General features: G+C 50.9%; 2 protein-coding genes across 4 annotated transcripts; both read left to right on the top strand.

The window, feature by feature from the left end:
• Nucleotides 1-4,045: 4,045 nt before the first annotated feature.
• On the top strand, nt 4,046-126,079 carry LOC147110261 (3-phosphoinositide-dependent protein kinase 1-like). The gene is made up of 14 exons (XM_086000045.1): nt 4,046-4,163; nt 84,684-84,980; nt 94,605-94,647; nt 95,734-95,871; nt 96,080-96,224; nt 99,819-99,916; nt 102,079-102,154; nt 104,424-104,492; nt 106,262-106,358; nt 107,848-108,021; nt 108,739-108,956; nt 109,479-109,536; nt 120,507-120,659; nt 121,350-126,079. The coding sequence occupies exons 1-14, from the start codon at nt 4,140-4,142 to the stop codon at nt 121,461-121,463; spliced, it is 1,704 nt and encodes a 567-aa protein (XP_085856171.1). The 5' UTR covers nt 4,046-4,139; the 3' UTR covers nt 121,464-126,079.
• Nucleotides 126,080-139,343: 13,264 nt separating this feature from the next.
• LOC147110260 (BTB/POZ domain-containing protein KCTD5-like) lies at nt 139,344-208,230 on the top strand. Of its 3 annotated transcripts, XM_086000042.1 has the most exons (8): nt 139,544-139,625; nt 165,781-166,011; nt 180,695-180,803; nt 181,328-181,419; nt 182,937-183,032; nt 185,654-185,770; nt 201,853-201,978; nt 207,292-208,230. In XM_086000042.1, the coding sequence occupies exons 2-8, from the start codon at nt 165,877-165,879 to the stop codon at nt 207,319-207,321; spliced, it is 705 nt and encodes a 234-aa protein (XP_085856168.1). In that variant the 5' UTR covers nt 139,544-139,625; nt 165,781-165,876; the 3' UTR covers nt 207,322-208,230. The 3 variants fall into 3 exon arrangements, with proteins under 3 accessions (XP_085856167.1, XP_085856169.1, XP_085856168.1); XM_086000041.1 differs by lacking the exon at nt 165,781-166,011 and having other exon boundaries at nt 139,344-139,625; XM_086000043.1 differs by lacking the exons at nt 165,781-166,011; nt 185,654-185,770 and having other exon boundaries at nt 139,345-139,625.
• Nucleotides 208,231-247,625: the final 39,395 nt, after the last annotated feature.

The raw sequence follows: 247,625 nt of genomic DNA, 5'->3' as shown, positions 1-247,625 counted from the left end.
CGCGATTTCCCGAGGCTCTCTCCCCCCCCCCGCGATTTCCCGAGGCTCTCCCCCCCCCCCGGCGATCTCACGAGGCTCTCCCCCCCCCCCGGCGATTTCCCGAGGCTCTCTCCCCCCCCCCCGCGATTTCCCGAGGCTCTCTCCCCCCCCCCCGCGATTTCCCAAGGCTCTCCCCCCCCCCGCGATCTCACGAGGCTCTCCCCCCCCCCCACGCGATCTCACGAGGCTCTCCCCCCCCCCGCGATCTCACGAGGCTCTCCCCCCCCCCCCTGCGATCTCACGAGGCTCTCCCCCCCCCCCCCGCGATCTCACGAGGCTCTCTCCCCCCCCCGCCCGCGATTTCCCGAGGCTCTCTCACCCCCCCCCCCGCGATTTCCCGAGGCTCTCCCCCCCCCCCCGCGATCTCACGAGGCTCTCCCCCCCCCCCGCGATTTCCCGAGGCTCTCCCCCCCCCCGCGATCTCACGAGGCTGTGTGCAGGCGTCACGGGGGCCGTGCGCATGCGTGCCGGCGTCAAGGCGGCTGCGCAACGGCCGTGCGCATGCGTGGTTGCCGTTTAAAAAAAAGCCAGAGCGGGCTCTCGCGGGCGGGCGGAGCATGCGCGGTCAGTGCCAGCGGCGCGAGGCGGCCCGCGGGGAGTAGGCAGGGAAACCCCGCGGGCTGGGCGGCCGTTAGAGCGGCTCACTTCGGGCCCCGACACCGTCAAACCTGAGAGGGGGAAGTAGAGAGGGAAGAGGAGAAGGAGAGAGAGGGAAGAGGAGAAGGAGAGAGAGGAGAAGAGGAGAAGGAGAGAGAGAGAGGGAAGAGAGAGAGATAGAGAAATTTTTGGAGCTTCAGGCCTGCCTGCAGCGGGCCTGGAGACCAGCACCGAGTCCCCCCTGCGCGAGGGTGAGGAGGAGGGAGGGGGTGTTGCTAAACACAATATAAAACTGAAATAAATTGTTAATTAATTCCCTAACACATAATTCAAATATTTACCTTAGTTCCCTAACACACAGAAAGTGTGGGGGAAAAAATTGTGGAAAATCAAGATGGCGGCCACTCACCTCGGCTCAGAAGGATAAGGCCCGCCCACACACGCACACGATTGGTCGACCGGTCAGGTCACCGAAGCGTAGGATTGGTCAATCGTCGAGTCACTCGACACTCAACTGTAGGAAGACCTCGAGGTCACACGGTCGCTAATGAGATGCTAATGAGCGGAACGCTGAACGTTTTTGGGATACCGCTGGGCGGGATTTTTGTCCGGCCGAAACGTAAATAGGCCGATGACCGGTCCGGAATCGCAAGCTTTCTTTTGAGGCGACGCGCGCGTCGGTACGCTCTGTAACTTCCAAACGCATCGAGACCAGGCGGACAGACAGACAGACAGAAGAGCCGCTTTATATAGAAAAAGATAAAAGAGTTGGTTTGTCTGTTTTTCTGTCTGTCTGTCTGTCTGTCCGCTATACACTCAAAAGTTATACAGCGTACCTACACACATGTTATATCAAAAGAAAGCTTATCATTAGGGGAGTCTAATAGGCGTATTTACTTTTTGGTCAGACAAAAATTGTTCAGACACAATACAAAAAACGTTCAAAAAAGGACAAAATCCGCTCATTAGCGGTTGACCAATCCTACCGCTCATTAGCGTTGAGTGACGTGAACGTTGACCAATCCTACCGCTCATTAGCATTGAGTGACGTGATGGTTGCCCAACTGGGGGCGTTTCATGGCGTTTGTGGGCGGGGCCTAATAGTTCAAACTGTCGAGCGGGAGCTGAGCTGAGGTGAGTGGCGGCCATTAAACACCTGCCGGGCCTCAAGCTCAAAAAATGGTAATGGAGGTGAGGAAATTGTTGATTCATTAGTATTGACACATTAAATATAGACTTCCAGCAAAAAAAAAAGTTGGTTTTAAAAGAAAAAAAAATCAATTTGCAAAGTGGACTCGGGCTTTCCCCCCCTCGGCGGTGGATGAGCTGCCTGCAGGCCTCAGGCCTCGAAGCCTTGGCCTCTCCTCGCCAGCCATGCCCGAGCTAGGCACCGCCCGTCCCGCTGGGCCCGATTCCAAACCAGCGGCCCCGCGATCGCCGCCATCTTGGTAAAGGCTGGCGGGGGCGGAGCCTAGCGGGAGGAGAGTTGGGGTCACTCGGCCCGGTCCTCGGCTCCATTTGTGGCCGGGGACTCGGGCTTTCCCCCCCTTGGCCTGGTCCCGGGGCTCGGCTCCGTTTGCGGGCCGCGGGCCGGGGACTCAGCCTTTCCCCCCCTCGGCCCGGTCCCGGGGCTTGGCTCAGTGTCCGGGCCTCAGGCGCTAGGTAGGGAGAGGGGAGGGACAGAGAGGAAAGCAGGGAGAGACAGGGGGAGGGAGAGAGACAGGGGGAGGGAGGGAGAGAGGCAGGGAGAGGAGAGGGGGAGAGAAGGGAGGGAGAGGGAGACGGGAGGGAGGGAGAGAGAGCGGGAGGGAGGGGGGAGGGCAGGGAGAGAGAGAGGGGAGAGAGAGGGGGGAGGGAGAGAGAGAGGGTGACGGAGGGAAAGAGTGAGTGGTGGGAGAGGAGGGGAGAGCTCGCCTTCTTCCTTCCTTCCTTCCTTCGCAGGGGTCCATCGGGCCGGGCCTGAGGCGCTCCTTACCCCCCCTCTCTCGCCAGGCTAATCCCAAACTAAATCCAGCAGTCTCTCTCTCTCTCTCTTCCCCCGTCTCTCTCTTCTCCCCTCCAGTCTCTCTCTCTCTCTCTCTCTTCCCCCGTCTCTCTCTTCTCCCCCAGTCTCTCTCTCTCTCTCACCCCAGCCTCTCTCTCTCTCTTCCCCCAGTCTCACTCTCTCTCACTCCCCCCGTCTCTCTCTCTTCCCCCATCTCTCTCTCTCAATTCAATTCAATTCAATTCAAATCGCTTTATTGGCATGATAAGGTACATCTTATGTTGCCAAAGCATCAAAAAACATTTATGGTTGAACACATAAACGCAGATCTATCCATACAGTGTATAAACAGATATATCCCTGAGTGTATAAATATACATTCGTATAATTTGGTATATACTCTTTTCCTGGTTTAATGGTTGTCCCTCTGTTTATGGCAAGCTGTTACATAGTGTGCCCCCCAGTCTCTCTCTCTCTCCCCCCCAGTCTCTCTCTCCCCCCCGTCTCTCTCTCTCTCTCTCTCCTCTCGCTCCCCCGTCTCTCTCTCTCTCTCCCCCCAGTCTCTCTCTCTCTCCCCCCAGTCTCTCTCTCTCTCTCTCTCTTCCCCCCAGTCTCTCTCTCTCTCTCCCCCCTCCGTCTCTCTCTACTCCCCCAGTCTCTCTCTCTCTCTCTCTCTCTCTCTCTCTAACAACAACATGCCCTCAAAAAACCCTCGGCACCGCCGGGGCACTCCAGCTGGTTAAATATATTCAAGAAGGAGTTGGATATATTTCTTAAGGCTAAAGGAATCAAGGGATATGGGGAGAAAGCAGGGACAGGGTACTGAGTTTGGATGATCAGCCATGATCTCATTGAATGGCGGAGCAGGCTCGAGGGGCCGAATGGCCTACTCCTGCTCCTATCTTCTATGTTTCTATCCACGTTTTTTCCCAGAAAGGGGTCAGATTTTTGATTAAACATTTATTAAATGGAGTGCAGATAATAAACACTTCAGATGGCGGAAATTCCTAACCTGAGAGAGAGCTGGATGCAATGTAAGTGAGGTTGGAGTCAGCTCAGGGCAACCAAGGTTGGCTCACAGCCTCCCAGCAGGCGCATGCGCAGCTCCCATCCCACGGGCCAGGCGAGGGGCGGAGCTTCCGAGTCCGCGATTGGCCGGCTGGCAGTTTGATGAGCACGCGAACCAGCCAATGGGAGCGCAGTACATGCAGGGTTCCAGAGTACTGTCCAATAGGAGGGCGCGGGGAAGGCGGGACCTCCGTCTGGCGGGCGGCGGCGCGTTGTTGTGCTATGACGTAAGGAGTGGAGAGCAAGATGGCGGCGGCAGGCCGCGGGGCCGGGCGGTGAGGGAGTGACGACACCGGGGCCAGGCCGGGCGGTGAGGGAGCGGCGACACCGGGGCCCAGGCCGGGTGGTGAGGAGCGGCGACACCGGGGGCCAGGCCGGGCGGTGAGGGAGCGGCGACACCGGGGCGGAGCAGCCCAGCCCAGACTAGGCCGGGCGGAGCGGGGCCGCGTCCATGGCCAGGACCACCAGCCACATGGTAAACACCCACCGCGGTCTCACCCCCGGGGAGCGGCGGGGCCTGAGACCCGGCCTCAGGGGCCGAGAGACGGGACCACCCCCCCCCGCCTCCCGCCTCCCCGCCCGTCTCTGTCTCTGTCTCTCTCTCTCTCTCTGTCTGTCTGTCTGTCTGTCTCTCTCTCTCTGTGTCTGTCTCTCTGTCTGTCTCTCTCTCTCTGTCTCTCTCTCTCTCTCTGTCTCTGTGTCTCCAATTCCAATTCCAATTCAAATGCTTTATTGGCATGAAAGTTTACAGAGAACCATATTGCCAAAGCTTACATAGCAAAAAGGTACAGTTTTCCAACATTCTGTAGGTGTCAATCGATTTGATATTTGTTGGGTACATACAATATTACTTTTAAACAATATTAATTTTAAACAGTCTTTGTACTTCATTTGGTACGTTCAATATTAATTTTAAACAGTCTTAATTTTAAACAGTCCTCAGGTTGTGACATGTTGTTACATATTTGGCCCCAAGGTATGGCCTGTCTGTCCTTCTCCTAGGACTAATCTCAATTTTGACAGGTCATCCAATTCCTTGAAATCTGGGGTTGTTTGGCTTAGCTTGTTGAATAATATGTTTCTTGATGTGTTGAATTTTTCACATTTTAGGAGGAAATGCATTTCTGTTTCAACCTCGCCGGCCAGACATTGATCGCATATTCTATTCTCTCTAGGCTGCCAGGATTTCTTGTATCTGCCTTTTTCAATTTCCAGTTGGTGGTCGCTTAGTCTGTACCTGGTGAGGGTCTGTCTCTGTTTTGTGTCTCTGATGGTCGTGAGGTAGTCTGCCAGTTTATATTCTCTTTTTAGGGCCCGGTAACATTCTAATCTGCTTTGGCTTTCGGTTATTTTGTTCCAATGTTCCAGGTAGGTTTCTTTGCATTGTTTAATGATTTGGTTCACTCGGATTGGTGTTTGGACGGCTGTGTTGGTCTGGGGCTGGTCAGGGTCCGGCTGAGTACTTAGTTTCAGTAGCAGCTGACTCGGGGGACTCTTTTCTGGGTTAGCTCTTGGGTCTGAAAGGCTTTGAAATGAAGGGTGTCTGGGGAGCTAGATTTGAGGTGATTTAGGAAGTTTAGTGCTCGTTTTTGGATGTTTATTATCAGTGGGTATCTGCCTAGTTTGGCTCTGCATGCATTTGTTGGCGTTTTTCTTTGGATGCGAAGGATGCTTCGGCAGAATTCTGCATGTAGGGCTTCTATTTGTTTTTCCCATTTAGTGTAGCTTTGGTGATTTAGCGGGCCCCATACTTCACTACCGTACAGTGCAATGGGCAGGATTATGCTGTCAAATATTTTGAGCCAGATTTTGATTGGGATTTGGATGTTGTAGAATTTTCTTTTTATTGCATATAGGGCTCTTCGGGCTTTTTTCTTTTAGTGCATTCACTGCTATGTTGAAGCTCCCTGATGCTGTAATAGTTAGACCAAGGTAGGTGTAGCTCATAGTGTGTCCTATAGTGGTATCACTGAGGGTAAACTGGTATTTGTTTTCCTGACATCTGGGCCTTTTTTGATGTTGGTTTAGATTTACTCTCTCTCTGTCAATTCAAATTCAAATTCAAATCGCTTTATTGGCATGATAAGGTACATCTTATGTTGCCAAAGCATCAAAATACATTTATGGTTGAACACATATAAACGCAGTTCTATTCATAGTGTATAAACAGGTATATCCCTGAGTGTATAATATACATTCGCATTGTTTATATATACTCTTTTCTTAGTTTACTGGTTGTCCCTCTGTTCATGGCAAGCTGTAACATAGTGTGCCGCCAGTGTTACACAGCTTCTCTCCTCCCCCAGGAGGAATGGGAGTTTTTGGTTGTCTCTCTCTGCCTCCCCCTCTCTCTGCCTCCCCCCCTCTCTGCCTCCCCCCCTCATAAGAAATAGGAGTAGGCCAATCTGCTCCACCATTCAATAAGATCATGGCTGATCTGATCCTAACCTCAAATCTTCTATCACTGTGCATCCACCTGAACCCATGTGATCTCCCGGGAGAGGCGAAAAACCAGATAAAGACCCAATGGACAATTTGGGAGAAAAAAATCTGGGAAATTCCTCTCCGACCCATCTAGGCGATCGAAATTCTTCCAGAGATCACTCTGTCCCTATATTTTCTACAGTACTTAGCTTCTGTAAAGGCGATCTCCACCCCAGCCAGGAACAGGAATAAAACCATCTCCTGAAATCTAACACAGAATTAGAACACAGGAGCAGAACCAGGCTACACGGCCCCTGGGCCCACTCCACTACCCACAGGGCCATGACCATTCTGAACCTAGACTCATGTCCAATTTCCTGCCCGCTCCCCGTAACCCTTAATTCCCTTTACTTATAGGAAACTATCTATTTCTCGCTCTCGCTCTCTGCTCTCGGCACTCTCTCTCGCTCTCTGGCCTCTCTCTCGCTCTCGGCCACTTCGCCCTCTGCGCTCGCTCTCGGCCTCTCGCCCCTCTGCGCGCCCCCTCTCTCGCCCTCTCTGCGCGCCCCTCTCTCGCCCTCTGCGCGCCCCCCTCTCGCCCTCTGCGCGCCCCCCTCTCGCCCTCTGCGCGCCCCCCTCTCGCCCTCTGCGCGCCCCCCTCTCGCCCTCTGCGCGCCCCCTCTCGCCCTCTGCGCGCCCCCCTCTCGCCCTCTGCGCGCCCCCCTCTCGCCCTCTGCGCGCCCCCCTCTCGCCCTCTGCGCGCCCCCCTCTCTCGCCCTCTGCGCGCCCCCCCTCTCGCCCTCTGCGCGCCCCCCTCTCGCCCTCTGCGCGCCCCCCCCCTCTCGCCCTCTGCGCGCCCCCCTCTCGCCCTCTGCGCGCCCCCCTCTCGCCCTCTGCGCGCCCCCCTCTCGCCCTCTGCGCGCCCCCCCTCTCGCCCTCTGCGCGCCCCCCTCTCGCCCTCTGCGCGCCCCCCTCTCGCCCTCTGCGCGCCCCCCCCTCTCGCCCTCTGCGCGCCCCCCTCTCGCCCTCTGCGCGCCCCCCTCTCGCCCTCTGCGCGCCCCCCTCTCGCCCTCTGCGCGCCCCCTCTCGCCCTCTGCGCGCCCCCCTCTCGCCCTCTGCGCGCCCCCCTCTCGCCTCTGCGCGCCCCCCTCTCGCCCTCTGCGCGCCCCCCTCTCGCCCTCTGCGCGCCCCCCTCTCGCCCTCTGCGCGCCCCCCTCTCGCCCTCTGCGCGCCCCCCTCTCGCCCTCTGCGCGCCCCCCCTCTCGCCCCTCTGCGCGCCCCCCTCTCGCCCTCTGCGCGCCCCCCTCTCGCCCTCTGCGCGCCCCCCTCTCGCCCTCTGCGCGCCCCCCTCTCGCCCTCTGCGCGCCCCCCTCTCGCCCTCTGCGCGCCCCCCTCTCGCCCTCTGCGCGCCCCCCTCTCGCCCTCTGCGCGCCCCCCTCTCGCCCTCTGCGCGCCCCCCTCTCGCCCTCTGCGCGCCCCCCTCTCGCCCTCTGCGCGCCCCCCTCTCGCCCTCTGCGCGCCCCCCTCTCGCCCTCTGCGCGCCCCCCTCTCGCCCTCTGCGCGCCCCCCCTCTCGCCCCTCTGCGGCGCCCCCCTCTCGCCCTCTGCGCGCCCCCCCTCTCGCCCTCTGCGCGCCCCCCCTCTCGCCCTCTGCGCGCCCCCCTCTCGCCCTCTGCGCGCCCCCCTCTCGCCCTCTGCGCGCCCCCCTCTCGCCCTCTGCGCGCCCCCCTCTCGCCCTCTGCGCGCCCCCCTCTCGCCCTCTGCGCGCCCCCCCTCTCGCCCTCTGCGCGCCCCCCTCTCGCCTCTGCGCGCCCCCCTCTCGCCCTCTGCGCGCCCCCCTCTCGCCCTCTGCGCGCCCCCCTCTCGCCCTCTGCGCGCCCCCCTCTCGCCCTCTGCGCGCCCCCCACTCGCCCTCTGCGCGCCCCCCTCTCGCCCTCTGCGCGCCCCCCTCTCGCCCTCTGCGCGCCCCCCTCTCGCCCTCTGCGCGCCCCCCCTCTCGCCCTCTGCGCGCCCCCCTCTCGCCCTCTGCGCGCCCCCCCTCTCGCCCTCTGCGCGCCCCCCCCTCTCGCCCTCTGCGCGCCCCCCTCTCGCCCTCTGCGCGCCCCCCTCTCGCCCTCTGCGCGCCCCCCTCTCGCCCTCTGCGCGCCCCCCTCTCGCCCTCTGCGCGCCCCCCTCTCGCCCTCTGCGCGCCCCCCCTCTCGCCCTCTGCGCGCCCCCCTCTCGCCCTCTGCGCGCCCCCCTCTCGCCCTCTGCGCGCCCCCCTCTCGCCCTCTGCGCGCCCCCCCTCTCGCCCTCTGCGCGCCCCCCTCTCGCCCTCTGCGCGCCCCCCTCTCGCCCTCTGCGCGCCCCCCTCTCGCCCTCTGCGCGCCCCCCTCTCGCCCTCTGCGCGCCCCCCTCTCGCCCTCTGCGCGCCCCCCTCTCGCCCTCTGCGCGCCCCCCTCTCGCCCTCTGCGCGCCCCCCTCTCGCCCTCTGCGCGCCCCCCCTCTCGCCCTCTGCGCGCCCCCCTCTCGCCCCTCTGCGCGCCCCCCCTCTCGCCCTCTGCGCGCCCCCCCTCTCGCCCTCTGCGCGCCCCCCTCTCGCCCTCTGCGCGCCCCCCTCTCGCCCTCTGCGCGCCCCCCCTCTCGCCCTCTGCGCGCCCCCCCTCTCCCCTCTGCGCGCCCCCCTCTCGCCCTCTGCGCGCCCCCCCTCTCGCCCTCTGCGCGCCCCCCTCTCGCCCTCTGCGCGCCCCCCTCTCGCCCTCTGCGCGCCCCCCTCTCGCCCTCTGCGCGCCCCCCTCTCGCCCTCTGCGCGCCCCCCTCTCGCCCTCTGCGCGCCCCCCTCTCGCCCTCTGCGCGCCCCCCTCTCGCCCTCTGCGCGCCCCCCCTCTCGCCCCCCTCTCGCGCCCCCCTCTCGCCCTCCGCGCGCCCCCCCTCTCGCCCCCCGCGCGCCCCCCGCGCGCCCCCCCTCTCGCCCCCCGCGCGCCCCCCTCTCGCCCCCGCGCGCCCCCCCTCTCGCCCCCCCGCGCGCCCCCTCTCGCCCCCCGCGCGCCCCCCCTCTCGCCCTCCGCGCGCCCCCCTCTCGCCCTCCGCGCGCCCCCCTCTCGCCCTCTCGCGCGCCCCCCTCTCGCCCTCTGCGCGCCCCCCTCTCGCCCTCTGCGCGCCCCCCTCTCGCCCTCTGCGCGCCCCCCTCTCGCCCTCTGCGCGCCCCCCTCTCGCCCTCTGCGCGCCCCCCTCTCGCCCTCTGCGCGCCCCCCTCTCGCCCTCTGCGCGCCCCCCTCTCGCCCTCTGCGCGCCCCCCCTCTCGCCCTCTGCGCGCCCCCCCTCTCGCCCTCTGCGCGCCCCCCTCTCGCCCTCTGCGCGCCCCCCCCTCTCGCCCTCTGCGCGCCCCCCTCTCGCCCTCTGCGCGCCCCCCTCTCGCCCTCTGCGCGCCCCCCTCTCGCCCTGCGCGCCCCCCTCTCGCCCTCTGCGCGCCCCCCCTCTCGCCCTCTGCGCGCCCCCCCTCTCGCCCTCTGCGCGCCCCCCTCTCGCCCTCTGCGCGCCCCCCTCTCGCCCTCTGCGCGCCCCCCTCTCGCCCTCTGCGCGCCCCCCTCTCGCCCTCTGCGCGCCCCCCTCTCGCCCTCTGCGCGCCCCCCTCTCGCCCTCTGCGCGCCCCCCCTCTCGCCCTCTGCGCGCCCCCCTCTCGCCCTCTGCGCGCCCCCCTCTCGCCCTCTGCGCGCCCCCCTCTCGCCCTCTGCGCGCCCCCCTCTCGCCCTCTGCGCGCCCCCCTCTCGCCCTCTGCGCGCCCCCCTCTCGCCCTCTGCGCGCCCCCCTCTCGCCCTCTGCGCGCCCCCCTCTCGCCCTCTGCGCGCCCCCCTCTCGCCCTCTGCGCGCCCCCCTCTCGCCCTCTGCGCGCCCCCCTCTCGCCCTCTGCGCGCCCCCCCTCTCGCCCCAATCTCGCCCCCCTCTCGTCGCCCTCTGCGCGCCCCCCTCTCGCCCTCTGCGCGCCCCCCTCCCGCCCTCTGCGCGCCCCCCCTCCCGCCCTCTGCGCGCCCCCCCTCCCGCCCTCTGCGCGCCCCCCCTCCCGCCCTCTGCGCGCCCCCCTCCCGCCCTCTGCGCGCCCCCCTCCCGCCCTCTGCGCGCCCCCCCTCCCGCCCTCTGCGCGCCCCCTCCCGCCCTCTGCGCGCCCCCCTCCCGCCCTCTGCGCGCCGCCCTCTGCGCGCCCCCCCTCAGCGCTCGCCCTCCTCTCTCTCTCGCCCTCCCGCGCGCCCCTCTCTCTCTCGCCTGCGCGCGCCCCTCTCTCTCTCTCTCTCTCTCTCTCGCCCTCTGCGCGCATCTCTCTCTCGCCCTCTGCGCGCCTCTCTCTCTCTCTCGCCCTCTGCGCGCCTCTCTCTCGCCCACTGCGCGCCTCTCTCTCTCTCGCCCTCTGCGCGCCTCTCTCTCTCGCCCTCTGCACGCCTCTCTCTCTCTCGCCCTCATGCGCGCCTCTCTCTCTCCTCTCCTCTCGCCCTCTGCGCGCCTCTCTCTCTCTCTCTCGCCCTCTGCGCGCCTCTCTCTCTCTCTCTCGCCCTCTGCGCGCCTCTCTCTCTCTCTCGCCCTCTGCGCGCCTCTCTCTCTCTCTCTCGCCCTCTGCGCGCCTCTCTCTCTCTCGCCCTCTGCGCGCCTCTCTCTCGCCCCTCTGCGCGCCTCTCTCTCGCCCTTTGCGCGCCTCTCTCGCCCTCTGCGCGCCTCTCCCTCTCTCTCGCCCTCTGCGCGCCTCTCGCCCTCTGCGCGCCTCTCTTTCTCGCCCTCTGCGCGCCTCTCTTTCTCGCCCTCTGCGCGCCTCTCTCTCTCGCCCTCTGCGCGCCTCTCTCTCTCGCCCTCTGCGCGCGCCCCTCTCTCTCTCTCGCCCTCTGCGCGCCTCTCTCTCTCTCGCCCTCTGCGCGCCTCTCTCTTTCTCTCGCCCTCTGCGCGCCTCTCTCTCTCTCTCGCCCTCTGCGCTCCTCTCTCTCTCGCCCTCTGCGCGCCTCTCTCTCGCCCTCTGCGCGCCTCTCTCTCTCTCGCCCTCTGCGCGCCTCTCTCTCTCGCCCTCTGCGCGCGCCCCTCTCTCTCTCTCGCCCTCTGCGCGCCTCTCTCTCTCTCGCCCTCTGCGCGCCTCTCTCTTTCTCTCGCCCTCTGCGCGCCTCTCTCTCTCTCTCGCCCTCTGCGCTCCTCTCTCTCTCGCCCTCTGCGCGCCTCTCTCTCGCCCTCTGCGCGCCTCTCTCTCTCTCGCCCTCTGCGCGCCTCTCTCTCTCGCCCTCTGCGCGCCCCTCTCTCTCTCTCTCGCCCTCTGCGCGCCTCTCTCTCTCGCCCTCTGCGCGCCTCTCTCTCTCTCGCCCTCTGCGCGCCTCTCTCTCTCGCCCTCTGCGCGCGCCTCTCTCTCTCGCCCTCTGCGCGCCTCTCTCTCTCTCTCGCCCTCTGCGCGCCTCTCTCTCTCTCTCTCTTGCCCTCTGCGCGCCTCTCTCTCTCTCTCGCCCTCTGCGCGCCCCTCTCTCTCTCTCGCCCTCTGCGCGCCCCTCTCTCTCTCGCCCTCTGCGCGCGCCTCTCTCTCTCTCTCGCCCTCTGCGCGCCTCTCTCTCGCCCTCTGCGCGCCCCTCTCCCCCTCTCGCCCTCTGCGCGCGCCTCCCCCTCTGGCCCTCTGCGCGCGCCTCCCCCTCTGGCCCTCTGCGCGCGCCTCCCCCTCTGGCCCTCTGCGCGCGCCTCCCCCTCTGGCCCTCTGCGCGCGCCTCCCCCTCTGGCCCTCTGCGCGCGCCTCCCCCTCTGGCCCTCTGCGCGCGCCTCCCCCTCTGGCCCTCTGCGCGCGCCTCCCCCTCTGGCCCTCTGCGCGCGCCTCCCCCTCTGGCCCTCTGCGCGCGCCTGGCCCTCTGCGCGCGCCTCCCCCTCTGGCCCTCTGCGCGCGCCTCCCCCTCTGGCCCTCTGCGCGCGCCTCCCCCTCTGGCCCTCTGCGCGCGCCTCCCCCTCTGGCCCTCTGCGCGCGCCTCCCCCCTCTGGCCCTCTGCGCGCGCCTCCCCCCTCTGGCCCTCTGCGCGCGCCTCCCCCCTCTGGCCCTCTGCGCGCGCCTCCCCCCTCTGGCCCTCTGCGCGCGCCTCCCCCCTCTGGCCCTCTGCGCGCGCCTCCCCCCTCTGGCCCTCTGCGCGCGCCTCCCCCCCTCTGGCCCTCTGCGCGCGCCTCCCCCCTCTGGCCCTCTGCGCGCGCCTCCCCCCTCTGGCCCTCTGCGCGCGCCTCCCCCCTCTGGCCCTCTGCGCGCGCCTCCCCCCTCTGGCCCTCTGCGCGCGCCTCCCCCCTCTGGCCCGCGCCCCCCCCCCCTCTGGCCCGCGCCCCCCCCCTCTCTCAATTCAATTCAATTCAAATGCTTTATTGGCATGAAAGTTTACAGGGAACTATATTGCCAAAGCTTACGTAACAAAAAGTACAGTTTTCCAACATTCTGTAGGTGTCAAACAATCTCTCTCGCTCGCTGCCTGTCTCTCTCTCTCTCTCTCTCTCGCTCTCTGCCTGTCTCTCTCTCTCGCTCTCTGCCTGTCTCTCTCTCTCTCTCTCTCTCTCTCTCTCTCGCTCGCTCGCTCTCTGCCTCTCTCTCGCTCTCTGCCTGTCTCTCTCTCGCTCTCTGCCTGTCTCTCTCTCTCTCTTTCGCTCTCTGCCTGTCTCTCTCTCTCTCTCTCTCTCTCGCTCTCTGCCTGTCTCTCTCTCTCTCTCTCGCTCTCTGCCTGTCTCTCTCTCTCTCGCTCTCTGCCTGTCTCTCTCTCGCTCTCTGCCTGTCTCTCTCTCTCTTTCGCTCTCTGCCTGTCTCTCTCTCTCTCTCTCTCTCGCTCTCTGCCTGTCTCTCTCTCTCTCGCTCTCTGCCTCTCTCTCTCTCGCTCTCTGCCTGTCTCTCTCTCGCTCTCTGCCTGTCTCTCTCTCTCTCTTTCGCTCTCTGCCTGTCTCTCTCTCTTTCTCTCGCTCTCTGCCTGTCTCTCTCTCTCTCTCTGCCTGTCTTTCTCGCTCTCTGCAGCACTGTTATATGCATTCTATAGATTAAAGGATTCTTCACAGAATATCCCACTGCAACTTGGAGGCAGGGTCGCTGTGACCTCCAGAAATAATTTAATGCATGTTGCTGCTTGGTCGGGTGGCTGAATTCTTACTTAAGAACTTAAATGGTGTTAAGTGTTGCTTTGAATGTTTTAATATGATTTTAACTTGTATATAAGCTCTCCTATTTACTGGATTGAGCTAAAGCGCTGATTTTGCGTGCTGGGGCGGATTTGTTAGAGGTGTTGCGTTGTGAAGTGATGTTCAGTTGTCTTGGTTTGTGCTGGTCCCTTTGGGTAGGACTGTACTGCAAAGCTGCTTCGCGATTTTGTTCTAATGTCCTTTAGCCAGATTCATATGTACTGTTCAAAATGTATTACAAGGTCTGTGTTCTCAGTGCTCGGGATGTGGGTTGAAAGTTCTGGGTTTGAAGTGTGGGATGGATGATGGAGATGCTCGAGCCTTGCACTGATAACTGGTGATTTCTCACCAAGTGACAGTGGTTGAGGAGGTGCATCATGGGCTCATCGCTATTTCTCTCAAGACCTTCAGTGTTTTTCATGGTTTGAACTAAAACTGGGATCCTGCATTCAATAACCTCGTCTTCCATTTCTTTGAGACTGGATGCCCCAAGAATGGGTACATGGGTGAATCACAAACTGACTAGGATCTGTAGCAGTGACTTCATTTTCAACTTGTGATGACGTTGCGATGTTTTTTCCAAGTTGGACAAACCACAGCCCTTTTTTTTTTTCAAAATCTTGTTTGCTGCCATTTTAATTTCCACTAGGAACCCATTGATTGGGTTTCACTGACCAGCTTCTGTTCTGAAATCTGGAGCTCCCATTCCAGTTTAGTTCTCGTGAGCTGTCAGCAGCAATTTGCCAGGTGTATTTTGTATTGCAGTTTGTACACTGCAGAGAGGCTTGTCGTCTTGCCACTGTTTCCTGTAGATAAACTGGTGAACATTTTTTTAAAGAAGTGATAAACAATTGTCAAGCTCATGAGGTCGTCCGCTGCATGGCGTGGTACTGGGCCATAGAGACCAGCAAAGGTCCCCAGTTTCAATCTCGGGCCTCTACTGAATTCACTGGAGTGCCATTGTCAGGATAGGCACACCAACGTCAGTGTTCTTGCTCAGGCCAACATCCCCAGCATTGAGCGTGGTCAAAGCTTCGATCAGCTCCGATGGACGGGTCACATTGTCCGCATGCCCGATACGAGACTCCCAAAACAAGCGCTCTACTCGGAGCTCCGGCACGGCAAGAGAGCCCCAGGTGGGCAGAGGAAACACTTCAAGGACACCCTCAAAGCCTCCTTGGAAAAAGTGTAACATCCCCACTGACACCTGGGAATCCCTGGTCCAAGACCGCACAAAGTGGAGGAGAAGCATCCGGGAAGGCACCGAACACCTCGCGTCTCTTCGCTGGGAGCAAGCGGAAGCCAAGCGCAGGCAGCGCAAGGAGCGCACGTTAACCCAAGCACCCCACCCACCCGCCCCTTCAACCACCGTCTGCCCCACCTGTGACAGAGACTGTAGGTCCCGCATCGGACTCATCAGTCACCTGAGAACTCATTTTTAGTGTGGAAGCAAGTCATCCTCGGTTCCGAGGGACTGCCTAAGAAGAAGCTAGTTGGTGTACTGCGATTGTTCTGAAAGCTTCTGGACTAAAGAGAGGAAAAAGCAAACTGGGTTCCTATTCCAGATCACCAATCAGCGATTTCTGTGAGAAAACGTGTGTGAGGGGTGAAGTGAGGACTGGATTCAGTTGGGCTGTGATGCCCCTGTGCTCTGCTAACCTGCTGACTATCATCGACTAGGCTCGCGTGTAAAGAATGGCCATTTGGTGAGCTACAGGAGGATGTTTGTGACAATGGTGTACCAAGCCGAATCTTAGTGAAAACTGAAGATGGGAAAAAGTGGCTGGAGAAGAATGTCGGTCTGGGCTAGAGATCGGGTATCTCTTGGTGTTTGGCCAACACGGCTCATCGCAATCTGCTGAAGAGCTCAATGGTGGCAGGCTAGTGCTTGGAGTTTAATTTTAAATAGGCAATGACTATGACAGGCGTGCTGTTCCATTCGGTTACATGGGTTGGGTTACCACATTGGAGATTTTTGACTAGGTAATAATACAGGTGCCACGATATGAAAATTGTATCAGTGTCCTGGTCATGGGTAGAGATGGGACCACATTCAGGCCATTGATAAGAACATAAAATAAGAACATAAGAAATAGGAGCAGGAGTCGGCCCCTCGAGCCTGCTCCGCCATTCAATACGATCATGGCTGATCTTCGACCTCCACTCCACTTTCCCGCCCGATCTCCATATCCCTCGATTCCCTTAGAGTCCAAAAATCTATCGATCTCAGCCTTGAATATACTCAACGACCTGAGCCTCCACAGCCCTCTGGGGCAGAGAATTCCAAAGATTCACAACCCTCTGAGTGAAGAAATTCCTCCTTATCTCAGTCCTAAATGGCCGACCCCTTATCCTGAGACTGTGTCCCCTGGTTCTAGACTCTCCAGCCAGGGGAAACAGCCTCTCAGCATCTACCCTGTCAATCCCCCTCAATCTTGTATGTTTCAATGAGATCACCTCTCATTCTTCTAAACTCCAGAGAGTATCGGCCCAATCTACACAATCTCTCATCATAGGACAGCCCTCTCCTCCCAGGAATCAATCTAGTGAACCTTCGTTGCACCGCCTCCAAGGCAGGTAGATCCTTCAGCTAAGGAGACCAAAACTGTCCTTTTGCTGGGTGAGAGGATTAAAGTCAATTGCACAAATTTCACCAGAAAATCCATTCTTAGCATTTCATTTTTACAAATCCCAGGGGAGTTTGGAGTTCAACGATGGACAAACCGGAATATTTTAACTTGTTGCAGTTTCCCCTTCCCCAGCAAAGTCTCCTTTTTACAAAGTTGCTGAAGGTTGTAGAAGAGCGTGATTGGATATTTTTGGCGGGTGAGCGGGATAAGAAAGTGGGCCGGAGCTGATCACATGCTTGCTGGCTTTTTCCTCCCAGGTGTTGAGAAATGGCTGTGTTGTGGCAGTGCCATAATTATCTCTCTGCCGACAGGAAAAGGGAGAACTACCCAAAACAGCAGTGACAAGGCTGTTTAAAATTGTCAAGCCAGCACGGGAGAGCTGGTGTTGTCGCCGGTATACTTGTTTATCAGTTTGGGCCTGAGCACTCTATGACACAGCGAGACACTAGGAACCAATTGGGCCAAGAGAAAAACAAAATTCCCCTTGGCGAAAAAAACATGCAAATGTTTTTTTTAAAAAGCTCCAGTTTGTAAATTTTGCATTAAAAGTGCATGCTTTGCGCTCAAGAATCTGTCACTTTTGTTTATCCTCCTCTGCTGGTGTGTGGACACGCAAAATGAGAGCTCACAAGAAGAGCTTAAATGTTTGTGGCTCAGATTTAATACTAGTGTTGATTATGATGTATTAAAATGTTTAAATTCATAATTTCATGAGTTAACAATTGCTATGGCTTACTGCTACCTAGAACAAGCTGTGAGTAATGAGGGTCATGCCCCTTTATGTTGGGGGATGAGGGCAAGGAATGTTGGTGATGGTGGCAGGCGTAATACCCCTCCCTCGTTGCCCTGCACAATTGGCACCGAGAGTTGACCCGACCATGTCTTGTGGACATCTCGTGTAGGCTGGACCGAGCGTGGGAGGCAGGCTCCTTTCCTGAAGGGCATTAGTGAACCAGTTGGGTTTCTATAGGGAAGTGAAACGAATTGGTAGCTCTTTCAGAGAGCCGGCACGGGCGCGATGGGTCGACTAGCCTCATTCTGTGCTGTATCATTCGATGATTCCATCATTTACCACAATCCAGCAGCTTTCAAGGTCATTTCTCTGCTGCCAGCCAACAAATGAGCAGATTTATTGAATTCAGTTTCACAACTTGCCATGGTGGGATTGCAACTTGCAACCTCTCGGTTGCTGTCCGGTACCATACACTATAACTGGGGTATTGAATACATTTTTTAATTAACTAAAGGAGTAAGTCATGGCAGGAGAGTTCAGACCCGTGTTCTGCTCCTCTTGCTCCATGTGGGAAATCAGGGACGCTGCCAGTGTCCCTGACGACCATGTGTGCGGGAAATGCATCCAGCTGCAGCTACTTGTAGACCGCATTGCGGCGCTCGAGCTGCGGGTGGATGAATTTTGGAGCATGCGCGATGCTGAGGCTCGTGGATAGCACGTTTAGCGAGTTCACGCCTCAGGGTAGGGCAGCACAGGGGGTGACCATCAGGCGGAGCAACAAAGGCAGGCAGGTAGTGCAGGGAACCCCTGCGGACATCCCCCTTTCAAACAAGTATACCGCTTTGGATACTGTTGAGGGGGATGACTCACCAGGGGAAGGCAGCAGCAGCCAGCTTCCTGGCACTGGGGGTGCTCCTGCTGCCCAGGAAGGGGGGAAAAAGAGTGGGAGAGCAATAGTGGTAGGGGATTCTATAGTAAGGGGAACAGATAGGCGTTTCTGTGGCCGTAGACGTGAATCCAGGATGGTTTGTTGCCTCCCTGGTGCCAGGGTCAAGGATGTCACTGAGCGGCTGCAGGGCATTCTGGAGGGGGAGGGTGAACAGCCAGTGGTCGTGGTCCACATTGGTACCAACGACATAGGTAAAAAGAGGGATGAGGTCCTGCATCAAGAATTTAGGGAGCTAGGTAACAGATTAAAGAGCAGGACCTCAAAGGTTGTAATCTCTGGATTACTCCCAGTGCCACGTGCTAGTAAGTATAGGAATGGGAGGATAGAGCAGATGAATGCATGGCGAAAGAGTTGGTGCAGGGGGGAGGGTTTTACTTTCCTGGATCACTGGGCCTGCTTCTGGGAAAGGTGGGACTTGTACAAGTCGGACGGGTTGCACCTGAACCAGAGCGGGACAATATCCTTGCGGGGAGGTTTGCTAGCACTGTTGGGGGGGGGTTAAACTTACTTGGCAGGGGGATGGGATACAGAGGGGAGCTGAAATAGGGGGGGATGTGCTGCCAATTATAGAGAAAAAAACAAGTCAGCTTGGTAGACAGGGCAAATATATAAGGGCAAGGCTGGATGGCATCTATTTTAATGCAAGGAGTCTTGCAAATAAGGTGGATGAACTGAAGGTGTTGATAAACACATGGGAGTATGATATTGTTGCTATCACGGCGACATGGTTGAGGGAGGGGCAAGACTGGCAGCTCAATATTCCGGGGTACAGAATCTTCAGGCGAGACAGAGGGGGAGGTATAAGAGGAGGGGGTGTCGCAATATTAATTAAGGAGTCAATTACTGCAGTAAGGAGGGATGATATATTAGCAGGTTCCTCTAATGAGGCCATATGGGTGGAGCTTAAAAACAAAAAGGGGGCAAGCACTTTGCTGGGAGTGTACTATAGGCCTCCAAACAGTCAGGGGGAGATAGAGGAACAGATATGTAGGCAAATCTCAGAGAAATGTGCAAATAATAGGGTAATAATAATGGGGGATTTCAACTTCCCCAATATTAACTGGGATAGTCAGAGTGTGAAAGGCTCAGAGGGTGTAGAATTCTTAAAGTGCATCCAGGAGAGCTTTTTGAGCCAGCATGTAGAAAGTCCTACAAGAGAGGGGGCGGTACTGGACCTAATTCTAGGGAATGTGGCCGGCCAAGTGGAAAAAGTGCTAGTAGGTGAGCACTTTGGTGATAGTGACCATAATATGGTAAGATTTAAGGTGGTCATGGAAAAGGACAGGGATGGGCCGGAAATAAAGGTTCTAAATTGGGGGAAGGCCGATTTTAATAGGATAAGGCAGGATCTGGCCAAAATGGACTGGGATCAGCTACTTGTAGGAAAATCCGCATCGGAGCAATGGGAGGCTTTCAGAAGGGAGATTGAGATCATACAATGGCAACATGTTCCCGTAAAGGTCAAGGGTCGTTCCAAAAACCACAGGGAACCTTGGATGTCAGGGGATATACGAGAATGGATTAGGAAAAAAAGAGGGCTTTTGGTAGATACAAAAGGCTAAAGACGGAGGAAGCCCTAGAGGAGTACAAAAAGTGCAGGGGGATACTTAAAAAAGAAATTAGGAGATCAAGGCGGGGCCATGAAATAACACTGGCGAGCAAAATAAAGGAAAATCCGAAGATGTTTTATAAGTATATTAAGGGTAAGAGGATAACTAGGGAAAAAATAGGGCCCATTAGGGACAAAAGTGGCAATCTGTGTGTGGAGCCGGAAGATGTAGGAGGGGTTCTAAATGAATTTTTTGCATCTGTTTTCACTATGGAGAAGGACGATGTAGACATAGAAATAGGGCGGGGGGACTGTGATATGCTCGAACATATTAACATCGAGAGGGAGGAGGTATTGGCGGTTTTAGCTGGCCTAAAAATGGATAAATCCCCAGGCCCGGATGAAATGTATCCCAGGCTGCTGTGTGAGGCAAAGGAGGAGATTGCGGGGGCTCTAACACATATATTCAGGACCTCTCTGGCCACAGGGGATGTGCCAGAGGACTGGAGAACCGCTAATGTAGTACCATTATTCAAGAAGGGTAGTAGGGGAAAAACCGGGGAACTACAGGCCAGTGAGCCTAACATGAGTGGTAGGAAAATTATTGGAAAAAATTCTGAGGGACAAAATTTGTCTCCACTTGGAGAGGCAAGGATTAATCAGGGATAGTCAACATGGCTTTGTCAAGGGAAGATCATGTCTGACTAATTTGATTGAATTTTTTGCAGTGGATGTGGTATACATGGATTTCAGTAAGGCCTTCGATAAAGTCCCGCACAGGAGACTGGTCAAGAAGGTAAGAGCCCATGGAATCCAGGGTGCCTTGGCACATTGGATACAAAACTGGCTTAGTGGCAGAAGGCAGAGGGTGATGGTCGAAGGTTGTTTTTGTGACTGGAAGCCTGTGGCCAGTGGGGTACCACAGGGATCGGTGCTGGGTCCCTTGCTGTTTGTGGTCTACATTAATGACTTGGATATGAATGTAAAGGGTATGATCAGTAAGTTCGCGGATGATACAAAAATTGGTAGGGTGGTAAATAGCGAGGAGGGTAGCCTCAGTCTGCAGGACGATATAGATGGGTTGGTCAGATGGGCGGAACAGTGGCAAATGGAATTTAACCTGGAAAAGTGCGAGGTGATGCACTTTGGGGGGACTAACAAGGCAAAGGAATACACAATGAATGGAAAGACCCTAGGCAAGACGGAGGGTCAGAGGGATCTGGGTGTGCAAGTACACAGATCCCTGAAGGCGGCGGAACAGGTGGATAAGGTGGTAAAAAAGGCATATGGGATACTTGCCTTCATTAGCCGAGGCATTGAATATAAGAGCAAGGAGGTTATGATGGAGCTGTATAAAACACTGATTAGGCCACAGCTGGAATACTGTGTGCAGTTCTGGTCGCCACACTACAGGAAGGATGTGATCGCGTTAGAGAGGATGTTACCAGGGCTGGAGCGCTTCAGCTATGAAGAGAGACTGGGCAGATTGGGTTTGTTTTCCTTGGAGCTGAGGAGGCTGAGGGGGGACATGATTGAGGTGTACAAAATTATGAGGGGCACAGATAGGATGGATGCTGAGGCGCTTTTTCCCTTAGTAGAGGGGTCAATAACTAGGGGGCATAGATTCAAGGTAAAGGGCGGGAGGTTTAGAGGGGATTTGAGAGAACTTTTTCACCCAGAGGGTGGTTGGAGTCTGGAACTCACTGCCTGAAAGGGTTGTGGAGGCAGAAACCCTCACAACATTTAAGAAGCATTTGGATGTGCACTTGAAATGCCACAGCATACAAGGCTACGGACCAAATGCTGGAATATGGGATTAGATTAGACAGGGATTGATGGCCGGCGCGGACACGATGGGCCGAAGGGCCTCTATCCGTGCTGTATTACTCTGACTCTATGACTATTGGACCCATCATAGAATGGTTACAGCACAGAAGGAGGCCATTCGGCCCGTCGAACCCCGTGCCGGCTCTCTGCAAGAGCAATTTAGGTCAAAGACTAGCTGATTGAGTACAAGTCCTGGGTACTGGGCGATGGTATGAAGGTGTCTGGGGAGGCATCGTGGCTTTGGGTGGTAGCAAGGTTCACTAGGGGTGAAGATTTCCGACTCTGTAATTTCCGCAAAGTGCACGAGTTACCATGACATGAGAAGAGCCAAGGAATCACTTGCCATGTGAAGGGAATGTTACCAGTTTAGCTCCAGTGCTCTAGTTGGTTCTTTTAAAAGGTTCTTTTTGCAGTTGCCAATTTTCTACCCTCTCCTGAAGGCGCTCACTCCTTGCTGGGGCGCAGTTCTCTGGGTGGCTGTCTGCATCCAGCACCTCATTCAGAGCAAGTGAGCTTTGGGAAACTATCTATCCACAGTGCTGGGTGTCCGAGTTGTGTCCTCACCACTCTGCCCGTACACGTGAATTTTCAGGGTAGTGACTGGCTAGTGGTCAGGAGCAGGAATCCTGGTAGATTTCCCTCTTCCCCTGCAGCGCTAACGGTACAGACTGAGGATCAAGCCTCGGGAGCTACCTAAGCTGTGTTGCTCAGACACTCGCTGGATATGATCACTGCCATCAGGGGGTCGATCATTTCTTAACCTTACAAAATGCTTGTATCTAGACAGTGAACGTTAGGCTGTTTGGGCATGGAGGTCATCACAACCAACCCTGATCTTAATCTCTCTCAGCATGTATTTCCCAGCAGAGGTTACTCAATACTGATCAGAAGCTGGCACTCTTCGCTGTTCCCTCCATTTAGCTGAGAGGGACCGAGAGTGATTGTTGTGCTACAGGTGTACATGGACCTGATGCAGTGTTTCGTGTGTATATGTGTGTAGTTGTGCTATTTTAATGCTACAAACTATTGCCAAATTCTCCATTTGGCTCTCAGTTGGTTGCAGTAATAATGTTGACTTGTTCGTAGTGTGGTGGTGATGGAAAAACTCGTGCTAATTTGCTTACCTGTAAACTGATCCCATCAAACGCAGCAACTTCTAATGCCCAACTTGTGACAAAGCATCCCCCTTTGGGAGGAGAGTTCCTGCCAGGTGACACAGCCTGCTGCACTTCCTGTTTACCTTTCAGCCTGTAGATACTTGTCGCATTGAAGTCAAGCTTCGCTTAATCTAAGGATAAAAGCATCGGGGCCTGCTGTTTATTTATCGGTGTCCCCAAATAGCATGTCAGTGATTTGCTGAAATCTTCTAGCCATTCATTTGTGGGTCTCTGATCACTGCAGTACATTAGGAGCAGTCTTTTAAATAACGCTTCTTCCGAAGAAAAGGATTTTTCTCCCTCGTGGGTTGACGGTTATGGGGCTGTGTTCCGTGTTCCTACAGCTGTCAGTGACACTCAATGATTCTCTTTATTGAAAAACAAATTTTAAACCTGAAACCTAGCAAGTGTGATCAGTGTTCGGCTGATATGAATGAACCTTTATTTACATAAGTGGGACTAAACATCATTGATTTGGGAGCCTGAAATACAAACACAAGCTGGGAAGCGCCAGCTCCATCGACTCCTGGAATAACATGGCCCAGTGCTTTAGATTGGTACCGTTGATCAGGACTGTGAGTCTGTCCTTTTCTTTCAGATGTTGACAACTGTAATTCCAGGATTTAGTGTTTTTATTTTAGATTTCCAACATTTGTCTTTTTCTCATTGAAGAACCATCCATTCAGCCTCTGGGAGAGACTGCTACTGATCAGAAAGACACTGATAATCCTCCGTTAACACATTGCTTACTGCTGTGTACGGGCTACAGCATTTCCCGGTAACACTTTCGTGATCATTTAGTGCCGATGTTATGCAACATTGGGAGTCATGGATATGGAAATCATACTACTGGCACCAAAGTGCCAAGTACAACTTGCAGTCAGCTTCAAGCAGGTGCCTAGAAAAAAGATAAATACTGCGGATTCTGGCATCTGAAATAAAAACAGCATCTGTGAAGAGAGAAACATTGGCCAGGTTCTGATGGAAGGCCATCGAGCTGAAACATGAACTCTCGCTTCCTCTCTCCACACAGGCTGTCTGGCCTGCTGAGTCTTTCCAGCGTTTTCTGTTTGTGTTTCTGTGACGCACTGAAAGCCAACAGGATTATCCCACTGTGATTACATGGAACAAAAGCAAAATACCGCGGACGCTGGAAATCTGAAATAAAAACAGAAAATGCTGGAAATATTCAGCAGGTTGGGCAACATCTGTGGAGAGAAACCAAGTTAACATTTCAGGTTGATGACCTTTCCTCAGAACTGGAAAAAGTTAGCAATGTGACTGGTTTTAAGCAAGTGTGGGGACAGGGGAAGGGGGGAGGAAAGAACAAACAGGAAGGTCTGTGATAGAGCGCAAGGCAGGAGAGATTAAATGACAAAAGGGATGGAGGTGCAAGGCAGAAGGGGATGGTAATGGGACAAGTTAAGAAACAAAAGATGGGTCTAGAGGAGGGGTAAATGACTATCCGAATCCTTACCAACAGCTGCCGTCCGAACAGCTGGGAGCCGAGGCGCTGTAGTGATGAAGTGGAAGTAGTTTAATGCCAGTAATGAAGGTGTCAGGTGTGCAATATTCTGTTTGCAGCTTGCAGACAGCAGACAGGAAATCCATGATTGGTTTATTTCTGCATTGTGTTAGTCAGTGGGGGTGGGGGGAAGACACCGAGAATCGCGAGGGCAGTATTGTCGTGTGGCTGGGGGCTCCTGTCCCAAGGGCCATTCTCCCAGCCTTGGCCACAAGTATGCTGAGTAAGGAGCAACGTGACTGAATCCCTTGTCTGCTTCGTTGTACATCTTTGCCAGACCGCCTGATTCCTCTTGTGCCTTGGTGCAGTCTCGGGTATTGTTTGAGGAGAGGTTCGCTCTCCCTCCCTGCCTTCTCATTCTGCCATTGCTCATCAGTGTCCCCCACACTTCTGATGGTTACCACCTGCGAACCCCTCCCAGAGCCCCAAGGTCCTTGGTTCCCAGTTTGACAGTCACTGGAGCAGGTAATTGCTTTCAATCTCTCGATTCTTTCACTCTGCTGCTTTCCAGTGTTGTTACAAAACATTGGAAGTGAAAGTGATTGGTCTTGTTAGTTCTCTTTAAGAAAACCTGCTTTCATGTAGGCCCAGCTTCTTCCATTTTGACCCAGAGGGACTGACCTTGTCTACAGGTACTAACAGGTCTGTTAAGTTGATTTATATATTGTTCAAGAAAAATTATGGTTGTCCAAGTGTTTCAAGAAGTTTAGTCATCTGAGTGTGAAGGTCCCATGTTCAGTTCAATCCCTGGCCAGTGCTGGGCTCGCCGATCGTGGCCAGTGCTGGGCTCGCCGATCGTGGCCAGTGCTGGGCTCGCCGATCGTGGCCAGTGCTGGGCTCGCCGATCGTGGCCAGTGCTGGGCTCGCCGATCGTGGCCAGTGCTGGGCTCGCCGATCGTGGCCAGTGCTGGGCTCGCCGATCGTGGCCAGTGCTGGGCTCGCCGATCGTGGCCAGTGCTGGGCTCGCCGATCGTGGCCAGTGCTGGGCTCGCCGATCGTGGCCAGTGCTGGGCTCGCCGATCGTGGCCAGTGCTGGGCTCGCCGATCGTGGCCAGTGCTGGGCTCGCCGATCGTGGCCAGTGCTGGGCTCGCCGATCGTGGCCAGTGTGCTGCTGGTTTCCTCCGTAGCCAATGTTGAGATTGGTGGGTGGGTGGGGGGAAAAGAGAATCGATCAAGGTTCCAACTCCCGACTGTTAACACAGCTCTCGCTGGGAATGCATGCATGTGGACATTTGGTGAGGACCGTACCGGACTTGAGTGGAACTTTCTGTTTTCCCCCCCCCCCCCCCCCCAAAAACCCCAACTTGAATAGCCGATTCACACTTTCAGTTAAGGCTACCAATTAATGACACTTGGGTGAGCTATCAGAGGAAATGTACCTCAGAAGAATGGTATGCCTCGGAGAGGATATGACTGGGGGAGAATCCTACTGTGGGAGAGGGAGAATGATTGCAGTTTTTATTTCTGCAGATTTCACTTGAGTGGGATGAGTATTACCAGAACGGGGTAAGTCTTGCCCTCCACAACTAAACTTTCTTCAGGCAACAGAAACTCCATATACAAACAAGACTCTGTATTGATTGTAAGAGGAATAAACTTAATAGACAGCTCTAATCATTATTTGTTGCTGAATTGAGAGTCCTTTATAAGGAGACCCATCAGCCTTTGCATTTGGGAGGGAATCTGTAGTGGAGCTCGGGAATGAGGATAGAGGAGAGGCGAGAAAGCTGCCGAAATATGGCTGTGGTTGAGTACAGAGATGAAGTGAGAGGTGCATGCAGTGGAAGTGTCGTGGGGATTGGTCGGTGCATGGATGGGGAGATTCTAAGGAAGGCCAGCATGAGAAGAACAAAGGCTAGTACTGTGATGGAGAGAATTGAGTATGCAGTGGGTTGGGTGTTGGGGTGGGTTGTTAACGGGCAAGTGAGCGGATTTGGCGCACGAGCAGCTATGCAGAGGTTGGTGGCCGGTCTCCCACCTTCCACCCTCTAAACTTGAGCTCATCCGAAACTCTGCCCGTATCCTAACTCGCACCACGTCCCGTTCACCCCTGAGCTCGCTCACCTATATTGACTCCCAGTCCAGCAAAGCCTCGATTTTTAAAATTCTCAGCCATGTATTCAAATCCCTCCATGGCCTCGCCCCTCCTTATCTCTGCCTCCGCAAGATCCTGCAAATCCATTGGCAGGATAGGCGCACCAACGTCAGTGTTCTTGCTCAGGCCAACATCCCCAGCATCGTAGCTCTGACCACGCTCGATCAGCTCCGATGGACGGGTCACATTGTCCGCATGCCCGATACGAGACTCCCAAAACAAGCGCTCTACTCGGAGCTCCGGCACGGCAAGAGCCCCAGGTGGGCAGAGGAAACGCTTCAAGGACACCCTCAAAACCTCCTTGAAAATGTGCAACATCCCCACCGACACCTGGGAATCCCTGGCCCAAGACCGCACAAAGTGGAGGAGAAGCAACTGGGAAGGTGCCGAACACCTCGAGTCTCTTCGCCGGGAGCAAGCGGAAGGAGCGCACGTCAACCCAAGCACCCCACCCACCCGCCCCTTCAACCACCGTCTGCCCCACCTGTGACAGAGACTGTAGGTCCCGCATTGGACTCATCAGTCACCTGAGAACTCAATTTTAATGTGGAAGCAAGTCATCCTCGGTTCCGAGGGACTGCCTAAGAAGGAAGAACCTCCTCCAGCCCCACAACCCCCCGAGATAGCTACGCTCCTCCAATTCTGGCCTCTTGAGCATCCCTGATTTCAATCGCCCCACCATTGGTGGCCGTGCCTTCAGCTGCTGAAACCCTAATCTCTGGAATTCCCTCCCTAAACACCTCCACCTCTCTTTTTAAGACACTCCTTAAAACCGAGCTCTTTGACCTAGCTTTTGATCACTTGTCCTAATCTCCTTATGTGACTGTCAAATTTTTGTTAATGTTCCTGTGAAGCGCCTTGGGATGTTTAACAACGTTAAAGGTGCTGAATAAATAAAAGTTTGTGGGAATTGGGTTGATGCCTTGCAGCACCCACTAGTCTGCGTGATTGGGGAAACAGCAGGACTTGCTGTTTGTGTGACACAAGCTGATCACTGGGGCATTGGGCAAGTTCTTTTCTCCTTGGTGTGATTCGGGATCACGCTGTATCTGAATATGGCCATTTTCTCTTCCGCCTTTAACTTTGAGAGTGAGAGGTGCGGGGGGGAGCTGGACAGAGACTGCAGATCGAGGCAGTGCCGAGGAGAGATGCTGTGCTGAGGGTGTTTTTTGAATGTAATTTTCTAGCTGCTCTTCCTGTTGGCTGCCCCAGTGAATCCGGCAGCTTTGCGTTCATGTTGCTGCCAGCTGTGGGGACGCTGTGCCTTGTGAACCGATTGGCACTGATCTCACAGCACTAAAGAATGCAGGTTAGGCTTTACTGCAAAGCAATGCTCACTATCCAGGATACCAGGATGTTATTTTTTACCCTGAGGCTATTCTAAAAGGAGAACCAAGATCTTCACACAACCACCTATAAAATCAACAGTGCTTAAGCGCAATTCTAGTAATTCAGAGACCACAATGAACTCCGGTGGAAACAGAAACTGTTTAAAAACAAGGCAGGAATCCGCATTTCAGTGTTACTAAGTGTACATTGTCACCGCTCTCTGCATTCTTGACCCACTGAACGTAGTCTTCATGGTTCACCCGTTTATAACCACCACCCCCTGTTTATAGCGGCACTTGGCATAGCTTTGGTGTAGTTCAGGACCCTGGTCAGTTGAAGGGCATAACTGCCTCGCTCTGACTGCAGTCCGAGCAGAACAACCCTGCTCACTGACAACATGCAGGCCTGTCTGGCTCAGCACACATCTTGTCATCTTTAGTCTTCTAAACTGGCATTCAGTTTCTTTTTTACCTAGCTCCGATCTGCCGTCTGCTAGCCCATGTAAAGCTTGTCATAGTTCCAGTTTCTCTGACTCTGGAATCAAATAGTCTAAACCATAATCCGCTCACTGGGCAAAGTACAGTAGGGAATCTGCCCCAAGCTAATGCCCGTATATGGTTGGTTGAGTCATATATGCTTTTTGTTTTTAATTCATATTTTGTCAATAACGCTCCCTAAGCAGCTGCCAAGATGCATACAGATCTCTCTCTGGTCCTTCAGTCCCTGTCCCCCATCAACAATGTCCATTAGCTTTCTCCCCAGACAACCGATTCAAATTTATGGAATCACTTCATTCCACCACACTCCCAAATAGAATTGTCTAAAGAGCTTGTCACTAAACACAGTTCATTAATATGAATATTTTTGCAGTAGCCATTATATCTACATGAGCCCTGATGGTGTTGGTAGGCAATTCAATCGCACAGGAGTGGGGTTGGGTCAAAATGAAGTCCCTCTCTCCCAGTCCCACCCTGTGTACCTTCCTACCTCCTTGTATATGTGCTGTCTCTCCCTCGCGTGTGTGTTCGGTGTCCCCTCTTTGCCCCACCCTTCTCTCCCTTCCCTCTGGAAGTTCAGGTTCTCTCGGACTGTAGCTGATTGCAGTTCTACTGAGTCCACATGGGTGAAAGTGAGCCCGAGGTTTCAGTAGGGTATTGGTTGGTCGAGCAATGAATTCTGAGTATCGCACTAAGTGATTTAATTCTTTTTCCTGTAGTGTACTGGTACTAATGCAGCCAGGGAGAACCTGTACTCTTAACTTGTTACTTTACAGTTCCAAGAGTCACCGACATTACCGAATGCTCCAATAGCTTTTCTAAATGCACAGGCCAGGCAAATCTAAGTCTGAAATAAAACCCTTCGTTTGAGTCATGTGATACAATTATAGGAGCTTGTGAAAATATTTTCACTTTCCTGACTCTTGCCCCTCTAGGCTTTTGAATCTTGAGCTCATGATGTTGCTGAGCTGCTCGAGCTTTGCTCTTGTGATTTGCAGTCATTTGATCCCATACAAAGCATTTGATAAACTAGGGCTAAGGATACTAAAGCCCTAGTTTAGACTGTAGGGAGGTAAAAAGGGGTGGAAGGGAATGTGAAAAAAGGAAATAAGGGCTTTTATAAGCATAAGAATTGAAGTGCGAGTCGAATCACTTGAGGAAGAAGGGAGATTCTTAGTGTGGGGGATAAAGATATGGCGAGATGTTAAATGTTAGCCGAGGACCTCTTTACCTATCCAGGTGGCGTCAAAGATGCCATGACACTATTCAAAGAGCAGGCAGTTCTCCTCGATTCCTAACCATTGTTCCCATAACCAACACCACCAAAACTGATTAATTGGCCATTTATCTCATCTGTGAGATCATCTACATGATGCCCCTCAGTGACGTCATCCGAAAACACAGCGTCCGTTTCCACATGTACGCTGACGATACCCAGCTCTACCTCACCACCACTTCTCTCGACCCCTCTACGGTCTCTATATTGTCTCTCAGCTTGTCCGACATCCAGTACTGGATGAGCAGTAATTTCCTCCAACTAAGACGCTATATAAATGCAAGTTGCTGTGCACAAATTGTCTGCCATATTTGCCTACTTAAACGGTGACTACACTTCAAAAATAGTGAATTGGCTGTGAACGGCTTTTGGATCTCCTGAAGATGCAAGTTTGTTCTTTCTGACGAGATTTTTGCATGGTGTACGTACGTGAAGAGGATTCTGAAAACTTATTAACGATAACTAAAGGAGGATTTTGTACTAAAGAAAAATGAGAATGGCGAAAGATTTCAGGAAGACAGATAGGTTAGCGGAATGGGCAGACAGGTGGCGGGTGCAGTTTAATGTGTGAGAGGTTCGGAGGATCTCCTGTTTGATTCCCAGTCTGTACAGAGTTCATGGTAGCTGACATCATCTGGGGCAGTAATGGGGAAAGGCCCATTTTAGCCTGGCTGAGAAAATCTGCCAGTGTTCCAAGTCTTGATTGCTTTTGACTCTGGTAGAAAGTGCCTGTGTCTGGAATAATTGGTCAGCCTTCTGAGTGTGTTCCTATCTGTCTGTCTGAGACAATGACACGAGCACTTTTAAACAGAGGGCACTGGATAGCGATCAGGAGAGAAGAACTTGGATTTATATGGTGTTTTCACCAGGGCATTCCAGAGACACCATCGCCAATCAATTATTGTACTCTAGCTAAACCTGGCAGCCAATCTGCAAACAGCAAGATCCCACAAACATTACGCATGATTTAGTACAAATGACCAGATAATCCATTTTGGAAATACTGGTTGATGGATGAGTGTTGGCCAGGACACTCAGATCCTCCTCCAGTAGTGCCTGGAGATCTTTTTCATGCACCTGAACTGGCAGGCAGAGCCTCAGTTTGACATTTCATCTGAAGGACGGTACCTCCGACAGTGCAACACTTCCTCAACACTGCACTCGAGTGTCAGCCTAGGTCTTGCGTTCAAGTTCCGGAGCCTGGCTTGAACCACGACCTTGTGACTCGAGTGTGATTGCCACCACTGCGCCAAGCTGACACTAGAATGGGACCTCGGTTTATTGCTTCTCTTCCCCAGTGTAGGGGCACCCTGCTGTTGCCAGCCCGGCTTGCTATCGACAGTCTCGAGCCTGGTCAGCACTGCGGGTGTAAAACCAACAGGAAGACTGATTTGTTTTGTGTCGCTGATCCTGTCGCTTGCAAGACAGGTGAGAATAACGGAAACTTGCTTGAACTTGTCGGTCACTCCATCCCACTATAGTGCAGTGGTTGTGGGTCTCGGTAGAAAGCTAGCATATGATGGAGTGCACTGTAGTACGATAGTTGGGTGTTGGGAAGATAGTTTGCTACTAATTACAATGCGACTGCTGCACCTTGATCTGAGTAAGGGTTCTGACATTAGTTGCTTGGAAATGCCTCCAGTGGTACCAATTGGTTGATATATTTACAGTCTATTTTGAGTTGAATTGAAGTGTGAATAGTTCATTAGTTTAAGCGACATCTTGACTTATTTTGTGAACTTTTGCTTGCACTGAGGGAGTTTATTGCTTGGAAATGGTACACTCCATTTAACATCTTTAAATGCAGATTAAAGGTGCTTCTCTGCTTCAATGTGCCTCAGCCCAAAGCTTGAGCATGCCACTGGCACCAATGTAACACTTGTCTATTTCTCTAACCAGCCATGCTGTGACCTCTTCAATGTGATTGACGGTTGCAATCTGTGTTGCAAGCACATGCTCACAAGGATCTGTATTGATTCCATACCAACTCATTTCAAGCAGGGCCCTGTTGGCTGAGAGGGTCCATGTGTAATGAGTTTAGCAGTCTCCCTGAAGTTCCAGTGTGTGCAGACACAGCATAAAATTCACCCTAGTTTGGTACTAATTGAGAGTTGAGCAGATTTAAATGGCAATGTGTAATGCACTGCACCATCCGGATTTAAATTTTAATCAAAGCATAACTCGGCGATGAATGATCAGATTGTAAACTGCTGCAAAGCTCCTCATTGAGCTGGCATTTTGTGGTGAATTAGTGAATACAGATTTACTGCAGACAACTTCCTGTTTGCAAACTTTACCTTGTAAGGGGAAAGCTGCGTGTAAACATTTATATTGGGAAAACCGTATGGAAATGTTTCAGTTTGTTGATGGACCAATCAAATAATCCCATTCTTTTAGGAAAAAATCTCTTTCTAAAATTAAAAAAGAAACTTCCACAGTAACAATAATACATTTACTAATTGAATTGTCTTTTAATACCTTCAGCAAAGTTTTTATTGAAGGCCTCTGCCTCTTCAGAAAGCCTGGGTGTTGGATGTCCTCCTTCACCCTATTCCCACATTCGGTGTCAGCCGGGGCTCAGTGGGCAGCACCCTCACCTCGGAGTCAGAAGGTTGTGGGTTCAAGTCCCACTCCAGAGACTTGAGCAAAGGAATCTAGGCTGACACTCCAGTGCAGTGCTGAGGGAGCGCTGCACTGTCGGAGGTGCTGTCTTTTGAACGAGACATTAAACTGAAGCCCCGTCTGCTCTCAGGTGGATGTAAAAGATCCCACGGCACTATTGCGAAGAAGAGCAGGGGAGTTATCCCCGGTGTCCTGGCCAATATTTATCCCTCAATCAACATCACTAAAACCGATTATCTGGTCATTATCACGTTGCTGTTTGTGGGAGCTTGCTGTGCCCAAATTGACTACCGCGTTTCCTACATTACAACAAGTACTTCATTGGCTGTACTTGAGGTCAGGAAAGGTGTTTTAGAAATGCAAGCCTTTCATTCTTGCTCCTTGATCCCAAAGTCTCTCCCAAACCGTAAGACTTCCCTCCCCAGTGTTCCCAAATCCCAGAACTTGCTGCAGTGTTGCCAGAAACATCCTCTCCAGTGCCTGTAAACCCCCCAGCATTACTCCCAGACCCAGTGCCTGTAACCCCCCCCAGCATTACTCCCAGACCCAGTGCCTGTAACCGCCCCCCCCCAGCATTACTCCCAGACCCAGTGCCTGTAACCCCCCCCAGCATTACTCCCAGACCCAGTGCCTGTAACCGCCCCCCCCCCAGCATTACTCCCAGACCCAGTGCCTGTAACCCCCCCCAGCATTACTCCCAGACCCAGTGCCTGTAACCCCCCCTCAGCATTACTCCCAGACCCAGTGCCTGTAACCCCCCCTCAGCATTACTCCCAGACCCAGTGCCTGTAACCCCCCCCCCAGCATTACTCCCAGACCCAGTGCCTGTAACCCCCCCCAGCATTACTCCCAGACCCAGTGCCTGTAACCCCCCCTCAGCATTACTCCCAGACCCAGTGCCTGTAACCCCCCCCCCCAGCATTACTCCCAGACCCAGTGCCTGTAACCCCCCCCAGCATTACTCCCAGACCCAGTGCCTGTAACCCCCCCCAGCATTACTCCCAGACCCAGTGCCTGTAACCCCCCCCAGCATTACTCCCAGTGCCTGTAACCCCCCCCAGCATTACTCCCAGTGCCTGTAACCCCCCCCAGCATTACTCCCAGACCCAGTGCCTGTACCCCCCCCAGCATTACTCCCAGTGCCTGTACCCCCCCCAGCATTACTCCCAGACCCAGTGCCTGTACCCCCCCCAGCATTACTCCCAGACCCAGTGCCTGTAACCCCCCCCCCCAGCATTACTCCCAGACCCAGTGCCTGTAACCCCCCCCCCAGCATTACTCCCAGACCCAGTGCCTGTAACCCCCCCCCCCCCAGCATTACTCCCAGACCCAGTGCCTGTAAACCCCCCCCCCCCCCCAGGTCTCACCCAGTAGTCTCAGGTGCCAAGGCTGCCCCCAATGACAACAACAACTTGCACTTATATAGGGCCTTTAACGTAGTAAATCATCCAAAGGCGCTTCACAGACAAGTCAGTGTTTGTGCTAATCCCACCTGGGCATAACGCCCCAGTTCTTAAACTTCCAACTCACCATGTGGAATGCCCCGAGAGATCTGCCAATGTCTGTTGTACATATTTTAAATTTGTGGATCTATATATATCTTCACATTGAGGTTTATTTTCAGGTGATTAAGGAAAGATTGTTTCCTCTGGTTGGATGTTGGTAACAAGTGGGCAACTTAAAATTCAAGGAGATTCGAAGAAATTTCTTTACTCAAAGGGTTGTTGGATCATGGAATGCTTTGCCACAGGGAGTGGTTGGTGCAGAGACCATTGTATGTTTTAAGGGAAAATTGGATAAATATTTGAAGTAGAGGAAGATCCCTGACTATGGGGAGAGCTTCAGCATAGACACCATAGGCTGAGACTGTCTTGTGCACGGTGAACTTATCATGACTGATATTTCTATCTTCATGTCTTTATCCTTGTGTTTGAGTTTGGGCAAGATCTCCTTTCAGTGCTTGCTGACTGTTGCCTTTTGACTGAAGATGGGTGTTAGGTCGAGTGCAGTGCCTGCTATTTTTAAACTTCTGCTTCCAAAACAGTTAGTTGCAGAGAAAGTCTTCCCGCCCTCATCAGTTGGAATTTTTTGCTGGTTTGAAATGAGATGGTTTGGTCCTGTGGTGTAGCGCAGCATAAACAGACGCTACGCCACAGTGGTAGGGGACAGATCACAATCTGCAATTCCTGTGCCTCTTTTAAGAAAAATAAAACTTGTCTGAGGTCAGCTGAGTCTCTAGGTGGTTAGGCACTTTTCATCTCATGTCCTCCGACGCATCACAGCACGGTGCTGGAGCAGAGATTGCGCTCCTGGCATTACCTTGTAGGGCGCACCTGGTGTAGTGCAAGCTGCAGGCCAATATCTTCAGATCACTATGGAGAAGGACGATGTAGGCATAGAAATCAGGCAGGGGGATTGTGATTATACTTGAACAAATTAGTACTGAGAGGGAGGAGGTACTAGCGGTTTTAGCGGGCTTAAAAGTGGATAAATCCCCAGGCCCAGACGAGATGTATCCCAGGCTGCTGTGTGAGGCACGGGAGGAGATTGCAGGGGCTCTGACACAATTTTTCAGAACCTCTCTGGCCACAGGGGAGATGCCAGAGGACTGGAGAACAGCTAACGTAGTACCATTGTTCAAGAAGGGTAGTAGGGATAAACCAGGGAATTACAGGCCAGTGAGCCTAACATCAGTGGTAGGGAAATTATTGGAAAAAATTCTGAGGGACAGAATTAGTCTCCACTTGGAGAGGCAAGGATTAATCAAGGATAGTCAGCATAGCTTTGTCAGGGGGAGATCATGTCTAACCAATTTGATTGAATTTATCAAGGGAGTGACTAGGTGTGTGGATGAGGGTAGTGCAGTTGATGTCTACATGGACTTCAGTAAGGCTTGTGACAAAGTCCCGCATGGGAGACTGGTCAAGAAGGTAAGAGCCCATGGGATCCAGGGCAATTTGGCACATTGGATCCAAAATTGGCTTAGTGGCAGGAGGCAGAGGGTGATGGTCGAAGGTTGTTTTTGTGACTGGAAGCCTGTGTCCAGTGGTGTACTGCAGGGATCAGTTCTGGGTCCTTTGCTGTTTGTAGTGTACATTAATTTAGATATGAATGTAGGAGGTATGATCAGTAAGTTCACAGATGACATGAAAATTGGTGGAGTGGTAAATAGCGAGGAGGGAATCCTCAGGCTACAGGACGATATAGACGGGTTGGGTAGATGGGCAGAACAGTAGCAAATGGAATTTAACCCTGAAAAGTGTGAGGTGATGCATTTTGGGAGGACTAACAAGGCAAGTGTATACACAATGAATGGTAGGATCCTAGGAAGGACAGAGGATCGGAGGGACCTTGGTGTGCATGTACATAGATCCCTGAAGGCAGCAGGACAGGTAGATAGGGTGGTTAAAAAGGTGCATGAGATACTTGCCTTCATTAGCCGAGGCATAGAATATAAGAGCAGGGAGGTTATGATGGAGCTGTACAAAACGCTAGTTAGGCCACAGCTGGAATTCTGTGTGCAGTTCTGGTCGCCACACTATAGGAGGGATGTGATTGCATTGGAGAGGGTGCAGAGGAGATTCACCAGGATGTTACCTGGGCTGGAGCGCTTCAGCTATGAAGAGAGACTGGACAGGCTGGGGTTGTTTTCCTTGGAGCAGAGAAGGCTGAGGGGGGACCTGATTGAGGTGTACAAAATTATGAGGGGCATAGATAGGGTAGATAGAAAGGAACTTTTCCCCTTGGTAGAGGGGTCAATAACCAAGGGGCATAGTTTCAAGGTGAGGGGATTTGAGGAAAAACTTTCACCCAGAGGGTGGTTGGAATCTGGAATTCACTGCCTGAAAGGGTGGTAGAGGCAGGAACCCTCACAACATTCAAGAAGCATTTTGATGAGCACTTGAAACGCCATAGCATACAAGGCTACGGGCCAAGTGCTGGAAAATGGGATTAGAATAGACAGGGCTTGATGGCCGGTGTGGAGACGATGGGCCGAAGGGCCACTTTCTGTGGTGTATAACTCTCTGACTCTATCCACAGAATGTGGGGCGTGTCATTTGTATTGAAGGCAGGTATGACAGCAGTGGCAAATTGCTGCGGAAAATCTGCGTGACCGAGGAGGGAACACTGCCGAGTGGGGTAGCCAAGGCTGTAGGTATTCCCCTCCTAACGAGCAGTGTCTTCAGCAGAGATCGGGACAGCTTGTGGTGATAAATGTTCCGTACACTGACATTGAGAGTGGGTTCATGAATCCAGTCGTGCACGTGCCTTTGTAGTGTGTACCCAGCTCCTTTGAATGTTGTAAACTGCGAGACCTACAGCTGGTGTTCCTTCAATTGAGGAGGCTCCATTGCAAAAGGCTCACTTTTTTAAAAAAGAAACCGGTTTTAATGGTGACAAAATAACAACCCTTGCTATTTGCCCAAGGCAGGAATCTGCTGAGACAAGTAAGAAATGGCAGGTATTTCTGTCTGGTCACATGGAACTGATGAGCGGTAAGGTTCCCCACAGATGTTGTTGTCCTTCTGTACGGGATGCGTTGAGAAAGCAGGGCGTCCTGTTGTGAAATGGTTCTGTGTGTTTGTAAAGAGCAGTCTCCTCGTGTTGTTTTACTGTTGGTTTTTCTTGAAGTATTTATACTTTCTCCTCATTCCAGTTTGAAAATCATTTTCTGAACTTGCTACTTTAGACACTGTCTGAAAATCTCCCTGGGCACAATGTGGCATGCCAGTGATCTTTCCTCCTTTCCCAACTTCCCTCCCTGCTTGTAGGCAGTGACTTGGGGTATAGATCCAGGGCCACTGCAGGCTGTTGTAGTATGGAGGCCATCACAGGCGAGCCTGATCCTTTCTCATCTGTGTGCTCGAGCATGTGTGTGGCCATCGAGAGTAGGAGCCTGGACTTACTCCCCCGCCCCAGCCTTGTGGGCACCTGTAGTGCCCATATTACTGCCCCACTGAGTTAGGCTGGCTTGGCATAGACTAGGGGTTCCTGACTGAAAAATCCTCAGTGAAGCCGTTGGAATTTGTATCTGGTGCGCAGAGAATTGAGTTGGGATGAGTATCTCCGAGTCGAGCTGTTGTAAATTCCTTCTCTCTAACCATTCTGTGAAGGTTGGTTTTGTGACATGGCATAAACTGGCACCTATGTTTTTAGGAACATGTGTTTTTTCTGCCACTTTCCCATTTCTGCTGAAGGGTGTCTCTGGGGTGTGGTTTCATGAGTGGCACCAACCTCCTGGTACCCAAGTGACTACTCTTCATGTGCAGTGCAAAACAGCAAACCGTTTGTGTTGGGGTGGTGGGAAGAGAGATGGATAAATCACAGCTTAGTGCTCATTTAACATCCAAACATGCACACTTTCCAGTAAAGAAAGTCATCTTGGAAATACACACTGACTACACCCTACCTGAAGCCCTCCAGTCATGCATACACATGTTGCTCAAAGTTCAGAAATTACACTGGTCAAAGACACCAGCATGTTGTGTGACTGTGACCACAGTTTGCTATCTCTCTATTCTCTCTGCTTCCAACATCAGCCATTGTCTTGTCAGAAGTCTGTCCTCAGTTCATTTCTGTGGCATTTTTCTCCCATGGTTCCACCACTACCAATCAAGTCACTGCATTGTCTCCGGTGGCGCCTCCTGCGTCCACATGGTCACCTCTGGTACCCAAGGGTTTCATCCTCGGCCACATCCTCTTCTTTTACATGTCGTCTCCCCCCCCCCACCCCCCCCCCCCCAACGACGACGACACCTACAAACATGTGGCCAGCTTTCCTATGTATGCAGATGATACTCTGCTCTACCTCTTCATCTCTTCCATCAACCCCAGGGCTGTTGTCACTTTCGCCAAGTGCCTATCTGACAAAACCACTGAGCCAATTGTTGGCAAGCCAAGGTTGTTCTGGGATGCCCACAAACACCTTCGCACCCCTGGTCCCCATTCCAACTTGCCACCTCAGACTAAGCCCAGAGGTGTGGCATTTTGCTGTTCTCCACTCCAAACTTTGCTTCCTTGCTCGTATCTGATCCATGAGCAAGACTACATATTCTACCTCGAGGCATTGTCTGTCTGACCCTGCTGCTGAAGCCTAATTCCACGTCTTCTCACCTCGAGCCTAGCTTTCTCCAGTGCTTTCCTTGCCAGCCTCTCTCTTTCCAACCTCCATAAATTACAGCCCACATTCTTATTTCTACTGAGGTCTGCATCGCCGTCACTCCCATCTCTGTCAAGGCCCGTGCTCCAGAGAATTGGCTACGATTCTCGACCTTGCCTTCCAAGTCCTTCCATAGCCTTGCCCTTCTGCAATCTCATCCAGCCATATGCACCTTCCTGCTCCTCCACCACCAGCCTATGATTCTCCAGTACCTACACTCCACCATTGATGGCCCATCCTTCAGCCACTACGTGCTGACCTCTGGAACTCCTCCATCAGCAACTCAATTTCACCCACCCCATGTTTTCAAAGCTCTCTAAAGATTGTCCTAGTTGTGCTTTTGCTCCACCCCTCCCCTTTCTCCCTCCTTGGTATTCACTCATTGTTAACTGCCTTGTAAAGCACTCATTACGTGCCTCAGTCCATGAGGGGTGCTCAATAAATGGAAGTCAAGGGCAAATGATATCAGTCGGGGTGTTAGTATCTCTAGCCACATCTGTTGGGGATTTTTCCACTCTTTTTTTATTTAAAGTGTTTGCAACTTGTACCAGAATGAGTGAAGTGTAAGCGGCCCTCGGCCAGGACCATCCGCCAGGCATCAACACTTGTGGCTTTTCATTTTGGCACTTTTTGTTGAGAAACATGGGTGAAGTTTCTAGGCCCATAGTGCACAGCAGCATCAAGGTTAGAAAAGGTTGGCTGTTCCTAAAATTAAACTCTGACCTGGATGTTGCGGTCAGCAGTGAAGGAACTCTCTGTTCACTACGCTTACAGCTGCCCAGAATTTTTGCAGGCTTTTGAGTGACAACTTGCTGTCATCGGGCATCTGATTCAGCGCGGCGCCCTCTACATGGGATATGTGGCGTGTATGAGCAGGGAAAGCAACATCGTGGCTCTTCAACCAATGAGATTGAAGAATCCTCACAGACATGCTGTCTAAACCAGGAAGTATAAAATAGAATATTTAATTCATTGTAAAATCATGAATAGAAAGTGAGGGAAAGAGAGAGATAAGAGACAAAGAAAAAGTGAAAGAAAATTCTCCAATAATTACATTCTGAAGAAATGAGACTCCACACTTGTAAAATTAAATTTTCAGGGCCAGAGATGTTGTTTGGCAGTAATTAAGACTTATCGTGGCATTAAAAATTCACATATACCTAAAGCCACCAGCCCATCCCTTTTCTGGCATGTTCAGTGGGTAACTGATGGGCAAGTGCAGCAGCTTCACGTCCTTACATGGAATTTAATGCTGAGCCTATCAGCAAGGTACCTGTGTAGCCAGCCTGTGGAGGAGCAGGGTAACTCGGACAGCAACGTCCGGGTTTCTGCACACGTGTGAACTCCGCAAGTTGTTGTCCAATTTACTCCATAACGGTGGGCACTGAGAGCCTCTAATCTCTCCTACCCCTATTTGCTGCTTTCACTAAGTCTGTGCAGCTCTCTCTTGAATTTGCCAACACTGTTCAAATGCAGTGCTTCCCTGGACAGTCTGTTCCACCCATTCACCACCCTGTGTGAAGCACTCAATTCTAAACCCACTGTTCATCTTTCCTCGAGTTTTTGTGACCCCCCTGATCAGTGTTTGTGGTTCTTTCGGAGCAATTTATTAGAATTCAATTTCTGTGCCCCTTAGAATCTTGAAAATGTCAGGAAGAGTCACATTCCCTGACACCAATGAGCAAACTTTTCTCCGGGTGCGTTGCACGGTCCCAGCTTCCATGATCCCCGCGGGTGTCTGAAGCATTTAGTTCCCCAATCTCCATATCGTCGCCAAAGTGAAATGCCCTCCGTGGAGTGTGGAGCCCTGGGCTCCCCAGATCTCTGCTGCCTTCCCTACTGTTGCCTACTGGGCAACCTGCGAGGACTCCGAGCCCCCTCCCCTGTTGTCTTGTGGTAGATGCACTTATTCTGGATGTGGTAATTTGGTGATGTCGAACTTGGGTTCTAAAAGTCTAGCTTGTAGGAGAAATGTAAGGCCGAGTGTTCTGGTCTGGCTTCACGGAGAGAATGGATTCGAGTCTGAATTTCAACACCGAGTCTGCAGGGAGGCGGAAGAGTGCGTTGGACAATATCTGCAACTTTGGAGCGATCAAAGGGGCCAGTTTTGAAATGCTGACTGTCGTGGTATTGATTTGAAGAGATAGACCAAGGTTACAATTGAGAAAGAGGTTAGCCCTCTTTCACCTATCAGAATTTTTAAAACGGGATGCTGAAAGTAACAACATTTTTTGGTGAAGTAACAGAGGATTGATGAAGGGAATGCAATGGATGTTGTCTACATGGATTTTAGGAAGGTGTTTGACAAAGTACCACATAGAAGGCTGGTTAACAAAATTGAGGCTCATGGAATAGGTGGGTCAGTGGCAGCTTGGATAAGGAATTGGCTTAAGGACAGAAAACAGCGAGTTGTGGTAAATGGCTGTTTTTCAGACTGGAGGATGGTAGACAGTGGTGTTCCCCAAGGGTCAGTGCTGGGGCCACTGCTTTTTTTGATGTATGTAAATCAGCTGGATATTGGAATACAGTAGAATTTCTAAATTTGCCAATGACACCAAACTTGGGGGTGTGGCAAACAGTGAGGATATCAATTGACTGCAACAGGACATAGAAAGGCTAGCAGAATGGGCAGACAAGTGGCAGATGGAATTTAATAGAGAAATGTGAGGTGATGCATTTTGGCAGAAGGAACAGGGAGAGGCAATATACACTTAATGGCACAGTTTTAAAGAGTGTGCAGGGACAGGGGGACCTGGGAGTTAATGTGCACAGGTCCCTGAAGGTGGCGGGACATATTGAGAGAGTGGTTAACAAAGCATATGGGATCTTGGGCTTCATAAATAGAGGTATTGAGTACAAAAGTAGAGAAGTTATGCTGAACCTTTATAAAGTGCTGGTTAGGTCACAACTGGAGTATTGTGTCCAGTTCTGGTCACCACACTTTAGGAAGGATGTGAAGGCCCTGGAGAGGGTGCAGAGGAGATTTACCAGAATGGTTCCGGGGATGGGGGATCTTAGTTACAAGGACAGGTTGGAGAAGCTGGATTTGTTTTCATTAGAGCAAAGGAGGTTGAGGGGTGATTTGATCGAGGTGTACAAGATTATGACGGGTTTGGATAGGCTAGACGGGGAAAGGTTGTTCCCACTAGTTGATGGTACAAGGACTAGGGGACACAGATTTAAGGTTTTGGGCAAGAGATACAGGGGGGATGTGAGGAAAAACTTTTTTACGCAGCGAGTGGTGAGGACCCGGAACTCGCTGCCGACGGAAGTGGTGGAAGCGGAGACACTCAGTGTATTCAAGGGGAGACTGGATAGGCACTTGAGGGAAATAAACTTGCAGGGCTCCGGGGATAGAGCGGGGGAATGGGACTGACTGGATTGTTCTACAGAGAGCCGGCACGGACTCGATGGGCTGAATGGCCTCCTTCTGTGCCATTGTGACCTTGACTCTAAGTCAATTAATAACTAAACAAATGTTGAAGCAGAGGAAAGTGAATAAAGACAGAGGAGGAAACTCGGCAGACAGGAAGCTTTTTATTCAGCGAATCTAAGTTAGGAACATTTTTGTTTTGCTTAATTTGCCTTTAGCCCTTGATTTGAGTCTTATCAAATAGGATTGCAGTGTGCAATGATGCAAGTACAGAATGTTGCATTTTTAAATGTTCTTGCAGAACTTTTTTTTGTGCTTTTAAAATCCTAAAAGGAAGTAATGTGTAGCCACTGTTTTTACATGTAAACCAGTGTAAACCATACTGGAGGTCCTGTGGTTACTATAGCTGAAGCGAAGACAAAATGTGTGAATGAACCCACTTCTCCATTCTTAAAGCTCTGAGCGGTATCAGTTACTACTACAGGAAACCACACTCTGCCTAATCTGCTCGGTAACACAAGTGCGCTGCAGCCTACGCTGCTCCTGTTTACTGTAGTAACTGTGTAACCGATCCTTTTGTTTTGAGCACAGCGTTCGTTAGCTAGAGTTAATTTGCAGTGTTTGTCGACCTCCTGTTTGCAATCTCTGTCTACTTCTGTTTTACACACAGTCCATGTAAACGTGATCTCATTTACCATGCCCCTTCCCCAACCGCCGATCCGGTCATGGCGCTCTGAGATTATACTGGGTACACTTCCACAAGTGCCTTGCCCAAGTGGTCATCCGTCACGTGACTCTAGGAAGCGACAGTTAACCTATTTGACTGTGGAAATATTACAACTCTGTCCGAGCTGGACATCTGCATATACTCTCCAACGGGCACTGGAGAGCAGCGAAGACTGGGCGCGACCTCTGGCTAACTTCCCCTTCTGATCCAATGGCATTGCGGCACATGATAGCAATGGTGCTGTCGCCCTGCCTCAGATCAGCTAGTCTGGCTCCAGGGGTGGAGAGTGCTGCTTTCTGCTCGCTCTGGTTGTTACACGCTGCCTTTACCAACCTGCCAATCAGGAAGCCAGCATGATGGTTTTCTAAAAAAAAACAATTCTGGAGCATGTGACATGCGCATGAATTATTCAGAATTTGTAACTATTGTATAACTGATTAACGTAACATTTTAAGTGGGGCTGTCATGGTTTCTGGTTTTTGAGTTGAATTTCTAAACCGAAAAGCAGACATTTTGAATTTATATGCTGTTTTCTCCACCTATGCTGTAACCTGGAAGTGTTTTTGATACTCTATCAATAAAGAAAGCCACAACTATTGAGCCACAGTTTCTTTGCAACACTGCACAGGAAGTGGGGGACTTAACAAAGAGGCAGCCTAATTGTAAGTTCTGGTACTGCCTACAGAGTTGTAAATTAAGGCTATTAATGTAGCACTCAATTGCTTAATTTATTCAGTATTTTTCCATTAGATAACACTTCCTAATGGTGGGAATGACTGTTTTGGTATTTGAGAGGGAAGGACAGGCCAGTGTTTACTGTTTTTTTGCATCTTCAGGTCTTGGAAAACCACAACATTGAGCCCCTCAGACCAGTCTCTACAATTAGGAGTTTCTGAAGTGGCCAGTAAACTTACAATAATGTAGCATGTCAATCTGCTGTAGAGGTTGTCCCTATTTCCAGCTCTCTCTAATATACAATATTTAAGATTGTCTAGCAGGTGCCACACCTCTTGTCCTGTTTTGTCACCTCTGGGTGTCAACTTTGTCCTATCCGTTTAATACAGAGTAATTTTATAATGTTGAGAAATGTGTTTATGCTGCTATATTTAGCATTTCTTGCCTTGCAGGCCTCCTAATGTTAGGTGGTGTTGATATACTTCCAAACTGTCTCTCCCAGCTCCGTCTATAATCGGTTATCTTGCTGACAACCGGCCAAGGTCCCACTATCTTTCCATGGATTCCGAAATTAACTGTCTCTTAGCACGCGAGAGGAGCACCCGCTGGAAACCGACAGGGTGGTTCTTTCAATAGCTCCGTGTAAGCTGAAGGGCCTGAAGCAGTAAAAGTGGTTTTTTACTGTGTGTCGGAGTGCTGCTCTGAGTCCCATGGGAAATGTTTGGGCGTCCCCTGCCCTGGGATTCTCTCTCCTCCCTATCCCCCAACCGCAAGGCCCTCCTGAACACCCTTCTCAGTCTGATTGCCGGGGACCCTTCCTTCAGTTCCTGGCCGGGACCTCCTACTGCCCAATATTGCACTCTTCGCTCTGGCCAGCTGCCGATTTCAGGTGGGAGATTGAGGCTCGAGTGTTAAACCTCTCGGGTCCCTCGCTGCCAAGGCCGGGGCGGTTTGCTGTCGCCTTGACACCTGTCCACGTGACTGCCACCCCAGGTTAAAATTGGGGCTCATTATTCTAGCCTCTGAAACTGCCAGTTACTGAATTTTGGCCAGGGTTTCAGTGTGGGCTCTTGTCTACTAGAATCAAAACTGCTCAAACTTCCTTTCACATGGGACGGCCAGCGCTTGGCACACTTTGATTCCATCGTGTCAGGCTGGAATTGAACACTTTCTCCAAAGGTGAAAGGACAGTGTTCTAACTGTTGAGGCCGCCCAGTACGGTTATCCTTTCAGTGTTCATCTGTGCAGTATCAATTCTTTGATATTACCAAGGAGGGCTCTGGATGCTCACAAACAAAAAGGGGCTCAATTCTAGGTCACACTGATGGGTTGACACACTCCTGTCCGTCGGCTGTGAGGGTTCTGTGAGCAGCCTCGACGTACTGGCTGTGGGCTTGCAGTGTCAATTGAGGACTAATTAGGAATGTCACTCAGATGGCTGGGGGATGTTGGCTGAGGTGTTGAGGCAGTATAAGAGGAGTTGTACTCTCTTTGGCTGTGGTATACCTGGCCTGAGTGTTTGATGTTGACACACGGTACCTGATATGGAAAGTATTCAATTCTCCAGCACTACACGTCCATCACTTCGAACGCAAAACAAAATTACAAATAATAAAAAAAAGTAAAAAACACAAATATTGGAAATCTGAAATACCAACAAAATGTTGCCAAAAAAGGCGCTTCCCCCTGGCTGGAGAGTCTAGAACTAGGGGGCATAGTCTCAGGATAAGGGGTCGGTCTTTTAAGGATGAGATGAGAAATTTCTTCACTGAGGGTGGTGAATCTTTGGGATTCTCTACCCTAGAGGGCTGTGGAGGCTCAGTCGTTGAGTATATTCCAGACACAGATCAATAGATTTTTGAATATTAAGTGAATCGAGGGATATGGGGATAGTGCAGGAAAGTGGAGATGAGGTAGAAGATCAGCTATGATCTTACTGAATGGCGGAGCAGGCTAGAGGGGCTGAATGGCCGACTCCTCCCATTTCATTGAATGGCAGTGCAGGCTAGAGGGGCTGAATGGCCGACTCCTCCCATTTCTTCTTGAATGGCAGTGCAGGCTAGAGGGGCTGAATGGCCGACTCCTCCTATTTTGTATGTTATGTAAATGCACAGCAGGTCCATAAACCTCTATCTGAAAGACCCTTTAAGTAGCTCGGGCAATTTGTCCCACCTGAACCACCTCTCTCGGATGCTGATTAACCTGATGAGCATTTCCTGATTTAAAAACAATAACTAACTCTGCTTCTGAGAATGTGGGAGCTGCTGCGTTACGCTTATGCTGGGAGGCAAGATACAAGTAACAGGTTTTTTGCTTCAGTGTCTGTATTCGGGAATGTTAATGGTAAGAATCTGTTTGAGTCGTGGAGAATTGCACAGCACGTTGTGGATTTTTACACATTCAGAAAATAACTATCACATTGTCCATGACAAAAAGAGTAAAGGTCACATGTACAAACAGTAAACTTGGAAAGGTAATTGTGGATTTGATCAAGGTTGGCTCTTTCAGGAGGCTGAATGGCTGTCGATGATCTCTGAACTAAATGATGGCAATTGGCTAATGGCTGTTTTTAAAAAGGATTGGTTGCTGTACAGTACGCAGCTTTATTTGGTTGTAGCTTTGCTGTGAATTAATATTTAGTAAATGTTTTTAACTGCACCAACGATTCACTCTACACTAGATGTAATTGTGCTCGCTTATGTTTGAGTAGAGCATCAATTTTCTGTTACAATAGCAAAATGCTGCAGATGCTGGAAATCTGAAATAACAGAAAATGCTGGAAACACTCAGCAGGCCAGGCAGCTGATGAAGTTCTGATGAAGGGTCCCAGACCTGAAACGTTAACTCTGTTTCTCTCTCCACGGATGCTGCCTGGCCTGCTGAGTGTTTCCAGCATTTTCTGTTATATCAATTTTCTATTTCTGCCTTTAACAGTTCCAATTTGGAGAGTTTGCACCCTCCTGCATGTACTGTGAAATCAAGTGTTGCATTAATATTTGTAATCGGTTCAATTTCCTATTTATATTTAACCATATTAATCTTCCTCCTAGTATGTCGATGATTGGTTCTCCTTTCTGGGAAGACACTTGCTGATCTAAAGATTGAAAATTTCAATTGGGAAATCGGAAAGAAAGAGCAGCTTGTCCTGGTGATCCCCATCGTCACGTCATCCTCTCCTGGCACTGACTGCAGTTGATTCTGTGTGCTGTCACCTCATTCCTTTACTGCTTCATGGACTGTATCTGTCACCACTTCCCTGTTTCCATCCAACTGACCTGGCTACCCGAACAAAACCAGGCCTTTTTGTTCAAAATGTCACTGCATTTTAAAGTTTGATCAGGAGTGGGGCGGGGGGGCGGAGCGCTTTATGCTTTTAAGCTTCATTCCTCAAGTATTTTCTTTCTTTCTAGATCCTTGATGCTTGTGACTGTAGTTCAAGCACAGCGTCCGTTTCCACATGTACGCTGACGACACCCAGTTCTACCTCGGCACCTCTTCTCTCGACCCCTCCACAGTCTCTAAATTGTCAGACTGCTTGTCTGACATCCAGTCCTGGATGAGTAGAAATTTTCTCCAACTAAATATTGGGAAGACTGAAGCCATTGTCTTCAGTCCCTGCCACAAACTCCGTTCCCGAGCCACCGATTCTATCCCTCTCCCTGACATCTGTCTGAGGCTGAACCACACTGTTTGCAACCTTGGTGTCATATTTGACCCTGAAATGAGCTTCCGACCACACATCCACAGCATAACTAAGACCGCCTATTTCCACCTCCGTAACATCCCCTGTCTCCGCCCTTGCCTCAGCTCATCCGCTGCTGAAACCCTCGTCCATGCCTTTGTTACCTCTAAACTTGACTATTCCAACACACTCCTGGCTGGCCCCCCACATTCCACCCTATGTAAACTTGGTCATCCAAAACTCGGCTGCCCGTGTCCTAACTCGCACCAAGTCCCGTTCGCCCATCACCCGTGTTCACTGACACGTGTCCTAACTCGCACCAAGTCCTGTTCACCCACCTCCCCTGTGTTCGCTGACCCGTGTCCTAACTAGCACCAAGTCTCGTTCGCCCATCACCCGTGTTCACTGACCCGTGTCCTAACTCGCACCAAGTCCTGTTCACCCACCTCCCCTGTGTTCGCTGACCCGTGTCCTAACTCGCACCAAGTCTCGTTCGCCCATCACCCGTGTTCACTGACCCGTGTCCTAACTCGCACCAAGTCCCGTTCGCCCATCACCCCTGTATTCGCTGACCCGTGTCCTAACTCGCACCAAGTCCCGTTCGCCCATCACCCCTGTGTTCGTTGACCTACATTGGCTCCCAGTTAAGCAACACCTTGATTTCAAAATTCTCATCCTTGTTTTCAAATCCCTCCGTGGCCTTTCCCCTCTCTACCTCTGTAATCTCCTCAAGCCTCACAACCCCCCGAGATATCTGCGCTCCTCTAATTCTGCCCTCTTGAGAATCCCTGATTATAATTGCTCCACCATTGGTGGCCGTGCCTTCAGCTGCCTGGGCCCTAAGCTCTGGAATTCCCTCCCTAAACCTCTCCGCCTCTCTCCTTTTAACAGAACATAGATAGGAGCAGGAGTCGGCCATTCGGCCCCTCGAGCCTGCTCCGCCATTCAATAAGATCAAGGCTGATCATAGACCTCCACTCCACTTTCCTGCCCGATCCCCATATCCTTTGATTCCCCATGAATCCAAAAATTTATCGATCTCAGCCTTGAACATACTCAATGACTGAGCCTCCACAGCCCTCGGGCAGAGAATTCCAAAGATTCACCACCCTCTGAGTGAAGAAATTCCTCCTCATCTCAATCTTAAATGGCCGACCCCTTATCCTGAGACTGTGCTCCCGATTTCTACACCCCCCAACCAGGGGAAACCAACCTCTCAGCATCTACCCTGTCAAACCCCCTCAGAATCTTGTATGTTTCAATGAGATCACCTCTCATTCTTCTAAACTCCAGAGAGTATCGGCCCATTCTACACAATCTCTTATCATAGGACAGCTCTCATATCCCAGGAATCAATCTAGTGAACCTTCATTGCACTTTCTAGAACAGTCCCAGCGGATTGGAAGGTCGCAAACGTAACACCCCCAACTCCATGAGCCCTAATCTTGTGTAATAATCTTTTATCTGGCATCTTATCGAATGCCTTTTGGAAATCTAAATATACTACATCCACTAGTTCCCCTTTATCTACCCTGCTAGTTACATCCTCAGAAAACACTAATAAATTTGTCAAACACGATTTCCCTTTCATAAAACCCTGTTGACTCTGCCTAATCATGTTATGATTTTCTGAGTGCCCTGATACCACGTCTTTAACAATGGATTCCAGCATTTTCCTGACGACTGATGTCAGGCTAACTGGCCTGTAGTTCCCTGTTTTCTCTCTCCCTCCTTTCTTGAATAGCGGTGTTACATTTGCGACCTTCCAATGCACTGGGACCGTTCTAGAATCTAGGGAATTTTGGAAGATCAAAACCAATGCATCCACTATCTCTTCAGCCACCTCTCTTAGAACCCTAGGATGTAGGCCGTCAGGTCATGGGGATTTGTCGGCTTTTAGTCCCATTAGTTTCTCCAGTACTTTTTCTCTACTTATATTAATTATGTTAAGTTCCTCACCCTCATTCGACCCTTGGTTTCCCACCCTTTTTGGTATGTTTTTTGTGTCTTCTACTGTGAAGACAGATACAAAATATTTGTTTAACGTTTCTGCCATTTCCTTATTCCCCATAATAATTTCTCCTGTCTCAGCCTCTAAGGGACCAACGTTTACTTTTGCTACTCCCGTCCTCCTTTGACCAAGCTTGGTCATCTACTCTAATTTCTTATGTGGCTCAGTGTCAATTTTTTCTGTCTTATAACACTTCTGTGAAGCGCCTTGGGACGTTTTACTGTAAAGGTGCTATATAAATACAAGTTGTTGCTGTTCAGTCCAACCAGTTTGTGTTGGTGTTTATCTTCCACGTGAGCAGTATCCTAATTCGATGTCCCCGCCCTGTTCCCATGGCCCTTTATCTGCCTTTCCCTTACCAACTCTCGAACTTATTAAATGTTGGCATGGTCCCTGCTTCAGTCTCTAACTCCGATAGTGCATTCAACAGCCTCACAATCCTCTGTTTAAAATGTTCCTGCTCTCTCTCCTAAATCTTACACTTAATCTTTTATCTATATCCCCTCGTTCTAGATCCCGCAACCACAACCTACTTCGCCCCAACCCTTTGTGAATTTTAAACACTTCTAACAAATAATCCCCGTAATACCTGCTGTTCTAATGAAAACAGCCTTAATTTTGCAAGTCTTCCTATTTTTATTTCCTCATACCAGGCAGCATCCTAGTCAATCTGCACTGACGCCTCTCGACTCCCTCAACATCCTTCCTATAGTGTGGAGCCCAGCTGTGCTCACTAAAGTTGTATATCGATTTACCATTGCATCTCGATTTGTAAATTCTCTACCTCTTGCCATTAAACCCAGTATTTCATTAGCAATTTTATGGCCTTATCCACCTGAGGCGCTGCTTTTAATTTTGTGTGAACCTGAACCCTCCAAATCCTCTCCATTTCTACATCACCCAACATTCCTCCATTCAAAATCTAAACCACAACTTTCATTTACACCGAGCATTTCACACTCTCGGGACATTTGTGCTTCACGGCCAAGGAAATGCTTTTGAAGTATAGTCGCCGTTGTATTGTGTCGAAATAGGGCAACAAATGTGTGCACAACTGGGTCCTACACATGGCAATGAGATGAATGATTAGATCATCTGTTTTTAATGTTGGTGGAAGGATAAATGTTGGCCAGGCCATGGGGAGAACCTCCCCAGCTGCTCTTCAGATAGAGCTGTGGGATCTTTGAGGTCCACCTGAGGGGGCAGACGTTTTCTCCGAAAGACACATGACATTTTTTAACCAAAGTATACCACCTCACATTTACTGACTCTCGATTCCATCAGCCACTTCTTTGTCCATCTTAATATCCCTTTGCCATTATTTACTGTTCCTCCTATTTTACTATCTGCAGATTTAGACACCACTCCCTTTAGCCCTGTATCCAAATCATTAATGTACACAGTGAACAGAGGCAGTTCCAGAACCGAATCCTGTGGGACACCGCTACTGACTTCCAACCACTGAAAAACTGCCCGTAATGACTATTTTATTTCCTTCTTTCCAACCAGTTTTTAATCCAATTTGCTACCCTCCCACTAATTCCATCTCCCTTAACTTTCTCCAATAGTCTCCTGCACAGTACCTTGTCAAAGGCTTTCTGAAAATCCATGTATACTGACATGCATCAGTCATTCATGAAAGAAAGACTTATGAAATAATACTGAGCGGCCTGCGGGTGGCGCTGTCCAGGGAGACTATAAACGGGCCCAGCTTGCGCAGGACATTCTTAACAGGAACTAGTGAAGGACACAACTGGATCTCCATGTTGTAAAACAGTTGATTAAAGCTTTGTTTAACGCTTAGACCAAGTGCCTAGTAGTTTTCTTACGTCGTATACCACATCCATTGCATTTCCCCGTCCATCTGTCACCTCCAAAACTTGGTCAGAGATGTCAGTCAGAAGAACATAAGAAATAGGAGCAGGAGTCGGCCACACGGCCCCTCGAGCCTACTCCGCCATTCAATAAGATCATGGCTGATCTTCGATCTCAACTCACCTTCCCATACTATCCCCATATCCCTTGATTCCCCTAGTATCCAAAAACCTTATCGATCTCTGCCTTGAATATACTCAACGACTGAGCCTCCACAGCCCTCTGGGGTTGAGAATTCCAAAGATTCACAACCCTTTGAAGAAATTTCTCCTCATCTCAGTCCTAAATGGCCGACCCCTTATTCTGAGACTGTGCTCCTGATTTCTACACCCCCCAACCAGGGGAAGCACCCTCCCAGCATCTACCCTGTCAAGCCCTTTAAGAATTTTATATGTTTCAATCAGATCACCCCTCATTCTGGAAGATCAAAACCAATGCATTCACTATCTCTGTACAACACGAGCTGGTTACAGATTCACTGAGCAGTCGGTGGGAGCAGTTTGAGCTGTATAACACGAGCTGGTTACAGATCCACTGAGCGGTGGGAACAGTTTGAGCTGTACAACACGAGCTGGTTACAGATCCACTGAGCGGTGGGAACAGTTTGAGCTGTACAACACGAGCTGGTTACAGATCCACTGAGCAGTCGGTGGGAGCAGTTTGAGCTGTATAACACGAGCTGGTTACAGATCCACTGAGCGGTCGGTGGGAACAGTTTGAGCTGTACAACACGAGCTGGTTACAGATCCACTGAGCGGTCGGTGGGAACAGTTTGAGCTGTACAACACGAGCTGGTTACAGATCCACTGAGCGGTGGGAACAGTTTGAGCTGTATAACACGAGCTGGTTACAGATCCACTGAGCGGTGGGAACAGTTTGAGCTGTATAACACGAGCTGGTTACAGATTCACTGAGCGGTCGGTGGGAACAGTTTGAGCTGTACAACACGAGCTGTTTACAGATCCACTGAGCGGTGGGAACAGTTTGAGCTGTACAACACGAGCTGGTTACAGATTTACTGAGCGGTGGGAATAGTTTGAGCTGTACAACACGAGCTGGTTACAGATCCACTGAGCGGTCGGTGGGAGCAGTTTGAGCTGTACAACACGAGCTGGTTACAGATCCACTGAGCAGTCGGTGGGAACAGTTTGAGCTGTATAACACGAGCTGGTTACAGATCCACTGAGCGGTCGGTGGGAGCAGTTTGAGCGGTATAACACGAGCTGGTTACAGATTCACTGAGCGGTCGGTGGGAACAGTTTGAGCTGTACAACACGAGCTGGTTACAGATCCACTGAGCAGGCGGTGGGAACAGTTTGAGCTGTACAACACGAGCTGGTTACAGATTCACTGAGCGGTCGGTGGGAACAGTTTGAGCTGTACAACACGAGCTGTTTACAGATCCACTGAGCAGTCGGTGGGAACAGTTTGAGCTGTATAACACGAGCTGGTTACAGATCCACTGAGCAGTCGGTGGGAGCAGTTTGAGCTGTACAACACGAGCTGGTTACAGATCCACTGAGCGGTCGGTGGGAACAGTTTGAGCTGTATAACACGAGCTGGTTACAGATCCACTGAGCGGTCGGTGGGAACAGTTTGAGCTGTATAACACGAGCTGGTTACAGATTCACTGAGCGGTCGGTGGGAACAGTTTGAGCTGTATAACACGAGCTGGTTACAGATCCACTGAGCGGTCGGTGGGAACAGTTTGAGCTGTATAACACGAGCTGGTTACAGATCCACTGAGCGGTGGGAACAGTTTGAGCTGTACAACACGAGCTGGTTACAGATTTACTGAGCGGTGGGAACAGTTTGAGCTGTACAACACGAGCTGGTTACAGATTCACTGAGCGGTCGGTGGGAACAGTTTGAGCTGTATAACACGAGCTGGTTACAGATCCACTGAGCGGTGGGAACAGTTTGAGCTGTACAACACGAGCTGGTTACAGATCCACTGAGCAGTCAGTGGGAACAGTTTGAGCTGTACAACACGAGCTGGTTACAGATTTACTGAGCGGTGGGAACAGTTTGAGCTGTACAACACGAGCTGGTTACAGATTTACTGAGCGGTGGGAACAGTTTGAGCTGTACAACACGAGCTGGTTACAGATTTACTGAGCGGTGGGAGCAGTTTGAGCTGTACAACACGAGCTGGTTACAGATCCACTGAGCAGTCAGTGGGAACAGTTTGAGCTGTACAACACGAGCTGGTTACAGATTTACTGAGCGGTGGGAACAGTTTGAGCTGTACAACACGAGCTGGTTACAGATTTACTGAGCGGTGGGAACAGTTTGAGCTGTACAACACGAGCTGGTTACAGATTTACTGAGCGGTGGGAGCAGTTTGAGCTGTATAACACGAGCTGGTTACAGATTCACTGAGCAGTCGGTGGGAACAGTTTGAGCTGTATAACACGAGCTGGTTACAGATTCACTGAGCGGTCGGTGGGAACAGTTTGAGCTGTATAACACGAGCTGGTTACAGATCCACTGAGCGGTCGGTGGGAACAGTTTGAGCTGTACAACACGAGCTGGTTACAGATTCACTGAGCAGTCGGCGGGAACAGTTTGAGCTGTACAACACGAGCTGGTTACAGATTCACTGAGCAGTCGGCGGGAACAGTTTGAGCTGTACAACACGAGCTGGTTACAGATCCACTGAGCGGTCGGTGGGAGCAGTTTGAGCTGTATAACACGAGCTGGTTACAGATCCACTGAGCGGTGGGAACAGTTTGAGCTGTATAACACGAGCTGGTTACAGATCCACTGAGCAGTCGGTGGGAACAGTTTGAGCTGTACAACACGAGCTGGTTACATATCCACTGAGCGGTCGGTGGGAACAGTTTGAGCTGTACAACACGAGCTGGTTACAGATCCACAGCGGTCGGTGGGAGCAGTTTGAGCTGTATAACACGAGCTGGTTACAGATTCACTGAGCGGTCGGTGGGAACAGTTTGAGCTGTACAACACGAGCTGGTTACAGATTCACTGAGCGGTCGGCGGGAACAGTTTGAGCTGTATAACACGCTGGTTACAGATCCACTGAGCGGTCGGTGGGAACAGTTTGAGCTGTATAACACGAGCTGGTTACAGATCCACTGAGCGGTCGGTGGGAACAGTTTGAGCTGTATAACACGCTGGTTACAGATCCACTGAGCGGTCGGTGGGAACAGTTTGAGCTGTATAACACGAGCTGGTTACAGATCCACTGAGCGGTCGGTGGGAACAGTTTGAGCTGTATAACACGAGCTGGTTACAGATCCACTGAGCGGTCGGTGGGAACAGTTTAAGCTGTATAACACGAGCTGGTTACAGATCCACTGAGCGGTCGGTGGGAACAGTTTGAGCTGTATAACACGAGCTGGTTACAGATTCACTGAGCGGTCGGTGGGAGCAGTTTGAGCTGTATAACACGAGCTGGTTACAGATCCACTGAGCGGTCGGTGGGAACAGTTTAAGCTGTATAACACGAGCTGGTTACAGATCCACTGAGCGGTCGGTGGGAACAGTTTGAGCTGTATAACACGAGCTGGTTACAGATGCACTGAGTGGTCGGTGGGAGCAGTTTGAGCTGTATAACACGAGCTGGTTACAGATCCACTGAGCGGTCGGTGGGAACAGTTTGAGCTGTATAACACGAGCTGGTTACAGATCCACTGAGCGGTCGGTGGGAACAGTTTAAGCTGTATAACACGAGCTGGTTACAGATCCACTGAGCGGTCGGTGGGAACAGTTTGAGCTGTACAACTCGAACTGTTCCCACCGACCGCTCAGTGGATCTGTTGCAATCTGATGTACATATCTATCACGCATTTTCTTCTTCAGATTGTTATAAATGCAAAGCACTGTAAAAAGAGATGGCGTTAGTTAATGCTGGGTGCTTCTGACCTGCAGCCTGAATCATGGAAGCATTTTCCAGTCTCTGCTGTTCCCTCAATTAAATTGTGATCCGAGGTTCCGTTTATTTTGTGATCAGATTTTGTGACCTTACAGAAATGTACCGACGTTTGAGCTTTGTGCATGCTTGAAACCGAGTATCATTTGAGCAATGCCATGGGAGTTCTGATCTACTGAATAAACCCGATGTTAACACTGATCTGTGGGGGTGGAAGTGCAGCTGCCCAACGCGTTTGTAACCCTGACCGCGTATCGCCATGGTAGTCTGGGGGGTTTGTACCCAAGATCCCCCTCGTGCCAAGTTCCTGAAGCTGAGGGTGATTGGAGTGGTTGCTGGGCACTCCCTCCGAGGGTCAGTCGCCCAGTGCTGTGGTGTGTGCTCATGTATCTTTATCGCCAGCTTTACAATACTATTGTTATAGGGCACAGGTTTTGTGCAACTCGGATCCAGGAAAAAGTAACGGCAGCCAACTTGAAGTGGGTATTTCATTAAAGGAAACTTGATATTTGGGACCGTTGAGTGGCAGTAGGTCCTTTTTTAACCAAAAATCAATACCAGATTTAGCAACTGAAAGCAAAGTAGTGCGGCTGTTAGAAAGCAAACAATTCCCTCTCTCTCGGAAGATGCTCGCTCCCTCTGTTGGCTGCAGTTCTGCAGATAGTGCTCGCTCCCCAGTACCTTACCCAAGTGGCTGTTCTTCATCGGCGACTGGACGCAGAATGCCAGAAGGCTATTAGAGGGTGGGGCATCTCGCCTTTCAATGGGAGCCTGTCGACACACGGGCACCTTTCCAGTATGAGGCAGTAGATAGCGAGCAGGAGCCCAGAGGCACCAAGGCCAATTGTACCACCGCAGCTCACTCGGGTCCATTCAGACCAGATTAAAAAAAACATTTTTTGTAACAGAAAATGCTGGAAACACTCAGCAGGTCAGGCAGCATTGTGGAGAGAGAAACAGTTAACGTTTCAGGCCAATGACCCTTCGTCAGAAATGGCATCCGCAGTATTTTGCTATTGAAACAATTTTTTGCATAGTGTTGGTATGGTTGGGGAAGTGATCGAAGGGCAACTGAATGAACCATAAATATATTAAATGGTGTACACTTTCGCCAAAATTTCTCTGATTTAATTTTGGCTGCTAGATTTTCGTGGTGACAAATATTTGCTTCTGGTGAGGGGACCTTGTAGTGTGACCTACGGCGGAGTTTGAAATGACCCTCTGCACTTGGGAAAGTCTCTCCTACCAAACGTGTTTTTGTTTTTCCTGTGTTGTATAAACAGAATACTCGATGAGGAACTGTAAGCCGGACCGTGACTCATCAGGAAGGCTGAGAACTCGTGACTTCCTTGCTGGTGTAATAAACACTGTATTCCACAGTTCCTCATTGAGTATCCTCTCTCCAACTGTAAGAGCTTGTTTGTTTCCAATCTGCAGTTGAGTGACACTGTAATAGAGGAGCGTCGAGCTTCCAGTCAAACTGACGTGCAGTAGCTTTACAATTTAGTGTAATCAAGCCCCAGTTTTTGTTCCTGTCCATTTTCTCCTCCTTTCCTGACTTACTGGACTACGTTTCCACAGGCATCGCACACCGTGCATTATTCATGAGTGTGAATTGGCCATTCAACTCTGGGGTGGAAAATCACAGCCAGGACCATTTTCATCATTTAACCCTTTCAGTACTAGTATTCTGGTGAGTCGGGGCTGCACCCCCTCAAAGGCCTACATCCTTGCTGTCCCCCGTGGCGCCTCTGAACTAGACCTACAGCGTGGTGCTAAGTTAGACTTGGTCAGCTGTCTGAGGTGGCCTCCACCCTGCTGGCCTGGGCTCGATTTAAACAGGTGAAAGGTCATTGGCTGCTTTTTAGTGTCCGTGGAGTGAGTGATGGAAATGTAAGGTCTGTAGCTGTAAATCTGCCAGCTTCACACAGCCAGCATCCAAAAGGTTTGCCAGTGGCCAGATTTGTTAGGGAAACACCGATATAAATGCAGCGAGTCTAAACCGCGGCATCATCAGTCCCTGTGCAGTTTTGGGATAAAAATAGAAAAGTTTACATTGATCCATCGAGGTTTGCAGCAGAGAAGGAAGCCATTCGGCCCATCGTGTCTGTGCCAGCCCTTTGCTGGAGCAATTCTAAACTAATCCCACTGTCCACTCTTTTTCCCCCCCCCCCCCCCATATAGCCCTTTGCTGGAGCAATTCTAAACTAATCCCACTGTCCACTTCCCCCCCCCCCCCCCCCCCCCATAGCCCTTTGCTGGAGCAATTCTAAACTAATCCCACTGTCCACTCTCTCCCCATAGCCCTTTATCTTCCTCTACTTCAAATGTTTATCCCATAAATTTTCCCTTAAAATATGCAGTGCTCCCTGCAACCACTCCCGGTGGCAAAAGATTCAATGCTATTTTGGGGGTCGCATTCTCTGATTCAACTTGTTTTTTCTGGAAGCTGCCAGTGATTAGTTATGACCAACATCTAATTCGTGTGAGGGAGCTAAATTAACGGCACTGTTTGCCCATGGGTATCCATGACTTCGGACTATCTGTAGCTCTTTGTTAAGCCAATAGCCAACATGATTGGTATTTGCTTAGACACAACAAAATGTCAATGGCTAGTCATAACTTTCAAAGGAACAAGTCCTGATCAAGAGACTCCTTTTGAGGCGACTCCGGCCTTTACTGGAGACCTTCAGGAAAAGAAGTGACTTCAGTTGTTGAATTTCCAGTTCAAATGCAGTGATTCCTGTCCACACTTTCAGAATCCAGAACGAGCAACCTCCAGTATCCAGGCACAAGCAGGTACGTGAACACCGCACAGCCGTTCTACTCGGCAAGCCCTTAATTGCGATGTACAGGAAACTTTTTTTATCCGGCACCGGTGTGGTGCCGGTTGATCTCAAAGTCTGGATTACGGAGGTATACTTACTAAGGTACGAGAGCCCCGTACACGGCCACAGATCCAGGCGTCCCTGTTGCATGGCAACAGGTGCAGGAACCCCGGTTACACGGCCACAGATCCAGGAACCCCGGTTATACGGCCACTAATGAAGTAAAACTTACCTGAACCTACTCCTGAATTTTGCTGGTTGAGATTTCTGGTTATTTAGGTGCCGGTTAAGAGTGTTTCCTGTAACTGGTTGAACTCGGTTGTAATTGTGTAGAAGTTTCTAGAATTAAAATAAGCTCCTAAGTGTGTTTTCTTTCCGTTTTCTTTCTTCCTGTCCTGAAGGTGCTCACTTGTGTTGAGCTTTCGATCCAGAAGCATCAGCACCCCTGCACAACCTAGCCCAAGCTCCATGTGTGAGTTGGCACAGAGTGTTAACAAGCTGTTTGACTGTGGAGGGCATCGCAGCCAGGCCCCAATCCTGTTCTTGGGTGACTGGCTTGATTGCGCACACTAACAGGCTTCTGGGTAGCGAGCAGGGGCCCTGAAACAGAAACCCAAAACGCTGGGGATACACAGGTCAGTGAAGGGTAAAGGCGGTTACAATGGTGAAGGTGTATAACCTTTCATCAGACTGCAGACTGGACAGACAAATAGACATTGGCGAGGCCCAAACAACCAAAGTGGGGGAAATCTGGAGCGAGAGGGACGTAAGGCAGGCTGCAAATGCAGCTGACCTGAAATTAAAACAATTTGAAAGTGTTTGGGAGGAGCCCTGACCTCTCTGCCTTTCTCCTTGCCCAGTGACATTGAGACCAGGCGCACTGCACTGCTGGCCCGCCTGAAATTCCTACACATTCCCAATCAAAGCTTGTAACCCCAGTTACCCGTGCTCCCAGAGCTGGCGTGTCCTATTGTAATCCCATTACAGCAGCGGTGCGCAAGGGCAGCACTCCATTTTTAAAGTGTGTCACTTAAGAATGCTGTCGCTTTATTTCTTCTGCTTTGTTACTAGTTGTTTGACATCGTGGTTTTCAACATTAGAAAATCAATTCTATCCGATGGAAACCCCTCGCATATTTTGTAAACAGTGAAACGACTTGAAGGACTTGATTTGAGCGGTTTAAATATGAACCAGATGTATGATCAGGCCGAAGGGCGATTGTTCCGAGTGAAGCGAGCCGGGTGGGACACTGCGGTTTGCTTAGTTGGAGGTTGTTTGTGGAACGCATTTCACATTTCTTGCATATTGGTTAATATTTCGGACCCTCCTGTAGGGTTTGAAAACTAGCTGAATAGTGTTAGAGCTGCATCTGCCCAGGAGCCGTACGGCCTGCTCCTGCTCTCTCTCTCGTGTTCTTAAATGGCTGATTGGGGTTTTTTCTGGTGTTTCCACAAGTTGCTTTTGTAGAGTTATTAAATGAGCTGTGACCATCAGCCAGCTTGTTTCCCCATCTCCAGGGACTGAGGGTTACATGCAGACTGTTTTACTTCAGCACTTTTAGCATTTGGTTCTGGGACCCTGTCTTAGGAAAGTGACCTACATACTGCTCCACCTGTGGCAACCCAGCTGTACCATGTGATGTGGAGCCTCCTGCGTCTTGGTCACTGAAGCCCGACAGTCTTGGCGTTTCCCAAGCCACATGGTGATCATGGGTCTGCCGTGCCCGTGGCTCCTTTATACTTGGCCATACATCGACCGAGGCAGAGCCCTGTGCCCGCCTCCAACTGTACTTCAGTAGTCGGTGATTCTTCACTCCTGGCGTCAGATTGTGAACCAACGGCATCTGTGTGTTGGCTCCCTGCATTTTTACATTGCTAAATCTAGCTACCTTATGGTTCAATCAAAAGGCTGTTAAAACAGGCTGGGTTTAGCAATGTAAACTGTGCGTGGACACCACTCCCCACGCTAGCTACAGAATTGCTAAATGTGCAAGTGCCCCAAAAGCTCGTTGAGGGCACTCCTATTGTTTAACTCGGTTTCCTCTGGCAGAGTAATTGGAATGAGTCAACTGCACCATCTCCAAGGGGAAGAAGCCAGAAGTCCGAATACGGTGGGCTTGTTTCTTGAATGGAATTTGAAGCAAAACCATTAACCAAAAATCCCCACCCTTGTCCTCCAATTCCATCCTCTGGCCCAACCAAGCCATGGTGCACAAAGATTGGAGTGACTGAACTTGTTGAGCCTTCTACCCTCTCTAGCCGAGTGCTGGAATGTGTTTGCTCTGTAGGCCAACAATTCCTCTTGAGCCTTGACATTTTTTTCTTGGCTTCAAATTTTCAAAACGACACTAATCGAAGATCAAAACCCATGAGTGGTCTGGCAGTACAGTAAGTGCCTTCGACCAATTGTACATGTTCACTCGCTGTGTATCCACACGCAGAAAGCAGCTCCGTGTGCAGTATCAGACCGCCAATAAACATTGCTCGTATTTTTGGTACTTTCAATTCTGTAATCCTAGTTTTGACATGTCTTAACTCATAAAATCAGTGTTTATTTCTGGACCTGAGAGAAATGGGGTTTCCAGCCCAATGTTCATGCGGAGGACAGTGGCTTCTCTTCTCTCCCTTTCTCCCTCCGCTCCCCATTACCTCGACACTGTCCCCAGCAATGTGACCGAACCTAATCGCCCGCCCTTCTAGCGTGGCCCCCTGCACTTCTCCAGTATGACTTGTTCTGCCTCGTGTCCGTGATTTTGTGTGACTGCCTGTTTAATGCTGTTTTGAGTTCAGGACGTGTTCTCGCTAGGAGTTGGGTTGTAACTGCCCCAAACTCACCTTAATATCTCAGTAATGTTGCAGCACTGCTTCGGGACTGCAGCTTTGCTGTTTATCCTGGCTGTGGGTGAGGTGAGCTCTCAGGCCCACTGGTACAGGCTGGGAGTAGGGTTTCCACCCCCCCCCACCCCTTTGATGGCCTGTGATGTGGAGAAGACTTGCAGCCAGAATGAGAATTGTGAAAGTGAAGCCTGAGTAACTGCATCTGTGAGCAATCTGTCTTGCAATGTAACTGAACTAACTGGGAGCAGCTTCTGGTGTGGAACAGTACAGGGGATACTGTATAAGGATATACTTTAACACCAAACATTGGAGCTGGCTTCAAACCCAGGACCCAGAAAGGAATAACTAGTTGTACCCAGTAGTGAATGAAGAGATACTGGATCATGGAATTGCAGTATTCTCTCAATTCAGGAACCTGTCTCCTTTTTAAAGGTGGCACACACTGGCACTAATAGTTCTTCATGGGTTAATGAGTGCAAACAAATTCACTCATTCAAAAAAAAATCTTACTCCTGCAGGAAATGAGCTGTTAACTGTGACTTGGCAGATAAGAATGGTACATGAATAATTCCGTTCGGTTGGGGTGCAGTGGGTTTGTTTGTTGATCATTATTCTGTCGTGACTCACCATGGCCTCCAGCTGCTCTTACTAAAGTACCTGGATCACCTTTCTGTTTCTAAACCCAAGTCGTACATTTCCAAGGCGTGTCGAGTTGGTCCCCCTGTGCTATTTCAGGTAATTGATGTGATGGTGTATTGTAGGATGCAAGCCTGTTCTCCTACTTCCCCCCCCCCCCACCGCCTCCATTTTATTTTTCTTCCTGAAGTTTGGGGGTGGAATTAATTTTCAACATGGAGTGACAGAGCTGCCGGCCCTGCACTCGGGTACTCTTTCCCAAAGCCTCCCCACATCATTAAATCTCCTCCACCTTCAAAACCCTACTACCTATAGTGTCAGCTGTGGCTCTGGGCAGCACACTCTCCTCGGAGTCAGGAGGTTGTGGGTTCAAGTCCCACTCCAGGGACTTGAGCACATAAAGCTAGGCTGACACTCCAGTGCAGTGCTGAGGGAGTGCTGCACTGTCGGAGCTGCCGTCTTTCGGATGAGACGTTAAACCGAGGCCCCGTCTGCCCCCTCGGGTGGATGTAAAAGATCCCGTGGCACTATTTCAAAGAAGAGCAGGGGCGTTCTCCCCGGTGTCCTGGGGCCAATATTGATCCCTCGAACAACATCACTGAAACAGATGATCTGCTCATTCTCACATTGTGGGAGCTTGCTGTGCGCAAATTGGCTGCTGTGTTTCCCACATTACAACAGTGACTCCACTTCAAAAGTACTTTGTTGGCTGTAAAGTGCTTTGAGACGTCTGGTGGTCCTGAAAGGCGCTATAGAAATGCAAGTCTTTTACTTTATCCACTCCCCCCCCCCCACCGCCACCAATTCCAAGTCTGATCCGCTTTGTGAAGCATCTTGGTGTGTCTCCACCCTATTGATGCTGTCTAAGTGCACGTTCTTGCTGGTACTTGGGCTTAAAGCCAGCATCCTCTGTGCTTTACCCAGCTAAAATGCTTGGGCAACATTAGATTTTCTCACTTAAATGTGGCTTTCTTTTAGTCCATCTTTTAATCTAACAACAAAGCATTGCCTGAAATTTAGCAATAAAACTTTTTCCAAATGGGAACAAGGGCAGCACGGTGGCATAGTGGTTAGCACTATTGCCTCACAGCGCCAGGGACCCGGGTTCGAATCCGGCCTCAGGTGACTGTCTGTGTGGAGTTTGCACATTCTCCCCGTGTTTGCGTGGGTTTCCTCCGGGTGCTCCGGTTTCCTCCCACAATCCAAAGATGTGCGAGTTAGGTTGATTGGCTATGATAAATTGACCCTTAGTGTTAGGGGGATTAAATACGTGGGGTTATGGGGATAGAGAGGGATATGTGTTGGTGTGGGGGTTACAGGGATTGGGTGGGATATGTGTCGGTGCAGGCTCGATGGGCCGAAATGGCCTCTATCTGCACTGTGGGGTTTCTGTGATTCTGTGAAGTGTTCAGGATTGCTGGAAAGTACCCGGAATTGAATCGCTCCACCATTGGCGGCCGTGCCTTCAGCTGCCAAGGCCCGAAGCTGTGGAATTCCCTCCCTAAACCTCTCCGCCTTTCTACCTCTCTCCTCCTTTAAGACGCTCCTTAAAACCTACCTTGTTCTGCCCTAATATCTCCTTATATGGCTTGGTGTCAGACTTTGTTTGGTAACACTCCTGTGAAGCACCTTGAGCCCTGCTGCATCATTACCTCTGGTGTCATAGAATCATAGAATGGTTATAGCATGGAAGAAGGCCATTCGGCCCGTTGAGCCCGTGCCGGCTCTCTGCAAGAGTGTCCCCAAGAATCTATCCTTGGCCCCGCCTATTTCTCATCTACACGCTGCCCCTTGGCAACATCATCCGAAAACACAGCGTCACTTTCCACATGTACGCTGATGACACTCAGCTCTACCTCACCACCACTTCTCTCGACCCCTCCACGGTCTCTAAATTGTCAGACCGCTTGTCCGACATCCAGTTTTGGATGAGCAGAACTTTGCTCCAGTTAAATATTGGGAAGACTGAAGCCATTGTTTTGGTCCCTGCCACAAACTCCATTCCCGAGCCACTGACTCCATCCCTCTCCCTAACATCTGGGCTGAACCACACTGTTCGCAACCTTGGTGTCGTATTTGACTCTGAACTGAGCTTCTGACCACATATCCGCAGCATAACTAAGACCGCCTACTTCCACCTCTAACATCACCCGTCTCCGCCCTTGCCTCAGCTCATCCGCTGCTGAAACCCTCCTCCGTGCCTTTGTTACCTCTAGACTTGACTATTCCAACACACTCCTGGCCGGCCTCCCACATTCCACCCTACGTAAACTTGAGGTCATCCAAAACTCTGCTGCCCGAGTCCTAACTCGCACCAAGTCTTGTTCGCCCATCACCCCTGTGCTCGCTGACCCACATTGGCTCCCAGTTAAGCAACGCCTTGATTTCAAAATTCTCACCCTTGTTTTCAAATCCCTCCATGGCCTCGCCCCTCCCTATCTCTGTAATCTCCTCCAGCCCCACAACCCCCCGAGATATCTGCGCTCCTCTAATTCTGCCCTCTTGAGAATCCCCGATTATAATCGCTCCACCATTGGTGGCCGTGCCTTCAGCTGCCTGGGCCCTAAGCGCTGGAATTCCCTGCCTAAACCTCCGCCTCGCTACCTCTCGCTCCTCCAAGATGATCCTTAAAACCGACCTCTCTGACCAAGCTTTTGGTCACCGGCCCTAATTTCTCCTTCGGTGGCTCGGTGTCAAATTGTTTGTCTTAATAATTGTGTGAAGCACCTTTGGACGTTTTGCTATGTTAAAGGCGCAGTTGTTGGTCAAATACAGAATAAAATTCCATGAGCACTGACCAAACCATGTGGTTTAACATCACAAACTGAAGAAAACTGCTTGAGCCGGTGACTGTTCCATTCCCCAGGGGGGTATCTCAGGGAGAATGTGGGCAGTGTTTTCTTCTCCTACAATGCTGTCGACTCATGACCACCAGCAAGTGGGTTGAAACGGGCCAAGCTCAGTCTCGCCCCCAACTCGTGTCAGTAAGGAAATAAGAGCAATCAGGAGAAATTTCTTTTACACAGTGGGTTATTGGAGCATGGAATGTTTTGTCACGGGAATGGTTGAGGAGGAGCCCATTGCATCTTTTAAGGGAAAATTGGATAAATATTTGCAGCCGAGGAAGATTCTGGGCTATGGAGACAGGAAGCGGGGCAGTGGGATTAGTTTGGGGATTGATACAGGGCTATGGGGAGAGAGCGGGGCAGTGGGATTAGTTTGGGATTAATACAGGGCTATGGGGAGAGAGCGGGGCAGTGGGATTAGTTTGGGGATTGATACAGGGCTATGGGGAGAGAGCGGGGCAGTGGGATTAGTTTGGGGATTGATACAGGGCTATGGGGAGAGAGCGGGGCAGTGGGATTAGTTTGGGATTGATACAGGGCTATGGGGAGAGAGCGGGGCAGTGGGATTAGTTTGGATTGATACAGGGCTATGGGGAGAGAGCGGGACAGTGGGATTAGTTTGGGGATTGATACAGGGCTATGGGGAGAGAGCGGGGCAGTGGGATTAGTTTGGATTGATACAGGGCTACGGGGAGAGCGGGGCAGTGGGATTAGTTTGGGGATTGATACAGGGCTATGGGGAGAGAGCGGGGCAGTGGGATTAGTTTGGGGATTGATACAGGGCTATGGGGAGAGAGCGGGGCAGTGGGATTAGTTTGGGGATTGATACAGGGCTATGGGGAGAGAGCGGGGCAGTGGGATTAGTTTGGGGATTGATACAGGGCTATGGGGAGAGAGCGGGGCAGTGGGATTAGTTTGGGATTAATACAGGGCTATGGGGAGAGCGGGGCAGTGGGATTAGTTTGGGGATTGATACAGGGCTATGGGGAGAGAGCGGGGAGAGATTGGTTTGGGGATTGATACAGGGCTATGGGGAGAGAGCGGGGCAGTGGGATTAGTTTGGGGATTGATACAGGGCTATGGGGGAGAGCGGGGCAGTGGGATTAGTTTGGGGATTGATACAGGGCTATGGGGAGAGAGCGGGGAGAGATTGGTTTGGGGATTGATACAGGGCTATGGGGAGAGAGCGGGGAGAGATTGGTTTGGGGATTGATACAGGGCTATGGGGAGAGAGCGGGGCAGTGGGATTAGTTTGGGGATTGATACAGGGCTATGGGGGAGAGCGGGGCAGTGGGATTAGTTTGGGGATTGATACAGGGCTATGGGGAGAGAGCGGGGAGAGATTGGTTTGGGGATTGATACAGGGCTATGGGGAGAGAGCGGGGCAGTGGGATTAGTTTGGGATTGATACAGGGCTATGGGGAGAGCGGGGCAGTGGGATTAGTTTGGGGATTGATACAGGGCTATGGGGAGAGAGCGGGGAGAGATTGGTTTGGGATTGATACAGGGCTATGGGGAGAGAGCGGGGAGAGATTGGTTTGGGATTGCTCTTGCAGTGAGCCAGCAGAGACCCGATGGGCCATTTGGCCTCATTCTGTACTGTAAACACCTGTGGGTCAATGATCAAGACGTGGAATGAACTTCTGGATAGACTAGTGGAGGTGAAAATCCTGCAATTTAAGAAAAAATATAGCCGCTGCACTAGGTAATGTTGGTTGGTGAATTAAGATGGGCTGATTGGCCTCGCATCTGTAATCACCATGTGATTTTTTTAGTTTCTAACTTTAGGAAATGACCGTGTGTAAGGAAAGAAAAATATAAATCTGGAAATGGAATGAATTCCTTGGTGTTCTGCCCTTGTGTATCATTTCCTGAGGGTGAGGGCACTGCCTGGCTGTAATCGGTTACAGGCCCCGTGCAGCCTCACTGACCTTCCCTTCACTGCCTGGCTGTAATCGGTTACAGGCCCCGTGCAGCCTCACTGACCTTCCCTTCACTGTCTGGCTGTAATCGGTTACAGGCCCCGTGCAGCCTCACTGACCTTCCCTTCACTGCCTGGCTGTAATCGGTTACAGGCCCCGTGCAGCCTCACTGACCTTCCCTTCACTGTCTGGCTGTAATCGGTTACAGGCCCCGTGCAGCCTCACTGACCTTCCCTTCTCACTGTCTGGCTGTAATCGGTTACAGGCGCCGTGCAGCCTCACTGACCTTCCCTTCACTGCCTGGCTGTAATCGGTTACAGGCCCCGTGCAGCCTCACTGACCTTCCCTTCTCACTGCCTGGCTGTAATCGGTTACAGGCCCCGTGCAGCCTCACTGACCTTCCCTTCACTGCCTGGCTGTAATCGGTTACAGGCCCCGTGCAGCCCCACTGACCTTCCCTTCACTGCCTGGCTGTAATCGGTTACAGGCGCCGTGCAGCCTCACTGACCTTCCCTTCACTGCCTGGCTGTAATCGGTTACAGGCCCCGTGCAGCCTCACTGACCTTCCCTTCTCACTGCCTGGCTGTAATCGGTTACAGGCCCCGTGCAGCCTCACTGACCTTCCCTTCACTGCCTGGCTGTAATCGGTTACAGGCCCCGTGCAGCCCCACTGACCTTCCCTTCACTGCCTGGCTGTAATCGGTTACAGGCCCCGTGCAGCCCCACTGACCTTCCCTTCACTGTCTGGCTGTAATCGGTTACAGGCCCCGTGCAGCCCCACTGACCTTCCCTTCACTGTCTGGCTGTAATCGGTTACAGGCCCCGTGCAGCCCCACTGACCTTCCCTTCACTGTCTGGCTGTAATCGGTTACAGGCCCCGTGCAGCCTCACTGACCTTCCCTTCACTGTCTGGCTGTAATCGGTTACAGGCCCCGTGCAGCCCCACTGACCTTCCCTTCACTGTCTGGCTGTAATCGGTTACAGGCCCCGTGCAGCCTCACTGACCTTCCCTTCACTGTCTGGCTGTAATCGGTTACAGGCCCCGTGCAGCCCCACTGACCTTCCCTTCACTGCCTGGCTGTAATCGGTTACAGGCCCCGTGCAGCCTCACTGACCTTCCCTTCACTGTCTGGCTGTAATCGGTTACAGGCCCCGTGCAGCCCCACTGACCTTCCCTTCACTGCCTGGCTGTAATCGGTTACAGGCCCCGTGCAGCCTCACTGACCTTCCCTTCTCACTGCCTGGCTGTAATCGGTTACAGGCCCCGTGCAGCCCCACTGACCTTCCCTTCACTGTCTGGCTGTAATCGGTTACAGGCCCTGTGCAGCCTCACTGACCTTCCCTTCACTGCCTGGCTGTAATCGGTTACAGGCCCCGTGCAGCCTCACTGACCTTCCCTTCACTGCCTGGCTGTAATCGGTTACAGGCCCCGTGCAGCCTCACTGACCTTCCCTTCACTGTCTGGCTGTAATCGGTTACAGGCCCCGTGCAGCCTCACTGACCTTCCCTTCTCACTGCCTGGCTGTAATCGGTTACAGGCCCCGTGCAGCCTCACTGACCTTCCCTTCTCACTGCCTGGCTGTAATCGGTTACAGGCCCCGTGCAGCCTCACTGACCTTCCCTTCACTGTCTGGCTGTAATCGGTTACAGGCCTCGTGCAGCCTCACTGACCTTCCCTTCACTGCCTGGCTGTAATCGGTTACAGGCCCCGTGCAGCCTCACTGACCTTCCCTTCACTGTCTGGCTGTAATCGGTTACAGGCCTCGTGCAGCCTCACTGACCTTCCCTTCACTGCCTGGCTGTAATCGGTTACAGGCCCCGTGCAGCCTCACTGACCTTCCCTTCTCACTGCCTGGCTGTAATCGGTTACAGGCCTCGTGCAGCCTCACTGACCTTCCCTTCACTGCCTGGCTGTAATCGGTTACAGGCCCCGTGCAGCCTCACTGACCTTCCCTTCTCACTGTCTGGCTGTAATCGGTTACAGGCCCCGTGCAGCCTCACTGACCTTCCCTTCACTGTCTGGCTGTAATCGGTTACAGGCCTCGTGCAGCCTCACTGACCTTCCCTTCACTGCCTGGCTGTAATCGGTTACAGACCCCGTGCAGCCTCACTGACCTTCCCTTCACTGTCTGGCTGTAATCGGTTACAGGCCCTGTGCAGCCTCACTGACCTTCCCTTCTCACTGCCTGGCTGTAATCGGTTACAGGCCCCGTGCAGCCTCACTGACCTTCCCTTCACTGTCTGGCTGTAATCGGTTACAGGCCCCGTGCAGCCTCACTGACCTTCCCTTCACTGCCTGGCTGTAATCGGTTACAGGCCCCGTGCAGCCTCACTGACCTTCCCTTCACTGCCTGGCTGTAATCGGTTACAGGCCCCGTGCAGCCTCACTGACCTTCCCTTCACTGTCTGGCTGTAATCGGTTACAGGCCCCGTGCAGCCTCACTGACCTTCCCTTCTCACTGCCTGGCTGTAATCGGTTACAGGCCCCGTGCAGCCTCACTGACCTTCCCTTCACTGTCTGGCTGTAATCGGTTACAGGCCCCGTGCAGCCTCACTGACCTTCCCTTCACTGTCTGGCTGTAATCGGTTACAGGCCCCGTGCAGCCTCACTGACCTTCCCTTCACTGCCTGGCTGTAATCGGTTACAGGCCCCGTGCAGCCTCACTGACCTTCCCTTCTCACTGCCTGGCTGTAATCGGTTACAGGCCCCGTGCAGCCTCACTGACCTTCCCTTCACTGCCTGGCTGTAATCGGTTACAGGCCCCGTGCAGCCCCACTGACCTTCCCTTCACTGCCTGGCTGTAATCGGTTACAGGCCCCGTGCAGCCCCACTGACCTTCCCTTCACTGTCTGGCTGTAATCGGTTACAGGCCCCGTGCAGCCTCACTGACCTTCCCTTCACTGCCTGGCTGTAATCGGTTACAGGCCCTGTGCAGCCTCACTGACCTTCCCTTCACTGCCTGGCTGTGATCGGTTACAGGCCCCGTGCAGCCTCACTGACCTTCCCTTCACTGTCTGGCTGTAATCGGTTACAGGCCCCGTGCAGCCTCACTGACCTTCCCTTCACTGTCTGGCTGTAATCGGTTACAGGCCCCGTGCAGCCTCACTGACCTTCCCTTCACTGCCTGGCTGTAATCGGTTACAGGCCCCGTGCAGCCTCACTGACCTTCCCTTCTCACTGTCTGGCTGTAATCGGTTACAGACCCCGTGCAGCCTCACTGACCTTCCCTTCACTGTCTGGCTGTAATCGGTTACAGGCCCTGTGCAGCCTCACTGACCTTCCCTTCACTGCCTGGCTGTAATCGGTTACAGGCCCCGTGCAGCCTCACTGACCTTCCCTTCTCACTGCCTGGCTGTAATCGGTTACAGGCCCCGTGCAGCCTCACTGACCTTCCCTTCACTGTCTGGCTGTAATCGGTTACAGGCCCCGTGCAGCCTCACTGACCTTCCCTTCACTGCCTGGCTGTAATCGGTTACAGGCCCCGTGCAGCCCCACTGACCTTCCCTTCACTGTCTGGCTGTAATCGGTTACAGGCCCCGTGCAGCCTCACTGACCTTCCCTTCACTGTCTGGCTGTAATCGGTTACAGGCCCCGTGCAGCCCCACTGACCTTCCCTTCACTGCCTGGCTGTAATCGGTTACAGGCCCCGTGCAGCCCCACTGACCTTCCCTTCACTGCCTGGCTGTAATCGGTTACAGGCCCCGTGCAGCCTCACTGACCTTCCCTTCACTGCCTGGCTGTAATCGGTTACAGGCCCCGTGCAGCCTCACTGACCTTCCCTTCACTGCCTGGCTGTAATCGGTTACAGGCCCCGTGCAGCCTCACTGACCTTCCCTTCACTGCCTGGCTGTAATCGGTTACAGGCCCCGTGCAGCCTCACTGACCTTCCCTTCACTGCCTGGCTGTAATCGGTTACAGGCCCCGTGCAGCCCCACTGACCTTCCCTTCACTGTCTGGCTGTAATCGGTTACAGGCCCTGTGCAGCCTCACTGACCTTCCCTTCACTGTCTGGCTGTAATCGGTTACAGACCCCGTGCAGCCTCACTGACCTTCCCTTCTCACTGTCTGGCTGTAATCGGTTACAGGCCCTGTGCAGCCTCACTGACCTTCCCTTCACTGTCTGGCTGTAATCGGTTACAGGCCCCGTGCAGCCTCACTGACCTTCCCTTCACTGCCTGGCTGTAATCGGTTACAGGCCCCGTGCAGCCCCACTGACCTTCCCTTCACTGCCTGGCTGTAATCGGTTACAGGCCCCGTGCAGCCTCACTGACCTTCCCTTCACTGCCTGACTGTAATCGGTTACAGGCCCCGTGCAGCCTCACTGACCTTCCCTTCACTGCCTGGCTGTAATCGGTTACAGGCCCCGTGCAGCCTCACTGACCTTCCCTTCACTGCCTGGCTGTAATCGGTTACAGGCCCCGTGCAGCCTCACTGACCTTCCCTTCACTGCCTGGCTGTAATCGGTTACAGGCCCCGTGCAGCCTCACTGACCTTCCCTTCTCACTGCCTGGCTGTAATCGGTTACAGGCCTCGTGCAGCCCCACTGACCTTCCCTTCACTGCCTGGCTGTAATCGGTTACAGGCCCCGTGCAGCCTCACTGACCTTCCCTTCACTGTCTGGCTGTAATCGGTTACAGGCCCCGTGCAGCCTCACTGACCTTCCCTTCTCACTGCCTGGCTGTAATCGGTTACAGGCCTCGTGCAGCCCCACTGACCTTCCCTTCACTGTCTGGCTGTAATCGGTTACAGGCCCCGTGCAGCCTCACTGACCTTCCCTTCACTGCCTGGCTGTAATCGGTTACAGGCCCCGTGCAGCCTCACTGACCTTCCCTTCACTGTCTGGCTGTAATCGGTTACAGACCCCGTGCAGCCCCACTGACCTTCCCTTCACTGTCTGGCTGTAATCGGTTACAGGCCCTGTGCAGCCTCACTGACCTTCCCTTCACTGTCTGGCTGTAATCGGTTACAGGCCTCGTGCAGCCCCACTGACCTTCCCTTCACTGTCTGGCTGTAATCGGTTACAGGCCCTGTGCAGCCTCACTGACCTTCCCTTCACTGTCTGGCTGTAATCGGTTACAGGCCTCGTGCAGCCCCACTGACCTTCCCTTCACTGTCTGGCTGTAATCGGTTACAGGCCCTGTGCAGCCTCACTGACCTTCCCTTCACTGCCTGGCTGTAATCGGTTACAGGCCCCGTGCAGCCTCACTGACCTTCCCTTCACTGCCTGGCTGTAATCGGTTACAGGCCCCGTGCAGCCTCACTGACCTTCCCTTCACTGCCTGGCTGTAATCGGTTACAGGCCTCGTGCAGCCCCACTGACCTTCCCTTCACTGTCTGGCTGTAATCGGTTACAGGCCCTGTGCAGCCTCACTGACCTTCCCTTCACTGCCTGGCTGTAATCGGTTACAGGCCCCGTGCAGCCCCACTGACCTTCCCTTCACTGCCTGGCTGTAATCGGTTACAGGCCCCGTGCAGCCTCACTGACCTTCCCTTCACTGTCTGGCTGTAATCGGTTACAGGCCTCGTGCAGCCTCACTGACCTTCCCTTCACTGTCTGGCTGTAATCGGTTACAGGCCCCGTGCAGCCTCACTGACCTTCCCTTCACTGCCTGGCTGTAATCGGTTACAGGCCTCGTGCAGCCCCACTGACCTTCCCTTCACTGTCTGGCTGTAATCGGTTACAGGCCCCGTGCAGCCTCACTGACCTTCCCTTCACTGTCTGGCTGTAATCGGTTACAGGCCCCGTGCAGCCCCACTGACCTTCCCTTCACTGCCTGGCTGTAATCGGTTACAGGCCCCGTGCAGCCTCACTGACCTTCCCTTCACTGCCTGGCTGTAATCGGTTACAGGCCCCGTGCAGCCTCACTGACCTTCCCTTCACTGTCTGGCTGTAATCGGTTACAGGCCCCGTGCAGCCCCACTGACCTTCCCTTCACTGTCTGGCTGTAATCGGTTACAGGCCCTGTGCAGCCTCACTGACCTTCCCTTCACTGTCTGGCTGTAATCGGTTACAGGCCCTGTGCAGCCTCACTGACCTTCCCTTCACTGCCTGGCTGTAATCGGTTACAGGCCCCGTGCAGCCTCACTGACCTTCCCTTCACTGTCTGGCTGTAATCGGTTACAGACCCCGTGCAGCCTCACTGACCTTCCCTTCACTGTCTGGCTGTAATCGGTTACAGGCCCTGTGCAGCCCCACTGACCTTCCCTTCACTGCCTGGCTGTAATCGGTTACAGGCCCCGTGCAGCCTCACTGACCTTCCCTTCACTGTCTGGCTGTAATCGGTTACAGGCCCCGTGCAGCCTCACTGACCTTCCCTTCACTGTCTGGCTGTAATCGGTTACAGGCCCCGTGCAGCCTCACTGACCTTCCCTTCACTGCCTGGCTGTAATCGGTTACAGGCCCCGTGCAGCCCCACTGACCTTCCCTTCACTGTCTGGCTGTAATCGGTTACAGGCCCCGTGCAGCCTCACTGACCTTCCCTTCTCACTGCCTCTCTCTATCTTTTTGTTGCTGTTCCTGTTTAATTCCTTTCTTTTGGTGTTTGATTTCTTGGAGGGAGGGTGAGAATAACAGGCACTGAAATAAGGGAGGCAATGAATGAAGACTGGGATGACACGATTCGATGCGGTGTGGAGGGAATATGGCCTTCCATGTTTGTGAAATACTGTATTCCTCTTTTATCCCCATAATGCTGCATTGCATGACGCAGTATAACCAGGCCATCGATCACTGGGGGTAGCTTTTTATATAAAGCTGTATGCTTCATCTTTCTTTGCTTGCAGTGACTATTTACTAAATAGCGACACCACAGTTAATTTTTTTTATTTGTTCCTGGGATGTGGGCGTTGCTGGCAAGGCCGGTGTTTATTGCCCTCAAGACAGTGGTGAGCCGCCTTGAACCGCTGCAGTGCATGTGGTGAAGGTAGTCCCACAGTGCTGTTATACTACTTTGTAGCGGTTTGCTGGCTCGGCCATTTCAGAGGACAGTTAAGAGTCAACCACATTGCTGAGAGTCTGGAGTCACATAGGCCAGACTGGGTAAGGACGGCAGATTTCCTTCCTTAAAGGACATGATTGCTTGGTGATTCCCCTCCAATGTTGTTTCCCCACACGTGGGACACGTACTGTGGACTGTATAATTGGTTGTGTTGAGAATTGTTTAATCAGGAGCACAGCGGGTTCTCTCAGGCTATGGCGGACCATCTTTGCTCACCATCTTTGAGGAGCCGCCCTTCACCGCCCTCCAGTTTCTTCCCTCCATTCCATTGATTTCAGTTAGGTAGTTTTAGGAGATTGTGATTAGTATAATATCAGAGGAGAGTTTAACTCCTAGAATGATTACATTTAAAGTTCCAACTGTAGTAGTCATTTGCAAATGTGTGGCTTAGTAGCAGGAAAGTGTATTTTTATTAAGCTGTGACAATATAATGCATGGGAAGAGTTAAATTCCTTCTCTACACATTTTTAAAATATCAAGAAATAATGAAAATAGCAATGGGTGGAGGTTTCACTGAGTCATTCAAGATTTTGTTTGTCAGCAGTGAGTTATCACTTCATATGGGGAATGAAAATGAGATTAACACCCAGAGAAGAAATGGTTTCTGTTCACACACACCCAAAGTGGGCAGCAAGTCTCGGGCTGTTAGGAAAAAAGACTGCATTTATATAGTGCCTTCAACGACCACTGGATGTCCCAAAACGCTTTACAGCCACTGAAGTACTTTTTGAAGTGTAGTCACTGTTGTAATCTAAGAATCGCGGCAGCTAATTTGCGCACAACAATGTGATGATAAGGAAGTCTTACTACAATTGTACAGGGCCTTGGTGAGACCACACCTGGAGTACTGGGCACAGTTTTGGTCTCCTTATCTAAGGAAGGATATACTTGCCTTGGAGGCGGTGCAACGAAGGTTCACTAGACTGACTCCTGGGATGAGAGGGCTGTCCTATGATGAGAGATTGTGTAGAATGGGCCGATACTCTCTGGAGTTTAGAAGAATGAGAGGTGATCTCATTGAAACATACAAGATTCTGAGGGGGATTGACAGGGTAGATGCTGAGAGGCTGTTTCCCCCTGGCTGGAGTGTCTAGAACTAGGGGGCACAGTCTCAGGATAAGGGGTCGGCCATTTAAGACTGAGATGAGGAGGAATTTCTTCACTCAGAGGGTGGTGAATCTTTGGGATTCTCTGCCCCAGTGGGCTGTGGATGCTGAGTCTTTGAGTATATTCAAGGCTGAGATCGATAGATTTTCGGACTCTAGGGGAATCGAGGGATATGGAGATCGGGCGGGAAAGTGGAGTGGCGATCGATGATCAGCCGTGATCTTATTGAATGGCGGAGCAGGCTTGAGGGGCCGAATGGCCGACTCCTGCTCCTATTTCTTGTGTTCTTATGTGAGCAGATAATCTGCTTTAATATTTGTATAATATATGTAGCTGTAATGTATAGGAAACGCAGCAGCCAATTTGTGCATAGCAAGCAGACAGCAATGATCAAAATGATCAGCTCCTTGGTCTACATGGATAATTCATTGTATGTGACGCGCTTTGAGATGTTTGAAAGATGCATTGAGTCACTATAAAATATAAATGCAATTCTTACTGCTTGGGCGAGCGGTCTGTGGAACTGCAGCAAGTAGAAAGAAACTTTTAAAATTCAAAACGACTTTATGCTAGATGTAAAAAGCAGCAGAAATTAAAGCTATTAAAGAGCCCGTCTCCAGATATACAGACTCCCAGAGGTGAGCTTGTGGTATTCCAGAGCTTTAGATCGATCACTGAGATATGATAGCAAGCAGCTTTGGCCAAGGCGAGGGAATGATGTGATCCCCTCACTAGATGAATTGGCCAGTCAAACACCAACTGCTGCATGCAAGCTTCAGCCTGCGGATTTACCGGGACAGCAGTGGCAAAGAGAGACCATCGGAGATCCCAGGACCAAGGGGGTTGAAGCTGGAGCTTGTGGAAAGAGGAGGGAGGTCAGGATAGGAGAGGACAGGGAGTTCTCCTGGTGTCCTCACCAGAAAGAGTAACTACTCATCCACCCCACTGCTGTTTGTGGGACATTACTGGCACTCTAGCTGCTGTGTTTGCCTGTGTAACTCTCAAAACTCTCAAAAACAGTGCCAGAGACCCGGGTTCGAATCCGGCCTCTGGTGACTGTGTGGAGTTTGTACATTCTCCCCGTGTTTGCGTGGGTTTTCTCCGGGTGCTCCGGTTTCCTCCCACAGTCCAAAGATGTGCGGGTTAGGTTGATTGGCTATGATAAATTGACCCTTAGTGTTAGGGGGATTAAATACATGGGGTTACAAGGATAGGGTGGGATATGTGTTGGTGTAGGGGTTACGGGGATCGGGTGGGATATGTGTCGATGCAGGCTCGATGGGCCGAAATGGCCTCTATCTGCACTGTGGGGTTTCTGTGATTCTGTGATAAATGCAAGGATAGTCTGTAGATGGCAGGTGAGATTCCCAAGTCACTTCTGGTGCCTCTCGGGTGAAGGAAGTGCACAAAGGGGCTGGAATAGAAAGGGGAGGAAGTGAAGCTTCAGTACAGAGCCTTGGTCAGACCCCATCTGGACACGGCGTTCAGTTCTGGGCCCCGCACCTCAGGAAGGATACATTGGGCTTGGAGAGGGGCCACAGCGCAGACTCCCCAGGATGATACCGGGATGTAGAATGTTAAATGATGAGGACAGGTTATATAAACATGGCTTGTATTCCCTTGAGATTAGAAGATTGAGGGGTGATCTGATCATGTGTTTAAAGTGTTAAAAGGATTTGCTGGGGTAGATAGAAAGGAAAGGTTTCCTCTGATGGGGGTGTTGAGGACAAGGAGGCATGATCTTAATATTCGAGCTAGACCATTCAGGAGTGAAATCCAGGCAGCACGTTCACACACTGAGCAAAGACTAGCAAATGGAGTTGCAGCACGGATTATCCATGATCTGATGGCCGAGCAGGTTTGAGGGGCTGAATGAGCTCCTCCACTTCCTATGTTTCTAAGAATGGGCTCTTGAATTTGCCTTTTGCAACCTCCAGTATTAGCGTTTGTTTTTGTTAAACATATTCTGCTTCCAACTGATTAGCACGTCTTATTGCAGAAAGTGAGGCAAGTGATTCGTGTCCTGGGCTGAGTGAATTCTTGGCTTTGCTGTACTTGGCCAGCTTCAGTATGTGTCTTGGGGAGAAACCTACAAAGTTTCTGTGGCTTATGTAGATTTTTTAAGACTAAAATGGTAGCTTAAAACACTTACTGGGAAAGTACCAGATGCTATTTTTGTTGGTAGAAAATCCACAGGACTCTTTTAATAAAAAAAAACAACGGGGCCGATTGGTGACGTGCGTTGGAAGAAAGTGCAGAGTATAAAATTCGGGCACTTTGAAAGGTATATTTTTTCTTGTCCGATATGAGACACTACAGAACAGTAGTATTAAAGGAATAGGAATATTCGCGTCCTTCTGCTGCGGTGTGCCTTTGTTTTGCACATCTGAGCCCATCTTTTTAGTGATGACCAGAAAACTGCAAGTCTTTGATTCGGAGGCTGGCCGTCAGTCACTTGCCAGAGCTGGGTGAATCCTGAGCTGAGCCATCAGAGTGCCATGTGATTGCCAGGCTGCTTGTGAGTAAGAGGATTTATTACTTAACTTCACGGCAGACTGAGACTGGTTAAATTGTCATTTAAAGAAAATTCAGGAGCTCCTCCCGGTGGCTCGGAGGTGAAGTAAAGTCTGTGTTGTGCTGCAACTACCATCCTAGGCTGCTCGCTGGGGCTGCTGCTCTCCCGTCGAGATTACCAGGTTAAAATTAAAGTATTTACACTGTGGGAGGCAGCACTGATTCATTTTAAACATTTAAAATTACCATGGGCAGGTTTAAAAGGCACACAGCAGTTCAGAAGGATCCCAAAGCACTTTCTAAACCCAGTTTAATACTGGAGTTACATTTCATGCAGTGTCAGACCACCACCTGCGCAGGTGTCTCAGCAATCCCCCAGTCAGGACAAGCCCTGCACAGCCACACTAAACCTGCAGTACAAGCCCAGCCTCGGATCCTTGGTTCAATCCAATGTGCCTGGACCAGTGGTATGGGTGCTCTAAATCTCTTGGTGAAGGGGAAGACCAGCCTGGGTTTCTGCTGCTGATCATAGAAACATAAAAGATAGGAGCAGGAGTAGGCCATTCGGCCCCTCGAGCCTGTTCTGCCATTTAATGAGATCATGGCTGATCATCCAAATTCAGTACCCTGTCCCTGCTTTCTCCCCATATCCCTTGATCCCTTTAGCCTTAAGAAATATATCCAACTCCTTCTTGAATATATTTAATGAATTGGCCTCCACTGCCTTCTGTGGTAGAGAATTCCACAGGTTCACCACTCTCTCTCTGGGTGAAGAAATTCCTCCTCATCTCTGTCCTAAATAGCTTACCCCTTATCCTTAGACTGTGACCCCTGGTTCTGGACTCCCCTGCCATTGGGAACATCCTTCCTGCATCTAGTCTGTCTAGTCCTGTTAGAATTTTATAAGTTTCAATGCGATCCCCTCTCATTCTTCTAAACTCTAGCAAATATAAGCCTAATCGATCCAATCTCTCTTCATATGTCATTCCTGCCATCCCAGGTATCAGTCTGGTGAATCTTCGCTGCACTCCCTCCATGGCAAGAACATCTTTCCTCGGATAAGGTGATCAAAACTGCACACACTACTCAAGGTGTGGTCTCACCAAGGCCCTGTACAACTGTAGGAAGACATCCTTGCTCCTGTACTCGAATCCTCTCGCTATGAAGGTCGTCAACATACCATTTGCCGCCTTAACCGTCTGCTGCACCTGCATGCTTACCTTCAGCGACTGGTACACAAGGACACCCAGGTCTCGTTGCACTTCCCCTTTTCCCAATCTATTGCCGTTCAGATAATAATCTGCCTTCCTGTTTTTATCCACATTATACTGCATCTGCCCAATCGCCCAACCTGTCCAAATCATACTGGAGTTTCTCGGCATCCTCCTCACAGCACACACGCCCACCCAGCTTTGTGTCGTCTGCAAACTTGGAGATATTACATCTAGTTCCCTCGTCTAGATCATTAATATATATTGTGAATAACTGGGGCCCCAGCACCGATCCCCGCGGTACCCCACTAGTCACTCCCTGCCACTCGGAAAAAGACCCGTTTATTCCAACTCTTTGCTTCCTGTCTGCCAACCAGTTCTCTATCCAAGTCAGTACCTTTCTCCCGCTCTTTTTCCTCCCATCCTGTGCAGCAGAACCACCCACGGTGCCAGGAAGTTGGCCGCTGCTGCCTTCCCCCGATAAGCCATCTCCTCAACAATATCCAAAGCTGTATATATCTTTGAGAGGGGGTTGGCCACAGGGGACCCCTGCACTACCTGCCTGCACCTACTACTCTGCCTGGCAGCCACCCATTCCTTTCCTGCCTGTGCAGCTTTTACCTGCGGTGTGACCAACTCATTAAACGTGCTATCCACGACGTCCTCAGCATCGCGAATACTCCAGCATGTATTCATTCGCAGCTCCAGCGCCGCAATGCGGTCTGCCAGTAGCTGCAGCTGGATACACTTCCCGCACACATGGTCGTCAGGGACACAGGAAGTGTCCCTGATTTCCCCACATAGTGCAGGTGGAGCGTGCCACGGGGCCGAGCTGTGCTGCCATGACTTACCCTTTAATTAATTTAAATTAAATCAAATCAGTACCACTAATTACACTACAATTAAATGATATACTCAAGGGCCCTTGTTTACTAGCACTCCCCGCTACACAACAGAGACCTTAGAAACTATAACCACAAAATTAAGACCTTCTAAACTTTATAAACTATTAACCTTAACTGTCAAATTATAGAGTATAAATACTCAGTCACCTGGCCATACTCACCCAGCCGTACTCACCCAATCAGCTGCTTCCTCTTGCCCGCGTCACTTTTTGAATCGTGACGTGGCTCTGGAACGCTGCCGGCGGTCTGCGAGATTGGTAAGCCTCTGAAAAAACCAGCGGAAATGAGTTTAACTACTCGCTGTACCGTTGCTCCCGACACCGGCCTCCGTGATCATCTACAGGAAGTGTAGGTGTGGATATCAAGTGAGAGCAGGATCAGGCTTGGCTCTGTAATCCTGCTAATACTCGCTGGCCTGGCTCTAGTCAGTCCTGGACACTTGGGGAAGGTACCATGGGAGGAGGCTGGGGCCTGTGGAACCATACCCCATTAAAAGGGTCTTCAGGAGAGGAGAGGAGATGATGTTCTCAGTCACATCTTCAAGACAGAAAGCAGAGAGTAGGGGTAAAGGGTAGCTATTCACAGTGGCAGAGGGTGGGTCGTGGTGTTCCACAAAGGTCAGTGCTGGGACCACTGCTGTTCACAATTTACATTAACGATTTAGACTTTGGAATCAAAAACACAATTTCTAAATTTGCGGATGACACCAAATTGGGGGGATAGTCAATACTGAGGAGGACTGCAACAAATAGGAGGACATTAATAAACTTGCAGAATGGGCATATAATTGGCAAATGAAGTTCACCACAGATAAATGTGAGGTATTACTTGTGGTAGGAAGAATAGGGAGGTCACATCACTTGGAGGGTGCGAGTCTAGGTGGGGTAGAGGAACAAAGGGAGTACGAACATACATACAAATTAGGAGCAGGAGTGGGCCCCTCGAGCCTGTTCCACAATTCAATAAGATCATGGCTGATCTGATTACTCCACATTCCCGCCTACCCCCGATAACCTTTCACCCCCTTGCTTATATACAAATACACAAATCACTAAAAGTTGCGACACAGGTTAGCAAGGCCATAAAAAAAAAAGCAAACCAAGCACTAGGGTTTATTTCTAGAGGGATAGAATTGAAAAGTAGGGAAGTTATGCTAAACCTGTATCGAACCTTGGTTAGACCACACTTGGAGTACTGCGTACAGTTCTGATCTCCATATTATAAAACGGATATAGAGGCACTGGAGAGGGTGCAGAGAAGATTTACGAGGATGATACCAGAAATGCGAGGGTATACATATCAGGAAAGGATGAACAGGCTGGGTCTCTTTTTCTCTCAAAAATAAGGCTGAGGGGTGACCTGATAGAGGTCTTTAAAATTATGGAAGGTTTTGATAGAGTGGATACAGAGAGAGTGTTTCCACTTGTGGGGAAGAGCAAAACTAGAGGCCATCAATATAAGATAGTCACCAAGAAATCCAATAGGGAATTCAGGAGAAACTTCTTTACCCAGAGAGTGGTGAGAATGTGGAACTCGCTACCACAGGGAGTGGTTGAGGCGAATAGTATAGATTATTTAAGGGGAGGCTGGACAAGCATCTGAGGGAGAAGGGAATCGAGGGTTACGCTTGTGGTAAACCACTGTTACCGTTCACAACCGTTCACTATTGTTACACTGTTGTTATCACTGTTTACACTGTTATCACTACACAAGGTTACCTCTTGCCACGCACGCTGTTATACCTAGGCATACCTCAGCTGACTCCGCCCATGGCTCCGCCTGCTTGCCCAGGTATAAAGGTGACCGCTTGGCTAGTATTCTTCCTTGTTGGAACCGATCACCCACGAGGGTGGGCTCTGTTATTTAGCCAATAAAAACCTGTAGTTACTATCTTAACTCGTCGCTTTTCATGGAATGAATTGATAGGTATATCAATTTTATTGGCTAAATTTTGAAATGAGTGGATCGGAGCAGCCAAACGACCAGCCAAACGGCCAGCTACAACAGCCACAGCAGCCGGCCTGGCTGCGAGCCCTCCGACCGCCGTACCTGGATCTAAACCCACAGGCAGCGAACTCAGCCCTCGACTTCGAACACTGGCAGAGCTGTTTCGAATCCTACCTGGGAGAATCCGGCGTGCCTCCGGGATCCAAACTAAGAGTTCTGACCGCCCAGGTGAGCCCTAAAGTATTTGCATTCATCCGGGACCTTGCTACATACGAGGACGCCCTCAACCTGCTAAAAGAGCAGTACCGGAGCCCTGTAAATTCTATGTATGCCAGACATCTCCTAAGATCCCGCTCGCAACAGCCAGGAGAGTCTGTAGATGAATTTTTACGGGCGCTACAAACACTCGGCAGGGACTGTGACTTTAAAGCTGTAACGGCTGCAGAAAATACTGAAGGAAATATCCGCGATGCCTTCGTGAAAGGCCTTCGGTCCGACTACTCACGGCAAATACTGCTCGAATCAAAGGACCTCGACTTAAATACAACTGCAGCCCTCGCTCGCTCTCTGGAAGTGGCCCATCGGGACCTCGAGGCGCACTCCAGGTACTGTGCTGCGCGACCCTGGGACTCGGGCCCGACTCCGGCCGCAATTCCCCTCGCACCGCCGCCCCTGGGACCCACCACGGCATCGGTGTCCCGGAATCGATCGGGACCGCCACCCCCGGGACCCGCTGTGGCAGCGGACCTCCGCGATCGGGCCGTCAGCTGCTTCTGTGGCCAGGCGAGACATCAAAGGGCGTGCTGCCCTGCAAGGAACGCGACCTGCTCCGGCTGCAAAAAGAAAGGCCACTTTGTAAACGCCTGCAGGGGGAAAGCCACAGACGCCAGCATTGCCTCAGGTGGGTCGTGGGGGCAGCCATCTTTGATCAAGGCCACAGGCGCCAGCAGTGCCTCGTGAGTTGTGGGGGCGGCCATCTTCTCCGCCATTTTGTCCAACTTCGTGGGGACCTGCGTCGTGGGCGCCGCCATTTTGTTCGCCGCACTCGGCCGCCGTTTTGTCTCCAGACCCGACCACCGCCTCGCCTGCAGACTACAGCAGCTCGCTCAGCCATACACTGGCCTCCGTCACGCTTGACCAAGCTCTCCCGCATCATCTGTCCAAGTCCATGATGGACATCGAAGTAAACGGCCACGCCATGCCCTGCCTGTTCGACAGCGGAAGCACGGAGAGTTTTATTCATCCAGACACGGTGAGCTGCTACTCCCTCACTGTCCGGCCAGCGCGCCATCGGATCTCGATGGCGGCGAAGTCCCATTCAACAGACATTAGCGGCTACTGTGTAGTGACCCTGTTGGTTAGGGGCACGGAATATAAAAATTTTAAACTTCTCATCCTGCCCCAGCTCTGCGCTGCCATCCTACTAGGGCTGGATTTCCAATGCCACCTTCAAAGTGTCACTTTGGCTTACGGTGGACCCCTCCCCCCACTCAGTCTACAACCAGCAAATTTTAAACCGTCCACCGCGTACCACCTGCGGTCTCTCCACCCTCAAAGTCCCGCCCCCCTCCTTGTTCGCTAACCTCACCCGTGACTGTAAACCCGTCGCTACCAAGAGCAGGCGGTACAGTGCCGGGGACAGAGCTTTTATTAGCTCTGAGGTGCAGCGACTCCTGAAGGAGGGCATCATCGAGGGGAGCACCAGCCCCTGGCGTGCCCAGGTCGTAGTCATTAAGACCGGCGATAAACACCGCCTGGTCATCGACTACAGCCAAACCATAAACCGGTACACCCAGCTGGACGCATACCTCCTTCCCCGCATATCTGATATGGTCAACCAGATTGCACAGTACCGGGTATTCTCCACCATCGACCTCAAGTCAGCCTATCACCAACTCCCTATCCGCCCTGAGGACCGCCAGTATACCGCCTTCGAGGCGAACGGCCGCCTCTACCACTTCCTTAGGGTTCCCTTCGGCGTCACCAACGGAGTCTCGGTCTTCCAAAGGGAGATGGACCGGATGGTCGACCAGAACGCGCTTCAGGCCACGTTCCCTTATCTAGATAACGTCACCATCTGCGGCCGCGACCAGCAGGACCACGATGTTAATCTGGAGAAATTCCTCCGTACGGCCCAACGGCTGAATCTCACATACAATAAGGATAAATGTGTGTTTAATACCTCGCGCCTGGCCATCCTCGGCTGCGTAGTAGAGAACGGAGTCATCGGCCCCGACCCCGAAAGAATGCGCCCCCCTCATGGAGCTTCCCCTCCCCCACTGTCCAAAGGCGCTGAAGAGAACCCTGGGGCTCTTCACTTACTATGCCCAATGGGTGCCGAATTATGCGGACAAAGCCAGACCCCTTATGAAGTCCACCTCCTTCCCCCTGACAGCAGAAGCAGGCGCAGCCTTCTCCCTCATAAAAGGAGACATTGCGAAGGCCACAATGCACGCTGTGGATGAGTCCATCCCTTTCCAAGTGGAGAGCGATGCCTCCGACTTCGCCCTAGCGGCAACCCTTAACCAGGCGGGGAGACCTGTGGCCGCCTTCTCAAGGACCTTCCAGAGCCCTGAGATCCGACACTCGTCTGTCGAGAAGGAGGCCCAGGCGATTGTGGAGGCGGTACGACGCTGGAGGCATTACCTGGCTGGCAAACGATTTACCCTCCTCACCGACCAGCGTTCGGTTGCTTTTATGTTTAATAACAAGCTGAAGGGCAAAATCAAGAACGACAAGATCTTGAGGTGGAGAATTGAGCTCTCCACCTACGATTACGATATCTTGTACCGGCCTGGTAAACTCGACGACCCCCCGGATGCTCTATCACGAAGTACTTGCGCAAACGCGCAAGTTGATAGACTACGGACCCTCCACAACGACCTCTGCCACCCCGGGGTCACCAGACTTTACCACTTCATTAAGGCCCGCAACCTGCCCTACTCCATCGAGGAGGTCAAGACCATGACCAGGAACTGCCAAACCTGTGCCGAATGCAAACCGCATTTCTATAGGTCGGACAGAGCAAGCCTGATCAAGGCCACCCGCCCCTTCGAGCGCTTGAGCATCGATTTTAAGGGGCCCCTCCCGTCCTCTGACCGTAATGTGTACTTCCTCAACATTATTGACGAGTACTCCCGTTTCCCCTTTGCCATCCCCTGCCCAGACATGACTAGTACCACGGTCATCAAATGCCTGAACGACCTCTTCGTCTTGTTCGGGTTCCCGAACTATATACAAAGCGACCGGGGCGCATCCTTCATGAGCGAGGAACTTCGCCAGTTCCTGCTCGCGAGAGGTATTGCTGCGAGCAGGACCACCAGCTACAACCCCCGAGGGAACGGCCAGGTGGAAAGAGAAAACGCGACAGTTTGGAAGGCCGTCCTCTTAGCCCTAAAGTCTAAGGGCCTCCCAATCTCTCGCTGGCAGGAAGTCCTCCCGGCAGCACTCCATTCCATCCGGTCACTGCTTTGCACTGCCATTAACGCCACCCCCCATGAACGAATGTTTGTTTTCCCCAGGAAGTCGACTACGGGAACCTCGCTACCAACATGGCTGACTTCTCCGGGGCCCGTCTTGCTGCGGAAGCACGTGAGGGCCCATAAAACGGACCCCCTGGTCGAGAGGGTGGACCTCCTGCACGCCAACCCCCAGTACGCCTATGTGGCATACCCAGACGGGCGGGAGGACACTGTCTCCTTGCGAGACCTCGCACCCTCGGGCACCCCTGAGATACCACCGTTACCCCCCACCACTCCCCCAAATCCAGCTCCTGTAGACGGCATGCCGGAACCCCAGGAGCCTTCGTCGACCACGTAGACACCAGCATTAACATCGTATACTGCACCACCGCCGCCGCTGCTGCGCCGATCAGAAAGGCTTACAAGGCCTCCTGAGAGACTGACATACACGAACTGGTAGTACACTTCACCCCGCCGGACTCAATTTTAAACAAGGGGTGAATGTGGTAAACCACTGTTACCGTTCACAACCGTTCACTATTGTTACACTGTTGTTATCACTGTTTACACTGTTGTTATCACTACACAAGGTTACCTCTTGCCACGCACGCTGTTATACCTAGGCATACCTCAGCTGACTCCGCCCATGGCTCCGCCTGCTTGCCCAGGTATAAAGGTGACCGCTTGGCTAGTATTCTTCCTTGTTGGAACCGATCACCCACGAGGGTGGGCTCTGTTATTTAGCCAATAAAAACCTATAGTTACTATCTTAACTCGTTGCTTTTCATGGAATGAATTGATAGGTATATCAACGCTGATCGAGTTAGATGAGGAAAGACGGGAGGAGGTTCGAGTGGAGTATAAATGCCGGCATGGACTAATTGGGTCGAATGGCTTGTTTCTGTGCCGTATATCCTGTGTAATCTTGCATCTTGTTTATGCTCCTAACATGGTCCACTTTCAGATTTCACTTGTGCTGTCTGGTAGAGGCGGCAAGTAGGTGGGGATTCTGGAATGGGCAGCCAAAGTTGAGCACCTTCTTGCTCAGCGCTAGTACTGGCAGAGTCTAGACTTGCTGCTCCTGACTCTGGTCTACTAATTGCCCTTCCTCCATCCCCCAAACCCTGGCTGCAATGATGTTGGACGAGGACCGATTTGGTCTTCTAACTTGACGTGTGTTATTGAACCTCACATGAGGAATGGTCAAGTGAACAAGATATCGACCTGTGAAGTTGTACCCCTGCCCCCGAGCAGGAGAGGAGGACCTTGCGGGGAAACAAATTTCTTCCCAAAAGTTGTTGTCTCCATTCTCATTGCCTACAGATGACAAGAAAACGAATCTCCCTTTTCCCAGTGTGTTTGACTCCCCTCCCCTGGGTACGTGAGTAATGTTTGTAGTCAGGGTGTGACGGGGCCATTACCAGAGAGTGCTGGGGGATTTGTCATGACTTTGTTCCACTGCTCCAATATAATCTGTGCCACAGGCCAGCTTTAGTGGATGGTTCTGTAGTTGCTGTGACTCATGACTTCTCTGTATGGATTATACAGTGCAGGTAGCTGCCTTGATCCTGTGGCCTGTGATTTGAATTGCGTTACTTGCTGTATGATTTTTAATGGGGCCCTTTCCCTTTTGCCTTGTTTTGCAGTATGATGCTGTTCCCATTCAGTCCAGTGTGGTCCTCTGCACGTGCCCGTCTCCACCCATGGTAAGGAATCAGTCGGAGTCCAGCGCGCGGCCTGCCATCTCTGGTGTCACCATGGACAGTAGTGCAGGCGATACTGGGCCAGTGGTGAGCTCCTTACCACAGCACGCGGGACAGCGGCAGCAACCGGCGGCACAGGCCCAGCGGCAACAAGCAGCCGGGCACACACCGCAACCTCGGAAAAAACGGCCCGAAGACTTCAAGTTTGGCAAGATTCTTGGCGAGGGATCATTCTCCACAGTATGTATTAAAACTTCTGTTTGTACAGTATATTCATTTTTTTAAGTTGCATATATCTGCATACTTGGTTATATGTAGGCTTGTCTGTATTCATTCTCATTCTCTCCACCTGTCTCTCTGCCGCCCTCCCCATCTTCCATCTATCTGCCGGCCCATCTGTCCCTCTGTCTTTTATGCATTGGAGAAGGGCTGTCAAACTGATGGGAATAAACCTATGTTCTGTTACTAGTAATTCAGATGTATGGGCTAATGAGTGGCAGATGTAAAGGAGAGTGTTGTCTAAGTGTTTAGCTTGGTTCACTTTAAAGTACACAACACTCAGCACAGAGTCAAGAGGCCTTTGATTCAAGACCCACTCCAGGACGTGAGCACCGACACTAGGCTGACACTCTGGTGCAGTACTGAGGGAGCGCCGCACTGTCAGGGGCAGTACTGAGGGAGCGCCGCACTTTCGGAGGTACAGTACTGAGGGAGTGCTGCACTGTCGGAGGGTCAGTACCGAGGGAATGCCGCACTGTCGGGCAGTACTGAAGGAGCGCCGCACTGTCGGAGGGGCAGTACTGAGGGAGTGCCGCACTGTTGGAGGGACAGTACCGAGGGAATGCCGCACTGTCGGGCAGTACTGAGGGAGCGCTGCACTGTTGGAGGGACAGTACTGAGGGAATGCCGCACTGTTGGGCAGTACTGAGGAAGCGCCGCACTGTTGGAGGGGCAGTACTGAGGGAATGCCGCACTGTCGGAGGGACAGTACTGAGGGAGTGCCGCACCGTTGGAGGGACAGTACCGAGGGAATGCCGCACTGTCGGGCAGTACTGAGGGAGCGCCGCACTGTCGGAGGGACAGTACTGAGGGAGCGCTGCACTGTCGGAGGGGCAGTACTGAGGGAGCGCCGCACTGTCGGAGGGGCAGTACTGAGGGAGCGCCGCACTCTCGGAGGGGCAGTACTGAGAGTGCTGCACTGACATGAATGCCATTTTCTGGATTGCACGGTAAACTGAAGCTTCATCTCCTTGTTTGGGTGGATGTTGACGATCCATGTCATCATTTAAAGAGCAGCAGGAGGTTCTCTCGACATGCTGACTAACACTGCTCCCTCAGCCAACAGCACCGGAACAGACTAGCCAGTCAGTCATCGCATTGCTGTTGGTTTGACCTTGCTGTGTGTTTCCCACTCTGTCGACGTAAGTGACAACACTTGAAAAATAATTCATTGATTCTGAAGTACTTTGGGAAATCCTGGAATTATGAGCTTTGCACAGGCACGTTCCTGGTCCTTTCTTCACGTAGCCCTACATTTTCCCAAGTTTTGTGTGAATTTCTTGAAATCGATTTTGGGAAGGGCCTGACTGCCAGAACTCCACAGAGCCTTGTCATCTCCCAGTGGGTAGGTTGGAATGGTGGGCGTAGAGAGTGAGCAGGATCCGAATCTGTGGCAGCACCGTGCTCTCTGTTTAGAGTATGGCCTCCGAGTATTTGCTGTGACACCAGGACTGCATGAGAACATTTGTAAACCTCGAGCAAGTTGGATTTTTTTCTCCGTGCCGTAGTGTTTCTTTTTAAAGCTAGCTTCTGCTATCCTGATTTATTGCCTCGTTCAAAGGGGAGCATAAATTAAATATCTTTATTGGTGTTGTGACTGCAGATTGTTTCTGTGGAATGCAACCAGTCAGGATTATATAATACATACTGATACCTGGGAATTTTGGATGGAAATTTCTGAGCCTTTTCCCTTGGGGGTTTTTGCTTCTTTGCTGCTCTCGGGAGGTGCAGTGAATTTGTGGCGCCTGCTGGTGGAAGAAGTTAGCAGTCGATCCCGGTGGCAGATTCCCTCATCCTGAGCCCACCCCCAGTGAGGAGCTGTCGATTGACCACCCATCGATGGTGGCGGGCTTCCTGATAACCATCAAACCAATGATGAGCTGCTCCAAGCTGGACCAGCTCGCCCACGCTCTGGTAAACGGTGTGACTTTAGCCAGTAACCTCCAGCAATACTCCTGCATATAGCTGGGGATTCCTGCAGTCAGATAGTGGGCTGTGTCTGGAGAGAGGAAATGTATGCTCCGTGGTGGTTGGGATTTGAGTTTGTTCCAGATATATTTTATTTGCCCGCACGAGTCCTCATCCACAGGCAAACCCTCACTCCTAATGAACCTAAATGTCCCCTTGTATATACAAAGCATTCTGGGCTACAGGCCAGAGCAGTGAACGAAGTACACTTTTTTACCATTGGTGTGTACTGTAAATACTAAGGGATCCCACCGCACCTCCTGATCTAGCGGTGAATACAGACCATGGATTCAGGCTGAAAACCATGCACTGTTTACAAAAAGCAGGTTTTACCTCCAGCCTGATGCTTCAGTTAACTCCAGCTCTCTCCCCAAACAGTAATGGTTGCGAGGTTTTAACAATTCTCTGCAATATGTTAAACCGCATCTCCTCGATGAAAAGCTTTTCATGTGAGAAATGGACCCCACAGCAACCTTCATGAATGGAGGTACAGCGGCGCGGGAACTGGGGAACGTAACCCACCACTTCCTGTTACGTGACTTCTATTTGATGCAAACTGGTACCAAAGTAAAAGAGACGGATTTCATTCACCGTAAATCAGATCTGGCCCACTGACCGTGGCCGGCCTGTCGATCAAATCCCGAGTATCGGGGAACTTGGAAAGGTGGTCAGAGTTCTGGCTGTCAGCTGCTGTTCTGCATAGAGAAACATAGAGATAGGAACAGGAGTAGGCCATTCGGCCCTTCGAGCCTGCTCCGCCATTCAATGAGATCATGGCTGATCTTCGTCTGAGATCTTAGCTGATCTTACCAGTTCAGTACCCCGTCCCCGCCTTTTCTCCGTAACCCTTAATCCCCTTAGCCTTCAGAAATATATCCAATTCTCTCTTGAAAATATTTATTGAATTAGCCTTCACAGCCCTCTGTGGCAGGGAATTCCACAGGCTCACCACTCTGAGTGAAGAAATTCTTCCTCATCTCTGTTTTAAATGATTTGCCCGCTATTTTTAGACTGTGGCCCCTGGTTCTGTGCTCCCCTGCCATTGGAAACATTCTCTCTGAATTCAGCCTGTCCAGGCCTGCCATAATTTTATATGTTTCGATGAGATCCCCTCTCAATCTTCTAAACTCCAGTGAGTACAAGCCCAAACTATTCAATCTCTCCTCGTAGGTCATTCCCGCCATTCCAGGTATCAGCCTGGTGAATCGCCGCTGCACTCTTTCCATGGCAAGAACATCCTTCCGCAGATGGGGCGACCAAAACTGTACACAATACTCCAGATGCGGTCTCACCAGCACCTTGTACAGCTGTAGTAAGGTATCCCTATTCCTATACTCGAACCCCCTTGATATGAAGGCCAACATACCATTTGCCTTCTTAATCGCCTGTTGCACCTGCATGCTCTCCTTCAGTGACTGGTGCACAAGAACACCCAGGTCCCTCTGCACTTCCCCATCTCCCAATCTATTGCCATTTAGATAATAATCTACCCTCCTGTTTTTACCCCCAAAGTGGATAACCTCGCATTTATCCACATTATAGTGCATCTGCCACGTATCCGCCCATTCCCCCAACCTGTCCAAATCGCACTGTAGCCTCCTGACATCCTCATCAGAGCCCACCCCTCCTCCTAGTTTAGTGTTGTCAGCGAATTTGGAAATATTGCATCCAATTCCCTGATCCAGATCATTTATATATATATTGTGAACAGCTGGGGTCCCAGGACAGATCCTTGCGGCACCCCGCTGGTCACTGCCTGCCACTCCGAAAACGAGCCGTTTATTCCAACTCTCTGTTTTCTATCCGCCAGCCAGTTCTCTATCCACGTTAATACTTTGCCCCCAATCCCATGAGCCTTAATTTTGCATGATAATCTTTTGTGTGGAACCTTATCGAAGGCTTTCTGGAAGTCAAGGTACACCACATCCACTGGCTCTCCCCCATCTATTTTACCAGTTACTTCCTCAAAAAATTCCAGCAGATTAGTCAAACACGATTTACCCTTTGTAAATCCATGTTGACTCTGTCCGATCCTTTCCCCATTTGTCAAGTGCTCCGCTATTTTATCCTTAATAATGGACTCTAGCATTTTGCCCACAACCGATGTAAGGCTTACTGGTCTATAATTCCCTGCTTTCTCTCTACCCCCCTTTTTAAATATTGGGGTAACATTAGCTACCCTCCAATCCACGGGTACTGTTCCCGAGTCAATGGAGTTCCGGAAGATGATCCTTAGAGCATCTGCTATCTCCAGGGCCACCTCCTTAAGTACCCTAGGATGTAGTTTATCAGGCCCCGGGGATTTGTCGGCCTTCAGTCCCCTCAACTTACCCAACACCATATCCCTAGAGATACTAATTTCTGTCAGCTCCTCCCTCTCATTAGTCCCTATGTTTGCCGATATTCCTGGGAGGTTATTTGTGTCCTCCTTTGTGAATACAGAACCAAAGTATGAGTTTAATTGGTCTGCCATTTCCTTATTCTCCATTATATATTCTCCCGAATCGGACTGCAAGGGACCGACTTGGGATTTTACCAGTCTTTTCCTCCTGATATACCGATAAAAGCTTTTGCAGTCTGTCTTTATGTTTGCTGCAAGTTTACTTTCGTATTCTATTTTCCCCTTCCTGATTAATCCCTTTGTCCTCTTTTGCTGTATCCTGTACTGCCCCCAATCTTCCGGTCTGGTGCTTTTTTTTGCCAGTTGATATGCCCTTTTTTTTGATTTTATGCTGTCCCTAATTTCCCTCGTTATCCACGGTTGAGCCACCTTTTTAGGTTTATTTTTATGCCAAACCGGTATAAACATGTTCTGGAATTCTTCCATTCTATCTTTGAATGCTTGCCATTGTCTATCCACTGTCAATCCCCCCAGAAACACCACCCAATCAATCTTACCCAATTCCCGTCTCATACCCTCGTAATTCCCTTTATTTAAGTTCTGGACCTTAGTCTCTGATTCAATTTCCTCACTCTCCATCTCGACTGAGAGCTCGATCATATTATGATCGCTCTGACCCAAGGGGCCTCGTACAAGAAGATTGCTGATAAGTCCCTTCTCATTGCACAATACCCAGTCTAAAATGGCCTGATCTCGAGTCGGCTCCTCGACATATTGGTCCAGATAACCGTCCCGAAAACATTCCAGGAATTCCTCCTCCTCAGAATTTTTACTAATTTGGGTAGTCCAATCAATATGTAAATTAAAGTCACCCATGATGACAGCTGTGCTCCGCACGCTTCTCTAATTTCCCTTTTTATGCCTTCCCTCACCTCCATATTACTATTTGGAGGCCTATATATCACACCCACTAACGTTTTCCTCCCCTTGCTATTTCTCATTTCTACCCATACAGATTCCGTTTCATCCGAGTTAATATCCTTCCTTTCCATTGCATTAATCCCCTCCTTTACCAGCAATGCTACCCCACCTCCCCTACCTTTTTGCCGATCCTTCCTAAATATTGTATATCCCTGGATGTTAAGTTCCCAGCCTTGCCCACCCTGCAGCCACGTTTCTGTAATCCCAATCAAATCATACTTGTTTACCTCTATTTCCACAACTAATTCATCCACCTTGTTCCTAATGCTTCTAGCATTAAGATACAAAGCCTTCAGGCTTGCTTTTTTCACACTCTCATTATGAATTAGTTTGGCCCTTTGTGTTTCTCTCCTTTGCTTATTGCTTCTCACCTTTCTACCATCTATTTCTAACTTCATATGACTTCCCTCTTTTCCACTACCTAGGTTCCCATCCCCCTGCCAAATTAGTTTAAATCCTCCCGAACCGCCCTAGAAAATATTACCCCGAGGACATCGGCTCCCTCACAGTTCAGGTGTAGACCGTCCCCTTGGTACAGGTCACTCCTCCCCAAGAACTGGTTCCAATGCCTCAAGAATTTAAATCCCTCTCCCTTGCACCACTGCTCAAGCCACGTATTTAGCTTATCTATCTTACTCTCTCTAAACTTATTAGCTCGTGGCACTGGTAGCAATCCAGAGATTACTACCTTTGAGGTCCTACTTTTCAATTTAGCTCCTAACTCCCTAAATTCAGCTTGTAGGACCTCCTCCCTCTTTTTACCTACATCGTTGGTACCTACATGTACCACGACAACTGGCTGATCCCCCTCCCCCTTCAGAATGCTCTGCACCCGCTCCGAGACATCCTTGACCCTTGCACCAGGGAGGCAACATACCATCTTGGAGTCTCGGTCTCGGCCACAGAAACTCCTATCTATCCCCCTTACAATTGAATCCCCTATCACTATAGCCCTATCCCTCTTTTTCCCGCCCTTCTGTGCAGCAGAGCCAGTCATGGTGCCCTGAACCTGGCTGCTGGTGCCTTCCCCTGATAAGTCATCTCCCCCAACAGTACCCAAAACGGTAAACCTGTTTTGGAGGGAGATGACCGCAGGTGACTCCTGCACTACCTTCCTGCCTTTACCCTGCCTTTTGGTCACCCATTTACTGTCTGAGCTAGCCTTTACCTGCGGTGTGACCAACTCACTGTGCTATCCACAACATCCTCAGCATCGCGTATGCTCCAGAGTGAGTCCATTCGCAGCTCCAGCGCCGCCATGCGGTCTGCTAGGAGCTGCAGCTGGACACACTTCCTGCACACATAGTTGTCAGGGACAGTGTCCCTGATTTCCCACATGGCACAGGAGAAGCATGACACGGGTCCGAGCTGCCCTTCCATGACTTAACCCTTACAATACCCTTTTATTTACTACGATTTAGCTTAATTATTGAATTCTACTTAGAATAAGTTTGTGAAAGTACTCACCAACCAGTCACCTACCTGTTTTCTGGTGTTGTATTTTCACTGCCGCCTCCTGTCCTGGAACCTTCTCCACCTAGGTTAGGCTCCTGAAATAAAATAAATTGAACCTACCTTTTCAACTTCCCCTAACCCCTAAAAGGTTAGAGGAGGTGGAAGGGTGGGAGACACTACACTGTAGTGTTTCGGGTTTAGCAACAGCTCCACCTATATAAGAGTTACTGGCCTCCTGCTCTCCCGACTGCACCAGCTGTGAAAGAAAAAGCCCGCGAAAGGTGAGCTTTTAAACTCACCAGTTACTGGCCTCCTGCTCTCCCGACTGCCCCAGCAGTTACTGGCCTCCTGCTCTCCCGACTGCCCCAGCTGTGGTCTCGGGCCTCGCCTCTCTCCGGTTTTTATACCGGCTCTGAATCACTGCTCCCGACTGGTCTCGGGCCTCGCTGGTCGCCGGGTTTTCTCCCGAGCTCCTCCTCGCTGGTCCCGACTGGTCTCGGGCCTCGCCTCTCTCCGGTTTTTATACCGGCTCTGAATCACTGCTCCCGACTGGTCTCGGGCCTCGCCTCTCTCCGGTTTTTATACCGGCTCTGAATCACTGCTCCCGACTGGTCTCGGGCCTCGCCTCTCTCCGGTTTTTATACCGGCTCTGAATCACTGCTCCCGACTGGTCTCGGGCCTCGCTGGTCGCCGGGTTTTCTCCCGAGCTCCTCCTCGCTGCTCCCGCTGGTCCAGACTTTCTGCGGTAAACCCACCTTAGGGCTCTGGTTTGCAAATGCTTCAGATTCTGGCACTTGCTCTTTGCCTTGGCACGCACCGGTTTGATTTCTGACTCTACTTAGCCAAGTTATTCCTTCTCGAGTCATAAGGTGAAGGCAGCACATCACTTTTATCGGGAACTAGGTCGAGAAACATGGCTGAACTCGGGGGGCCGTGGGAGTCACTTAACATCATTATCAAAACTTTTGTGTTTTGGCAACTTTTACATGCTGATTTCTTAAATAAATATTTAGCTAACTGAATAATATAAATTGTAGTTTAACTCGCATATTTATGAGCCAGTGTGTTCTACCTGCGGTGTGGGGAAGATAACCCCTGTTTTAATTGTATTTGTGTGTTGGGGTGAGTGAATTATTATCACTGCGGTCTGCTCCGTGCTAGCATTTATGCTGCCTCCGGGACACATTTTGGCAAACCTGCGTATTTCCACAGCACACGAAGGAAGTAGAAGTTTGTAGGTTTTGTCATGGTTTTAAATCAGAGCCCCATTCACTGACCCCGTTAAATCACAGCCCCAATCACTGACCCTGTTAAATCACAGCCCCAATCACTGACCCCGTTAAATCACAGCCCCAATCACTGACCCCGTTAAATCACAGCCCCATTCACTGACCCTGTTAAATCACAGCCCCATTCACTGACCCTGTTAAATCACAGCCCCATTCACTGACCCCGTTAAATCACAGCCCCATTCACTGACCCCGTTAAATCACAGCCCCATTCACTGACCCCGTTAAATCACAGCCCCATTCACTGACCCCGTTAAATCACAGCCCCATTCACTGACCCCGTTAAATCACAGCCCCAATCACTGACCCTGTTAAATCACAGCCCCAATCACTGACCCTGTTAAATCACAGCCCCAATCACTGACCCTGTTAAATCACAGCCCCAATCACTGACCCCGTTAAATCACAGCCCCATTCACTGACCCCGTTAAATCACAGCCCCAATCACTGACCCTGTTAAATCACAGCCCCAATCACTGACCCCGTTAAATCACAGCCCCATTCACTGACCCCGTTAAATCACAGCCCCAATCACTGACACCCTGTTAAATCACAGCCCCAATCACTGACCCTGTTAAATCACAGCCCCATTCACTGACCCCGTTAAATCACAGCCCCATTCACTGACCCCGTTAAACCGGAGCCCCATTCACTGACCCCGTTAAATCACAGCCCCATTCACTGACACCCTGTTAAACCAGAGCCCCATTCACTGACCCCGTTAAATCACAGCCCCATTCACTGACTCCGTTAAATCACAGCCCCATTCACTGACCCCGTTAAACCAGAGCCCCATTCACTGACACCCTGTTAAACCAGAGCCCCATTCACTGACCCCGTTAAATCACAGCCCCATTCACTGACCCCGTTAAATCACAGCCCCATTCACTGACTCCGTTAAATCACAGCCCCATTCACTGACCCCGTTAAATCACAGCCCCATTCACTGACCCCCTGTTAAATCAGAGCCCCATTCACTGACACCCTGTTAAACCAGAGCCCCATTCACTGACCCCGTTAAATCACAGCCCCATTCACTGACCCCCTGTTAAACCGGAGCCCCATTCACTGACCCCCTGTTAAATCACAGCCCCATTCACTGACCCCGTTAAATCAGAGCCCCATTCACTGACTCCGTTAAATCGGAGCCCCATTCACTGACTCCGTTAAATCAGAGCCCCATTCACTGACTCCGTTAAATCAGGGCCCCATTCACTGACGGTCATTGTCTGGTAGCAGTTCACAAAGGCCTCGGCCGTTGCTCAGTGCTAGCACTCTTTGCCTGAGTCAGAAGGTTGTGGATTCAAGCCCCACTCCAGTGACTTGAGCACATAATCCAGGCTGATATTGCATTGGAGTACTGCATGAGAGGTGCAATAATGGTGAGTGGCACTAGGAGAGTTTAAAACCGGAGAGAAGCGAGGCCTTTAATGTTGAGAGGAGCCTTGCCCTCAATAATGAAAGATGCGAATGAGCACTTGAGGTTGCATTTCCGGAAAGGCTTTTTGTTCTCTGCGGTGTGGCTGACCTGCTTTGTTTGTTTCTATGCAGGTTGTGTTGGCCCGCGAGCAAACAACTGGTAAAGAATATGCTAGTAAGTAATGACTAATTGCCTTCCCTTCTAGTTTGGGCTCTCGACTCCATCATGGCTTAGCCTTTTGCCTCTGGTCATCCTGGGCAAACCTTGGCTGTAGCCCCCAAAATCCAGTTCAGGTTTTCGAAACTCCCACCGAGACGTCATGGGATCAATTGGGCATCTGGGCACAGAATGATGCACTGCTGAGTTCTGGATCTCGGCCACAGCAGAGGCCTGACTCTGCTTCCCCTGTGCTGCACCCCCCGACCTGGGATGAATGGGTTGGGCAGTCCTGCACCACATGCCCAAACCGTGACAACAGGTTTAGAGCAGTGTTCACTGGAGCCAGCGAGCAAATGTTCGTGACTGTCCCTGGGTCACCATAGCAATGAGACAAATAGTGGGAGCATCTACCTCAAACTTCCTATTTATTTCATTTTGCTAATTGGTATAGCTAGAGCCAGGGATTGCCCTGTCCGGAAAATGCGCCAATGTTTGTCGTTCCCTGCTGTTTGTGTTGCCAGACTGAATGGAAAGTTGTCTCCTTGTACTGAGCCAAACAGACCACCTGGAATTGTAGGTCTCGTCCGGGCCAGGAGCCAGCCCATTATCGTTGGCCTGGGGCTTTCCTGGTCTACGGAGTGGAAATTCAGCTGGGTTCCCATTCCTCCTCGCTGTCCCGTCGCCTGTGGGAAATGTATGTGGGATGTCGGGAGAAGACCGGTTTGGGCTCAGCTTTGAGCTCCCCACAGTCGAGTAGGCAGCCAGTACTCACTTCCTCCAAGAGCCTCGAGGCCGTGTAGGTGAGCTGGCTCAGAGTTGGTGTTCACGAAGGAGTTGGATATATTTCTTAAGGCTAAAGGGATCACGGGATATGGGGAGAAAGCAGGGACAGGGTACTGAATTTGGATGATCAGCCATGATCTCATTGAATGGCGGAGCAGGCTCGAGGGGCTGAATGGCCTACTCCTGCTCCTATTTTCTATATTTCCCTATGGAGCTGTGTGCTAGTGAGAGTCGGCACCTTTAGTAGAAAATTGGGGGAAATTTGGTTCTAATTAACGCAGGTGCTAAATATTGAGCGCGCATTTGCTTGTCTTGCAGTTAAGATTCTGGAGAAGCGTCATATCATTAAGGAGAACAAGGTACCGTACGTGACCCGAGAGAGGGATATCATGTCTCGCCTGGATCACCCCTTCTTTGTAAAACTCTACTTCACTTTTCAGGATGATGAGAAGCTGTGTATCCTTTGTTTTTAATGAGTGTCCCAGTCTACTGCCTTCCACTGCTTAAAAGAAAATGCAAGGGAGCTATGCACTTGTTGCTTGCCCTGAAGATGATTGGCAGCTGCCAGAAGCACAGCCTTGCATACAAATCGAGGGTTTTTTCATTGTTACAGCCTGTGCATGTTATAGTAGAGAGCATGACTTGGTCCTTAACTTCAATGCAGATTTTGGCCTTAGTTATGCTAAAAATGGAGAGCTGCTTAAATACATTCGTAAGCAGGGCTCGTTTGATGAGAACTGCACACGATTTTATTCTGCTGAAATTGTTTCGGCGCTAGAATACTTGCATGACATCGGGATTATACACAGGTAAGGTGTTTTAATATTTTTGATTGTCAAAACAAAGAGCAGTTTTTTCCCCAGTGGGTCACTGCATTGTACGGTGTGGTACTGAGCCATACAGACCACAGAGGTCTGTTGTGATCACTAGTCTCTGCTGCGTTAGTGGCAATCGATTCAGTACAGGTGGGTTTAGTATCCTTGGACCAGGAAGGCAAAAGTCATCCAGGGTCCTTGAACCTGGTCACTGTCCAGCAACTGCTGCTGGAGCATGTACCTGTGACGAGAGCAGTGATATCTGCTCCTAACCCCCCAAAACATGGGGGAACATCAAACAGCCTTTTGGTGCCTCCTTACCCGCGATTCCAGGTGATGAGGGCTGTAAACCTGGGTTCCACCACTAACTCAGCATGTTAATGCTTCAGTTTAGTCGAGAGCTGGGCTTCCACGGCCTGAACTTGAAGTGAGGATTAGAAAGTGTGCACTAAAAGGAAAGAACAAAGTCTAAGAATGTAACAAGAGCAAGAGCAGGAGTCGGCCATACTTATCGGAGGAAGGATGTTCTTGCCATGGAGGAAGTGCAGTGAAGATTCACCAGACTGATACCTGGATGGCAGGAATGACGTATGAGGAGAGATTGGGCTTGTACTCACTGGAGTTTAGAAGAATGAGAGGGGATCTCATGGAAACTTATAAAATTCTGACAGGACTGGACAGACTAGATGCGGGAAGGATGTTCCCGATGGTCGGGGAGTCCAGTACCAGGGGTCACAGTCTAAGGATAAGGGGTAAGCCATTTAGGACTGAGATGAGGAGGAATTTCTTCACCCAGAGAGTGGTGAACCTGTGGAATTCTCTACCACAGAAGGCAGTTAGAGGCCAATTCATTAAATATATTCAAGAAGGAGTTAGATATATTTCTTAAGGCTAAAGGAATCAAGGGATATGGGGAGAAAGCAGGGACAGGGTGTTGAATTTGGATGATCGGCCATGATCTCATTGAATGGCGGAGCAGGCTCGAGGGGCCGAATGGCCTACTCCTGCTCCTATCTTCTATGTTTCTATGAAGGAATGGCAGGTAACAAGGGAAGTATTAAGGATTTTAGTAACATAAAGCAAAAGAACAATTAACGAATAGGGTGGCTTAGAGAAGGGAAAATAAATCTGAGGGAGGATGATGGGGCGGTGGAGATAATAAATGAGGACTTTGCCTTGGGTTTCACAAGAATGGTAGTGGAATTGAAAAGATACAAGAGGTACGTGGGCACTGGGTTTGGAGTGAGGGGGATGCACTGGCAGCACAACTCTTGCTCTTCAATACAAAAGGCAAAATACTGCGGTTGCTGGAAATCTGAAATATAAACACAATGCTGGAAATGCTCAGCGGGTCAGGCAGCATCTGTGGAGAGAGAAAGAGAGCTAACGTTTCAGGCCGATGACCTTTCGTCAGAACTGGAAAAAGTTCGAGATGGAACAGGTTTTAAGCAAGTGCAGAGGATGGGAATTGAGGAGGGGAGGAAAGAACAAAAGGGAGGGTTTGTGATAGGGTGGAAGGCAGGAGAGATTAAATGACAAAAGGGATGATGGGGCGAGGCAAAAGGGGATGGTAATGGGACAAGTAAAGAAACAAGAGATGGGTCCAGAGGAGGGGTAAATGGGATCAGCAGAATCATTACTGACACCTGCTGTCTGGAAACAATGGGAGCAGAGGGTATGGTCTGAAATTTTTGAACTCGATGTTGAGTCCAGAAGGCTGTAAAATGCCTAATCGGAAGATGAGGTGCTGTTCCTCAAGCTTCGTTGGAACAGTGTAGGAGGCCGAGGACCGAGCTGCCAAGAGTGGGAGTGGAGCGGAGAATTAAAGTGACAGCAAAGCAGAAGTTCGGAGTCGTGCCTGTGAACCGCTGAACACCTCGGTTCAGTCTACAGGCGTGTTTCTCTTCACAGATGCTGTCTGACCGGCTGAGAATTTCCAACATGTTCTGTTTTTCTTGCTCTGCAATACTATGGCATTTCCACCGCTCAAATACTTAAATGCTGAACGTGGTGGGCACACATTGTCACCAGTGCTGGTCCCACACTGAACACAATAAAGAAACGGGCTTCAAAGTCTGAGTCAGCAGCTGCCCGCTACACTGCGGCTCAGCATTTAAAGGTCAAGTGTGGGCCGCACCAGACAGACAGCAGGCTTGTGTCGCTGAAGCCCTCGCCCTATCTCCAGATCTGCGTATTGAAAACCGGGACACTCGGACTGAAGTTTCCTCCTACCATCCCGTTTGCGGTGGTTGTGACCAATCTCCAAAAAGCATTGAGCCCTACAAAAGGAGCTATTGTGTCACTGCTGTCCTATCAGTGAGGTATCTGCTCATAAGTGTCATAGTCCGCGAGCCTGTCATGGTGTGCCTGCTCCCGCGTGCGAAGAAATTGGTATTCCAGCCACGAATGTACACTGGGGGCAGCAGTATCGGTAACATTCACTGCTCTATCCTGACTTCCAGCTCGTATTTGTATAGCGCCCCTCACAGAAGACTGTCTGCATTCTTAAAAGGGTGAGCGAGGGAGATGACAGGAAGGGAACGGGAATGATTGGCAAGTACGCAGCACACAGTTGAGAAGTCACGTCTTGGGTTTTATTTTGAAGGGAGAGAGATGTAGCAAGCATAGTTTTGGGGAAAGCAGGACTGCCTCGGGGGCGGGGTGGGTGCCCTCGGTCTGTCTCGGGTACGGGGGCTGGGGCGGGGTGGGTGCCCTCAGTCTGTCTCGGGTACTGGGGCGGGGTGGGTGCCCTCAGTCTGTCGGGTACTGGGGCGGGGTGGGTGCCCTCGGTCTGTCTCGGGTACTGGGGCGGGGTGGGTGCCCTCAGTCTGTCTCGGGTACTGGGGCGGGGTGGGTGCCCTCAGTCTGTCTCAGGTACTGGGGCGGGGTGGGTGCCCTCAGTCTGTCTCGGGTACTGGGGCGGGATGGGTGCCCTCAGTCTGTCTCGGGTACGGGGGCTGGGGCGGGGTGGGTGCCCTCAGTCTGTCTCGGGTACTGGGGCGGGGTGGGTGCTCTCAGTCTGTCTCAGGTACTGGGGCGGGGTGGGTGCCCTCAGTCTGTCTCGGGTACTGGGGCGGGATGGGTGCCCTCAGTCTGTCTCGGGTACTGGGGCGGGGTGGGTGCCCTCAGTCTGTCTCGGGTACTGGGGCGGGGTGGGTGCCCTCAGTCTGTCTCAGGTACTGGGGCGGGGTGGGTGCCCTCAGTCTGTCTCGGGTACTGGGGCGGGGTGGGTGCCCTCGGTCTGTCTCGGGTACTGGGGCGGGGTGGGTGCCCTCAGTCTGTCTCGGGTACTGGGGCGGGGTGGGTGCCCTCAGTCTGTCTCAGGTACTGGGGCGGGGTGGGTGCCCTCAGTCTGTCTCGGGTACTGGGGCGGGATGGGTGCCCTCAGTCTGTCTTGTGTACGGGGGCGGGGTGGGTGCCCTCTGATTGTGGAGAGCAGGATCTGACGTGTGTGGTGAGAGTGGGTGGGTTTGGTTGGGTGGTTTTGGTTGAGATGGGGTGAACTTTTTGAGCCTTTGCCCATTCTTAAAATTCTGATATTTCGTTGGTTTGTTCTTTGTGATTTAACCTTTTTATAAATAATTTCAGGGACCTTAAACCAGAGAATATTTTGCTGAGCGAGGACATGCACATACGGATTACCGATTTCGGAACTGCAAAAGTATTATCTTCAGATAGTACGCAAGGTGCGGAATTCACCCTTTCCTCTCCATCAACCCTTTGAGTGGAAAATTCACATGCAAAGACTAAATGTCCAAACGAGCCCTTGGGTGTAAGTACCCAGTGTTGGCATCGAGCACTCCCAGGGGAGGTACACCACTGGTTGACATCGAGCACTCCCAGGGGAGGTACCCAGTGTTGACATCAGGCACTCCCAGGGGAGGTACCCAGTGTTGGCATCGAGCACTCCCAGGGGAGGTACCCAGTGTTAGCATCGAGCACTCCCAGGGGAGGTACCCAGTGTTGGCATCGAGCACTCCCAGGGGAGGTACCCAGTGTTAGCATCAAGCACTCCCAGGGGAGGTACCCAGTGTTGGCATCGAGCACTCCCAGGGGAGGTACCCAGTGTTAGCATCGAGCACTCCCAGGGGAGGTACCCAGTGTTAGCATCAAGCACTCCCAGGGGAGGTACCCAGTTTTGGCATCGAGCACTCCCAGGGGAGGTACCCAGTGTTGGCATCGAGCACCCCCAGAGGAGGTACCCAGTGTTAGCATCGAGCACTCCCAGGGGAGGTACCCAGTGTTAGCATCGAGCACTCCCAGGGGAGGTACCCAGTGTTAGCATTGAGCACTCCCAGGGAGGTACCCAGTGTTAGCATTGAGCACTCCCAAGGAGGTACCCAGTGTTAGCATCGAGCACTCCCAGAGGAGGTACCCAGTGTTAGCATCAAGCACTCCCAGGGGAGGTACCCAGTGTTAGCATCGAGCACTCCCAGGGAGGTACCCAGTGTTAGCATCGAGCACTCCCAGAGGAGGTACCCAGTGTTAGCATTGAGCACTCCCAGGGAGGTACCCAGTGTTAGCATTGAGCACTCCCAAGGAGGTACCCAGTGTTAGCATCGAGCACTCCCAGGGGAGGTACCCAGTGTTAGCATTGAGCACTCCCAGGGAGGTACCCAGTGTTAGCATCGAGCACTCCCAGAGGAGGTACCCAGTGTTAGCATCAAGCACTCCCAGGGGAGGTACCCAGTGTTAGCATCGAGCACTCCCAGGGGAGGTACCCAGTGTTAGCATCGAGCACTCCCAGGGGAGGTACCCAGTGTTAGCATTGAGCACTCCCAGGGAGGTACCCAGTGTTAGCATTGAGCACTCCCAGGGGAGGTACCCAGTGTTGGCATCGAGCACCCCCAGAGGAGGTACCCAGTTTTGGCATCGAGCACTCCCAGGGGAGGTACCCAGTGTTAGCATTGAGCACTCCCAGGGAGGTACCCAGTTTTGGCATCGAGCACTCCCAGGGAGGTACCCAGTGTTAGCATCGAGCACTCCCAGGGGAGGTACCCAGTGTTAGCATTGAGCACTCCCAGGGAGGTACCCAGTTTTGGCATCGAGCACTCCCAGGGAGGTACCCAGTGTTAGCATCGAGCACTCCCAGGGGAGGTACCCAGTGTTAGCATCGAGCACTCCCAGGGGAGGTACCCAGTGTTAGCATCGAGCACTCCCAGGGGAGGTACCCAGTGTTAGCATCGAGCACTCCCAGGGGAGGTACCCAGTGTTAGCATCGAGCACCCCCAGAGGAGGTACCCAGTGTTAGCATCGAGCACTCCCAGAGGAGGTACCCAGTGTTAGCATCGAGCACTCCCAGAGGAGGTACCCAGTGTTAGCATCGAGCACTCCCAGGGAGGTACCCAGTGTTAGCATCGAGCACTCCCAGGGGAGGTACCCAGTGTTAGCATCGAGCACTCCCAGGGAGGTACCCAGTGTTAGCATCGAGCACTCCCAGGGGAGGTACCCAGTGTTAGCATCAAGCACTCCCAGGGAGGTACCCAGTGTTAGCATCGAGCACTCCCAGAGGAGGTACCCAGTGTTAGCATCGAGCACTCCCAGAGGAGGTACACCACTGGTTAGGTGCTGTGTTTACCTCCGTAAGTCCCTGCTCTTCCGAAGTTAATCAGACACTTCAAGCTGCTCCTGAGGGAATTGACGATATAATGACAAACCTCCTGGGCTGGTGTTTTGACGATGGGAAGTGCCTTTGTAATGTCTGTGCTCCGACCTTTGTCTAAGCCTGTGTAATATCACTTGCTGTCAACTTGCATTCCAAACACTGGGGGAAAGGGTATAGGGCGCAGTGAGTGACCGCCGATCGTTCTGGAAGTGTGTTTCACAGCTTTGTTTTTTGGTATTGCAGCGCGAGCAAATTCTTTTGTTGGAACGGCACAATATGTTTCGCCAGAGCTTCTGACCGAGAAATCAGCTTGTAAAAGGTACGTGGAAATCCGCGCTCTGTGCTGACCCAGCTACTTCTCTTTAAGCTCAGCATTTTGTAATTCATCCCCACCGCCCCCGCCCAAACTGGTGCCGACTCCTCCTGGGGTACAGGTTCTCTACAGCTGCTGATCACCCTCCAGTATCACCGTGGCCCATTCTTCACCTGTGTCAGCTGTGGGGAGGGGCACAGCACGACAGGTTGGTTAAACAGTTTTCCTGTTGGCGAAGAACTGCGGTTTTCAAAATATTCTCATTTGTTTTTCTCCCCTCCCCTCCTAATGGTGCAGTTCCACAGGCACTGACTCTGGGGTGGAGGTTCCACAGACACTGACTCTCACTGGGGTACAGTTCCACAGACACTGACTCTCACTGGGGTACAGTTCCACAGACACTGACTCTCACTGGGGTACAGTTCCACAGACACTGACTCTCACTGGGGTACAGTTCCACAGACACTGACTCTCACTGGGGTACAGTTCCACAGACACTGACTCTCACTGGGGTACAGTTCCACAGACACTGACTCTCACTGGGGTACAGTTCCACAGACACTGACTCTCACTGGGGTACAGTTCCACAGACACTGACTCTCACTGGGGTACAGTTCCACAGACACTGACTCTCACTGGGGTACAGTTCCACAGACACTGACTCTCACTGGGGTGCAGTTCCACAGACACTGACACTCACTGGGGTGCAGTTCCACAGACACTGACACTCACTGGGGTACAGTTCCACAGACACTGACTCTCACTGGGGTACAGTTCCACAGACACTGACTCTCACTGGGGTACAGTTCCACAGACACTGACTCTCACTGGGGTACAGTTCCACAGACACTGACTCTCACTGGGGTACAGTTCCACAGACACTGACTCTCACTGGGGTACAGTTCCACAGACACTGACTCTCACTGGGGTACAGTTCCACAGACACTGACTCTCACTGGGGTACAGTTCCACAGACACTGACTCTCACTGGGGTACAGTTCCACAGGCACTGACTCTCACTGGGGTACAGTTCCACAGACACTGACTCTCACTGGGGTACAGTTCCACAGACACTGACTCTCACTGGGGTACAGTTCCACAGACACTGACTCTCACTGGGGTACAGTTCCACAGACACTGACTCTCACTGGGGTACAGTTCCACAGACACTGACTCTCACTGGGGTACAGTTCCACAGACACTGACTCTCACTGGGGTACAGTTCCACAGACACTGACTCTCACTGGGGTACAGTTCCACAGACACTCACTGGGGTACGGGTTCCACAGACACTGACTCTCACTGGGGTACAGTTCCACAGACACTGACTCTCTCACTGGGGTACAGTTCCACAGACACTGACTCTCACTGGCGTACAGTTCCACAGACACTGACTCTCACTGGGGTACAGTTCCACAGGCACTGACTCTCACTGGGGTACAGTTCCACAGACACTGACTCTCACTGGGGGACAGTTCCACTGACACTGACTCTCACTGGGATACAGTTCCACAGACACTGATTCTCACTGGGGTACAGTTCCACAGACATACTCTCACTGGGGTACAGTTCCACAGACACTGACTCTCACTGGGGTAGGGTTCCACAGACACTGACTCTCTCTGGGGTACAGTTCTGACTCTCTCGGGTACAGTTCCACAGACACTGACTCTCACTGGGGTACAGTTCAACAGGCACTGACTCTCACTGAGGTATAGTTCCACAGACACTGACTCTCACTGGGGTACAGTTCCACAGGCACTGACTCACTGGGGTACAGTTCCACAGGCACTGACTCACTGAGGTATAGTTCCACAGACACTGACTCTCACTGAGGTATAGTTCCACAGACACTGACTCTCACTGGGGTACAGTTCCACAGACACTGACTCTCACTGGGGTACAGTTCCACAGGCACTGACTCACTGGGGTACAGGTCCACAGGCACTGACTCTCACTGGGGTACAGTTCCACAGGCACTGACTCTCACTGGGGTAGAGGATCCACAGACACTGACTCTCACTGGGGTACAGTTCCACAGGCACTGACTCACTGGGGTACAGTTCCACAGGCACTGACTCTCACTGGGGTAGAGGATCCACAGACACTGACTCTCACTGGGGTAGAGGATCCACAGACACTGACTCTCACTGGGGTACAGGTCCCACATTGCATTCGGTTTATTCACAGGGCAGCTCTCTCCAACTGTTTCACCCATTGTTGAAGTGCCTGAGTGCAGTTACTGGGTTAACGTGTATTTTTCTAACCCCTACAGTTCTGACCTCTGGGCTCTTGGCTGTATTATATACCAACTGGTCGCTGGATTGCCGCCATTTAGGGCTGGGTAAGTACTTGAGCCTGTGATACAGATGGTATGTTGTGGTACTGAAGCAGGCCCTCCAAGGTCTCATTTCATTTCTGACAATTTGGTGCATTGGGTTTAAACTTGTCAATAGCCACTTAGCAGGTTTGATTTTTTTTTCCAGTAATTCCCTTTAACCTGGCTGACGGTAATGTACTTTTTGGAGGAGGATTTAATTCCCCTTTTTTCGGTAATAGTTCCTGCTCCTTCCCTCCCCTCACTCTATGATGTGCCAACGGGGTCAGTACACAGCTGGGCTGTGTTGCATCGGCATCAGTAACTGGCCCCCGCTTTTCTTTCACCCCTTCCCCCTGCAATACTTAATGTCGCCTCACACTGTCCCCTGATGGCACAGTGCAGAGCGTCATGGGGTTGCAGCCTTGTGCTCACAGACCAGTGTGCCCGGGTACCTGTGAGCTGCTCTGTCTCTGCACTTCAACTTCATCGATTGAGATCGACAGTTTCTGAATGTGAGTGTGGGGATAAATTGACGGCAGCAGAGCTAAAGCCCATTTTAGAATTTACTTTTTTTTTTAAATGTGTTTTCTAAGCAAGTTTTGTAACTGTTCTCTGAATCTGTGATGCTTGTGAAATGCTTTGTTTCATGCAGTGACAGGAAGGCCCTGAGCTTTATCACTTGTTGGTGTACAAGTGCCTTTAGTCACATGCCTGTCACTTCAGACAGTGCGAGTGTGACTTGCTGCAGTGGAAAACCCAGCACCATCTGTGAAACAATCGAGGATTTAAGAAATGACTAATGGGACTATTTCATACCTGGTTTGTTTCTCGTATTTCTCGCTTCCCTCCATCTCTTGAAGGCATTGCTTCTTTGCTGAAGTTCAGTGGTATTGTAGAAAGCAACCATTCGTGTTTGCATAGGAACTGTGGGCAGGCTGTTTGACCATAAGAGCATGCCAGCCATGCCCAATATGTGCCTTTGCCAGCAGGGGGGGTTGGATAGTGATCAGGAGCAGCGGTCCTGGCCAGTTGTGCCCTTTCTGCCACCCTAGCTGTGGGGCTCATTGCACTTAACCAGCTGAGCAATCGAGGAAGCCAGCTCTGCGTTTTCTTCATAGCCCCCTTCCCTCTCCTTACAGCCAGGGGGTACAGTTCCACAGGCGATAGCCTTCAGTACCTCCCCTAGTGGTTGGCCCTTTGTGTGTGACCCTAGGTGGAGGTGTTAGCAGGTGCTTGACCTGTGTGGGTGTTGCAGATGAGTCTGATCCTGGCCTCCCCGCACTTTTCATCAAAGGTCACAGCTTAGCAACCACAGCGGGACCCCTGGCTGTTTGTGTCCCCACCTCACCCAGGCACTGAGGCCAGTTGTACTCGCCTAATCCCAGCACCAACTGCAGTCCACAAACTCGACTGGCCTGCAGATTGAACTGCCTGATCTTCGCTGGCCGGTCAGTGCGGGGGGGGTGCTGGGCGGTCAGTGCGGGGGGCCCGGGCAGTCAATGCGGGGGGTGGGGTGGGCGGTCAGTGAGGGGGCGGGGGGGGGGGGTGCGCTCAGTGCGGGGGGTGGGGGGGGGGGCCGTGTGGTCAGTTGGGGGGGGCGGGGGGGGGGGGCGCGCGGGCGGCCAGTGCGGGGCTCGCTTGCCCGCACGCCGGGTTATGGGGAGATCTGTCGAGGCCCCCTATATCTCACCACGTGGAGGCTGTATCAGTTTATTGAGGAGCCTTGTGTATTTTTTAGTTGTGTGTATTTGATTGTTGATCTTTGCATGATTTTTTTTTTTTTCCCGCCATAGGAATGAATATCTCATATTCCAAAAAATCATTAAATTGGAATATGAATTCCCGGAAAAGTTTTTCCCAAAAGCGAAAGATTTGGTGCAGCAGCTTTTGGTAAGTGATTTGATGTCTCTCCGTTCTCCAGCCTGTGCTGCAGACAAAATCCTCACCAACTCCAGCCTCTCATTGAATAACTAGCCTCAAATCAATATTACTGAAAAATCAGCTTGCAATGTGTGACATTGCATCAGTGTGCCGTGGTCCCGTTAATGCTCGCCTCTAATCCCACTTCACCTGAGCACCACACTTGGATTTAACTCTGAGAGCGACTGTTTTTAATAACTATCATTTTCTGTGTGATACTTAGTTACTGGATGGTGTTTTGGGTTTCTGCGCAAAGCTGATGCCCCTGGGGTGCCTGATGCATCTGATGAGATGGTCCGATTCATGGGGACATTAGAATTCCATAATAACCCTTTAAAAGCTATGTTTTTTTTTAAGTGATCCTTTATCAAACTGAGGTGCTTTCTCCTTTTTTATAGGGGTCATGGGAGAGAAACCCACCCTCGCTGCTTTGCCACCTCACAGTGAGCCACTCTAAACCCCGGGCTCCAGCTCTGAAATTGTAAACCTGTGCATGCAGTTCCCTCACTTCTGATTCATGACTGCTGTCGACTGGAGAATTATAAAATCTTCTCCGCAGCAGCTGGCTTCATTCTGTATGTTGGATGACCAAATACCTTTTTATTTACCTCTGCTCTGTTTATTCTGCCTGAACTCTAGAATAGTGTTGCAAAATGGACGTTGAGCAGCGTGCCCATGGCTGCTGTAAGGTGGTGTACAAGTGCAGACCCTGCTGCTCTGAAGCTCACTCACTGTGATCTTAGCTTTGTTACTTGGTGAGCTCTAGATTATTGGGTGACGCTATTGCTTCGTGTCTTTTCTCAATTGGTAGCACACTTGCCTGAGTCAGAAGGTCATGGGTTCAAACCTCACTGCAGGATTTGAGCAGGTAATCCAGGCCAAGACTTGAGTGCATTACTGAGGGAGCGCTGCACTGTCGGAGGGGCAGTACTGAGGGAGTGCTGCACTGTCGGAGGGGCAGTACTGAGGGAGCGCTGCACTGTCGGAGGGGCAGTACTGAGGGAGTGCTGCACTGTCGGAGGGGCAGTACTGAGGGAGCGCTGCACTGTCGGAGGGGCAGTACTGAGGGAGTGCTGCACTGTCGGAGGGGCAGTACTGAGGGAGCGCTGCACTGTTATAGGCCTCATCTTTCAGATGAGATGTTAAGGCCCCATCTACCTGTTCAGGTGGTTGTCAAAGATTCCATGACACTATTCGAAGAACTTGGGAGTTCTCCTGGTGTCTGAGCAAACACTCCACCCGCACCAGACCAGATTAACGGGCCATTCACCTGATTGCTGTTTGTGGCACGTGGCTCGTGAAATCACTCACCATTGGGAGAATTCAAACCTTTTTTATTTCAGCACCAACTAAATGAGTGGGTGAAACAGGTAATGGAATGGACACTAGAACTGGAACTATATTGAGGTGTATTTGTGGCTGTAATACCAAGCTTGTTTTCCCTACCCCTCCATTCTAGGTGTTCGAACACACTAAGCGCCTGGGCTGTGAAGAGATGGGAGGTCACAGACTCCTCAAAGCCCATCCCTTCTTTGAGCCTGTTGCCTGGGAGAATCTGCACCTTCAGACCCCCCCAAAGCTCACCGCGTATCTCCCGGCCATGTCTGAGGATGATGAGGATTGCTATGGCAATGTGAGTACTCGCACCCTTGCTCCGAACTGCTTTCATGGCTTTTTATCGTTTTATACTTCACCGATCAGCTTCCTGTTTTTTTTGAGCTTCTGACGCTTGTTTTTAAGGGGATCCTGCTGTTCACACAGACCGAGTTTGCAGTCAACGCTGGAATCCACGTGTGTGTGGACTGTGATGCCCCGCTCTCCTCTCTCTCTGCATGGATATCGGATGATACCAGAATTGGGCTGAGAAATCTCCAGCTGTAACTCCAAGCACTGCTCCTCTGGCACTGAGATCCTGCCCACTAAATCAGGCTGATCTTTCAATCATTACATCCATGCACTTTCTAATTCTCTCCCAAAACAGTTGACCGTGCTTATCTCCCTCCCTTCCAACAAATCTTTTGTGGTGTTACCTGGTTATATACAGGAAGGAAATCACAGTTTGGCAGAATTTACAGCGCAGCATGACCTCGTTCAGCCCCTTGGACCGGTGGCATTGCTGACACCCCCTACTGGCGCGCTCTGCCCGAATCCCATTCTCTGCCTTTTCTCTCTCTTCAAATCCTTATCCACTTGTTTCCTCTCTCTTTGATCATACTTTCTGCCTGGCTCATCTGCCTTTGTCCTCTGTTAAACAGGCTGTTTGTTTAATGTGAGTGTTGTAGAAATGCACCTTGTGCTGACGTCTTACCTTTCTCTCTCTGGCTCTCTCCCTCTCGGTGACTGGTTGCAGTATGATGACCTCCTCAGCCAGTTTGGCTGCATGCAGGTGGCTCCCTCCAGCTCGCTGCAGTCGCTGTCCACGCCTGAGCCCAGCCCGCCCCAGCGGTCAGGCAGTAACATCGAGCAGTACGTCCACGACCTCAATGACAATTCGTTCGAGCTGGATCTTCAATTTACAGAGGAAGATAAACGGCTGCTGCTCGAGAAACAAGCCAATAGAAATCCCTGGTAAGCTGCATCGGTGTGTTGATCATTCACCATTCCCTTCGTCTTTAGCCATATCCCACGCACACCACACCTACAATTGGTGCTTCCCTGTAACTCCAGCTCGTGCACTGCTGTCTGAGGAGCAGGGAGTGCTCCTGATGGCCTTGTCAAAACCCTGCCTTCCACTAGCACCACTAGAAGTCAGATTCACCGCTCATTGGCGCTGTGCCTGTTTATGGATCATTGCTGATGCACGCACCATCATACTGGTGACTCCAGTGTTTCTTGGCTTATTGCTGCCATTGTAAAAAAAAATTATTATTTTTTAATAAAATCAAGCCCATTCTGCAATGATAGTACTGTCTTCAACTGGCTATTTGACACTTGGGATCGCAGACCCAAGGGAGTGTCAGTGTGTGCTGGGTCTCTCCCCTCCCCTCAACACAAGTCTCAGAAATCACTGGCAGAATGTTGCCTTACCTGTTTTGGATTTGTTCCATAAATCTCCACAGTGCCAGTAATGCCGGCCTTTTGTCTTTGCAGGCACCAATTTGTAGAAAACAATCTAATCCTGAAGATGGGTCCAGTCGATAAGCGGAAGGTAGGTTGTATTTTCCATCGATGTGCAAGAGACTCGGACACCTGCTGTAGAGTTTTGCTGTGATCTGGCCTGCTGCTGAGTGCCTGCTCTCATCCCCGGTCTCCCCCACCACCCCCCCCCCCCCCCCACCAAACCCCCCAAGGGTGGCTCTTCCCTATCTAGTGGGAAAACTCCAAACAAAAGCTGCGACTTCCCCAGGCGAGGTAGAGTCTCATTCCTGGGTTACTGTTCTCGGTTACTGGCTCGGCCTGGCACTGGGGCAACTCGGCAGCAAAGACTGGGGAGCAGCTGAAAGACAGAACTTGCTTTGCGGGCATCCGAAGTGTCCACGCTGGCACTAACCGCAGCTTGCCTTTATATAGCATCTTTACAGTACTGGACACCAAGTCGAGGCACTCCAGGGCAATGCAGGGAAAGTTAAGGCAGGTGACTGAGAGAAGTGAGCCTGGCTGCCCCCTGGTGGCTCCATTGGTAGGTGCCTGGTTTAGTGTGAAGCTGGCTGGGCCAGATTTGATCCCTGGCCTCTGCTGAGTTAGCTCCTCTTAGCCTGAGTAACAGTAGGGGTTCTACAGTTACCCTTCACACACGAGAGCTAAGGAGGGGGGAATCAGCCAGACCCTCGCTCCTGGTTGTCATCGTGTGCTGGTAAGTATTTGAACAGAAGAAATAGGAGCAGCCCCTCGAGCCTGCTCCGCCATTCAATAAGATCATGGCTGATCTTCAACCTCAACTCCACTTTCCTGCCTGATCCCCATATCCCTTGATTCCCTTAATATTCAAAAATCTATCACTCTCTGCCTTGAATGTACTCAACAACTGAGCCTCCACAGCCCTCTGGGGCAGAGAATTCCAAAGATTCACCGCCCTGAGTGAGGGGAGGGGGAACAGCCAGTTGTCGTGATACATGTTGGTACCAACGACGTAGCTAAAAAAAGGGAAGAGGTCCTACAAGTAGAATTTAGGGAGTTAGGAGCCAAGCTAAAAAGTAGGACCTCGAAGGTAGTAATCTCTGGATTACTACCAGTGCCACGTGCTAGTAAGAGTACAGAGAACAGGATAGTTAGGCTAAATACGTGGCTTGAGCAGTGGTGTAAGAGGGAGGGTTTTAAATTTTTGAGGCATTGGAACCAGTTTTGTGGTAGGTGTGACCTATACAAAAGGGACGGTCTACACCTGTGCAGAGATGGAACTGATGTTCTCGGGGTAATTTTTGATAAAGCAGTTCGGGAGCATTTAAACTAGTATGGCAGGGGGCTAGAAACCTATGTAGTGAAATAGAGGAAAGTGAAAGGCAGACAGAAATAAATGGTAAAAGGGTGAGGAACAAAAAACAAAGGGCCAAACTAATTCATAAAAAATGTGAGCATAAAAAAAGCCTGAGGGTTTTATACCTTAATGCGAGAAGCATCAGGAACAAGGTAGATGAATTAGCTGTGGAAATAGAGGTTAATAATTATGATCTAATTGGGATTACGGAAACATGGTTGCAGGGTGAGCAGGGCTGGGAGCTTAACATACAGGGGTATTCAGTATTTAGGAAGGATCGACAAAAAAGAAAGGGAGGAGGGGTAGCATTGCTAGTAAAAGAGGGGATAAATGCAATTGAAAGGAAGGATATTAACTCAGTTAATACAGAATCTATATGGGTGGAGCTAAGAAATAGCGAGGGGCGAAAAACATTAATAGGAGTGGTATATAGGCCTCCAAATAGTAAAATAGAGGTTAGGGAGGGCATCACGAGGGAAATTAGAGAAGCGTGCAATAAGAGCACAGCTGTCATCATAGGTGACTTTAACTTACATATAGATTGGACTAGCCTAATCAGTAAAAATAATGAGGAGGAGGAATTCCTTGAGTGTTTAAGGGATGGTTATCTGGATCAATATGTCGAGGAACCAACTCGGGAACAGGCTATATTGGACTGGGTACTGTGCAATGAGAAGGGACTAATCAGTAATCTTGTTGTACGGGGACCCTTGGGTCAGAGCGATCATAACATGATCGATTTCTCACTCGAAATGGAGAGCGAAGAAATTGACTCAGAGACTAAGGTCCTGAATTTAAACAAGGGGAATTATGATGCCATGAGACGGGAACTGAGTAGGTCTGATTGGACAACGTTCCTGAGAGGACTGGAGGTAGATAAACAATGGCAAACATTTAAAGATAGAATGACAAAATTGCAAAAATTGTTTATACCAATCTGGCATAAAAGGAAATCTAAAAAGGTGACTCAACCGTGGATAACAGGGGAAATTAGAGACAGCATAAAATCCAAAGATAGGGCGTATAAAATAGCCAAAAAAAGCGCCAGAGCGGAAGATTGGGAACAGTTTAAGATAGAGCAACGGAAGGCAAAGGGCATGATCAAGAGGGGCAAAATAGCTTACGAAAACAAGCTGGCGGAAAATATAAAAACTAACTCCAAAAGCTTTTATAAATATATCAAAAGGAAAAGACTGGTGAAAACCAAAGTTGGTCCATTGCAGTCAGATACGGGGGAATATATAATGGGAAATAAGGAAATGGCAGATCAACTAAATGCATACTTTGGGTCAGTCTTTACGAAGGAAGACACAAAAAACCTCCCTGGGATATCGGGAAAAATAGGGACATTGGCAAAGGAGGAACTGACGCAAATCAATATCTCTAAGGATATGGTGTTAAGGAAGCTAAGGGGATTGAAGGTGGACAAATCCCCAGGGCCTGATAACATGCATCCTAGGGTACTGAAGGAGGTGGCCCTAGAGATAGCGGATGCACTAAGGATGATTTTTCAGAATTCATTAGACTCGGGAACAGTGCCGATGGATTGGAGGGTAGCTAACGTTACCCCACTATTCAAAAAGGGGGGTAGGGAAAAAGCAGGTAATTACAGACCTGTAAGCCTTACATCAGTTGTGGGCAAAATGCTGGAGTCCATCATTAAGGATGAAATAGCGGAGCACTTAGCAAATGGGGACAGGATAGGACAGAGTCAACATGGATTTACAAAGGGTAAATCGTGCTTGACTAATCTATTGGAATTTTTTGAGGGAGTAACTGGTAGAATAGATGGGGGAGAGCCAGTAGATGTGGTGTACCTGGACTTCCAAAAGGCCTTCGATAAGGTCCCACATAAAAGATTAGCATGGAAAATTGAGGCTCATGGGATAAAGGGGAAAGTTTTGGCGTGGATAGGGAACTGGCTGTCAGATAGAAAACAGAGAGTTGGAATAAACGGCTCATTTTCTGAATGGCAGGCAGTAACAAGTGGGGTACCACAGGGATCTGTCCTGGGCCCCCAGCTGTTCACAATTTACATTAATGACCTGGATCAGGGAGTCGGATGCAGCATTTCCAAATTTGCAGACGACACTAAACTAGGAGGTGGGGTGGGCTCAGAGGAAGAGACCAGGAAGCTCCAGAGCGATTTGGACAGACTGGGCGATTGGGCGGATAAATGGCAGATGCACTATAATGTGGACAAGTGCGAAGTTATCCACCTTGGGTGCAGGAACGGGAGGGCAAATTATTATTTAAATGGCAATAGATTGGGAGAGGGGGAAGTACAGAGAGACCTGGGTGTTCTTGTACACCAGTCACTGAAGGCGAGCATGCAGGTGCAACAGGCGGTCAAGAAGGCAAACGGTATGCTGGCCTTCATAGCAAAAGGGTTAGAATACAGGAACAGGGATACCTTGCTGCAGCTGTACAGGGCACTGGTGAGACCACACCTCGAGTACTGTGTACAGTTTTGGTCGCCTCATCTGAGGAAGGATGTTCTTGCCATGGAGGGGGTGCAGCGGCGATTCACCAGGCTGATACCAGGAATGGCGGGAATGACCTATGAGGAGAGACTATGTAGTTTAGGGATGTACACACTGGAGTTTAGAAGATTGAGAGGGGACCTCATAGAAGTGTATAAAATTCTGACAGGTCTAGACAGACTGGATGCAGAAGGAATGTTTCCCTTGGCGGGTGAGAACAGAACTAGAGGACATAATTTAAGGATAAGGGCTAAACCATTTAGGACAGAGATGAGGGGGAATTTCTTCACTCAGAGAGTGGTGAACCTGTGGAACTCATTGCCACAGAGGGCAGTGTACGCCAGCTCATTAAATATATTTAAGAGGGAATTAGATATATTTCTACGGGCAAAAGGGGTTAAGGGTTACGGAGAGAAGGCGGGGACGGGATACTGAATTAAAGGATCAGCCATGATCTCATTAAATGGCGGAGCAGGCACGAAGGGCCGAATGGCCTACTCCTGCTCCTATCTTCTATGTATCTATGAGTGAAGAAATTTCTCCTCATCTCAGTCCTAAATGGCCGACCCCTTATTCTGAGGCTGTGACCCCTGGTTCTAGACTCCCGAGCCAGGGGAAAACATCCTCCCTGCATCTACCCTGTCAAGCCCTGTAAGAATTTTGTATGTTTCAATGAGATCACCTCTCATTCTTCTAAACTCTAGGGAATATAGGCCTAGTCTACTCAATCTCTCCTCATAGGACAATCCCCCCATCCCAGGAATCAGTCTGGTGAACCTTCGTTGCACTCCCTCTATGGCAAGTATATCCTTCCTTAGGTAAGGAGACCAAAACTGTACACAATACTCCCGGTGTGGATCTCGGGTGAGGGAAGGTTGGTGCTTGCTGTGTGTGACGCTCTGTATTCACACACATACCCTGCCAGCACTGTGTCTGACCTCACTACAACTGGCTGCCTGAGTGAGGAATCGGAGGGCAGCTGTGGAACCATATTTCACAATTCACTGCCTTCGGGTTATTTAATGGACCCTGTCACGAATTGCGAATATTACTGGACTGCAGCAAGGCAGCTATTCTCCATCACCAGGAGTGCTGCTTGTACCTGTGTTGGTGATGCTGGGGATGGTCCTAGACATCCTGTACATCTGAATGGACCCGCGGCGAGGTTTGGCTGTTCAGTTCTGCTCTCCTGCCTGATTCTAAGTTCCCAAACACATTAGATTCACTTCAGGACTTGAGCCCATAATCTAGGCTGACTGTCGGGGGCGCCACTCTGTTGGGGGCTGATAGAATGCTGGCCTTTATATCTAGAAGACTAGAGTACAAGGGGGTAGAAGTTATGCTGCAGCTGTACAAAGCCCTGGTTAGATCACACCTGGAGCACTGTGAGCAGTTCTGGGCACCACACCTTAGGAAGGATATATTGGCCTTGGAGGGAGTGCAGCGTAGGTTTACCAGAATGATACCTGGACTTCAAGGGTTAAATTATGAGGTGAGATTACACAAATTAAGAACATAACATAAGAAATAGGAGCAGGAGTAGGCCAATCAACCCCTCGAGCCTGCTCCGCCATTCAATAAGATCATGGCTGATCTGATCCTAACCGCCAATCTACTATCACAGAACCATCTCCTGAATCTAACAGAATTAGACACACGAAATAGGAGCAGGATCAGGCTACACGGCCCCTGGGCCCGCTCCGCTACCCACAGGGCCATGACCGATCCGAACCTAGACTCATGTCCAAATTCCTGCCCGCTCCCCGTAACCCTTAATTCCCTTTACTTCTAGGAAGCTGTCTATTTCTGTTTTAAATTTATGTAATGATGTAGCTTCTACAGCTTTTTGGGGCAGCATATTCCATGGACCTACCACCCTCAGTGAAGTAGTTCCTCCTCATCTCCGTTTTGAAAGAGCAGCCCCTTCTTCTAAGACTATGCCCCCTAGTTCTAGTTTCACCCATCATCAGGAACATCTTCGCCGCATCCACCCGATCCAACCCCTTCACAATCTTATATGTTTCAATAAGATCGCCTCTCATTTTTCTGAACTCCAATGAGTAGAGTCCCAATCTACTCAACCTCTCCTCATATGTCCATCCCCTCATCCCCGGGATTAACCGAGTGAACCTTCTTTGTACTGACTCGAGAGCAAGTATGTCCTTTCTTAAGTATGGACACCAAAACTGTACGCAGTATTCCAGGTGCAGTCTCACCAATACCTTGTACAACTGAAGCAATACCTCCGTATTTTTATATTCTATCCCCCTAGCAATGAAAGCCAACATTCCATTGGCCTTCTTAATCACTTGCTGCACCTGCATACTAACCTTTTGAGTTTCGTGCACCAGGACCCCCAGATCCCTTTGTACTTCAGTACTTTCCAGTTTCTTGCCATTAAGATAATAACTTGTTCTACGATTTTTCCTGCCAAAGTGCATAACCTCACACTTTCCAGTATTGTATTCCATCTGCCAAATCTCTGCCCACTTAGCCTGTCTATGTCCCCTTGCAGGTTTTTTATGTCCTCCTCACTCACTACTTTCCCTCCCATCTTAGTATCATCTGCAAACTTTGATATGTTACACTCGGTCCCCTCCTCCAAATCGTTAATATAGATTGTAAAGAGTTGGGGACCCAGCACTGACCCCTGCGGAACACCACTAGTTACTGATTGCCAGTCTGAGAATGAACCATTTATCCCAACTCTCTGCCTTCTCTTAGATAGCCAATCCTCTATCCATGCCAGAATATTACCCCCAATCCCGTGATTTTTTATCTTAAGCAATAATCTTTTGTGTGGCACCTTGTCAAATGCCTTTTGGAAGTCTAAATACACTACGTCCACTGGTTCCCCTTTATCCACCCTATATGTTACTTCCTCAAAGAACTCCAGCAAATTTGTCAAACATGACTTCCCCTTCATAAAACCATGCTGACTTTGTCCTATTAAATTATGATTATCCAAATGTCCTGTTACTGTCTCCTTAATAATGGACTCCAAAATTTTACCTACCACAGATGTTAGGCTAACCGGTCTATAGTTTCCAGCCTTCTGTCTACTGCCCTTTTTAAATAAGGGTGTTACATTAGCAGTTTTCCAGTCTGCCGAGCCCAGGGAGTTTTGGAAAATTATTACCAATGCATCCACAATCCCTACCGCCACTTCCCTCAAGACCCTAGGATGTAAGCCATCAGGTCCAGGTGATTTATCCGCCTTGAGTCCCATTATTTTACCGAGTACCACTTCCTTAGTGATTTTGATCGTGTTTAGCTCCTCTTCCCCCCCCCCCCCCCCCCATAGCCCCCTGTTTGTCCAGTGTTGGGATATTCTTGGTGTCTTCTACTGTAAAGACTGATGTAAAATATTCATTCAGTGTTTTTGCCATCTCCATATTTCCCACCATTAATTTCCCGGTCTCATCCTCTAAGGGACCAACATTTACTTTAGCCACCCTTTTTCTTTTTATATAACTATAAAAACTCTTACTATCTGTTTTTATATCTTTTGCTAATTTACTTTCATAATCTATCTTCCCTTAATCAATCTTTTTGTTATTTTTTGCTGTCTTTTAAAGTTTTCCCAATCCTCTATCCTCCCACTAGATTTGGCTACCTTATATGCCCTTGTTTTTAGTCGAATACTATCCTTAATTTCTTTACTTAGCCACGGATGGCTGTCTTTTCTTTTACACCCTTTTCTTCTCAGTGGAATATATTTTTTTTGGAAGTTGTAAAATAACTCCTTAAATGTACACCACTGATCATGTATCGTCTTACCCTTTAATCTATTTTCCCAATCCACTCTACTCAATTCCGCTCTCATACCTTCATAGTCTCCTTTATTCAAGCTTAGCACGCTTGTTTGAGATCCAACCTCCTCACCCTCTAATTGAATATGGAATTCAACCATGTTATGGTCACTCATTCCAAGGGGATCCTTTACTAGGACATTTTTAATTAATCCTGTCTCATTACACAGGACCAGATCTAAGGTTGCTTGCCCCCTGGTCGGTTCAGTTACATACTGCTCAAGAAACCCATCCCTAATACACTCAATGAACTCATCCTCAAGGCAGCCCTGCCCAATTTGATTTGTCCAATTAATATGAGAGTTAAAATCCCCCATAATTATAGATGTTCCCTTATTACAAGCCTCAACTATTTCCTGATTGATACTCCGTGCAACAGAGTTGCAACTGTTTGGAGGCCTATAGACTAGGCCCACTAGTGTTTTTTTCCCCTTATTATTCCTTACCTCCACCCAAACTGTTTCATTATCCTGATCTTTTGACCCAATATCATTTCTCTGTATTACAGTGATTCCTTCCTTTATTAACATAGCCACCCCACCTCCCCTTCCTTCCTGCCTGTCCTTCCTGATCGTTAAATAACCTGGTATGTTTAATTCCCAGGCATTGTCCCAGAATTAGGGTTGTATTCCCTGGAATTTAGGATATGGGGTGATCTGATCGAAGTTTCCAAGATATTAAGGGGAACTGATGGGGTAGAGAGAGAGAAACTACTTCCGCTTGTTGGGGAGTCTAGGACTAGGATATAGTCTAAAAATTAGAGCCAGACCTTTCAGGAGTGAAGATGGGAAACACTTCTACACACAAAGGGTGGGAGAAGTTTGGAACTCTCTTCTGCAAATATAAGAACATAAGAAATAGGAACAGGAGTCGGCCATTCGGCCCCTCGAGCCTGCTCCGCCATTCAATAAGATCATGGCTGATCTTCGACCTCAACTCACCTTCCCTGCCCGATCCCCAAACAGCAGCTGATGCTCGATCAATTCTTAATTTTAAATCTGAGATTGATAGATTTTTGTTAACCAAATGCATTGAGGGAAAAGGGGGCAAAGGCGGGTGGATGGAGTTGGGTCACAAATCAGCCATGATCTGATTGAATTGCGGAGCAGGCTCAAGGGTCTGAATGGCCTCCTCCTGCTCCTATCTTCCTATGGTTGAGATATTAAACTCCGTCTGCCAATTTTGACGGATGTTATTCCGAGAGCAGGTGCTGTTCCTGCTGTCCTGACCAACATTCTGCCTCAACTAGTACCACAAACTGACTGCTCTTTCATCCCGTTACTGTTTGTGGAATCTTGCTGCGTGTAAAATGGCTGCCACAGGTGCTTATATAAGGCGCTATATCAATGCAGAGCTGTTTAAATTTAATTCTGATTCCTTTTTCATTTGGGCGAGGTGAAGTCTTCAAAATGCCTGTACTACGGCAAAATCGCAAGGGGGTTGAGGTTGGAGTGGTCTGTGCTGGGTGGAAGATGCTGGAGTGGGAAGTGAAGGGCTATAAGGGGAAGGAAGTGAAATAAACAGCACAACGCTGGAAATATACAGTCCGTCAGCATCTGTGGATAAATGCGAGGTTATCCACTTTGGTGGCAAAAACAGGAAGGCAGATTATTATCTGAACGGCAATAGATTGGGAGAAGGGGAAGTGCAACGAGACCTGGGTGTCCTTGTGCACCAGTCGCTGAAGGTAAGCATGCAGGTGCAGTAGGCGGTTAAGAAGGCAAATGGTATGTTGGCCTTCGTAGCGAGAGGGTTCGAGTACAGGAGCAAGGATGTCTTGCTGCAGTTGTACAGGGCCTTGGTGAGACCACACCTTGAGTATTGTGTGCAGTTTTGGTCGCCTTATCTGAGGAAGGATGTTCTTGCCATGGAGGGAGTTCAGCGAAGATTCACCAGGCTGATACCTGGGATGGCAGGAATGACGTATGAGGAGAGATTGGGTCGATTGGGCTTATACTCACTGGAGTTTAGAAGAACGAGAGGGGATCTCATTGAAACTTATAAAATTCTCACAGGACTAGACAGACTAGATGCAGGAAGGATGTTCCCGATGGCCGGGGAGTCCAGAACCAGGGGTCACAGTCTAAGGATAAGGGGTAAGCCATTTAGGACAGAAATGAGGAGGAATTTCTTCACCCAGAGAGTGGTGAACCTGTGGAATTCTCTACCACAGAAGGCAGTAGAGGCCAGTTTATTCAATATATTCACGAAGGAGTTAGATATGTTTCTTAAGGCTAAAGGGATCAAGGGGTATGGGGAGAAGGCAGGGACCGGGTACACAATTTGGATGATCAGCCATGATCTCATTACAGGAAACTTTCTGATATCCGGCACTGACGGGACTGAGCTGGTGCCGTACCATCAAAAGTGCCGGACATACCAGCGTTAATGTTGAGAGATACGGAACTGAAAAGCTCCGTGTGAATCAACCTTAGCAACAGCTTCAAAACAGTCGGCTGCAGCTGCAAGCGTCTCTAGCTTCAGACCTTGCAGTGCCTGACTGGGAAGAAAAAAAGCAACGAGAACTGAAAAAAACTTATAGAAAACGGCTCCTGATTTTTGCCGTTAGATCGAGTATTCCGGACATATAACCTCCGGATAAACCAAAGTTTCCTGTAAATGGCGGAACAGGCTCGAGGGGCCGAATGGCCTACTCCTGCTCCTATCTTCTATGGAAGCAGAATCTCATATCGACAGTACTCAATCACAACACAAGGGACCTGGGAAAATACCGGTACACAGCTCGCCAGGAAAGCTGATGACTGAGTGATGCAGCACCAGCAATCGGAGCCTCGCGGGGTGGGCCTGCCCGGCGATCGGAGCCTCGCGGGGTGGGCCTGCCCGGCGATCGGAGCCTCGCGGGGTGGGCCTGCCCGGCGATCGGAGCCTCGCGGGGTGGGCCTGCCCGGCGATCGGAGCCTCGCGGGGTGGGCCTGCCCGGCGATCGGAGCCTCGCGGGGTGGGCCTGCCCGGCGATCGGAGCCTCGCGGGGTGGGCCTGCCCGGCGATCGGAGCCTCGCGGGGTGGGCCTGCCCGGCGATCGGAGCCTCGCGGGGTGGGCCTGCCCGGCGATCGGAGCCTCGCGGGGTGGGCCTGCCCGGCGATCGGAGCGTCGCGGGGTGGGCTATGCCCGGCGATCGGAGCCTCGCGGGGTGGGCTATGCCCGGCGATCGGAGCCTCGCAGGGTGGGACTGCCCGTCTATCGGAGCCTCGCGGGGTGGGCCTGCCCGGCGATCGGAGCCTCGCGGGGTGGGCCTGCCCGGCGATCGGAGCCTCGCGGGGTGGGCTATGCCGGGGGTGTATGGCGGTTTGTGTCCGTGACTTGCGGTGCCAGTGCCCAGTTCCAGGCCAGCTTTGTGTTGGTATAAATCGAGCTGGTCGGTTTAATTGGTGATATTTGGTTGTGCAGGGTCTATTTGCTCGACGCCGGCAGCTGCTCCTCACCGAGGGCCCCCACCTCTATTACGTGGATCCTGTCAACAAGGTTCTGAAAGGGGAGATTCCATGGTCACAGGAGCTGCGTCCAGAAGCCAAGAACTTCAAAACCTTTTTTGTTCATACTGTAAGTCTGTTGATGGGACAGTTTGCTTTGAGCCCGTATCTAATAACAATAATTTGTGGTTGGGGATTTGCTGCCAATATTTCCGAATCAGATTGTGGCATCTTTTCTCCAGAACAGTGTGATGTGTGTGTTTAGTTAAGGTGCATTTTACTGTCCAGGATGGTGTGTCTGCACATCAGTGTTACAGAATGCCTGAAGCTGCTGTTACATTGCTCTCCGTGCCATCCCAGTGCTGCCAGCAGCAACAAGACCCAAGCCAACTTGACAGATTGGCTAAGGCCCCTGGAATGCTCTCTTTAATATTGTCGACTGCACCAGATCCACCTGTCTGGAGGCGGCAGCACCGATGATATAAAAGCAGTTTTAAATTTGGAGCCACCTGGTGACTCTAAGACAGCAGGGTTCCGTGTGGAACTGTGGCAGGAATGGACCAGCCTTGGCCTCCATTCTGGGCCTCATTGTGGTGGTGCTCTGGGAGTGCTTCTGTGTAAAACATTCTGATCCCAGCACTTAGTACCTCGTGGAGTGCGAATAAGGCCACTTTAGAGCAAAGAAGCGTTGTTGAGGATGTGTGGAGTTCTCTCCCTCAGGGATGTGCAAGCAGTGTGTGTCTTTATAATGTGGCGTGTCAGTGAGCGAGATGATGAGGCTAGTGCATCGGCACTTACTTTGTTTTGTTTTGTTCTGCAGCCTAACCGGACATATTACTTAATGGATCCCAGTGGAAACGCCCACAAATGGTGCAAAAAGATTCAGGAAGTGTGGCGACGGCGGTACCAGAGTCAACAGAACGCTGGCATCTAGTGGAGTTCCGCTCACGTACGGAGAAGCTTCGAATCAAGCTACTCGAGCTCCACAGTCCAGCGCTGTAGCACAGCAAAGAAAGCCCCCCCCTCCCCCTTCCCATTCCCCTCCCCATCCCCTTTGCCTCCATTCTCTATCTTTCTCCCCTTTCCCCCCTCTCGCGCCCCCCCCCCCCCCTTTCCTTCCCTGTTTAAAACAAACACAGCCTATGGCATCCAGAAAGTCGCTCTTTGTGTGTGGTAGGGGCGGGGGGGCACGCAGGTTTGCTCACAACCTTTTCCCCCCTTCTTTCCAAGTAAATGTAAATGGGATTGCGGGTTGCTTTGCCTGCTCTGTGTGCTGCAGGCCTATCATCATATCTCCGATAGAAGACCCCTTGCCGCTTTCTGTGTAACGTCTGCTCTCGTTCCAGGCTGCTGAATAATTGACGATTTTAGAAAAAGATCACGCGTTTAAAAACTGCTTCACTCGATCCGTGCGTGCTCCCCACAACCCCCCATTCCAGTTCCATGGAGCCCTCCTTTTACACAGGGCCTGACCTTTGCGATATTACCTTTAGTTTTTGTTTTGCTGTTTTAAATTATTTGAGCTGTGTAAATTTCCACTTCTGTTCGTGCTTTCACTTGGCCTCTGCCACCTGCAGCATTGCTGCGTCTCATTAGTATGGATGGCAGGGGTATATAGTGGTACTGAGGGGTCGGTGTGCAGAGAAACACAAAGGAATTCCCTTTTTTAAGCGGTGACTTACTTTCCCAGAGTGACTCTATTGATCTAACTGTATGACCCGATCTCTCAGTTGGTCCTGGTTGATCAAACTACACACTCTAAACAGAAGATGAAGTTTTGTAATTAATTGACCTGTTCTTATCGAGCCAGCCCGTGTGGTGCGATAGCGTTCTGTACATGTGTTTTATATCATTGTTTGCCCATTCTGAGTCCGTTCTACAGCAGGCTGCTGTTAAGTTGTTGCCCGGAACCAAAAGGATTGAAATAAATTTTTGGTCTTGGGCAGTCGGTGCATTTTGCTTGGCTGAAAATGTTAATCTGAATGAGCTGGGGTTTGTCACTGTGTGAGGCACTGAATTAACGTACGCTTAAACCAGCAAGTTACTTTGCTGCTTCCCCCTTCCCTTAAATGATTAAAGTATCTCAAACCATTTCAGTAATGGTGCAATACTCGCTCACTAAAATTTGTACCTACTCCGCACTAGTTTTCAGTCATGGAGTCGGGCGTGTAAGCGTCTGGAAGTGGCCAGATGTTCACTTTGCAAGCTGCAGCATTTTGTTTTCCGCTGTGACTCCAATGGCAGCACAGGACACACGCCCAGAGTCTGCCTTTAGCCATTGGTCACTGGCCAAGGTGTCAGGCAGCGGGGTTTGAGGTACTTGGCCGTGCTCAGTCCTGCACACTCGTACACGTGACTGGATTTGAAAGTGCCCCGTCTGCTGTCGTGTAACTTCTGTAAATTTTCTGTACATATATATGTGTGTGTGTGTGTGTTTGCACTGGGAGGGTTAGAATTACACCTGGTACTTGTGTAACTCCAGTGAGACACTTCCAGGGCTCTCCGTGTCTGCAAACAAAATTGTTGTCAGGGGAGGGGATGAGAAACCCGTTCAAAGCAACAGAAATCATACCCGGGGAGGGGGACTCGCCTGATGCTTCACCTGTCAGTAGCTGGCTCAATCCCTAGGCTGAGGTGGCAATAAGTGCAACAATCAGCCTTGGCACCCCCGGGTTAGCGAGGGGCAAACTCGGCCCAGCTTTCTCTTGGTCATTATCCAGCGGCCCTGTGGGGAAAATGTTCGGACATTTGGGGCGGGCATGTTTGGACTCGTGTGTAGCCAGCGCCCCGCCCCACTCCGTCTCGAATGTAGGGTCACCCATAGAGAAGAGCCACCCAGGCGCGGGCCAAGGGAGTGGTCACTGCCCCTCGAGCCGAACTCGATCGCAGTCCGTGTTCTCGGGGAGGGGAGAATCTAACACTCTGGGTTCATGTACACGTCAAGGGGCCGTGCAATGCTCAAAGACTGGCGGGTTTCCCCAGACTGCATGGCGATGTGTATTTAATGGAACAATGACATACTGTCCACTACACCACAGAGCCAGTCACACACACACTCAAATGTAAAAGTGACTCTCATAAAATGTGATTTTTGGAATACATGCAGCAAAACTCTTCCGATGTTCTTTGGTGTGTGTGTGTTTTATTTTTATTTTCCCTCCTTGGTTTGAAGTTCCAGTCTGAGCTGTGGATCGATCATTCTGGGTCTCCAGTGTAAGACTGGTGGGGAAGTGTTGGTCTGCAGGTTGAGCTGAGCGCTCAGACCTCCTGTACCTAGGGCTCTGCCTATTGGCTGCTTGCCTTCAGCAGCATCTGACCCACCCAGGAGCTCGCTGGCTGCTGGAACTAAAGGAGTGGCCTTCAGTCAGGCTTCCAGTGACCCTCTGACCACAGTGTAACCCTGGTTACAGTGGATGTTTAGGGCCCAGCTATGGGCTGCCACTGCTGGAATATCAACCACCCATTATCGCTATCTCATCTTGTCACTTCCCCTTTTCACCCCAGTACACAAGGTGAAACTACTGCCTCTGAACCCTGACCTGGTGGAGCCCCAGGAGCTGGGGCCTCGTGTTCTCTGCTGTATTTGCCAGTATTGTATCAGCCTGTCAATATCTTCACCGCCAAGGACGCCTCCCAGCCACTTCTGTCCCGGTCGAAGGTCCCTGCTTCATTAAATCTTAAACTTATTGACGGATCAGGAACTAACCAGGTTAGTTCCCTGTTAAACCACAAAAGCTTTGGGAGGAGTAACCTGCCCTTCGACAGCGGCCGCAGCCACTGGTCCACAGGAGGTGTTTGCTGTGCGATCACCGCACTTGTTTTGAAAGATTGATGACTGACTTGCTTTTACTGGGTGACAGCAGTGCGTACCGTGTGATGTAAAACCTGTGGGTCTTTGTTCACCTTCTCTCTCCCCCCGATGTAGATTAGTACTGTACAAGTGGCAGGTGACAAGACTTCAAAAGGATAGAACTGGGAAAAGCGAGCCGGACAGTGATTCAGCTTTTACAGTTTGGTGAAGATGTTCCGGTGCTTCACCTTGCCAGAGACCAGCTGTTTAACACACAGGGCTGCCTCACTGCACACAAATAGGATTCCTTGTTGCAATGGTGGGGACCCGGCTATCTGTGGGTCTTGTGAGCTGCCTTTATATTGATCAGCCCTGTAATGGCACTGGGTGAGAAAGTTTACGGGGAGAGGGGCAACAGGAATTCAAAGGCTCATCGCTTTCCCAAAAATGTAACTGTAATGTTAAAGCGCCATGGGTCAGCGCATGTTTTTAGCACTTTGTGCAGTTACCTGGTGCATGTGGGTTGTGATCAGCCAATACCACTCCCAATCTAGCAGTGTCTCCTCCCCTTGGGTACTCTCTCTCTGGTGGGAGTGTAAGTTGTGAAATGGATTATACTGTTCTGCATCGTATTGGGGTGCAGTTTATGGGTTTACTGTACAAATCAGCAGTTTGAATGTTTACACACAGCATCCATAGCTTGCTGTCTTAACCCGGGAGTCCTTTCCAAGTCTGCTCCGTGAACACGTTTCTTTTGTGTGTGAACTGCATTTTTTGATGTCATTTCATGTGTAGTGCTTCACCACGTGTATAGATCTGATACACTTGGACACGACTGCAGTCCAGTGAGAACTGAGCAAACTTCAGTCGCAGCAGTTTACAGTGAGTGCTCTGTCAGTGAGCAAGTGCGGATTGTTTAATAAAATTCACCTCCTATTCCTTCCTCTTCTCCCACCAGGAAAACCCGTCGCCTGTAATTGCAGTGGTAACTGTGTGTGGTCCTGAAATTAGAGAGAACAGTGTACACACATTTAGCGCATTTGAAACCTCCCTCCAGTATTTTGTTAAAGGCGGTAACCCCATTTATCTTAAACGGGTTTAACATCTCATTGTGGAGAGAGGAATTTCGGACAAAGAGCGTTAAGCCCTTGTACTCCGATATCCCACACTGATCTCAGAACCCACATTTTGAGAGTGATTAAGATGAAGGAAATCTCTCCCTCCCCAAAAAAATCTTCCCACCTGCACATTTTGTCCAGATAGTAATCATTCTGACTGGTCACATGGTATAAAGATCCCGATTGGGTCAGAGACGGGCTGGACTATAAAACCGATCTGAAGCAAGTAATGCAATATATTAAACCACACACACTGTTCTTTTTGGTTTTATTTTTTTTTATTCTTGTCCGATTACTTACTGGTTAAAGCTAGCCTGTAGTTCAGTCTGTTATTTAAATTCTAATATATGAGTTGCATTTGGAGTTAATTCATGTTCAGGGGCCATGTTGTGTATGTGATGTTCCGCCTTTGAATATGAATAATTATTGTAAACTATAATGACTTTTTTTGTTTCCAGGCTTTTATTATATAAATTTTCTATTTGGTCAATGATTTGAATCATATTCCTCATAATTTAATGAACGTATAATATTTTCTGAATATTTGTGCTTTAGATGGAGCGGAATGATTTGAACTTTTCACGTAATGCTCAATAGTTCTGTAATTAAAGCATGTCGGGGTTGTAGGTATAAAATACCAAATCTTTCTCGCCTCTTTTTTGAGCAGTAATTTGTGTGTCACAGTTGGTCAGTGTTGCCTCAGGCAGAAGGCTGTGGGTCGGGGCTCCCTCACCAGTAGTTTGAGCTTCGGCAGTGCAGTGCTGAGGGAGCACTGCCTCATGGGCAGCTGAATGATCCCATACCACTCTCTGCGGAGCAGGGAGCGCTCTCGCTGCTTTCTCCCTGAACCAGCACCACCAAAAACACATTCACTTACATATCTCATTGCTGGTTCTGGGATCCCACTTGCCCACACAAGTCACTGCACGTCAGAGTAACTGGATGTATGTGAAGCACTTTGAGATGTTTCTAGAAGAAGTAATAAAGTGCTGTATAAAAGTACATCTTTGTCATAACTCTCGTGTTGACATTACAAAATGTAGACAAGGTCCTGGGTTTTTGTGCCTTTGATGCATCAGTTTTTCACTCAGCAAGCCCAGAGCTGAATAGAATCTTCACAGTGAACAGCTCCACCGCTGGCTTATCTGGTGTGTATACTGGGTCATGCACCGCACCGATGTATGTGTGCTGTTAGCTCATTTCAACCAAGGCAGCTGTACCTCTGGACAAGGGAGGGTTAGAATGAGCAGGATTCCTGTACCCGATGGCTCTTGCTGAAACGTGCAATCCCCTGTTGCTAAGCAGCCTGCCAGCATTCTCTGGCTCGGGCAGAGTGGCCAGTTGGGTGAACGTTGCTGATGGCCAGGAGCTCATACCTCCACGTGAGGCAACACTTCAGAGAGGAGTGGAGACAAATTCCAGGAAAAATTACAATAGGTTAATCAAAGATAACACGCTGGGTGAAGGTGACATGGCAGTAACCCAACCGTTGTCACGGTGGAGGTGCTGTGGCAGTTGTCGCATTGTGGTTAGGCTGTGGAAGTAGAGCCAAGTTTTGCAGTGACAAGGCGTCTCACTACATCTACCCGTAGACTTGCCCCCTTGCACATTTAGGTTTTTAAAATTATTGCGTGGCAGGTTGCTGAAAGTGCGAGCTGATAACGTCGCTCCGGGCAGGCATCTGGGACCCGAGTGAACAAGGCACGCAACAGGGTATCTCCTTAACCAATCAGATTGAAGGATTGTGAAATTAACAGCACAAGGACTGAGCAGGAAGTGTAAATTAGGGTGGATGAATTCAATGTCAAATCAGCTAGAGAAAAGGAAAGAAAGGTTGAATTAAGAGGGAAAAGTAAAAACATTTAAGAATTTACATTTTTAATATCTCCAACAACAATTAAAACCTGAGGAATGAGACTCTACACTTGTTAGTTAATTTTCAGTGCCAGAGAGGTGGTTTGACCGCAATAGTTCCAGCCTTGAATTCCCATTCAGTATAAGGTTTCCTCATCCCCCAAGCTTCCAAGGAAAGTCACTGCCAGATCTGCACTTCCCAGCCACCCAGTGCCAGTCTGGCTACTGTCTCCACAGTAAGGCTGCTTTGAAACTGCAACTCAAGCAAGCAGCTTGCTTTCGAGGCAGTTAAACCTTGTTAGTGCAGCTCCATGCAGACCATCAACTCCACCAGTCATAAAACTCCATTGATTCAGGAGGGAGCTGTTGTGTTCACATACTGACCAGACTGATTGAAGTGCCTCCTGTGTTGATTGCATTCATTACGGGGATGAGGGACCTGTTCAGAATCACGGCATCAAAACATTTTCAGCATAACCACACCATCTTCAAGTAGGTAGGTTATCTGCCCTTTATTCAAGGAATTGGACTCTACCCAGGAAACACAATGGTATCAACATAGCTTTGGAAAGGACAGAAATGAGCTGACCAACCTCAGAGATTTTTTTTGTTGAAGTGATGTCCCAAAATGTGGTGTATGTAGACTTTCCAAACAGCCTTTGACAAAGTGCTGCATGAGAGACCTCTTTACAAATTAAGGTCAATGAGCATTGGTAAGACAGATGTGAATTAACTGGGTAAAGGCAAGGAAGCAGTGGGTAGTTACATGAGGAACAAGGGCACGATGTATTGGATGGAGTGTACCAGGGGTCCATGCTGAGACTCCTCCTGATCCTTGAATACATAAATAAATTGGCATTACAACCCTAATGCTGCTTGTTAGATTCTCAGATGACACTGATGTCGAGGAGGGCTCAGAGAATCAGCCAAGATTTTACAAAAGAACTCGGCGCGCTTTACACCCGGGTTGGTCAGTGAGAAATGACGTTCACTGCAGAATAGGAGGGACATGTGCTGCATTGGGCAGATGTATGGGAAGTGAGCAGGGGCGTGGGATTAGATGGTGCTACAAAAAGGGAGCATGAAAAGAAACTTGCAAGGGATATCAATCAATACAAAGAATTTTTACAGTTACATTAGGAAAAAGAGGGTGTCAGGAGCAATGTTAGCCCCTAAAAAACAAAGTGGTGATATTGTCAATGACAATGGGGAAATACTGGAAATGTTAAATAATTACTTTGCTTCAGTATTTACAGTAAAGGAAGAGGATAGCATGCCAGAGATCCCAAAAAAATTAATATTGAATCGGGGACAGTAACTCAGTAAAATAACAGTGATGAAGAAAATAATGGCACTAAAGAGTGACAAACCCCCAGGACCAGATGGTTTCCATCCCAGGGTTTTAAAGGAAGTCGGTGAGCACATTGCAGATGCCCGAACTATAATCTTCCAAAGTTCTCTCGATTCAGGAACCGTTCCTTTAGATTGGAAAATTGCGCATGTCACTCCGCTATTTAAGAATGGCCAGAGAGTGAAACCAGGGAATTATAGACCAGTTAGTCTAACATCTGTTGTCAGGAAATTGCTAGAGTCTATAATTAAGGATAGGGTGACTGAACACCTTGCAAATTTTCAGTTGGTCAGAGAGAGCCAGCATGGATTTGTGAAAGGTAGGTCATGCCTGACAAACCTGATTGAATTTTTTGAAGAGGTGACTAAAGTAGTGGACAGGGGAAACATCTATGGATGTTATTTATATGAACTTCCAGAAGGCATTTGATAAAGTCCCACATAAAAGACTTATCTAAGGTCGAAGCCCACAGAATTGAGGGCAAATTATTGACCTGATTAGGAAATTGGCTGAGTGGCAGGAGACAAAGGGATAATGGGCCGGTACTCAAATTGACAGGATGTGACTAGTGGTGTCCCGCAGGGATCTGTGTTGGGGCCTCAACTATTCACAGTATTTATTAACGACTTAGATGATGGCATAGAAAGTCATATATCCAAATTTGCTGATGACAAAAAGATAGGTGGCATGGTAGGCAGTGTAGATTAAAGCATAAAATTACAAAGGGATATCGATAGATTAAGTGAATGGGCAAAACTGGTATTGGATTTCAATGTAAGCAAATGTGAGGTCATCCACTTTGGACCTAAAAAGGATCGAACAGGGTACTTTCTAAATGGTGAAAAGCTAGAAACAGTGGAGGTCCAAAGAGACTTGGGGGTCCAGGTACATCGATCATTAAAATGTCATGAACAGGTACAGAAAATAATCAAAAAGGCTAATGGAATGCTGGCCTTTATATCTAGAGGACTAGAATACAAGGGGGTAGAAGTTATGCTGCAGCTGTACAAAACCCTGGTTAGACCACACCTGGAGCACTGGGAGCAGTTCTGGGCACCACACCTTAGGAAGGATATATTGGCCTTGGAGGGAGTGCAGCGTAGGTTTACCAGAATGATACCTGGACTCCAAGGGTTAAGTTACGAGGAGAGATTACACAAACTAGGGTTGTATTCCCTGGAATTTAGAAGGTTAAGGGGTGATCTGACCGAAGTTTTCAAGATATTAAGGGGAACAGATAGGGTAGATAGAAACTTTCTGCTGGTTGGGGAATTCTAGGACTAGGGGGCATACGTCTAAAAACTAGAGCCAGACCTTTCAGGCGTGAAATTAGGAAACACTCCTACACACAAAGGGTGGTAGAAATTTAGAACTCTCTTAAACGGCAATTGATGCTAGATCAATTAATTTTAAATTGCTTTTTGTTAACCAAAGGTATTAAGGGATATGGACCAAAGGTGGGTATATGGAGTTAGATCATAGACCAGCCGTGAACTCATTGAATGGCGGAACAGGCTTGAAGAGCTGAATGGCCACCTCCTGTTCCTATGGGTGGTATTAAAGGTTGGGGAGTGAGCAGGAGATTGGCTCATGTGGAGGAAAAACTCCAGTGCAGATCCAATGGGCTACGCTTTAAGATGATAATTGAGAAAGACATAAATATGACAAAGACCAGGGTAATAGATTGGAGAAAAGCTGATTTTGAGGGGCTGAGAATAGAACTTGGGAAAATGAAATGGAGAACGATATTGGCAAACAATAATGTCGAACAGCAATGGGAAACATTTAAAATGGTGTTCAACAGAGTCCAGGAAAAATATATTCCGCTAAAAAAACAAAACCAAGCTAAACAGTAATGAGACACTGGATGAATAAAGCCATAAGGGAACAATTGAGGGTAAGGAAAGAGGCCTACATTAAGTACACGGGCAGCAAGGGAGAGCATAACGAGAGAGGATACAAAGAGATTAGGAGAGAAGTCAAAAAAACAATTAGGAAGGCAAAGAAAAGCAATGAAATTAAATTATCAAGGAACATAAAACAAAATAGTAAAATATTTTACAGGCACATAAATAAATAAAAAAAGCAAGGTTGGGATGGGAATAGAGCCACTAGGGGATGGAGAGGATAATATCACAGGTAACGATAGAGAGATGGCAGAAATATTAAATAATTACTTTGCTTCAGTATTTACCAGGGAGATAGAATAGGTGGAGATGGCATCGGATGATGAGATAAGTGCATTTAAAATAAAGAGATATATTAACTAAACCAATGAAACTAAGAGGATTAAACCCTGGTCTGGATGGATTACATCCGTGCATTTTAAAAGCACCTAGGGAAGAGATAGCAGAGGTATTACTAAACATATTTAGTAATTCGTTAGACAAAGGTGTAGTGCCAGAGGACTGGTGGATAGCTAATGTAATACCTATATTTAAGAAGGGAGATAGAACATGTCCAGGGCATTATAGACCAGTCAGCTTAACATCAGTGGTGGGAAAAATAATGGAATACTGAGAAAAGGGAAAAACATTTAGAAACCAAACATATAATAAATAGAGATTTCAAAAGGGAAAGTCTTGCTTAACCAACCTAATTGAATTTTTTAAAGAGATAACGGAGTAGACAAGGATAATGTAGTAGATGTAATTTATCTGGATTTTCAAAAGGCCTTCAATAAGGTACCACATAATAGACTGATGAACAAGGTCAGAGAATGCGGAGTCAGGGGACAAGTAGCAGAATGGATTGTGGGCTGGCTTCAGGACAGAAAGCAGAGAGTGGGAGTAAAGGGTAGCTATTCACAGTGGCAGAAGGTGGGTAGTGGTGTTCCACAAGGATCAGTGCTGGGACCACTGCTGTTCACAATTTATATTAACGATTTAGACTCCGGAATCAAAAACACAATTTCTAAATTTGTGGATGACACCAAATTAGGGGAGGGATAGTCAATACTGAGGAGGACTGCAACAAATTACAAGAAGAAATTAATAAACTTGCAGAATGGACATACAATTTACAAATGAAATTCAACACAGATAAATGTGAGGTATTACATTTTGGTAAGAAAAATAGGGAGGTCACATATTACTTGGAAAATAAGAATCTAAATGGGGTAGAGGAGCAAAGGGATCTGGGAGTACAAATAGACAAATCACTATAAGTTGCGACAGGTTAGCAAGGCCATAAAAAAAGCAAACCAAGCACTGGTGTTTATTTCTAGAGGGATAGAATTGAAAAGTAGGGAAGTTATGCTAAACCTGTATTGAACCTTGGTTAGACCACACTTGGAGCACTGCGTACAGTTCTGGTCACCATATAAAAAGGATATAGAGGCACTGGAGAGGGTGTAGAGAAGATTTACAAGGATGATGCGAGGGTATACATATCAGGAAAGGATGAACAGGCTGGGTCGCTTTTCTCTTGAAAAAAGAAGGCTGAGGGATGACCTAATAGAGGTCTTTAAAATCATGAAAGGTTTTGATAGAGTAGGTCTTTAAAATCATGAAAGGTTTTGATAGAGTAGATACAGAGAGAATGTTTCCACTTGTGGGGAAGAGCAAAACTAGAGGCCATCAATATAAGATAGTCACCAAGAAATCCAACAGGGAATTCAGAAGAAACATCTTTACCCAGAGAGCGGTGAGAATGTGCAACTCGCTGCCACAGGGAGTGGTTGAGGCGAATAGTATCGATACATTTAAGGGGAGGCTAGACAAGCATCTGAGGGAGAAGGGAATAGAGGGTTACGCTGATAGAGTTAGATGAGGAAAGACGGGAGAGGCTCGAGTGGAGCATAAACGCCGGCATAGACTGGTTGGGCCGAATGGCCTGTTTCTGTGCCGTATATCCAGTGTAATCCTGTGTTTCTGTGCTGGAACATTGTGATTTTTTTTCCACAGATGAGCTCCAGGACACAACTGACCCCTTGTGGAAAGGAAGCAAGTGGTTATCAGGCAGTTTGTGATGAGAAAACTGAAGGGAGAGGCAACAAGAACAGTGTGTGGAAAATGGGAGGTTCCTTTGAGATTAGGGTTAAAACACACTTCTGGAGCATTACCTGATACTGACCCTGCAGAGCAGACCTGCGAGGGCTTGGTTCTGATGCTGCTAAATCTAGACTCCCAGAAAAGTAGTATGTGCTCACTTGCATAACTCACATTCCACAAACACAACAGACGTGAATTCCGATCCAATGCACACTGGGATTTGAGCATGATACAAATACATTACATTCTGGAAATAAACAGCAAGGCCGTCAGACTCTAATGTTTCAGGAAGATGGTTGTGGTTGTTAGCGGCCAATCATCACAGCCCCAGGTCATCGCTGCAGGAGTTCCTCAGGGCAGTGTCCTAGGCCCAACCATCTTCAGCTGCTTCATCAATGACCTTCCCTCCATCATAAGGTCAGAAGTGGGGATGTTCACTGATGACTGCACAGTGTTCAGCGCCATTTGCAACTCCTCAGATAATAAAGCAGCCCATGCCCGCATGCAACAAGACCTGGATGACATTCAGGCTTGGGCTGATAAGTGGCAGGTAACATTCACGCCCCACAAGTGCCAGGCAATGACCGTCTCCAATAAGCTTGTAATAAGGGAACATCTATAATTATGGGGGATTTTAACTATCATATTAATTGGACAAATCAAATTGGGCAGGGCTGCCTTGAGGATGAGTTCATTGAGTGTATTAGGGATGGGTTTCTTGAGCAGTATGTAACTGAACTGACCAGGGGGCAAGCAACCTTAGATCTGGTCCTGTGTAACGAGACAGGATTAATTAAAAATGTCCTAGTAAAGGATCCCCTTGGAATGAGTGACCATAACATGGTTGAATTCCATATTCAATTAGAGGGTGAGAAGGTTGGATCTCAAACAAGCGTGCTAAGCTTGAATAAAGGAGACTATGAAGGTATGAGAGCGGAATTGAGTAGAGTGGATTGGGAAAATAGATTAAAGGGTAAGACGATACATGATCAGTGGTGTACATTTAAGGAGTTATTTTACAACTTCCAAAAAATATATATTCCACTGAGAAGAAAAGGGTGTAAAAGAAAAGACAGCCATCCGTGGCTAAGTAAAGAAATTAAGGATAGTATTCGACTAAAAACAAGGGCATATAAGGTAGCCAAATCTAGTGGGAGGATAGAGGATTGGGAAAACTTTAAAAGACAGCAAAAAATAACAAAAAGATTGATTAAGAAAGGGAAGATAGATTATGAAAGTAAATTAGCCAAAAATATAAAAACAGATAGTAAGAGTTTTTATAGTTATATAAAAAGAAAAAGGGTGGCTAAAGTAAATGTTGGTCCCTTAGAGGATGAGACCGGGAAATTAATGGTGGGAAATATGGAGATGGCAAAAACACTGAATGAATATTTTACATCAGTCTTTACAGTAGAAGACACTAAGAATATCCCAACACTGGACAAACAGGGGGCTAAAGGGGGGGAGGAGCTAAACACGATCAAAATCACTAAGGAAGTGGTACTCGGTAAAATAATGGGACTCAAGGCGAATAAATCACCTGGACCTGATGGCTTACATCCTAGGGTCTTGAGGGAAGTGGCGGTAGGGATTGTGGATGCATTGGTAATAATTTTCCAAAACTCCCTGGACTCGGCAATGGTCCCGGCAGACTGGAAAACTGCTAATGTAACACCCTTATTTAAAAAGGGCAGTAGACAGAAGGCTGGAAACTATAGACCGGTTAGCCTAACATCTGTGGTAGGTAAAATTTTGGAGTCCATTATTAAGGAGACAGTAACAGGACATTTGGATAATCATAATTTAATAGGACAAAGTCAGCATGGTTTTATGAAGGGGAAGTCATGTTTGACAAATTTGCTGGAGTTCTTTGAGGAAGTAACGTATAGGGTGGATAAAGGGGAACCAGTGGACGTAGTGTATTTAGACTTCCAAAAGGCATTTGACAAGGTGCCACACAAAAGATAAAAAATCACGGGATTGGGGGTAATATTCTGGCATGGATAGAGGATTGGCTATCTAACAGAAGGCAGAGAGTTGGGATAAATGGTTCATTCTCAGACTGGCAATCAGTAACTAGTGGTGTTCCGCAGGGGTCAGTGCTGGGTCCCCAACTCTTTACAATCTATATTAACGATTTGGAGGAGGGGACCGAGTGTAACATATCAAAGTTTGCAGATGACACTAAGATGGGAGGGAAAGTAGTGAGTGAGGAGGACATAAAAAACCTGCAAGGGGACATCGACAGGCTAAGTAAGTGGGCAGAGATTTGGCAGATGGAATACAATACTGGAAAGTGTGAGGTTATGCACTTTGGCAGGAAAAATCGTAGAGCAAGTTATTATCTTAATGGCAAGAAACTGAAAAGTACTGAAGTACAAAGGGATCTGGGGGTCCTGGTGCACGAAACTCAAAAGGTTAGTATGCAGGTGCAGCAAGTGATTAAGAAGGCCAATGGAATGTTGGCTTTCATTGTTAGGGGGATAGAATATAAAAATAGGGAGGTATTGCTTCAGTTGTACAAGGTATTGGTGAGACCGCACCTGGAATACTGTGTACAGTTTTGGTGTCCATACTTAAGAAAGGACATACTTGCTCTCGAGTCAGTACAAAGAAGGTTCACTCGGTTAATCCCGGGGATGAGGGGATGGACATATGAGGAGAGATTGAGTAGATTGGGACTCTACTCATTGGAGTTCAGGAGAATGAGAGGCGATCTTATTGAAACATATAAGATTGTGAAGGGGTTGGATCGGGTGGATGCGGGGAAGATGTTCCCGATGATGGGTGAAACTAGAACTAGGGGGCATAGTCTTAGAATAAGGGGCTGCTCTTTCAAAACTGAGATGAGGAGGAACTATTTCACTCAGAGGGTGGTAGGTCCATGGAATATGCTGCCCCAAAAAGCTGTAGAAGCTACATCATTACATAAATTTAAAACAGAAATAGACAGTTTCCTAGAAGTAAAGGGAATTAAGGGTTACGGGGAGCGGGCAGGAATTTGGACATGAGTCTAGGTTCGGATCGGTCCTGGCCCTGTGGGTAGCAGAGTGGGCCCAGGGGCCGTGTAGCCTGATCCTGCTCCTATTTCGTGTGTCTAATTCTGTTAGATTCAGGAGATGGTTCTGTGATAGTGGATTGGCGGTTAGGATCAGATCGGCCATGATCTTATTAAATGGCGGAGCAGGCTCGAGGGGCCGATTGGCGGAGCAGGCTCGAGGGGCCGATTGGCGGAGCAGGCTCGAGGGGCCGATTGGCCGACTCCTGCTCCTATTTCTTATGTTCTTAAGCGAGAGTCTAACCACTGCCCCTTGACATTCAATGGCATTACCATCGCCGAATCCCCCACCATCAACTTCCTGGGGTTCACCATTGACCAGAAACTTAACTGGACCAGCCACATAAATACTGTGGCAACAAGAGCAGGTCAGAGGCTGGGTATTCTGTGGCGAGTGTCTCACCTCCTGACTCCCCAAAGCCTTTCCACCATCTACAAGGCACAAGTAAGGAGTGTGATGGAATACTCTCCACTTGCCTGGATGAGTGCAGCTCCAACAACACTCAAGAAGCTCGGCACCATCCAGGACAAAGCAGCCCGCTTGATTGGCAGCCCATCCTCCACCTTAACCATTCAGTGTGCTCAGTCTGTAATGTTTGAGTGTGGTCAGGCCACCAGTAACATTTTGGTTGTGATCCTTGTTCAGAACTGCACTTTGATACCAGTAGATGGAGCCGTGCACCAGGAAGCTGCTCCTGTTGTAACTTTAGGGAAAGACGTTGGAAAAAGTTGCACAACTTTCCAAGGTTCCGTTTAATGGGAACAATGTAAACGGGAACAAAATCACAGTCAGACTCATCATCCCGTTTCTAATATTTAATATGAGTATAGCTTTCCCCCTAGTTTTTCTTCATATATTCCTAAAAGCACAGGAGCAAAAACTGTTGTCAGCCAATGAAAAATATTGTAACAGTTGATCTGACTGAATGGTACATAGAATCATAGAATAGTACAGCACAGAAAGAGTCCATTCGGCCCATCCTGGGACACTGCACCTGCTCAGACTGCACAATCTGCATTCAGCTAATGGAGTTAAAAATAACAGGTCCAAGTCCAAAATTCTGGGGGAGGTAAACATTTTGCATAGAAACATAGAAGATAGGAGCAGGAGTAGGCCATTCGGCCCCTCGAGCCTGCTCCGCCATTCAATGAGATCATGGCTGATCATCCAAATTCAGTACCCTGTCCCTGCTTTCTCCCCATATCCCTTGATCCCTTTAGCCTTAAGAAATATATCTAACTCCTTCTTGAATATATTTAATGAATTGGCCTCTACTGCCTTCTGTGGTAGAGAATTCCACAGGCTCACCACTCTCTGGGTGAAGAAATTCCTCCTCATTTCAGTCCTAAATGGCTTACCCCTTATCCTTAGACTATGACCCCTGGTTCTGGACTCCCCGGCCATCAAAAACATCCTTCCTGCATCTAGTCTGTCCAGGCCTGACAGAATTTTATAGGTTTCGATGAGATCCCCTCTCAATCTTCTAAACTCCAGTGAGTATAAGCCCAATCGACACAATCTCTCCTCATACGTCATTCCTGCCATCCCAGGTATCAGCCTGGTGAATCTTCGCTGCACTCCTTCCATGGCAAGAACGTCCTTCCTCAGGTAAGGCGACCAAAACTGCACACAATACTCAAGGTGTGGTCTCACCAAGGCCCTGTACAACTGTAGCAAGACATCCTTGTTCCTGTACTCGAACCCTCTTGCTACAAAGGCCAACATACCATTTGCCTTCTTAACCGCCTGCTGCAGCTGCATGCTTACCTTCAGCGACTGGTGCACAAGAACATCCAGGTCTCCTTTGCACTTCCCCTTCTCCCAATCTTACTAAATGTTTGACCACTCCATCCTTCTCCAACGCCTCTCCACCGTTGTCCAGCTGGGTGGGACTGCACGCGCCTGGTTCCATTCTTATCTATCTAATCGTAGCCATAGAATCACCTGCAACGGCTTCTCTTCCCACTCCCGCACTGTTACCTCTGGTGTCCCCAAGAATCTATCCTTGGCTCCCTCCTATTTCTCATCTACATGTTGCCCCTTGGCGACATCATCCGAAAACACAGCGTCAGTTTGCACATGCACGCTGACCACACCCAGCTCTACCTCACTACCACTTCCCTCGACCCCTCCACGGTCTCTAAATTGTCAGACTGCTTGTCCGACATCCAGTTCTGGATGAGTAGAAATTTTCTCCAATTAAATATTGGGAAGACCGAAGCCATTGTTTTTGGTCCCCGCCACTGACTCCATCCCTCTCCCTAACATCTGTCTGAGGCTGAACCTCACTGTTTGCTACCTTGGTATCATATTTGACCCTAAAATGAGCTTCCGACCACATATCCACAGCATAACTAAGACCGCCTATTTCCACCCCCATAACATTGCCCGTCTCCGTCCTTGCCTCAGCTCATCCGCTGCTGAAACCCTCCTCCATGCCTTTGTTACCTCTAGACTTGACTATTCCAACACACTCCTGGCTGGCCTCCCACATTCTACCCTACGTAAACTTGAGGTCATCCAAAACCCGGCTGCCCGTGTCCTAACTCGCACCGAGTCCTGTTCACCCATCACCCCCTGTGCTCGCTGACCTACATTGGCTCCCGGTTAAGCAACGCCTCAATTTCAAAATTCTCATCCTTGTTTTCAAATCCCTCCATGGCCTCGCCCCTCTCTAATCTCCTTCAGCCCCCCCGAGATATCAGCGCTCCTCTAATTCTGCCCTCTTGACCATCCCTGGTTATAATCGCTCCACCTTTGGTGGCCGTGCCTCCAGCTGCCTGGGCCCCTAGCTCTGGAATTCCCTCCCTAAACCTCTCCGCCTCTCCACCTCTCTCTCCTCCTTTAAGACTCATTTAAAACTGACCACTTGGACCAAGCTTTTGGTCACCTGCCCTAATTTCTCCTTATGTGGCTCGGTGTCAATTTTTTTTGTCTTTTAATGCTCCTGTGCAGCGCCTTGGGACATTTTACTATGTTAAAGGCGCTATATAAATACAAGTTGTTGTTGTAAGTGCATTAATAATTAATTACAAAAGCAAATTATCAAAGATGATTTTTTTTGAAATAATGACATTTCACAATAACATGATTAAAACCAATGAGTTTTCAATGAAATTCCTGGCCAATTTACTACATTTGATTTATTAATAGATAAATATAGAGGTTGAAGTCACATTTATGATGCAAAAAATGAGAATAATTAAAAGCATTGCGGTGAACGTACATTATTTGAAATATACATGATAAACATGACCTTTGAATAATTAATTATTTAAAATATAATTAAAGAGTGACAGAGACTGGACGCGGGGGTTGCCGGGAGGTGAGGCAGGCGGGCGGGCCGGGCGCGGGGGTTGCCGGGAGGTGTGGCGGGCGGGCCGGACCGGGCGCGGGGGTTGCCGGGAGGTGTGGCGGGCGGGCCCGGCGCGGGGGTTGCCGGGAGGTGTGGTGGGCGGGCCGGACCGGGCGCGGGGATTGCCGGGAGGTGTGGCGGGCGGGCCCGGCGCGGGGCTTGCCGGGAGGTGTGGCGGGCGGGCGGGCGGGCCGGGCGCGGGGTTTGCCGGGAGGTGAGGCGGGCGGGCCGGGCGCGGGGGTTGCCGGGAGGTGTGGCGCGCGGGGGTTGCCGGGAGGTGAGGCGGACCGGGCGCGGGGGTTGCCGGGAGGTGAGGCGGGCGGGCCGGTGTCCGGCGGGCGGGATGGCGGCGGCGGGGTTGTCGATGGCGGGGACGGCGGCAGAGGATCTCCCGGACGGCGGGCCTCCCGCGCTGTGCCGCCAGTGCTCGGGCCTGGAGCGGGCGGCCGCCGCCAAGTGGGTCCGGCTGAATGTCGGCGGCACCCGGTTCCTGAGCACCCGGCAGACCCTGAGCCGCGACCCCCGCTCCTTCCTCTACCGCCTGTGTCAGGCCCCCGCGGCGCTGGACTCGGACAAGGTACCGGGGGGGGAATGCCCTGGGGGTGGGGGTGGGGGGAGGGAAGAGGCTGGGGTGGGGTTTGTTGGGGGGTGCGGGGGGGGGGGGGGAGAAGCCGTGGGGTTTCGGTGAGGAGAGGTTTGGTTTGGGTTTGTTGAGGGTGTGTGGGGGGTTTGAAGCCCCGGGGTGTTGGGGGGTGCGGGTGGGGAAGAGGGGAGGTTGGGGATTGGGTTTGTTGGGGGTTTGGGGGGTGAAGCCCCGGGGTTTCGGAGAGGAGAGGTTTGGGTTTGTTGGGGGTGTGGGGGGGGAGAAGCCCCGGGGGGAGGGAGAGGGGAGTGTGTGTGGGGTGTTTGAAACCCCGGGGTGTTTGGGTTGGGGTGTGTGTGGGGGGGGGGTGAAGCCCCGGGGGGAGGGAGAGGGGAGTGTGTGTGGGGTGTTTGAAACCCCGGGGTGTTTGGGTTGGGGGGGGGGGGGGGAGAAGCCCCGGGGGGAGGGAGAGGGGAGTGTGTGTGGGGTGTCTGAAACCCCGGGGTGTTTGGGTTGGGGTGTGTGTGGGGGGGGGGAGAAGCCCCGGGGGGAGGGAGAGGGGAGTGTGTGTGGGGTGTTTGAAACCCCGGGGTGTTTGGGTTGGGGTGTGTGTGGGGAGAGGGGAGTGTGTGTGGGGTGTTTGAAACCCCGGGGTGTTTGGGTTGGGGTGTGTGTGGGGGGGGGGGGAGAAGCCCCGGGGGGAGGGAGAGGGGAGTGTGTGTGGGGTGTTTGAAACCCCGGGGTGTTTGGGTTGGGGTGTGTGTGGGGGGAGAAGCCCCGCGATGTGGGGGGAGAGGGTAGGACGTTGGGGATTGGGTTTGTTTGGGGGGAGAGGGCGGGGGGTGAAGCCCCGGGGTTTCGGTGAGGAGAGGAGAGGTTTGGGTTTGTTGGGGGTTTGGGGGGGGGGAGGGGGGCAAAAACACCAGAGTTTCTCTAAAGTTTGCCGACATTATTCCTTGTTTCTCTGTCCAGATGCTGATGGTGTTTCCTGTTGTTTCTGAGCCTGTGCTGGGTCTCTATCTCTGCTCAGACTATTACTACCATCACTTATTCCGATGGATGTGGTTCATTGCCTTGCCCGGTGCTGCAGTGTGGAGACACAGCGCCCACTTAAACTACTGTCATTTGTTCCGAGACTGGAGCAGAGAGGGTGTTGGTTTTGCTGCACAATCTGTTGAGTGCTCCACTATCTCAGGTCGCAGACTGGAAGGCCTATTTTGATATCTGTAAAAGGGACTTGGTATCTGAGTCAGTCGTTTCAAATTGTTCTCTGAACAGGAGGAGGCCATTCAGCCCCTCAAGGCTGTTCTGCCATTCAGTGAGATCATGGCTGACTCCATATACCTTTGGCCCATATCTCTCAATACTTTTGGTTAACAAAAAGCTATCCATCTCAGATTTAAATTAACAATTGATCTAGCATCAATTGCCGTTTGTGGAAGAGAGTTCCAAACTTCTACCACCCTTTGTGTGGAAGTATTTCCTAATTTTATTCTTGAAAGTTCTGGCTCTGATTTTTAGACTCTGCCCCCAGTCCTAGAATCCCCAACCAGCGGAAATAGTTTCTCTCTATCAGTTCCCCTTAATATCTTGAAATCGATCAGATCACCCCTTAACTGTCTAAATTCCAGGGACTGCAATCCTAGTTTGTGTAATCTCCCCTCATAATTTAACCCTGTCGCATGGTGAACTCTCAGGAGAATAGAAAGCCACAGAGCTGGGACGATCCTAGATTCAATCCCTGCCCTGTATTTCGCACCATCTATAGGTGTATTTGTGGGGGGGGGGTGGGGGGTATGGGCTGAGCACGGGGATTGGGCTCAGTTCTGATGCCCTGTGACAGAATAGTCAATTGTCACTTGCTATCTCGGCACGAGACAAGTGATAAAGCACTGGAGGGGCACAGTGGTGCTGTACTCCATTCTCGGTCACATACTTACATTAGGAGTCATTTTATTGAGACTGTCTATAGGTTGAGTATAAACCATTCCCCAATTTTAGATGAGTGCAAGCTGCTTGAGCTTGACTGTGTTTTAGTGTGGTTGGCAGCCTGGATGTTCTATGTTAAAGGCGCTATATAAATGCTAGTTGTGGTCACTGCCTTGTAACTCAGTCCTGAGCACAGCCCCACCCCACCTTGAAGCTGTTTTTTGCTGATGCCTCTACTGATTGTGGGAACATTGACTGGGTGTTCGCAGTGCCCTCCCCTGTTGATAAATACTGCGGGCAGCTTTTTGGCTGGCCCGGCAAGCTAGTCTGTTGTCTACATTCCGTGCCGTAACTTGAGATACTGTGAAGCAGGCAACGGTTAGTTTTTGTTTAAAAATCCCGCAGAGGATTTGTAATGGCAGCTGGATGGCAGGAGGTGAAGAATTGCACCAGTATTTGTGCAGAGGATGTTTGAACTGCTGTCTGGTAAAAAGCACGGTTGGGTTACAGCCTCTCGGTGGCTGAGATGGACGACCGATCTGGTGCCCAGTGCGCGATGCCTGTAGTCACTGGTTCTAGTTCAGTGGGGCTTCCTTTACTTTGCTTAGCTCTCCGTTAACAGCTGCCAAACGGTAGTTGCCCTCAACAACATCCAACAGTGGAGGTAGACCTCGGCCTGCCAGAGCTGGATCCACCGAGAGCGCGAGCCCCACAGAGACCAGTGGAGCTGTAGCACTCCTGGTGACTAGTGGTCGGAGCTCACTGTGTGACTCCCTCAACACCACAACCTACAACGTAACCGCCATTCACTTGTTATATGGACATCCCAAACCCAGTACTGTCACCATAGCAATAATTGAGAGCGCTATCTGCACGTATTGCATGGTTACGTGTTGGTGGGCTTGAGAAGTGTCGCTAAATATGGTGTCCTAAACTGGAAAATAATCATATCTCGACTTCAACATGGAGTGTGGCATTTTAACCACCCGCCTCATTTAGTTTTGGGGTCTGATTTTCTTATCACATGATATCTCTTCTCTCCCATCGAACAAATTGCAGACAGCAGCCTGTGCCGAGCCATACCTTCAACAGCTGGCCTTTGTAGGTGTCCTGGGCCAATGCTTATCCCTCAGTCAACATCACTAAAACAGATTATCTGGTCACTGCAGTTTGTGGGACTCTGCTTTATCTATCTTTTCCTACGTTATTTTCCTAGTCCAAAAGTTGATCAAGAGACTTAGTCCAAAAGCTGAGTGGATTTTCTCGGTCCTGTTACTGAGACAGAGTTTGCCATAGCGGGAGTCGCAGTCCTACCACACTACATACTTTATATAGAAATCCTCGCTGCTCTCGTAAAATACCCTTTACAAAAAGTCTCTTGTATCTTTTGGAACAGACTGCTCTTTCATTCCTGACAAAATATTTGCAAGAAGTCGTTTCTTTATTTGAAATGTTTAGATTTTTTGGCCAAGTTGAATCCTACTGTTGTGTCTCTAAGCTTAGTGTGAAGCTTCGAGACTCGTTTTTGATTTGGTGAGATGCTCGAGACCACAATGGCAAGGTATGAGGCTCTGGTTAGCAGCCAGGCTGCATCAGTGCAGGGAGAGACTGTTCGATCGAGAGCATGTGTCAGCTGGCCAGGATTCAGTGAGTGGTGTGGCAATGCTCAGTTACCAGCGGCTGAGGGATAGGTGTAATGTAAAGGAAGGAGACAGATGTAGAAAGAGAGAATTCCTATCTCTAGCCAGGATTTCAGTTCAAGTGAGCTGGTATTTTGGGGATGTGAGCGAGCAAGGGAGCTGTATCAGCAGTGAACAATCTCCAGAAATTCTTGTCTGAAATCGCTGTTGTACTTGTGGGATCACTATTCTTAAGTGTTTTTTGAGCCACCTACGGATGAGAGGAAGAAATCTGTTTGTTTGTAAATGAAGATTTCTGTCACATTACGATAGCAAAATACTGCAGATGCTGGAAATCCGAAATAACAACAGAAAATGCTGGAAAAACTCAGCAGGTCAGGCCAGAGAAAATAGAGTTAATGTTTCGGGTCAAAACCCCTTTGACAAAGGGTTCACTCGAAACGTTGACTCTAATTTCTCTCCACGGATGTTGCCGGGCCTGCTGAGTTTTTCCAGCATTTTCTGTTGTTATTTCTGTTACATTGTTGTCTCTGAAGACGAATGTAAATGCTTCGCCCTCTGAAATCACTCTTACTTTACAATTCCACTTCTAGTTTTTGTACAGGATTAAAAATAATCTTTAGTCCCGAGAGTCTGCGGGGAAGAGTTCTGTGTGCACCATGTAGCAAGGTCATAAATGGGTTTGTGATTTTTTGATGTTTGCGACGGGCAGGAAATCCTGCACCCCTGTGTGAGTTAGAGTCTGGCGATTTCTTTCTCAAACCCTCCTCTCCCTCTGCTTTCAAAGTGCAGTTGGTTTCTATCTCAAAACTTCAGGCAGTTATTGAACCAGCAGAATTTCCCCAGCATTTTTGGGAGCGTGGGATCCTGTCTGATCTAGTTAGGAGCAAGAAGCAATGTGCTAAACCAAGTTAATGAAAATCGGAAGAATATTTAGAGCTGATGGGATAAAGAAGCAGCAAAATACTGTGGATGTTGGAAACACTCAGTGGGTCAGGCAGCATCTGTGGAGAGAGAAGCAGTGTTAGCGTTTCAGCTCGCCTTCCGGACTCGGCACTGACTTCAACAATCATAACCTGATCCCATTGTACCAGACAGCAGGTTCTGGTAATTATTCTGCTGTGGCCATTTACACCTCCTCTAGACCCAGCTTTTGTTTCTTTACTTGCCCCATCATCCCTTTGTCATTTATCCTCTCCTGCCTTCCACCCTATCCCAGGCCTTCCCTTTTGGTCTTTCCTCCCCTCCCCCTTTCCCTGCCCCTGCACTTGTAAAACCTGTTACATCTCTAACTTTTTTCAGTTCTGACGAAAGGTCATCGACCTGAAATGTTAACTGTTTCTCTCTCCACAGATGCTGCCTGACCCGCTGAGTATTTCCAGCACTTTCTTTATTTGGGATAAGAAAGCTTTATCCAGTAGTGAGCCTCCCGTGTGTACAATAATCAAACTATCTGCACCGTGCTGGCCTGAGATAAGCTTGGGAGCCCACAGTCCTGGACATCTGTTACTCCGTTAAACTCCTCATGAAAGCACCAGTGGAAATCCATGTGGGCAAACTACAGATGTCTACAATCTTTACTTAAGTACTGTATTACCCAGTTTTTGGTCTTTCATCAGACAGAAACTGTCGACCTGTGTGTGGCCTCCATCTAGTCATGAAAAGCTTAATCCACCCTCCGCATGTTTGGTAATCTGATTTGAACACCGGTGAGCGTGTTCTAACTGAGCTGCCCTTCGCTTTGTTCAAGGTTTCTTGTTCTGTAGTCACGCTCTTGTCTCTCCCGGAGACAACCGCTTCTGCCAGTGTTTTGGTGAATTGGAGAGGGGGGGGGGGGAAACAGTGTCCGCGATGCTTATGGCCAAGCATTGGAAGGATTATCACTAGGCACTAGGTCAATGTGCTTCCATTTAGAAGCTTCTCATTATTACTCCATCCTGATTTATAGGAGGCTTTACATTGAAATATTGTTAAATGCTTTGATGTGCAACAAACCCCCTTGCTCTTCATTTATTTCAATGGTTCCCTTCTATGAAATCCGACACCACTAACCACAAAGAGCGGCTGATCTGGAATAATAGAGGAGGGCGATAGTAAGGACTGAGACAAATTGAGAGGTTCACTAACCAGGAGACTGTAGACCGGATGATTGCAGCCTTGAGCTAATCTGAAGCAGTCTCCTGTCTGATTTGTTGAGATTGTGTACAGGCCAAAGTTTTGAGAGGGCAGTTTTCAAATGACCTCACTTTTTCTGTCATACAAAGCACTGTTTTCGTGATGTTCACAGAATGACCTCCGAGAATGGTACCAATATACTTCGCCCTGTGAAAGTGTGTGGAAACCTGGGGGCAGAGTAGGGACAACCTCCGAAGGGGCTGAACACAGTGATTGGATAGGGTGCTAGCAGTCTCGATCCATTGAACACAGTGGTGCCAGTGATCGGGTGGGGTGCTAGCAGCCTCGATCTATTGAACACAGTGGTGCCGGTGATCGGATGGGGTGCTAGCAGTCTCGATCCATTGAACACAGTGGTGCCGGTGATCGGATGGGGTGCTAGCAGCCTCGAGATTCCATTGAACACAGTGGTGCCGGTGATCGGATGGGGTGCTAGCAGCCTCGATCCATTGAACACAGTGGTGCCGGTGATCGGATGGGGTGCTAGCAGCCTCGAGATTCCATTGAACACAGTGGTGCCGGTGATCGGATGGGGTGCTAGCAGTCTCGATCCATTGAACACAGTGGTGCCGGTGATCGGGTGGGGTGCTAGCAGCCTCGAGATTCCATTGAACACTGTGGTGCCGGTGATCGGATGGGGTGCTAGCAGTCTCGATCCATTGAACACAGTGGTGCCGGTGATCGGATGGGGTGCTAGCAGTCTCGATCCATTGAACACAGTGGTGCCGGTGATCGGATGGGGTGCTAGCAGTCTCGATCCATTGAACACACTGGTGCCGGTGATCGGATGGGGTGCTAGCAGCCTCGAGATTCCATTGAACACAGTGGTGCCGGTGATCGGATGGGGTGCTAGCAGCCTCGAGATTCCATTGAACACAGTGGTGCCGGTGATCGGATGGGGTGCTAGCAGTCTCGAGATTCCATTGAACACAGTGGTGCCGGTGATCGGATGGGGTGCTAGCAGTCTCGAGATTCCATTGAACACTGTGGTGCCGGTGATCGGATGGGGTGCTAGCAGCCTCGATCCATTGAACACTGTGGTGCCGGTGATCGGATGGGGTGCTAGCAGCCTCGATCCATTGAACACAGTGGTGCCGGTGATCGGATGGGGTGCTAGCAGCCTCGATCCATTGAACACTGTGGTGCCGGTGATCGGATGGGGTGCTAGCAGTCTCGATCCATTGAACACAGTGGTGCCAGTGATTGGATAGGGTGCTAGCAGTCTCGATCCATTGAACACTGTGGTGCCGGTGATCGGATGGGGTGCTAGCAGTCTCGATCCATTGAACACAGTGGTGCCAGTGATTGGATAGGGTGCTAGCAGTCTCGATCCATTGAACACAGTGGTGCCAGTGATCGGATGGGGTGCTAGCAGTCTCGATCCATTGAACACAGTGGTGCCGGTGATCGGATGGGGTGCTAGCAGCCTCGATCCATTGAACACAGTGGTGCCGGTGATCGGATGGGGTGCTAGCAGCCTCGAGATTCCATTGAACACAGTGGTGCCGGTGATCGGATGGGGTGCTAGCAGCCTCGAGATTCCATTGAACACAGTGGTGCCGGTGATCGGGTGGGGTGCTAGCAGCCTCGATCCATTGAACACTGTGGTGCCAGTGATCGGATGGGGTGCTAGCAGCCTCGATCCATTGAACACAGTGGTGCCGGTGATCGGATGGGGTGCTAGCAGCCTCGATCCATTGAACACAGTGGTGCCGGTGATCGGATGGGGTGCTAGCAGCCTCGAGATTCCATTGAACACAGTGGTGCCGGTGATCGGATGGGGTGCTAGCAGTCTCGAGATTCCATTGAACACTGGTGCCGGTGATTGGATGGGGTGCTAGCAGCCTCGAGATTCCATTGAACACTGGTGCCGGTGATTGGATGGGGTGCTAGCAGTCTCGATCCATTGAACACTGGTGCCGGTGATCGGATGGGGTGCTAGCAGTCTCGAGATTCCATTGAACACAGTGGTGCCGGTGATCGGATGGGGTGCTAGCAGCCTCGAGATTCCATTGAACACAGTGGTGCCGGTGATCGGATGGGGTGCTAGCAGTCTCGATCCATTGAACACAGTGGTGCCGGTGATCGGATGGGGTGCTAGCAGTCTCGAGATTCCATTGAACACTGTGGTGCCGGTGATCGGATGGGGTGCTAGCAGTCTCGAGATTCCATTGAACACAGTGGTGCCGGTGATCGGATGGGGTGCTAGCAGTCTCGAGATTCCATTGAACACTGTGGTGCCGGTGATCGGATGGGGTGCTAGCAGTCTCGATCCATTGAACACAGTGGTGCCGGTGATCGGATGGGGTGCTAGCAGCCTCGATCCATTGAACACTGTGGTGCCGGTGATCGGATGGGGTGCTAGCAGTCTCGATCCATTGAACACAGTGGTGCCAGTGATTGGATAGGGTGCTAGCAGTCTCGATCCATTGAACACTGTGGTGCCGGTGATCGGATGGGGTGCTAGCAGTCTCGATCCATTGAACACAGTGGTGCCAGTGATTGGATAGGGTGCTAGCAGTCTCGATCCATTGAACACAGTGGTGCCGGTGATCGGATGGGGTGCTAGCAGCCTCGAGATTCCATTGAACACAGTGGTGCCGGTGATCGGATGGGGTGCTAGCAGCCTCGATCCATTGAACACTGTGGTGCCAGTGATCGGATGGGGTGCTAGCAGCCTCGAGATTCCATTGAACACTGGTGCCGGTGATTGGATGGGGTGCTAGCAGCCTCGAGATTCCATTGAACACTGGTGCCGGTGATTGGATGGGGTGCTAGCAGTCTCGATCCATTGAACACTGGTGCCGGTGATCGGATGGGGTGCTAGCAGCCTCGAGATTCCATTGAACACTGGTGCCGGTGATCGGATGGGGTGCTAGCAGTCTCGATCCATTGAACACTGGTGCCGGTGATCGGATGGGGTGCTAGCAGCCTCGAGATTCCATTGAACACTGGTGCCGGTGATCTGATGGGGTGCCAGCAGTCTCGAGATTCCATTGAACACAGTGGTGCCGGTGATTGGATGGGGTGCTAGCAGCCTCGAGATTCCATTGAACACTGTGGTGCCGGTGATCGGATGGGGTGCTAGCAGCCTCGAGATTCCATTGAACACTGTGGTGCCGGTGATCGGATGGGGTGCCAGCAGTCTCGAGATTCCATTGAACACAGTGGTGCCGGTGATCGGATGGGGTGCCAGCAGTCTCGAGATTCCATTGAACACAGTGGTGCCGGTGATCGGATGGGGTGCTAGCAGTCTCGAGATTCCATTGAACACTGGTGCCGGTGATCGGATGGGGTGCTAGCAGTCTCGATCTATTGAACACTGGTGCCGGTGATCGGATGGGGTGCCAGCAGACGCGAGGATCCATTGAACACTGGTGCCGGTGATCGGTTGGGGTGCTAGCAGACGCGAGGATCCATTGAACACAGTGGTGCCGGTGATCGGATGGGGTGCCAGCAGACGCGAGGATCCATTGAACACTGGTGCCGGTGATCGGATGGGGTGCCAGCAGACGCGAGGATCCATTGAACACTGGTGCCGGTGATCGGTTGGGGTGCTAGCAGACGCGAGGATCCATTGAACACTGGTGCCGGTGATCGGTTGGGGTGCCAGCAGATGCGAGGATCCATTGAACACAGTGGTGCCGGTGATCGGTTGGGGTGCCAGCAGACGCGAGGATCCATTGAACACTGTGGTGCCGGTGATCGGTTGGGGTGCCAGCAGACGCGAGGATCCATTGAACACTGGTGCCGGTGATCGGTTGGGGTGCCAGCAGACGCGAGGATCCATTGAACACTGGTGCCGGTGATCGGATGGGGTGCTAGCAGTCTCGATCCATTGAACACTGGTGCCGGTGATCGGATGGGGTGCTAGCAGCCTCGAGATTCCATTGAACACAGTGGTGCCGGTGATCGGATGGGGTGCTAGCAGCCTCGAGATTCCATTGAACACTGTGGTGCCGGTGATCGGATGGGGTGCTAGCAGCCTCGAGATTCCATTGAACACTGTGGTGCCGGTGATCGGATGGGGTGCCAGCAGTCTCGAGATTCCATTGAACACAGTGGTGCCGGTGATCGGATGGGGTGCTAGCAGTCTCGAGATTCCATTGAACACTGGTGCCGGTGATCGGATGGGGTGCTAGCAGTCTCGATCTATTGAACACTGGTGCCGGTGATCGGATGGGGTGCCAGCAGACGCGAGGATCCATTGAACACTGGTGCCGGTGATCGGTTGGGGTGCTAGCAGACGCGAGGATCCATTGAACACAGTGGTGCCGGTGATCGGATGGGGTGCCAGCAGACGCGAGGATCCATTGAACACTGGTGCCGGTGATCGGATGGGGTGCCAGCAGACGCGAGGATCCATTGAACACTGGTGCCGGTGATCGGTTGGGGTGCTAGCAGACGCGAGGATCCATTGAACACTGGTGCCGGTGATCGGTTGGGGTGCCAGCAGATGCGAGGATCCATTGAACACAGTGGTGCCGGTGATCGGTTGGGGTGCCAGCAGACGCGAGGATCCATTGAACACTGTGGTGCCGGTGATCGGTTGGGGTGCCAGCAGACGCGAGGATCCATTGAACACTGGTGCCGGTGATCGGTTGGGGTGCCAGCAGATGCGAGGATCCATTGAACACAGTGGTGCCAGTGATCGGTTGGGGTGCCAGCAGATGCGAGGATCCATTGAACACAGTGGTGCCGGTGATCTGATGGGGTGCCAGCAGACGCGAGGATCCATTGAACACTGGTGCCGGTGATCGGTTGGGGTGCCAGCAGACGCGAGGATCCATTGAACACTGGTGCCGGTGATCGGATGGGGTGCCAGCAGACGCGAGGATCCATTGAACACTGGTGCCGGTGATCGGATGGGGTGCCAGCAGACGCGAGGATCCATTGAACACTGGTGCCGGTGATCGGTTGGGGTGCTAGCAGACGCGAGGATCCATTGAACACTGGTGCCGGTGATCGGTTGGGGTGCTAGCAGACGCGAGGATCCATTGAACACAGTGGTGCCGGTGATCGGTTGGGGTGCCAGCAGACGCGAGGATCCATTGAACACAGTGGTGCCGGTGATCGGTTGGGGTGCCAGCAGACGCGAGGATCCATTGAACACTGTGGTGCCGGTGATCGGTTGGGGTGCCAGCAGACGCGAGGATCCATTGAACACTGGTGCCGGTGATCGGTTGGGGTGCCAGCAGATGCGAGGATCCATTGAACACAGTGGTGCCGGTGATCGGATGGGGTGCTAGCAGTCTCGATCCATTGAACACACTGGTGCCGGTGATCGGTTGGGGTGCCAGCAGACGCGAGGATCCATTGAACACTGGTGCCGGTGATCGGATGGGGTGCCAGCAGACGCGAGGATCCATTGAACACAGTGGTGCCGGTGATCTGATGGGGTGCCAGCAGACGCGAGGATCCATTGAACACTGGTGCCGGTGATCGGTTGGGGTGCCAGCAGACGCGAGGATCCATTGAACACTGGTGCCGGTGATCGGATGGGGTGCCAGCAGACGCGAGGATCCATTGAACACTGTGGTGCCGGTGATCGGTTGGGGTGCCAGCAGACGCGAGGATCCATTGAACACTGGTGCCGGTGATCGGATGGGGTGCCAGCAGACGCGAGGATCCATTGAACACTGTGGTGCCGGTGATCTGATGGGGTGCCAGCAGACGCGAGGATCCATTGAACACTGGTGCCGGTGATCGGATGGGGTGCCAGCAGACGCGAGGATCCATTGAACACTGGTGCCGGTGATCGGATGGGGTGCCAGCAGACGCGAGGATCCATTGAACACTGTGGTGCCGGTGATCGGATGGGGTGCTAGCAGACGCGAGGATCCATTGAACACTGGTGCCGGTGATCTGATGGGGTGCTAGCAGACGCGAGGATCCATTGAACACTGGTGCCGGTGATCGGATGGGGTGCCAGCAGACGCGAGGATCCATTGAACACTGGTGCCGGTGATCTGATGGGGTGCTAGCAGACGCGAGGATCCATTGAACACTGGTGCCGGTGATCGGATGGGGTGCCAGCAGACGCGAGGATCCATTGAACACTGGTGCCGGTGATCGGTTGGGGTGCCAGCAGACGCGAGGATCCATTGAACACTGGTGCCGGTGATCGGTTGGGGTGCCAGCAGACGCGAGGATCCATTGAACACTGGTGCCGGTGATCTGATGGGGTGCCAGCAGACGCGAGGATCCATTGAACACACTGGTGCCGGTGATCTGATGGGGTGCCAGCAGACGCGAGGATCCATTGAACACTGGTGCCGGTGATCGGATGGGGTGCCAGCAGGCGCGAGGATCCATTGAACACTGGTGCCGGTGATCGGTTGGGGTGCCAGCAGATGCGAGGATCCATTGAACACTGTGGTGCCGGTGATCGGATGGGGTGCTAGCAGACGCGAGGATCCATTGAACACTGTGGTGCCGGTGATCGGATGGGGTGCCAGCAGACGCGAGGATCCATTGAACACAGTGGTGCCGGTGATCGGTTGGGGTGCCAGCAGACGCGAGGATCCATTGAACACTGGTGCCGGTGATCGGATGGGGTGCCAGCAGACGCGAGGATCCATTGAACACTGGTGCCGGTGATCGGATGGGGTGCCAGCAGACGCGAGGATCCATTTGTACTGTGCCTGTTCTGTATCAAGGACAGTGCTGGCCGACGGGGGTTGTAGATTTCCACTCTTTGGCCTGGTTGGTATATCTTAGCTCGTAGCTTCAGTCGTGCTGACCGATCAGAACGCAGCCCCTGTAAATGCCATTGAAGCAGAGTACAGGTGAGGACCACGTGGCCGCAGACAGTTGGGAATAGTCTCCTGGGGAGAGGGCGAGAATGTGTTAAACAACACGGGTGGGCTGTGAATGGGAATAGTTTGAAGTATCAATACTTCAGTGAAGTTGTTTGCGCAGCATGACATGAGACAATGGCTCGAATCTTTGTGGTTTCATTGTCGTGAAACAACCAAGCGAGTGGAACACAGGAACAGCAGTGTCTGACGGAGCCCTAATGTCACCTGCTGCCTTGTTGGAAAGGAAATGGTAAAACTGTGGTAACCACTCTGCTTCTCCAGTTTAAAAATATACAGTGCCTTTGTGAAAATGTCAGACAAGCATATACCCAGTATGTGTAGAGCGTTACTCTAATGATCATCACGAAGGTGCAGCCTGCAGGGTTAACCCCATTCGGTTTCATTAAGTACTTTTTCGGGCTTCCTCTACAGGACATATCCAGTTGCAAACAGTTGTGTAGAGAGTTTCAAATGACTGGGGCCCCAGTCCAGCATTCAGGAACACCGCTGGGCTGGGGGGGCTTCCAGTGGCAGTTCTGAAAGTTTCCATTACAGTGATAGTTCTGTTGCTGTGCATTGGGTTAGAACCCAGTCAGGTAAGTATTTGCCCAGTTTTTGAAATGTGGTCACTGGGCTCGGGAATGTTGGCTACAGTTGCACAGTTGGTCGGTTTTCGCAAGGTACCCACAGCGATGAGTGTGTGAAATGTTTGTATTTAACAGTTGTGGAAGACGCACCCAGCAGTGCAGTTAAATCAGAGATTTTGTCTTTTTAAAGGGAACACCGCCGGGCTGTCAGTATCGGTGTAGAGCGCGGACAAGTTAAGGTTCCAGGCTGCAGCCCTTAATCAGAACTGAAGGAATGAAAGCTGTGCAAACGCCTTAAACTAAGGGGTGGGGGAGGACAAGAGGCAGCATCGGCGGAACGCACTAGGAACCTGCTTAAAGGAAAAACGAATAAATAACTGAGGTGATCTGTCCATCAGGCAATGGAAAGAAGCATTAAAGACATTTGAAAAACACGGATTGTGTAAATGGCTACGGTGGTGGCAGACAGCCAGGGAAGAGACCAGACGCTGGGCGACGTGGAAAGCCTGGAGATCAGTTTTGCAATTAAAATGTGAGAAGCTGCTAAATAGGGTAGGGGGGTCACTGTCCCTAAAACAGTGGGGGGGGGGGGCGGACCGGCACCAAGGGAACATACTCCCCGACCAGCACGGTTTTCTGATGGGGTTTCCACCCCGCGCACCAGCCAGTCTCCCCTGCGGCCAGACACTGACGGACCTATCCCAGATCAGCAGCCATTCCGGCTGCAGAGAAAGCTGAGGCTGCAGTTAAAGCCCTGAGTTGCTGAAGTCGGGGCTCAGACCAGAGGTCTACACAGTGCCTTGGAGAAAGATCAAATGCTGGAGTTTGTGTTGAGCTTCCATTGGCTGAAGATGGAGAGGTCAGAGTGGGAATGGGGCAGCAAGCCACAGGGAGCTCATGGTCACACGTGGATAGAATGGAGGAGTTTGCAGAGCAGTCTCCCCAGTGCGGATGAGATCGTACCGTGAGCAGCGGACACACTGCTAGACTGGAGCAAGTACTAAATCTAACTCTCCTGTAAACAGTGTCTCCAGCACTGGACAATGGTGTGGGTGGAGGTGCCTGGGCAGGTGTTGCATCACCTGTGCGGGCACGGGTAGGGCAGGCTGGGAGAACGAGGGGTTGTGTTTGGTGCTGGGATTTTGTTGTAAATGATGAAAGATATTTGTTAAATGTGAAGGCTGGTGGACGGAAGGTGAGGACCAAAATGACCCTGCAGAGGGATTCTGGAGCGAGGGGCTGCATCTGACGAGGATGAGGCAGTGGTAGGAGTCATTCATTGGAGCGTATTGGATATTGAAGAATCTTGGCTGAAGGCAGTTTTTGATACGAGAATGCCTGCTGATGCTTCAGGATTGTGAAGTGTTACTTACCGTTTAGTCCGTGTATATTGTGTTCATTTAACTCCCAGTAACCTGGGACATTCCAGGTGACTTGGCATCCAAAGCACGTCTTTAGTTTGGGTCGAACAAGTTTATTTTTGTGAGTGAAATATTTCTGAGGGGGGACCAAGCTCTGCTTTTGAGGCTTGACTCCGACTGTTAAAAGCTGCCTCTGTAGGGAGTTGGATGTGATGGGAATTTTCAGTTGTTGGGTGGAATCTTGCTGAAATACTTTGGACAACGGTTACAGTGCAGCTGCAGAGACTTTGAACCTTTGGATCTCGTGACTTTGCCCATTAAAATATCGTTAAAATAGTTCACATTTTTGGTCAGTGGATCAGGTCGACCAACATCTGCCATCTCGTGACTACCCTTTATTAAACTTTTGGCATTCCCAGTTTAATTCCTCTTTTGCAGTCTGTAGCTCTGCTGATTCTGATTTTGCTGCTGTGCTTGTCTGAGAATTTTTGGAGTTACTTGCTGTTTGAAGGTGATCTCATTCCTCATCCCTGTGACTTCTCCCCATCCAGTTCATCGTGTCCACCCGTCCTCCCCTCTCTGCGACATTGGATGAATGCGCTGGTCTCTGGCACCTCTCTCACTGGCACTGTGAAGAGCCGTGCATGGACCGCTCGGCGTGGTCCTTCCCCTATTATTTTGCCTCTTCTCGACGACCCCTCTCCGTCTATTTGGCGCCCCAAGCAGCAGCAGAGTTTCTCCACTTGTGTGAGCTCTTGTCTTTCCCCAGTCTACTGTTGGTGCTTTAGTGCGCCCACTTTAATCATTGCTCAGTGACTTCTGTTACATGCATGTGTGTGAACTCTGGGCGAGCGCAAACTTGGGTTTACTTCTGATCTCTTCTGCAGTCAAATAACGCAGCGCTGCGGTCCCCGGCGCGGTGATAAATGCTGCTTGAAGTTCTGGGGGAGACTGGCTGCCACTTGGAAATACTTTCTCCTCTGAGAGTCAGTCATAATGGCACAGGAGGAGGCCATTTGGCCATCAAGTCCAAATAGATGTGTCCAAACAGGTCTTGGTCCATTCGAAGAGGCGGATCCATCAGTGGCTGATTGCAGCGACTGTACTTGTTTAATCTGATCCAATTATTGGTCAGTATTACAGCTCACCAAATCTTTTCAGAGAGCTATAATCTGAGCGGGAAAAGGAATTTACAGCTAATTTAGGAGTCAATCGAGAATTATTTTCGATACAACCATTCATTTACACTCATTAATATCCATTTTCTTAAGTAAAAGATGTCCTGAGGAATCTTTAATTTCAACGAATTTCCTGCTGGTTAAGTATTGTACAGCTCCACGTGCCTGATGCCCCTGTGTTTTAAGGGTTCGCCATCTAGTGTATGTCTTACCTCCTTATTCCTGCAAAATGGCTTTGAGCCGTGCCATTATATACTGGAGGGAACTCGCCGCGCCACACAATATCCGTCTTTTTAACTAGGCTATGACTTTTGCACTTAAAATATATTAGCTTGCCTTGTCTCTAATTGTTTCCTCTTGAGTTTGTGTAGTGACTCAGCTTAAAAGTTAACCTTAATTGCCGTGGCTTCACTGAGTCTCGTACGATTACACCGGATATACAGCACAGAAACAGGCCATTCAGTCCAGCCAATCCATGCCGGTGTTTATGCTCCACTCGAGCCTCCTCCCGTCTTTCCTCATCTAAATCTATCAGCGTAACCCTCTATTCCCTTCTCCCTCATATGCTTGTCCAGCCTCCCTTTAAATGTATCGATACTATTCGCCTCAACCACTCCCTGTGGTAGCGAGTTCCACATTCTCACCACTCTCTGGGTAAAGAAGTTTCTTCTAAATTCCCTATTGGATTTCTTGGTGACTATCTTATATTGATGGCCTCTAGTTTTGCTCTTCCCCACAAGTGGAAACACTCTCTCTGTATCCACTCTCTCAAAACCTTTCATAATTTTAAAGACCTCTATTAGGTCACCCCTCAGCCTTCTTTTTCAAGAGAAAAGAGACCCAGCCTGTTCATCCTTTCCTGATATGTATACCCTCACATTTCTGGTATCATCCTTGTAAATCTTCTCTTCACCCTCTCCAGTGCCTCGATATCCTTTTTATAATATGGTGACCAGAACTGTACGCAGTACTCCAAGTGTGGTCTAACCAAGGTTCAATACAGGTTTAGCATAACTTCCCTACTTTTCAATTCTGTCCCTCTAGAAATAAACCCCAGTGCTTGGTTTGCTTTTTTTATGGCCTTGCTAACCTGTGGCGCAACTTTTAGTGATTTGTCTATTTGTACTTCAAGGCAGAAAGCAGAGAGTAGGGGTAAATATTCTATTTTCCCCCTCTTAATTATATGCCCATTCTGCAAGTTTATTAATGTCCTCCTGTAGTTTGTTGCAGTCCTCCTCAGTATTGACTATCTTCCCCAATTTGGTGTCATCCGCAAGTTTAGAAATTGTGTTTTTGATTCCAGAGTCTAAATCATTAATGTAAATTGTGAACAGCAGTGGTCCCAGCACTGATCCTTGTGGAACACCACGACCCACCTTCTGCCCCTGTGAATAGCTACCCTTTACTCCCACTCTCTGCTTTCTGTCAAGCCAGCCAGCAATCCATTCTGCTACTTGTCCCCTGACTCCGCATTCTCTGACCTTGTTCATCAGTCTATTATGGGGTATCTTTTGAAAATCTAGATAAATTACATCTACTGCAATACCATTGTCTACTCTCTCTGTTACCTCTTCAAAAAATTCAATGAGGTTGGTCAAGCAAGACTTTCCCTTTCGAAATCCATGTTGACTAATCATTACTATGTTTTTGGTTTCTAGATGTTCTATTTTCTCTTTTAGTAGGGATTCCATTATTTTTCCTACCACCGATGTTAAGCTGACTGGTGTATAATTTCCTGGACATGTTCTATCCCCCTTCTTAAATATCGGTATTACATTAACTATCCGCCAGTCTTCTGGCACTGCACCTTTTTCTAACATGATTAAATATGTGTAATAATGCCTCTGCTATCTCTTCCCTAGATTCTTTTAAAATGCGTGGATGCAATCCATCTGGACCAGGGGTTTTATCCTCTGAGTTTGATTAGTTTAAATGCAGTTAACTCATTACTAATCTCGTCATCCAATGCCATGTCCAGCTGTTCTATCTCCCTGGTAAATACTGAAGCAAAATAATGATTTAATATTTCTGCCATCTCTCTATCGTTACCTGTGGTATTATCCTGACTATCCCTTAATGGCCCTATTCCCATCCCAACCTTCCTTTTTAATTGATGTGCCTGTAAAATATTTTACTATTTTGTTTTATGTTCCTTGATAATTTAATTTCATAGTTCCTCTTTGCCTTCCTAATTATTTTTTTGACTTCGCTCCTAATCTTTTCGTATTCTCCCTTATCATGCACTCCCCGGCTGTCTATGCCTCTTTCCTTAGCCTCAGTTGTTCCCTTATGGCTTTATTCATCCATGGAGTCTCAGGTATAGCGTGAGTAATCGTGTAGTGGGAAGAAATGCCACAAATATCAAATGATTGTGGTTCCTGAAGTTCCTGAGATCCCTGGAGACCTGTGTCAAGCGTGTGGTTGGGGAGAATAGCTAGCTTTGTAACGAGCTGTTCTCTCCTTACCGCAGGTACTGTACAAATCACAGAGGAAGCATGGCTTTGAGATTTGACTGTTGCACTAAATTGAACAATGACATAATTGTTCTTTCCTTAATGAGTAAATCGGATTGCCATGCGACCTGCGTGGACGGTTCGGCTGAGCCCCCGGGTTTACTGAGCAGGAAGAGAATTCAGAATCTGAATTGCACAGGAAACCTCAATCATTCAAATCTCATTACAAATGTGGGGGGGGGGGGGGAAATCAGCCAAATTATCAAAGTGTCCCTTTAAAGAGAGCGTTACCTTCACAGCCAGCACCGTACTGAAGTGGAGTCACTGCTGTAATGTACAAACCGCAGCAGCCAATTTGCACACCGCAAGCTCCCTCAAACAGCAATGAGATAAATGACCAGATCTTCTGTTTTTATTGGTGGTCTTGGTTGTGACAGACGATATTAAAAGTGGATAGACTCAGGATTCTCGTTAAAAGAACAATGGGGGAGGGACTTAGAAGTTCTTGTGAGTTATTAGAATGCGGAATGCTTTGCTGTGAATGGCTCAGTGGGCAGCATGCTCTCCTCCCAAATCAGGCAGGTGTGGCTTCAAGTCCCACTCCAGAGACTTAAACACAGCATCGCTGCTGTCACCCCAGTGCAGTGCTGAGGGAGCGCCACACTGTTGGAGGGGCAGTACTGAAGGAGCGTCGCACTGTCAGAGGAACAGTACTGAGGGAGCGCCGCACTGTCGGAGGGGCAGTACTGCGGGAGCACCGCACTGTCGGAGGGGCAGTACTGCGGGAGCGCCGCACTGTCGGAGGGGCAGTACTGCGGGAGCGCCGCACTGTCGGAGGGGCGGTACTGCGGGAGCGCCGCACTGTCGGAGGGGCGGTACTGCGGGAGCGCCGCACTGTCGGAGGGGCGGTACTGAGGGAGCGCCGCACTGTCGGAGGGGCGGTACTGAGGGAGCGCCGCACTGTCGGAGGGGCAGTACTGAGGAAGCACTGCACTGTCGGAGGGACAGTACTGAGGGAGCGCCGCACTGTCGGAGGGGCAGTACTGAGGGAGTGCCGCACTGTCGGAGGGGCAGTACTGAGGGAGCGCCGCACTGTCGGAGGGGCAGTACTGAGGGAGTGCCGCACTGTCGGAGGGGCAGTACTGAGGGAGCGCCGCACTGTCGGAGGGGCAGTACTGAGGGAGTGCTGCACTGTCGGAGGGGCAGTACTGAGGGAGCTCCGCACTGTCGGAGGGGCAGTACGGAGGGAGTGCTGCACTGTCAGAGGTGCTGCCTTTCGGATGAGACGTTAAACTGAGGCCCCGTCTGCTGTCTCGGGTGGATGTAAAAATGTTTTAAAACATTGCTCATAACCTTTCAGAGGGGGCCTGGTGGCAGTGTTCATAAGTCCTTGTTCCTGGGCTTGCCTTGCTAGCTCTCCCCTTTCTTTCAAAAGCCTCCTTTTTAAAAAAAACACCTCTCCAGCCGTGAGTTTGGTAACCTCCCTCTCCCACACTGCCTGCTGAGCAGCATGCTCCCTCGTTGTAAAGTGCGCCGAGATCATCTTCAAATGAGAGTTTATTTAAAACCAATTCATTGCCGATGTCCGTGTCTGTACAGAGTGCAGAGCTGTTCCATGTCCAGTTCATTCCATTTTCAAGGGGTCTGCTTGAAGACCGACATTTGACCGAGTCTTGGGAGTAGAGAGTTAAACCTCTTGCAAGAACACAAATGCATAGCTATGTACAGTACAAAAAAAAACAATTCATGATATGGAATTTCAGGTGACAAGTTATTTTCTTATATAATTATATATAAGCTGTCAGGTGGTGAACTTAGTCCTGTTAATTCAGTAAAAGGAGCGGCGGACTTTGGATTGTGAAAATGTGAGAGAGTGGAGTTGTGTCTCGGGACAGTATTACTATTAAAGGTGTTGTTACGGGCTGTGATGTATTTGAGCCATATTAACTGACCTGACTGCAAACCTGTTGCTGGGTTGAGTGGCAGTGTTCACGTACTGTTTTACAAGGAAACTGCTGCGATTCAACCCTGTTGGTATCTGAGGTGCAATCACTGCACCTTAGTATGTATGAATGTTAGTCTGTGTGGGTATTCCTCCTTTTTGATTTTATTGGACCTCCGTCATTCTCTGGAAATCAACAGAAATATTTACACGGTTCTCTGAGGACTCGGGCTCAAAGTGCTGCTGCTGAACTACACAAAGCTGCAAGGTCCCAGATTCATGAGCTGGTCGCAATAGGGAGTGGGGGGGGGGGGGGTGAAGCAGTAATGTCCTGCGCAGTGCCGTAGTGAAGAGAAAAATCAGCCAGGTTGCCTGATGCTTGCTGACTGCAGTAAGTCCTGTGTCAGAAGTGCTGCTCGTCCCCGACACCTCTCAACTGATTAATAACACAAGAATCAGGAGCAGGAGTCGGCCATTCGGCCCCTCGAGCTTGCTCCGCCATTCAATGAGACCACGGCTGATCATCGACCTCAACTCCACTTTCCCGCCCGATCCCCATATCCCTCCATTCCTTCGTGTCCAAAAATCTATCGATCTCTGTCTTGAATATACTCAACGACTGAGCCTCCACAGCCCTCTGGGGTAGAGAATTCCAAAGATTCACCGCCCTCTGAGTGAAGAAATGTCTCCTCATCTCAGTCCTAAATGGCCGACCCCTTATCCTGAGACTGTGACCCCTGGTTCTAGACTCCCCAGCCAGGGGAAACATCCTCTCGGCATCTACCCTGTCAAGCCCTCTTAAGAATTTTATATGTTTCAATGAGATCACCTCTAATACTTCTAAACTCCAGCGAGTATAGGCCCATTCTGCTCGATCTCTCCACGGACAACCCTCTCACCCCAGGAATCAGTCTGGTGAACCTACGTTGCATGTATATCTCTCCTTGGGTAAAGAGATCAAAACTGTGCCCAGTACTCCAGGTGTGGTCTCACCAGGGCCCTGTATAATTGCAGCAAGACTTCCTTACTCTTATACTCCAATCCTCTTCCAATAAAGGCCAACATACCACTTGCTTTCCTAATTGCTTGCTGTACCTGCATGTTAACTTTCAGTGATTCGTGTACAAGGACACCCAGGTCCCTCTGAACATTTACTAGTCCCTCACCTTTTTTAAATAAAAAAATAAAAAAATTCTGTTTTTCTATTCTTTGTACCAAAGTGAATAACCTCACATTTCCCCACATTATACTCCACCTGCCACCTTACTGCCCACTCACTTAACCTGTCCAGATCCCTTTGCAGCCTCTTTGTGTGCTCCTCACAGCTTACTGTCTCACCTAGCTTTGTATTGTCAGCAAACATGGATACATTACACTCGGTCCCTTCATCTAGGTCATTGATATAGATTGTGAATAGCTGAGGCCCAAGCACTGATCCCTGCGGCACCCACTAGTTACAGCCTGCCATCCCAAAAATGACCCGTTTATTCCTATTCCTGCTCCTTATCCAATCCTTCGCCTGCTAATGTTCACTGTCTAGGTTATGAAGAGCTCCCAGGTCAACCGTTAATCCTGCTCCAATCTGGGCAATGTACTCAATCCCTCACCATCGCTCAGTCCCTTCATCCCAGGAATCATCCTGCTGATTTGCGATTTTCTCTGATCTCCTCCAGGAAAGTGTCTGCCTTCTCCTGGCTCCGATTGGGATCACACAGGGAGTTGCAGATTGATTGCTGTGTTGCCCTCTGGTTCTCCCACACCCCCTGTCAGTGCATCAGCTGTGGGACAATCTTCTATCTGTCGGTACAGTTCATGCGACTGTCGCAGCCCGGCTCTGGGCAGGTGCTGGATTTCTGGGGGCTCTGGATTTTGATGGCCCCAGGGCTGCGATGATTGCAGTAATTGAATAATAAGGTGGGAAAGCATATGGAATGGAAAGGGGTTGTTGGCACTATAGCCCGCAAGCGTACAATTAGAAGAACATTTATTTTCATCAGAAGCCTCATTCTCTCTCCTTCGAAATACACACCATATAGTGGCCCGCAGTGTTGGGCCCGCAGTGTTGCCATTAGGTAGATACAAAAGGCTAAAGACAGAGGAAGCCCTAGAGGAGTACAAAAAGTGCAGGGGGATACTTAAAAAAGAAATTAGGAGATCAAGGAGGGGCCATGAAATAACACTGGCGAGCAAAATAAAGGAAAATCCTAAGATGTTTTATAAGTATATTAAGGGTAAGAGGATAACTAGGGAAAAAATAGGGCCCATTAGGGACAAAAGTGGCAATCTGTGTGTGGAGCCGGAAGATGTAGGAGGGGTTCTAAATGAATTTTTTGCATCTGTTTTCACTATGGAGAAGGACGATGTAGACATAGAAATAGGGCGGGGGGACTGTGATATGCTCGAACATATTAACATCGAGAGGGAGGAGGTTTTAGCAGGCCTAAAAATGGATAAATCCCCAGGCCCGGACGAAATGTATCCCAGGCTGCTGTGTGAGGCAAAGGAAGAGATTGCGGGGGCTCTAACACATATATTCAGGACATCTCTGGCCACGGGATGTGCCAGAGGACTGGAGAACCACTAATGTAGTACCATTATTCAAGAAGGGAAGTAGGGAAAAACCGGGGAACTACAGGCCAGTGAGCCTAACATCAGTGGTAGGAAAATTATTGGAAAAAATTCTGAGGGACAAAATTAGTCTCCACTTGGAGAGGCAAGGATTAATCAGGGATAGTCAACATGGCTTTGTCAAGGGAAGATTATGTCTGACTAATTTGATTGAATTTTTTGAGGGGGTGACTAGGTGTGTGGATGAGGGTAACGCAGTAGATGTGGTATACATGGATTTCAGTACGGTCTTCGATAAAGTCCCGCACAGGAGACTGGTCAAGAAGGTAAGAGCCCATGGAATCCAGGGTGCCTTGGCACATTGGATACAAAACTGGCTTAGTGGCAGAAGGCAGAGGGTGATGGTCGAAGGTTGTCTTTGTGACTGGAAGCCTGTGGCCAGTGGGGTGCCACAGGGATCGGTGCTGGGTCCCTTGCTGTTTGTGGTCTACATTAATGACTTGGATATGAATGTAAAAGGTATGATTAGTAAGTTCGCGGATGATACAAAAATTGGTAGGGTGGTAAATAGCGAGGAGGGTAGCCTCAGTCTGCAGGACGATATAGATGGGTTGGTCAGATGGGCGGAACAGTGGCAAATGGAATTTAACTCGGAAAAGTGCGAGGTGATGCACTTTGGGGGAGACTAACAAGGCAAGGGAATACACAATGAATGGTAAGACCCTAGGCAAGACGGAGGGTCAGAGGGATCTGGGTGTGCAAGTACACAGATCCCTGAAGGTGGCGGAACAGGTGGATAAGGTGGTAAAAAAGGCATATGGGATACTTGCCTTCATTAGCCGAGGCATAGAATATAAGAGCAAGGAGGTTATGATGGAGCTGTATAAAACACTGGTTAGGCCAAGGATGTGATCGCTTTTGAGAGGGTGCAGAGGAGATTCACCAGGATGTTACCAGGGCTGGAGCGCCTCAGCTATGAAGAGAGACTGGACAGATTGGGTTTGTTTTCCTTGGAGCAGAGGAGGCTGAGGGGGGACATGATTGAGGTGTACAAAATTATGAGGGGGATGGATACTGAGGAGCTTTTTCCCTTAGTAGAAGGGTCAATAACTAGGGGGCATAGATTCAAGGTAAAGGGCGGGAGGTTTAGAGGGGATTTGAGAAATAACTTTTTCACCCAGAGGGTGGTTGGAGTCTGGAACTCACTGCCTGAAAGGGTTGTGGAGGCAGGAACCCTCACAACATTTAAGAAGCATTTGGATGAGCACTTGAAATGCCACAGCATACAAGGCTACGGACCAAATGCTGGAATATGGGATTAGATTAGACAGGGCTTGATGGCCGGCGCGGACACGATGGGCCGAAGGGCCTCTATCCGTGCTGTATAACTCTATGACAAGCTAGAGACAGGTGAGGAAGCCTATTCATTCAGCTTATTCTAGTTTATCCATCTAGGAAGTAACTACAGGCTTTCTCCCTCTTTTTCCCCCCCCCCCCCCCCCCCAAACACCCAGCTGATTCTTAACTCCTGGGAGTTTTGCTTCCATTGATTTTCCTGGCAGTCCATTCCATGTGCCGACCTCGCTGTGAAGATCTTGATGACATCAGCCCTAAATTAGCCCTCACTAGTTTGAACCCGTGCCTCCTGGTCCTATTTGAAAGTTTGTTACACAATTGTCTGGATTGACCATTCCTGTGCAGTTTGCTATTTGGTATACCGTGAGCCGTTCAAGTGTAAAGACCCCAGGCTACTCCGTTCCTTCAGGATTCAGCGCTCCGCACTGGGATCAAAGTCTTAAGCTAATGAGCTTTAATGCTTCACACACCATCACCTTAAACAGCAGCCCCCACCGTCCGTGCCAGCGATACAGCACCCTGCTAGCAGATTGTTGAACTTGTTCTTCCCAGGTGCAGCCCAATTTTAGACCTACTGGATTTAACTATCTGCTGCTGAGCATTGCGTGTCTCAGGTGGACACGATACAATAATGTCATGGCCACCAGCGTGCATCACTGAAGTCCCAGTCAAGATACTGTCAACTATTGTGTCGAACCGGGGTACAGAGCAACATAAGATGTCGCAGAATCGGCAGCAACCTCTAGCACTATGGTGCATGTTAATTGGCAAGTGTGTTCAACTGGGAGTAAACGCCAGAAACAAACCCTAAGACGCAGTTTTTGATCTTTCACTTATTAAATACCAAACCCATATATGCTGTTAGTATGTTCAGAGATTTTGTGCATGGTTTTCATAACTGCAGTATAAAATGGAAATACTTGTAGTTATACAAAACACCTTGAAACTCACTGCGCAATAAATAATTTTGGAATACAATGCTTGCCAGCATAACTGCAGAATGAACAGTTCACCAGTGTTTGGTATTGGTCGAGCGGGCTGGGACACCAGAAGGATTCCCTGCTTTGTTAGAATATTGCACTGGAATCTTCAGTGTCTGCCTGGCTGAGACATCTGTTTAACCTCTGGTCCAGAGGGTGTGTCCTTGGACACTGCACTAGAGCGTTAGCCGAGACTCTGCACTCAGATCCTGACATGAGTGAGGTTTAAAAGGACACGATCTGGCCCAGAGACACGAGGTGCTGCAACTGAGGCCGTTTTTTAATTGCCTCATTTGATGCTTTTTTAAAAGCCTTTTTTTTAATGTAAAGCACAACATTTTTGGCCATTTTTTTCCTGAAAAAGATGAACTTGCAATTTTTCCAAAATCTATTTTTACTTTTAATTATTACTGGTTAAATATTAAGTAGATGTTCAAGCAATAATATCTGAATATTGCACCCTGTAGACTGCAGTCTATCTAAAGTTTGTCATTAGTTTGGTTTTTTTGATATCCCGTTTTATGTTAGTAGTGAACAACAGCAACTTGTATTTATATAGCGCCTTTAATGTAGGCGCTTCACAGGAGCGCGATCAAACAGAATTTGTCACCAAGCCACACGAGAGATTGGGACAGATGACGAGGCAGGTTTTAAGGAGCGTCTTAAAGGATGAGAGAGGCGGAGAGGTTTAGGGAGGGAGTTTCAGCGCCCAGTAATATGAGGCAATTCCCGTGTTGGCACGTCCACCCTGTTCATACTATGCATGTGCAATTAGTCAGAATTTACAAACTCCTTGAAAGAAGCTGCACATGTACAGTTAGTGCACACGCCTGTGTCTCACTAACAATTCCTGTCTGACGTGGTCGGGGGAAGGGCAACGTTCCCGCTAAGCTGTGCGGCCGTGCAGTGGTCTGGAGATCCCGCGCAGGCAGGCCGCTCACTGGCGTTTATATGGAAGAAACCGTTCATGCGTGAAAATTTGACTGGGTCGCACAGCCAGTTAAAGGGACCGCGCACAAAAGAACATAGAGGGAAGATTGTGGGAGGGTCTGTGTTATTAGACTGAGGGTCAGGTGGGATTTGCCCTCGATTTATATAGAAGTTGGTGCCGGTTACGTATTGCCCTTGAAGTGGAGTCTTTGACACAGATTAGGACATTGATTCTTACTCACTCTTTCAGGACCATAGTGCATTGATTCTTGACTTCAGCACAGTAACCGAGCCAGGAACCCTGCACCACTAGTCATACTGGACGGTGGAATCTAGGTGGAAATAGATGTTGAACAATTTTTTTGAATGTTTAAAAATGTCGAGTCTGAGCAAGCTGGTCTTAGTGGAGTCTGAAGGCCGACAGTGTGGTGAAAGGTGCTGTATCCACTCTGAACATTCGCAACTGTGGCCTCATTTGAAGGTGAGTGCCGTGTTTGCTGCTGAGTACAGCTCTCCATCTTCCGTTGACTCACCTTCCCTATTTAAAATGCTGAGTGTTTGGTTTTACACATTTCTGTTTAATCCTCGAGTGCAGCTGCAATCAGGAGGAAAGTGGTTTAGGAATGAGTTATAAAACCAGTCTGAGTGCTGCATTATCAGTCAGGGTGATTAACCCAGTGACTCTTCAACAATATGGATTAATTCCACTTCATCGAGACACAGCCGTTTTCTCTGCATTTCCACCCCCCAGTAACATCCGCACGCAGATATTCCTGCCAAAAGAAGTCTTATCGGGGGACAGTCTGCCTCCTCTGGTGTTCTAAGCCACACAGCTCTGAGGGTCCCAAGCCTTCTCGCTGGTCTGAGTTAGCTGATCCGAGCTGGGGCAGCAGATGGGATTGCTGCCTTTGATCTTTGTGATCTGGGTTGGGGAGTCAGAGGGGAAATTGGTCAGGATTTCTGTATAGTCCTCACCGAGTGCATACACACACACACAAGATAGGAGCAGGAGTAGGCCATTCGGCCCCTCGAGCCTGCTCCGCCATTCAACGAGATCATGGCTGATCATCCAAATTCAGTACCCTGTCCCTGCTTTTTCCCCATATCCCTTGATCCCTTTAGCCTTAAGAAATATATCCAACTCCTTCTTGAATATATTTAATGAATTGGCCTCCACTGCCTTCTGTGGTAGAGAATTCCACAGGTTCACCACTCTCTGGGTGAAGAAATTCCTCCTCATCTCAGTCCTAAATGGCTTACCCCTTATCCTTAGACTGTGACCCCTGGTTCTGGACTCCACCGTCATCGGGAACATACTTCCTGCATCTAGTCTGTCCAGTCCTGTTAGAATTTTATAGGTTTCGATGAGATCCCCTCAATCTTCTAAACTCCAGTGAGTACAAGCCCAATCGACCCAATCTCTCCTCATACGTCATTCCTGCTATCCCAGGTATCAGCCTGGTGAATCTTTGCTGCACTCCCTCCATGGCAAGAACATCCTTCCTCAGATAAGGTGACCAAAACTGCACACAATACTCAAGATGTGCACACACACACAGAATTGGGCTGAAATAATGGACATCTGAGTGCTTTTCAGACAGTAATGTGTGTTGAGACTTTAGACCAATTGCAGATTTCCAGTTTTGCCCCTTTTATGTAACCAGGAAAGGCCCATCAGACCTGATCCATGATATAAACCGAGCAGGCCAGATTTATTCCGGTTGTCCACAGCCCTTGTTCTTTTGCTGCTCCCAGCACTGAACTCGCTGATGGTGATGCCACGTGCTCGGGGTTGCTCTTGTGGAAGGGTTTGTGCCTCCATAGACAGCTCAGCCTCGTTTCCCTCGCCCTGGTTTGTGTTACTGTAGCTGTTGTTGGTTTAATCCTATTCATTTGTTCCAACATTTTGATTCTATTTCACTTGAGTCTTTTTGGGGGAAAAAAAGTCTGAAGTGAGACTCTGATGTTGTCAAAAACTTTGTATCTTAGTCATCTAGCACTTGATGTAAACATTGCTGTTTGTCTCCAGATGACTCATTCAGTGACTAGCACCGTGCGCAATGCCAAGCATTGACGTTACACCTAGCGTGTCATCTCGATTTATCTTTTAACCAGATCTAGTCTTGCCATCACCAGGCTTATCTCTGTCTGCCTTCCCTGGTATCTCTTACTTAAAATCAAAGGATAAAACTTGGTAATCTGTGCAAGGAATTGATGCTCATTGCTGCCTTGTAAGATTTTCCAGATATCCATTATTTCAGAAGTAATCTAATAAAGGGTTTTACACGACACTGTAAACAGCAAGAGCAGTTTAGAAGCTTCATTTGAGCGGCAGGTTAGACTATTGCTCTCCTATATATCACTTTTAATGGGATTGAATGGTGGCATTGAGCTTGGCCATGGCCCGCTCTACCAGACAGGATGATTATCGGATCCTTTCCATTGTCCAGCTTGGTTTAGTTTAGCAAGATTTGTATGTGCTACTCCCCAATATTTTAACTTGCCTGATGGCCCGTGGTTAATTGTGTCCACGAATGTTCCAGTAATAGTATGGTGACATGTATGTTCTAAATAATGTCTGCAGTGAATCACAAACTGTTGTAAGATAAAAGAATTCAAATGGATTAAGCCCCATCCAGACCAGAGTTTGTTGGTCTGTAATTCATTCATACACACCTGGTATTCTGGACTATTCAACCATAACCTCTGGAGCCATTGGAGAGTTAGGAACAGGTAGCCAACATGAAGCCTCAACTAGGTAATGATACAGGCTTTGGGAAGAAAATGCATAAATAACTGAAGGAAAACTAGGTTTTGTGCATCTCTCCGAGGAGATTTTCATCCTCGTAGTCTGTGCTGGACTTGAACTTGTGTTTCAGTGGTGAAAGGCTGATCTCTAACGCCTGCATCCTCCAACTCTCCTCAACATGGGTCTGTGCCCACTACTCCCCACCCGCCCGCCCCCTCGTTCAGCACCGTCACTGCTCGGACAGGACTTAGACAATAGGGGCTATCCTCACTTCCAATTTCCTTATGCCTCTGTGAAACTCATTGTGCTGTTTTTCTACGTTCTAAGTGCTCTATAAATACAAGCATTTATTGAGCTACCCAACGAGCACTAGAATCGAGCACTAGCGCTAGAATGGTTTGTATAATACGGCTATACCTCTTCCTGTTGAACAGAATTTCACTTTACCCATGTGTCCTGCTTACTAAAAAAACATTCCCAGAGATTCTGCGGCTGGTAATCTTTTCAAATCGTTGAGATTTCACTCCCGTTATGGCAGGTATCAAAGTAGAGTCACCTGGGCTGATAAACTGTTTTCTAGTCCTCCTCCATAGTTAACTAGGAATGAAATGGATTATTTTAAGAGTGAATTTGCATTGAATAAACAGTGCTGGGAGCCACCCGGTGCCCCATTATGTAGAGCCTGGAGTATGTTCCATTTCATTTGCCTAAACTAATTAGGATATAGGCTCTCGATAGGCAACAAGTTTTACATGTTGCATACTTAAGGACCTGTGAATGCACTAGTTAGTTGAGCAGTATTGCTAAGGTCACAGCATTGATTGTGATCTCAGGTTAGTATCAGTTATCTGATACTACAGTCCTCCCACAGTCCAAAGATGTGCGGGTTAGGTTGATTGGCTATGATAAATTCACCCTTAGTGTTAGGGGGATTAAATACGTGGGGTTACAGGGATAGGGTGGGATATGTGTTGGTGTAGGGGTTACGGGGATCGGGTGGGATATGTGTCGGTGCAGGCTCGATGGGCCGAAATGGCCTCTATCTGCACTGTGGGGTTTCTGTGATTCACGGTCCAGAGCGTTACACGGCCAATAAAGTTCCTTTGAGATGTAGTCACTATTTTAATGTAGGTAAATGCAAGAGCCAATTTGTGCACAGTAAGGTCCCAGAAACATCAGTGCGATAAATGACCAGATCATCTGTTTTTAGTGGTTGATGGATATGTATTGGACAGGTCATCAGGTTAACCTCCCCGCTCTTCAAACAGTGCCGTGGGATCTTTTACATCCACCTAAGGGGGCCTCGGTTTAACGCCTCATTTTAAAAAACATATTTTGTCCCATTTTTATAGGTGTTGATTCCTCACTGTATAATACCCCTGAACTCTCAGTCCACAACCTGTGTGTTCTGCTTGACCCAGAGATGAGCTCAGAACCCACTTCTTTCATTGCTGTAGTAATGCTCACTCCACACTGCCAGAACACTCCTTCACTTTGTCACCTCCAGGCTTGATTTCTCCCATGGTGCCATCATGAGTTTCTGGAGCTCCTTTCTCTAACATCCACTGGCCACCTCCCATCCAGTACTCGGTCCTACTCCTGTATTGTCCTCGCCCTCGCTGACCTCCACAAGTTCCCTGCCCTTGAGGGCAATGATTTTGAAATTCTCGGCCTCCTTTACAAATCCCTCCCATGCCCGTCTTTGTAAAACGTTCACAGCCAGTGCAGTGAGCAGAGCAAAAGATCAGACCGAAAGTAAAGCAGCACCTTTGTAACTTGCATGGTTACCACATTCTTCCCTAGTGAATGCATCAGGAGCTCGCCGAGCGCAAGTCTGATTTAGTCGGCATTTCCAGAGTGACAGAGGCCTGGTAGCAGATCATCTGCCTGATCTATGGATAGGCAATGGAGTATGGTGCCTCTTAAACAATGTGAGGAGAATGCGGAGACTGGAATGCTGCAAGATGTCATTTTAAAGGACTTCTCTATTTGGGTGGGGTCTTTAGTGGAGTGACACTCGAGGAGACGCACAATCTGCAAGCACTACTCTCCAATCCCATGTCCATATCTATGTCGGAGGGTCAGTATCCACATCACCAGGCCACATTCTCAGGAAATACTAACGGGCAAGTCCAGTTACCTCCGTGGGTCTGTGTGGCCCCGTTATATTATAGTGGGCCTACCATCAGCAGCACACTGTTGATATAAAAGCAGCTGAAAGTACAGATTAGAACTTGCATTTTAGCAAAAAAACTCGTGAAAAACCTATTTGGTGAGTCAGGAGCAAATGTTTTAATGATTTGCTAATGGGCTGTTTTAAATGAGTCGAGATTGATGGCAGACATTTTAAATGCTTTCCTTTATTACCCACTGCTCACTCTGACATGCAGTGCACTTTCCCTGAAGGCCACATTGTAATTCCACCAGCGGACAGTTTCAGTGTTGCTCTGCATTATTCATGTCGGTTCCATTACAGCTGCAATTTGTTGTGTTGTGTAGGGACTGGCAATGTGTTAAATGATCAGAGTAAACCGTACTGTTCAGATATTTCACACACTCCCCCTCCCCACCAGCCGACTCCCTCATTACACACAAGTGCTCATTACTCGGCAGTGTGGAAGTGTAACCATTTGGGAAAATGAGCCTGCTGAACAATTGCTCGGGAACGGCAATTTTTAAAAACTGGTAATATCTGGGTGCATAGATTAACTGAAGCAGCTGAGGCTTGTGCTTAATAATTGATGTTGTAGTCAGCAATTCTCCCGTCGCATAATTAATCTCCCCATCCGAGTCTCAGCCTTGTGTTTTTTCCTTAAGGATGCAACCCAGTATGTTACAGTCCTTTACAAGGACATAACAAAAGGCTGCTACACTTTCCTTTCCCCCAAATTGACTTTGCCTCTGAGGCTCTGTGTCTCGCTCTGCTCTAAGCCCATCACCTTTTACCGCATGGTGAGCATAAAATGGTCAGTTCTTTGAAGCATCCTTTAAAAGGCTTGTATCCCCTCCACTGTGAGGAGGAGATGGAGCTGGGAATGGGCCGTTTGCAAACTCAAATCCTCCAATACTAACTGAACTGCAGACTCCCTCTCCTTGCCCCACCCCCAATTTTAACCGGTTTTCAAAAGGTCCAAAAATTACAACAATTCCCTTTTTCAAAAACTAAAAGCTGTAAATACGGAGCCCCAACAATAGAGAGCGGCACAATATAGTGCTGTGGACACCTCATCTCATCCTTTTCCTCTTCTAACTGCATTAACACTCAAATTAATCAAATAACCCAGGTTCTCTCTGGCCTTCAGTTTATTCTTTGAGCAATTGATCCATCTGCTCGCTGGAAAGCATGATGTGAGTGGGCTGAGCTTGGCGTCCGTGTGACTGACCACAGCTCCAGGATGTGGGGGTTGTGATGGTTTTCTAGCTACACCTGGTTTGTTTTCGAGAGTGCAATTGCAACCATCCCCCAGTGGCTTTTTGCACTTTAAATGTTGTTTACACCATAGCTCGCACTGCTTAGTGTTCTGACTTATTTGCGTATGCTTTACATCGCGGGGAAATGAACCAGATATCTGGTTTGATAAACAAGCCCGCTGTGTTGAGGTGTGAATTCAGCTGCTACCATCCCTGGTAGAAGAGAAGCTTTTGTTAATTTAGTAACTTGCTCAACTTTTGATTACTGTTGAAACGGGAAGAGTGAAAATGTTATGCCACGTCTATTGCCCTCAGCTCAGAAGGAGTTAGTTACAAGCATGTAACGCTGCTATCTCCTGGCTTTTGACTCTGTTACTGTGATACTCTGCTATCGGCAGCCACATTACAGACCCTCATCATAACCAGTCTGTGTGCGCAGTCCCTGCAGGTCAATGCTCAGCTGTATATCGAGTTCCAACTAACTGGAGCAGAACTAACAACGAGCAGCTCTGTTCCACAGAGGGGAAGCCCTGGGGCCGAAAATAATTTGGAACGGTTCAGGTCCCTGGGCGAGAACTAACAATCATCTTCCCCCAGCTGGATTCAACCTGTCCCCTGATGCACCTGAAATGTGCGAGGCAAAAAGGCCCAGCACATTTTCACAAGGGACTGAGCTTCTGCTCGCTTGTATCCAGAATAAGCAGCAATCTGCTTCAGCGCCTGTTGGACAGTGGTAACTAATAGCTGAGCCAGGGAAGTCCAGTTCTGATGTGTCCGCACCTGAAACTTCAACTTGTGTTCTCTCTCCAGGTGTTGACGGACCTGGGGGTTTTTGTTTTGAATTTCTATCTTACCGTGGGAGTTTGCGGTCTTTTTTGGGGGAGTGAGAGAAAGACTTGGAAGAGTTATTACTACTTTATTGTAGAGTTTTTAGCCAGCCTCAGTTCCTACAATAGTTTGCTGCTGAAACTGTACTTTTATGTTGGTCCCTATTACAAAGAAAATGTTACCTGTTTTTTTTTACAAGATTGTTTTGGGCAGTCTTGCGGTTTGGGGAATTTTTCTTGTAGATAAGCAGTTGAATCGTTGCCTGTGCCCAGTTCACCTCTAGGATCTTTCCTGTCCCCGCTGAAAGCCCAAGTCTTTTATCAGAACTCAGACCCTGACACGGGGGGTCAATCTCATAAAAGCATAAGAAATAGGAGCAGGAGTCAGCCATTCAGCCCCTCGAACCTGCTCCGCCATTCAATAAGATCATGGCTGATCTTCTACCTCAACTCCACTTTCCCGCCCGGTCCCCATATCCCTCGATTCCCCGAGAGTCCAAAAATCTATCGATCTCAGCCTTGAATATACTCAACGATTCAGCATCCACAGCCCTCTGGGGCAGAGAATTCCAAAGATTTACAACCCTCTGAGTGAAGAAATTCCTCCTTATCTCAGTCCTAAATGGCCGACCCCTTATCCTGAGACTGTGACCCCTAGTTCTAGACTCTCCAGCCAGGGGAAACAACCTCTCAGCATCTACCCTGTCAATCCCCTTCAGAATCTTGTATGTTTCAATGAGATCACCTCTCATTCTGCTAAACTCCAGAGAGTATCGGCCCATTCTACACAATCTCTCATCATAGGACAGCCCTCTCCTCCCAGGAATCAATCTAGTGAACCTTCGTTGCACCGCCTCCAAGGCAAGTATATCCTTCCTTAGATAAGGAGACCAAAACTGTGCCCAGTACTCCAGGTGTGGTCTCACCAAGGTCCTGTACAATTTTGGCAACATATCATTTGCTTTCTAATTGCTTGCTGTACCTGCATGTTAACTCTGTGACTCCTGTTCGCGGTCCCTCTGAATACCAAGTCTCATGACTCTTCTCTGCACTGCCTCCAGCAGTTGAATAATCTCCCTTGTTTCCTGGCCACCCAATCGTCCAAACCAGTCTACAAATTGTAATGTCAAGTGATACTGGCAATGCAGTGATTGGATGGTTTCTCCCAGGCCTCTGGTGCTGGGATCAGCCTCGTGGCTCTTCGCTGCACCTCTTCCAGTGTGTGTCGGTGGCCAGAACTGGACACTGTGCTCAAGGTGTTGCCTGGAACATTCATAAGACAATTGTACTGGACATTTGCAGGAGTTTTTTTGGAGGGGTTAGGCTGAATCCAGCTGTTTCCATGGTCAGGTGCCAAAGTGTGTGTTTGTGTTCTTTCCTTCCCCTTCTCCCCTTTCATTCTGATAATAAAATGCTTGTTCATGGTTCAGTTTTCAGTTCTGAAGTAGGACCCTGTCTGAAACATTGACCTTTTCCTTCTCTGCAGATGCTGACTGACCTGAGTGTCTCCAGCATTTTCTGGTTTTGATTCACAAACCTGCTCTTCTAATTGGCGTTCCAGCCGATGATGACAGAGTGCTGGGCTAGCCGCCTGCTTTATAAATATCTTGAAATCTCCTAAGGCAGCTTTTCCTGCTCATGAAAGAAGTGACCTTATTTCTTTGATGCGAGGGTGGGATTGGAAAAAAGGAAGAGAAAGATGAAAAGGGTACTTGGAGTTTCAGCCATTTTAATCAATATGGCTCCTCCACTTCATTCAGTGAGGGGTTTCCAGCGCCTTGTATTTGAAACCGTATCGTCACCTCACTGCTACATGTTTCAATATTGCGTTAAGAGCAGCAAATAGTTTGTGTCGATCTCCTCCCTGGATTCGAGTGTTGTTTCATTCAAGAACGAATGGCGTTGTCGAAAAATTCCTTCTGGGGTAGAGAGAAATGGACCCTTTTTGAAACTTGGAAAGAATAAAACTCTGGGTTTTATGCTTACATTGCTATTTCACAAGATAATGCACTGCCTTCCGGAGAGAAGGGGAAATGTTGCTGAAACTCGGATGCACAATTGTCCCCTTTAAACATTATTCCTATTGCCAATTTTCTGCCCATCTCTCCTGAAGGCATTGACTCCTTACTTGGGGTTTGGTTCCATGGGTGCTGATCCACCTCCGATACCTCACCCAAGTGACCAGAGGTTACGAGAAGTTCTATTCCACAGAGAGATGTTGAGACGTAGCGTGCCCTTCCAGAAATAGAGGGGAAACAGAGTCCAGAATAGGTTTTCAAAGGGACACAGATAAAAATTTGAAGAAGGAAAATTTAAAAAGCTGGGGGAAAGGGCAGAGGGTTTGGGACTAAGTGGATAACTTTCAGAAAACGGGCACAGGTACAGTGGGCTGAGGGCCACCTCCTGAGCTGTGAAATTCTATGGCCTCCCAAGGACCAGGGGCTGTTGTGGCTCAGTTACTGTGGCATAAACTCGCTGCGCTTTTTGTGGGGAGTGGCGGGAAGAGAGAAACGGACCCTTTTTGAAACTTGAAAAGAACAAAACTCGGGGTTTGATGAACATCCAATAGGGTAACTGATGCTTTGTCATGCTATTTTTGTTTTTCTTGAGTGTGATTGAAATCCATGTAATCTTCGTGACTAAACCGTTTCTAGCCTGTTTCACAGTAAAACCTACCTGAAAGCCATCTATCCAGAAGCAGCCATCTTGTTACCGTCCCAACCATACGTGTTGAGCCTGTAATGAAGGAATCACCTGAGGTGCTTTGCTGTCGGTGGTTTTGCTGCTGTGTCTCTGCTGCTGCCCAGTTGCCTGACCGTGTTGCAGCTTGTAATATTCTCCAGATCCAACACAGGCTTACGTCATGGTTAAGTCTTTCTGCATCATGTTTTGGAACGGGCTCAGGTTAGTGTGCTTTCTTCCCAATAAAGGATGCGGTTCACTAAATCCCAACCCTCAGCCTGCTTTATGTGCAATACATCATGCTCAGTACTAATAACACAACTTGGTTCCACCCATGACCTCCAATCCTATGTGCTTGCTTTTTACACTGTACTTCAGAGTGGTGGTATTGCAAGGCTCCAGAGGGGATCAGTATCCACTAGAAAGGTAAAGATATTGGAATCTGGTCAATAATGAGCGGAGCCACTCTCACAAAGTGGAAACACCAGGATTTTGATCTGACTCTGCCCATCGATTAGATTGTGACTGTTAAACAGAAAGTTTTGGCCATTCTGCCCCAGTATAATTTCACAAAAGCATTTCCACTATACAACTACCACTCACGCTTCCTGTTTAAAGAGTTTAGACAGTAACTAAAGCATTTGCGTTACACTGATTTGGTAAGCAGCACAGCAGGATTTAATTAATCGCAGCATCCACTTTTCAAATATCTTTTAAATGTATTTGGATGCTCGGCTCGGCGCGGGCTGCCCCGGCCTGGGCTGGGCTCGGCGCGGGCTGCCCCGGCCTGGGCTGGGCTCTGCGCAGGCTGCCCCGGCCTGGGCTGGGCTCGGCGCGGTTCGATGCGGGCTGGGCTGGGCTGGGCTGGATGCGGCTGCCCCTGGCGCGGCTCGATGCGGGCTGGGCTGGGCTGGATGCGGCTGCCCCTGGCGCGGCTGGATGCGGGCTGGGCTGGGCTGGATGCGGCTGACCCTGGCGCGGCTCGATGCGGGCTGGGCTGGGCTGGATGCCCCTGGCGCGGCTGGATGCGGGCTGGGCTGGGCTGGATGCGGCTGCCCCTGGCGCGGTTCGATGCGGGCTGGGCTGGGCTGGATGCGGCTGCCCCTGGCGCAGCTCGATGCGGGCTGGGCTGGGCTGGATGCGGCTGCCCCTGGCGCGGCTGGATGCGGGCTGGGCTGGGCTGGATGCGGCTGCCCCTGGCGCGGCTGGATGCGGGCTGGGCTGGATGCGGCTGACCCTGGCGCGGCTCGATGTGGGCTGGGCTGGGCTGGATGCCCCTGGCGCGGCTGGATGCGGGCTGGGCTGGGCTGGATGCGGCTGCCCCTGGCGCGGTTCGATGCGGGCTGGGCTGGGCTGGATGCGGCTGCCCCTGGCGCGGCTCGATGCGGGCTGGGCTGGGCTGGATGCGGCTGCCCCTGGCGCGGCTCGATGCGGGCTGGGCTGGGCTGGATGCGGCTGCCCCTGGCGCGGCTGGATGCGGGCTGGGTTGGATGCGGCTGCCCCTGGCGCGGCTCGATGCGGGCTGGGCTGGATGCGGCTGCCCCTGGCGCGGCTCGATGCGGGCTGGGCTGGATGCGGCTGCCCCTGGCGCGGCTGGATGCGGGTTGCCCTCGGTGCGGCTGTCTGAGGCTCCTCTTGGCCCCATGCTGTGCGAGTGCCACTGGCTCCCAGTGCACAGTGCTTGCCTGCACATAGGATCCCTGAAATGAACCTGCTGGCTTCACTAAGGCTGCAAGACCCATTTTTTAAGAACCCTGGTATTCCTGATGGTAGCCCTTGGGGAATCTCGCTTGATATAAAAACAACTCGGTCCTTTTTTGGTATTTGTATTTCCAGCATCTTGGTGAATCTGTAGTGTACCCTCTCTAAAGCTTCACTGTCCTTCCTATAGTGTGGAGCCCTGTACTCCAACTGTGGTCATAAGGTTTAATACAGGATCGTCATTACCTCTTGGCTTTTATATTCTATACCTCTCGAGGTAAAACCTAGAATTCTATTAAGTCTTTTTACAGCCTTATTAACCCGAGGTGTTACCTTTAATGTCCCCTCTGCTCTCCCCCAGCACCGAGCCTACTCCCATTCACAGTATAATTACTGCTGGTATTTTTTTTTAGCAGAATGCCTCGCAGCACACTTACTGATATTGAATTCCATCTGCTACTTTTTAGCCCATCTTACTCTAGATGAACATAACTGTTCAGGAGGATGATCCAGTGTGGACATTGGGTGATCAGACAGGGTTGTCCCCTAAAGTCAGATTACTGTGTGCCTGCTGACCGATGGAGAATGGCTATCTGGGCACCCTCACACCTGACCCTTAGCATCGGTCAGCAGGTTCGAGAGAGAGAGACACAGAAACAGACTGTTTCCAGTAGTTAAGGGTCAAGAACAAGGGGCCAGAGATACAAGATTCAATGTAAAAGATTTCGAGCAAAGAAACCTATCTTGTCCTCTATCCTGACTCGAGTTTAAACACACGCAGTCAAAATGCAGTAATGTACCCACATTCCAACAAGCCAATGGGGTGTGATTGTCACTGTGTTAATGTACTCTGATCCAATGTGCTCGATTACAAAGGACGATAGTCTACAGACCACCCCTGACAGCTCCTGGCCTACCAAGAGCCAGGATCTCGTGTGCAGTTGGTCTCTGTCTCGCAGCATTGGGTATGACCGGATTTTCCTTTGGTTAGGCAGCTTGTTGGTGTAGTTATCAGCCAGGCAGCACATCCTGTTTCCCTTCATTCTCCCTTGACTGCTGGGGTGAAAGATACTGCAGCTGATATCAAATCGCTCTTGCCTGCAGTGATTCACGCCAGAACGTGAACTGAAATGGGGCATTGAGCCTGCAAAAAAAAAAAAGGCAGGGACAGGGTACTGAGTTTCGATGATCAGCCATGATCTCATTGAATGGCGGAGCAGGCTCGAGGGGGCGAATGGCCGCCTCCTCCTATCTTCTACAGTGCTGCACATTCGAACTCAATGACCAACACTGTCACACAGCAAGATTGAACTTTTTTAACCTGCAGTCAGCAGATGCATTAGTCGCAAAAGTTACATTTTCAGAACTCATCTTCACATCCATTGCCTTCAGAGTTTTCAGCACATTCAGACTTTCTTAGGGCTGTGGCTTTCTGCAGTAGTACAGTACCCCACTAGGCTGACCTATATTAGTGTGTTTTATTCTAGGGGCTCTGTGCCTGGAGGAGCAGTTTTGCACTGAGGGGTGGTCTTGGAGCGATTTTTTTATTTGTTCCTGGGATGTGGGTGTCGCTGGCAAGGCCAGCATTTATTGCCCATCCCTAATTGCCCCTTGAGAAGGTGGTGGTGAGCCGCCTCCTTGAACTGCTGCAGTCCGTGTGGTGAAGGTACTCCCACAGCGCTGTTAGGGAGGGAGTTCCAGGATTTTGACCCAGCGACGATGAAGGAATGGCCAATACATCTCCAAGTCAGGATGGTGTGTGACTTGGAAGGGAAGTTGGAGGTGGTGGTGTTCCCATGCGCCTGCTGCCCTTGTCCTTCTAGGTGGAAGAGGTCGCGGGTTTGGGAGGTGCTGCTGAAGAAGCCTTGGTGAGTTGCTGCAGTGCATCTTGTAGATGGTACACACTGCAGCCACGGTGCACCGGTGGTGGAGAGAGTGAATGTTTAAGGTGGTGGATGGGGTGCCAATCAATCTATGCCTGTCCCACTCCAGGCTAGACGGGGAAAGGCTGTTCCCACTAGTTGATGGTACAAGGACTAGGGGACACAGATTTAAGGTTTTGGGCAACAGATACAGGGGGGATGTGAGGAAAAACTTTTTTACACAGCGAGTGGTGAGGACCCGGAACTCGCTGCCGACGGAAGTGGTGGAAGCGGAGACACTCAATGTTTTCAAGGGGAGACTGGATAGGCACTTGAGGGAAATAAACTTGCAGGGCTCCGGGGATAGAGCGGGGGAATGGGACTGACTGGATTGTTCTACAGAGAGCCGGCACGGACTCGATGGGCCGAATAGCCTCCTTCTGTGCAGTTATGACTCTTTGACTCTATTTCTCCACCCCCCCCCCCACCAAAATTGTATTCCAGAAACGGGAGCTAAATTGGACCGAGTTCGGTTTTTCCGATTGCGCTACAGTATATGTGTTTACTTCTGAGTTTTTCCTTTACATGCTGTGGGTTTTTAGTAATGGGGCATGTGGAGGTGCAGGATGACCTGGAGATTGATTGCCATTTGTTCAAACCCTCGTACTGGGCAGAGCGCTCTCTCGACTGTGCTTGGTTCTGCTATTGGCCTTTTGAACAAGTTCCTTGATGCAGCTTCCTGTCATTGCAGAACGGTTGTGGCCGCCTTGTTTATCCCTAATCCGAATATTTAATACAAAACGATGTAAATTTCCATCCAGGCAAAATAAACTTTGATTTTCGGGGTTTTGTTTTAAATGGGCTGTGAGCTTGCTGTCGGAGACGGCCCAGCAGTGAGAACAATTCAACAGCAGTGAAACGTCAGGGAAGCAGCTCTTGGGGCAAAGGGCCATTGGGGATCGATGTAAATGCTGCCACTGGTATTTTTGTGTTGGGGCCATCGTTTGATGCTGGCATATACAAACCTTCCTCACGCCTCCCAGCATCGGGAATGTTAGTCAGTCACAAATGTCTTCAGTCTTGTGCACACCATAATCAACATTCCCCCCCCCCCCCAATCTTTCCTGCGTTGTGTTCAGAGGTGTCCACCTCTGTGGAAAGTGCTCCTGAGATTTTCTTCAGTGTGAGTGGGGCTATATAAGAAGGAAGATACTTGCATTTCTATAGCAGCTTTCGTATCCTCTGGTCGTCCCAAAGCACTTTATGGCCCATGAAGTCACTTCTGATTGTCAATTTGCACAGAACAAGATCCTAAAAACAGCAATGAGATAAACGACCAGATAACTCATTTTGGTGATGTTGGATAAATATTGGCCAGGACACTGGGGAGAATGCCCAGCTTTTCTTTGAATAGGCCACGGGATTTTGGTGCACCTGAGTGCAGAAGGGGCCTCAATTTAAAGCCTCATCCAAAAGACGGCACCTCTGACCGCGCAGCACTCCCTCAGTACAGCACTGGAGCGTCAGCCTAGATTATGTGCTTCAGAATGGAGCTTGAGCCCACGTCCTTCAAAGGCATTACTGCTACTAAGTAAACCAAGCTGACACTTCGGAATGAAAGTTGCTGTAAGTGGAAGTGAAATTGTTGGGGTGGGGAAGTGAGTGCAAACAGATCAGAGTGATACGCAGACTCCATAAATCTGAATCGACTAGGCTTGATGGGTTTAGAATGCCTTAGTGCCATTTGTGACAGGTTATAGAGACCATATTAGTAAGCCACACTACATGGATGTGTGCTATTTGGGAAAAGAAAGGCTTATGGGAAGACAATTAAAGGGTTAAAACGATGATTTGATTAAACTAACTATGTATGTTAGTAAATACTTGCAGAGTATGATTTTTGTAACCAGACTATTCTGTTTGAAATTTCAGGACGAGACTGGTGCCTATCTAATAGACCGCGATCCCACCTATTTTGGGCCTGTGCTGAACTACCTGCGACATGGGAAGCTGGTTATTAATAAAGATTTAGCAGAGGAAGGCAAGACCTGTTTGTTACCTCTTCAACTTTTCTTTATCTTTATGATGTTCTTGGATTAAAACGAAAGCAATGAGGAAAGGCTGTTTGACTTACCAAAGCCTCTTGTATTCAAACTCTCGCAGCTTCGTATTCAACTTCTTTTGAGTGCTCATAAATTCTGTGTTTCTGCTGGTCTCATTATTCCAGACACCTGCCACACTTTGTGTGAAGCGGTTCTTTCTGTGTCTGTTCTGGATTTATTTTTCACTAGTTTATATTTGAGACTTTGTCTAAGCTACTAAATAGCTTCTGTACTTCAGTGAGGTCCTTGAAAACTCTCAGCTGTGAACCCCCGCGATGGCTCTCCTCCTGAGAGGCCTTTTGTTGAATAAGACAAAGTAATGGATATGGACCTTGCCAGCAAAAGGCAGTATTTAAAACTCTTCCTTTACACCCAAGAGTTGCAAATGATTGAGTTGTGGTTGAAAAGAAACTCTGCAGTATTCTAGATTGAGAATACTTGACGTTGGTTTTGTCCCTTTCAGGTGTGCTGGAGGAAGCGGAGTTTTACAACATCACATCATTAATAAAGCTAGTGAAAGACAGGATAAGAGAAAGAGACAGCAAAACGTTACAGGTGAGCGGAAAGAGCCCCAGTGCAAATACATGAACTGATCCTGGGGGATTGGTGGGCGGAGGTTGGGCGCGAGCGACTCCGTGTTGAAGAGAGAGCTGAACTGTTCCCAATGATGGACGGATGTTCGGAGCTCATTCAGTGACATTCCCTCTTGACAGCTGTCACATTTTGCCTTCTATTATTGGTCATACAATCTCCTACAGCTGCTTTGGAATGCCAAGCCTGCATGTGGAACATAGTAACAAGAGGAGGCCATACAGCCACTTGAGCCTGTTGCACCATTCAATTAGATCATGGCTTACCTAACAACAATCTATCTGTCTCAGTATTGACAGCTCCAAGTGTCCCCCACATCCACAGCCTTTTGGGGGAAGAGTTTTTCAGATTTCCACTACCCTTGGTGTGAGAAAGTGCTTCTGATTTCACTCCTAAATGGCCTAACTCTAATTTTATGATGTCCCCTTGTTCTGGATTCCCCACCAGGTAAAATAGTTTCACTGTATCTACTCAATAGAATCCTTTAGTCATTTTAAACACCTCAATTAAATGACCCCGCCACCTTCTAAACTCGGGGAAGACAAGCCAAGCTTCTGCAAGCTGTAGTCAGTCATTGAGAGATGTGAAGGAGACGACTGCAGTCCTCTGTACAGATGGTGTGAGTGTTGATAACAGCATGCTGCTTTGGTCATCAGATGGAGCAGTGAGTGAGCACGAGCTGCCAAGTCGAGCTGCAGCTTCAGTTCTGCAGCCTGTTGAAAACTACCCTTTGAAAGGTGTTGTGCAACTCCTGCATGGCTCCGCTTATCCAGTGAGACAAGGAGCCTGGGTCCAGTCTCCGTCAGTCGGAGTTAGCTCATCTCGGCTGCGGCTGTGTTAGAATGACTGGAATGGGGGAGGAGCGAGGGGAGTGCGGGGGGAGGGGAGCGCAGGGGGGGGGGGGGGGAGAGGCGGGGGAGAGGGGAGCTCTGGGGGAGGGGCGAGGGGGGTAGGGTCAGGCTGAGCTGTGAATAACATGCTAAAACTCATTTAGTATCACATGAATAATGACCATCTGGGTAGATACCAGAGCGAGGAGTTGCCTTTAGAAGGATAGGGAAGAGAATTGTTGACCAAAAAGTGTGGTGTCCTTTCAGGGAGTTGGACAGTGTCCGTTAGGTAAAATACATGGCGTATTTGGCGGCATGGAATAGGGCCAGTTTGCGTTGAAACACACACTACAACTGGTGGGGAAATTACTTAATTTATACGCGTACACAGGATGAGTGCGTTCAGTGAAAATATATACACTGTCAAATCATCACCCAGCTTCTTCATTTATAAACTTTGAGATGTAAGTTGTACCAATGAGTCTTGTCTTCATTTCAGCTGCATTTTAAGATTCTTTCCCAGGCTTTAATATGATTTTACCGGCGCTATTTCCATCATTGGAAAAATCCCCAAAGTTCATCTGTAATTCCCTTACTATTTCTTTAATGGGTCTTTGAGCTCGGGAGTGATTTGATTCTTCTAACCCTCAGATCCCAGTCAAGCATGTCTACAGGGTGCTGCAGTGCCAGGAGGAGGAGCTCACCCAGATGGTGTCGACAATGTCTGATGGCTGGAAGTTTGAACAGGTAAGGCAGTCAGTTGGCCTTTGAGATCTATCCAGCGTTGGGTTATAGTTGGGAGTAATGCAAGAGGTCCTCTTGTCAGTTCAGTGCATCACACCGTGCTGCTAGCGATGAACAGATCCACCATTAGCCATTTGCAGACAGCCTCGATAGTTGGCTGAACCAAGTACAGATTCAAAGAGGTGTGACCAAATTCTTGATTCAACCTTTATAGCTGCTCAATTAACGGAGATTTTTGAACTGGAGCTGAATATTTTTTAAAATGCATCTAAAAATGACTGGTCAAAAGGTGTGTGAGCATTGAGTGATGTAAGCAGAGTTCCAGTGGTCAGAGATTATACTCTTGCTTCAGACTGTGATTCCTTCCAAATTTTTTCTGTGTGATGGACCTGGGGACATGGTTAGTTTTCCATTTATAACTGCATTTTTTCATTATTCCTTGACTAAAAACATCAAGTCTGCCATTTTAGGTACATCAGATTGTGCTAATGGTGAATGTCCACACTAACCCCTGGAACACTGCCATTCCTCATTCAGAATCACATTTAAGTTGCTGCATTACTTCAATATCTTTTTTTGGGGGGAAGGTTATATATGAGACTTGTAAATGCAGATTTATGAATTGGAGTGTGTTACCCTAAATAAATATACTTTCTGTCAACATTTTCCATTATAAATTGGCATAGCCACATTTATAATGTGACTGCAGTGCCACCACTGGCAGGAAGGTGCGATTACAGTGTGACCGGTTTACATAGACAATTTCCATTTATAAATGTGGACCTAGGAATTTATGATAAATATAAAAATAAGGTCAGAACGTTTGACTTTAAAACACGGATAAAATTACATCTGCGTGCCCTGGCTCAATGTTCCCCCGCCCTCTAACACCACGGGAGATCGACCAATATATATAATGCAGCTCTGCAGTCTGCGTCTGTCCGATCCTGGTCAGTGGGGGGAAATCAGACAGTATATTTAGCCTTTTATAAGGCTTGTATTTCCATAGTGTCTGATTCCATTTCTCAAACACCTCGGTGTTTCACACGTAATGGCCACACGTTACTTTGAAGTGACTGTTTTGTAGGCAAATCATTGGCCTGACGAGTGAGACCCCTGCCCCCTTATCTGAGCGCGTGCGATGTAACACATTCCCTGTCAGATGAGCGTTTGGCTCTGTTTACATCACTTGCAGTCTCTCCCACCTGCCCACGTGCACCAAAGTCGATTGTTTGAACCTCTTGCTCTCCCACATCCAGTAATTCTTCCCCTGGCGACTGCCGTTTCCTGCTTCCCAGCATCCCTTGCACAGTTCAGCCTTTCTGACTGGCTTTGTATAGCCAACGTGTATTCTTTTGGAAACTGTGTTTTTTTTTTTTTTAAACTGCTGTTTCTCCTTTTTTATATTAAAAAAAAAATTGATTTGGGCTAAATGGCAATTAAAGATTGAAGTCAGTATTTTTGTGCCAGAGGAGGGATCTTAAATGGCTTGGTTGGAAAACAGTAACTTTCCGGGTTGAATTTAGTCAGGATTTTCAATTCAAATACTATGACTTTAAATCCTAATCACTTTGTTTTGAGTTGTTTGTGTTACAAATAGTGTACTGCATATCCCAGAAAGTGGCGCTGATTGATCTGTGCCGTTATTTTCTCCTTCCTCCAATTTAAATCTGATCTTTTGAACTAAAATGGATTAGGGATTCTGGAACTTTTTGGGGGGATTTCCCCCTCTTCTGAAGGGGATGTCTCTTAGGGTATGTTTCCACAGCTTCTGGGCATCCTTGGACACCTCCCCTAGGTGACCATTCTTCACGTATGAGCAGAGGCAGTGGTGTTTAGAGGCTATTCATCATGTGGGGCATCAACCCCCATCCTGTCCTAACCATCCATGCCTTTTCTAACTGGGCTCAGTGAGTCAGTAGTAGAAGCCTTGCTGATTTTTTTTCTCCCCCCTCCCCTAACCCAGAGGTGCTGAAGCTAGTTGTAACACCCCAGCTACAGCCCTGGCTGATCATGTACCTCAGTGCAAACCAGGAATTGAACCTGGGATATTTTGGACCCGAGCCACTGGGGAACTTCTAACAATTTTTTGCTTTAAGAGTGTGAGCCCTTCACTCTTCTCTTCCCCCCCGCCCCCCCCCCCCCTCTGTTCCTGAGCTTGCACACACTCCATTTAAGTGGCTGTCAAAGGTATCATTGCCAGATCTCTTGAACGCTGCTCTATAACTAACCACTAGCACTTAGTGTAGGGCCAGACCTATGGGTGATTCTTCTCCAACCCCCAGACAAAAAAAGCCTGGTCTCAACTGGACCCCTCCACCCCATATAATGACTGGGCTCACTGAGCGGGCGATGGCAGACTACCCTTCGCCATTCTGGGGCACGCGAGATTCTGTGACCTTAATGGAAAGCCGGACGTGTTTGCTGATCAATGTTTCTGATACTTATTTTGCATAATTGCCGCTGTACCAGTGTTGAAAACTATCGTCCATGATACTGTATTTGAAATGTTATAAAAATCAGTTTAAAATGTATTTAATTTACACCTTTTGAAAACTTAACATGCAAGAACTCCTTTAGTATACCTAGTGTTACAAACTCTCTGCTCTGATTGGTTGTTACAGCTGGTCAGTATAGGTTCCCCGTATGGCTATGGGCGAGACCATCAGTCAGAGTTTCTGCTGATTGTGTCACGGGAAGTGAAGGGGGAGGAGACCAGTTTCCACAGCAGCAGCAGCGAGGTCTGTCCCCATAATAGCTTCCACTCTCACGTTAACAGTGCACGGCCAATCTCCCTGCTTCTTACCATTGCTTGCTTTACATGATATCTTCCCATTCTTTGAAAGGTCATTTTTTCATCCGTGGTTCAATGCTGTGGTATGCTGATATTGTGTTTGTCTCTCTGTGTGTGTGTGTGTGTGTGAGAGAGTATAAATGATATATATTTAGTGTACGCACAACACATTTTCACACTTGTGCACCAGCTGCTTGCACTGCTCAATGCATTGTGCTTTTGCTTCACTGTAATGTATTTTTTAACAGATTTCAAAAGATATGTCGACCTAAAATACAAGCCATGACCTCGGATTTGAAAACAAAATCTGTTTCATGTGGCAAGTGTTTATTTTTTTGTTAATCCTGGTTTTGCGCAGTATTATGATGAAGCCTGCAGCAGGCGTGCTTAAACATTTAGCTCAGAGCTCATCTCTCGGCTGTGAACTTGTCTCCTTGCGCGATGATTGCCTTTCTGTGTCTAAGGTTTGAGAACTGGCTTTATTTTTAAAGACTGTTGTAAATCTATTTTGGAAACCTGTTTGAGCTGTCCTTGAGCAGCAGCACTGAAGCTCTGGTATAAAAGCAGCAAATGCCCGAAACACACAGCCGGCCGGGCAGTGTCTGTGGAGCGAGCCGGGCGGGGTCTGTGGAGCGAGCCGGGCAGGGTCTGTGGAGCGAGCCGGGCGGGGTCTGTGGAGCGAGCCGGGCGGGGCCTGTGGAGCGAGCCGGGCAGGGCCTGTGGAGCGAGCCGGGCAGGGCCTGTGGAGCGAGCCGGGCAGGGCCTGTGGAGCGAGCCGGGCAGGGCCTGTTGAGCGAGCCGGGCAGGGCCTGTTGAGCGAGCCGGGCAGGGCCTGTGGAGCGAGCCGGGCAGGGCCTGTGGAGCGAGCCGGGCAGGGCCTGTGGAGCGAGCCGGGCGGGGCCTGTGGAGCGAGCCGGGCGGGGTCTGTGGAGAGAGCCGGGCAGGGCCTGTGGAGCGAGCCGGGCAGGGTTAATGTTTCAGATCGATGGCCTTTCCTCCAAACTACTTTCCACAGACCTTGTCCGACCTGCTGAGTGTTTCCAGCATTTTCTGCTTTGATTTCCGGTTTCCAGCATCATTCTGCAGTGTGTTGCTCTTTGTTTTAATGAAGTGTTGGCGTCTGGAATGCAGATTGGCCCTGATGGAGTAGAGATTTCTCTGTGCACAGGCTTCCCTGTATATTCAATACAAATAGCAGGCCTGCTGAGAACTTCCAGAAAATTGTAATTCCTACTCATTTTGGTCTTATTTCAAAGTCAGATGATTTTTTCCTGACAGTACATGTTTATAGTTTAAATAGACCTGTCAGCATAGAAAATGTCCAGAGTTTTCTTGTTTCTTAGGACCTGCTGTCAGCTGCTGGCTCTAAACTCCAACCTCCTGCTCTGTGGGACGGAGCTAGATCTTAATCCCTGGGGACAGCAGAGACCAGAGTTCCTGGGTCCAGTCCCCAGTCTCTGCTCATTTAGCTGGTCCCAGCACCCTGCGGAGGGGAAAATCAGGACGGGATCTTTCTCCTGATCAGTACAAGTAAACCCTGCTGGAAGTGTGTTGGGTGAGGACCGAATCTGTCACGCCTGTTACCCTCCATGGTTAAACATTCTTGCTGGTCCCTTATGCCCACACAAGGTGACTGGATACCTAAGCACGGTACTGGAATGTTGTAGGGACCTTAAGGAGACGAGGGATAAAATTGGACTAAAAAGAAATGACCAGACTTGTATCCAGCGTGACCGTCTCCATTGGCTCCATTCTGATGTCCTGCACACGCTCCCCTCAGTTTCTCTTCACTCCCGATGACACTGAATTCGAGAGCTTCTATGGCCTAGCAGTTAGCTGGTGAATAGATTGAAACTCAACAGTTTCGCTGTCTTGGCCGAGTCATCTCACACAGTCCCAAGTACAGGGCACAGGAGGAGCATCCTGAAGGCAGCCAGGTATGGAGGGAGAGCTGCTCCGGATACTGTCACTTCTGTCTAAGTTGCGCTCCCTCCTGCTGTTCATATAACTACTATCAGTACAGGTTGACTATCCCTTATCCGAAAACCTTGGGACCAGCTGTGTTTCGGTTTTCGGAAATTTTCGGATTTCAGAAGGTATTATTTCAGACTGGGAAACTCCCTAGCATTCTTTTCACAGGCAGGCTCTGGAAAGCGTCTTTGTCGCTTAGCAACAGCTTCAGAGATGCTTCCAAGCTACTGGGCCAAGTGTTTACAAGCTGTTGCTGAGCAACAGTGTTTGTTGTCAGATACCGAGATGAAAACCTTCGTATCTGACAACATTAGCGCTGGTCTATCCGGAAGTTTGGATAGAACGGCAGCATATCGGACGGGCCGCTGTATTGTTGGGTTCACTCTCCCGGTATCTCCTTCACACTGCCCGGCTCGGCCTGCAATCTCCTACCCAGGAGGGAACTCTGTGACCCTCTGCCCTGCTCACAAGGAAAGGCAGAGCTCCCTCAGTCACACTTAACATCGAGAGCGAAGGCCGGCGTGTTGACAATCTGCAGGAATTCTTGTTCTGGGCCCCGGAGGACCACTCCTGTCATGTTTTGCGCCACTCGGGTCATGTCGTGCGCACGAATTACGCTGAACGAAAAACTTTCGGTTTTCAGAGGTTTTTGGTTTTCGGAAGTTCGGATAAAGGATAGTCTACCTGTATCGCTGTATGAAGTACGATAGCAAAATACTGCGGATGCTGGAAATCCGAAATAACAACAGAAAATGCTGGAAAAACTCAGCAGGCCAGGCAACGTCCGTGGAGAGAAAATAGTCAACATTTCGAGTCAAACTCTTTGTCAAGACTGGAAAGGCCAGGCTGGGAGAGAAAAAAAGAAGTGAAGAGACATTAAAAGTTAATCAAAACGAGAGGAGATGGTGATCGGACTAGTGGAGACAAAAGGACGGCTCTAGATTAGGTGTGAAATGTGCTGGCAGAATGGGAGACAGCTGCCATGTGGGAGAGAGAAAAAAGGTGGGGGGGGGGGGGGAAAGGGTCAAAACACAGGTGGGGATAAAAAATAAGTAAAAAATGGTAATGGATTGTTCCACGGAAGCTCAGCGTAAGCTCGAGGAACAGCACCTCATCTTCCGATTAGGCACTTTACAGCCTTCCGGACTCAATATCGAGTTCAACAATTTCAGATCATAACCTCGCCCCCCATTACATTTTTACTTATTTTTTATCCCCACCTTTATTTTGGCCTTCCCCCCCCCCCCCCCCCCTTTTCTCTCTCCCACATGGCAGCTGTCTCCCATTCTGCCAGAACATTTCACACCTAATCTAGAGCCGTCCTTTTGTCTCCACTAGTCCGATCACCATCTCCTCTCGTTTTGAATACCTCGTAATGTCTCCATTTCTCTTTTGTTCTCTCCCAGCCTGGCCTTTTAATCTATTTCATTTCCTGTGCCTTTCCAGTCTTGACAAAGGGTTTGACCCGAAACGTTGACCCTATTTCTCTCTCCATGGATGTTGCCTGGCCTGCTGAGTGTTTCCAGCATTTTCTGTTGTTATTTTGCTGTATGAAGTGTTGCTCGGATTGGCCGGGTGCAGGGCTGAATAATAAGTTGATATCTTGAATGTTCACTTGATTCCTAAGAGTCAAGGAGAAAAAATAATTGTTCTCTTTTTGCAAGGTTCTCCCACAGCTAGTCCCTTCCTCGGGAGATTCACTCGGCCCTTGGGAGAGAACATGACTGCTTATGTGGTTCGAGTGGCCTTTTACCATTTCATATCTGTGTGTTGTTTAATAGGATGAAGTTTGCAAGATCAAAAAAAAAAGTAGAAGAAAGGGAAGGAAAAATGCCCAGGAGTGTGTGCTGGTTTCTGGCACTGGTGCCGCAGCAGCTTGTTAGTGTTTAATATGCGCACACCAAGCCAGAAATAGTGTTTCCTAATTTATTCACACGATTAAAGAACATTAACTCGCTAAATATATCACTGAAGTACGTCAAGCTGAAAATCGAGCAAGAGCAAGCTTTTAAAACGTTGGATGTTTCAAAGGCCAGCAGTCATCAAAATACACACTTGGCAAATATGCCTGGCCAAGACCCAGGCTGCTGGCAGTAAAAATAAAGGCCTAAACTTGGGGTTGGTCAGCGTTTACCCCACGAGTGATGCTTGCAAGAAGATTGGGGCTTTATAATTCAGTGCAGCGGAGTCTGTGACAGATGGCTTGCAAAGTATAAATTAGCAGTGTCTCAAAGTCTAGACTAATGAGAATAAACCAAGGATGAGAAGATTTCCAAATCCAAGGAAATAGTGATGTGCCTTTGAGTGTTTTAAAGGACTTGCACGAGGCAATTCATCATTAAAAATTTACTGGATACCCGACTCTAGCCGGACAATCTACCAGAGCAAAACTTTTATTTTTGAAGAAGCTCTGTTGACCGAGTCACTCCCTGACATTCCCAGCACTTCTATTTGGGAATCAGGCTTCAAAGTGGACTAGGTTCATCTGTAAAGACAATCCATGCTCCAGTAGTCTCTTGGCACTTGCTATTTAGGCTCAGATACAGAATAGTGATTGGTCCAGGACACTAGGATTGCTGGTATAGGGTGGTGATTGGCCCAGGGATTGCTGGTACAGGGTGGTGATTGGTCCAGGGCCCAGGGATTGCTGGTACAGGGTGGTGATTGGTCCAGGGCCCAGGGATTGCTGGTACAGGGTGGTGATTGGTCCAGGGCCCAGGGATTGCTGGTACAAGGTGGTGATTGGTCCAGGGCCCAGGGATTGCTGGTACAGGGTGGTGATTGGCCCGGGGATTGCTGGTACAGGGTGGTGATTGGCCCGGGACACTAGGATTGCTGGTACAGGGTGGTGATTGGCCCGGGACACTAGGATTGCTGGTACAGGGTGGTGATTGGCCCGGGACACTAGGATTGCTGGTACAGGGTGGTGATTGGTCCGGGGCCCAGGGATTGCTGGTACAGGGTGGTGATTGGCCCGGGGATTGCTGGTACAGGGTGGTGATTGGTCCAGGGCCCAGGGATTGCTGGTACAGGGTGGTGATTGGTCCAGGGCCCAGGGATTGCTGGTACAGGGTGGTGATTGGTCCAGGGCCCAGGGATTGCTGGTACAGGGTGGTGATTGGCCCGGGGATTGCTGGTACAGGGTGGTGATTGGTCCAGGGCCCAGGGATTGCTGGTACAGGGTGGTGATTGGTCCAGGGCCCAGGGATTGCTGGTACAGGGTGGTGATTGGTCCAGGGCCCAGGGATTGCTGGTACAGGGTGGTGATTGGTCCAGGGCCCAGGGATTGCTGGTACAGGGTGGTGATTGGCCCGGGGATTGCTGGTACAGGGTGGTGATTGGCCCGGGACACTAGGATTGCTGGTACAGGGTGGTGATTGGCCCGGGACACTAGGATTGCTGGTACAGGGTGGTGATTGGCCCGGGACACTAGGATTGCTGGTACAGGGTGGTGATTGGTCCGGGGCCCAGGGATTGCTGGTACAGGGTGGTGATTTGGCCCAGGGATTGCTGGTACAGGGTGGTGATTGGTCCAGGGCCCAGGGATTGCTGGTACAGGGTGGTGATTGGCCCACAGATTGCTGGTACTGTGACACAGTATCGCAGTGAAAGTAGTGCCTCTGGAGGGGAGAGCGGAAGTTGGGGCTACAGTTGGTGAGAAGCTTTTTTGTGCATGGATGGCTCCATTCATGCTTCACACAGGGCTGAAACTAAACCAATTCCCCATGATTGACATTCTAGGAAAAATCATAACTGGAGAGAGACAGTGGCAAACAAGCATTTCCATCAGTTAATATCAGTTTACTGACTGAGGGAAATTTGATGTGCAGTGTACACTTCCACAATCCTTTTATGGAGCGTGCTGCGTGAGGAACATAGGAACAGGAGGAGGCCATTCAGCCCCTCGAGCCTGTTCCGCCATTCAGTGAGATCATGGCTGATCTGCGACCTAACTCCATGTACCCGTCTTTGCCCCGTATCCCTTAATATCTGGTTAACAAAAAGCTATCCATCTCCGATTTAAAGTTAACAACTGATCTAGCATCAATTGCCGTTTGCAGAAGAGAGTTCCAAACTTCGACCACCCTTTGTGTGTAGGAGTGTTTCCTAATTTCACTCCTGAAAGGTCTGGCTCTAATTTTTAGACTCTGCCCCCCAGTCCTAGAATCCCTAACCAGCGGAAATAGTTTCTCTCTATCTACCCTATCTGTTCCCCTTAATATCTTGAAAACTTCGATCAGATCACCCCTTAACCGTCTAAATTCCAGGGAATACAACCCTAATTTGTGTAATCTCTCCTCATAACTTAACCCTTGAAGTTCGGGTATCATTCTGGTAAACCTACGCTGCACTCCCTCCACGGTCAATATATCCTTCCTAAGGTGTGGTGCCCAGAACTGCTCCCAGTGCTCCAGGTGTGGTCTCCCCAGTGCTCCAGGTGTGGTCTCCCCAGTGCTCCAGGTGTGGTCTCCCCAGTGCTCCAGGTGTGGTCTCCCCAGTGCTCCAGGTGTGGTCTCCCCAGTGCTCCAGGTGTGGTCTCCCCAGTGCTCCAGGTGTGGTCTCCCCAGTGCTCCAGGTGTGGTCTCCCCAGTGCTCCAGGTGTGGTCTCCCCAGTGCTCCAGGTGTGGTCTCCCCAGTGCTCCAGGTGTGGCCTCCCCAGTGCTCCAGGTGTGGCCTCCCCAGTGCTCCAGGTGTGGCCTCCCCAGTGCTCCAGGTGTGGCCTCCCCAGTGCTCCAGGTGTGGTCTCCCCAGTGCTCCAGGTGTGGTCTCCCCAGTGCTCCAGGTGTGGTCTCCCCAGTGCTCCAGGTGTGGTCTCCCCAGTGCTCCAGGTGTGGTCTCCCCAGTGCTCCAGGTGTGGTCTCCCCAGTGCTCCAGGTGTGGTCTCCCCAGTGCTCCAGGTGTGGTCTCCCCAGTGCTCCAGGTGTGGTCTCCCCAGTGCTCCAGGTGTGGTCTCCCCAGTGCTCCAGGTGTGGTCTCCCCAGTGCTCCAGGTGTGGTCTCCCCAGTGCTCCAGGTGTGGTCTCCCCAGTGCTCCAGGTGTGGTCTCCCCAGTGCTCCAGGTGTGGTCTCCCCAGTGCTCCAGGTGTGGTCTCCCCAGTGCTCCAGGTGTGGTCTCCCCAGTGCTCCAGGTGTGGTCTCCCCAGTGCTCCAGGTGTGGTCTCCCCAGTGCTCCAGGTGTGGTCTCCCCAGTGCTCCAGGTGTGGTCTCCCCAGTGCTTTGTACAGCTGCAGCATAACTTCTACCCCCTTGTAGTCTAGTCCTCTCGATACAAAGGCCAGCATTCCATTAGCCTTTGTGATTATTTTCTGTACCTGGTCATGACATTTTAATGATCTATGTATTGGACCCCCAAGTCTCTTTGGACCTCCACTGTTTTTAGCCTTTCACCATTTAGAAAGTCCCCTGTTCGATCCTCTTTAGGTCCAAAGTGGATGAACTCACATTTGCCGACATTGAAATCCATTTGCCAGTTTTGCCCAGACAATCTGTCGATATCCCTTTTGTAATTTTATGTTTTCATCTACACTGCCTACAATGCCACCTATTTTTGACAAATTTGGGTATATAACTTTCTATGCCATCATCTAAGTCGTTAATAAATATTGTGAATAGTTGAGGCCTCAACACCGATCCCTGCGGGACACCACTAGTCACATCCTGCCAATTAGAGTATATAAGAAATAGGAGCAGGAGTCGGCCATTCGGCCCCTCGAGCCTGCTCCGCCATTCAATGAGATCATGGCTGATCTTCTGCCTCAACTCCATTCACCGGCCCTATCGCCATATCCCTTGATGCCCTTACTAGTCAGAAATCTATCGATCTCTGTCTTGAATATACCCAATGACTGAGCCTCCACAGCCCTCTGGGGCACAGAATTCCAAAGATTCACCACCCTCTGTGAACAAATTTCTTCTCATCTCAGTCCTGAATGGCCGACCCTTTATCCTGAGGCTGTGGCCCCTGGTTCTAGACTCCCCAGCCAAGGGAAACATTCTCCCAGCATCCACCCTATCAAGCCCTGTAATAATTTTGTATGCTTCAATGAGATCCCCTCTCATTCTTCTGAATTCAAGAGAATACAGGCCTAGTTTACTCAATCTCTTCTCATACGACAGTCCCGCCATCCCTGGAATCAATCTCATGAACCTTCGTTGCACTCCCTCTATGGCAAGTACTGTATATCCTTCCTTGGGTAAGGAGACCAAAATTGTACACCGTACTCCAGGTGTGGTCTCACCAGGGCCCAATATAATTGGAGTAAGACTTCTTTACTTCTTTAATTGCTTGCTGTACCTGCATGGTAACTTTCCGTGATTCGTGTACAAGGACACCCAGGTCGCTCTGAACACCAACATTTCCCAATCTCTCACCATTTAAAAAATACTCTGCTTTCTATTTTTCTTACCAAAGTGGATAACTTCACATTTCTCCACATTATATTCCATTTGCCATGTTCTTGCCCACTCACTTAGCTTGTCTATATCCCCTTGAAGCCTCCTTGAATCCTCCTCACAACTTACATTCCCACCCAGCTTTGTATCATCAGCAAACTTGGATATATTACACTCGGTCCCCTCATCCAAATCATTGATGTAGATTGTGAATAGCTGAGGCCCAAGCACTGACCCTTGCGGTACCCCACTAGTTACAGCCTGCCAACCTGAAAATGACCCGCTTATTCCCATTGTTTTCTGTCTGTTAACCAATCCTCAATCCATGCTAGGATATGACCCCCAATTCCCTAGGTTGGTGCACGAACTCCGCCTGAGTCCACATCTTCAGGGGAAAGTAACTTGGCAATTGTCTCTGCATTTTAATGTTGCGTCAGAGCCTGATGAGTCACCAGCACACACCTGGCATGGCCTCGGCTGTTTACGGTTTTTCTGTTTTTATAAAGCTGTTCTCGATCATTAGGAAAGAGACGGGTTGCGTGTTGGTCCAGTGTCATGCATGGCAAATGACATGCAGTGGGAGGAAAGCTGGTAATCAGCACAAGAAAGTATTGACATCTACCGTGCTCGCGGACATTCCCTGCTCTGTAAACTCTTCCAGCAGCCAGGCATGTAAACGTACACTTCCCACACCGTCTCTCTGTGACCCACGGTTACGATGATAGGATTCCAGGTGGTTTGTCTAATACAAAGCTACTTAAAATATTTCCAGGCAGGTGGCGAGGAAGCATGGGCAGGATTTGATAGGAGCAGTATGGGTGGCGTGTTTGTGCAGTGCTGCTGAATCAGAATGGAAGGCGCTTTGTTTTTTTTTGTTTTGACATTCTTCAGTTACTGATCTTTGGCAGAGAGTTGTAACAGCTGGAAATACTCAGTGGGCAGGCCAGGCATGTCTAGGCATGTGCTGGTTGAAAATAAGGCACTCGTATCACTTTCTTTGTAGTTCTAAGACCTGTGTCAGATTTGTTTGGGCAGTGCAGCTAGCCGCATCTCGTGGACGCGCATTACAGCCAGGGTGGTGGGTGCCCCGCCCACCCCGGGTATTGGTATGCTGGGATTTTTTTGCCTGGGTGGCTCCCTTGGTAAAGATGGCGTGTACACACAGACTGGTATGTCGCAGGTTCAGTCTCCAGCTGTGCTGTCAACTGATCACAGCTGAGGTGACGTGTGCTGGAGTTGTCCTCGCTACCCCTCAGTGGGAAGGGAAATCGGCCAATGATCCTGCTCCTGATTGCAGAGCAATGACCATGTGTACTTTGGGTGGGACGGGGTTCGACTTGGCCATGATGCCTCGTGTGAAGGGGCAGCCTGCCAGCACTGACATAGGCTCACACGAGTAACGGCCCTCGGGCTGGGTACTGGAGGAGCCCTAAACCATAATGAGTCTGCTGCATTCAAAAATCCGTTGAATTTAGATAATGAAATGTGTCCTGGCTACAGCTGTCAGTTCCTATTCCGACCTGGTCATTCTGTGCAGGGGTGGGAGCGATGAGCTTCTGTTATCAGTTTGTCTCCGGTTAGTGTTCTCCATGCGTTACACTGAACCTCAATCCTCCTTGGTTCTCGGGAAGCAGGTGACCAGCTAGCCAACGTATGCACAACAACCATCTTTAATAAAATTTAATAAAAGCACACGCTGTTTACAGAAAGGGGGTCTCTGGAATGAGCCCCATCCATCATTTTGCGAGTATTGTCTTCGAGTGTCTCCTTGCTGCATGTAGTTGCCTGTTTGTGTTTTTGAAGCTGACTAGGTCGGAACAGGGCCAAATGTTGGTGTCGTAGGTGTAAAAACAAGCTGGAGCTGGTTATTATTTTAGGGGTAAGTGTTTACCGCAGCCTTTATTCCTGGTCCCAGAAGTATCTTCCCTCGAGACCTTGTTACAAAACAGTCCGTGTACTTTGTTTTCCTTTTCCTGTTGCGAGGGATGCAGCAATTAAATCGGTTTTCGAAATCTACCACTGTATTCATTTAATAGCTAACTTTGTGAAGGGCAGAGTTTCTATTGAGATACTCCAGTGTAGGCAGGTAGTGTCGGCGTTTCTTTGGGGTGGACAGTATGATGGGCTTTGTGATGTGACTTGCAAGCCCCGTATTTGCACTTACCCCGCGCTCCTGCCGATCAGCTCCAGGGACGCCTGCACTTGCAGAAACTGAAAGAAGAATCCCGGGCAGCGTATGACGTCACGCCGCCCAGGAGTGCAGCCAGCATGGAGCCAGGAGCGTGCAGTGTAAGTGAGACACGCCCCTTGAGGTCTCAGTTTCACTGGACACGCCCCCAATGTTTCTGTCAAGCTGCTTTGCTTTTTTACATGCAAAGCAGCAGTTTAAATAGGTTTTTGGAAGTTTTTTGAAGATTTTGGTAACTTTTATAAACTTTTTAAAATGTTTACATTATTTTGAGTAATCTGAAGTAGTTTTAAAGAGAATTAAAGCAATTTAAAGACTTTTAAAAGCCCTAAAAGAATTTTTTTAATTCCATTTATTTATTTAGCAATGTCGTCGTCATACGTGTCTTCACACTGTTCCCTTTGGGGAACTGTATGAAGTGGTGGAAGGATTTATGGCCGTGATTAACGCTCATTCCGTGACCGTAACCATCTTTGAACCAGCCATTAGGGCGGTTAGTCCTATGGCGGGAGGGTTTTACGGGCTCCCACAAGCTATACAAGGAGGGGGGGCCACCCACACCCACGGACGCAAATATCCCACTGGATGTCAACCCAGAATTTAGAGCCGGAGCTCCGACTCCACTTGCCGGGACTGTCTGGAGCGGGGTTCGAAACCCTACCCTGATCTGGCCCAGCGGTGGGGATCCTACCGCTATGACAAAGGCCCAATCCGATTAGCAACGTGAAATGGCAGCATAGGGCTCCAGTCACGGGGAGGGAAAAGGCGCAGGAAACGTATGGGTGTCACCTTTTGTGCGGAGTGGGCCTTTTGCGTAGCAGTAAGCATCCCCGCCGCTGGGCCAGAAGGAGTAGGGTTTTGAACCCCACTCCAGACAGTCCCGGCAAGTGGAGTCGGAGCTCCAACTTTAAATTCTGGGTGGACATCCAGCGGGATACTTGCGTCCGTGGGTGTTGGTGGCCCCCCCCCCCTCAGATGGGTTGTGGGAGCCCGTAAAACCCTCCCGCCATAGGACTAACCACCCTAATGGCTGGTTCAAAGATGGTTACGGTCACGGAATGAGCGTTAATCACGGCCATAAATCCTTCCACCACTTCATACAGTTCCCCAAAGGGAACAGTGTGAGGATACGTCCGATGATGACCTCTTGCGCAATGCACCTCCTTGGACCCTCGGTCGCAGATGCGAGGGGGCAAGTCGTGCAATTGTTAAATTTTTTATTTTATTGACATGTAAAATGTTGGCCCAATAATTCCCTTCCAAATGCGCTAGTACGGTCGGGGTACTTACGCATCTGGCCGGATGAAATGCCGGTTTTCAGCATGCACAGTGCATGTGGGGAAAACCGGCATTTCCTGTCCTCTGAACGAAGGGGTTCAGAGGCAGAACGCGTGCGACTGCACAGGCAGCGCGTGCGCAGTATAATTCGCCGCTTTCATTAATGCTTTCAGTGAGGTCCAGTCGTTACAACTTACACATGAAAAAAGCATGGGTACAGTTGCTCCAGAGGCTGCGGAGGAAGATATTTATTATCGTGGAGCTTCTGAAAGTATGTATGTCTGTATATATTCCTTTGCGTGTTATGTATATATTCCTTTACTTATTTGTATGAATGTATTATTTAATTATGACTTTCAGAGAAAGTAACTTATTGGAAAATCATAATTAAAAACATACATTCATACACATTAGTAAAGGAATATAAAACATACATACATATACGTAAAGGAATATATGTGGACATACATACATAACTCATTCTCACATTCCATTCACACAGCCACAATTGCTCCTTCTACCTACCGTAATGAAAACCCTTTTTTAAAAAATAAAAAAAATTTAAACTTTTAAACTTACTTAAAATTTCTTAAAATAACTTCCCTCCCTTTCCCAAACACACATATTGCATTTCAAAAGCTCCACGATAAAATATATCTTCCTCCGCAGCCAATGAACAACTTTACACTTGCTTTTTTCAAGTGTAACTTCTAAGGACTTAACCTCACGGATTTCATGAATGAAATCCACGAAGCTCACTGCGCAAGCGCTGCCTGTGCAGTCGCACGCGCTCGAGGTCTGGAAATGCCGGCGTTCCCCGCATGCGCTGTTCATGCTGAACGCTGGCATTTCCAACGGCCAGAAGCGTGAGTAAGCCGACCGTACTCACGCTTCTGGCCTGGAATTTCTGGCCCGTTGAGTTTGGCACATTACTTTCCCACTCTGCTCCTAAAGTCATTAAAATGATGTCGTGGTGCCTTGAGCATCACGATACAGGCAGCCCCACCCACCCAGAGCCATGGAATCTCCCGGGAGAGGCAAAAACAGATTAAAAACACAGACCAATTGGGGGCAAATCTGGAAAATTCCCTTCCGACCCCCGTGGGACATCGTAAACTAATCCCGATCACGCTGGGCCTGATTAATGTTATACATTGTGTTCTCCACCCCGGCCACAAACAGGAGCAGCTCTCACTTAAAGAACTTCAGTGAATTACGCTCCTGATCACAGGCCAGCCCCTGTGTATAGGAGGGGAGGTGAGCCCAGGGACCCACTCTTGATCACAGGCCAGCCCCTGTGTATAGGAGGGGAGGTGGGCCCGGGGACCCACTCCTGATCACAGGCCAGCCCCTGTGGATAGGAGGGGAGGTGAGCCCGGGGACCCACTCCTGATCACAGGCCAGCCCCTGTGTACAGGAGGGGAGGTGGGCCCAGGGACCCAGTCCTGATCACAGGCCAGCCCCTGTGTATAGGAGGGGAGGTGGGCCCGGGGACCCACTCCTGATCACAGGCCAGCCCCTGTGTATAGGAGGGGAGGTGGGCCCAGGGACCCACTCCTGATCACAGGCCAGCCCCTGTGTATAGGAGGGGAGGTGAGCCCAGGGACCCACTCCTGATCACAGGCCAGCCCCTGTGTATAGGAGGGGAGGTGAGCCCAGGGACCCACTCCTGATCACAGGCCAGCCCCTGTGTATAGGAGGGGAGGTGGGCCCAGGGACCCAGTCCTGATCACAGGCCAGCCCCTGTGTATAGGAGGGGAGGTGGGCCCGGGGACCCACTCCTGATCACAGGCCAGCCCCTGTGTACAGGAGGGGAGGTGAGCCAGGGACCCACTCCTGATCACAGGCCAGCCCCTGTGTATAGGAGGGGAGGTGGGCCCAGGGACCCACTCCTGATCACAGGCCAGCCCCTGTGTATAGGAGGGGAGGTGAGCCCAGGGACCCACTCCTGATCACAGACCAGCCCCTGTGTATAGGAGGGGAGGTGGGCCCGGGGACCCACTCCTGATCACAGGCCAGCCCCTGTGTACAGGAGGGGAGGTGAGCCAGGGACCCACTCCTGATCACAGGCCAGCCCCTGTGTATAGGAGGGGAGGTGGGCCCAGGGACCCACTCCTGATCACAGGCCAGCCCCTGTGTACAGGAGGGGAGGTGGGCCCAGGGACCCACTCCTGATCACAGGCCAGCCCCTGTGTACAGGAGGGGAGGTGGGCCCATGGACCCAGTCCTGATCACGGGTCAGGAGCTCTATGTGGAAATTGGCTGAAGGCAGCATTAGACTTGGCTCTGATGCTCCTCGTGGTGACGTAGTGGTAAGTTGGGCAAGGTATCAGCGGGCTGTTATGGAACCATAATCCAGCCTTTGGGGAGCAGGGGGGAACTTGGATTCAAATATTCATTAATCGGGCCCTGTCTGGAATTGATGAAAAATGATCCAAAGCTAAATGATGTAGATGGTATTTCCCCAAATCTCTGGCACATTTGGAAGCCAATCCAAGAGGCTGTTTAATTACGGATCAGATGCAGTGTTCCCTGTCAGCCACGTGGCCACGCAACGCTCCAACTAACCCCCTTAAAGGGGCCGCACTGCCCCAAACAAAATTTGAGGGAACGTTGATCAGATGTGTGAATGAAACTTGAGACAGAAGCACGTTCCTCGATTTTACTGTTTGGTAAACTAGTACTGAAACTTGACATTGCCCAAATAGGATGTTGAAAGGTTGGTGTGCAGTGCGGAGCCCTCACTCTGCTCGGCACAGTCTCCAGGCAGCTGCACCAACCGCCCTCAGTCAGTGGGTTTGGTTCCAGGCCTCCAGCTGCAGAGGATGCTCGCAGGATCACTGAAGCTGTGGTTCTGATCTAATCACAGACAGTCGCATTTGAGTCTGGCTTCGTTTCTTTTTGCCCTCCGCCACAGTTAAGCATTTGATGTGGTCATACCCAAACCCACAAGTCATTGCTCCTTTGTGTGTGATCGGATCCACCCTCTGACCACACCATACCTTGGCATTTTCAGAAAAGCTAGTTAATGTATATAATCTATTTTGGGGGAGAACTTGTTTTATGTGCAGGTGTATTTAATAATGTATTTAACCCTGACTTTCCTGCCTTTGTTGCCCTGTGACAGCCACCAACGATTTGAAGCCATTCGGCTGAGGAGGATGTGGACGCCAGTGCCTCACGGTGTATAACTTCTCCCCCCCCCCCCCCCCCACCCCGGGCATTGAAATGTGAGAGGCTGATGGGGAGACTGAAGTGAAGGAGGTGATAGAGAGAAACTGAATGAAAGGAGTGGGAGGGAGCAAGAGACTGCAGGGAAGGAGAGGGGGAGCGAGAGACTGCAGGGAGAGAGAGGGGGAGCAAGAGACTGCAGGGAGAGAGAGGGGGAGCGAGAGACTGCAGGGAGAGAGGGGGAGCGAGAGACTGCAGGGAAGGAGAGGGGGAGCGAGAGACTGCAGGGAAGGAGAGGGGGAGCGAGAGACTGCAGGGAAGGAGGGGGAGCGAGAGACTGCAGGGAAGGAGAGGGGGAGCGAGAGACTGCAGGGAAGGAGAGGGGGAGCGAGAGACTGCAGGGAGAGAGAGAAGCAAAGGAGCTGGAGGGACTTTTCTCGGGATTATCAGTACCCTTAGTTGGAGGGCAGAAGTGTGTTTAAAGATCTCCTTGCATTGGTGCTTGTATTTCATGTCAGGTTGACCTGTTCTGTTGACGTGTTGTGAGCAACGGTCGGCTTAAAAATATAAAAGTGAAATGTCCGTTTGCTCCAGAGCTTCAGGATTTTGCTCCAATAAAATTTGCGGTTTCCACCAGTGTCGGTGTTTCACTCACGCCTGCCGTTCAGTGTGCATTTTAACAAGTGATTTGGTGACCAGGATGTATGTGCCTGTTGAAACTTTCAGCACTGACCGCTGGAGAAGCATGACCATAAACCACCGCACCTCTCCCTTTCTGCCTTTATGTTGCTCGTGCTGTTTGTCACTCTGTAAGCACAACCTACTGTACATACTGTACTGTACATATATTATCGAAAGCGATGAGAGCTGAAGGCAGTTATCAATGCTTTGGGGGGTCAGGTGACATCCCATCAGAGTTTGTCACCCGATTTCCCCGATTGCATGAGTGCCTTGGAAGTCGTTTCTTGGTACGTTGGCATGTCTGTCTGTACATTGATTGTAAATCCAGTCTCCTTTCCCCCTCTGCAGCTGGTCAGTATTGGCTCTTCCTATAACTATGGCAATGAAGACCAGGCTGAATTTCTTTGTGTGGTCTCCAGGGAGTTGCATAATGCTCCATACGGCACAAACACTGAACCCAGCGAAAAAGCCAAGGTGAGTGAAATTGTACAGAGATCTCAAATCTGGCTCACGGGATAGAGGTGCTCGTTTCTGTGGCTTTCACCTCTGGTGTCAATCCAGCCCAGACTGTTGTGATAAAAATCCTTTTGCTCTGAGGGTTGAGCCCTAACGGAAATTAGTTTGGTGAAGCATCAAATGGTCTGAGTCAGCAGCACAGAACGGTCCACCATTGTACACCTCACTCAGTCACACTTGGGTCCCAAGACGGGCTCGTGTTGCCATGAGGTTGGGCTGTGGCATGTGCCACCAACTGACTCGGCATCGCTGCACATCACCAGATCCAGCGTCGGTGTAATGCCCAAAGCTGGTTTGCCCCAGGCAAGATCTATCTGACAAAGACCATACTTTAGTCACTGCATTGCTGACTATTATACTGGTGTTAATCACACAGTAACATGGTGCGGGACTCTGCATATTCCAGTGCTGGATTTAACTGTGAATGTGAAGGCATTTTGTATACCGGGGATTTTAAATGTGCTGCTGTCTCTTTTGCCAAGACAGGTACTGATGTCCTGCCCAGGTGCATATCTTAAAGCCATGCTGGTTTAAATAGAATTTGAAGCTGGCATTTACCATTAGACTCATCAGGTCATAAAAATAACAAAGCACTAACTAGACCAAACCCTAACGGGCATTCAAGAGATCCTGCTCCGAACTCCAATCCTCCCTGTGACCAAGCTTCAAGCTTCATCTCAACATTACACTGGATATTTGCACACGTTAATTGTTCAAACATTGCCTGGATCTAATCTCATTCACCAGATCACTCCACTTCCTACTCTGACTGTTTCTGCACGGCTTCACAAAACACAGCCAAACACAGAGTGATCAGCATTGGGTCATTACAAATGGTATTAAATGAGATTATTGCGCCTACAAAGGTTCACCAGACTGGTTCCTGGGATGGGGGGATTGAGTAGACTAGGCCTATATTCTCTAGAGTTTAGAAGAATGAGAGGTGATCTCATTGAAACATACACGATTCTTACAGGGCTCAACAGGGTAGATGCAGGGAGGATGTTTCCCCTGGCTGGGGAGTCTAGAACCAGGGGTCACAGTCTCAGAATAAAGGGTCGGCCATTTAGGACTGAGATGAGAAATTTCTTCACTCCGAGGGTGGTGAATCTTTGGAATTCTCTGCCCCAGAGGGCTGTGGAGGCTCAGTCATTGAGTATATTCAAGGCAGAGATCGATAGATTTTTGGATATTAAGGGAATCAAGGGATATGGGGATAGTGCAGGAAAGTGGCGTTGAGGTCGATGATCAGCCGTGATCTTATTGAATGGCGGAGCGGGCTCGAGGGGCCGAATGGCCGACTCCTCCTAATTCTTGTTATGTAATTTTAACATTCTGTCCGCAGTGTGGATAATTAAAGCAACTTTTATTATAATGCACATCCTTTCTATCTCGAATGGCTATCTGTGATTTTAACTACACAGTCAACAGCTTTAGTTAAGATAAGTACATTTAATTTGGTATATAACTATTCCCATGCTGCTCTGAAAAAGTTGTCATCCTTGGACAGGAACATCAATGGGGCAGAAAAGCAGCACGTGCCTTTTCAATGTGAAGCTTTGGGGAAGGAGGGGAGGGGAGAGTTTTCATTCTGACCCACCCAAGGCAGGTCCGTGGGTCGCAGTGCATCTCCCACTTCAGTGACTGTCTCCTCTGCCAGTGACATGGAACTCTATCAATTCTGGGCTGCGGCTCCAAGGCTCAAGCTCAAGTCAACAGTCTGTTCCAGTCCGGTTAGTTCTTCCTGACTGGACTGGTGCTGGGATGAGATGGTGCAGTGGTACGCAGTACTTTCCACCACCCAGTGTAGCTCTGAGCCATACACAGCAGGACGTCGGTCTGCACTGGGCACGGTGGGGGGGGAGAAAGTCGGCCACAGTTCCCATTCCTGCTCGTGATCACTAATGGAGCGTATGGACATGGTGAGTGAGGACGGCGCTCAGCTTGGGGCTGAGAGAATGTCTACAGGTGGTTAGTCTGCTAATGTTTGATCTAGGTACACACATGAAGAATGGACACTTGGGTGAGATACTGAGGGGCTGCCACCTCCTCGCCCCCAAGGGTCTGCAGCTTCAGGAGAGGAAAATGACTGCAAAAATAGAGTGTGCACTATTGGACTTCAAATTCCTGAAAATAGGGCAGATTATCTAACCTTTTGCTAATGATCTTTCGCTACCTGTTTCTGTTGAGCACAGCTTATATAACCTTTTCTTTTTCTGTTGCTGACACGATACTTGACTACAGTTTGAAAACTTAATTGCCTACCACGTTCTTTTCCTTCCTCTTTACATTTTTGCATGCTGCATGCTGAGCAGAGTGAAGACGAAGCGATGGATTGCGATATGAATGACTCAGATTAATTTGAAATAAAATGTACTGGTGAGCGGTGGCTACCTGTAGAACAGCACCAACCCCCTCATTTTCCTTCTGTTTGCCCTCACCCTGTCGACCTGTCACTCTGCTGATCCATCATTGGTTCTGTACACTTCTTTACCCCCTTGCCCTTTACTGGCGTACGGACTTTATGGATAGCCCCATAGATTCAGAATCCGGTCCCCACAGATTCAGTCAGATTCTTCTCTTTAAAATAAAAAGGAAGAAAGAATTTGGGCTGTGAATTCCTTGCCCGCTCAGGGCTTGCCTGACTCTGCCATACGGTTACTCTATAGACATGTGAAGCTGTGGGGGGTGGGTTGGGGAGGGGAGGCAGTCTGATCTGACTGAGGGCTGACATGTTGCAGGTTATGTAAGCAGAGCTCTCCATTGCCCCGGAGCTCAGCGGACTCTGCCACTGCTGTCATGGTGCAGTGTGCAGCATCCGTTCCCCAGAGCGAGCACATCACTTTTATCTGTTGCATATGTAGATGGTGTCACAGAAACCAGGCTCAGGCTTCATCCCTGGTGCAGGGCCGGCCATGAGCTGACCCGAGGGTCGTGGTGCTACAATTGGCCTCAGAGCCCCAGGGTTTCTACTTTTGATCAGCCGCTGTTGATAACCTGCTGGTAGTGTGTGCACGTGTGTGTGTGTGAACATTCAGTGCTGGACTGGGCTCAGCTGTGATGCTTTCTCAGTTGAATGGCCTGACGATACCTAATATTCCGTCTCGTGTGTGAAAAATGGCTTCCTGACTGAGGCACTTGACCTTTCACTGTGGTAAGGCTTTTCAACAACTTCAGGAGGGATGGATTTGCCCGCCTGCCCTGGGTTGAGTTTGAATGTGCCATATTTGTGTTTTGAACACTGATCCAGTGTTTCCCATGCCAATAAATGCAAGCTTCACTTCAGTCCCAGCCGGCAGCAACATTATTATCGTCGTTGATCAGAATATAGTGCAGAAACAAAACTAGTCCGAGTGCAAATACCTTGCCTCCAGTACATTGTTTCGATCTGTGATGCCGGGAATTGTATCCGTCAGGCTGAATGTATAATCTGGAGGAACTCTCAGAATTTAGATGTTGTTGGGAGTAGTATCCAGGTCAGCTAGACCTCCTCTCCGCCACTGTACAACCTGCATCCTCACGCAACAGTTGGTTCTACACAGCTACTGATTGGAGCATTTGACTCTTTCTAACGATGAGGTGAGAGGCAAGGAAGCCAGGCTTTGGGGTGAAGGGCTGTCCTGACATTCTGCTCACTTCTTTACTCCGAATGCCTGTAAATACTTGCTCTGATCTTTCTACATTTGTTTTCCCTTCCTCGGGTGAAGGTGCTGACTCTTGGGTCACAGTTGCACGGGAGTGGCAGTCCTTCAGCACCTCGGCATCAGTGGCCCTTGATCGTGTGCGAGTGTCAGCTGAGTATCTGAGCACAGCAGGCATCAGAGTTGAGGCCGATTTTCCTGTCAAATGATGTCCCCACATATAGCAGGGGTCACTGGATCACCTTCAGAAGCAGAAACCTTGGCTGATCATTTTTTCTTCAGTGAGGAGTGTCTTGGAGAGCAGGAGGACTGTGGGTTACTGCGTCTCTCGGCGGGTCTGGGTTACCGCGCGCGTCTCACGGCGGGACCGGGTTACCGCGCGCGTCTCACGGCGGGACCGGGTTACCGTCCCTCCCACACGGCGGGACCGGGTTACCGTCCCTCCCACACGGCGGGACCGGGTTACCGTCCCTCCCACACGGCGGGACCGGGTTACCGTCCCTCCCACACGGCGGGACCGGGTTACCGTCCCTCCCACACGGCGGGACCGGGTTACCGTCCCTCCCACACGGCGGGACCGGGTTACCGTCCCTCCCACACGGCGGGACCGGGTTACCGTCCCTCCCACACGGCGGGACCGGGTTACCGTCCCTCCCACACGGCGGGACCGGGTTACCGTCCCTCCCACACGGCGGGACCGGGTTACCGTCCCTCCCACACGGCGGGACCGGGTTACCGTCCCTCCCACACGGCGGGACCGGGTTACCGTCCCTCCCACACGGCGGGACCGGGTTACCGTCCCTCCCACACGGCGGGACCGGGTTACCGTCCCTCCCACACGGCGGGACCGGGTTACCGTCCCTCCCACACGGCGGGACCGGGTTACCGTCCCTCCCACACGGCGGGACCGGGTTACCGTCCCTCCCACACGGCGGGACCGGGTTACCGTCCCTCCCACACGGCGGGACCGGGTTACCGTCCCTCCCACACGGCGGGACCGGGTTACCGTCCCTCCCACACGGCGGGACCGCGGATTACCGTGTGGCTCGAGATGGGATGTTGTACAAATTGCATTTTGCTCAGAGTCTGGACAAATGGGCTACTGGAAGTGTTACCATGTTGCTGCACTATATTATGGGATGTGTTGCCGAGGCGATGTATCCGGGGTCTGCGGTATATTATGGGATGTGTTGCCGAGGCGATGTATCCGGGGTCTGCGGTATTATGGGATGTGTTGCCGAGGCGGGGTCTGCGGTATATTATGGGATGTGTTGCCGAGGTGGTGTATCCGGAGTCTGCGGTATATTATGGGATGTTGCCGGGGTCTGCGGGATATTATGGGATGTGTTGCCGGTGTATCCGGGGTCTGCGGTATATTATGGGATGTGTCGCCAGAATCTGCGGTATATTATGGGATGTGTCGCCAGGGTCTGTGGTATATTATGGGATGTGTTGCCGGGGTCTGCGGTATATTATGGGATGTGTTGCTGAGGCGGGGTCTGCGGTATATTATGGGATGTGTTGCCGGTGTATCCGGGGTCTGCGGTATATTATGGGATGTGTCGCTGAGGCGATGTATGGGCTATGATGCTGAGATTACTGTAACTGATATTTTTATTTTCTCTCTCAGATTTTGCAAGAACGAGGATCACGGCTGTGAAGTCAGTATTGGCCTGTGAAGCAATTTTAAGTTATTTTACTTTCTGGGGACTATGAGAGGGGAAGCAGGGAGCAGCCGCGGTGTTATCAGGAGCCTGGGCTCCGAGACATGAACACTTCTTGCAAAACCTTTAAAGCTGGATTTCTCTCTCTCTGCCTCCACTGTACTAAGACTGAGTTTTATTACTGACGGTAAACATTTCAAGAGTTTAGAAACGTTTATGCATTATAAAGACAGCTGTATATCGAAGCATGTCTGTACGAGCTCGGGGCAGCGGCGACACATCTGGCCAGAGGTCTCCTCTGGTCCACCTCCCCCTCCTGGGATTAGACCAATGAGTTAGTTTAAAATGATTATAATTTTGCAAAGGAGCCTGAACGGAGTGTCTAACTGAGGCACAGTTTATTGATTATGGAGTAGAGGCTGTGCCACATTCAACAGTTTCACCCAATGCCTCTAGTTCCTTTAGAAATGGTGATGTAGGCGGCGGGAGGAAGCCGAGTTAGTGCTGGGTCATCACTCACTGTACTTTGTAAACGGGCTGCTTCAGGTTGCTGGAAGGGACTGGGAGATGGGCCCGAGCACTTCCAGCTGGGCTTTGATGTTTTATTAAGGAGGTCGGCCACTGCTGTCTAGTGAAAGCAGTTTCTATTAAAGATCATTGAAATAAATGAGTAGACGAAACTGTCGAATGCTGACGGGATATTGTGAAAATGGTTGCATGGTTTATTGCTTTCTATTTGACTAATTGCTGTTTTAAAAACCTGTCAAGTGGTTTGTATGCATTAGGACTCCCTTGTATATATTTTTTTAGGGTTCTTAATTAATGTATTCAAGACCTGTAGATTGAGCTGTTCAATTTTTCCAGTATGTTTTAAACCTTTATATAAAAAGCCCAGCCGAACCCAATACTTGGACTTGTTGAAACTTCAGCTGTTTTCAGAACCACATTTCACCGACGTTGTGCTCAGTTCTCACTCTCATAAACTATTGGGTCCTCTCGCTGTTTTTAGTACATTTTTATTTCACTTATTTCTTCAAAAACATTGTGCACGCTCAGTGCCCATTTAAACAAATCTCACCTCAGCAAAACAGTTTATCTGAAAGACGAAGCTGTTTGTGCTGAATAGGGAAGTCCTTCTCCAATTCTGTAGTCAAGGTCGGGGGTTCCTTCTCCCTCCCGCTCTCAAAAGTCTAGTTTCTCTTTCATTTTTTCCTAATCAGACATGGCAACAGCTAGAGGGGCAGTTAATATCCAGGCTCTCTGGCAGAGCTGCGATCCGAGGTGTGTACTCAGCTGGGGTGATGATATGGGCCCCCGTATTCCTGCACAAGGGAGGGGGACTCAGTCGGAATTCCTCTTCCTGCTCACTATCCATTGACTCCTGCTGGACAGCGTGTGGGGACGCGAGGCAAGACCAGGATCTGGTTCAGCTGTACAGCCCGGCGTGAAGTAGCCTTAACAGTCTCTCTCTCTCTCTCTCTCTCTCTCTCTCTCTCAAAACTTACACAAGAAAATTAGGCAGGTGGGTGAGAGTGCCAGGCAGCCATCGAACGAGACCCCAGCGAGAAGCCAACACCAGGGTGGGGGGGGCGGAAGAAATGATCACCAGGCTCACGGTGCAGATGCCGCTGGCCCAGCCCATCAGCCCCGCGCGCCGTTCCCCGTGTTTACGCTGCCCCGCGCGCCGTTCCCCGTGTTTACGCTGCCCCGCGCGCCGTTCCCCGTGTTTACGCTGCCCCGCGCGCCGTTCCCCGTGTTTACGCTGCCCCGCGCGCCGTTCCCCGTGTTTACGCTGCCCCGCGCGCCGTTCCCCGTGTTTACGCTGCCCCGCGCGCCGCTCCCCGTGTTTACGCTGCCCCGCGCGCCGCTCCCCGTGTTTACGCTGCCCCGCGCGCCGCTCCCCGTGTTTACGCTGCCCCGCGCGCCGCTCCCCGTGTTTACGCTGCGCCGCTCCCCGTGTTTACGCTGCCCCGCTCCCCGTGTTTACGCTGCCCCGCTCCCCGTGTTTACGCTGCCCCGCGCGCCGCTCCCTGTGTTTACGCTGCCCCGCGCGCCGCTCCCCGTGTTTACGCTGCCCCGCGCGCCGCTCCCCGTGTTTACGCTGCCCCGCGCGCCGCTCCCCGTGTTTACGCTGCCCCACGCGCCGCTCCCCGTGTTTACGCTGCCCCGCGCGCCGCTCCCCGTGTTTACGCTGCCCCGCGCGCCGCTCCCCGTGTTTACGCTGCCCCGCGCGCCGCTCCCCGTGTTTGCCTCAACTCACTGCAAACGCATTCTGCTCCACTGAGCTACACGTGGTGTAGGATATAAAAGCTGAGGTGTGATGATTCTATGTAAAACCTTCATTAGACCACAGTTGGAGTCTGTGTGCAGTTCTGGCCTCCACACAATAGGAAGGATATTGAGGCTTTAGAGAGGCTACAGCACAGTCACTCGGAGGCTGCCCGGTCTGAGGAAATACAAATCCGAATAGACATGAAAAATAGGGTCTTTTGTTGGAACAATGATATAAACGCAATTAAAATTATAGGAGCTGGGACAGGGTTGATAGAAACAGACTGTATTCAAGTAAGATTAAATGCAAGAGGTTTAGAACAGAGGGCAGGAGAAACGTCGTCACACGGAGAGTTGGGAGGCTGTGGGATTCACTCCCAGGGTTAGTGGTTGAAGCAGAAACGGTCAACATTCCAGATTAGATTGGAGAGGGGGATGAGGTGGGGGGGGGGGGGGTGCTGCAATGAAGGGATTTGGGAACGGGGCGGGTAAATGTGATTGGGAATATTTGCTTGTGTGGAGGGTAAACACCGAGACGGACTGGTTGGGCCAAATGGCCTGTTTCCGTGTTGTAATTTCTATATTTCTGCAGATCTTTGTAGTTAGCAGCTAAATGGTTACATCCATTGTTCTGTGTTTTTGGCAGGAAAGGAGGGGAAATAGTTTTGAATCTACAACTTAGCGGCTCAGTCTAATATTGATCCTTGCAGACCAGCAGGTCCCAGGTTTGTCGCCTGATTTGTGCTGAGTTAGCGAGTCTGAGCCAGGGCTACAACTGGCCACAGCACCTGGACCAAGGAGGGGAAAATCAGCCAGAATTCCTGCTTCTGATCAGTGTGTGTGGGTCAGCGCTGCCTCTTCCCATAGTCAAATAGCCTGCCAACACTTCAGCTTGTAGATGAAGAAGGGCCACTGACTGGGCTGAGGTATCAGAGACCGACTGGCACCTGTGCAAACTGTGCGGCAGCACTCGGTTAAAGCCATCAGCGCATTAGAAGAGAAAATTGGTTAATAAAATGCTGTATTGGTGGTTCCACTTAAGGCCAGGGCTATGTACAGCTCAGCTTCTGATCTCTGTAAATAGTCCAGGAGTGGAGGCAATGAGACATTAATCTTTTCATGGCTGTGCTTATGTCCAAGGGAGCCCCTTATCACAATTGCAGAAGTATAGTTGATTGACTTGGGGAATTGAATCCACATGAAATGCTATCAAAAGATGGTAGTTTTGATCGCCGAGGGGATTGAGGGCTTTGGGGCATGTGGTCAGCTGAACTGTTCATTCTTCTAAAACTTACTCTCTCTTTGTTGTGATAAATCTGCAGAAGCTGCAAGTTTTTCTGTAAATGGCTGGGTTTGGCTGAATACAATAAAAACCGGTCCCACTGAGTGCGAGGGTATCTAATACACGTGTTTACACTGTTTGATCCTGCTGAAATGTCCCAAATTAGGGTTGCAAAATTCTGGGAATTTTTAAAAGAGGAAACTTTCCATGGGAATTTTCGGGAATTTAGAGTTTTTTTGCAAACTGATGGTTTTTGTCTCTGACCCTTATATTATCTTTGTCGTCAAAATAGACATACTGTTCCATACAAATAAAAACAGGCTTTCAAAACTTTATTTAGGTTATAATTTTGAACTTTATTGAACCCCCACAAAAAAGACCCATCTAAAATAAAATAAAAAGAGCGTCAGCTTATTTAGCCTGTAATTTGTCCTTATTTTGTCCCTTTGAGTCTTCTACTCCTCATTGCTCCTCCTGATTCTCTGACTCTGGCTCTGACGTGTCCATTTCCTCCTCTGTGTCAGTGTCTAGCTGTGTGGTGGACACTTCTGTATCTGGCTCAATAAGTTGTAGGTTCGCCCGGATAGCCACCAGTTTCTCCACTCTCGTTAGTCAGCCTGTTGCGCACCTTTGTATGCGTATTCCCAAAAAGTGACCAGTTTCGTTCAGAGGCCGCTGATGAAGGTGGGATTTGGAGTATCACCTATGCAATAGGTGACCGGGCCTCAGATGCACAAAGTCCCTTCCACCAGGTATGTGCACTGATATGCTTGCATGATTCCCACATCCCATCCCCATTCCAAAGACCTTGCTTGGTAGAGAACTTTGCCAGACTTCCCAGAACTTTGCCCACATCCAGATTGAGATGGTGTGAGAGGGTAGAAATCACACTAAGCGCTGTTGATCTGTTCTCCAGAAAGTATTGGTCTCCCAACATGCTTTGGGTCCAGCATGTATGCTGCAGCATGAATCGGCTTGACACAAAATTCTTGACGCGTCTGTGTGAATTGAACAATTGCCTTCTCCTCTGCTTTGAGCAGCAGGGATGTGGGTAGGGCAATGCTGATTTGTTCTTTTAAATCAGTAAAAAGCCTGAGAACATCTGACAAGACAGCGTCATCTCCTTCAATCTGAGCAATTGCAGATGCTACTGGTGAGAGTAGTTTAAGGCTGCTAACCACTCTCTCCCAAAACACATCATCCAGCAGTATTTTCTTGATGGTGGTTTCCATATCCCCAGACTGGGATATTGCCATTTCTTGCAGCGACTCCTTACCCTCCAGAAGGCTGTTGTACATTATGACAACTCCACCCCATCTAGTGTTGTTGGGCAGCTTCAGTGTGGTGTTCTTGTTCTTTGTTGTTTGCTTGGAGTTGTAGGTTGCTGCAACTACCTGTTTTCCCCTGACATATTTAACAACTTGCTTGGCTCTCTTGTCCGGTGTTTCCATGGTTCTCAAACCCATGATGTCCTTGAGGAGCAGGTTAAGCCCATGAGCTGTGCACCCAATAGACGTAATATGAGGGTAGGCCTCCTCCACTTGAGCCCAAGCAGCCTTCATATTCGCAGCATTGTCAGTAACTACTGCAAAGACCTTTTGTGATCCAAGATCGTTGATGACCGCTTTCAGCTCACCAGCAATGTATGTGTCTGTTGTCCTTCGTGTCTGTGCTCTTGAAGAACACTGGGAGAGGAGTGGAGACGATGTAGTTTATGATGCCCTCCCCTCGTACATTTGACCACCCATCTGAGATAACTGCAACACAGTCTGCCATCGCTATCGTTTCTTTGAGCTTTCCTTGGACTCTGTTATACTCGGCCTCCAGCAAATAAGTAGACAAAGCATGTCTGGTGGGAGGACAGTATGCAGGGCGAATAACATTGAAAAATCTCTTCCAGTACACATTGGCTGTGAGCATGAGGGGTGAGCCTGTTGCATATACAGCTCGAGCAAGGCACTCATCTGCATTCTTCTGGCTATGGTTATCCATTGTATCAAAGAACCTTCCAAGTGGGCCAGGAGTTGCTGATGATAAGGAGCCTGATGCTGAATGAGAACCATCATCTTCTTGAATGGAAGCAGAGGAACTCTGGGCTGACTGCTGTGAGCTTTGAGTGAAGTTGTTGCATTTGGATAAATGCTGCTGCATCTTTGTGGCATTCTTTACATATGGCTTTCTACAGTGTTTGCACATGTACACAGTCTTTCCATCTTTAATGCCTGGGGTAAAATCCTTCCACACATCCGACGGTAAACGTGGCATTGTTCTATGCAGAGAAATAAAGGGCATTCATCTCTGTGTCGAACTGCGGTCGATCAGCACGATTGCAACAGGGTGAGTACATTTTTGCTGATGCTCCATGTGATGGAAGCATGACCTGTACACACACGACGCTACATCACCAATAGTGTATTATTTTGTATATTTTAAATTGAAGGACAACAGAGTTCAACAAGTAACTGGTTTATTTGGTGTGGTAAACCACGTTCACTATCGTTAGCACTGTTCACCACTGTTCGTTATAACTGTATCACTGACCACTATTGTATCACGGTACGAGGTCGCCTCTTGCCACACTGCTATACCTGGGATGACCACTGCCGACTCCGCCTTGGCTCCACCCACCAGGCCAGGTATAAAGGTGAGCGACTGGCTGGTATTCCTCCTGCTTGGATCGGATCACCCACGAGAGTGGGCTGTTATTTAGTCAATAAAAACCTTTAGTCACCTTCGTAACTCTTCGCCTTTTATTGGAGGAATTGATAGGTATATCAATTTTATTGACTAAATTTAATGATGTCCGACAACGAGTCACAACCGGCGGAGGAGCCACCAGCGCAGCTCCCAGGAGCACAGCCACACCAGCCAGCTTGGCTGCGAGCCCTCAGACCGCCGTACCTGGACCTGAACCCACGAGCAGCAAACTCAGCCGCAGACTTTAAACACTGGCTGGTCTGCTTCGAATCATACCTGAGAGAATCCAGCGTCCCTCAGGCATCCAAACTAAGTGTCCTGCAGGCACAACTGAGCCCGAGAGTATACACTCTCATCGAGGACATGACTACCTACGAGACCGCCATCAACCTGCTGAAACAGAAGTACCGGACCCCGGTAAACTACATGTACGCTAGGCACCTCCTAAGATCACGGCCGCAACAGCCAGGAGAATCAGTAGCCGAATTCTCACAGGCGCTATATGCACTCGCCAGGAACTGTGACTTTAAATCGGTGTCGGCAGCCGAAAATACTGAAGATAATATCCGCGACGCATTCCTGAAAGGCCTACGGTCCGAGTACTCACGGCAAAGACTGCTGGAAGCTAAAGACCTCAGCATGGAAAAAGCTGAAGCCCTCGCTATCTCCCTGGAAGTGGCCCACCAAGATCAGGAAGCATTCACCAGGTACTGCTCGCGACCCTGGGACTCGGGCCCGACCCCTACCACAGCACCCTTCCCAGCGCCGCCCCCGGGACCTACCTCTGCGTCGGCGTCCCGGACCCGACCGGCCCCGCCACCCCCGGCACCGGCCCCGACATCGGGCATCCGCGATCGGGCCGCCGGCTGTTTTTTTTGTGGCCAGGAGAAGCACCCGAGGTCGCGCTGCCCAGCCAAGAACTCCATATGTAGAACCTGCCTGAAGAAAGGCCACTTCTCCAAGGCCTGCAGGAGCGGATCCTCAGAGGCCAGCAGTGCCGCATGCGAACTATGGGGGCGGCCATCTTCGTTTAGGGCAACTGAGGCCAGCATCCCCACACATGAGTCATGGGGGCGGCCATCTTTGTTTAGGGCAACTGAGGCCAGCATCCCCACACATGAGTCATGGGGGCGGCCATCTTTGATTAAGGCAACCGACCCCAATAGTGCCTCATGGGGCCCTACCTCGTGGGAGACGCCATTTTACTCACCACGCCCGACCGCCTCGCCCGCAGATGACAACGACTCGCTCAGCTACACACTAGCTTCCGTCACCCTGGACCAAGCCCGCCCGCACCATCTGTCCAAGTCAATGATGGACATCAAAGTGAACGGCCACGCCACGACCTGCCTGTTCGACAGCGGAAGCACGGAGAGCTTCATCCACCCAGACACGGTGAGCCACTACTCCCTCTCTGTCCTACCAACGCGCAGCCGAATCTCGATGGCATCGAGGTCCCACGCCACGGACATCAGCGGCTACTGTGTCGTGACCCTGTCGGTTAAGGGCACGGAGTATAAAAACTTTAAACTCCTCGTCCTCCCCCATCTCTGCGCTGCCGTCCTACTAGGGCTGGACTTCCAATCCCACCTCCAAAGCGTAACCCTAGCATACGGTGGACCCCTCCCCCCACTCACAGTCAACAACCAGCAAACGTTAAACCGCCCACCGCGTAACACCTGCAGCCTCTCCACCCTCAAGGTCCCGCCACCCTCTCTGTTTGCTAACCTTACCCCTGACTGCAAACCCGTCGCTACCAAAAGCAGGCGGTATAGCGCCGGGGACAGAGCCTTCATTAGCTCTGAGGTGCGGCGCCTCCTGAAAGAGGGCATTATCGAGGGGAGCAGCAGCCCCTGGCGTGCCCAGGTCGTAGTCGTAAAGACCGGCGATAAAAACCGCCTGGTCATCGACTACAGCCAGACCATAAACAGATATACCCAGCTGGACGCATACCCCCTCCCCCGCATATCTGACATGGTCAATCAGATTGCACAGTATAAAGTATTCTCGACCATCGACCTGAAGTCGGCCTACCACCAACTCCCTATCCACCCTGAGGACCGCCAGTATACCGCCTTCGAGGCGAATGGGCGCCTATACCACTTCCTTAGGGTCCCCTTCGGTGTCACTAATGGGGTCTCGGTCTTCCAAAGGGAGATGGACCAGATGGTTGACCAGAACGAACTGCAGGCTACATTCCCCTACCTAGATAACGTCACTATCTGCGGCCGCGACCAGCAGGAACATGACGCGAATCTGGAGAAATTCCTCCGTACGGCCCAACGGCTGAACCTCACCTACAATAAGGAGAAATGCGTGTTTAACACCACGCGCCTTGCCATCCTCGGCTGCGTAGTGGAGAACGGAATCATCGGCCCCGACCCAGAAAGAATGCGCCCCCTCATGGAGCTACCCCTCCCCCACTGCCCTAAAGCACTTAGGAGAACCCTGGAGCTTTTCGCCTACTATGCCCAATGGGTACCCAATTACGCGGACAAAGCCAGACCCCTCCTGAAAGCCACTTCCTTCCCCCTCACGGAGGAGGCGTGCGCGGCCTTCTCCCTCATTAAGGGAGACATAGCCAAGGCCACGATGCACGCAGTGGACGAGTCCATCCCCTTTCAGGTGGAGAGCGACGCCTCCGACTTCGCCTTAGCCGCCACCCTAAACCAGGAGGGGAGGCCAGTGGCCTTCTTCTCAAGGACCCTACAGGGCCCCGAGATCCGACATTCGTCGGTCGAGAAAGAGGCCCAGGCGATCGTGGAGGCAGTACGGCGCTGGAGGCACTACCTGGCAGCCAAACGATTTACCCTCCTCACCGACCAGCGTTCGGTGGCTTTCATGTTTAATAACAAGCTGAAGGGCAAAATCAAGAATGACAAGATTTTGAGATGGAGAATCGAGCTCTCCACCTACGATTATGAGATCTTGTACCGGCCAGGCAAGCTGAACGAATCCCCTGATGCCCTTTCACGAATGACATGCGCCAGCGCGCATATCGATAGGCTTCAGACCCTCCACGACCAGCTCTGCCACCCCGGAGTCACCAGACTCTACCATTTCATTAAGGCCCGCAACCTGACCTACTCCATCGAGGAGGTCAGGACCATGACCAGGAACTGCCAGACCTGTGCGGAGTGCAAACCGCACTTCTATAGGCCGGACCGAGCAAGCCTGATCAAGGCCACCCGCCCCTTCGAGCGCCTGAGCATCGACTTTAAGGGGCCCCTCCCGTCCTCTGACCGTAATGTGTACTTCCTCAACATCGTTGATGAGTACTCCCGTTTCCCCTTTGCCTTCCCCTGCCCCGACATGACCAGTAGCACGGTCATTAAGTGCCTGAATGCCCTCTTCGCCTTGTTCGGGTTCCCGAACTATATACACAGCGACCGGGGCTCCTCCTTCATGAGTGAGGAACTCCGGCAATACCTCCTAGAGAGAGGTATTGCAGCAAGCAGGACCACCAGCTACAACCCCAGAGGTAACGGTCAGGTGGAAAGAGAGAACGCGACGGTATGGAAGGCCGTCCTCTTAGCCTTAAAGTCTAAGGGCCTCCCAACCTCCCGCTGGCAAGAAGTCCTCCCGACAGCGCTGCACTCCATCCGGTCATTACTTTGCACGGCCACTAACACCACCCCCCATGAACGAATGTTCGTTTTCCCCAGGAAGTCGACTACGGGAACCACTCTACCAACCTGGCTGACCGCCCCGGGGCCGGTCTGGCTGCGGAAACACGTGAGGACCCATAAAACGGACCCCCTGGTCGAGAGGGTGAACCTCCTGCACGCCAACCCCCAGTACGCCTACGTGGCGTACCCAGACGGGCGGGAGGACACTGTCTCCCTACGAGACCTCGCACCCTCAGCCGATCCGGAAACACCGCCACCACCCCCCCCCAACCTCAGTCCAGGTAGACGGCATGCCGGAACCCCACGAGCCCTCGCCGACCACGCAAACACCAGCATCAACACCGGATAAGGCACCAGCACCGGATAAGGCAACACCACCGCTGCGGCGATCGGAGAGGCTTACGAAGCCTCCGGACAGACTGACCTACCAGAATTGGTAGTACACTTCACCCCGCCGGACTTAATTCTAAACAAGGGGTGAATGTGGTAAACCACGTTCACTATCGTTAGCACTGTTCACCACTGTTCGTTATAACTGTATCACTGACCACTATTGTATCACGGTACGAGGTCGCCTCTTGCCACACTGCTATACCTGGGATGACCACTGCCGACTCCGCCTTGGCTCCACCCACCAGGCCAGGTATAAAGGTGAGCGACTGGCTGGTATTCCTCCTGCTTGGATCGGATCACCCACGAGAGTGGGCTGTTATTTAGTCAATAAAAACCTTTAGTCACCTTCGTAACTCTTCGCCTTTTATTGGAGGAATTGATAGGTATATCATTTGGTATAAAGTCTGATTTACTTACTGCATCATCACAACATCAGCAGAAAACAAAATGACTTCCCTCAGGACCCCTAACCTGGATCTTAAAAAAAACTATAGCAGTCTTACAGATGCCTGCAGGCCAATCACAATTCGATATGCAAATATTACAAATAGAGGGAGCTAATCGCTCATCCACTCATCCAACCAATTAGGACACATTTGTTCACAGTCACACACAAAACTTGTAATTATTAAAACAAGCCAAGTAAGAAGATAAACATATATTGATTAAGAAATTCGTTAATAATTAAGATTCCATCTCTGTTAGTAATTTTAAGAGAGGACCTGTGGGGAAAAAAAAAAGAAATACAAAAAAAACAATATTATGCTAGCATATGCTTTTTTGGGCAAAATTCCCAAGCTAAACTTCCCGTGGAAAATTTCCGGAAATTTCCCGGAAACTTTCCACCCCTTTGCAACCCTAGTCCCAATTACTGCAAGTACAATGTCCTGTGCACAGTGCCGCAGCCAGCAACAGGACAGCGGCCCACAGAACTGGCAGGACCATGGAATGTGACAGGACAGGGCCTCAGTTTAATCTCTCCTCCCAAGTGTGGTAACCCCCTCACTGCCTGGATGATGTTCTGGCCCCGAGATGGCAGAGTTACCAAGAGCATTGAGCCAGCAACAGGCAAAGAGTGAAAACTGGCCAAGCAAGAAGCTGCCAGTCTGCTGAGGTGACTGGGTGGTGGGTGCAGTGCTGTAATTGGCCTTGTCCCCTCTCTGAGTGGGAGGGGAAGAATCAGCTCGTGTGTGTAAGTCAGGTGAGGGCTGTGGCTCCAATGCCCATCATGCTTGACTGGCCTCCCAATGCTTCTTGTCCTGTCCAGTCTCGGCTGAAGACTGTCCACTGGAGGACAGCAACCCAGCCAGAGCAGGAGATTGCCTACAGGCAAGGAGGGGAGAAGACTGGAGCGGGCTGATCATTTATGAACTGGGTTTTAAATCCCAGAGACGGCCCCAGATTGCTGCCTGGGTTCAGCATCATTCAACAATCCTAGACATTAAAAAACATCACATTGAAACTGTCATCCTCCTCAGTCCCAAGTATCTCAGCAGCCTCAATGTGTCCCTCAGACCCCCGTCGGCCATCAACAGGCTTCATGAATTCAGCAGTGTGAAGATCAAACTCGCTCAGAAGCAGTTACCTGCCCAGGATCAGAGCAAAGTCTCCACACGGTCTCAGTCCTCAGCCACACCGCAGATTCTCTGGTTTTTACTTTCTCAGATTTTATCTCCCAATGATTTCCGAGTAAATGATCGACCAGCTCTGGAGCTCCGCCATTGACGACAGATTCCAGGTTCCAGTCACAGAATCATGGAATAGTTACAGCACAGGAGGAGGCCATTCGGCCCATCGAGCCCGTGCCAGCTCTCTGCAAGAGCACTTCAGCTAGTCCCGCTCCCCCGCCCTTTCACCGTAGCCCTGCAATTTTTTTCCCTTCAGGTTCTTATCCAATTCCCTTTTGAAAGCCACGATTGAATCTGCCTCCACCACCCTCAGGCAGTGCATTCCCGATCCTAACCACTCGCTGAGTAAAAAAAAGTTTTTCCTTATGTCGCCTTTGGTTCTTCTGCCAATCACCTTAAATCTGTGTCCTCTGGTTCTCGACCCTTCCGCCAATGGGAACAGTTTCTCTCTATCTACTCTGTCCAGACCCTTCATGATTTTGAACACCTATCAAATCTCCTCTCAACCTTCTCTGCTCCAAGGAGAACAACCCCAGCTTCTCCAGTCTATCCACGTAACTAAAGTCCCTCATTCCTGGAATCATTCTTGTTGAGTCTGTGTGTTCCAGATATACTTATTTTAAATAACTGGACACAGACAACAGGAAAAACTTAAACAGGTCTTTACTACTTGAAGGTCAGGGCTGAACTGCTTTACAAATTACTACACAGAGCTTATATACCGGTGTGGTCACCACCAGTACTACAATATACAGTAGCAAGAGAAAGTAGTCCATCTTCTTAAGGTAGTTCTCTTAAGGTGGTACAGGTTACATACACCACAATTCCTCCCTTTTTAGCTTAACAGTGTACACCCCAATTTAAACATAACATGGATAACATATATACAACTTTCATGCAACTGTTCAAAGATTCAGTCTCTGAGGAGGCCTCCTGATCCGAGTTGGATAACGCCTTTCAGGGGTCTCTGATTCTGGTTGCTGGGGTGACTCCTCTAATTGATCTCTTATGGATTGAACATCCTCATGTACGTTCGCGTTTGAGGTAGATGCTACAGGTTCAATAATTTCTTCCACTGGTGTCTCTGCCGTAGCCATGGGTTCGACCCTTGTTCTCGATTCTACAAGTTGGTCAGCGTGACGTCATATTACGTTTTCACCAATCTCTACCATGTACATCAAGGGTCCTTGTCTGGCACGAATTGTTCCAGATTGCCATTTCTCATTCTTATAGTCCCGGGCTAACATTGGTTGTCCTATTTCGAAACTCCGAGTGGTCTTGTTATTTACATGCTGGAACTGTTTGTTTTCGACTTCCCTACGCACATTTGGTTTTAACAAATCCAACCTGGACCGCAACCTCCTGTTATAAAACATCATGGCAGGACTTTGATTTGTCACTGCATGTGTGGCGTTTCGATATGCCATTAGGAAATTGTCCACCTTGTGTTGTAGTGGAATATGGTCTTCGCTCATGGCCTTTATCGCCTTTTTGAACGTTTGTACAAATCTCTCGGCCAACCCATTTGTAGCCGGATGATATGGGGCAGATGTATAGTGTTTCACCCCATTCTTCTTCATGAATTTCTGGAATTCTTCTGACACGAACTGCGGTCCGTTGTCTGAACATATCTGTTCTGGCAATCCATTTCTTGCAAATATGGTTCTTAGAACTGCGATCGTCTTTTCCGAGGTAGTGGTCGCCATCTTAATCACTTCTGGCCATTTAGAATGTGCGTCTACCGCTACCAAAAACATGGAATCCATGAATGGACCTGCAAAGTCGATATGTACACGCTGCCATGGGGTTGAAGGCCATTCCCATGGATGCAGCGGTGCAATTGGAGGTGCATTTTGAACTTTTTGGCACCCTGAGCAGCTTTTAGTCAGATCCTCTATTTGTTTGTCGATACCTGGCCACCACACATAAGCCCTAGCAAGGCTTTTCATCTTGACTCCCCCCAGATGACCTTCATGCAGTTCCTTTAGAACTCTCTCCCTTAATTTAGGAGGAATAATCACCCTTGTTCCATACATCAATGTTCCTTGACAAACGGACAGCTGTTCTCGTCTGGCTGAGAATGCCGGTAACAGTGGTTCGCCATGTGCTGGCCATCCCTTCACTGTCAATTCGTAGACCCGAGACAGTGTCGGGTCGTTCCTGGTCTCTCTCTCTCTCAATACTCGCATTGGTGACTAGCAAACATTCGATGATGGTCGAGTGAAATAACTCAACAGGGTCAACTGTCGGTGCCTCTTCCGCTGTAGGTAGTGGCAGGCGCGACAGCCCATCAGCATTACCATGTTGCTTTGTACCTTTGAATTCGATCTCATATTGATGTGCCCCTAGGAAAAGGGACCATCTCTGGAGCCTCTGCGCTGTCATCACCGAAACACCCTTCTTAGGGTTAAAAATGGAAACCAACGGCTGGTGGTCTGTCAGCAGCGTAAACTTTTGGCCTTGCAGGTAATGATTAAATTTTTTTACTCCCCACACGAGGCTGAGAGCCTCCCTATCTATCTGAGCATAGTTGCGCTCAGCGGAGGTCAATGATCTGGATGCGAACGCGACTGGTCTTTCCAAGCCATTTGGCAACTTATGTGATAGCACTGCCCCAATACCATATGGAGAAGCATCACAAGCTAAACGAATAGGCAGCGTTGGGTTAAAGTGAGCCAACACTTCCTTAGAGGTGATCAATGCCTTGCTTTTGTGAAAAGCCCGCTTACAGTCCTCGCTCCACTTCCATGGCACTCCCTTTTGTAAAAGAGCGTTCAGCGGGTGTAGCACCGTGGATAAATTTGGCAGAAACTTATGGTAATAGTTAATCAGCCCTAGGAACGACCTCAACTGGGATACATTTTCCGGAGCGGGAGCCTTCACAACAGCTTCGATTTTGTCAGGTGACTTGTGAAGCCCCTCCTGGTCAATGACGTGACCACAGTACGAGATTCGCTTCTGAAAGGACTCTCATTTCTGGCGATTAACTCAAAGTCCATACTCTTTCAATCTGGTGAGCACCTGTTCCAAATTAGCAAGGTGTTCCTCATCATCATCTCCTGTAATAAGAATGTCGTCCAGATAGCATTGTGTGCCAGGAATTCCCTGTAACACCTGCTCCATGGCCCTTTGCCAAATCGCTGGAGCCGATGCCACTCCAAAAACCAGTCTATTATACCGATATAAGCCCTTATGCGTGTTGATCGTGAGATACTGGCGTGACGCTTCATCAACTTCCATCTGTAAGTACGCCTGCGCCAGGTCTATCTTGGTGAAGTATTTCCCGCCAGACAACGAAGCGAAGATATCCTCAATCCGCGGAAGCGGATATTGCACCGTGTGAAGAACCGGATTAACAGTGATCTTGAAATCGCCACAGAGGCGAACCTTCCCCGGTTCCCCCAGCTTGTTGCTCAATGAACGCTTCATGACGGGAACAATGGGCGTGGCCCATTCGCTCCAGTCCACCTTTGACAGTACTCCTGAACGTTCTAGCCCTTCCAGCTCAGCTTCCACAGCAGGTCGTATCGCATAAGGTACCGGTCTGGCTTTGAAAAATTTCGGGTTTGCATGTTCTTCAACCTTGATGTTTGCCGTAATTCCTTTCAGTGTTCCCAGTCCCTGTTGGAACACCTCCTTAGCATCGTCCAATATTCTGGACAGTCGTTTAGGTTTGACATCGTCCTTTTTACCGGAATCTACAGTTAGTGCTTTTAAGGACTGCCAGTCCATATTTATTCTCCTGATCCATTCCCGTCCCAGTAGTGGTGGACCTCCCTCAGGTAACACATACAAGTCCATTCCTTTGCTTTCTTTACCCTTGTGGACCACCTTTACTTTTATCTTTCCGATGGGGTACACTCTTTGCCCCGTGTATGTTTTTAATACAATCTCCGTATCCCTTAGGGGAATGTGTGAGAATAACCTTTTGTAATCTTGCTTATTCATGACCGTCAATGCTGATCCCGTGTCCAATTCCATCTTCACTTGGACTCCTGCTATCTGGAGTGTAACCCAAATAGTTTGGTGGTCTGCTGTGTTACCCACATTATGTATTCTTAGACAACCCAGTTCCTTACTGCTGGAGTCTGAATCCGTCTTCTGTTCATCCGAACTGTTCTCTGTCACCTTGTGTACTTTTTTGTACTTCTTCTGTGGTGACTTTTTGTTGCTGGTCTTCTTTCCTGACCGGCATACTTTCGCTATGTGACCGAGTCTGCCACATTTTCTGCATTCTTGATCTTTGAACCAGCACCGGTTCTGATCGTGCGTTGTCCTTCCGCAATGATAGCACTTTACTGCACCCAATGCCATTTGATTGGTGCTGAGTTCCGATGGCCTTAGCTGCATTTCCGCGGTGCCTCGTGCTGCCGCCTCGTGCGATGCTGCAATGGTGACAGCTTTATCTAGCGTAAGGTCCTTTTCCTCTAGCAGTCGCTTCTGAGTTCCTTCTTTTAATAGTCCACACACAAACTTATCTCTCAGAGCATCTGCTAGTCCTGTACCAAACTGACAGTACTTTGATAGCTTGCGCAGTTCAGTTAAGAATTCAGCGTTGCTTTCCTCTTTCAGCTGCGTTCTTCTGTAAAATTTAAATCGTTCCGCTATCAGCAGCGGCGTGGGGTTTAAATGCTCTTGCAGGATAGTAACAATATTCGCGAAAGTCTTATCCGCCGGTTTATCTGGTGTTACAAGGTGCCTTAATAACCCGTACGTCTTCGCACCCATCGAGTTTAATAGGGTTAGTGCTTTTTCAGCCGGTATCTCATTTGCTGTACAATAAACTTCAATACGCTCCACATAAGTGGCCCAATTTTCGACATCGCTATCAAAAGCAGTGATGTTACCGTTTTTAGGCATCCTTGTAAGTTTCTTTAAGTATTTTTTTTTCCAAAATGGCGGCTTCCCGCGCTTGGCGGCTTTTCCCGCGCTTGTCTTCTTCCTGCGCCGACTAAAATGGCGGCTTCCCGCGCTTGGCTTCTTCCCCCGCTGGCTACAATGGCGATTACCGCGCTGTTGCCGTTCTCGCCTCCCAGCGGTCCTTAATTTCCCCCGACGCTGCTGCTTTTACTCCCCGCTGTCCTCGTGGGTATTAGCGCTTCCTTTCTTGCTGCGCGTCTATTCCGATTGCAACCCGGCCCTTTACACCGGCTGCGGTCGAGTTCTCCGCCCTTTTTCCTCCGGTCTCGCCCCCTTCTCCACTGACAACGCGGCCGACTTTCTGCCCGTGTCGCTAGATCGGCTTACCCACCGTCGTGGAAGAAGGATGATCACTGCCTGTCGCTGATGGTGGACTTCGTGGTCAGCAATTCCAACCCGGGTTCTCGATGCCTCCCGTGCGAATGCGGTGCTCAGCAGGATGATGAGGGCGGATGCCTCTTCTCGACGCCCGTTCTGGGGACGAAGCTGCCTTGGATGCAATTGCCGCTGGGTAAGATCGACTCGTCGCCACTGTTGAGTCTGTGTGTTCCAGATATACTTATTTTAAATAACTGGACACAGACAACAGGAAAAACTTAAACAGGTCTTTACTACTTGAAGGTCAGGGCTGAACTGCTTTACAAATTACTACACAGAGCTTATATACCGGTGTGGTCACCACCGGTACTACAATATACAGTAGCAAGAGAAAGTAGTCCATCTTCTTAAGGTAGTTCTCTTAAGGTGGTACAGGTTACATACACCACAATTCTCGTAAATCTTTTCTGCACCCTCTCTAAGGCCTTCACATCCTTTCTAAAGTGCGGTGCTCAGAATTGGACACAATACTCCAGTTGAGGCTGAACCAGTGTTTTATAAAGGTTCATCATAACTTCCACACTTTTGCACTCTATGCCTCTATTCATGAAGCCCAGAATTCCATAAGCCTTTTAACCGCTTTCTCAACCTGCCCTGCCACCTTTAACAATTTGCGCACATATACCCCCAGGTCTCTGTTCGTGCACCCACTTCAGGATTGTATCATTCAGTCTATATGTCCTCTCCTCATTCTTTCTACCAAAATGTATCACTTCACACTTTTCTGCGTTAAATTTCATCTACCACGTGTCCGCCCATTCCACCAGCCTGTCTATGTCTTCCTGAAGTCTATCACTCTCCTCCTCATTGTTCACTATACTTCCAAGTTTTGTGTCATCTGCAAATTTTGAAATTGTGCCCTGTACACCCAAGTCCAAGTCATTAATCTATATCAAGAAAAGCAGTGGTCCTAGTACCAACCCATGTCCGTTCTGACCCAGCTGGTCTCAGAATGAGCCACATTAGAACGAGGAAGAGTCAGCCTGGGATCCCCCCCGAGACCTCCTGTGCACACAGCGAGTGAGGATGTGAACGGTCTAAATAGTGATTGCCTCCAAGGTTGAATGGCCTGTTGATGCTCAATGCAAAGACCAGTCACTGGAAGGCAGCTCCTCCCGGGAGAAAACATTCCCACCAGAGGGGGGAGAGTTTCAATTAGAAATTGGGATGAGTAATTGAATTCAGGACACCAGCGAGTAGGGTTGCTGCCCTCTTTCAACGGAGCGGAGTGAGTTCATGTGGAGCGGGTCGTAAGGGATTAACTGGGAAATTAGACCAGCAGAGTGACTGCTGCGCTGGTGGGAGATTTAGAACTCAATGAAATGTCTTCTCTGACTGAGGATAAACCCATCCAAATCTCATCAACAAGTGAAAGTTAATTAGCTGTGGAAAACAGAGCCTGGAAATGCCGTCAAACCCTTGCTCGAATTGGATTATGATGCTGTGCCCCGGTCCATTAAATGGACAAATGCTGACTTTCTCTGAAAGTACTATTGTGTTGAACTTGCTCTTAAACTTGTTCACAAGCTTGGTGCCCAGGTTTCAGCACTTCACGTTCTTGAGCTGATGTGTGTGGGGGTGAAGGAGATCATCAAGTGATTGCAGAAAGCTCACATTACACGTGGTTCAGTACAAACTCGGGTGGTATTCAGACACAGCAGGTCGGGCTGCCTCACAACTGGTGCCACACCCACGGGCCAGTGCAGTCACAAACCATCCAGACTCTGGACATTGCAAGGCTCCGGCCCCCTGCCCCCCCGACTCCGGCCCCCTGCCCCCCTGCCCCGGCCACCTGCCCCCCGGCTCCGGCCCCCTGCCCCCCGACTCCGGCCCCCTGCCCCGACCCCCTGCCCCTCGGCTCCGGCCCCCTGCCCCCCTGCCCCGACCCCCTGCCCCCCGGCTCCGGCCCCCTGCCCCCCGGCTCCGGCCCCCCGACTCCGGCCCCCTGCCCCGGCCACCTGCCCCCCGGCTCCGGCCCCCTACCCACCGGCTCCGGCCCCCTGCCCCCCGACTCCGGCCCCCTGCCCCGACCCCCTGCCCCCCGGCTCCGGCCCCCTGGCTCCGGCCCCCTGCCCCCCGGCTCCGGCCCCCGGCCCCCTACCCCCCCGGCTCCGGCCCCCGGCCGCCTACCCCCCCGGCTCCGGCCCCCTGCCCCCCCGACTCCGGCCCCCGGCCCCCTACCCCCCCGGCTCCGGCCCCCGGCCCCCTACCCCCCCGGCTCCGGCCCCCTGCCCCCCCGACTCCGGCCCCCTGCCCCAGCCACCTGGCCCCCGGCCCCCTACCCCCCGGCTCCGGCCCCCTGCCCCCCGACTCCGGCCCCCTGCCCCGACCCCCTGCCCCCCGGCTCCGGCCCCCTGGCTCCGGCCCCCTGCCCCGACCCCCTGCCCCCCGGCTCCGGCCCCCTGCCCCCCGGCTCCGGGCCCCTGCCCCGGCCACCTGCCCCCCGGCTCCGGCCCCCTGCCCCCCGACTCCGGCCCCCTACCCCCCCGGCTCCGGCCCCCTGCCCCCCCGACTCCGGCCCCCTGCCCCAGCCACCTGGCCCCCGGCCCCCTACCCCCCGGCTCCGGCCCCCTGCCCCCCGACTCCGGCCCCCTGCCCCGACCCCCTGCCCCCCGGCTCCGGCCCCCTGGCTCCGGCCCCCTGCCCCGACCCCCTGCCCCCCGGCTCCGGCCCCCTGCCCCCCGGCTCCGGGCCCCTGCCCCGGCCACCTGCCCCCCGGCTCCGGCCCCCTGCCCCCCGACTCCGGCCCCCTGCCCCCCGGCTCCGGCCCCCTGCCCCCCGGCTCCGGGCCCCTGCCCCGGCCGCCTACCCACCGGCTCCGGCCCCCTGCCCCCCGACTCCGGCCCCCTGCCCCCCGGCTCCGGCCCCCTGCCCCGGCCACCTGCCCCCCGGCTCCGGCCCCCTGCCCCCCGACTCCGGCCCCCTGCCCCCAGCTCCAGCCCCCTGCCCCCGACTCCGGCCCCCTGCCCCCCGGCTCCGACCCCCTTCCCCCCGGCTTCGACCCCCCTGCCCCCCGACTTCGACCCCCTGCCCCCCGGCTTCGACCCCCTGCCCCCCGGCTCCGGCCCCCTGCCCCCCGACTCCGGCCACCTGCCCCCCGGCTCCTGGCTCCGGCCCCCTGGCTCCGGCCGCCTGCCCCCCGACTCCGGCCCCCTGGCCCCCTAGCTACGGCCCCCCCGGCTCCGGCCCCCTGCCCCCGGCTCCGGCCCCCTGCCCCCGGCTCCGGCCCCCTGCTCCCCGGCTCCGGCCCCCTGCTCCCCGGCTCCGGCCCCCTGCCCCCCGGCTCCGGCCCCCTGCCCCCCCGACTCCGGCACCCTGCTCCCCGACTCCGGCCTTCTCATAGTCACAGAATCACAGAAACACAGAAACCCCACAGTGCAGATACGGGCCATTTCGGCCCATCGAGCCTGCACTGACACATAGAGTTATACAGCACGGATAGAGGCCCTTCGGCCCATCGTGTCCGCGCCGGCCATCAAGCCCTGTCTAATCTAATCCCATATTCCAGCATTTGGTCCGTAGCCTTGTATGCTATGGCATTTCAAGTGCTCATCCAAATGCTTCTTAAATGTTGAGGGTTCCTGCCTCCACAACCCTTTCAGGCAGTGAGTTCCAGACTCCAACCACCCTCTGGGTGAAAAAGTTCTTTCTCAAATCCCCTCTAAACCTCCCGCCCTTTACCTTGAATCTATGCCCCCTAGTTATTGACCCCTCTACTAAGGGAAAAAGCTCCTCAGTATCCATCCTATCCATGCCCCTCATAATTTTGTACAATCATGTCCCCCCTCAGCCTCCTCTGCTCCAAGGAAAACAAACCCAATCTGCCCAGTCTCTCTTCATAGCTGAAGCGCTCCAGCCCTGGTAACATCCTGGTGAACCTCCTCTGCACCCTCTCCAACGCGATCACATCCTTCCTGTAGTGTGGCGACCAGAACTGCACACAGTATTCCAGCTGTGGCCTAACCAGTGTTTTATACAGCTCCATCATAACCTCCTTGCTCTTATATTCAATGCCTCGGCTAATGAAGGCAAGTATCCCATATGCCTTTTTTACCACCTTATCCACCTGTTCCGCCGCCTTCAGGGATCTGTGTACTTGCACATCCAGATCCCTCTGACCCTCCGTCTTGCCTAGGGTCTTACCATTCATTGTGTATTCCCTTGCCTTGTTAGTCCCCCCAAAGTGCATCACCTCGCACTTTTCCGGGTTAAATTCCATTTGCCACTGTTCCGCCCATCTGACCAACCCATCTATATCGTCCTGCAGACTGAGGCTACCCTCCTCGCTATTTACCACCCTACCAATTTTTGTATCATCCGCGAACTTACTGATCATACCTTTTACATTCATATCCAAGTCATTAATGTAGACCACAAACAGCAAGGGACCCAGCACCGATCCCTGTGGTACCCCACTGGCCACAGGCTTCCAGTCACAAAAACAACCTTCGACCATCACCCTCTGCCTTCTGCCACTAAGCCAGTTTTGTATCCAATGTGCCAAGGCACCCTGGATTCCATGGGCTCTTACCTTCTTGACCAGTCTCCTGTGCGGGACTTTATCGAAGGCTTTACTGAAATCCATGTATACCACATCCACTGCGTTACCCTCATCCACACACCTAGTCACCCCCTCAAAAAATTCAATCAAATTAGTCAGACATGATCTTCCCTTGACAAAGCCATGTTGACTATCCCTGATTAATCCTTGCCTCTCCAAGTGGAGACAAATTTTGTCCCTCAGAATTTTTTCCAATAATTTTCCTACCACTGATGTTAGGCTCACTGGCCTGTAGTTCCCCGGTTTTTCCCTACTACCCTTCTTGAATAATGGTACTACATTAGCGGTTCTCCAGTCCTCTGGCACATCCCCTGTGGCCAGAGAGGTCCTGAATATATGTGTTAGAGCCCCCGCAATCTCTTCCTTTGCCTCACACAGCAGCCTGGGATACATTTCATCCGGGCCTGGGGATTTATCCATTTTTAGGCCAGCTAAAACCGCCAATACCTCCTCCCTCTCAATGTTAATATGTTCGAGCATATCACAGTCCCCCCGCCCTATTTCTATGTCTACATCGTCCTTCTCCATAGTGAAAACAGATGCAAAAAATTCATTTAGAACCCCTCCTACATCTTCCGGCTCCACACACAGATTGCCACTTTTGTCCCTAATGGGCCCTATTTTTTCCCTAGTTATCCTCTTACCCTTAATATACTTATAAAACATCTTAGGATTTTCCTTTATTTTGCTCGCCAGTGTTATTTCATGGCCCCTCCTTGATCTCCTAATTTCTTTTTTAAGTATCCCCCTGCACTTTTTGTACTCCTCTAGGGCTTCCTCCGTCTTTAGCCTTTTGTGTCTGCCAAAAGCCCTCCTTTTTTTCCTAATCCATTCTCGTATATCCCCTGACATCCAAGGTTCCCTGTGGTTTTTGGAACCACCCTTGACCTTTACGGGAACATGTTGCCATTGTATGATCTCAATCTCCCTTCTGAAAGCCTCCCATTGCTCCGATGCGGATTTTCCTACAAGTAGCTGATCCCAGTCTATTTTGGCCAGATCCTGCCTTATCCTATTAAAATCGGCCTTCCCCCAATTTAGAACCTTTATTTCCGGCCCATCCATGTCCTTTTCCATGACCACCTTAAATCTTACCATATTATGGTCACTGTCACCAAAGTGCTCACCTACTAGCACTTTTTCCACTTGGCCAGCCACATTCCCTAGAATTAGGTCCAGTACCGCCCCCTCTCTTGTAGGACTTTCTACATGCTGGCTCAAAAAGCTCTCCTGGATGCACTTTAAGAATTCTACACCCTCTGAGCCTTTCACACTCTGACTATCCCAGTTAATATTGGGGAAGTTGAAATCCCCCATTATTATTACCCTATTATTTGCACATTTCTCTGAGATTTGCCTACATATCTGTTCCTCTATCTCCCCCTGACTGTTTGGAGGCCTATAGTACACTCCCAGCAAAGTGCTTGCCCCCTTTTTGTTTTTAAGCTCCACCCATATGGCCTCATTAGAGGAACCTGCTAATATATCATCCCTCCTTACTGCAGTAATTGACTCCTTAATTAATATTGCGACACCCCCTCCTCTTATACCTCCCCCTCTGTCTCGCCTGAAGATTCTGTACCCCGGAATATTGAGCTGCCAGTCTTGCCCCTCCCTCAACCATGTCTCCGTGATAGCAACAATATCATACTCCCATGTGTTTATCAACACCTTCAGTTCATCCACCTTATTTGCAAGACTCCTTGCATTAAAATAGATGCCATCCAGCCTTGCCCTTATATGTTTGCCCTGTCTACCAAGCTGACTTGTTTTTTTCTCTATAATTGGCAGCACATCACCCCCTATTTCAGCTCCCCTCTGTATCCCATCCCCCTGCCAAGTTAGTTTAAACCCCCCCCAACAGTGCTAGCAAACCTCCCCGCAAGGATATTTGTCCCGCTCTGGTTCAGGTGCAACCCGTCCGACTTGTACAAGTCCCACCTTTCCCAGAAGCAGGCCCAGTGATCCAGGAAAGTAAAACCCTCCCCCCTACACCAACTCCTTAGCCACGCATTCATCTGCTCTATCCTCCCATTCCTATACTCACTAGCACGTGGCACTGGGAGTAATCCAGAGATTACAACCTTTGAGGTCCTGCTCTTTAATCTGTTACCTAGCTCCCTAAATTCTTGATGCAGGACCTCATCCCCCTTCCTACCTATGTCGTTGGTCCCAATGTGGACCACGACCTCTGCCTGCTCCCCCTCCCCCTTAAGAATGCCCTGTAGCCGCTCAGTGACATCCCAGACCCTGGCCCCAGGGAGGCAACAAACCATCCTGGAGTCACGTTTGCGGCCACAGAAACGCCTATCTGTTCCCCTTACGATAGAATCCCCTACCACTATTGCTCTCCCACTCTTTTTCCTCCCTTCCTGAGCAGCAGAAGCTTCCCTGGTGCCAGGAAGCTGGCTGCTGCTGCTTTCCCCTGGTAAGTCATCCCCCTCAACAGTATCCAACTTGGTATACTTGTTTGAAAGGGGGATGTCCGCAGGGGTTCCCTGCACTACCTGCCTGCCTTTGTTGCTCCGCCTGATGGTCACCCCCTGTGCAGCCCTACCCTGAGGCGTGAACAACTCGCTAAACGTGCTATCCACGAGCCTCTCAGCATCGCGCATGCTCCAAAATTCATCCACCCGCAGCTCGAGCGCCGTAATGCGGTCTACAAGTAGCTGCAGCTGGATGCATTTCCCGCACACATGGTCGTCAGGGACACTGGCAGCGTCCCTGACTTCCCACATGGAGCAAGAGGGGCAGAACACGGGTCTGAACTCTCCTGCCATGACTTACTCCTTTAATTAATTAAAAAATGTATTCAATACCCCAGTTACAGGTATACTCTAGGGCGCTTTATTTACCAACTGTCCCCACTACACCAGAGACCCTAGAAATTTAACACCACAGAAGTCAAGCTTGTATTGAAAAGAGAGAAATACTCACCAACCAATCACTTACCTGCTCCCTGGTGACGTCACACTCTGATTACTTTTTACCTCTCTCCCCGCTGCTGAGTTGGTCCGCCTCGCTGCTCTCCGGTTTTTATACCGGGCTCCTCACCTCCCAGGCTCCGTCTGCTCTCGGGCCGCGCTGCTCTCCGGTTTTTATACCGGGCTCCTCACCTCCCAGGCTCCGTGCTCCGACTGCTCTCGGGCCTCGCTGCTCTCCGGTTTTTATACCGGGCTCCTCACCTCCCAGGCTCCGTCTGCTCTCGGGCCTCGCTGCTCTCCGGTTTTTATACCGGGCTCCTCACCTCCCAGGCTCCGACTGGTCTCGGGCCTCGCTGCTCTCCGGTTTTTATACCGGGCTCCTCACCTCCCAGGCTCCGACTGCTCTCGGGCCTCGCTGCTCTCCGGTTTTTATACCGGGCTCCTCACCTCCCAGGCTCCGTGCTCCGACTGCTCTCGGGCCTCGCTGCTCTCCGGTTTTTATACCGGGCTCCTCACCTCCCAGGCTCCGTCTGCTCTCGGGCCTCGCTGCTCTCCGGTTTTTATACCGGGCTCCTCACCTCCCAGGCTCCGACTGCTCTCGGGCCTCGCTGCTCTCCGGTTTTTATACCGGGCTCCTCACCTCCCAGGCTCCGTGCTCCGACTGCTCTCTTCCTGTTTTATTGAGACGATGGGTTATTCCTCCTGAACCTTCCACCTTAAATGGCATTTGTCAGCCGAACCTCCCAATCTAGCCAAATCCTTCTGTGTTTTGTTTCCTCCTTTCATTCTTATTTGATTCCCCACCCCCCGCTTCAGCAGCGAGCAATTCAGATTCATTATTTTACACAGTAACAGGCCGAGGAGTCTGTCGGTCGCCCCGTGTCCTGGTGGCTCCGTGTCCAGGCCTTCCCTCTGATTCAACCACAATCGCAAACACTTCATCCCCTCACCACACCGGGGACCATCTCCTACCTGACACTGTCAAAAGTTTTGCTAAAAACCTGACTTAATACGTCCCCCGGAGTGTCTCCACCCCCAAAGCCTGGAGTCTCTGTTCCCCTTGTCCCCCCCTCCCAAAGAGTCTCTCTCGCCACCCCACTCCCCTGCACCCCCCCATCCCCATCACCCCCGCCCCCATCACCCCCATCACCCCCATCCCATCACCCCTGCACCCCCATCACCCCCCCACCCCCACCCCCATCACCCCCCCACCCCCATCACCCCCCCACCCCCACCCCATCACCCCCGCCCCATCACCCCTGCACCCCCACCCCATCACCCCTGCACCCCCCCCATCCCCATCACCCCCACCCCCCCACCCCACCACCATCACCCCCACCCCACCCCCATCACCCCCACCACCATCACCCCCCCACCCCACCCCCATCACCATCACCCCATCCCCCTGCACCCATTCCCCCCACCCCCCGGAGTCTCGTGCACCTGCTGTTATTTCCCTCAAGCACTCCAATAACTTCTCTCCCCTAAATCCACGCCGACTCGCCCGTGATTCGCTATTTCTCTAGGATTCATTATTCCCTTCTTCGACTAACACTGTAGACCTCCGGTTCTGTGGTTCCCAGGATTATCCTTCCATCTCTAGTTGTATTTTGGCCCTTCCCCAGTCCTTCTCCGGCCCTAAATATAGCAGGACATGTCCAAGGTCACTGGTCACTTCTTGAGGTTCCAGGCTCGGGGCCTTGAGCTTTCCAAGTGGCCGTTTATCACCTTTTTAACTTGGAATGTCTGATTCAGGCCGGGAATTCTACCTCTGCATTGGACAGGATTCCTGAATCGTGGGTGAACAGACACGTGGACGAGCAGTCGCACCCTTGTCCCACATCTTCAGGATAAAGTGCCTGTTTACTATGAATATATTTCTAAAACCCTTCCCTGCTGCAGTTTCTGTTCCTGCCAGGCACTGTGTGATCCATTGCTGCCCCCAGCCCTCTGGTACCTCGCACAACTGACTTCCTAATGTGTGACTACATAGTGAGTCTTGTCATGTTCACCCGTGAGGAGCAATGCAGTCCTGATCCAAATATTGAAGTTTCAGCACCTGTACCAGACTTCCCTCGAGTGTGTCCACAGCGAGGAAGAATCTTCAGTCTCTCTCTGAGGGCCCAGGGCTCACGATGCAACCCCGCACACTGCATTTTGTGTCGGATTCTCACCTATACCTGCTGTCAGTTTGGAAGAACTTTGATAATGGACTCCTATTGAATGGCTGCTGAGCTGTGGTTAAAGCAAAAAAGAAAGTCTTGCATTTCTATAGCGCCTTTCACAACCTCAGGACATCCCACAGCGCTTTACCACCAATGAAGTACTTTTGAAGTGTAGTCACTGTTGTAATGTAGAAAACACGGCAACCAATCAGTGGAGAGGTGATTGGACATTCTGTCTGCACTGCAGGGCCTTCCTTACGTTGGGAATATCCTGAGATCCCAAAACTTTTCACGAAGGCACAAGAAAAGAATGAACCACAAGCCAAATGAGATATTAGATGGGGCGCTTGGTCAAAAAGAGGTGGGTTTTCGGGGGGAGGGGAGGGGGAGGTTAGAGGGGAATTCCAGAGGTTGGGGCCTGGACAGCTGGAGGTACGGCCGTCAGTGCTGGGACAAAGGGAGGGGGATGCACAGGAGTTCAGAATTAGAAGAACAGAATTTTGGAGTGGGGTTTGTGTGTTGGAGCACAGGAGGAGGTTAGAGATAGGGAGGGGGTGAGACTGTGAAGGGATTTAAATGTGGTGGGCAATGTTCCCTTTCATTCTTTTTATGGGTACGCGGCCCCTTTAACAGGAAGACTAAGAGGAGACCCGATCGAGGTCTTTAAAGTTCTGATGGTTTCGATAGGGTGGATGTGGAGAAATTGTTTCCACTTGAGTGCAGAACAAGGGGATATAAATATAAGATCGCCACTAATGGATCAGATCAAGAATTTAGGAGGAATTTCTTTACTCTGAGAGCGATGGGAATGTGGAGCTCGCTGCCACATGCAGCACCGATACATTGAAGGGGAGGCTTGATGCACACACGAGGGAGAAGGGAATGGAGCAATAAGGGGCAGAAATGGGAAGAGGTAGCTAGCAGGAGGAGGCTCGTGTGGAGAATAAACCCGGGCACAGACCCATTGGCTGGATTCTCTGCTGTAGATTCGAACATCCACTTACCTTGTCTCAGAAACACCTTGAACTGCTTCACCTACAATGAAAACAACCCAAGGCAGCTCCTGAATCCCCAGCAAGTCGGGGTACACATCCTACTTTCAGCACTTCAGTCTTGAACCCCGTCCTTTCCTCAGCTGTGAGGTCTCATCTTGCTCTCACAGGCAGTTCTAAAAAGGGGTGAGGAAATGATAATGTTCACAATCCACGGTGCATGAAGAGGGGGATTAATAGACGCTCTGAGCTAAACTGGAGTTTCTGAGACATGGGGGTTTCTGCTGCCAACAACTGGCACCATCTTCTCGTTAATTAGAAAACCTGGCAATCAATTTGTGCACAGTAAGATCCCAGAAACAGGTGAAACTAATGATTGGTCTCCGCCTCAGCTCATCCGCTGCTGAAACCCTCATCCCTGCCTATGTTACCTCTAGACTTGACTATTCCAACGCTCTCCGGGCCGGCCTCTCACATTCCACCCTACGTAAACTTGAGGTCATCCAAAACTCTGCTGCCCGAGTCCTAACTCGCACCCAGTCCCGTTCACCCATCACCCCCTGTGCTCACTGCCCCGTGTCCTAACTCACACCCAGTCCCGTTCCCCCATCACCCACTGTGCTCACTGCCCCGTGTCCTAACTCACACCCAGTCCCGTTCACCCATCACCCCCTGTGCTCACTGCCCCGTGTCCTAACTCACACCAAGTCCCGTTCACCCATCACCCCTGTGCTCACTGCCCCGTGTCCTAACTCACACCCAGTCCCGTTCACCCATCACCCCCTGTGCTCACTGCCCCGTGTCCTAACTCACACCCAGTCCCGTTCACCCATCACCCCCTGTGCTCACTGCCCCGTGTCCTAACTCACACCCAGTCCCGTTCACCCATCACCCACTGTGCTCACCGCCCCGTGTCCTAACTCGCACCGAGTCCCGTTCACCCATCACCCCCTGTGCTCACTGCCCCGTGTCCAAACTCGCACCGAGTCCCGTTCACCCATCACCCCGTGCTCACTGCCCCGTGTCCTAACTCACACCGAGTCCCGTTCACCCATCACCCACTGTGCTCGCTGCCCCGTGTCCGAACTCACACCGAGCCCCGTTCACCCATCGCCCCGTGCTCGCTGCCCCGTGTCCTAACTCACACCCAGTCCCGTTCGCCCATCACACCCTGTGCTCACTGCCCCGTGTCCTAACTGACACCAAGTCCTGTTCACCCATCACCCCCTGTGCTAACTGCCCCGTGTCCTAACTCGCACCAAGTCTTGTTCGCCCATCACCCCGTGCTTACTGCCCCGTGTCCTAACTCACACCCAGTCCCGTTCACCCATCATCCCCTGTGCTCACTGCCCCGTGTCCTAACTCACACCCAGTCCCGTTCACCCATCACCCCCTGTGCTCACTGCCCCGTGTCCTAACTCGCACCAAGTCTTGTTCGCCCATCACCCCTGTGCTCACTGCCCCGTGTCCTAACTCACACCCAGTCCCGTTCACCCATCACCCCCTGTGCTCACTGCCCCGTGTCCTAACTCACACCCAGTCCCGTTCACCCATCACCCCCTGTGCTCACTGCCCCGTGTCCTAACTCACACCCAGTCCCGTTCACCCATCACCCCCTGTGCTCACTGCCCCGTGTCCTAACTCACACCCAGTCCCGTTCGCCCATCACCCCCTGTGCTCACTGCCCCGTGTCCTAACTGACACCAAGTCTTGTTCACCCATCACCCCCTGTGCTAACTGCCCCGTGTCCTAACTCGCACCAAGTCTTGTTCGCCCATCACCCCGTGCTTACTGCCCCGTGTCCTAACTCACACCCAGTCCCGTTCACCCATCACCCCCTGTGCTCACTGCCCCGTGTCCTAACTCACACCCAGTCCCGTTCACCCATCGCCCCCTGTGCTCACTGCCCCGTGTCCTAACTCGCACCCAGTCCCGTTCACCCATCACCCCCTGTGCCCACTGCCCCGTGTCCTAACTCACACCCAGTCCCGTTCACCCATCACCCCCTGTGCTCACTGCCCCGTGTCCTAACTCACACACAGTCCCGTTCACCCATCACCCCCTGTGCTCACTGCCCCATGTCCTAACTCACACCCAGTCCCGTTCACCCATCACCCCCTGTGCTCACTGCCCCGTGTCCGAACTCACACCCAGTCCCGTTCACCCATCACCCCCTGTGCTCACTGCCCCGTGTCCTAACTCACACCCAGTCCCGTTCACCCATCACCCCCTGTGCTCACTGCCCCGTGTCCTAACTCGCACCAAGTCTTGTTCGCCCATCAACCCTGTGCTCACTGCCCCGTGTCCTAACTCACACCCAGTCCCGTTCACCCATCACCCCCTGTGCTCACTGCCCCGTGTCCTAACTCACACCCAGTCCCGTTCACCCATCACCCCCTGTGCTCACTGCCCCGTGTCCTAACTCACACCCAGTCCCGTTCACCCATCACCCCCTGTGCTCACTGCCCCGTGTCCTAACTCACACCCAGTCCCGTTCACCCATCACCCCCTGTGCTCACTGCCCCGTGTCCTAACTCACACCCAGTCCCGTTCACCCATCACCCCCTGTGCTCACTGCCCCGTGTCCTAACTCACACCCAGTCCCGTTCACCCATCACCCCGTGCTCACTGCCCCGTGTCCTAACTCACACCCAGTCCCGTTCACCCATCACCCCCTGTGCTCACTGCCCCGTGTCCTAACTCACACCCAGTCCCGTTCACCCATCACCCCGTGCTCAATGCCCCGTGTCCTAACTCACACCCAGTCCCGTTCACCCATCACCCCCTGTGCTCGCTGCCCCGTGTCCGAACTCACACCGAGCCCCGTTCACCCATCACCCCCTGTGCTCACTGCCCCGTGTCCTAACTCACACCCAGTCCCGTTCACCCATCACCCCCTGTGCTCACTGCCCCGTGTCCTAACTCACACCCAGTCCCGTTCGCCCATCACCCCCTGTGCTCACTGCCCCGTGTCCTAACTGACACCAAGTCTTGTTCACCCATCACCCCCTGTGCTAACTGCCCCGTGTCCTAACTCACACCCAGTCCCGTTCGCCCATCACCCCCTGTGCTCACTGCCCCGTGTCCTAACTGACACCAAGTCTTGTTCGCCCATCACCCCGTGCTTACTGCCCCGTGTCCTAACTCACACCCAGTCCCGTTCACCCATCACCCGCTGTGCTCACTGCCCCGTGTCCTAACTCACACCCAGTCCCGTTCACCCATCGCCCCCTGTGCTCACTGCCCCGTGTCCTAACTCGCACCCAGTCCCGTTCACCCATCACCCCCTGTGCCCACTGCCCCGTGTCCTAACTCACACCCAGTCCCGTTCACCCATCACCCCCTGTGATCACTGCCCCGTGTCCTAACTCACACCAAGTCCCGTTCACCCATCACCCCCTGTGCTCACTGCCCCATGTCCTAACTCACACCCAGTCCCGTTCACCCATCACCCCCTGTGCTCACTGCCCCGTGTCCTAACTCATACCCAGTCCCGTTCACCCATCGCCCCCTGTGCTCACTGCCCCGTGTCCTAACTCGCACCCAGTCCCGTTCACCCATCACCCCCTGTGCCCACTGCCCCGTGTCCTAACTCACACCCAGTCCCGTTCACCCATCACCCCCTGTGCTCACTGCCCCGTGTCCTAACTCACACACAGTCCCGTTCACCCATCACCCCCTGTGCTCACTGCCCCATGTCCTAACTCACACCCAGTCCCGTTCACCCATCACCCCCTGTGCTCACTGCCCCGTGTCCGAACTCACACCCAGTCCCGTTCACCCATCACCCCCTGTGCTCACTGCCCCGTGTCCTAACTCACACCCAGTCCCGTTCACCCATCACCCCCTGTGCTCACAGCCCCGTGTCCTAACTCGCACCAAGTCTTGTTCGCCCATCAACCCTGTGCTCACTGCCCCGTGTCCTAACTCACACCCAGTCCCGTTCACCCATCACCCCCTGTGCTCACTGCCCCGTGTCCTAACTCACACCCAGTCCCGTTCACCCATCACCCCCTGTGCTCACTGCCCCGTGTCCTAACTCACACCCAGTCCCGTTCACCCATCACCCCCTGTGCTCACTGCCCCGTGTCCTAACTCACACCCAGTCCCGTTCACCCATCACCCCGTGCTCACTGCCCCGTGTCCTAACTCACACCCAGTCCCGTTCACCCATCACCCCGTGCTCAATGCCCCGTGTCCTAACTCACACCCAGTCCCGTTCACCCATCACCCCCTGTGCTCGCTGCCCCGTGTCCGAACTCACACCGAGCCCCGTTCACCCATCACCCCCTGTGCTCACTGCCCCGTGTCCTAACTCACACCCAGTCCCGTTCACCCATCACCCCCTGTGCTCACTGCCCCGTGTCCTAACTCACACCCAGTCCCGTTCGCCCATCACCCCCTGTGCTCACTGCCCCGTGTCCTAACTGACACCAAGTCTTGTTCACCCATCACCCCCTGTGCTAACTGCCCCGTGTCCTAACTCACACCCAGTCCCGTTCGCCCATCACCCCCTGTGCTCACTGCCCCGTGTCCTAACTGACACCAAGTCTTGTTCGCCCATCACCCCGTGCTTACTGCCCCGTGTCCTAACTCACACCCAGTCCCGTTCACCCATCACCCGCTGTGCTCACTGCCCCGTGTCCTAACTCACACCCAGTCCCGTTCACCCATCGCCCCCTGTGCTCACTGCCCCGTGTCCTAACTCGCACCCAGTCCCGTTCACCCATCACCCCCTGTGCCCACTGCCCCGTGTCCTAACTCACACCCAGTCCCGTTCACCCATCACCCCGTGATCACTGCCCCGTGTCCTAACTCACACCAAGTCCCGTTCACCCATCACCCCCTGTGCTCACTGCCCCATGTCCTAACTCACACCCAGTCCCGTTCACCCATCACCCCCTGTGCTCACTGCCCCGTGTCCGAACTCACACCCAGTCCCGTTCACCCATCACCCCCTGTGCTCACTGCCCCGTGTCCTAACTCACACCGAGTCCCGTTCACCCATCACCCCCTGTGTTCACTGCCCCGTGTCCTAACTCACACCCAGTCCCGTTCACCCATCACCCCCTGTGCTCACTGCCCCGTGTCCTAACTCACACCCAGTCCCGTTCACCCATCACCCCCTGTGCTCACTGCCCCGTGTCCTAACTCGCACTGAGTCCCGTTCACCCATCACCCCGTGCTCACTGCCCCGTGTCCTAACTCACACACAGTCCCGTTCACCCATCACCCCGTGCTCACTGCCCCGTGTCCGAACTCGCACCCAGTCCCGTTCACCCATCACCCCCTGTGCTCACTGCCCCGTGTCCTAACTCGCACCCAGTCCCATTCACCCATCACCCCCTGTGCTCACTGCCCCGTGTCCTAACTCGCACCCAGTCCCATTCACCCATCACCCCCTGTGCTCACTGCCCCGTGTCCGAACTCACACCCAGTCCCGTTCACCCATCACCCCCTGTGCTCACTGCCCCGTGTCCTAACTCGCACCAAGTCTTGTTCGCCCATCACCCCTGTGCTCACTGCCCCGTGTCCTAACTCACACCCAGTCCCGTTCACCCATCATCCCCTGTGCTCACTGCCCCGTGTCCTAACTCACACCCAGTCCCGTTCACCCATCACCCCCTGTGCTCACTGCCCCGTGTCCTAACTCGCACCAAGTCTTATTCGCCCATCACCCCTGTGCTCACTGCCCCGTGTCCTAACTCACACCCAGTCCCGTTCACCCATCACCCCGTGCTCACTGCCCCGTGTCCTAACTCACACCCAGTCCCGTTCACCCATCAGCCCCTGTGCTCACTGCCCCGTGTCCTAACTCACACCCAGTCCCGTTCACCCATCACCCCCTGTGCTCACTGCCCCGTGTCCTAACTCACACCCAGTCCCGTTCACCCATCACCCCGTGCTCACTGCCCCGTGTCCTAACTCACACCCAGTCCCGTTCACCCATCACCCCCTGTGCTCGCTGCCCCGTGTCCGAACTCACACCGAGCCCCGTTCACCCATCACCCCCTGTGCTCGCTGCCCCGTGTCCTAACTCACACCCAGTCCCGTTTGCCCATCACCCCCTGTGCTCACTGCCCCGTGTCCTAACTGACACCAAGTCCTGTTCACCCATCACCCCCTGTGCTAACTGCCCCATGTCCTAACTCGCACCAAGTCTTGTTCGCCCATCACCCCGTGCTTACTGCCCCGTGTCCTAACTCACACCCAGTCCCGTTCACCCATCACCCCCTGTGCTCACTGCCCCGTGTCCTAACTCACACCCAGTCCCGTTCACCCATCGCCCCCTGTGCTCACTGCCCCGTGTCCTAACTCGCACCCAGTCCCGTTCACCCATCACCCCCTGTGCCCACTGCCCCGTGTCCTAACTCACACCCAGTCCCGTTCACCCATCACCCCCTGTGCTCACTGCCCCGTGTCCTAACTCACACCAAGTCCCGTTCACCCATCACCCCCTGTGCTCACTGCCCCATGTCCTAACTCACACCCAGTCCCGTTCACCCATCACCCCCTGTGCTCACTGCCCCGTGTCCGAACTCACACCCAGTCCCGTTCACCCATCACCCCTGTGCTCACTGCCCCGTGTCCTAACTCACACCCAGTCCCGTTCACCCATCACCCCCTGTGCTCACTGCCCCGTGTCCTAACTCGCACTGAGTCCCGTTCACCCATCACCCCGTGCTCACTGCCCCGTGTCCTAACTCACACACAGTCCCGTTCACCCATCACCCCCTGTGCTCACTGCCCCGTGTCCGAACTCGCACCCAGTCCCGTTCACCCGTCACCCCCTGTGCTCACTGCCCCGTGTCCTAACCCGCACCCAGTCCCGTTCACCCATCACCCCCTGTGCTCACTGCCCCGTGTCCAAACTCACACCCAGTCCCGTTCACCCATCACCCCCTGTGCTCACTGCCCTGTGTCCTAACTCACACCCAGTCCCGTTCACCCATCACTCCCTGTGCTCACTGCCCCGTGTCCTAACTCACACCCAGTCCCGTTCACCCATCACCCCGTGCTCACTGCCCCGTGTCCTAACTCGCACCGAGTCCCGTTCACCCATCACCCCCTGTGCTCACTGCCCCGTGTCCTAACTCACACCCAGTCCCGTTCACCCATCACCCCCTGTGCTCACTGCCCCGTGTCCTAACTCGCACCGAGTCCCGTTCACCCATCACCCCCTGTGCTCACTGCCCCGTGTCCTAACTCACACCCAGTCCCGTTCACCCATCACCCCGTGCTCACTGCCCCGTGTCCTAAACTCACACCCAGTCCCGTTCACCCATCACCCCGTGCTCACTGCCCCGTGTCCTAACTCACACCCAGTCCCGTTCACCCATCACCCCCTGTGCTCACTGCCCCGTGTCCTAACTCACACCGTCCCGTTCGCCCATCACCCCCTGTGCTCACTGCCCCGTGTCCTAACTCGCACCAAGTCCCGTTCACCCATCACCCCCTGTGCTCACTGCCCCGTGTCCTAACTCGCACCAAGTCTTGTTCGCCCATCACCCCCTGTGCTCACTGCCCCGTGTCCTAACTCGCACCCAGTCCCGTTCACCCATCACCCCCTGTGCTCACTGCCCCGTGACCTAACTCACACCCAGTCCCGTTCACCCATCGCCCCCTGTGCTCACTGCCCCGTGTCCTAACTCGCACCCAGTCCCGTTTACCCATCACCCCCTGTGCCCACTGCCCCGTGTCCTAACTCACACCCAGTCCCGTTCACCCATCACCCCCTGTGCTCACTGCCCCGTGTCCTAACTCACACCCAGTCCCGTTCACCCATCACCCCCTGTGCTCACTGCCCCGTGTCCTAACTCACACCAAGTCCCGTTCACCCATCACCCCGTGCTCACTGCCCCGTGTCCTAACTCACACCCAGTCCCGTTCACCCATCACCCCCTGTGCTCACTGCCCCGTGTCCTAACTCGCACTGAGTCCCGTTCACCCATCACCCCCTGTGCTCACTGCCCCGTGTCCTAACTCACACCCAGTCCCGTTCACCCATCACCCCCTGTGCTCACTGCCCCGTGTCCTAACTCACACCCAGTCCCGTTCACCCATCACCCCCTGTGCTCACTGCCCCGTGTCCTAACTCACACCCAGTCCCGTTCACCCATCACCCCCTGTGCTCACTGCCCCGTGTCCTAACTCGCACCAAGTCTTGTTCGCCCATCACCCCTGTGCTCACTGCCCCGTGTCCTAACTCACACCCAGTCCCGTTCACCCATCATCCCCTGTGCTCACTGCCCCGTGTCCTAACTCACACCCAGTCCCGTTCACCCATCACCCCCTGTGCTCACTGCCCCGTGTCCTAACTCGCACCAAGTCTTGTTCGCCCATCACCCCTGTGCTCACTGCCCCGTGTCCTAACTCACACCCAGTCCCGTTCACCCATCACCCCCTGTGCTCACTGCCCCGTGTCCTAACTCACACCCAGTCCCGTTCACCCATCACCCCCTGTGCTCACTGCCCCGTGTCCTAACTCACACCCAGTCCCGTTCACCCATCACCCCCTGTGCTCACTGCCCCGTGTCCTAACTCACACCCAGTCCCGTTCACCCATCACCCCGTGCTCACTGCCCCGTGTCCGAACTCGCACCCAGTCCCGTTCACCCGTCACCCCCTGTGCTCACTGCCCCGTGTCCTAACTCGCACCCAGTCCCGTTCACCCATCACCCCCTGTGCTCACTGCCCCGTGTCCAAACTCACACCCAGTCCCGTTCACCCATCACCCCCTGTGCTCACTGCCCTGTGTCCTAACTCACACCCAGTCCCGTTCACCCATCACTCCCTGTGCTCACTGCCCCGTGTCCTAACTCACACCCAGTCCCGTTCACCCATCACCCCCTGTGCTCACTGCCCCGTGTCCTAACTCGCACCGAGTCCCGTTCACCCATCACCCCCTGTGCTCACTGCCCCGTGTCCTAACTCACACCCAGTCCCGTTCACCCATCACCCCCTGTGCTCACTGCCCCGTGTCCTAACTCGCACCGAGTCCCGTTCACCCATCACCCCCTGTGCTCACTGCCCCGTGTCCTAACTCACACCCAGTCCCGTTCACCCATCACCCCGTGCTCACTGCCCCGTGTCCTAAACTCACACCCAGTCCCGTTCACCCATCACCCCGTGCTCACTGCCCCGTGTCCTAACTCACACCCAGTCCCGTTCACCCATCACCCCCTGTGCTCACTGCCCCGTGTCCTAACTCACACCGTCCCGTTCGCCCATCACCCCCTGTGCTCACTGCCCCGTGTCCTAACTCGCACCAAGTCCCGTTCACCCATCACCCCCTGTGCTCACTGCCCCGTGTCCTAACTCGCACCAAGTCTTGTTCGCCCATCACCCCCTGTGCTCACTGCCCCGTGTCCTAACTCGCACCCAGTCCCGTTCACCCATCACCCCCTGTGCTCACTGCCCCGTGACCTAACTCACACCCAGTCCCGTTCACCCATCGCCCCCTGTGCTCACTGCCCCGTGTCCTAACTCGCACCCAGTCCCGTTGACCCATCACCCCCTGTGCCCACTGCCCCGTGTCCTAACTCACACCCAGTCCCGTTCACCCATCACCCCCTGTGCTCACTGCCCCGTGTCCTAACTCACACCCAGTCCCGTTCACCCATCACCCCCTGTGCTCACTGCCCCGTGTCCTAACTCACACCAAGTCCCGTTCACCCATCACCCCGTGCTCACTGCCCCGTGTCCTAACTCACACCCAGTCCCGTTCACCCATCACCCCCTGTGCTCACTGCCCCGTGTCCTAACTCGCACTGAGTCCCGTTCACCCATCACCCCCTGTGCTCACTGCCCCGTGTCCTAACTCACACCCAGTCCCGTTCACCCATCACCCCCTGTGCTCACTGCCCCGTGTCCAAACTCACACCCAGTCCCGTTCACCCATCACCCCCTGTGCTCACTGCCCCGTGTCCTAACTCACACCCAGTCCCGTTCACCCATCACCCCCTGTGCTCACTGCCCCGTGTCCTAACTCACACCCAGTCCCGTTCACCCATCACCCCCTGTGCTCACTGCCCCGTGTCCTAACTCGCACCAAGTCTTGTTCGCCCATCACCCCTGTGCTCACTGCCCCGTGTCCTAACTCACACCCAGTCCCGTTCACCCATCATCCCCTGTGCTCACTGCCCCGTGTCCTAACTCACACCCAGTCCCGTTCACCCATCACCCCCTGTGCTCACTGCCCCGTGTCCTAACTCGCACCAAGTCTTGTTCGCCCATCACCCCTGTGCTCACTGCCCCGTGTCCTAACTCACACCCAGTCCCGTTCACCCATCACCCCCTGTGCTCACTGCCCCGTGTCCTAACTCACACCCAGTCCCGTTCACCCATCACCCCCTGTGCTCACTGCCCCGTGTCCTAACTCACACCCAGTCCCGTTCACCCATCACCCCCTGTGCTCACTGCCCCGTGTCCTAACTCACACCCAGTCCCGTTCACCCATCACCCCCTGTGCTCACTGCCCCGTGTCCTAACTCACACCCAGTCCCGTTCACCCATCACCCCGTGCTCACTGCCCCGTGTCCTAACTCACACCCAGTCCCGTTCACCCATCACCGCCTGTGCTCACTGCCCCGTGTCCTAACTCGCACCCAGTCCCGTTCACCCATCACCCCCTGTGCTCACTGCCCCGTGTCCTAACTCGCACCCAGTCCCGTTCACCCATCACCCCCTGTGCTCACTGCCCCGTGTCCTAACTCGCACCCAGTCCCGTTCACCCATCACCCCCTGTGCTCACTGCCCCGTGTCCTAACTCGCACCCAGTCCCGTTCACCCATCACCCCCTGTGCTCACTGCCCGTGTCCTAACTCACACCCAGTCCCGTTCACCCATCACCCCGTGCTCACTGCCCCGTGTCCTAACTCACACCCAGTCCCGTTCACCCATCACCCCGTGCTCACTGCCCGTGTCCTAACTCACACCCAGTCCCGTTCACCCATCACCCCCTGTGCTCACTGCCCCGTGTCCTAACTCACACCCAGTCCCGTTCACCCATCACCCCGTGCTCACTGCCCCGTGTCCTAACTGACACCCAGTCCCGTTCACCCATCACCCCCTGTGCTCACTGCCCCGTGTCCTAACTCACACCCAGTCCCGTTCACCCATCACCCCGTGCTCACTGCCCCGTGTCCTAACTCACACACAGTCCCGTTCACCCATCACCCCCTGTGCTCACTGCCCCGTGTCCTAAACTCACACCCAGTCCCGTTCACCCATCACCCCCTGTGCTCACTGCCCCGTGTCCTAACTCACACCCAGTCCTGTTCACCCCTCACCCCCTGTGCTCCCTGCCCCGTGTCCTAACTCGCACCCAGTCCCGTTCACCCATCACCCCCTGTGCTCACTGCCCCGTGTCCTAACTCACACCCAGTCCTGTTCAACCATCACCCCTGTGCTCACTGCTCCGTGTCCTAACTCACACCCAGTCCCGTTCACCCATCGCCCCGTGCTCGCTGCCCCGTGTCCTAACTCGCACCCAGTCTTGTTCGCCCATCACCCCTGTGCTCACTGCCCCGTGTCCTAACTCACACCCAGTCCCGTTCACCCATCATCCCCTGTGCTCACTGCCCCGTGTCCTAACTCACACCCAGTCCCGTTCACCCATCACCCCCTGTGCTCACTGCCCCGTGTCCTAACTCGCACCAAGTCTTGTTCGCCCATCACCCCTGTGCTCACTGCCCCGTGTCCTAACTCACACCCAGTCCCGTTCACCCATCACCCCCTGTGCTCACTGCCCCGTGTCCTAACTCACACCCAGTCCCGTTCACCCATCACCCCCGTGCTCACTGCCCCGTGTCCTAACTCACACCCAGTCCCGTTCACCCATCACCCCCTGTGCTCACTGCCCCGTGTCCTAACTCACACCCAGTCCCGTTCACCCATCACCCCCTGTGCTCACTGCCCCGTGTCCTAACTCACACCCAGTCCCGTTCACCCATCACCCCCGTGCTCACTGCCCCGTGTCCTAACTCACACCCAGTCCCGTTCACCCATCACCCCCTGTGCTCACTGCCCCGTGTCCTAACTCACACCCAGTCCCGTTCACCCATCACCCCGTGCTCACTGCCCCGTGTCCTAACTCACACCCAGTCCCGTTCACCCATCACCGCCTGTGCTCACTGCCCCGTGTCCTAACTCGCACCCAGTCCCGTTCACCCATCACCCCCTGTGCTCACTGCCCCGTGTCCTAACTCGCACCCAGTCCCGTTCACCCATCACCCCCTGTGCTCACTGCCCCGTGTCCTAACTCGCACCCAGTCCCGTTCACCCATCACCCCGTGCTCACTGCCCCGTGTCCTAACTCACACCCAGTCCCGTTCACCCATCACCCCCTGTGCTCACTGCCCGTGTCCTAACTCACACCCAGTCCCGTTCACCCATCACCCCGTGCTCACTGCCCCGTGTCCTAACTCACACCCAGTCCCGTTCACCCATCACCCCCTGT

This window comes from Somniosus microcephalus, chromosome 11 (genome assembly GCF_052327205.1).
Source record: "Somniosus microcephalus isolate GS21.2 chromosome 11, FLI_Smic_1.0, whole genome shotgun sequence".
Lineage (NCBI taxonomy): Eukaryota > Metazoa > Chordata > Chondrichthyes > Squaliformes > Somniosidae > Somniosus > Somniosus microcephalus.
Note: the sequence above shows the minus strand (reverse complement) of the source record. Positions and strands in the feature narration are given on the sequence as shown.

What these genes read in the sequence shown, in the direction of transcription:
- LOC147110261 (XM_086000045.1), top strand. Translation starts at nt 4,140, where the DNA reads ATGGCCAGGACCACCAGCCACATG. An exon ending in ATCTTCAGATAGTACGCAAG is followed by an intron (nt 99,917 to 102,078) that starts GTGCGGAATTCA and finishes TTGGTATTGCAG; the next exon opens with CGCGAGCAAATTCTTTTGTT. An exon ending in ATGAGGATTGCTATGGCAAT is followed by an intron (nt 108,022 to 108,738) that starts GTGAGTACTCGC and finishes GACTGGTTGCAG; the next exon opens with TATGATGACCTCCTCAGCCA.
- LOC147110260 (XM_086000041.1), top strand. Translation starts at nt 139,392, where the DNA reads ATGGCGGCGGCGGGGTTGTCGATGGCGGGGACGGCGGCAGAGGATCTC. An exon ending in CGGCGCTGGACTCGGACAAG is followed by an intron (nt 139,626 to 180,694) that starts GTACCGGGGGGG and finishes TTGAAATTTCAG; the next exon opens with GACGAGACTGGTGCCTATCT. An exon ending in ATGGCTGGAAGTTTGAACAG is followed by an intron (nt 183,033 to 185,653) that starts GTAAGGCAGTCA and finishes TGGTTGTTACAG; the next exon opens with CTGGTCAGTATAGGTTCCCC.